Raw genomic sequence first — 252,212 nt, 5'->3', positions numbered from 1 at the left:
CGTGTGTGTGAGTTTTGTTTGTAAATTGTTGCCTGCGTTGCCACCCGCCGCCCGCCGCCGCCCGTCTGCACCCATTTTTGTACCCTTTTGCGCTTGAATGACTTGTGGTGCACGGCACGGCAAGGCGTCCGCACGTCAAGCCAACAACAGTGCGCTCTGCCCCCCACTGGCCCCACACCAGCCACAAGGGATGAGCCAACCAACCACATTTCTCATACAACTTTGCCGCATTAAATTTGACGCAAAAGCACGCGCGTCGGCAAATAATACAACAAAAACAAGAACAGCAACAAAAGCGAAAGCAACAACTACAAAAAGTATAACGTTGATGCTTTGGCCCGCTGCGGCGCACTTTTGAACCCGACTACATTTGTTGGCCCAATCGTTGTCTGCCACACCCACACACACCTCAATCCCACCTTCTGCAGCCCACTTTTAAACAAGCGTGACCTGCCGAGCCGCAGACCGACTTTGACGCTTGAAATGCTTTTCGTTGCCTACGCACAGGGGCAGCGGGCAGAACGAGGCGTAATGGAGGCGTTGCGGCCCGACACTGGCACGGGCACGGACACAGCACGTCACGTTGCTTGTCAGCCTTGTGGCACAGTGAAGCAAAAACAGTGAACACATTTCTTTTAAAGTGCATTTTCAAAAGGTAATGGAAGTACAAGCAACTGCAGATAATTTGTTCCGAATCTGCTTCCATCTTATATGTATCTTGATATACATTTTTTGTCCGAATAAATAAAAATATTCGTTGCATTAGTTTACTAAAATTTGTAAACTATAATAAACAATAAGAGTTTTTTCATTCCAGAAAAACAAACTTGGTATACCCTTTACGTTACCCTTTAGGTACTAGTTTTGTGTAACACACAGAAGGAGCAATAATTTTTTAGCCCACTATGCGACGTGGCTTGTGCTCTGTGTTTGAGTTGCCGTCTGCTCTGTGTGTGTAGGTATGTTTGTAGATGTGCTGGTCTGGATTATACGTATGTATATACAAACGTACACAAATATATGCACATGTACTGTAGGTGGTGTATGTAGGTGGGACTGCAAAGGAACAGCAGAAACAACAGCAACAACAATCGTCATATACGGGTAGGTTCAAGCGACGACCGTAAGAAATATTTTATGGTTTCGCCTGTTTATGGCGTTCTTCGCACCTCGCCTCAACTAGCGACGGTTTTGGCTTTTGGCTTGCGATTTAGCGGTTTTTATGCAAGCCTCCCTCCCCAGTGTGCCCCCATTCAACACCCTCTAACAACGCACACTTTGCATATTGATTCGTAGCGTGAAAAATTTGTGCTGCCGTTTGCCATTTTTATGCAAACTTTTGTGTTTGTGTGAGGGATTAAGGTGTGAACCGATGGCGACGGCGACGGCTTGGCGCAAGAATACACACATAAATATCAGGTGAACAAAAATTTTGTGTTCTCGGAGAATAAGTCTGGAATAAAACACACACACACACACCAACACGCATACAATCGAACACAAATTCAGTCACAGGTTCACTAAATTGCGCAGATTTCGCATAACGAAAATTTATGAGCGCCAGCAATTGCTCGTGCCTGGGCACGATTTGCATAATTTTGGGGTGGGAAAAAGTCGAGGGATTTCAAGCAGCGACAATAACAGCAACCACAATGTCAAAGTGCTATGATAAGTATATAATAAAACATAATTACCTGCTAAGTGTTCTTCCATAGTTTAAAAGCGACAATTTCACCACGAATTGAAAGCAATTAAGTACATAGTCTGCTATCATTTAAATCGTTGGCCAATTGATTAAGTCCTTGTCGATATCACTTTTAATATGTATGGGTCAACTTTATTAAAAAAATTAGGATTTCAAGAAATATGAAATGAAATGAAAACATGAAATATGCAATTATAGCTCGATTCACAGCCAAGAGAAATACAAAGACGTAATTAGACAAACAATTACAGTTAACGAAATTCTAAAAATTAAAGAGACAATCTGCGAGTAAATAAAATACTCTGCATTATATAAGTATTTATAAAATGTTTACAAAATAAGCTGTTATCTTTTTTATCATTTACAATAGTTTACGATCAAGAATTAAGTTGATTTTCTTTCTGCTAATATGTAGATCCATTATTCTTCTTTTTGCATTGTAATGCTTATTCATTTTATAATATCGAAATATTGTTCGATGTCTTTATCGAATTAAGAAAAATTTCAATACTCTAGGTAATAAATCGCAGTATATGTATGTATACCTATATATTGCCGTCTTCATAACATGCCGCAATCTGCAATTTAATTCAAGACCACTACGATGTATAATTAAAAACGTTAGCAAAGGTTCACCATTTAAGGATGACCCTTCACTTCTGGCCTGGCTTTACAGTTTTGAATGAAATTAAATGCCCATTTTGGGCAGACACGTACATCCATCCTTCCACCCAGTCACACACACACAGAGCAGTTCACAAATTAAATACTTTACGCAGCCGCTAATTGCAAAATAATCACCTTCGCGGACGAAACTTGCGCATACACTCAAAATTTTGTCCTTCGACGTCTTGAGGGGGTGAATCGATGTTGTTTTTGTTGTTGAACTTGTTGTTTTTGTGCTGCCTATTAGAAGGGCGTCCATGCCGCACAACTCAAACAAGTCTTGGCGCCAAAAAGTCAGCAACCAGTCAAGCAGTAGGGTGGTGCGAGAGCTACCAAAAGTTTTCATTTTTTGGTAAACAGCATGGGGCAAAGAAAACGGCTGACGACCAAAGAAGATGAAGCATAAGAAGTCCGTTCTGCTCAGCATGAAGGTCTTTAAGTCTGCCCCCTCCCTCTCTCACTCTTCCTCTCTCTCTCTCTCTCTCTCTCTCTCTGTCCCTCCTTCTCTGACTTCAAGTTAAACACAAATCTGCAAACAGTTGAGCGCCTTGTGGTGTGGTGTGGTGTGGAGTATGTCTGCGCTTTGGTTATTGAAAGCAGTTGGCAGGACCCGACTGCGCCTTTTTGCATTAATTGGTGGCGTGTTACGAAGTTAAGCTGCTGCCTTTGCCTCCTCTTGTTGTTGTGGTTGTTGAGGCTGTCACGAATGGGTGTGAGAAGGCAGCGTGTTATACATGTTCAAACACGTACACACACACATACACACTAGGGCGCGCACACACCCACAAGCATGTCAAATGTACATCAGTTGCGTGCCTTTGCCTTTGCTGTTGCCGTTGACGCCACTTAAATACATGCCCGCCCAAACGTATACACATTCACACACACACATACGCACACATAAAGAAGCGAGCACAGGGACACAACAAGACAACAACACTGTGCGCCAGAAAAGATAACGCCCCCAAAAAACAACATCAACAGCAAGAACAGCCACTCCGACTTGCTGACATTCACAACAATATTACGAATTACTTAACCAGAGAGAACCCCCACTCCAAAAAAAAATCATGTACTTATGTACATATGTGTGTATGTGTGTGTGCGTGAACGCATGTATCAGGCTCCCGATAATTATGCAACATGATTTTTAGGAAATCAGTCCCAGCTTCTGTGCAAGAATTTGCATAGAACTGGCCACTAAATTCACTCTGATATGTATAATAAAATTAATTTCAATTCACACGGGAACCAATATCGTGTGTTTTTATTCATTTCAGAAGAGCTGGAGAGAAAATTTGAATAACTATGAAAGTAATATTTATCTTAAACTGATCTGCATAGCAACCCGTTTCTATACTGAAAAATAAGTATAGATATCACACATCTAAGTCTTTGTGTAAAGATTTTACTTTTTGTTTAGTGCATTCCGAATTAAGCGCAGCTAAAATTCCTTTGTATTCCACCAACTTCGCCGGAAGCATGTTCAGCAAAGCTGGCGGGCTTACTTAAAAGCAAGGCATGTTAACGCATTTTTTGTTCCGTAACATAAATTGTAGAACTTCGAAGTAGTCGAAAATAAGCAAATGGCTTAGGAGTATCTTTTAAACTCAAATCAGTTTCGATTAGTAAATAAAATGGGCTTGCTATGAAAAATAGCAAGCAAATGAATTCATAGCCCAACTATCGATAGTTTACTTTGAATTTAATAGTTTGCGCCAAATGTTGTTATTGGTCGCTGACTGCGATGAAAAGAATTATCACCGGCTGACGGTGGCTTGTGTACGAAAAAAAAAGAATTACATTGCCACTCCATAAGCGCCAATTTGAACGAAAACATGCAAAAATACTTTGCAATAAAATGCATGCAATACTCGCACAAACGTTTTTTCAAAGCTCCACGTGCCAATAATAAATTGTCAGCTATCGCGCTGAGGTACGGCCACAGAATAATTATTTTAAAATCGCAGCTTTTATGAATCATGTTAAAAAGACCAAAAGAAATATTTTAAAACATGTATCACAATATGTTTCAGTAGAAAAACACTTGGTGTTTGAATAAAATATGTGATTTACTTATAAATGTTTTGTGTCAGTTTTGAAAACGTGAAAACGCTATAGGACTATTGATTCAATTAAATGTCATTTATATATCTATATGCCTATTTTGTAAAGGTTAATGAAGCAACTTCACAAACAGTTCGATTCTGAATGATTTTAACTAGAACTGTTACGTCACTTAATGACCGGCTAGGATGTGAGTCGATAGCCCTCAATTTTAGTTCAACTTCTCCTAAGTACTTATATTTTTTTAAAGCAAACACTTTAAACTTTTTGGTAGAACAGAAAGGCATAACAAAACAGCATATTTAAAAGACTACTCTATAAAGTAGACGTTGCAACTTGGTTAGATATCGTCACTATCTGCATGATTGAAAACGTCACAAGTCCCCTGAGTATAAAATATCTTCATTATTTTTCAACTACAGTTGGTAAACTTCTAGGAAGCTATCAGATGCATGCTATACGTAACGCTACCCTGGCGACAGTACACCTCTTAAAGCAACGCTGCATAGTTTTTATCGCAGCACTGCGCCTAATAATAGAATTCCTCCTGACGGAAATTAGATCGTCAGTCATCAGCTGGACTTGACGTCAAGGACACAACTGAACATGTTAATGCTTTAAGTTGCACAGGAATTGACCTCAGGCAAATAAAAAAAAAAACACTTTAACAGTGTGTTATTGATAAAGCAAAACAGAAACTTCTTTTCCACCCCCACAGCGTGCTGCTCATTACGGTTCTATCGGGCCCAAACTTTCGTCAGCTGTGCACCTTTTAGTTAGCCTCAATTGACGTCGACCCAACGTGTCTCATTCTTAAACAATTTTTCTCTGCCTATGCCCAGGCGCTAAGGACTCCCAGGCAGCACATATACATATATACACACATACACAAACACCAACATCAGCGACACCAACGCGACGTGCTGCGGGCCCAACGTCTAGCCGCATCTGAAATTCTGCTTAATGAAGCAACGACTACGCTTCCTGTTTCAGCCAATTTAGTATGTAATTCTTTAGCCATTACGGACAGAGTGCCTCCACACACCCACACAACCCCACAATCCCACTCACCTAAATGCATGCATATACCTACATACACATGGAGGCACATGGCAGCACCTGCGCAACGTTGGGCACAGCCGCAAACAAAAACCAACGACTGACGAACGGACAAAGGGTCACAGGGACGGGAAGGAAACAGGAACGGCAGAAGTGTTGGGTTGGCAGCCGGCTACGTGCATAAAAAGTTACGCACATAAACCCCAGACCAATCACAAAAACTCAACCGAAAACTCAAACCAAGCCCCAAATCCCAAACCGCTGTCTCCCACCTGCCACCGCCGACGCCTGCGGCCAATGTTTTCAACGTTTATCTCTGAAGCTAGTAGCGTGGCAAGCTTTGGCGGCGCGCAATCAGACGCAGTCATTGTGCCCCAAACATACACATACCCCCCACACCCGCACTTACACTCACAATCTGGCTGGAAGGCTGACAAGCAGGCAGGCAGACAGTCAGCGACTCTTTGCGAGGACCTCGCCGCTCCAGTACTTTGGCAACAAAATGTCCCGCAATTACCACTGAGGCCACATCTAACGAAGCCGATGATGATTCCTATGACAATTTTCTATAGCTGGCAAGTGGCAAACCGTCCGACGCTGACTAGCCCCAAGTCAGCACAACAAGCTCCGTCCAACCCCTCTCTCTCTCGCCCCTATCTTACACTGGGTCGAAATGGCATTGGAAATGGTCAACAATTTAATGTTGAATCGTTTTCATTAAGGTAACATACTACAAGTATATATGGCATCCAGTATTTCGAAGAGACTGAAATTTTTCTGCCGACGTAGAATTATAGTTTTAAATAGTTTATAGTATTATTTAGAATATGCAAGAACTGGAGATACTCGCATTCATCAAATCTACAAAAGACTGTCCAATCGACTGCAAAAAGAGCTTGCTAAAATCAGACAAGGCAGAATTGATGACATATTGGAAAGTGCTGGTCCAGATGCATCATTTAATTACTCGCTCTGGAAGCTTACGAGGCGATTTAAGAGGCTGGTCATCCCTAAGACTCCAATTAAGGATCCTACAGGTGGATGGAGCTACTCCAGTCAGCAGAAAGCTGAAATCTTTGCAAACAGCCTAGAGGAAAGATTTAAGCCTTTTGACTTTACAACAGCAGATAGGCGAAGGGTAGTCGAGCTTAGGCTGGAGATGCCATTCCAAATGGCCTTGCCTGCAAGCCCAGTTACACTTCAAGAAGTGGTACAGCAGATAAAAAATCTAAAGGTAAAAAAAGCGCCTGGAGAAGACCTTTTAGACAACAGGACGCTGAAACTGCTCCCCACAAGGGCTCTGCTGTATATTGTCTTGCTCATGAATAACATACTCAGGTTGAGGCACTTTCCAAACTGCTGGAAAATGGCCCTAATTACCATGATTCCAAAGCCAGAGAAACAGCATACTGAAGTAGATGGATATAGGCCGATTAGTCTGCTACCTGCCCTCGGGAAGATGATGGAACGCGTGATTCTGGACCGGATTCTCCAGCTCGAAGCCGTGACGCGCAGAATTCCAAAATGGCAATTTGGTTTTCGAAGAAGTCACGGAACACCGGAACAGCTCCACCGTGTGGTCAACTTCGCCCTGGAAGCCATGGAGCAAAAGATGTACTCAGTGGCTGTGTTTATGGATATTAAACAAGCTTTTGATAGAGTGTGGCATGATGGTCTCCTCTGCAAATTGAAAGGCATGCTAACTCCTCAATTGTTTCAACTCATCGAAAGCTTTCTAAGGGACAGAAGCTTCAGAGTTGCTGTTGATGGAGTGAAATCCACGAGGCGCTCAATTTGTGCAGGGGTGCCCCAAGGCAGTGTTCTCGGTCCTACCCTGTATACATTATTTACTGCTGATATGCCTGCACCGCAAGAGATCATTGGAGTAGACGAGGATGACGCACTAATAGCTACTTACGCAGACGACACTGCGGTGCTTACCAGAAGCAGAGATATCGATGTAGCTTCGGAAGCCTTACAGCAGTATGTAAGTAGTTTCGAGAAGTGGGCTCTGAATTGGAACATTGGTATCAACGCCAGCAAGTGTGCGAATGTCACATTTACAACAAGGCCGTCGTCATGCGGAGATATCACAATGTTGGGGTCCACGCTCAGTCATACAAATTCGCACAAATATCTTGGTGTAATTCTGGACAGAAGACTCAACTTCAGCAAGCATACAACAATGGTCAAGCGATCGGTCATGGCGAAAGCCGGAAAGATGGCATGGCTGCTTGCACCATGCAACAAGCTGTCCCTGCACAGTAAGGTGACAGTATATAAGTCCATATTAAGTCCAATATGGAAGTATGCGCTACCAATTTATGGCATTGCCGCTGCTTCAAACCTAAACAAAATAAGAGTTGCGCAAGCTAAAATACTCAGAAAAATATGCAACGCTCCCTGGTATATGCGCACTAGGGACATCGAAAGAGACTTATGTGTCCCCAAGGTTGGCGATGTCATTCAAATGCACGCAAGCAATTACGAGAAGCGACTCGGCAGTCACCCCAACGCACTAGCGAGGCGGCTCCTGTCCAAACCTAAGAAGAGAAGACTGAAGAAGTGCCATCCAAAGGATCTCCCCACAAGAGCCCTTGTATAAAATACATAGTATATATCATAAAATATAATCATTTTTCATGTAAAACATTGTAAATATTGTATATATGTACATAGATATAAGTGCGTCCTATAGATGCTTACTATAGACAACTTTTGTATTCCCTAACTTTCAACTAGCTTAAGTTGCCATATTGGTAGTAGAAAACTAGTTTAATAAATTGTATATATGTATAAAAAAAAAAAAAAAAAAAAAAAAAAAAAAAAAATAGTATTATTTAGATTTATGTAAATCAGTAAGCAATGTTGAATGTTTGTTTTGTGTGTGTGTTTTACTTTAATGAGAAACTTTAATTAGATTTTAACTGTCACTTGCTAAAGAGATTTCGGCCCCGATTGAGCTTATTATAGCCTGTACCCAAAGGGTGAAAGGCTATACTAGTTTTGTGCGCATGTATGTAACACACAGAAGGAGGCGTGGCAGACCCCACAAAGTATATATATTCTTGATCAGGATGAGAAGCCGAGTCGATATAGCCTTGTCCGTCCGTCCGTCTGTCCGTCAGTCTGTCCGTCTGTCTGTCCGTCTGTCCGTATGAACGCAAGGATCTCAGAAAGTATAAGAGCTAGAATAACCAAACTTGGTTTCCATATTCTCCTAAGACCGAGAAAGTACGAGTTTGAGTTTTTTTTCGATGCACCCCCCCACTCCCCCGCAATTCGTGTTTTTTCTTATAACTTCCGTAATTCTCGGAATTTGGAAATCAATTTTGGTAGGTACATCCAGTTAGTACTAATGTGTCCGTGTGCCAAATTTCATCATGATAGGTCAATTCTGAAGAAAGTTATAGCCATAAGTAAAATCGCTGCTCATGCGCTGCCTCTGTCGGCAGCGCTGCCCGCAGCTGTTGTTGTTGTTGCTGCTTTGGTTCAACTTTGTGCTGCATACATACACGCATATAAACACGCATAGCTACGTGATGTAAATGTATGCTGTTAAAACTGAACATAACATTCTCATTTAATTTAATTAATTAATTCATTAATTTTTTTTAATAATTTAATTTTTTTTTTTTTAATTTTTCTTTTTTGTGGAGAGTACAGGCTATTTTACTGTCGGGCTTGCTCGACTGTAGCGTTCTCTCTTGTTGCTTATTGATTTGTGTCGTGAAATATAGCTATCGGTGAAAGAAAATCAAAATTAAAATTCTACGAATACAATTAAACAATATCTTGTTGATAGAAAATGATAAAGAAAATGAAAATCGGTCTCTATTAAAAAATAGTTTTTGAGCAATGAATAATATTGCAAAAAAATTCTTGGTTTTTGTTTTTCATCTTAATGCCCAGGCATCCACTAAGAATTGACTTGGAAACCTAACTCCGAGAATAAAATCATCCCCCTGCATAGAATTAGCAATCCATTTGCGATATTTAATGCACGTGTTCTTTTTTCAAATTATTAATTCTCTAAATAAACTTATAGGATAGGAGCTCTTATTAGAGCGCGCTTCCTTACTTTCTGTCATTTATATATATTTAAATAAATAATGTTTTAGACTTCAAACTATACTATGGAGTATGGATTTTCGTACTCAATCCCATCGATATCGGCTCCAGTGTGCACTCAACTAAATCCCACTAACAATCAGACATTGCCACCGCCACTTGGTACGGCTGGAAGCATGCGCCAGCCGTTCGGTCGGCCGTGCCAGCCAAGTCATCCATTTATGCCCAGCAGTGTGTCCGTCCCTAGCTGTCCCATGGCTGTCGCTGTCCAACGGGTTCGTGCACTGGCACCATGGCCCCCGCCCCGTTATCATGTCTTCAGTTTCAAACTTTTCTCATGTAACCAGCCAGTCCGGACAGCATAAGAGCCGGAGCGGGAGTAAAGTGGAATTGGGTGTGGGAGTGGGAACAGAAGCTGCCAACGGCCGTTGGTTCGTCCGCAACGGATGAATGAACGGACGTAGCAACCGAACTCATGCCATTCGCTTGTCGCGCCATTGCGGCTAAAAAGCCATGCCAATGCTCAAAGGCAGTCAGCCGCAGCGGCAGCGGCAGTGGCAGCAACAACAAAAACAACAGAAACAACAACGATGGCGTTACAAACGACACACGCCAACACCATGGCCATGCCGTGTTAGACAGTCCCACGTCGACATTCACATTCACATCCACTTCCACAACCCCAATCCTAGCCCACTCCTCGAAGGCATGCCACACAGACACCACAACAATGATGCCCGACCCGGCGGCCCAAACGTTTTGTTAGTGTGTCTAAGCACACCAGCTGCCAAATGTATTTTGACAAATGCAGCTAGAAATGTACTATTTATTACTTAAAATGCTATGCATTTTTCAAACAATACATAGTATACTTGTTATTATCGTTCCTCGCTTTTAAGCCATTCTTTCTATGAACGCATTTTCGAGAAGAATTCAAAGGTGACACGTACATGTTTTCTTTCAAAATGTTACTCTTACTATGCCTTGTTTCTGCACAAACTAGTATTCAAACCATTATATTCAAAAAACTATAATGAAACTAAGTAAAAATAAATGAAATAATAATAATAATAATCTCTACACGTCTGCAGACAACAAAAACCTTTCGAATACACTCCTCGCCACTTGAAATTGACACCCTGTACCAACATAGCTAAGAAAGTCAAGTCAAGAAATGAGTCTAAAATAAAAAAAAAAAAGCGGAAGAAAAAAAATAAGACAAAGAGAAAATCCCCTGCAGTTTGTTGGTGTAGTACTTGGGTTAAATTGTTTCGCTAATAACTTTTCTTAGAATTGACCGATTTGGATGAAATTTATAAAAACACTAGATAATTATATGCATTACGCGTGCAAAGCTTGGTTTATGTAGCTTTCGAAATGTGTTGACGAAATTCTGTTGCGTTTGAGAATTACGATTGAGAGGCGTTTGTACAGAATTATGACACCTAATCCATTATCTGTGTAGCTGGCCGGATGGCAAATAAACGCTAGATTAACGGACATTATTATATATTTTCTAGGTTTTTTATACATATGTATATGAATACTTATCTTTTAAGTAGTTATCGTATTACGCGTATGTCGACAGCTGATGCAGTATTAGAAATACTGCAAAAAATACTCTCCATCGATACAATATCATGATTTAGACAGAATGCTTGTCAAAATACTTATCCCCTCCTCTGTGCGTGTGTATTCTATATGAATGTGTGCGTGTGTGTGTGCGTTTGCTTGTGTGTGAGTGTGAAATCAGCCAACTCAAGCGCCGCCTGTTCGTCTGGCTTCCTTTTTGAATACGTGCTGTTGCTGTTGGTGTTGTTGTTGTTGTTGTTTTTGTTGCTTTAGTTTTTGTTGTTGTTGTCGAAGTTGCCGTTGCCTGCAATTATTCCGTTAGTGCTGTGGCTGTGTCGGCACGACAATCCCCGTCTCACACCGCCCCGTTCCGCCACCCGCTCACAGCACGCCAGCAAAAGGCGCGTCGCTCGTTACTCACACCAGCAACAACAACAACAATAAGGATAACAACAACAAGTGCAGCTGCTGTTTTCCTTTGGGGCCTGGTCGTTGTCGTTGCCTTCGTTGCTGTTTTTGTCGACACTTTTTCACGGTTTGCTCGCTTGGTTGCTCTTTCGTATTCACCCACGCCCCCTGACCCAATGCCAACAGCCCCGCCCTCTCTGCCACCAACCATCGCCCAATGCCCAACTCTGTGTGGCTGTGGCTCTTGCTCGTTTTTCATCAGACGCGCGTTTGCTCGTTCGTTGAGCTTTGGCTGCTTTGCGTCGTTCTGGCCCTCGTCCCCCAGCCCCCCAGCCCTCTGCTCGTGTCGGTACTGCCCTGCCGTTATCCTTGTCGTCCTTTTTTGCCAGAAAATCAAAACACACGTCTCGGCGTGCGGCGCCCATCTGCATGGAATTTCCAAAGTACGTGCCACAGCCAAATGGACAGACACCCGATGGCAGCCATGAAGAAAGGCAGGCAGTGCCAATGCCTTTTTATACCCTTTAGCCAAAGGGTAAAGGAGTATATTTGGATTTTGTAAGTGTATGTAAAGGCGTGGTCGATTCTTCAAAGCAAATAATTCTTAATCAGCGGAATGCGGCTAGCCGATTAATTACGATCAATCACACATGTACGTGTGTTCGCAGGAGTCCTACTCGCGTATAATGGGTGCGGGAAAACCAATTTATTTACAAATTACTTGTAAGCCCAATGTTTTGGAGGAACATTTTTGAGAGAAAATGGAAATTGAGTTCTAGAAAACATAAACAACTATAGAAATTTCAGAAGCTAATAAAAACGCAATTTTCTTTTAATATTTGTATAAAACTTCAACAAATAAGGTAGGAACAAACGATCCATGTGCTAGTTATAGAACTTTATTTCTTACTGAATTTCGTGGTAAAATTGAAGAATAGAAATATAACTTCAAAATTAGAGCAAATAGGGACCGTATGTATCAATAAATATACCTATATAAACACTTATCCTACGAAAAACAATCTTCAATGTTATAACAACAATATATGAAATCGGTCTTACTACATATTATAAAATATGTTTTCAAACGTATGTATACTCAGAGATGACGTATACATTGATAACAATATATGTATACTATATTATGCAAAAAGTGATCATAATATTCATTCATGTTACTTCTTATCTGTTGAAAAAGTGTTTCGGTGAATAAATAATTTTAGTCACTTCTTAAAGTCAAAGCGTATATTCATACTGGCTATCTGTTACAGAGCATTTCATATTCGAACTAGTTTGACTACAGAATTTGCTCACTTTTTCTTTACTGCTGCCCCTCCCGTTATTGTTGGTTCGGTTGGCGTTGCTGTTGCTTCTGCTGCTGCGCCAGCCCCAGAGCCAACAGCTTTGGCGTCGAACACATTCATGGTTTACATAGCTAACAAACAGCCGTTGGTAGTCGCCATCGTCGTCGACTGTCTGTTTGTATGTACGGAGCCGTGGCATGCCGTGCAGAACCTTTTCTTCTTCAGTGGCGAATAAAGTGAAAAATTACACTGAAGGCAAAAATAATTGCTGTTGAAATATATAAACAGTTCGACACAATAAAGGCTTCTCTAAGATGATATATATTTCCCTCTTAAAATTATTGAAATAAAAACAAAAATAAGAACTCATTGATATAATGATTACATATTCTATGAAACTTCAATTTACATAAAGCCGCCCTAATCTATAGACTAGAAACAAAGGTTAAAATCAAAATTTGAAGTTCAGCAATAAATAAAATAAATTTTGATCTGTCAGTTGTGTCCCATTGTATTTAAATCATATAATTGAAAGCTATCTACTTGTACTTTTATTTATCTACTTATTCAGTGAAAATTCAATAGAAAGCGAAATAATTTCGATTAGTTATTACTGTTTTCTGATGGGGATTGGGAACTTTGATTATTTTTCAACGTGTAACCATAAGTGCCGTGCTGCGCTTCATTCTGTGCCGCAGAATAGCGGCAATGTGGCAAGGTCCTGACGTGGCATGCCACAGCCACGACTGCTACCATTGCTTCGCACACCAGCAACAGCAACGCATACGCAGGGCGCACATTTTAACACCCTTCAACAATAAACAGCATGTCACTTAGCTCAAACTTCAAAAGTGCGCCAGTCTCTATGTGCCTATGTGTTTGTGTGTATTTGTGTGTGCTTTAGTGTGTGTGGGAAAGGTGGGGAGTCGACAGAGTGGCGGCATGGAGAAGCATTTGACGTTGTCGGCGCAGTCATCGTCGTAGTCATCGACATCGTTATGCGAATGCCGCCGGCATGCTTCCGTGCTTTATTTGTTGGTGGCGGCGACGACGACGACGACGACGGCGATAGCATTTGCCTTATTCAGAAACAAGGGGAAGAAGAGCCAGAACCAGAAGGACGGCAAAATTTCCTCTGTGCGTGAATGTGTGTGCTTTTTGGATTGGAGTTGTGGCAGGAGGTGGACGTCGTTGATGGTAGCTGGCGATAATAAACACACGCGCAGGGGCAAGGAAATGGCACAGCACGCACAGTATGTGTGTACTTTTGTGCATGTGTCTGCGGTGATGGTGTTTGAGGGAACGAGAACGAGGCAGGATTTGCTTGTTGATATTGTCGCCATTGCAGTCACCGTGACATACAAATTATTTAACTATTTTAACTCAATCTGCAAAGAATTTTGCAATACCTTCAACTGTCTTGCTCTAGATCGGCATCAATAAGGTGCCCCAAAAAGCATGCTCTTGTTTTTGCAAACGTCCTACTTAAACGATCAAGCCGAGTGCTGCCATTATTGCCTTTGGCAATTTTACTTATGCCATGCTAAAAATGCTGAAAATTCAATTAGAGCGCACATATAAATCAAAAATATATCCAACACCTGTGCTCCACTGTAGCTGTAAGCGCTTTGATTGTCATGGCAATTCAAAAGCATTTGTCGGTCGCTCGTCTTCTCCTCGCCCCTCTCTTCCCTTCTCAGCCGTTTCACACAGCACTCGAAGCCGCAGGCACACACCAGAAGTCCCCACACACACACACTCACGCAGGCACACATACGCCCACCCATGAGCCGCACGACAGCAGCTACTTGCCACATTTGGCTTTATGCCAGGACTACCAGGACAGACTGCGTTGGCAGCTCGCTCTGGTGGGTGCGACGTGGAAGATTATCGTGTCGCTTGTTGGTGCTCTTTGTCGCCATTCCACAGTAGACAATATTTAAATAGTTTTATCCAAAATAAAACACCTACAATTATTTGAATGGACAGACATATCCATTTATTCGTCCATATAGACACCGCGAGCTTTTAATCTACAAAAGCTACGGACACCTAATTTGGTAAATATACTGGTTCTATTCAACCAGTCTAGCGCGACTATAAATTTCTATTCATTTTTTCTCAATATGTTATGTTTCTTATTAAAATTGAACAAGAAATTGCACAATTATTATATAAGAAATGTTAGTACACCCAGCATCGTTTCATAGTTTCAGTACAGATTAAATTATATTTTTTTTTAGGTATAAGTATCGTATGCCAGCTGTCCATTTTTATCGTTTCTGCTAAAATATGAAATGGTGACTTATTATTATCACCGAATCTATATGAACCCACTTACGAACTACTCTTATCTTTCTAGGGTGTGATCTATTTGCTTGATTTTTCATAAATAAGAATATTAGTTTTGCAAAAACCACATATTTATCACGAGTGAACATAGTTCAGTTTCTAAAATGGATGTCGCTGCTTCCCTGGACGTAGCCCAGGGTGGCAATACTTATGTGCGACTAATCAAAATTCTCTTTTCGTTTAAAACTAGATATAAAAATATTGAATTGTTTAAGCTGTCTATCTTGCTACTCTTATGGCGGACCCGAACAGTCATTTGAAATGCATTATAATGAAAAGCAGATCAGATCTGAGCAAATAGTAGTTGCATGGTACGAAATAGTCCGTGGGATATGCACCTCTATTGATAGAGCTATGATTGTTTTGAATGACGTATTTAAAAAAAATAATAAACATTTATTACCTTTAATTATATTTTATCAAAAGTAGCATGAAACCAAAGTAGTAGAAAAATTGGAAACCAAATGACATTTAGAAATTTAAGTGCGATATGAAGCGATACGTTAACATAAATGAATAACAAAATCATACATTTAGCAATTGCTCTTATTTTTATTTGTTAAAGGACCTCATCATTGAATTGGTGGGGTTAACAAATCCCATGATGAATGTTTGACAATTTTTATTCATCTGTCTGGAGTTTTCTTTTACTTTTATTCTTAATTTTGTCCACAGTACTTTGTCGTTCTAGTCGTACGTATGCTGCCAATGCTGCTGCTGTCGTTGTTGTTTCTATTGTTGTTTTTGTGGCTGGGCCACAAAACTCCTTCCACACTGCGCAGCCATCCCCACTGCCACTGCCACAAGCCCTCGAGCATAACGGCAACTGCTGACTGCTACTGATGGCGTTGATGATGGCAAAACGGCAATGGCTGTGCCAACAACAGCAACAACAGCAAAAAAAAAAGTTTTAAAAAAGTTGTGCGCGCGCGAGGATAACGACACGACGACGATGAGGACGAGTGGGAGGTGGAAGTGGAACGACGTTGCTACGTGCGCCTGTGTGCGACTAATTGGGTGAGAGAATGTGGGCGCTTAAATTGGTTTCGTGCTGTCGAGTGACGCGTGCGGAGGCGTGTGTAAGCTTTGTGTGCAGGCGGCTGTCGCCTCGCTGTTGCCTCGCTGTTGCCACTGCTGTTGTTGTTTCTGGCACGAATGCTTGATGGCGTGACGGCAGCCAGTTGTTGCCAACAATTCGAAAGAGCGCAGGTCGCAGGACGTTGGGCGACGATGATGACGGAAGGCAAGAAACAACAACAAAAAATACAATTTGCGTCGTGTGGATTTTATTTTTGCGTTTTTTTTATATTTTGCTCTTTTTTCGCAATTTTTTGTTAGTGCGATGCGGTGTGCGCTGGGAATTTGCGCGCTCGTGCAAGGACTTTCAGTCGTCGTCGTCGTCGTTGTCGTCGGCATCTCCTCCTCGCAACATGCCCCTTGTTTATGTCATTTTGTTTATGTCGCCTGCACGACGCTGCGCACTTTTTGAACGAGCAGTTTTAGTTTTCTTACTTGTTGGCTGCAACGCGCAGTTGTTATAGTTGTTGTAGTTGCTGTAGCTGCTATAGCTGTTGAATGGCAGCAACTGCGGCTCTGGCGCGCGTCCTTATGCCATTTTGGCTTCACTGCATTTGACTGCCGTCGGCAGTTGGTGCATGAAAATCCAAAAGCGACACTTGAAAAACACACGGCACAATCTGGCAAATCCGTCCCCCTCAGGGTGTACTAAAGAGTGCTGAAAAGTGTGAGTGTGTGGGAGGTTGTGGGAGCTTCGGCAAGTGTTGGCACGCCAGATCGCATTTCGACTAATGTTAATGTCTCGCGGGCGATACGTTTGCAGCCACAGCCCTACTAGTTATCGAACGTCGCGCTTCATCCAGCACTTCTGAACACTGCACCACAATCACCATATAGTTGCCCTCTTGAGCCACCAATATCTCGTGCTTCTGTGTGCGTAATCGTATATAGCCGAGATCATTTCCAGAATCTATATCCCTCACCATACTGCGCGCCATGTGAATAAGTTGGCCCATTCGGCCAGCATAGAGCATACTGACTGAGGCATCGAGCGACGTCTTTACTGGGTTGCCATTACTATCCACCAATATAGCGCCTATAATGCCTGGCAATTTCATCAAACGCTGAAATATTGCTTCCACATTGTTCGACGACGCCGACGACGACATGTCAAATTTTTAAAATTTTCCAAGACTTTTATATACGTTTCTCTTTGACTATCTATGAAAAGGGCGTTGATACTTGTATATATTTCGACACCAACCATGATAGTTATATACTCGCAGTCCACAATTAATTGGTATTTCATCATAACACGAACAAAACTACTGTCAAGTCAAGTACCACACATACTCGTATATAAAAACCAAAACACCAAGGTCAATACTTTAGATTGCTAAAGATGGAAGACTTATAAGAGAAAGCCCGATAGAGTATGATGGCAAAGATTACACGAAAACTTTTTAAACGCCATTATTTTAAAAAGAAACACACTAAACTTCTCTTGAAATATTTTCATAGCCTACTTTTAAGAGTTTAGCTAAATCGAAACTGCTTTGAAGAGTTGCTTAGTATAAGCTGCTAAGATAATAAACGCAACTATTGAAGCTGAAGTCTTCAAAGAGCCAGCGGAGAAAACCAAAAACGAACGGATCAGGATATGATGTATACCTTGTCTTATTAACCACTCTATTTAATTTTATTCATAGTGGGTAAATGCCTTTTACAATTCACTTACCGAGCAAGCGTGCAAGAAATTTAAAGACTGGGGAGAAACCAGATAGGTAGTTCCGTAAAATAAACTAGCCCATGGGGGTGCACAAATTTGAGTGTTCAGTAATAGGAGCAAGCGTTGGGAACTCTAAAATTAGAACTGCTTATTTCCATTCCATTATTATTCTAAGAATTATAAGAAAAATAATAATTATAAAGCCGTTCAATAGCAGCCAACAAAATCAATAATAAGTTACTAGAAAACATTGAATGCAATTCTGTCTTGCGTGTTTTTAACAAATAAATAAAATACCCTCCTAACAGCTATAAAGAATGGCGCAAATTCGGTGAATCCGCTGACATTATTTTGACTTCTAATGCCCTGGAAGTGTGGCCACGTGTGTTTGTTTGCTTGTTTGTGTGCGTGCGTGCATTTAAGTGCCATCATGTCATGTTGTCCCTTAAACCATTTTTCTGGTGGTGTGATTGTATTTTTAAGGTAAAGTTTGTGGCAAGCAGCAGCGCTCATTGCAGCCACTTAGCCCACACATCATCCATGTCCTCCCATATGAATTATCCTTGGAAGCGCGTGGCTGCCTGTCAGCCGCTGGTGTCGTGGCAAGGATAAAGCGCAAAAGCGAAGAGAAAAAAGGAGGGATATAATTCGCCACAGGATGTCTGTTTAACTTCGGCCAAACTCAGCAGCATGGGTGGACGTGGACAGCCTTCAAGCCCACACATCCAGACCCAAACCAAAAACCCAAGGGACCAAGGTATGCGGGTGACAAAGGGCAGAAGTAGGGACAGAGGCAAAGGCAGAACATGACGAAATGCAGCGTGTGTACGTATGCATGTGTGTGTGTATTTGCTGCCGTCACGGTTCACTAGACGCGTTTGGAGCTACACTTGGCTGGACTTGCTACTTGACTTATTGCGGAGGGTTTTTGGGAGCACAACAGACTGCCTGCCAACTTTGTACGTCTTGTCTGGCTCTCTGCATGTATGTGCGTCCTTATGTGTGCAACTTATACGGCGCATACATACAGATATATCTGCACGACAAGAAGGTCGACAACGTTTACAGTGGGCTAATTAATATAATTCCACCGAACTCTACACAACAATATTTCAAGATCAAGTTTATATAGCTTTGTAAAAATAAAATGGGCCATTGTTTTGTATCGTCGTGATACCACATATGTCCTTATAAAACCGAAGTAAGGGTTTTTGTATGTCATTATACCAATCGGTGTAAAAATCAAAAAACTTGTCTATCTGCATTTCAGAACAGGGTGAATACAGGATATTCAAAAATCGTGACAAGCACGACGTTTTTTAATTATTATTGACTATTGTTCTAGACTTCTTCGAGTTTAGTGAAATGTTTTTTACCCAGTGTTTACAAAATGAAATACAAGTAGTTCCACTGTGCGGCGTCATGCCAGTTGTTGTTTTCGTAGCTGCAACTGCACGCTTGACTTGTAAAACTAACCCACACACAAACACCAATACCTCAGGAATATAGAAGAAGCCGCCCCCATCCTACTAAAGACATACAGAACCCACGTAAAATGCCGTCGTGCGGCACACACACAGGACGCAGGACAACCATCTCAGGCAGGCAGGCGGAAGGGACAGCAGCACGTTGAGGCAGCAGCAAGTCATGGTTGATACGAACAACATGCGGTGGGTGGGGAGGGACACGTAAATAGCGTTGAATTACAGCCTGACAAACTGGGCGTTGAAGTCTCGAACTCAAAAGTTATGTCTGCCGTGGGTACGTGCGTGTATGTGTATCGGTGTGTATCACTGCCTCCCTTTTTGCTTATGTCCGTGTGTGTGTATGTATATTTGTGCCTGTGCATCATTTATAAGCCACGCCAGGCCACAGATTGTCTCGACGGCTTGGTTGACAGCGGCAGTAGCTTGAGGAGCACGAGCAGCTCAGCGGCAAAGCACGCACGCAGTGAAGCTGATGATGAGCGTGCTGGCAAAAAAAAAAAAAAAACTTTACGGCAATGGGTTTTGGGGTGTCACGTGCGCGACCAGGCAGCAGGCTCCCTGTTTCTTGCTTCGTTTGTTCATGTTGCTGGCTGTATAATTCATGTACCGCAGTTGAAGTGCAGAGCAATTTATTCAATAATTCGCCGTATAAGGTTAATACGCAAAGCCAAAGGCAGCCGCCCAGCCAGTCGCATTGAGCGATAAACTCGACTTTGGAGCGCCCATGGAGGGGGGATGAGGTCTAAAACAGGCAGCCAGTTTTTTTTTTTTGCTTTGCCGGTCCGTCCTTCACTCTGGATGGTGGGGTGAGGATGGAGCTAGAAGCGTTTGGTTTTATGTTTGGTGACGCATAACAGCCTCCATGCCTTCGTGTGATCGTTTTTCCAGACACAGGAAAACTTTATGAATTATGTGCAGAGTTGGCGGCGTTTGGCAACATTAGACATGTAGCAGGTGAAGTGCCGTTAATTGTTTTTTTAACTATTAGGCGGTCATGGCAATGGCATGAAGACAGAGAAATAATTCTCAGTTCTTTACTCACTCGCATATTTAAACAACAGCTCGAGACTATTGAAAAGAAATTTTCGTACGGCTTTCCTCAAATTCAAATAACTTTAAAATATCGATTAAGACTTAAAACTTGAAGTACCTGTTGACTATTGCTAGTTTATGTAGTTACCAAGCGTGGAAACTACGGTTATAGGTAATGTTCAAATCAGTTATGGACAGCGCAGTTTTGTTGACAATTTAAAAAAACAATCCCCCAAAGGAGTAAAAAGAAAAGAGGCGTCCAGTCCCATTGCTGAAACTTAATTTAAGTTTCAGAACTAATTGAACTATGTATCTGTTTGCTGGCAATATCGTCGTAAACAAAAGCGTTGTTAGACTAAGAGTAATCTTCCACCGTTTTTATTGCAACTATATAACTTAATGAATTTCGTCTAAAAGAATTATTAAAGTATTCTCTATTCAATCATTAAATGACACACGAATTATTCATCTTACGAAAATTGGAATATAAATATTATGAACTTTGTTGCAAATCTCACAACTAATCTTTTAAAAAGCTGAATACCCGCCAAGTGCTGATTAATTTTAGGCGAGATGCCAACTCATCCTAAATGCCAGCTGTTTGAAAAACCCATGAAGTTATATAGCAATGAGCAATGTATGTATTCGAAGATAAGTGGTGGTATTCCTGCACCTTATTTTAATTTGAATTATGTACAATATTCTTTTAATTCTTATTCAACGTAATCAAACTTATATATGTAAAAATGTAAGAGAAAAAATACTGGCGATAGTACCTAATAAAATTTTAAATATTTCCTGGAACTTCGAAATCTTACACATAAAAATGGAAGTATGTATGTAGTTCCAATTTTTCAAACCCGCTTCTTGCTCATCTACACTATAATAGAAAAATTGAGTCTGAATTTCATGATCGACAATGGAATATGAAACACGGCACTCGTGTCAATGCAGGGCAGCGATGTGCCACGAACAAGAAGTACCGCCTATGCCCATCTCTAACTAGTTGTGTTTGCGAGTGTGTGTATGCCATACACTGTATGGGTTTGTCCCCAACTGTTTGATATTTTGTGCCGTTTGTTGTTGCTGTGTCACATAAGCAGAACTTAAATGAATCGGACGTAATTTATAACACTGACTTTTCATTTGAAAAAAGTTAACAAATGTTAAAGCGCCAATAATTTACATTCCGCAGCATTTTTTGTATTCTTAATAGGTTTGAAACCCAAGTTAGAACTTCATAGGTAAAATAATACCAATTTTTCAAACAAACTTTGCAGTCAGTTTTTCCCGCTTTGAAGCTGGAATTTTTAAAAACTGATTCTTAGTGCTCACCCTATGGAAAGATACTTGAGTCGAAATTCCAGCCTCTACATTGATCACTAGCCAGGAAAAATTGTTTTATATATGTATGTACATGTGCGCTAGTGCATATAGACATGTATGTACGCATGCAACAAACAAGATCAATTTCAAAAAAGGGAGTCATAAAAAAAACCATAAAAAATGATCAATACAACCGTGCTTACCTTGACAATAACTATTTTTAGGTTCATATAAGTCCGCATCTTCTATACAAATTAACGTCACAATTCTTTTGAGTTTATTGGCCCTTTTAACAATCACAAACGCGCGGCGACATCGTCATATTGTTATCGAAACATTACAGTGCTCTCCAACACTTATACACAGTGTTTTTCGCTGTCTCTCTTCAGAGTTGGCGTCGTCACTTTCGAACTTATTACTCAGTCGTTTCGTGTGCTTCTTTGCGTAAGAATAAACGGGCAGCAATTTCGTTATTATTTTGCCGTCTCATGCGTAGTTTTTGTGCTGGAATTTGTTAGAGAAAGAAAAAACAATAATAAAGAGTTTCTTTCATTCCAAACAAAATAAAGTGGACAATAATTTCGTTGCCGGTTGCGCATTGCGCTGACACCGCACAAAGAATTACTGTGGCATTATATGAACATTGAGTTACAATTTTACGCTGTGTGCTATCTGGTGTTAAAAGTATCCGAAACATTTGCTGTTGGTTGCGTAAAAGGTAAAACCAAATTTAAACCAGGCACATGATATGCTCAGAAATTTGTTTAACATCTACGTATATATATAAGAAATGTATCCAGACGAATGGCAGTAACATACAATTGTGTGTATATTTATGGAATTTATGGTTTATTAAAAATAAAGTGTTACATTTCTATTGAGTACACATTTTTTGTCTCATCGTCGCCATTTTTAATCGTCCGTTTTCGACTCGCGTGCGTGTGTGAAATGGCGTATGTGCTCATAGTGTTATCCCATTCTCACAATATCTGATAGTGCTGTAAAACGGGCACAGTAATAAATGATTAAATTTCATATTGTTCAGCGAAATATTTAATTATTCAAATACTATATCACGTATTTTAGAGGACTGCGCATATAATGGAGGACCTCACCAAGAATATAATATTTACAACGAATGCCATTAATGGGCAGCCGGCAACCATACAGTATCAAACAGCAGATGGCACCATACTGAAACAACCGAAGATTGAGGGTCAGAAAGCTGAACAGCCTACTTTCTACTACACAACAAATGTAAGTTTATGAGCTCATAAGCAATATGCTTAGTCCTTACACATCTATTTATACTACAGGGCAACGCCGCCACTGTCAACTTGGCACAGCTTGCCACAACAGATGACAACAAGACTTGCTATATAGCACAGCCCGTGGGTGGATACAACTATGCTCTTGTCAATGGTATGCCGCTTAACCAGGGCACCGCTTTGGGCATAGCCACAGTAGATGCACAGGGTCGCATACAGATTGTAAATCAAAATAAGCCCATAGCAGCGGTAAGTGCATGTAATCTTAGCCACAGATCTGCAACCACCACCTTAAGCAGTCTTTCTCCACACATCCACAGACTATATCGCCGCTGCAGAACACAATATCCAATATTAGTTTCAAGTGCGATGTCTGTGCGGCCATGTTTCCACATTTAGCGCTCCTCAACGCCCACAAGCGTACCCATACTGACGGCACGGATCAACAGCAGCAGCACAACGCTCAGCAACAGGACGCTATAACGGTAGTGAACGCGCAGGGTCTGGTGCAAACACAGAACATTATAACTGAGAATGGCCAAATGGGCCAGATACAAATTGTGTCTTCCGATGCACTCGAGCCAGTTCAGCAATCTGTGATGCAGCAACAACAGCTTCAACAGGCTCCACAGCAGCAGCAGCACGACTCGGGAAACCAAAAGGGTATGCATACCAGTAAGTGCATCAGTTGCGGTAATGCCATAATGCAGCAATCAAAGCGCAAAGGCCAGAAACAAGTGCGTTGCGAGACCTGCATGCAAAATGAACAGGCGGGGCAGCAACAGCAACAACAGCAGCAACAGATTTTTGTCACACCCGATGGTGAGTAGAAATGGGAATGGCGAATTATACGTTATTAAATGTACTTTTTGCAGGTTCAATGGCACACCCTGTCCAAATCATATCAACCACACCGCAAGCGCAAGCGCAGCTGCAACAGATTGTGGCACAACAGACTGGCACCACAGGCACCACACCCAAACGTGAAACAACAACAACACCAGCTGGCCATCATCCTGTCAAGAAACGCAATTCCCAGCAGCTGACAAAATGCCAAAAGTGCAATGGGTCCGGGGTTGTTATGGTCGGCCAACAGCAACCGCAGCAGACGCATAACGCGGGCACATCCGTCAAGCAATCACCAGTGACTGTGAAATCAGAGTAAGTGCTGCCACCTGCAGCAGCAGGTCCAAAATACAGAGTCAAAGACTAATTAAATTTAACACACAGGAATCCAAACAAACCACATGTCTGCAACATTTGCGGAGGCCTCTTCTCCCGTTATTCCAGTTTGTGGTCGCACAAAAAGCTACACAGTGGTGAAAAGAACTATAAGTGCACAATCTGCGGATTGGCCTTTGCTAAAGCAGTCTATCTGAAGAATCATGCGCGCATACATACTGGTGAAAAGCCTTACAAGTATGTGCAACTTTTCGAATGTAAAACAGCTTTTTTGTTTCGGCACACATTGCTTTCTTAAATATTGTTCGAATGAAAAATATGATGTTGATGTTCTTTAATTGCCTTAATAGTTTTGCATAGTGTTATGGAACTTGCGCTTATACACTTTATATTTTCAGATGTCAAACGTGTGGCATGCAGTTCTCACAGTCGCCGCATCTCAAGAATCACGAACGGACCCACAGCGGCGAACGTCCATATGTGTGTGGTGTGTGTGATAAGGGCTTTGCCCGTCATGCCACGCTCTGGAACCATAGACGTATTCATACTGGTGAAAAGCCTTACAAGTGTGAAATATGCGGCTCAGCATTCTCACAGGCGGCTCATCTCAAGAACCACGCCAAGGTGCACTCTGGCGAAAAACCATACAAATGTGAAATCTGCTCAGCCGCCTTTGCTGATCGCTTTGCACTTAAGCGTCATCGCGGCATACATCAGAAATACGGACAGACTGCGCCACGGCAACCCGCCGGAACCGATAGCATGGTGGTACACAAGCAGGAACTCCCCGATATGGATGACGATGCGCAGACGGAGGTTATCATCGGAGGCTTATAGATAAGAGCAACAAACGCTAACAGCAATGCAAAAACGTCGACAACAACCACAACGCACCCCAGTGCAGAGTATTCAAATCAGCAACAGCAGTACGGGCCGCAAAATTATCAGCAGACAGCTGGAGGATACTACTACCAGTCCCAATCCCAACAACAGCTGCATTGCGGCGACACCGCATTCAATGCAACGACGCCCTATTGAGATATAGAGAGCATGCAAATTATTAAATGTAAATAATCTGGCATGATGGATCGTATTAGCATTACTATTTAGGACACAAATAAGGATAAACATATAGATTTCCGTTCTTTTTCGTAGGTATAATTTTTTAAGATCCACGAATTTGGGTAATATTTTTGAAAAAATATAATCCTAACAATGCTATTTGTTTCTGTAAACAAACGAAAATAACATAATTTATTCATACAATGTAAATTAGCAATTTTCCCGAATTATGTCTAAGTGTTATAGCATATTTCGATAAATTAAAATAGACCCATAATTACACGAAAATAGCGGTTAGTGGGCGGGGCAGCACAGCATCTAAATTACGTTCGTTAGAATGTGTAAGGGCACATAACTGCATAATTAAACCCTTGCGTTTGCAAAACAATATTAGTATTAAGTGCGAACAGTTTAAATACAATTTATATGTACATATAAATAAGTATTATAACAACATAACTTAAACAAATAAATGCATATTTGAATACAAATTCGATCCTTTTTTCTTGGGAATATATAAATAAAACTTATTGAGCCGAAAGAAAGGAATGCTAAAGCCAACCGAGCTGAACTCTTAAATACCCTGTACCACCCCGCAAAAAAATAATTAACAGCATACATTTACATCAGAATGATGTGTATGCGTGTAAAGAAATAAATGCTTGTATACAGTAAAGAAATAAATCAAAGCAGCAACCACAGTTGCCGGCAGAGCTTGGGCATATATATTTATGGCTTCAACTTTCTACCTAATCAACCTATCAATGAAACTTGGCATACGGACACACAAGCACTAACTGGATGTACATTTCAATATTCGAAGAATTACAGAAGTTATAAAAAAATCCAAAATAGCGGTGGAGTGGGAGAATAAAAAAACAAACTTGACCTGCCTAGGGCTTATGGACACCTGGATACCAAGTTTGGTAACTATAGCTCTTGTAACTCCAGAGATCCATGCGCTCGTCCAGACGGACGGACAGACGTAAATCGATTTGACTTGTCATCCAGATCAAAAATATATATACTTTGTTGGGTCTGTTACATACATTCGCACAAAACTAGTATACCCTTTCACCCTTTGGGCACAGGGTATAAATACCCATACTTTTAAATGTCGATTTTTATCAAAAATAATAATTTTATAATTAACATTTTATATTCATTATAATATAAAAGGATACTTAAGTCGTTAAAAAATTAAGACTTACCTGATTTCACTCTTCTTCCCAAACTGATTAATATTTGCGTTCACATAAATGGATAGTTAAATTTCATAAGCCAATGTATTCCTCCAGTATAGTGCACTGCTGCCCAAAATTACAAACATCCTCAAAATATGTGCTGATGTCAACACCGAGATGACCATTAAAAGACAAGATTTTGTAAAATTAAAGAAACATTTATGACATATTGGCAATTGTAAATAATACAATTGATTTCCATTTTTATTTCTTTCAAACTACCAATAGAAACTGCTGTTGTTTAGGCCTCAGTCTCAGACTGGAGCTTAGCCACATAGGCGGCCTTATGTGCGGCAATCTTAGTCTTGCGCTGCTCGTTCGTGAGTTTCTTGGCATTCCACCTCTTCTTCGAAGCACCAGACTTTGGAGCGGCAGCCGTGTGGCCTGGGTCGTTGCGAATGGCCTGGTGGGCTTTCTTGTAGATATCCTCAATCTGGAATTGAAATAAACATTTATTAAGGTTAGCTAACCCAATGAAAACAGCCGTTCAATTGTAAGTAATTAAAAGTAATGTGAAACCATAACAGGAAGCGCAAACCAATAAACGGAATGAGCTTCGAACTTAGGTCTACGAGCTTTAATGTGGTCCACAGATGGCACAGCCGCATTTAGAATAGAAATTGCAGCGGTAATTTTGAAAGTGGACGTGACAATCATTTGCGCACAATACTTACATCATCAGCACGGATGCCCAGCTTTATATAACGGCTGAACTGGCGCTTGAAGCTCTCCTCATCCTCCTCCTCCAAGGTACGCATGTAGTCAGCAACATGCTGACCGAAAATGTGAGCGCGATGGACGTCAGCATTGAAACTCTTGGTCTCAGCGGAATAGCCGGGGAAACGCTTCACCGAGTGTGGGATGTTCAAACCACCATCGACAGCGCCCTTCATGGCGCCAAAGACACGGGCACCGGTTGTGGTGCGCGCCAAACCGACATCCAAGTAACAACGGAATGCACCTGGACCTTCATCGACAGGCTCAACGTTGTATTCCTCGCCAGTAACCTCAGTGCAGCCGGCGTATAGTGAGTCCAATCCCAACTTGTTAAGCACACGACGAGCCACCAAAAGGCCAGTGCAATAGGCAGCGGCGTAGTTGGTTAAACCGACCTACATTTTTGGTGTTTTAAATTGAGTATTTATTCACTCGTTATTAAATTGTCAAGTATTATTATATTCACGACTGCTCACCTTGATGCCATATTTCGGCAACTCATGGGAGTAGGCAGCGCACACAACGCGGTCACCTTCAATGCGAGCATAGGCAATCTGCACGGTAATGTCCTTGTTGGACAAACGCACAATCAGGCGGTACTTGGGAGTGTTGTACTTGTTCTTGTCCTGGAAAGTCAGACGCTTCCTGGCATAGTAATCGGTCTTGCCCTCACGACGCCTGCGGAATTTAACTTGATACCGCTTGAAGTACTGCTTGTTCTTGACTACCTTGACGAAACCCTGCAAACACCATTGAGAAAAACATATATTGTGGAGGACGGGCTCGGGTACTGAACGAAACTAAAGTTTTAAATCGGCAATTCGCAAGCCCATCTGATGCTGTTTTCGGAAACTATTGCTCTGAACAACATGCACATAAACGAAATTATGCGTTTTTTCTACTATATCGCTTTTATTACCCACCATTTCTCACTTTCTATTGATTATACGCGACACCGACGGTAAAACGCGATGTTTTCCCACGTAGGTTAGGAAGAAAAAGAGATGGCAATGGTCTAGCGCAGGGAAGGCCAACGATAACAAAATTAGTACACATTAATTCTAAGACATTTCCGAACTAAAAACGGTCACACTCACACTAACTAGCAGAGTTGTTTTCAATTCGACTGCTGTTTATTTCGATGCATCGTTTTTTTTTTAAATACCCATCGGTGGACATCCAAATTGATGTTTTCGGTCCGACTTACATCCCTACTGATATTTTTAGGGTAATTATTTTTTTAAAAGTTGCATTCAAAAGCATAATAATATAATAAAATTAGTTTTCAATTTTTTAATATTGTATTGCGTATTTTATCATATGCTCTATGTAATGTTTCCAAATATACTGGAATATTTGTTTTTATCCCTTCTTTACCTGGTGATTGTGTGCCATAAAATTTCTCAATGTCGCATTGCAATTCCTGAAAAGGTGTTATAGAAAGTAAATTGATTAAAAATATATCACAAACCAGCTTATGACACAGCATAGCATACCGTGATCTGTTGATTTAAGTTCATATCTTCTGCCCCATTTGTGCACTTGATCTCATTTAACACCAGATGTAGCTTAAAATAATATATAGCCGGAGCATTCATACTTTGCAAAGTGAAGATACAGGTGTCGTAATTATCAGTGGAAGTAATGATAAGCTTCGTATCAATAAAATAAATATCATTGACACTATCCTGGGACTCACTTTCACCATCGAAGGCAGCGAATATTCCGTCAAACTTTGTGTTCTCGGGTACTTGCATTTTGTGGGTAATCATCAAGTTGCCTGTTCTTTTGGGTTGGTTTGGAATAATATCTGCGACAGTGGGTTCATTAAATATATTAAAAGAAGAGTGATGGAAACTAAATAATCGACAGTAAGTTTCGCTCGTCTTTTTCACTTCAACTGGAATTGTGATAGCACAGATCTGTGAGTGCAACTCCACAAACGCCACAAGCTTCATTGTGAACTCAGGCAGTTTTTCGTTTAAGGCATTATGCAAGGATATCAAGATACAGCAATCCCTATCAATCAGCAGCTGTGGTGAAACACAAATTACATAAGCTTGCTCCTCCTGATAGACTACTAGCTGCCATTGATTGCTGCACAGTAGTTGCTGAGGTTCGTTCACCTTGAGTCGAAGTGTGACATAGATGCCGCTGCTATCTATTTCGGCTTTTCGGACCGTATGCAGAATTACTGTATTCTTATCGTTCCGGGGCAGATAGCGCATATACATCAGTGATGCCTCTAAGAGAGGTAAGCTGCCCTTTTTCTTGCGCGCAATAGCCAACAATCGCTGATTTTCAAGCTCAGCCTTGGTTGGCTGTCGCAAACGTTCTGGCTGCTGCTCGAAGAGTGCCAACGCATGTGCGTCCTTTAACAGACTTTCAAGAAACGAAGGCGTCAGATCTTTTAGGATGTCGCCATGTGCGTTATTCTTGGTGTGCTTGCTAAATCCTATTCGATAAAATATATTGTTTTCGCTGAGACACACAAGTTGCTCTGAATGCTGCACATATGTGCACGCCACCATGCCCGGTATGGATTTGGCGCAACGGTGCGTTCGACAACTATCCGTTAGCTCATCATATTCGTATCGGAGACGCACAATTTGTTCTCCATCAGTATAGTAGAAATCACCATTATCGCTACTGCCATCAAAATCCAGCCATTTGGCACCGACAAAGTACATACGACGCTGTTTTAAGCCCGTTAGCTTGGAGACAAACCACATGTCAACGCTGCCGCAGCTCAGGTAGACTAAACAGAGATTACTTTTCGGAAATATGCGTACAAAATCAACAGATGCTGCATAGGTGCATTGCATTTCTATGAGATAATGAGGATCGGCGTCTGGATCCTGTGGCAGTAGAGCAAAGACTTGTCCAGCTATGCTAAAAATGTGCAGCTGTTCTCCAATAGTAGCCACACCAAATAGCTTCAGCATGAAATCATGATCCTCCTGGGTGACTGTGAGCGTTGTAATCGTTGTTCGATCGTTTTTCCAGTCACAATTAAATATGTTCTGATCATCGTAGGTAATGTCAAAACTGCTCAGCACAGTACTCTCGCCCTTATCAAAGCTTGGTACATCTGCATAGGTCTCCAGAAACAGTCGTTGCTTGATTTCGTCGTGACGAATCACACTGAAACCATTCTCGTTTCGGGAAAAACAACGCACGCCACTGAGCCAGGGAACAATGTGTAGGGATTTTATAGAGCCATAGCAATAAATATGCCCGTCTGACATTAGTAACAGGCTGTTGTAATTAAGGATACACATAGCTTGCAAATATCTGCGTCCGTTGGTTGGCAACGGAACCCGGACCTTTATCATGTCTACGTTCTCTCCCCTTTTGGAATTTCTGAGGCGAAAATTAAGCAGGTAATACTCGTTCCAGACGACAAACACAGACTTTCCGGCGCCATCACTGTGATTTATGAGCCCGCATGGCTGGAAAAGTGTATCATCCTCTATAGACCACACTGGATACCTTTCGTTTGCGTGTTCAGAAACTTTTGAATTTTCTTCTTTTTTGTAAATTTTGTTCAAGCATCCATCTTGCTTCGCGCTTTCAAGTTCCAAAAACTGTGTATTAAAAGATTGGTTGTCCATGACGTGCAGACCCTATTTATAATCGGTCCCATAAACAATATATGTATGTATGTTGTATATAAAATAAAAACCAACTAGAGTTTCCGCCTAAAGATCAGCTGTTAGGTTTCAGAGATGAATTGAACCCAAACGTCTTAAAGGCGGTAATTTGTTGTTTGAAGTTAAACATCCCGCCCTTTTTCTTTTCTAAAAATTATCCCTACCACTTCAAAATATTTATATTTTCTTCTGTTCATATTAAATTATTTTCAATATAAAATCTGACGCCGTGTAATTTTTACTAAGAAAACATAACACAAAAATTCGTAGAAAATACACATTTTATCGGATTTTTATCGATTAGTCAAATCGAATTTTTAAAATTCGGTATTTTTATCAACGCAAATATAATTGTAAGGGTCAGTGTCAATCCTAACAACATTACTATTTTTAATGAGGGGGAGAAATGCTACAAATAATTGAAAAAGCAATGATAAGCTGTAACTTGATAGCAGCGCGTAGTCGGATCCTGTGCTACCGGTCTTTTGCCACAAAGCTAACAGAACATCAGACTGCGATGATGGCGCGCGGTCTTCCCAAACAAGCCCCTCTACCCGGCGTACGGGATATAGTTGTGGTGGCTTCCGGTAAAGGAGGCGTGGGCAAGACCACCGTGGCTGGCAAGTTATACGACTCGTTGATCAGTTAAGTGGATTTCAATAAATCGTACGTCACTTGCAGTGAACTTAGCTGTAAGCATGGCAAGAATGGGCAAGCGTGTCGGGCTTCTGGATGGTGACATTTTCGGACCAAGCATACCACTAATGATGAATTTGCATAGCGAGCCATTCGTAAATGACAAAAACATGATGGTGCCACCACAGAACTATAACATCAAGTGTATATCCATGGGCATGCTGACGCCACCCGATGGCGCTATAATATGGCGTGGACCGATGGTTATGTCCGCCATACAACGCTTACTTAAAGGCACCGATTGGGGCCCGTTGGATATGCTAGTCGTTGACACTCCTCCGGGTACAGGAGAAGTACATCTGTCGTTGACACAACATGTGCCCATTGCAGGTGTCGTACTTGTAAGCACTCCACATGCCGCTGCAATGGAAGTGACGCTGCGCGGTGCACAAATGTACAATAAATTTAAAGTGCCCATCTTTGGACTCGTTGAGAACATGCGATATTCAATCTGCTCCAATTGCAACCAGCGTATGGAGTTGTTTAAAGACCCAGAAGGCAAATCCTTCAAGGGGTTGCCCGACACACTAGTGTCGCTGCCGCTTGAACCGATTATAGCCGAATGCTGCGAGTCTGGCGTGCCCGTTGTCATTAAATATCCAGATTCTGAATATGCCAAATGCTTTACCAACCTCGCGATGACTATAAGCAACATGCTGACACAACGTAAGCAAACGGCAGAAGCGGCGAAGGATGATGTTAGGAAACTATCTTAATGTATATAGGGATAGCAATAAAAAATGTTTTTGTTGAATATATATTACCAGTTGCATTATTTATGTTTCTTTAATTTCTTCATTTTCTTCATAGCCTTGCGATGAGCGTATTTGTTTGTACGTTGAAGTACTTCATTGTATTTTCGTTTGTTGAACTTCTGGAACGCCTCATCCTCTAGCAGCTCATCAACCAACGTCTTCTTGCTCTTTCGAGTATTTCTTTCGCTGTAGTGATCCAGAGGCGAGTGCTGGACAGTGCCAATTTGGAAATACTTGGGCAGCACTTTCAGATCGTTCTTCTTGTAGAAATGTTTAGGATCTAGGACAGAACGCATTTGTATGATCTTCAGCTCGTTTCTCATCTCTTGATTTACTTCGGTGGCGGGCAGATCAAACCAGCCACTACCCTTGGTTTTTGCTCTCTCCGCCTATAAGAAATTATACATTGTTAGCAGCGGCTTATAATACACAAAAGAAAAACATTTAAATGTATTATAAATCAGATTACTAAAGACGTCGTCAATGTTGCATTGACGCACACCTCAGCAGCTGCTGTTTAACGGCAATAGCATCGAGCGTTTCATTAAAGTATATGTGGAAGTATATGCCAAAGCGTAAATTATCTGCCTTGGTTTAACGGCAGACAACAGTCTCAGTCACTGGCGTGTTGTCTATGCTTACTGTTCCGCTGGCCTTACAGCAACCGCCGAACACTTTCAGGCGGCCGCTAAGATTACAACGGACGAAACTGAGATGCTATTGTCTATGGCTGAGTCTTGCCACAGGAGTGCCTCAAGCAGTGTGCGCCATGCTTTTACTCTACGGTATGTAGAGTTTCGGGTGTCGAATATGTCATCATTTTTAACAATCTAAAATGAAATTACCAATGAACGGCAAATTAACTTACTCGATTTAATATACGCTGTTTCCGTATGGGAACTCTGGGTAGAGCTTTTATCTGTTCAAAGCCCGGCACGTGTCGCGTGTTTTGCATGTGTTGCTTCACAAGCGATTCACGCAAATCCAACTCCTCTTCCATCTTGCCAGTTTCCTCATTGAAGCCACTGGTGTCGACTGCGCCAGCGGCACCACGCCTACGGTTTTGTGGTGTATTGCGTGTGTATGTATTATCAGTTTGCAAAGCCACGTTTAATTGCTCAGAAACTGCGGCCAGTTCCAGGGCCACTTTTGAAGTTTTCTTGCTGGCTGCGGTTTGCACGGAGGCGACAGCTTGGCTAATATCTTTGCTTGATAATTTAACCCCTGTACAGTTTAAATACATATTTATATTTTAACTCAAGTGAAAAGAAAACGAATATTAATACGAATTACAAAAAAATTCTAAAGCGCCATCATCTGCATTCTGACCAACATTGTGGTTTGTTTCTGCTTCACTCAGTAAATCCTTTTCATGAAATACATTGCTATAGAGTGGGACAGAGCTCTTGGCTTCACCAAGTAGCTGTTGATCACCCTTTGTGTCCAGCATAAAAAGCGAAGACATCTTGTGTGGAATAATAAAATGCCGAATTATAATTTAGCAACTACCGGACTTCAGCATGTGGACGTCTGAGAAAAATGTCTTTTTTTCTCAGCCCTGCACGACGCGCTGTAATTTGTCGTTATGCAACACTGTTTAAGTGACAGCGCACAACGTGCTGTTTTTTTGGGCTCTTACGCAGATTCATTAGCGAATTAGTTGAATATCAGTTGAGGTGTTAAGGATAATGAACATTTTGCAACGATCGGATTGTATGAAGTGTATTAGGAGCGGTCTTATTCATAGAATATTGAACTAAAATATGTTTTAGTTGTGGTCAACAAGAATCAGAGAGCAACTGCTTACGTTATCAGTGCAACTTGCTAGGAATTGCGCATTATAGAGAAATAGCAACAGTCTGATTTTCCTTTAACTTGTATCCGTTGAATTATGTCTGTTTACACGACAAAGACGGGCATTACGTCCATACTGAAACCTGTAAGCACAGCAGACCGGGAGCGTGCCAAGACAGCAGCCCTAAACAAGGTGCGCTTTGCCACGCCAAAAGAAAAAGGCCTCATCGCATCGGTTAATGCGGCCCTAAACAAAAACGATTTCAACACAGTTAAAGAATTTACATTCTTTCTACGCGAAGCACAGTTAAGCGTAAGTTTTGGCAGTTTAAAAATCACGGAAATATTATGTATTATTTTGCCTTTTTTAGGATGATGAAGTTGTGACAATTATGCAAGATGCACGCAAAATTGTGCATGATCTCACATCACAGTTTGCTAACGTTGTAGAGGCCCTGCTGTCGTTGTCCTGGAAAAAGCGCAGCAAAGAAGCAGTGCAGGCGTATATTGAATTTAGCATAGATGTCATAGTTGCTCACAATACTTATATACACATGGGTGTGCAAAACCTGATCGTCAACTGGATTCCAGGCGACCAGGATGCTGATTGGATCCTCGGTTGCCCGTCGGAAAGTGTACGCGAGGAGCTGGAAATTGTGCACGCTCTACTAAATCGCATTCTCACAGCAGTGCCTATGGCAATGGATGTAGTCTTTGATGCAATAGCTGCCAAATTTCCCTACTTTAAAAGACCTGCACATGTTACGGCTGGTTTTCTGTACAATGTGCTACGGCTCATAGAATATAAGCCAGTTTTTGAGGAGGTGCTCTTGCAGCTGGTACTGCAGAAGTAAGTTATTGTTTGCACTTTAAATTATGAACCTAGTATCTAACTTTCTTTTTAGACTGTTAGTATTAGACGTGAATGCGCCACGGGACGAAATTGATCTCGATGAGGAAACTGATGATGAAGACCAAATGGATGAGGATCATATGTTTCACATGGAAGACCTCCCAAACGCTGGGTCAAAACCGGTTCAATGCATGAAGCACCCCATTGCACAAACATTGGACATATGTCTAATGAGACTTTACAAGTTCCTGGAAAATAAATGCCGTCCCGTACGCGACTCCACGGAAGAAGATCGGTGTTCTAAAAATCGTTTTTTCAAGATGCTGTTGAACATTTTCGAGAATGTGCTGCTTCCCAGCCACAACACTCATCACGTCCAATTCGTAATATTTCACGTCTGCAGCTTCAAGCAGCCGTATGCTGAATCGTTCCTCTATACGCTGTTGCAGAAGGTTCAGAACCCTAACATGTCAGCTGTTATACGACATGCGGCCGTCGGCTACATGGCCAGTTTCCTGGCACGTGCCAAGTACGTGCCATTAAAGTGAGTTAAATGTACAATAGGGTAGTATTGCCCTTAAGAATTTATAAAAGCGGCTAAATTGATTCTTTTGCAGCACCATCACTTCATATCTCAAGGAGCTTTGCAAATGGGCACATACCTATATAGACGACAGTGACGAATACAGTCAAAACTGTACCCTTAAAGCCAATATAGTGTTCTTTTCGGTTTGTCAAGCTATTTTCTATCTAATAGCGTTTCGAGCTCGTGACCTCACTGCTAGCCCTAAAAGTAAGGTTATCTTAAATTGTTCATTGAGACATTACTGAACTTCTCTTTTTTTGCTTAGACTTGCTCTTTTTGCAGTCCTTGCAGCTCTCGAGGCTGGCAATGTGCCATTTTAATCCGTTACGGTACTGTCTACAACCAGTTGCCACCGCTTTTGCTGGTGTGATGCGTACTCACCAATTGGCGTACTGCCACACTGTTTTAGAGCGGAATGCACGACGCAAGTTGGCCACCGTTTATGGCTATGACAAGGCTCTACCAGAGGAAACTCTCGAGACATTCTTTCCATTTGATCCTTACTTGCTGAAATTGTAAGCTTTTTTATTTTAGATCATAATTGTGCGAATTTGCAATTATTTGATCATTTCGAAATTATTACAAATATCATATTCTTTACTTCCTGTAGATCGAACGAATTCATCGAACCAAACTACTTGGTGTACAAGGTGCATGAGCTGGAGGAACCGTCCGAATCGACAGTATCCCAGGTCTTGAGACGGAAGCGTGGCGACTCAGAAATGCAAGAGATTGATGATTTTATTCTTCCTTCGGACAAACGACAAAAGCTCAGTGAGCTATCTAAAAGTCAAGAGTTCGACAGGCAGTTCCATTATGGGACCTCTCCAGGTTTTAATGTCTAACATAACAGATACAACATGGGGGACATGAAGCTGAAGACTATATGTTAATGTATTATAACCTAGTTTATATAATTTGTATTGATCATTGCAATGTACATTAAATGGAGCAATTTAAAAATTGTTTTATTAGTTCAGTATTCCGACTTTACTTTTGTGTCGTGCGGCTCGCATATGTTCGATATGATGACCCGATGTGCGGAATGTTTGATGGCACACTTCGCATTTAAAGGGACGAGCGCCAGTGTGTAGTCGGAGGTGCAGTTGCAAAGCTGTATTAGAAGAGTACGATTTTCCACATACCTGACAGTTCACAACTGGGCGCTGACTCTGATGCGTTTGCATATGAGCGGTCAGCGTTGATTTTAATGTGAAGCGTTTTTGGCACACGCTGCAAGAGTGTGCTTTTAATCCTTTATGGATGCGCAAGTGTCTAGTGAGATCACTTGGTTTTTGAAAGGTTTTACCACAGTACTCGCAAGTTTTTCTTGACAGCACCCCCGAGCTTTTATTGCCATGTGCATTCGTCGTTGGCTCGCCGTCGAGCAAATGTCGCAGATGTGTTATCATGTGAGAGCGACAATTAAATTTGCGTGTGAAGTGCTTTGCACAATAGACGCACTTGTAGCGCCTTCCCAATATGTTCAATTGCTTCATGGGTTGGGGTTGAGGGAGCAAGTGAATAAGGCCGGAAAGCTCACTGTCAGGTTTCACTTTCCTGTGCTCGTTGTATGCTGCTTGGACAGAAGCGTTATGCTGTTCCCTTAAATGGATGTACAGATCTTGTTTTCGGCTGTAACTAGCGATACAAAGGTGGCAGGCGTTTTGCTTAGAAGCTAAATGCAGGCGCTTTTTGTGTTCGTTTAGCTTGGCTTGCGTTGAAAAAAGTTTAAAACACATACATGTGTAGGGTCTCTCTTTGGTATGTGTGCGCCTGTGTCTGCGAAAGAAATGAGTTATTCAGAATATTTAAATTAAATATTAACATAGGCGCTTATGTATGTGCATATATAAGTACTCATACCTTATGAGATCATAACTCTTGGCAAAGTCCTTGCTGCAAAATTCACAAACATAATAAAAAATGTTTGGTCCTCGTCGGATTTTTTGCGCAGTTATGAATTCAATTTTGCCAGTAGGATTCAACTTGTCCTTAAGCTGTACAAATTGACACAGGCGGCTCTCTTCAAGTGTTTCTTGTATTTTTGGTGGAGGAATCTCTGACTGTGCTATGTCATCATTTGTGGCTAAAATTTTCATGCCACTTTGCAGCTGTTTTAGGGCGGCAAGCGCATGTTGCGCCACCTCATGTACTGCATTCTCTTCGTTGGTTCTTTCCGAGAAGGCGTTATCAGTTGTTGGTACTAATGCACGGCCAGCATGTTTGAGGTGTTGATGTCTCTGCAGAGAGCTCTTTTGTGAAAACTTACTCGTGCAGTTAGGGCACTATGTGAAATTCTATTGTGTAAAAACATTTAAATTGAAAACGGGAACACACTTACTGGAAAAGGCTTCTGCTTGGTATGCACGACTTGGTGACGAATCAGATGTTGAGGTTTGATAAATTGTTTGCCACAATTGACGCAGGTGTTGGCAGAGTTTAAAACTTTATCCAAATCCATATACATATCAAATTAAAAATTTGTTTTGTTCAATGTATTTGTTGTTTGGTGTCAAATTTTAGCACTGCCATATGATTATGCTTGCACGAAAGCACTGCTATATAATTATGCTTGCACGAAAGCATGACACATATAATTTATTGAATTGCACCGAACTCAGTACTCTAGAATAAGCAATCAATGAATCTAAGAAATTAAAATATTACAAATAAAGAACAGCTTTTTAGACGGTATACATACATACATACTTACCACACGTTTAAATTGTCGTATTGAGTAAATCAGCTGATCGTCATCTGTTCCATACAAAATGTATTTGGCATTTTAGAGAATCTAAAAAAATGTGCGCAACTTTAGAAATAATTATGCACAACCCACTAATACACAATTAAAAATGTAGCAGTTTCGGTTTCCTTTTGTCTATTCAGTTGCTCCTACTAACAATTCCATTCAACTAAATCAAGCGGCAAAATAAATGCATTTTTGAAATAAATTGAATGCAAGACTGAAATCAGCATTTACCTGGCATAGACACAAACCCAACCAGGAATGCACTTTACTTAATTGCTTACTTTGACTTTGTATATAGAATTAATTTCTATCATCTTATTCAGAATCTACCATTCCACACAATTACAAAATAAGAGAGGAATGCTAGAGTCGAGTGGGCCCAATTCTTAAATAAACCGTACCCACTCGCACATAAAATGTTTAATATTTTTCAAATCGATTCTTCATACTGATCAAGAATACGATATTTACATTGTGGGGATGGCAAGGAGGCGTTCTGCGTAAAATACATTCGCCCCAAACTTGTGTACAAGGTATAATAAAACAATCTCATAACATCAGATATTTAGGAATTTGGTCATTAAAACTAAGACCACAATCGACTGTTCCCTGGAATTACCTGGCATACTTACAAACCCACCCAGAAATACACTTTACACAGAAACAAATATACTGTGACCATATAGAAATCAATTCTATTACCGCATTCAGAATCAATCACTATACACAATTACAAAATCAAACACCCACATAACTTCAGATATTCCAATAATGCTTTATGCTATGAATTCATATGGAATTGGTGCAAGAGCGATGGGTTCCTCGAGTTTCTTGACGAAATGCGCCTTCTTTGGCTGTTCTGGCTGACGTTTCAGGTTAACCCAGGTGCCCTTTGCCTTGGCGTCCTTCAGCAGGCGCTCATTCTCCTTGACACGTCGCAGGAAATCCTCACGGCACTTCGAATGATGGACATGCTCGATGCGCACGTTGACGCGCTTGGCTAGGATCTTGCCGCGCACACGTTTGTTTACAATGACGCCAACAGCGTGTTGCGTTACGTTGAATATGCGGCCTGTCTTTCCGTGGTAGGCTTTGTATGGCAAGCCCTTTTGCACAGCGCCGTTTCCCTTGATGTCGACAATATCGCCGATCTTAAAAACCCGCATATATGTAGACAGAGGGATGACACCGCGCCTGCGGAAGGGGCGAGAGAACATATCTCTGGTACCGCGACGATAACCCTTCGAATTAGTCATTTTTATAGCTGCAAAAACAATCACTTTTTGTTAAAAATCTATAGTAAAACTATGGGCGCGGCCCTTTATGTATAATTAAAACGCATTTGTTTCATTTTTTTATACGTTTTAGAAACAATTTGCTAACCTTTTACGTATGAACGTCCACGCGGTCACGAAGAAAGAACAAGAAAGGGCTGGAGCTGGGAAATACATCGATTTCAACATTGCTATATCGATGATTGGCATTATTGAAAACATCGATAAGCGCGCTAAGGCAACACTTGGAGCAACCAAACCAATTACAGTTTTGGAAGGTAATTTTTCCTAAATCAGAGATTTAAACCTGAGCCTACTCTGAAAGAAACTCGCATAGTGGAATTCCAGGCCCTCTAGGAAAGAAATGATAAATACTTTAAATCTGTAACCAGGCAAATCATAAAAGTGCCAGCAACATCGTAGGCACCTGCGCGGCAAAACTGGTCAAATTGTCAAACACTCTAGGAGATCTTAATATGTAATACAAGCAGTAAATAAATTGGTATTTCTAAACAAAAATGTTAAAATTACAAAGACCAAAAATTCGCTTTAAAACATCGATGATTCTATTTCCAAATATCGATGTAGGTAAATGATGTTTTCACAGCATTAGTGACAGTTAGTATCGATGACACGAAATATCGAAAAATGTTATATTGTTTTATTTATCAAAAATACTAATTTGTAAATTTGAATTTTGTGTCGCGTCGACCGCTCTTGTGCTTTACTGCTCGCGATCATGACAATTTAGTTGTAAAGGCCTAAAAAACCTGTGGCGGGTTGATATGGTCATGGCCTGAATTGAACTTGCCCGATTACTTCCAGAAGGAAGCATTCGCCTGCGAGGGAGGTTCTAAAACAAGGACAATAAAAAAGCATTGCTGGTGCTTGCAAATTATAGTAATATTTTAATGGATTAATAAACCGGTTTCCCAACCGATCTTCAACTCCCGGAAACAATAAGGACCAACCTAGTATGTGGGACTGCAAGCAGCGGTATCAAACCAATTCTACCTTTCCTGGCTGCCTAATTTCATAGCGACAGAAGTTAAAGGTACAAAGGGTATATATGTAAGGCAGAAGCATTTCCTACCCCACAAAGTATATATATTCTTAATCAGCATTAGCAACCGAGTAGTAAAAAAAAAATAATAATAACAATTGTATATATTTAATATTTATTTATGTTAAATATGAATAATTACGTTTTTTTAAGCTAAAATATTCTGTTTCAAAATTAAGTGCTGCTGTTTTTTTCCACGGGTACTGTAATATATTTAGCATTTTATTAATGTCTGTGAAAATATGTGCTGCCCCATACGTAATCCAATGGCCTCACAATTAAAAGGACTCCCAAAATTTGCCTACATAGGTACCGTTTCTATGTGATTACCTCCGACTCATTCATCCACATACAAAGTCGTAATCATTCTAAAACGTAACCAAAACAGTGGTCAACTGCTCCCAACGCCCCTTGCCCTTTGTGTTAGCGGAATGCACTCACAGCATTTGAGTAACAACGCCTGCAGCCGAGGCGCTCCAAATGCCATTTTGGAATCTGACATTGAGACCTCGCAATGCAAGTTGCACTCAAAACACGACGTCTGTGCGTGTGTTCCACTTTATTGCCAAAGCGTACCGAGCGCCACAGCGTATGCAACACACAGCAGTTGCTTGCTCACATTCAACCGCCATTCGTGTTTTATAGTCACAGCGGACGGGCGCTCACTAGTTCTTTTCTGCTATTATTGCTTTTGTTTATTAGTGCGTGTCTTGGGTTTTCAATCGAATTTTCTGTTAAAAGTGAGACAGTGGACGGCCAAGAGCGAGAGAGTGAAAGACAGGGAGAACGCCAGAGTCGAAAACATAATTTAATTAAAATTTACTTACACCCATACAAACACATCGATACGCAGCGCACTGCCAACTAATCACATTACCAGCCCAACTTACGGACAGTCAGCCCGCAGCGAGAACGACGAGTGCTTTTTGTGTTGCATATATATTTGGGCTCGGGCTATTATCGTATTAGCAACTAGACTTTTGCAGAGTGGCAAATTTATTATTTATTTACTTGACTGGTAAGTTTTCTTTTACTCATCCTAATTTCTTAAATCTTGGAATATATTGTGAATAAAATACTATATAGGTGCGATCTGTCCTGAATGACTATCATTAAAGGCAGGAAATTAGAACAAGCACTTTTGTTTCGTTTAGGTAAAACCGAATTCCTGCCTACAATACAAGTATTTAACACCTATTACGCTCTTCCGAAAAAAAATGCATTCTATGAAAACTTAAAATTATTAAAATTTTTTTTGTTTTCGTACATACTTTTTGTTTTGACTGAAAATTTCGTCAACAATTTGCTTAAGTTTGGTCAATTTTTGTATACAACTCAGTAAAAAAAAAGTTGCTGACATGTCCTATACGAGTATGTATAATTATTCATTGTCTCGTAAAGTAATTGCTACTGGCACATATTTCAATAATCAACTATCGGCACGCATATCTGCGGTTAGTAAGAAGCACGTAGTCAGTAAAAATGATTACATAGTTCACTAATTGTGCCAATTCGAATTTACATCGAGGTTCTGAGCGGTTTTAAATGTTTAAATGTATCTGTATTCAATTCATTGGCAGTTACGTTCTCCTGATTAAATATATATACATCACACTTTCTTTAACAATAATGATTAGAAATGTTTGCTTTGAAACCGACCGGATTCGTAATAGGCACAGAGTCTATACCATTTATCATTTCGTAAAAAATTACAGACCAAACTTTGCAAGGGTTTTTAAGAAAGAAGGTGGTCGTTGCTAATGTGTCACTAAAAATGCGCGTTATGTGCATAATACCACTTTCCTTTTCATGACTCAATGACCTCTACAACATTGGATAGCGATAGTGTCAGTAACACCCTCAAGCACTTTCAACGACTCTTGTTATCCCTATCGCCTCTGTATGTGTATACACGTATAAGTAGTATGTGTGTTAGCTTATTAATATTAGTTTGAAGTGGTTTTCAACTAGCAAAAGTGAAAAAATATAAAAAAGCACGCAGTGCATAGACTGTCTGAGTAACTCCCCCTGACACTTCAAAGTTCGATTTTTTTATCGAAAATTGGCGTGAATACAACACAGAAAATTGCGTGTAGAAACGTTTTAGCATTTAAAAACATATTCTGCTGTTTCAAAGAAGTTTTATAAAATATTATTAAATTATTGTAGCTATTCATTTGTCTTGAGATATACATTCAATATATGCAAAAGTTATTCTACGCTCAATAACATAGAAAATGGTAGACAATTTTTTAAGCCATAAATTGCTTGTGCACATACATATCTGGGCAGGCTCCTCAGGCGAGAAAGTCTGGCGTCGTTTCGATTGGTGCTTTGCCAGTTGTTGTTGCCCGTGTATCATTGAAATTGTATATTCTGTACCTGAAAGGTACAGGAGTATATTGGGTTTATGCAAAGTGAAAAATGTAACAGAAAATGGCGTGGCAGATCCAACATAGTATATACTTAAATGTTTTCGGCATAGCCGAAGATTATTTCTGCTACTATACATTTCCATGTTCAACAAATTGGATTAATTCACACATTTGCATTCAACGATTAAAATGCTTTTTAATTTTTAACAACATCCTTTGATATAAGTGATTCATTCATCAGTCTGTGTAGAGATATTAAAAACGCAACATTATGCCAACCTTGCAAATTGAATGAAATCGCTTCAGGCCTATTGATCGGCTATTCAATAGTTCTATCGTTGTTTCTGTACATGACGCTTCTAACAAGTTTCACACAAAAGCATTGTTCACCGTTTCCAACCGTCGAAAGATGAAATGTGCATTTCTAAGGCTACCTGCCGAGCACTGAATTTATAGCATTGTATTGTATTTACCTTCAGCCCCGAACGAAGCGCTTTTTGTGTTTCAATTTAGTTTGCTGTTTAGTACTTGTTTCAAAACTAAGAAAAACCTGTGTGCAATTGAATTTTTACTGTACTGAAACATTATAATGAGCTTAATAGAGAGACATTGAGTTTATGAATAAACTAATGGTCATGTAAAAAAAAACGCAAATGTTGCCGTGGGTTGTTTTTTACATTCAGCAATTTTTTGACTATGTTTGCTTGGATTGTAATAAAACTATTTGGGGCAATTAAAGCGATTACAAATTTGGCTGAAGAATTTGATTGAGTCAATTGAAAGCTATAAAGATTAGATAACATTACTAAATGTCAACTTTATTGGAGAATTGTAACGAAAATTAATATTAAGTAATGACTCTTATGAATGTGCTACCGTATCTGTCGAAAACCTACTTGCTCTTTTTATACCCTGTGCCCAGATAGCAACCCAGGCCTTACAAAGTATATATATTATTATATCTATAGTTCTAAATTCTCCCAAGTCATACAATTATTTTAAAAATTGAAAGCAAAATACAAGGTGCGAATATCTATGATTTAATTGAAGAAACTATGGAAATGAATGCATTTAAAAATATATATTTTATATCTTTAACAATAAAAACACATATTTGTTTGAACTAATAATAGTACTGGCTTGTCTGACCCTTACTTAATGTAACTTAACATTTCCAGCGGCTTTTTGCTCAACAGAGTTGGGGTTTATGTCTAAGCTAAATAACAGCCACTGCTAAAATAGACTTTCTAGCATGTTTATGTGTTTATTTTCTCAGAATTACTTATGAATTGTTAAAATATATTTTAAACTAATAAAGTTCACAGTGTAATCGATATGTAATAAATACTTTTTCTTCAGAATTATGATTAAAGAATTTATGGCAGTGTTCGCAAACTAATACACATTTCCGAATTCGTATAACAGTCTGTATTGTACAACGATAACAATAATTTCTGCGCAATGTTTGTGATGATATTATCTACTGTACCTTAGTGATAGGGGATATTGCTTTTCAAATGACAGTTTGTTACACATAGATTAAATTTTATGCTAAGCAAAATTTATACCAATAACTTAACTACCACGCTATCAGAATGAATCGATAAAGCCATAAGAGAATACAATTTTCGACCAACCGAATTATTTGTACTTGCATTTCAACAATTTATTTAAGAAATGAGATGTTAGCAGTGTTTTTTTTTATTAAATTATTATATTAGTTATGCCTGCCATACAGTATGCTTTGTTTTATTGTGGGCGCGCCCTTTTTCTTTACTGCAAAATCCACACACATATCCTGTAAACAGTAAACCGCCCTTAAAGCTGTAATGTTAAATGCTACGTACTCCAAGGCTCTCACATTTATGTTTATTGGCGCTCTTTTTCGCCTCTCTGTTATAAGTTTTTGCAACGCGCAGTCGCAATTTGATGCTATAAATGAGACGAAAAGCTTATTTGTGCATAGCATTTAATGGGGATGTTTAAGAGTAGACATCATGTATCCCGCATACTCCAGCCAAGGCAAACCCTGGGAGCAGTGCTAAGTGTTGCCGCCTGCCATTAGACTGTGCAGCCATTCTCACAGATGAGAGTTTTATAGCAACCTTCGGAGCTGCAATTTTCTCACACGTTTTTGTCTGCTCTTTTGCACTTTGCAGGGGTGGTATGTGGATAAATTTTAGCCGCCATGGATCCCAGTGCTCTACAAAACATGGATCGGGACGCATTAAAGAAGCAAATCGAAAATATGAAATATCAGGCCTCCATGGACCGTTGGCCGTTGTCTAAAAGCATTGCAGAGTGAGTAAAAAAATTTACAATTTTTTTTTCACTTTTTTAATGTAACAAAATATTAAGATAAATTAAAAAGTAGCTATCTTGCAAATGTTCTTCGAAAGTTATTTTTCAATAATGTTCTTCAAGTTTTAAACAACATTCTAAAATGAAATAAATCTATGAAAAGTTCTCGGCAAGTGACTCTGGCATTTAGCAGCCAACAAATTGGAAACATAATAAAAACAAAACTTTGCGTTGCTATTTTGTATGTATGTGCAATCAACCACCCTTCACAGTCGCCGCTAACAATGTGTCCTTTGAGCTGCACTCCACGCTATCCAAACGACCCCGCTTTTACCAGCATTGTACTGGGTGTTTAGGCCACTAGGCACTATATAGAAGTGAAATATTCATATACTTGTCACCGACTGACGCTCTTAAAAACGACACCTGAACATTAAGAGACAGCATAGCCCCTACCTCAGACATACGTTGAGTGCCTGAGGAAAATATTTACATAAATATGAAATTTGTTTTTCTTTGTGAAAAGAATTATGGTGTAAGTAAAAATACATAAATAAATAGTTACAAATAGAAACTACAACTTGTCAAATGAAGGGTTCCATTCTTTGTGAAAACGATTTGGCCTTTGCATTTGTATCTGAAAATCCAGAGCAATTATATTACCACCTCCTTGGTAGAAAAGGTATTTAACAGATGAAATTGCCCTTACTGTGATCTGGTTATTTTCTTCAGTTTAGATTTAATTCAAAAATAGCCACAGATCCTTTTTCAAAGTAAGTGATGCGGTGATAAGGTTATTTTCTTCAGTTTAGATTTAATTCCTTTATCAATGCAAGTAATAATATAAAGAGTCTAATTTATTTATTTAGGTCTGTGCATTAATATGAATAATAATTTGAAGCAGATCTTTTCCGTGTATGCAGAATATTCACAATAATATAACTGAATAGGCATTAAACAAAAACTTGTGTTCTCCAAATTTGCAGTAAATCGGATAATTGAAAATTGTAATTAGTACACTAAATGTATTTTTGAGGAGTTACTTGAGGTACAGCACTTCTATTTAGGATCAAAACCTGAAACTAAAATGCTTGATTGACATGCAAATTAGGCCAACCCCATGCTGCATGGTGCACACGATGGGAGCTCGTGTCGCTCCCTTTGGTGGTCAATTGTTGATAGTGCAGTTAACTGCATCAGACCCCATATACTCATGAAAAGGCAACTCGTTTTTTAAGTATAATGACTAGCATCAACTTCCGACATTACATATTGGATTGATTGACACAGCCTGCGAGGTGGTATGCCTCTCTAGTTTCCTCCTATACCAACAATATTGCTGTGTGACAGCCTTAACCACTCTTTAACTGTTATTCATGGTTTTGTTTTATACGAGTTTTTTGAGGGTAAGAAGACACGTCTTTTTTGCAATTACGAATAACATTGAGCATGCGGTAGCAAACTTTTAGTTCAGTTCACTTTTCATACACTCGATGAAAAAGTCCTCTTTCAATTTTAAGCATTTCACTTTGCCCCAATACTTCAATGTTTTGTGTAACTTTGCTAAGCCGTTCCTGCGGACCCAAGTAGCAAATAATAAAGCAATAAAACAAAAAGGACGTGCAAGTGTTGAATTTGAATTCGCACTACACAAATAAAAGTTTCGTGAACCGTGCCCCCCCCACTTTAAATTGTCTACTCATGGAAATTCCTCCCTCTAACTAGTCCAACGGTTGTCCCTCATCTGATAGGCTTGTAATTTTTTTCTGTGAGTTTAAATACTTGTAAAAATTCAATATCTTAAAGTTATCGTTATGCTGCAAAATCATAAAATTTATAGCAGAATTTTCCAAACCTCAAAATTCGTTTCATAATTACGTGAATTCTGGGAATAAAATTTTGCATGTTTAATGTTTTTAATACCATTCTATGCGTTTAACTTTCATATTCAACTTAGTTTCTTAGCATATATTAAAACGAACTCAATTTTTATCAACAGTCTGCGCCTTGTTATTGCGGGCTGCGGGCGTTTGGCCCAAATGTTAACTAGGTCAACGAATGTGCAACGTTGAGCTGTATGTAGGTACAATTTAAGTTTTCCATAGATTTAACTGTAAGCCTATTAATCCTCAATCATTTCAAAGTTTATACTACTTGATCTCAAATGCAACGGCATATAATAAGCATTATAATCAAATTATTAGAAGTGGGCTCTTAAGGGGATAATTCCCTGTTTTCAAAGTATTACCTTGCTATCTATCATAATACAAATTCAATCACATACTTATACAGATAGGCCAACGTGGCTAAGATCCCTATTCTCAAACAGTGGCATTTAAAAAGATGTGCCTTAATATACACAGTTTTGCGTGACCCTTTTGCCTCCAACTTAATACTTTTGTTAAGCTTAATTCTCAAAAATGCATTCATCTCAGTTCTTGATCTGACCTTTTCGCCTTACCTCGTTTTAATTTTTTAAATTGTGCTTGCTCGCAAAATATACATACATTTTAGTGATTTTTGCACGTTCTGCCGACCCACTCGAGTACGAAGGCAGACAAAGCAAAGAGACAAAGACGTGGCATAACACAAGTGCAATTTTAATGTTAAGTGCTCGGAATGACTTTTGCAGTAATAACGTTTTGATGTCAAGCTCAACTCATGCCTATTGTCCCTTTTGGGTACCTCTAGGAATTTAATTTAAATAGAATGTTCTTGAACTCAAACAACCCAGAACATGTAGGGCACATTTTTAGGAAGGATTTCGAAGAACAGTCAAAATCAATCAAAACTGCTCTTTTTGTATGATATTAAAATGTAGTTTATTTAGGAAATCATAAATTTTCCAAGGATTTGTCATGTAAAATAAAAGTTTGATTTATTTTTGGGTATTTTAAAGCACCTTTATCCTTTTAAAATTTCATTAACCCTAAAGTGTCTATTTCAATCAGTACTCCTTACTCAGGCTTAGTTCGTCAGACATGTTGCTATTGCATACATACTCGTATAAAATAGTAGGAATACTTCCAATTAAATTTTTTTTGAATTATTATTTGTAAAAATCAAACATCTAACTGGATACGTGGTGCAACTTAGATTTATATACATACTTATTACCAAATTCCATTAAAGCATAGGAAATAATTAAACCTCAATGGGATTTTAAGTGATTAAATAGATTGGCATGAGACGTTTTAGTCTCACGTATAGAATCGATGAAGAAGACCCCTTAAATGCTTCTTCTTATGGATACTTAGGTTCTGTGTAGTTGTTGTGTTCTTCTTCGCAATCATATTATATACATAAGCATCCTTACAGCGGATTGACTGAACAATTGAAAGAAAATCCTTTTTGTAGACTTTGACCTGACCTTCGATTTGAATTGACATTTTTTTTAAAAGCACATAATTTTTAAAAATGGCATGCGCATCTATACATTAAAGGCATATAAAGCAAATTACGTATTCTTAAATATTCCGCATAGAATGCCTAACGCAGGCACAAAAGTGGGCATAGGCAACGTTAAAGGAAATATAACAGCTAATGTTACGATTGTTAAATAGTTGTCAGACATTTCCATTATCATGCCTGTGATAGGAGATTGTGGGTATGTGATTATGGTTAGCAGTTTGTAGTAAATACATACATACATATTCATACTATATAGTACACTAAATGCGGCATTAACATGTGTAGTCTGACACAAGAACTATGGCGCCAAGCTGCTGTTCACATTTACAGCATTTTCTATGTAGTCGTGCAAATAAATACATATGTACTACACATAAAGAAAAGAAAGTCTGGTGTACCGACTTTGCAATACGCTGTACATTAGTGTAGAATATTTACAGCAATAGTGTATAACATTTACAGCAATTTAAAAGGAAAGAAAATGTAAAAAAAAGAGAAATCGTAATTTTAAAAAGCCATAACTTAGGTACTTGGTATCTCGGAGGAGGGTGGCAATATTTTTACAAATATATTCATTTAATTTCTACAAACATTTTTACTATTTAATTTTTTATTAGAAATTTCACTATTTATTTGTCGATGTGCCAGCGCTTAGGTACTTGGCATGAGAATTGCAGACGAGGGCGGCCACCATATTTCAATTAAATTGATCAGAAATTTCATAATTTAAATCCATATTATTATTATTATTTTCTTTTTTTTTGTTGGAAATTTGGCAATTTAAGTTTCGATTTGACATTGCTGAGGTACTGGAAAGGGTAAAAGGTGCAGAACAGAATAAGGCATAAAGGTAAGACACACAAACAAATAAAAGCATCAAATAAAGCAGCAAATGAACGGCGATATAGCGTTAATTATCCAGGGTAAGCAAGCAAATATTGCCCTGGCTAGCAACAACACATTTTTTTTAATATACAACAATTGCAAATGTAAAGCTCCTGATTTAAAATTCCACATACCGAAGTACAATCTTTACATCCCCTCGTATAACTGTTTCTTAAGATTTGGTGCGGTTTTTTAAGTAGGTGTCAAATTTATGCCTAATATTACTCTCATGTTTCAAATTCAGGCTGAAACCTTTTCGAACGCAAAGAAAGTACTGTTTTATCATGACCATAAAATTTTTACGCAACTCTATTCCAATTAATACAAATTTGTAAACCATCAACAACTTAATAAATAATGCAATATTTATTTCATCTTATCCCAACAGAATGCGGTCGTTCATAGAGGAAAACGAGAAAAACGACCCGTTAATCAATGCACCGGACAAAAAGAACAATCCGTGGGCTGAAAAGGGAAAATGTGTTATCATGTAATATTATCGTAAACCACAAAAATACCATAATAACTCTAGACAGCCAACCAACAATATAAATCCAAACATGATTCCCACATCCATAACAGCAACAAATCAATATCAAAATAATATATTTCAAAATAACCAAAACCATAGAAACAACCGATGTAGCAGTCAAAATATATCGGGAAACCAATACACTCATCAGCAGAGTGCAACTGTCAACGATAACTCCTTAGATTCGGTAGAGCTGAAACAAATACGTTGCCACAACAACAACTATTACTATTATAACTACAATCTGAGATATGACCCGGTGAACGAGTGTGTCGGGGCAATGGCCCAACTGAGAAAGCTAAAGCGACGAACGCAACAGGAGCTGCAACATTGGCCCGTGCTCATGCAGATTGTGGTGCTCTTTCTTTGGCTACACAATAGATTTTGGCAAAGTGTGCGCCAGCAACTCACGCGTCATAGGCAGTGAGTGGAGGGTGGGGCATGTCGCGAAATTTCAGTTTAAATGTACATTTAACTTATAATTTGAATAAATTACTAAAATGGCTACATAGTAAAACCAAAATACAGAACCGAAAACTCCGAAAAATCATTTTTATTACAACAACAAACATAAAAAAATAGGACGCGTTCACTAGAGAATTATGATCACCGACCACCGTTAATGGAAATGTATATTTGCGTTAACTCAAAACTATTTTAATTTGCCGTATAAGTTTACTTTAATATTTCGAGCTTTTCGTATTGATAATCGCTCATCGTTGTTGTTGTCGTCTCTCTTTGTCTTTCTCTCTCTCGCTCGCTCTTTTATGCACTGTTGTTCTTTTGTGCGTATGCTCCGCTGTATATTCGTCATCTGTTTATCTATTGCTCGATTTTCTTCCTCGCTCATAAATTTGTCTTTCCTATGCATGACTATGTTTTTGTTATTCGCACATTAACATAACTTTCCCGTATATCTTCATAGCCACTTTTTCATCTCCCCACCAGTCATTCAAACACCTATTAAGGACACCCACATTAGTCACATGACGCCCAAAATAAAAGTAACTGTTTGGCATATTTAGCTTGGATAAATGTAACCCACCCATCATTTATAGTAAACAACAAATAGGTAACAAAGTTTGCAAATAAGTTCTATGAATAATTTAAGACCATTTTGGCCGACTTAATATCAAGTACAACTCCTAGAAATGCTACAAAATAAACGTACCATACTTCTAACTGTAAGCTTACACATAAATGTACAAGTTGTACAAGTCTAAGATATGAAACACTACACACAACAAATATCCATATATTATTCCGACATCCCACTGCGAACAAGAAATAGTTCGCATAAAATTTCGACCGTTTTTGGAACATGCCGGATATTAGCAGAAATATAGTAACTTGTGTAGCGGGCCCACTTGGTACGTATGTATTGGTATTTTTACTATGCATATATCATATTAATTTTATAGTGATATACATTCTTACATATACGTAAGCATACTATTTAAAAAGGCAAACGATAACTTTTTTGAAGGCAGACGCTGTAGTTAATGGAAATATTAATGTCTTTATAAGTTTTAACTATGTTAACCATTAAATAGAGTCCATACAGCAAGAAAAAATATATATATTACACAAACATACGCAATCTTTAAAAGAACATATACAAGAAATTTAAAGTAAAATTGATCAAGAACGTAGAAACTGCAAATTTGAAATACAGCATATGTTATTTGTATTCCAATAGTTGAAAATTGAAGTGAAATAATTTAGTACCAATGCAAAATGGATCTAACCGTTTTATGTTCCGCATTAAGTTGCATATAAATTTGCAAAACAGACATAAATACAACAACATACAACTTTTTAAACTACGTGAAATATAATAGCAGAGATGCATCTGAAATAAGACGCTGTTCAGCTGGTTAAATTAAAACAGTTACGTGGGCTTACGTTGAAAAATATATTTAGTTAAACTTGTTTCTATCTATTATTTAAAATAGAAAGTGTGTAGTCGTATAAATCAGTTAAATTTAAAAGACAACAACATATGCAACACAAAACAGAACACTTACAATTCGCAAAACAGAGGTTACCCAACAACAAATATGTATGTAGTACATAAATTTAGCCAAGAAAAACGTAGCGAAAAAGAGAGCACATTTAAACTAGGTTTGAAGTATTTAAGCCTTTTATATAATATTCGAAAAATATACAGCTAAAATGTAATTATAAGTGAATCGCGCAAAATAGAAATATTTTAAGTTTGCTGCATATAAAGAACCTTAAACTAAGCAGAAAATAGAGGACCGATACAAGCGTGCATCCAAGTTAATTACCGTAGAAAACCAACGAAATTAGTACACGAAACGTAGCGCTCAGTTATGCTGCCACTTTGGACGAACGGAGAGGAGCAACTCAAGGAAACTGACAGCGAAACAATGAGCAGCAGGCGACGGGGAGGGTGGCTTTAGAAAGCAAAAAAAGAACTCAGCCAATAAAGTTCACACAAACAAATTTGTGCGACAATGCTCGAGCAAGAAGCGTAAATGTAGAGAGGAAACCATCACAAGAACTCCTAGGGAATACACTTAACTCAATATTTGTGTGCAACAAACTGAGCTACAAATGCTACACATTTGAGCAAATTGCTTAATATAACTTTGAGGCCCAAGCACATAGTAGGTGTAGCTACAAATAACACCAATTAACTTCAGAATATGAGTTCTGACGAACAACATCTATAAAATACACAAACTATATATACGAAATAAGGTATTGGTGGTTCTTAAATATATATTAAAACTTTAACACGGATAACCAATGAGAATGGACAGGGATAGCCTACTGTGGTACTATATAATCAAAATAGTTGAAATCCGGCAACGGTGCAATTAAACTCGGCGACGTTACCAAGTATTGCAGACATGCTGCATATGTATATATGAAACGGGAAAACCGGGAGTCATAATTGAAAACACAAAACAAAATAGTCAATTTTCACCGGTCCAAACTCGTCTCATACTATAATCGTGGCTGGTACGAGTTAAAGTTCAAATCAAAGTATAAAGTTCAAGTAACATTAGGAATGTACTTACAAATATTGTAAAAGCCAATTTGGCAGTCCAACAATCATAGTGGGGCATATTCTTTGTTAAGTTTATTGTGGCCAATATTCAATAGTGCCGGCCATCCATAGCTCAATAGGGCATTAAGCACGCTGAGTAGCTCGGCATGGAGCCGGCGAAATGGGTGTGAGGGTGCCATTGAAATTGAACAGGAAACCGGCCGACTTGAAGCTTGTGCTCTATAAATTGAACACAGAAGAGTCTCACTGGCTGTCACTGTCAAATGGATTTAAAAATAATAGGCAAATTAAAAAGTTTTTATAGTAAAAAAACATTCTATGAATAAACTCTTTAAAGAAAGAACATACTTTTGAGGGAAATTTGAGAAAAGATAAAAATACGAATAAGGGTCATAACTTCAGAATATTTTAAATTTTATAATCACTTCTACGGCTCTAAAATTAAATTAAAATTATATATATGCGCAATTATAAATGTAGTTATATATACATATATATATATAAATATAAAGCTACATTTATAGCGACGCAACAACGAATTAACATTTTGTGGCCACTCATAATAAATTGGCTAAGAAATGGTCATGTTGAAGTAATAAACGCGGCATGAACTCATTTGCAAAATATAGCAGTTAAGCGAGATATAAATAGCTGGTAAATAAAATATTCAAGTACAGCATGTGCCAAAAATTGCGATAGGAGGAAGGGGAGACCCATAAGCGGCAAAGAAATGCGTCAAAAGGATTACAGTTTTAGTCTACGAGAATAAGTTGATGTTACAGTTCATTGAAAAATATTTAAAACTTAATTATAATTATATGCACATACCAATTAAATATATATATATACATATACATATATGCAGCGATATAATTATGTGAATTATCTAAATGTCTGTACAAGTTGCAAGCAAAAATGTATTGTTACAATAGATGGTGTTAAGTAATGTAACTATTAAGATATATGGACATATATAGGCTTATTAAATCCGTTGATTGATTCTTAAACTTGTCTAAGGAAAAATGCGAACCTTAAATTACTCACGGTGCCATACAACAACTTGGCTGAACCAGAAACCAAATATGAGAACAATTATAAACAACATAGAACGCTAGTAAGTAAGTGAATTTTAATGCAGCTAAACAAGCTATATACATACATCATTACCAACAATTAAAAAAATAAGAATTATAAAAAAGAACTAAAACGTTACAAAAAAAAAAACAATTATTTAGATGTTAAACGAAAACTTCTAAGAAAAAACTTTTAAGCAAAAACCGTAAGGCATCAACAAAACCAAAAGTATGATTATCATTAAAGGAACTTCTTTAAATAAAAGTAAACTTTGCAAATCCTTAGTGGATAAATCTACCCTCTCTATAAAAACTTAAAAACCAAATATATCGTTTGTGTTTTATTTTAATTACTAATAGCACTTGTTGCCTGAATTGAACCTCAGCCCCCCGCCTACCCATAAGCAAGCATAACGAAACATACACTATCCAAACCAAAAGTAGGCAGGAGCTGTGGTTAAGATAATTTGGTATAGTCGATCCATGCTTTTGCTCCTGAAGTACTACATATGTGGAAGCCTTTCGTTGCCTTTGCCCTTTTTTTGGCTTTTGGTATTTACCGTTATAATTTTGTATTTTTAACAACTGCTGTAAATAATCCCGCTTTAATTTCTGCTTTATAAATTGAATATCTATGTGCTATGTATATTTGTATTTCAATTAAATTGATTTGGCATTGGTGCCCCAATGTTATCCTAATTCTTATGATTGTTTATTTCTGGCACATCAGTAATTTTCTGTAAATAAATGTTTTAAATAAGGAACGTAACGTATTTTCAAAGGTAAGACTTACATTAAGAAAAATGTCCACTTATGTTTGAACATCATAGTTTTCACCCACAAACATTTAATGGTTTTGGCAAAACATATGGGCCAATTGTCCCTGTTGTCCTTGCTACGAACTCAACCGTGAAGTTACACTTTTCGAACTGCTGCTCGTATAGACTTTTAAGGCCCTATGAAATGAGGGACTAGCGTTTAAAAACGTCCAACGTTATGATTACTTTAAAAATCCGTAGCATCTTTTGTGATGTTGCAATTAAAGCTTACTTACACTAAAAAGACAACATGGATTAAGAGTGCCGAACAAAATCCCACCCGACGATAACTACACATTTTATAGTGTGCACAAGTCTTTTGTGTTTTATGCCGCGCATATTGTTAGCTTATTAACAGTCCTCACAAAAGCTAATGAAACCCAAAATGTGGTAAGGGTGGCGGAAGTGTGGAGGAATTTCCCCGCTAACCACTAAATTCAGCGACAAGTCATTTTCATAATCAAACAAACTGCAAATCAAACACTAAAGCACAAGGCCACTGCCAACAGTTCAAAAAACAAACAGACACACAAACGGACAGACAGACTAAAAACTGCGAGCGACAGGCAAGTCAGAATCAGTGATTGCAGGAACTCATCATATATTCAGAAATGCCAGCACAATGTGCCGTCGAGAAAATGAAAGTCCAGTCACGGTTGGTGAAACCAAGCCAACCGCATCCCAGACTAGCGAAAACACCTCTGTTGAAATAAAAATTTGGTTAAGCGAGCATACTATATTTTTAGAGAAAAAATAAATATATGAATGTAATTATATGTACGTAATGTACAAAATAATTGGTCAAAGGAAAAGCCTATGCAATGGTAGAAAAAATAGGATCAATATTTGTTAAGCTGTATGGGTTGGTTTTTGGTCGTTGGACTTGGCCTACTTGTATAAACCGCATATGCGAGTATGTGTACGGACTTTCCAACATGCGTATACAACTCGGTTTTTGTCTATACGCGCCGCCCCACAAAGCCATAAATATGTACATTGTAAGCGAGACAATGGAACTGACTTATCCACCTATGTACACACATAGGTAGCCCAGCTTATGCCCACTCTATGTTTGTCGAGGACATTTTCCTTTGTTGTGTGTTCGGTTGCAGGGACTTTGGGACCGTGGATGAAGTCCACATGTCGCAGTTCTGAAACAGATTGTTTAGCTGCCAATGAGCTATTTCGGTTTTTGATGTATTATTACGAGACATAATCGACTTCCTAATGTCGTAATTCCAAAGGAAACGTTCATTATGTTAGAATCAGCACCTACATATAACATTTTGCGGTTGCTAATTAGGTGAACCTACTATATTAAATGAGTCAAGTCAAAAGTTTCTTAGCTCCAGCAAACTTTCTAATAAATTAAGAAATTATGTTGTCCTTTTATAAACATTATAAGTTCAAGTTTCTGGAGGTGCTGCTTTGTGCTTACCTTTAATATTTTAATAAAACTTGTGTCAGAAGTTAAAGTTTGAAATGTATTCTCTTACTCCATTTTAATTTTCCCTAATTTTCACAATGTGCGATTGTCCCCATTGTGCCCCAGGACTTAATAAAAATACTACTTACGGTGCGGCAGCAGTAAAAAGGTCCTGACTACTCGCCATTCACCTGTCACAGGCCGCATGTATTCACGTCCCACGCCAAACAGTCAGTGGGTACGTCCGGCAGACTAAGAATCAGTTATTCGTTCAGGCCATTACTTCCTCGTGCCTGTCACAATGTTAATGTCTGTCAGCCTCCTCTCACTAACTTGACAATCACATTTAAAAGCAAACACAATTATATTTTTACATACACACTCTAACCTACATAGAGAATCTCACAATAATGGCAACTACTCTGCATTCACCACCTTCATTGGGTATATGTTTGAGCAAACATATTGACGACCTTCGATTTCTTTGACATGATATAAGCAGAGTTACACCTTAAATATATTCAATTCAAACAATAAATCGATCTACCGCATTACTATATAACTGGAAAATCTTTTTTCATTAGAAATGAGATTGTTTTATAGCGTTTTAATAAAAGATAATAATAATCAAAGACTTCTGAAACTAATTTGGCAGAACTAGTAACTTAATTTTAAAGTAAGGGTAATCCATAACCACATTGTGCGATGCTACACTTCATACTATGAAGCTATAGGAGGCGTACTGGTAACAGTAAAAGTGCATCAGTAATTGCATACGTCCGCCATACTTGTAATTTTTGCAGTGGACAATTTCTTTGACGATTGCATATGCTAGACTCCTTGAAAAGAAGGCACGTGTAAAGCTCCTTATTGTTTGACTGATTATGTGCCATTAGTAGATGATGAAAAGATGAATAACGTATAATTTGAAACTGAGCTTCGTCGCCTTCTGCTACTACTACACCATATTTCATATATTTGTCCGCGTGCCTGTCTCTCGTATAGGTGCAATATTTCTTAATTCTGAAAGTGGACGGGCATGCTACATTTCTAGTAATAAATTACGCATTGAACTACCGGTTCTGCATAGATACCCGTACATATTATGAGCACAATTCATATAAATACAGCCTTGTAACGTCAGTTTTGTACTGCATTGAGTACAATTGTACTCGCATATGTTTGGAAAAGTCATAACTTTGCCATGGCACAACTGTCTAATAACAGAGTGTGGATTACTTTTTTAAAAAATGAGGCTAATGTACATTGTAGAGGAACTTTCCACGCGAAATATGAACAGGTGCGATAAATTATGAGCTGCACATAGTGTGAAATACTTTTAAATACATTGTGAAGTTACTATCAGTGAATCACAGCCATAACCATACAAAATCAAGAGAAAGAGAAAAAGACAAAGGCGGGTGTCCCGACATTGAAATACCCTGTATCTATGCGTGAAATAATTATAAAATTTTGATTTTTTTGAATTATAATTGTCAAATTCGATAAAATTTTTTACTTTTCACAAACCCTATACCTTTCAGGTACAGAGTATAATAAGCTGTTTTGGAATTGCAGTTTCCTTCCTTTCTCTAGGACAACCGCGAGCTAAAATTTTCTTGCATACTTAGCCGGGCTGGGTAATAATCTAAAATGCGCTTTAATACAATTTGAATATATATATTTTTTAAGGTTCGGTAGATAGATAGATACACGCACTTAAATTTGCTGCAGTCACTTAGTCTCATTTGAAATTAAAGCTGAGCATTGCCGGGCGTACTTAACACAATCTCACATAAATAAATCGTCACAGACACATTAATCGGTACACACGCAGAATCTGTGTCACACCAACACCAACGCCACATCAAAAGCTCCTGCTGAGCATTCTACGGTCGAATGCAATGAAGGCGATGCCGCCGGCGATACAGTACATTCGAGCATGCATATTCAAAAATTGTTGTGCGTATATTGGGTATATAGTATTGAAATGTGCCTCTGCAACACAAAACACAGTCGACAAATGTGGATGTGAAATGAAAAATCTGAAAAATCTGATGAGCAAAACCGGTAAAACTTTAACAACTTGCTCAGGGTGTATATCACTGGGACGCGTTTATTCCGACAAACCTAGTAAATATATAAATAAACACCTAGTTATGTGTAGGTGTAAGAAGGTGTGTGTAGGTGTGTTAAGTGAAATGGAAAGCCATGAAACGTCTGCTGCCTGTCGCTTTTAATGGCGCCAGTCGACAGGGCTTTAGCATTGATTTCATTATTCCTAGCTTCTTTCTAGCCCATTTTATTGGCAGCTGCTTGCCAAGCGTGCTCAACTCATTTCACAGCTGAGTGACAACGACAACTAAGCAGGGAATCCTGATGGCTATCAAAATTACCAATGCAATCTTATGGATTTTGACGGCGGCCATGTGCATAGCGAACCATATAGGGAGCGAAATAATCATGAATGTGTTGTTTTTTTAATGACAACATGTTAACAGATACTGAAATTTTGCTGACATATCAAGAGGGCTATAAAAAAATATGACCTGGATCAAACTGATACTGAGCAAATGTTCTTCAAACGATATTAGAAACCGGTATCAAGAGTTAACCCAAATTTCGAATTCGAACATTGATTTGCATATCTCCAGGCCGAAAATGCAATAGCCAAGTTGGCTGACCAACTGGGCAGAGCTTTTAATTGTTCTGCAGGGAATACGTGTTTTGCATGCTCGCCAAAATTGTTTTCATTGTGTATTTCATACACGTATGCGAGCGAAGCATCAACGTTTGACGCTCTCTAATTAGCCAACTAGAAAAATGTCGGAGCGACTACACAACAACAATGAATAACTTCACCGACCTTAAATCCATGATAGCAACGCAGCAATTTCTTTGTTGATAAATATACATATGTATGTAAAAATTAAATATATATACATAATTGTTGCGGCCCGATTTCCTTTAAGTGAAAGGCCTCCCTTGATTTAAGACTAAATTCCTATTACTGTTACTCTTTTTAAAACTAATCCACCAGCGTTTAAAAATATGCCAACAGGAGAAACCCTTCAATAGGAGAGAAGTGCGAGACGGCAGAAGTCAGACGCCAAACGGTAAGTGAACTGTGTTTCTCTTGTAAAGGTGCAGCGCAAAAAATTGCGCAACAATAATGCCAAGGAAAAATAGGTCGCCACAAGGAGGAGGATTGCCATTGCTGGCTGGTTGCTCAGTTGACCTCGAGAATTTCAGCTATTATACCAAATGCAATCACATGCTCATACACTATAAAAAATAAGAACGGACGGCTGGGGTAATAGGGGGCCAATTTTTAAGGATCCAGATCCCTGATCCCCCGCCTAATATTATTTATAGCTTTAAAAAAGCTTACAAAACCACAAATTCAAATTTAAAGTATATATTTTTTATATTTTTTATGAGACCCCTTGTGGTTTTGTTGAATATAACGCCCACACGGCATGGCAAATATGGATATCTACAAGTATGATGAATTACAATCAGTAATACAGTTATATACTTAGTAAGTAGTACTATGTCCTTTCTGTAGGTAATGGATTAAATGATCAATGGAAGCTATACCTACATATTGGTTTCTCAAAGCAGCATTTCGAATTCGTTCTAAATATCAATCAAATTACTTTTTAGCCAGAAAATTTTCCATACTGTATTGGGACTTTGCACAGTGAGTTGCTACGTTTTTAGAGCTAAACAACTTTGTAAGTTTGGCTTTTACCTTTGTTCATTTTATTCGGTTTGGTTATTTTTTTTTTTTTTTTTTTTTTGTTACTTTGCGTGGTTTTTTTTAATTAAATGGCACATATTCGTCGTTATTTAAAATAGGATTTAAACATTGCTCAGAATATACTCAAAATAATAGCCACGATTCTACTTACATATACATACATTTAAATAATGTTTTAAATTGCATATTGTATGCATAGATATGTATATTAATATATATTAATTAATTAAAAATTCTTTCCTCGCCATTTCATTAAATTTGTGCTTAAGAATGCGTAATGATATAAAATGAATTGCGATTTTAGCAATGACAGTTTTGGACACACACACTTTCTACATTACAATTGAGTTGACACGGCATTTTGGAGCAAATTTGTTGTGAATTCTTTGAACGAGTTCAAAATACATGCGATTTTGTACATGAGAACGACTATTAAACAAATTTACCTGAGAGAAGTAATCGAAACAAATTTAAATTAAATGTTGTCTTTACCCTCCAGAGACATATTCTTGTTTAAGCCGAAGACAGAAATGAAAAAGTGAAGTTAGCATACATAAAAGTTTTTTAAGCATACAGCATACAAACCGAATAGGGCGTGTAGTTAGTGAAGTGAAGTATACAATGGCGCCGATCGTAGCATAAAATTAAAGAAAATAAATGGATTACATAGAGCGTAAAATCAAGTACGCACATACTTGTACTGCTAGTTTAGTACAATAGTATAATGGAAACATTTGCTCCTAAAATGGTGCTGCACCTCCAATGTAACATGGCTAAATGGGAAAGTTGCAATAAAATAAATTAATCTGTCGAGTAACACTTGTTAGACTAGTTTGGTGTACTGTTTGAGCCCAGTTGAGGGCAGACATATGAACATATATGAGTATGAAGAGTAGGGCTAAACAGTACGGTTGCGACAAGACCGCTGCTTGGCTCATTTGTTTGATGTCAGACCCGAAAGCTGCCTCATCATCATCAGCCGCAGCAGTGACAACAGCTGAACTGCTCCTTGGTCTTTTGATTTGATATGCGTTGTCCTTGTTGGTGGTTTCCTTCCTTCCTCTTGGCATTTTTTCACAAATACCTCTCACTATGTTGTTGTTCCTGCTGTTGGCGTCAACGCGTCTTTTGTTTTGCTTGTTTCGAGTACGCTCATGATTTTGTTCAGGCACTTGGGGTTCTGCGCTCTGCATTTGCTGCTCGGCGCTCGTTTTCTCGTCGCCTGCTTTCTACTTTTCACACCAAATGTGTTTACTTCTGGGCCATTTATCTTGCTTTGGCGCCTGTATACAATGTACTAGCTTTTATTTCTTTTTTTCTGAGGCTTATTTCATTGAGAATGCAAAAGTCAGCGGCAAAATTCTAAAATGTCGTTACTATGAAACATATTTATTTTGTTATACAGTTTGATGCGCATTTTCCTTGGCTCTAATCATTTTTCTGATAAAGTGATTTTATAAAATACATAGACATATAAATGCTAACAAAATATTTGAAAGTAAACAAAATTAGTTTACAGCAAGCATAACAAATGTCTTCTAGCTCTTATAGTCTCTGTGATCTGGGTGTTCATACTGATAGACAGACGGAGCTTAATCGAGTCGACTTGTCCTGCTGCTCAAGAATATATTCTATGTACTCTGTGGGGTCTGCCTCATAGTCCTTCCGTGTGTTACATTTTTCACTCTTAACACACAAACTTAATATGCTCTTCTACCGCCTAACTAACTATAATTACAACTAATTTATAAAACTCACTTCTGTCTTGTGGGCGTATGTGTAGCACCAATCCGTGCTATGCGTAGCATTTAAATAGGTGTCTCAGTGACTGTGACTTCAATTAAGGGGCCGTTAAAAAGGTCGAAGTTTGCACACTGGGGCGGCTACTGAATGATCTGTCTCAACAGCCTCAGTTGTTGAACAGCGCGCCTACAAATTTAGGGCACACACCCCTTTCGTTTAGTGTGTGTGTGTAAGCTTTTAGGCGGTCTTGCTCTGCCTTGTTGCAGTAACGCGAAAGTGCTTACGCCGCATCTTCAACAAGCCATAAAGTGTATGCACGGTTGAAGTGACTATGCGAAGCAGCAAAAATGCTGCACATGATGTTAAGGGCTGCCCTTTAAGACCATCATTAATACCCTTTCTATTCAGGCATTCTAATTTTTTCGTTAAAGTTTGTTAAGCATAGAAAATCAGTCCGCAGATAAAAACAAGAAAGGAAAGCTAGAGTCGAGCATGCTGAAACCTTAAATACCATGTACCCATAAAAATGTAAATAAATTAAATTAACGAAATAAAATTAAATAAAACATATTCAATACATACATATATAAGTATTTATGTATCGTGCCTGCGTGTGTTTAGGTGCTTGTAAGTGTGCAGTACAGAATTAAGACAACGCAGCAACAACAGCAACAGCTGCACGAAGACATTACATTTATGGCTATAATCTCTGCCGGCAGCTGTTGTTGTTGTTGCTGCTTTGGCTCAACTCTATACTGTCCACTTCCACGCATATAGACACGCAAGGATACAAGCGTTCTATATTTTTGATTTCATTAATTTTATTTAATTAGTTTAATTCTAAAAAATTATTTATGAAATATTAAATTTTTTTTGGAGGAAGTGGGAACAGAGTTATTAAGAGTTGCATTCAACATTCCTTTCATGGCTTAATTTTTTTTAGAAAAGGGTAAAGGGTATTTAAGAGTTAGGCGAGCTCGACCCTAGCATTCTCTTATCGTTTAAAAATCGATTCTTGGATACATATGTGCATGAAGATAACTCTTTTGTGTTTAAAATGTAAATAACTGTACTCTACTGTTTTAATCATACGTCTATGTTGGTTGCATTTATAATATTGGTTTTTCAATGCAATAACTACAAGTTAGCTCTGTTTATTTAGAACTACCCCTTTTAAAGGGCAACAGGCTACGCTTATATATGTACATATGTATGTATGTATGTATATATTTTGTGGAAGTACCAACTGCTTCCGGTTTTTATTATCCTTTGTATTTAATGGCCTTAGACTAAATTTTTCTAGTAGCAGGAACGGCATTCGCGTAGGTGAACCGTAATACCCAAATTGATTATTATTCGGGAAGGGGTCTGGTAGAAATTGGCTCTAAAATGTTTTGCAGTCCATTCCAACGCTTCAGACACATTGTGAAACATTTTCAGGTATTTTATTTGCATTTATTTTCATTCTGAACTTAAACTGGAGTGGCTGATTAAAAACAGGAAAAAAGGTTAAAGTCGCTCGGCAAACATTTGAAGTCATAGCTTAAATAGGCAGCACAACAAAAAAATTAACAGTCTGCTTACACATTCTATTGCAAGTTTTATTACAAAATTGTGTTGCTCTTCTAAGGTAGAGAAGAGAGAAAAGCTTTCTTGTTCTCTTATTTTATCTCTCCCTCTCTTCTGCAAACGATTTGCCACATTCGGTTATTTCTGTGTACCAGGCAACCGCATCACTCCACATATTTATTTCATTTACTTTTATTAGCATCCGTGAAGCTATGTTTTGTTTCTTTTTATCACCTATCAAAAACGTACAACTCGGAAAATCTAAAGGCTTGTAATCATATTTGAAGGGCTGCTTACTGCAACTGAAACCAAAAACGACTGACGCAGTATTGTTTGTACATAGTACATACATACGTAAATGATACATCAATTCCATTCAGCTTAATGCTTCAAAACCGAACAGATTTTAAAATATAACAGTTATATAACAGTTAACATCATGCCTCTATGTTTTCCTTCTGTTAAGATTTTTCGGATTTACGGTCTCCCTAAAGTTACATTCAGCAATTTACGATATTTAATATACGACCAACATCTTGACAATTATTTTGAACGATGAGCATACACATACATACATACTAGCATAGCATGCTGTTAGTTCATAATCATCCTCGAAACATTGTCACTTTAAATATTAAGGCAATATTATTCAAAAGCCCCCAGACAAAAAAATATTACAAATCGATCGACACCGTGATTAATATTGAAGACATTTAAATTCACTAAGCCCTTCGGGACTGCCGCCACATGAATTGTCGGTAAAATTCGGAATTGCAATCATGCTTTCCAAGCCTTCCAAGCATATTAAGGAATTGCAGGACAATTTAAGTGTAGCAACTATTATCAATCAAAAATCAAATCAAAATCAATTTAAAAATAAATAACAAATAAAACATCAAATATCTTTTACAGAGAACCTCTGACCTAATAAAGAATAACAAAAAAAATCTAAAACCAACAAAAAATCATTAAAATAATAATATCTAAAATAAATTTTACTCCTTCTTAGTAACTCATAGCAAAAAGAAGGGTGTATGTGTGTTAAATCTGTGTGTATTAAATGTATAATATTTAAAATTGTAGTAAAAATACCCGTGTGAAGCAGGGGCAGAACGCTAGTATTATATAATCACAAGTATCGATAAAATGGTTGTGTGGAAAAATATATCAATGTAAGTACATATGTCTGTATGTATGTACATAAATAAAGCACAGAGAAAATTGATTAGTCGCTAATTGAACAAATTAATAAAAATTTTATTGCCATTTTTGATATGCTCATACATCATCAACGGCACTTTCACGTAATGACGTACTAAGTCAAGGATGCATTTGACTTTGTGCGCATTGATCCTCCAAAAACAAATCGATTTTCAGCAAACAAAATTACAAACGATTAATTTTCACCTTTACTTCCATTGATTGTGCTTTAGCGGCTCCGGTGTTCGGTTGTAACATTTTTTCGGCACAATGAATTTTACAGAAAACCTTATTAAAATTTCGACGAAAGTGGAGTGTTCTCGCGGGAAGTATGACGATGAATTTACCCTAGCATGTCGTGGTTTTATTGTAACCAAAATAAACAAAAGAAAAAACGAACCACACCGCTTTTTAGGTACCCTTACCCACGCTTTGCATGCATAACATACATTCATACATACAAATTTCAGCCACCATCGCTTCTGATGAAACAGTCGGTGACGCATTTAATTTGATAATTAAATTCAACTTTGAGCTAAAACCTGTCACAGATAAGGAGCGGCCGGGCCTTTTTATGCTATCTGCTGGAGATATTCAACATCCCGCCGTGGTGAATGGTTTTCTTAGCCGCAGGGCCCTACAAGAATGGCTGCGACAAGAAATATTTAATGCCACTTCCTATGATGGTGGGTGCACTTACAAGGTTATGCACCAACAAAGGAATCTGACTTTTAGACCAATGCTGGAATTCGGTTATCAGCAGTGGCCATTTGCTGCACCACCATTGAGAGAAAAAGTGTATCAGTCACGTCCCTGGTATGCTGTGCCGCAATTGGTACAACCGGGCAATGACAGAACTTTTGTACCTTTTGCTCCGAGCTGGGAAGATGATATTCTGCATTCCGAACATAATGCAAATATTGTCGTAAGCCTTATGGAGAGGCTGCGCGATTTTCATAAAATGAAAAAGCTATCCAATTACATGATCAAGACAGTTGTGTTGACGGAGCTGGCGGAGGGCGACTTAGACTGGGATCAAAGCTTAGACATCATTTTTGTGGCGGTGTGGGAAAAGTTAATTCAGCATTTAAATAATGGGAAGCTAGGTCGCTTTCTTTCGCCACAATATAATCTTTTCGTCGATATGTCTGCGGTTGATGTTGAAAAATACTACTACACTGCCAATAAAATATTGCAGCAGATAAAAAAATTGCAGGGTGTTGAAGAAGTAACGTTTGATAATGTAAATAACATCTTCTTTAATTGGTAATTATCCATTTATATTTCCGTTTTTAAGTGAACTTAATCAAACATGGTACATATTTGTAAACTGCTAATATATGTAACTATTTTGGTTTTTTCTTGGAAATAAAATATTGCTTTGATTTGTGACTGCATTTAACAATGCTCGTATGTGTTGTAGTTGTGTGAATTTGAATGAATTCATAGAATTTTAAAATGTACGTGGCGTGGCACATGTGTATGTGCATATGTATGTATATACATACATATGTATGTACATGTTTTGAATTGGAAACACAAGTGTTGAAGTGCAAAATTAAATACATAGCGCCCGCGTGAAAAAATTTAATGTACATTCTACATACAAACTTATCTTCATCGCAATCTACTTACACACATATGTTCGTATGCATGTAGATATATAAGTATGTATGTACTTACAAATGCTTGTACTGCATGACCAGAGTCTGACCCCCGCCCCTCATCCGCAAGCTTTGACCGTTGCCATTCCACCACAGATGGGGAGATTTTGGCTTCGCACGCTTGCTAACGTAGCTGTTCGTATTGGTGCCATTCTCAGAAGAGCTTCTATTCCAAGTAAAGTACAAATTAATATACATACATACATACATATGTATATTATAGAAACGTAGATATCGATAAAAAAAAAAGGTTGCGTAGAAAAAATATAAATGTGATGGAATGTAGGTAGATAAGTACGTACATATGTATGTATGTAATGCATTTGACTATGTCCGAATCGATCCTCCAAAAACAAATCGATTTTCAGCAAAAATTACAAACCATTAATTTTCAGCTTTATTTCCATTGATTGTTCTTTAGCGGTGTACGGTTGTAAAAATTTTTCGGCAGCATGAATTTTGAAGAAAACCTTATTAAAATTTCGACGGAAGTGGAGTGTTCTCGCATGAAGTATTACGATAATTATACCCTGAGGTGTCGTGATTATGTTGTAACCAATATAAACGAGAGAAAAAGCGAACCACACAACTTTTTAGGTACACTTACCCACGCTTTACATGCATAACATACATTTATACATACATATGTATGTACATACATGTATATGTACATATTTCAGCCACCATCCCTTCTGATGAAACAGTCGCTGACGCATTTAATTTGATAATCAAATCAACTTTGAGCTAAAACCTGTCACAGATAAGGAGCGTCCGGGCCTTTTTATGCTATCTGCTGGAGATATTCAACATCCCGCTGTGGTGAATGGTTTTCTTAGCCGCAGGGCCCTACAAGAATGCCTGCGACAAGAAATATTTGATGCCACTGGAATTCGGTTATCAGCAGTGGCCATTTGCTGCAGCACCATTGAGAGAAAAAGTGTATCAGTCGCGTCCCTGGTATGCTGTGCCTCAATTGGTACAACCGGGCAATGATAGAACTTTTGCTCTGAGCTGGGAAGATGATATTCTGCATTCCGAATACAATGCAAATATTGTGGTAAGTTGAAAAATACTACTACACTGCCAATACAATAAAATATTGCAGCAGATAAAAAAATTGCAGGGTGTTGAAGAAGTAGCGTTTGATGATGTAAAATCCATCTTTGGATGGTAACTATCCCTTTAAATTTTAGTTTTTAAGTGAAATGAATCAAACATGATACATATGCTACTGTAACTATTTTTAATGTTTCACGGAAATGCTCGCAATAATTAATTTCGGATGAAAACATCAAATAATTGATTGACGGACTAACCGGCTAATTTCCGACAAGCAGGAATACGTAGCCATGTATTTATATAGCTTGTATGGTATAGTTGAGGAAGCCCGAAGGCAGGTAAAGATTTGACCCAACTTTATGAGATGCATACCAAAAACGCTCAATCGTGATGTCTCCTACTTGCTTGTTGTTGCGCTGGCTCAGTAATATGATTTTTGCTTAGACCAAAGCGGTTACATAAGCAGTCAAGCAGTACAAGTATTTGTATGTATGTAAATACATATATAAATTATTAAAACGAGCAGTCCCGTTTTGGAAGACGTGTGCGAAATCAACTGCATATGTATGTAATACACCGAGTATGATCACCAATTATACAGGAGAGACAGTTTTTTATGAGATTGAAACAAACGTCCCATTCAATAATCTAATTGTGAAAAATATATGTACACATAAGTTAAAATTTAAACTTCAGCTGTGTACTGACAGTTTTGGGACTTCATCGTGTACTGAATTAGAAAATATTTCACATTCGAAGCAACCAGTCGTGGGTTTCTATTTTATATATAAATACTATAAATATGGCTGTTTCTACGTGTACAGGCGTTTTAAAACCGCTGCCACCGGTTTATCAAAAACTTGTAATAAAGAATTTAACCATCATACGTCCACCCATGCTAAAAATATACTATTGGGATAGTTTCGATATTACAGGGTGAGTAGTTTTTTTACGCAAGACTTTTGCTAATTTTTTGTCATTAGCCTAAACAAGAAGCTGAAGTCAAATAAGAAGGAACATGAGCACTTCTTCGACATGCCAATGCGTCTTATTCACAGCCATCCACTCAAGATGATATTTTGGATACAGAATCTCTCAGCCAAGCCCCTTGAACTCACTTTAAAACGTATACAGAACTGCGAGTGTGTTCCGCTTCAGACACGGGTCGGATTTAATCAATTTCGGCAGCTTTTCCACTGCCCCCACCGCCGACTCATCAACATTTCCCAGGAGCATTTACGTATGAAGCCGGACGAGGTTTTAGCGTTATCTGTAACCGGATACTTTTACCTTTACGGTGCACATGCTCTCAGCTTCGAAGTGCAGTAAGTCCACCAACCAGTTAGTGTAGTAAGCCTTACTTTTATGAAGCGCTTTTCTCAGGACTAGTGATGAGAGACAATTTCTGTGGCACTTCAAATTGGAAATCTCCGCCTTTGATCTTGAAAAGTGTTTAGTCACCAAGGAGCTGCTGCCAGTGAACATAAAACATTTTCAACGCGTTACTCAACCGATTTGGGTGCAGAATATAAGTATGATGAACTTGGCATTCTCGTTTGCTACACGTGATCGAGGCCTGAAACTGCATAATTCTAATTTAACTGTACCTCGTCAGAGTGTATGGCCATTAATGGCAGAATACCGACCATTGGACTATGAGAATGAGGTAGGTGATGAGAGGGGCAAGTCTTGTGGTATGGAAAGACAATTTAGTATATAGAATTGACAAACTTAGAAACATTCTTTACTCTGCCGCTTTTAAGCAGTTTTAATATATTTATATCCCCCACAATCATATATGTTAGCTCGAAGTAACGTTGATCCATGATAATGCTAAGATTTGCTATAAAATCAAAGCACGCGGAGTACTGGAGGATGAAGCGGAAATATCTGACATGCCTTTAAAGGATACGGAATGCTCTGAATATCTTTACGTGATCTATCCGAATCGCTTGGATTTTGAAATATGTTTAAAAGAGAGTCGCACACAGGTAGTTAATGTACACAACTATGGACAGAAGTGCATGGAATTTCGCTGGCAAAAGTAAGCATTGGCATATTTAGCTGTTAAGCAATCAAATAATTAGTATACTTCTATCAGTTACATCATACATGAATTTCTTTCCATAACCTTCGAGCCGCAGGTATTTAGGCTAAAAGGTCATCACTCAAAACTTTGCCAAATAAAACTAACCGTTCACGAACGGTTGTTGCACTTCCGTCGCATTCCCCTCGTACTAGAAGTACATAATATCTTGGACCGTACTACCCAAATAGCCAAGGCAGAATTAGCTGAAATCGAGTCCATCGATGACCCGAAATGGATGGGAGATAGCTATTTAGAACATGTATTTCTGCAAATGAACATACGCACTATTGTACACGCAGCGAAAGATATAGAAAAAGAAACTATAGAGAGCGTCGATACGCATGCTGGAGGTGACGCAACAATTTGTGCCGGTGGTAATACCCCAAATCCCAATAAAGATGTAGAAGCCGGCGAAGAGCTGGAGCCCAAGACTCCCGAACAACTACGCGATGAATTGATTAAACGACTGTCCCACAAACAAAAACTAACAGCCAATGAGATTATTGAACTAAGCATGGCAATCGATCAACGGGTGACCGTGTTTGAAAAGCTGTTCTGGAAATATTTATCCAAAACCAATTTCATGCGTATCACAGCCGACCGTAGTCGCCGCAAAATTCTGAAGACTTATGAAATGGTGGTAGACCCAGAAGCATCCAGCCCGCCGGCTGAGCGAACCACAACCGTGGATAGGAAGTTCGTATAAACAGAACCTTTGAATGTCTTAGAGACACATTGACTTTTAATTTCTTCTTCAGCGAAATAATGGAGATCCTAGGTCGTTTATTATTTGAGGGCATAAGTGATCTAGCCAAAAACTGGGTTTTCATTCCATCTCAGTACTTTGAACGCTTGCGTTAAATTTTAAAGCATGCTCGTAACGTTACAAGTTAAATATCATATCATATTGTCAATCAATCAACAAAATTGTGGACCTACATATTTTATATTTGCGTGTATGCTCTAACACATACATATTTAAATATATTTTATTAAATGCAAATATACATATTATTTGCGATACTGTAGATGATTCTAATCTGAGATTAGTTCTGCTGGGAGAACTTAAGCAGAGACTACATTAACCCCTCAACGAGAGAATTGGGCTTCAACTGGTAAACATAAAATTAAAGATGTTTTTTAATTAAACACATCATTTCATAGCTTTATTGAATAAATTGTTCTTTTTCATTTGAAAATTTTCAGAGTAGGCAAGAATGAATCTTAGTAGATCTTGCACAGATTATACAATAAATACAATACGTACATACATAGACCCTATTACTTGGCGTATTTAAGTAAATTGAATGCCATTTTGAAGAAAACTAGTTAAGGTGTACGAGGCAGGGTGCAAATTTTTCACCGTTTCTATGTGTAGTGAATAAGACGGTAATTAATATAATAATTGGAATAGATGACTGTTATTGATGATTAAGATAAATACATATTAGCTACAACAACATTTACTGAGCCACCAATATTTTGACAATGTTTATTAAACGACAAGAAAAAATAGCATAGTTAGTTTATAAGCTACATATCTGACGTAATAAGTATCTGTTCGTGTACTTAACAAACCAAACAATATTTAAATAAAAAAGCCGAATATTTAATTTTTATGTGTAATCAAACGGCTTCAAATATGTTATGTTTAGCTTAAACTTGATTAATTAAATGCCACTAAAGTTCTGTTATATTTTTGCTCATGACGTTTAGATAAAGTTTCTCACCCATTTCATTCAACAATGCTGCTTAAAATTAGTACATTTGACTAAGGGTTATCTACTACTTAAGACGTTTTCAATTTTTTTATAGTAATTTATATACCATTTTAAGTTCTTTTAACGTGTGTATACGAAGAGCAATTCTTGTTAAAGGATATCGACAACATGCATTCGAAAGAGATTATTGCGAACATATTTTTTGATAGAATAGTGTGACTGAATGGACAACGCACAAATTTCACAATTAACAAGTAAGTGCCCGATTTGGTTATTTTATATATTACGTAACTGATCGTATAATTCCTCGTACTTATGAAAAACAAATTTTCATGCTGAAGTGGAGGAATTTAACTGAAAATCCAAATTAAAAAAATATTTCATCCAATTGTCTGTGTAAGAAGTTTCTCTACAGATTTAGTGACATAGTTAAGTCATTAATTGAGACAGTAGTGTATTTGCTCTGTGATTGGCGATAGGCTGATAGATTAAAGAGAGTGCACTACAGCGACTCTGCCCCGATCAGGGGATATAGCACAGACCACTGCAGGCATTGCACAACCTTTTCAGTTTTAAACACAAAATAAAATCGAGACCAAAACAAGTTTTACACGAATTGGATCTGACAACACTATCCCCTAGTTTACCACCACATTAGATTGCATATTTATTAAGTATTGTAAAAGTATAAAAGTTTTCCATACATATACTTCAAATTTTGTCTGGTGTCGCATTCGTATCTCACGGGCTTAAGCTTATATTTGTGGTTATTATTGCCCATATCTTTTTTAGGGATCTCTTTTAGGATATGCGCTTTTGTCTTTTTGCAACGAAATTGTTGAAAAGATAATTGGACAATTTATCTTCCCAGGTCTATATAGCCTTTTAGCCTAGTTTGCCTTATTAGTTGTCCTCATTTCATAAATCCATGTTAAATCTTTTGTTACAATACTAATTAATGATTACGTATGTTTTACATATGATTTTTGTATATTATTGTGCGGTGTGTTTGTTCGATACCATACCATTTAGTATATAATATGTATATAGTACAGTACATTTCTTGTATATATTTAAACTTTTTAAAATACCCTTGTTTTTTGTTATCGGTTTTCATTTATAAAACATTTTCCCTTAAAAAATGTATGTATAATCGATTGCTTTTTGTTGTTGTTACTTTTACTTAATTGCAGTACGCAGTTTGTTTACCTTATCCTCATCGCACACGTACACAAAAAACAGTGCCAGCTTGTGCTCTCGTCTCGATTTGTATAAAAACTTATGTTTTCTTGGTGTTTTCTCTGTTATTTTAGTTGTTTACTTGAACTTTTTAAAAATTTACTGGAAGGGGTCTCGTATGTCTTTTTTTTCAAAAAGCAAGATTTGCTATATTTTCAGTCAAGCTTTCGCGCATGAGTATGATTTTTTATGCAAATTTTGTATGTGCGTTTGTTTTATATTGGTAGTCAACCCATAACGACTTTGCTATTTTGGATGTTGTATATATTGTGTTTCCATTTATTTGAAATATTATTAATAAGTTTTAAATAGCTGCAATAAATCTTGTTCGACATACAAATATGTATGTATGCCTATACGTGAAAATGTTATGCTATGATTCTGATATCCTTCTTTTTCGCTATCAGTTTAGACAATACTCGTATGAGATGTAATGTATATATATGTATGTATGTATAAACATTTAAAATTTTCAATACACAACATCAATATATTGTTAGTCATATCATTTTTGTTGTATACATTTTTATGGATTTGTATATAATGAAACATAGTATGCTTGTTATTAAAATTTAGGAGTTACCTCACAAATACCGATTTAAAAGTGTTGAAAGTAAAAGATATTTTAAAAATAGAAAAGCGGAGTTTAATTCGAAAACAATTTCCCAATAACCATTTCACAAACGATCTTTAGCTACATAATCGTGTTCCAAGCACCATAATATTGTTATATAGAACATCTTTTTTTCTTCAAGTGCATTGTTTTGTTCGTGCTAAATGCAGTATTACATTTTAAATAGTTTATTTTTGATATCTTACAAAGTCTACTAAACACTTTATTTTCCTTACTTAGTATTTTCATATTTCATTTATTTATATAGCTTCGACTTTATATCCTTCAGGCCCATTCTGTTTTTAACTATAAATAGAACATTTGGCATGGATATTTGCTTTTTGTATTTCTTGTGACAGTTAGTTTGAACAAATTCATTTTTCTGAAACGCATTTGTCAAGAAACACACATTTTTGGTACCTTTAATCAATTATTTGTATTGTGGTGAAATTGGAAAGATATTTATAATCCATATCATGTTCAATGTTTAATAAATAATAATGTGTTAAATAAGCAGTTGTTTTTGTGCATTGATTTTATATATATATTTATTTTATAATATTGCATTTTTTGTCAGTTCATCGGTGTAAGCATACTCTTCTATTTCTTTTATTTATTCCTTTTCTTAAAAAATGCGCTTATTAGCTTATTCGTTGTATCTGAAAAATTCTTGTTGATTTTTTTTAGTTTCTTTAAGTAGTGTGCTTCTTGTAATTTTTCTGTTTCAACTTTTCTGAATTAGATTTTCCCCTTAAAGCTCCAAACCTCCTCCAATTGAACATTAAATATATGATTAAATGTGAAGTAACTTACGACCAATCCATATGCAAGGGTATTGAGTGTTTAATAACAAAAATTTACAACAAAAAATTGAAGTGTTTTGAATATGTAATTTATTTTAAGCAAAAGTAGTACATTTAATGTAAACATATCAAACATATTTTGAAGTTTAACATGACCGGCATTTTTCTTCAATGTGCCAAATATGAACGAAGAGACGCTATCAGCATAGTTTTTTTGTTAAACAAATATTTAGGACCAAACTAATAAGTGTTTATATTTGTTATCAACTTGTATCTTCAAATACATATTTCTTTTATGTTCCAATTTAGCTCCTTCAATATTACAATACAGAGCTGTGTTAGATAGAAGTTTTTACATTTTATAAATATTTTAGTTGTTTTTCTTTTAATTTTATAGATTGATTATCTTTCTGACTGAACCATCTATATTTTATATGCCAGCGACTAGTGATGGTACAACTAAATCTGGTTTTGTTAAAAGCGTCAGATCAACGAAACTTAAAAAATGTTGAAAAACAGCAGCTTATTTCAGTTTAAATTAAATGATTGCGAATGAACGAAATTATAAAAAAATAGCAAACCTAAATACATACTCGTAAAATTGTTGGCAGCTGATTGAAACGGGTTAAAAAGTCCGTAGCTTATTCGGCATATCAAATCAATGTAATTAAAAAAATCACGCTAATTTAGTAATTGAATTAAAATATCAGCCAACTTGTACAACGAAAAAGCAAGTTAAAATGCCGATCAATTAAATGTTTTTTAGAAAAACCAATTAGACCACGAGGGCATATTATACGACGATTGAAAATTTGAGCTTTTGTTGGCAGCTGCGCCCGCGGAGCTGCTCCCAATGCCACCGCTATGTTCACCACCGCTTGCGCCGCTGACAGCGCTCGAGTTGGCGCTGTTGGCCACATTAGTCAGAAACTGTGCGAACTCCTGTTGTAACTGAAGCTGTTGCTGCAGCAGCTCAAAATGGTTCTGTGGCTTGTTATATATGAACTTCGTCGATGTCTTCAAAATATTTGTCGAAGTAGATGAGGCAGAGGATGAAGATGCAAATACATCGTGGGCGTCCGTGCTAGCGTTTGTAGAACTGATGGAAGTCACTGTTGAATTTTTTGTTGTTGTTGATGTGGTTGTTTCGTTGCTGCTACAGTTTGTTGAAGGTGGTTTAATCTGACGACTGTTTGTGGGTGTAGTTGTGTTTGATGCTGGACATTTACTTGGTGGTGGTGGTGGTGGCAATAATTGTTGCTTATTGCTGAAGCTACTACTGTTTTTACTGCTGTTTGATGCCATTGGTTTTTGTCTTCGTTGTGGTTGTTGTTGCTCACTCTTTGTATTGTTGTGTCTGCTGTTGGTATTACCATTGAAATTGTGGTTGTGGTTGTGAATCAAAAGTTGCGGATTGACATACGAGTATTTAGTAAAATTGTGTAGGGTATTGGCGTTGCCACCGGTTGAGGCGCTCTGATGCTTCAACACAAAACTGTTGGCCGCTAGCGCCGCAGCCGCTGCATTGGCATTCACAACAGCAGCCAACTTCGTTAATAATTACGTTTGCTTCGTTTTATTTGTCTTGAAACTGACTTGTAGTACCCGATTGCCAAGGGTGTAGCCATTAAGCGATTGTATAGCCACTACGGCTTCCTCGTAGTTTGTCATGGTTACAAAACCAAAGCCCTTGCACTTGTTGCTCTGCAAGTCGCGTATGACCTGTGTACAAAGAAAATTACTTCGTTTAATATTACAAACCCCAAAAAACCAATAGCACATGGCCATCGGGCGTGGCAATGTTTTCTGAACTTGCTAAATAAATATATTTTAGGAAGACATCAGATATAATGGGTCCATATGTGATCAGCATGATCCATTTCGATTCAAAATCTTCTTTGCCAATAAAATGTTTGCACTACTATTTTTTATATAAAGCCTGAATTAAGTGGAATTCCAAAAATAGCGAGTTCCAATGAAGCTGCAGTCAGATTGAGTCCATTAAAATTGCACAACAAACATAATTTTGAAACAATAAAAACTCATTCGACACTGATACGATTCACTTTTCGGTCGACATTTTATTAATAAGAATTCCGTGTACTCTGCATTTCCTGGGCACTAACATTGTTAAATTTGCACGGATTACGTTTATACGGAATTTCAAAAACACCGCTACAATAACACTGAATCCACGAAATATTTATAAATTGCACAAAGTAGACCGTATATATTTGCGACACGTGACCAAAACATTGGGACTTATCTCTCATACATTTTAAAATTGTAACATAAATTCTTACCTTGACGGATTGCACGGCACCGAAGGGTCCAAACAGCTGCCACAAGACGTTCTCCTCTGTTTCTGGCGCCAGGTTATACACAAAAATGCACCATCCAGAACTGGCAATGGTGTTGCCTTGTATCATGCCGTTCGTGATCAAATCACTTGTGAGAGGCGAGTAGCGAGAAATGACGGATCTGCAGAATATCGCACGTAAATATGCATTATAAATAAGTTTTATAACAGACCTAAAAGGCACACCCATTATAAACATTAATATTGCTAGTCACACTTAGCATAATAAAAAGCTTTTAAATTTATAATTCAAATGGTCAACAATAGCTGTTTTGGTGTTATCAGTTTGATTATCAGTTATCAACAAATCATTTGGAACCCAATAGTCAGGATCTATTAGCAAATAATAAAAAATCTTTATTACTTTAATGAAAAGACTTACCCATAACGTCCTGCTGCACTGGGATGTATGGCTGCTGCTGCTGCTGCCGCTGCGGCTCCAGCTGCTGCATTTGCCGGAAATGCACGCCCACCACGAGTATTCTGCGGAGTTATGTATGCGGCCAGGGGCTGCATGCTGTTTTTGTTGCTGCTCGGATTGTTTGCAAACTTGACGGTTATCGGTTCGGTTGAGTTTTTAGGTGTAGTACCGTTGAGCTCCTTGATGGCTCGATCAGCTTCAAAACGCTGATCGAAACGTATAAAGCCGACGCCTTTAGAAAGACCTAGGATGCAAGTAAAAGCAAATTGTATGTAAAATGTAGGACATAAAGAAATATTATTCACATTTTCAGTGTAACAAATATTTTCATAATACAAATTGTTAAAGCATTAAAATTGTCAATTTATAACTGTTAATTGTGTTTGAAAATGTTATAAAAGTAGCATACATACTGGCATCGGGAAAGTCATCAGACACAGCTTCTATTGGGTTTGAGTTAAAACAAAATAAAAACAAAAACAAAACGTATTAATGTAAAAAATTATAAAACACAACATATAAGACATTAAATTATTTAGAAAAAATTGCTAAATTAACATCATGATCAAATCTAAATAGTTAAAGCGTTTTTATACAATACCCAATTTCAAATTTTTTCGAAATTGCAGTTCAATTTTTGATTAAAATTGGCTTTTCGTTGGGAAAAAGAGTAATTTTAAATTAGAAGCTGATAAGTGTAAATAAACATTTGTATGCTTTTTATTTGTTAAATTTTAAGCATGTGCGGGATGTTGAAGGAAAAATTTGAATTTTGTCGTTTTTCAAAGTACCTACAATTGTAAGTATTTGTTTTGTCTAATAGCAGACACTAAATAATCACGTAAATTAGGTTAATCAAATCATTTAAATTGGAAAAAAGACAGCAAATAATCAACTACATAAAGCAAGCCTAGAAGTTAGTGTACCGCGAACATCTAATACACAAAAAATAATATACACAATGCTGATTGACAAGTGAAGAGAAACATTTTGAGATTGCGAAATTAAAAAGCAATTACAACTTTGCTTGGCAAATAAAACTAATGCAAACCTACCCGGCGCGTGTTCATCTTAAATAGTGTTTTGGATCGATTACATGAAAAAGTAAAACCGTATGAAAATTTACATTAATAAAACTGACTATAAATAAATAAAAATAAATGCTTGTAATAAAATTCCTTCATTAAAGGAGCGCCAGCCAAATACAAAATAAAGTCGTGCTCTAATACTGATCAAAAATGTTAACCGATGTAAGGGCGCATTTGAGTTAAAAATGTATTTATTTACTTATGTAAAAAGTGGCATGCTTTTATATTATGTAAAGCGATATTTGTTTCAATTAGGAATTGTCTAGACTCTAGAACACACATATTGAGAAGTCTGGCAGTTGCCGTTTCAATTTTTTTTTTTATATTATTTTTTTTTTAATAGTTTATCAGTTCGACAGTCAAATTTAATAAAAAAAAATTTGATAGATAACAATAAGCTGACCCTAATGTAGTGCTCAAGAATTGTTGCACTGTAGATAATATACAGAAGTTTTAATTTTTGGGAAATATACAAATTGTATTTGCCAAACATACAGAAATAAAAATGCTGACAACATTTTCCACAACTAGATAAGTGGAGCCTCTATTCGAATGCATTTCAAGAGAAGAACATAGAATGTAGGTTCTTTGCTAGCCCAACTTTAACCAAAGCTATATACTATATAAAAACAAAGATAGTTTTTATTACTCACCTGTGATGTTATCACAGAGTATGCGCGAAGTTATAATTTTTCCAAAAGGACTAAATAACGATTCCAGATCAGACTGTGTCATATTCTTTGGAAGACCCGAAACATATAAATTGGCGCCCTTAATGCTCTCCGAGCTGGGGCGAGCAATAGATACCTAATGAATGAAATTACTAAATCAGTGAGTTCTCCTTTAAAGCTTACATACTCACTTTGATGGTTTTGTTCTGCAAACGCAGGCCATTCAGTGAATTGATGGCTTTCTCCGCATCCTCCTGCTTTACATAGTTTACGAAGCCATATCCCAAACTTTGGCCTATGAAAGGAACAAAATAGTTTACTTACAGCAAGCTTGACATGCGATATGTCGATGCTTTTTTTAAGCAAGTGCTGCATCAACTCACAATGTTATATTTTGGAATTTTTTATATATATAGCATTGGTAGTTTACCAATATTATGGTTTAAGACTTTAGAATCAGTATACATTCGCATACAAAAAGAACAGCAGTTTCAGCAATTAATTTGTATTATATTAATTGGAAGTTAGAAAACTAAATCATAAATCAAGCACCTGCTAATCATAATAGCTCTAATATTTGTTGTTGATGCGGTTGTTTTTCACGTACCTGTGACTTTGTCGCGAATCAACTTGCAACTCTCCACTTCGCCGAAGCTAACAAACAACGAGCGTATCTCATCTTGCGACATCGTCTGTGGCAAGTAGTTTACGATCAGGTTTGTCTTAGGATCGGGCTCATTATTATTATTGTTTGTGGTGGCGTTGTTGTTGTTGTTATTATTATTATTGTTGTTGACTGCAGCATTTGAGGCGGCAACAGTAGTGGATCCTGTGCTGGCTGAAGCACCCGAAACAGAGACTCCGCCACCATTTTGCTGAGCCTGGTTGGTGGAGCTGTTACTGACTGAGCCACCGCCACCACCGGCAGCCGCAGAACCGGATTGTTGCGGCTGCTGAACCTGAGCTTGCCCCTCGACCATATTGAAGTTATAGCTATTTTTGTTGAGAGAGAGCATTGAAGGAGTGGTAGAAGTGGATTTAAGTTTTTGATCAGTTAGGGTTGAACATACATATATTTAAGATGAAGTATGCTTTCTAGGTGGGTCTAATGCGCAACTAAAAAATAACTGAAAAGTGTGCAAGAAGTGTGGATGAACTTAATTAAAAATGGAGAATTTACAGCTTTGTGTTAACTTGGTTAATCGAAAAGACCGCTTAACACAGTTTTTCTTTGATGTCGAAAAAAGATAATACTGCTGGTTCACGATTTAAAATCTGAAATGGAAATTAGAAAAAAGATGATTACTTAACTCATATTTAGGTATAACAAATACTCACCTCTACACACTATGCACACGATGAGCAATCGACGTAAATGTGTAATAAAAAAGCATTCGAATCGGGAGAACCCTAAGTAAACCTTTTAATGCTGCGTAATTCTAGGCGCGCGCGTAGTACATTAAGAAGAACTACGATATATGTATGTCCAAAGTTAACTGCAACGAAATAAATGCAATAAAAATCAATTATTTTAATTCAATTTAAATACATGTAAGAAATTTGGTTCAATAGTTTGTTTGTGTGTGTATAGTTGTGTTTATTCTGTTTTCATTTTGTGGCTGCTTTTGTGTCTAAAGAGGGGTATGAAAAACAACAAAAACATCAAAGCACAATGGTTATAAAACCATACAAATGTTCAACAGTTAAGGGAACTGTTGTGGCACAATTCTATTGGCAGGAAGATTGCCAACCAGATAGACAAGTTGCCTGTACTATCGATTTTATTTACATGTCACTTCGAATACAAAACATTTCTTAACTGCCTAATATTTTAATATTTTCGAGCGAAGAAACGTGCAAATCTAAATGTGTCAAAGATTGAAGTTTTGCTTACACATTTTTATGAAACATATAATATGTACATAAATCAAATCTAGACAAACATCTTCAGAATAATATTATATTCTTAAGAATCGTATTATTTGAATGCCGCTATTAAAGTGGAAAATATCATTAAAAACAGAGAGGTACCAAATCGTTTCTGGCTGAACGCCTGCGATGCGTTAATATTAAACATTGTATGTTAGTTCTAGATGTTCTTACGAAAATAAACTGGCCAATATATTTTTAGGCAATGTCAATTATTTGCATACCTTAGATGACATGTTTGTCAATTTGAAAAGAAATAACTGGAACGATCTTCCAGAACCCATTAAAGAAGTTGTGGAGAAATAATACATTATTATTATCAGAATATTTATAATACATCATAACGATACATTTATATATTTATTTATTGTGTGTCAGACAATCTTAAGAAACACCAAGTGATTCTATGTTTACTCCTGACAATTTATTTACGTATAGTAAGTATGAGCTGAAAAAGCAAATTGTGTGATAAATTCGTATTTTTATTAACAAACAATATACACGATAGGAGGGGTGGATGACTGGGCAGAAATCCATATACAAAGCTGCCGGCGAAAGTCTCAGGAATATATGTACATGCACTTGTAAAAGGTAAGCAAATATTTTTGAATATATTTTTAAAACAAAATGATACTGTGGTGGCCTCCGCTGCTCGACGGTTTTTGAGGTTAAGTGGCCGCAAAAATGAAAAACGAACGGACCGAAAATGACTTAAGTCATTTAAAGAGCAGAGCAAATTACATAAATTCAGTGGTATGAGACGTTTCTACTCTGCTTTAAAAACAAAATAGTTAGTTAAAATTAGCATACTCGATAGATCGTTTTAAACGCGATTATGAAACACTTTAGCTTTGTTATATATGTATGTGTTTTGTTTAATACCCAACAAAAATAGACACGAAAACCAAAACAAAACAGTTTTATATAGTTGCAAAAACTTAACGCGAAAAACGTAGAAAAATTATAGGCTCGAATACTAAATTATTTATATTTTATACGTAGAGTTTAACAATAAAAAAGCACAAAATCGAAACTGAACAAACGCGAAACAATTTTGTAATAATAATTATAATAATAAGGAAATAATAAAATTGAACGAAAAGTGGAAAAAGAACACGTTCCTGCAACTGAACAGAACAGAAATAAACTGATTTGGTGAGAGGCGTTGAAATTATTTTTATGCCTTTGGGAGAACACCAGCATTGATGAGCGCGTAGGAGAGCGAGGCGACGCCACTGAGCACTCTTTTCTTGCCAAGCATTTAACAACACTCGCACTGCACAAAGTTCGTATTCTGGGAGAAGTAAACGGCATATGCAGCTCAGGGTACCATTGCAAGATTGCAATTATAGTAATTAGATTTTTAGATTTTTTTTAATTCAGACTAAATTCTACAAATTTGTGTGAAGTGTATTTTGCAACTAAAGCTAATAATATGAAAATTGTGCATGACTGCAAGACATCTGCAATAACACAACTGGCACAAATATCAATACAATCAATACATACATTCACACATACAATACATGCCTCGTTGAAAAACAACTGTCCACACTATACAATTTATTGATTGCAACATTGCTTCAGTTTAGCTATGCAAAAAGTTGTTTCACATTTTTATGTACATACATACGTTCATATGTATGCAATTGTAGACGTCTAACTTCACCGAATTAATTTTCTTACTACTTATTACGATCGAGGACTGCCATAGGCTATAAATCATTTGGTGAACCTTTGTAAATTATTTATTGTCTTATATATAAATATATGTATATTATATATATAGTATATACAGACAGCAAGAATTATGGACAGAAGAAGGGCCCAAAACGCAGGAACAAAACAAAAAAGTGACACACCTTGTATCAGTGGAAAGCAGCCAAAGACAAGAGCGCTATAGTAGAGAAATAGTAGGCCCAAAAGGCTCCATACATTGTTTTGGGGTGCGGCAAAAATAAAATGCAAAACAATGTGCAGAGAGCAGAGCGCAATAGACTAAATAAGAACTGCAGCCAACCTGCATTCCGAACAACAGCTGTTTCCTGAGAACGCCTTAAGATATGCAATAGACGGGAGTAAGAGAGTAAGCTGTAGAGCGAGTTTAAACTGGAAGTACCTCGTATGCAGGTCTGCGGCAGCGACGACGGCGACTGATTACGTTTTTTAGGTTAAACGGTGGCTGCAGCAAATAACTGCGGCCGGCGCTGCACACATGCATTGGCTGTGTGCAGGCGGCGTTTGCTAACAGTTATTATATACATACGCACATATACATACATATATATATGCATATGTATGTATGTATGTCGGATTACCAGAGTGTAGAGAAATATACAGTGGGTTGGGGTGGGGCCTTTGCGCCAAGTTTATAACAAACTTAGCCAATTTTTTACTATCACAGCGCTACGGGCACATCTGTTTGACTGTATGCCTGAAAAATCGACATAGGTGTGGGAGTTTAGTGAATGCATGTAAGTATATAAAAGATATAAAAGCACAGTAAACAGAACAGTTTTTTTGCACTCTTACTTTGATTTTGGTGAGCAGCAGACGCCGCAAACTATGCTGCACCAGTTTGATGTTTTATTTCAATTTTTTGTGATTAACTATTACTTTGCAAACAAGCAGAAAATAACCGTTTGAATTAAACCTTCACATGAACACGCACCAATATAGTTTTAAATTTAACCCGATATATGTACACTCAGGTGCATATTTAGTATGAGTATATGCATATATATACATATATATACATGTGTATGCTAGATGTATTATACCAAGAACAATTTATAAACGACGACGATACGACGAAATTCAAAAAACACAACTTGCTGCCGGAGAGTGCAAGAACTAAATGATTAAAGCACACAATTGCCGTTAGGATAAATGCAGGCAGGACATGGGACGACGATGACGGCCGCAGCGCAGCCCGCAGCAACGCAGTTGTGCAGCCTTTGGAAGAGAAGCGCACAGCTCAGCTCGAAAACACGGATATGGCAGCAGAACTGCGTAGTTTTTGGTTCTCAAAGTAATTTAAATTCTTCTGCTATATTAAATAAAAGAAAGATATGTATAAGACTTATATAACGACCCAGTTATATCAAGACAATAATATTAAGGTAGCTGCAGATTTGCAGTGTTGTAGCGCTATAAAATTCTCCATTTTCTGAATATTCAAATGGAAAACAAACCTCAACACAGTACAACAGCAAACAGTTACGCAGATATAGGCAGCAGTGGCAAAAACTGAGCGCAACGATTTTAACATACTGGTGCAGCGCTCTCAAACTCTTTGCTGTCTGTCTCTTTGCAATGCTCCAACACTTAGCCGAATACCCTACATTTCACAAAAAGCATAAACAAGGAAATGCATCGACAACACCACCGACGAACTTACGACAGAGTCTCACAATGGGAGAATGCGCACAGAGAGTGCATGGGAATGCCGGCCGCGAACCAGCCAGTCAAAATGGCACCCAAACAAATAGTTAGGCAGCGCAACTGCAAAGTCGTCGTAACAAATGCACATACACGTATACAGTCAAAATGCGTGAAGCAGCATTATGGCAGCTGGCTGAGGGTGTAAGAAGGAAAGCAAATGAACCGAGCTGAGTGCCTGCAAGCTCAACTTGACATCATTTGTGTCAAAAGACCATTGAACTCTATGCTGACGTTGTAACCCTCCTTTGCAACTCTCGCTAAATTGAATTATAAGTTAAAAGATATTCCTGATATTGCAACAGATAAGTATACATACATACATATGTTAATTCTCATTCTAAAGCTAAAGCATTTAACAATTGTGAAAAATAGATTAAAATATTCATACAAGGATTGAAATAAAGCGTTTGTGAATTTACTAAACTTTACATGCAAACAATAAAAAAAAGAAGCAAACTTTAACAGTTAGGAGTTATATAAAGGCCGATCAACAGCTGTGACTTAAGGTTTCTAAAACTGTAGTCCCTGAGATCTAAACGTTCATACAGGCGGACAGATTGACAGGCAGGGCTAGATATATATATTTTGTGGAATCTGACAGGCTTACTTCTGTCTGTTACATTTTTCAATTTTCACAAACCTAACCTCTTGTACCTTTCAGTTCCTAAATATTTTTAAGTAACAAAATCAACCAAATGTGTATTGGACAAGGATCATATTATGTGGTAGATTCTTTCCACCTTATAGGTTTAAAACGAGATAACGATGACCACCCGATACTAATGCGAAAGGAAACATTTTCTACACTTACCTTAGACATTTTCCTCCTTGACAGAAAAAGGGGTCACAATTACGCTAACGCTACTTAGCATATCACGATTATCTTTGGAGTTTCCCTTGCATTCCTCTATGAAATCAAAATCCGTTGGCTTCAATTCGTTTTGATAACCCCAGCTTTTAATTATATTTTCAGAGATCCTCATGACAGTCGGGAGAGTAATGTCACATAAGTTTTTCGTGGGTATTTGAGATGTGGCTGCTGAAACGAAAAGTCATACCACGGTGCGTTGTGCGTATTGTTAATGTTGTTATTGTGAGTGTTGTGAAAATTGGGTTCAAAGTGGGTGCAGGATTAGGGTACACGATGCTCCTTCAGCCTATACTATACATATTACGGACATGGTGATTAAATTTTTATTATTGTGCAGCTTCACCTTGCTGGAAGGCTGTAGTACAAAGTTAAATATCAAGTTAGGTGATTGAAATTAGCAAAAAGTCGCACCTAATAAGTATATGTATGTACATACATATGTATGTATAATAATATATATATAATATATGGCGAAGGTTTAGGATAAAGTGGAACTCATGGTAATATCCTTTGGAGTTCTACTTTTAGATAAAAAGTGAATATTTCATTATTTATACATACATACGTATTTGCTGCAACGCTTCTACTAATACTTCAAAATGCAAAGCGCGACAGGCAAAGAATTCAACATGGCCGTCCGCGTGACATTGGCGTCGATATTGCAGCGCACCATTGGCAATTCCTAAAACTAACTAAATTCAAATATTGTTGCATTTACTTGCTTTCATTAGGATGGTCACTGAAGATAAGCACGCACAAATTTCTCCAAAAAGATCTCAGCAGAATTTACAGATCGACACAAAACCCGAACAAATTTCAAAAGAACGATGGTAAAACAGTTGACGAAAGACAAAGCTTTCTGCTGGCTGGCAACATTAAAAAAGGCACCTCTATCTTTTTATTATTTATACTTATGTGGCAACACTTTGCGAAGTGCTGCCGTCCTATTTGTGTTTCAACTATGACGAAGCCAGAGTTGCATTTTCTATAACTGCATTAAAAAGTACGCTTGTTTTAAATAGTACAATTTTTATTAGTAATGATTTTGATTTATCAACTACTGTTTAGGTAATTGCATATTAAATTGGTTGTTTGGTTTGTTGCTTTACCTTTAATAAGTGTACTTGGTTTTTCTGCTTCGGTTTTTCATTTTCGTGAATTATATTTGTACAAAATATATATTTATACATATATATATATACATACACATATATGCACATATATCCATATATACATATATATTTAAATATGGATTCTCGTTATTTTAACTATGTTTATGAACAATTTTTTTTTGACTTCACCATGTTAATAGCTTAAGACTTAATTTCGTCGGTCTTGCTGTTTGTTTTTTTATTTTATTATTTGGTACTACAATAACGCTTAACAAAATATAATTAATAACTATGTTTTCTTAATTTACTAGGCTCATTTCGTTTGTTGTTTTCATTTTGTCGGTTCATGTTTATTGCATGATTGCTGCTTGTTGTCACTTCAAAAAATTTTGCTATACTTTAATGTCGTAGTTGTATATATATAAAAATATATATATTTATATATATGTATCTATGTACGTATGTGTTAATATGTATGTATGTGTACGCTTGTATTTTAATTCGTGTTTTATTTACAGCGTTTAAATGTTAACAATATATATTATGCATTACATAATTTATAATAATTACACTTAGTTTTGTTCATTTAGCACAAATTGCACTTAATTGCGGGCTACTTTTTGCTGTCATTTCTGTTAAAACAGTTCATAACTGAACGTTATGTTATAGTTAACGTTTTGTTTCCCCAGAACCACTATTTTTGTTTTGAATATGCCGTTGACTTCGGCTGATTTATTTTGGTTTAGCTCAATAAATGTTTCTTGAAAATGAACCCAAAGTAAATATTTACTGTTAAGCCATACACTGTTTTAAGTCGAAAGTTACCTATTTTATTATTACTTTCTTTATTTCCGGACAATCTGAATTGAAAATGAATAGCCTTTTCTCGCACCAAACGAATTTAATTGTTAAAGCAGTTAAACTTATTTTATTGCATTGTCGTTTTTATACTAGACTTCGATTTTTTTTTTACTTTATTTGCGGTTTTTTTGTTTGGCCTATTAAAAATATACACATTTTAAATATATACAATATATAAATTTGTTATTTAATACTTTCGCAAATTAGTTGTTGATTTTCATTGAATGTTTTGGAGAGTTCTGCGAAATAAACTCGCTCTTCTTACAAGTATTGAAAATGTATTTAAAAACTATTAATGCACTATTAGTGTTGTTGCTGTTGTATCTGTCTTATTTAGATACTTATTCGATTTTCAAATCTGTATAGTCCCCAGAGAAAATTAGAAAATAAAAACAACGCAAGAAAAATTGTATATACGATATATTTTTAATATATTATTCACTGAAAAATTTTGTTCTAGAAACGTTGTGATTGCTTTTTAAAAAATTACTTTAAAATCCATACAAACATAATTAATAATGAATTACAGGTAGTAAATAACTATTTTTAATAAGAGCTAAATAAAACCAACTTATGTAATTTGTTTTGATAAATAACATAATAAAACATACAAACAGTGAAATATGCGCTACAATTAATTTAGTAAAAATTGCGGAACGGTAACGTAACTGAAAACTTCTTTTGCCTATTTACATGCAACAATTTAAAGTTCAGCTGGTTGGATTTTCTTTTCATTTTGCTTATGTATCTAGTTATAAAATATATGTAGCCAATTATCACTATATGTTTAGTTGGGGTGATGCAGCGCAGCGAGAATATTTGAAAAGATTGTCGCTGTGTTTTCGCATAAAAAATTAACTAACTTAAAATTAAAAAAAAACCAAAAAACAAAATTCAACTAAATCTTTAGGTCAATGCAGCCGAAGGTTCTAGACTACTTTCGTTCTGCGATTGAGGTTGAGTTGGGGCGCATAGCTTAAATGTTTACAATTCTTTCACATTATATGAAATACTTTACTTAATTACAATCTAGACATAAATATAAAGCTTAAAGAGCTTAGTGTTAAAACCAAGATAACTTGAGCATAAGGAAAATAAGTAAATTGTGTACCTATAAAAAAATTATAAATTAGCAACAAATTGTGGCACTATAAACTAATATGTGTATGTGTGTTTGTTTCCGTTTTACAAAAACTGATTAAAAGTTGTAAAACAAAAGTAATATATATGTAGTAGTTAATTTGGCCTGACTTTTTACAAACGTTTGGTTGTGGTGGCTTGTAGAATACATCGGAGCACAGAATGGAGCAGCGCTACTGCCCCTGAAGCTGCTGTGAATGTGGATGAAGCACGGCGGCCCGGAGCGTCTTAAGACCCGCCTGCACATAGCGAAACACCTCGTGCATGGTGCTATGCAATGTTAGTGGTCCATTCTCGTGATCTAATTCGCGAAAAAAATCTTGAAAGGGAATATGCCACTCTATTAGTATCAGTCTTTAGTTAAGTTATATAGATTCACCGCTTACCTGTGTGATTGCCCGTACGAACCAATCGATCGGCTAAGTCCCATAAATCGTGAGCGCTATTCACATAAGTGAAGTACTCATTTTGTTTGCACAACTGATTGTGTATATCTTGAGGCACTATTTTACCGGGTGGTGTATTTGAACCTGACCCCTACGAAAAGAAGAAGCGTTACTTTTATATATTGAATTTTTTTTTAATTTTGTGAAAAGTGAAAAATGTAAAAGGTAGAAAGAGGTGTGGCAGACCCCACAAAGTATATATATATATATATACTTATACTTATACTTTTTATACTTACTTGCGAGCCTACTGAGTTCGAGGGCGATATAGAAGATGGCGTATTGCCATTTACCATATCACCCCTGCCACTGCGAAAGAACTCATTGCAGCTGGCGATAACAGCGCGACAATTTGAGCGTCGCAGTTTGTAAAGCTTTAGAGATATCAAAGATTGGCAGCGCAAACTTAAATATGGGAAGAAAAAATTGAATTGGTTAGATAGATCCGTTGTAGTAACGGCTTTTCTTCAAGGCTCACCTTAGAATGGCAACCTTGTTGTGCGTTTCGTGCTGCACATTTGTTGACTGCTGATACGTCCTAAATTTGGAGGAAATAAACCTGAAATATAAAGAAAAGTTAAGATTATGATTCCATCTATTGAAATGAACCACTCGCTGCATTTTTTAATGTTATCAATTTACAGAAACACAAGAGTAGCTCTCAGTGGAGCAACCCTGACAGTTAAATATCCTGGACCCAAACAAACTTCCGGCTCTAGTAGAAATAAATGGGCCCGTAGTAGAAATAAATCAAGAAAGGAATGCTAAAGTCGAGCGGGCTCAACTCTTAAATAACCTGTACCGCCCCACAAATAAAAACATAAATAAAAAAATTAAAAAATTAGTTTATTTAATTAACTATAAAATATTTAACACATGCATACAGACATAAGTGTTTATGCAAAATTTCAACAGCATAGATTTACATCAGAATCGTGTCTATGCGTGCTTGTATGCAGTAATAACAACCCCTGCCGACAGAGCTTGGGCGGAGATTATGTTTATGGCTATAACTTTCTTCTAAACTTGGCACACAGACACATAATTACTATACGGGAATTATAGGAAAAACACGAATTGCGGGGGGAGTGGGGGCGTGCATCAGAAAAAAAACATAAACTCGTCCTTTCACGGACTTAGGAGAATCTGGATACCGAGTTTGGTTATTATTACATACATTCGCACAAAACTAGTATAGCCTTTTACCCTTTGGGTACAGGCTATAAAAAGTAGAAAATCGAACTTCATGCTGCAGTTTGTGGGCGTAGTACTGGAGTAAAATTGAATCGCAAATAGCTTTTCTTGGAATTGACCAAAGAGGATGAAATTTGAAAAGAAATTTGATAATTATATATAGATTGCATGTGCAGTTTGGTTTATGTAGCTTTTGAAATGTGGACAGTTTTGTCAAAACCCTGTAGCGGGCAGACAGGGTGGAAAATCAAAAAATAAAATAAACTCATGTTGCCTAGGAGTTAGGAGAGTCTACACACCAATTTTAATTAATATGCGCTCAGCCATTTCCAAAATCTAGGCGTTCATCCAGGCAAATAGTCGGACGGACATTTCTAGATCGATTTCTCTTGTAAGCTAATTAATAATATATATAAGTTTATGTAATTACTTTTTAACAAAATAATTTTAAACGCTCACAAACAGTTTGATGGATTGTCTCCGTTGTGAAATTATTAATGGTTGCAGCAGTGTTAAAATCCACGTTTTAGTTATAATAAGCGCACACTTTACTCACTTAATAAGCATCAAGGTGTCCTTGTACATGGTCCAAACAACCGACTCCGTGCTGCAACGTTCCATCACTGCACCAGCGAGTAGAAAGTAGACGACAGCTTCCAGATAGAGAGTGACTTGGTTAAAAGAGTCACGCTCTGAATCAGCGGCATGTTTGCGTTTAATAGCCTCTTGCAGGAAGTGATTGTTTCTGAATTCCAAAAAATTATGTGAACAAAAACAAATGATGTCTAGGTGTAATTGTTATTGAAATAGTTAGGAACTTACTTGATGTCGTCGTTTAGGGGCTCATCCTCACGATCAAAGTATGATCGGTAGATGACGCGCGTCAATACCGGCGCAACTGAACATTGCGTCACCGGCAATTGCTGTGGCGGCGTTGTTTGCACCGCCTCGCTGCACGTAGCTGGTGGGGGAGGCAAAGGGGAGAGCGCTAATAGCTTGGGTACCGCATTTGGAATTTTGTCTAGGGATAATCGCTCGTGGTTGGTCGGTAGTAGTGGCAGCTCCTTGGGTGCTGCGGGCACAATTAGATCGCTCATTTTCTCTTTTTTCCGCTTTTTTTCCTTGTAAGGACTAGAGCTAGAACTAGAGCTGCGTTTGCGTCGACGCACCGGTTTACTGTCTCCACTCGCAGAGTTGGGCGAGTCGTTAGTGGCCGCCAGCTGTTCTTGCTTCAACATGAACTCCTGTTTAACACTGGGTTTGTACTTTGTTTCGTAGCCGGCATCCAGCTCCGGCTCGTACTTGACGCTATGCTCGGGTTTGACATTACCCAATGTCTTTTGGCAGGCGGGCGAGCGTTTTGCAGTAGTGGTCACAGGCGCATAGCCGTTAGGCGTTAAATGTGCAGGATAAGTGGTGAATTCCTTTGGTGTGCATGCACCATCGGCAGAACGACTGCTCAGATGGCCGTTTTGTAACTCGTGAATGTTGTCTCCAGAGCGTGAGCGTTCCCTCTCCCGTTCCCGTTCGCTTTGCGCCTTCAGTCTCATGTGTGCAGCTTGTGTGGAAGCCTGCAGATCGGCGTTGAGTATAGTCTCGTGATCGTAAGCAGGCGTGCTGATACGTGTGCCACCAGCGGATTTCTCGTGCAGGCGGTAGCTGTTTTGATTCCACTCAGCGGGCACACGCGCCAGCTTGCTGAGGTCGATCTTACAAATGAGGGAGGTCAGATGCGGCGTGGTGGTGCGTGCTGGAGATGCCGTGCTTAGCAGGGAAGCTGCGCTCACCTGCTGCAACAACTGCTGCGTCGTAGGCGTTGGCGTGCGCGTCGGAGGCGTGCGCGTGGGTGTTTTAAGCCGCTGGCCACCGGGCGTGAGACGCGGAGAGTGCACAGTGCTTTGGTTGCTTGTTTTTGGTATCACCTGCGTGAGCGATGTACCCAACGATGATGCGTTCATTGATGTTGAAGACGGCTCTTTGACTTGCAATTCCTCGGACTGATCCATTATGACCACTTGGCCCTGTTTCTTGGCGCCACCTTCCTTCGGGTTGAATATACGGGTAAGCGTGTTGATTTTGTTTTTATCCGTCTTCCTTCTCTTCTCGACATCACTCTTACGCTTCTTTTCGATGCTCGAGCGATGGTCGTCTTCGCTACTGCTCGAGGCGCTGGACGATTCAGATGTAGATAAACGACTGTGAGATGATGATGCCAGTGCAGGGGCTGCGGTCTTAAACGGAGATTGATGTTGAGTGTTTGCTCTCCCACATGTTAACTCTGCTGCAGTTGCTTGTGGCAACGCTTCATTGCCATCGTTCTCATCTTCGTCATCATCTTCAGCTTCCTCATCGCTGGAGCTACTGCTACTAGAGCTGGATACACTGTCTGGGAACCGTTTTGGCTGCGCAGCTCGCATGTTTATGTTAACAACGCGTCTATTTACTGCCTGCTCACTGCGCTTATCTGTCTCAGTTTCGCTACTACTAGAGCTAGATTTGGAATAGCTACTGCTACTGCTGCTTGAGCTGTCCTCATCGTTTGAGGAACTACTGCTGGGCGACTTAGCATAAGACGCTGGTTGCTTAATAGTCGACGTCAGGACAACATTGTTATTGAGTTTTTTAGTGGGTGTGGTGCTCGTTGAGGAGTTGCTTGAGTTTGCGCGCTTTCGCGCTGTAGTTGTCTTCGTCACTAGCTTTTTGGCGGTCAGGGTCGGACCCTTAGCTTGCGAGGAGGTTGACGTGGAGCTCAAGTTTCCGCTCTGAGGTGTGCGATGTGGCGCTCCCGCCGTCGTTGTTGGGGTTACCTGTTGAGGATGTTGTTTTCGAGGTCGTCCTCTGCCTTTCTTGGGTGCAGCAGTTATTGTTGTCGTTGGCAACGTAGATGCCACCACCGTCGTTGTAGCACCGCTCATCTCTAAGGCATCGTCCCGATATACTTTCTGCTTAGCTGCTGTAGGTTCGTCATCATCACTTGAGTCCATTGAATGCACTGTCGCAGCAGACATTTTCTTCTTTCGTGGCTTTTTCTGTCGAGCCTTAGGCGATGCTGGAAGCGGTCCTATAGGTGTTAACGTTACGCTATTGACGGGGCTCCTATGTACGGGTTGTGAGTTCAAGTTTCTGCCCGCAAGCTTAGGTACCGATACTGCTGTAATATCTGCGGGAACGCCTGGAATTTGAAGCGTGCCATCTGGACCAAGCATGGGAAGTACTTGTGCTCCCGCCACATCACAGGCACTGTCCGAGCTGCTAGTTGAATTAGCGTCAGACTGACGGAGTAGGCCATCAGCACGTCGCTGATCTTCGAGCAGTGCAGAAGACTCGCGCTTTATTTGGTTTTTTGGTATGGCCACGCAGTCCTGAGCCGTCATCTGTTGTACCGGTGCAGTCAACGAAACTAACGCCTGTTGCTTCTGCTCCAGCGCTTCCTTTTTTATGTTGAAAGGTGTTATACCGACAGGCGTAACACTTAGACCGGAGCCATAGCGTAAGCCACTCATGGCCTGTGTCCCGTTTCCCGATTCGTTGTTGTCTTCATCGTCTTCTTCATCCTCGTCCTCATCGCCATCATGCAATTTCTCGTTCTTTACAATTGCAGTTGTGACGTCAATAGATTCGGGAATGATTTGGGCACCGCCGGGCAAAATTCCTGGTACCTTCATGCTAACGTGTTGACTGCAGGAACTGCCCGGGGACACACTTTCATTTGCGGGTTGGTTAGCAGGTTTGTTAAAGAAGCGACTCAGTGTCCACTTATTGCACTCTGTCGGTGACGGTGTCTTATTCGAAGATGAAGAGCTGCTCATACCAATGCCCGAACTCCCAGATCCTCCACCTCCACCACCACCACTGGCATTACCACCGCTACCGCCCAAGCCACTGGAGGTTAATAGGCCGCTGATAGTGTTGCCACCACTAGCAATAATCGTCTGGCTGTACTTCTTTTTGCTGGCATTACCAGAAGCTGTTGAGATCACTGCTGTTGTTGTCGGCGCCGCTACCGCGTTTACTTGCTGACGTTGCTGGAGTGGCTGTAGTTGTTGCTGCTGCTGGAGTTGCTTTTGTAGAGGCTCACCTTTGGTGGACTCCTCACTGCCCGATTCACTGCTGTCGGACTCGGAACTGTTGCTAGAGTTGCACACCGAGCGGCTATAACATACTCTACTTTAGCACAGAAAAAATTAAATAGTATGTATATCAATCACTCTTACCCATCTTTTTTGCGGTCATCGTCCGATTCCGACAACTCCAAATCGTTTTCGAGACTACAAGAACATGAAAAAAACGTTATATAAATACGTTTCACTTTATCAGGATATAAAAAATGTACATACATAAAATCGATTTATTTATAGATCATTTTTTCATATATTTCGTCAATACCGTCCACATTTCAAAAGCTACATTAACCAAACTTCACACACATAATTTATACATAACAGTTTTCTTTTGTTTTAAATTTCAGAAAAGTTATTAGCGAAACAAATTCTCTACAGTACAACCCCCCCAAACTGCAGCAACAAGTTCGCTCTTCTTCTTCCTCTTTTTGCTTCTGCTAGAAGCGCATATACCTTAGTGCCGGAAGTTTACCTGGGCACAGGGTATTTCACTATCGGGCTTGCTCGACTGTAGCGTTCTTAAATGGTCTTCAAATGTAAAAAGTATATTAGGTTTGTCTGTTTGTCTGTTCGTATAATCACCTAGTTTTTAGAGGCTATCAGAGTTACAGACACTAAATTCTGCACACAGACACCTTATAAGTGGAGTATAATCTCAGTCAAGGATATTTATTTCACAGTTTAGTTTATTTTCAAATCGAAGATCAAAGAAACTAACTTTTCGCAGTTAAAAATTCGATTTGTAATGATTACTTACCAAGAGTCTTGTTTCTCCAACGTATGATTGCTGCCACTTTTATCAATTTTTAATGGTTTTAGCGCTGTTGCTGTTGCAGGAGTCGGCGATGCCTTTGTTGTTGGTAAAATACTCGCTTGAGGTGGAGTATTCAGGCGCGGTATGGGTGATGTGATGGGTGGTTTAGGTGTCACTAGCGGATGTGGTGGCGGCAGAAGCGAAGCGGAAGCAGAAATACCCGATAATGGAGGTGAGCCCAGGGGCCCTATGGGATCAACCATCGTATCAAAGGCGTACTTAAACTTATTGGGCCCGTTTAGGTTGTAGTTTTCACGCACAGGTGCAAGAGGTGTTGCGGCTATGGACGTTAGCGGCGTGACAGCAAAGTTATTGGTCATCTCTTTAATTATCTTGGAGACGTCTTTCTGCAATTAAAAAACCCAAATGTCACTTCAAGGCCAATGTAGGAAGAAAGGGCATTCAAAACTCACCTCTTTTGGTGCCGGCTGTGGTTTGCCTGTCGTCGGTTGAACAAAACGACCACCATTGTGCAGAGTCGTTGGGCCCTGGAAGGCTTTTTCTGTTAACAACCGTCCATTTGGAATTTGCGTGGAAATCGGAGGACCCAATGGCGTCGTCACTGTGGTTTTCGCCGCCGAAAGGTTGTTTGTGGCGCTGGAAGTGTTATTGTTGCTGCTGCCAGGTCTGGGTGGACCTCTTGGCGGAGCCATGCCACTACTCGATGGTATGTCATTTTGCATGGGCTGGCCGGGATAGCCTCCACGTCCATTGTATGGTGGCTTGTTGTCAGCCTGCTTTAAGAAGGTGGGGGGACGAGGTTGGTAGTGATGTTGTTGCTGCTGCTGCTGGCTGGGTGCTAAAGGTGCACTTGGCACCGTAGAACCAACTTTGGGCATGCGTGAATTTCCCGTATTGTTGATGATACTTCCCGGCGCCTGCCGAGATATGCCAACGGTGTTCTGGTTGATGAAATCGCGCGCAGTAACGAATTCACCCAATGCAGCCGTAATTCCCGTGTCTTCCTCTGAAGGATTGGCTCGTCTCGGCTCGGAAAAAAGACTAGTCTCGCGGTCGTCGATTTGTATCCCCTGCTGGCGCTCATATTTTTCTCGTTCACGTCTGCGTCGGCGCTCGTATTCCTCCATGCTGCAATAGTTAAATTAAATAGTTCGTTTACTTTTTTTTTTTTTTTAAATGAATAATCAAATATTTGTTTTTAAATTCAATGCTAAACGAGAATGTTATTTAGAGCGAATTATCTTCTCAACAACATCTTACATTTCCATTTTATAGAAATAAAGGAGGCAGATATCATGCAGTTGTATAACCTGACACGTATAGCACATGTATTCATAAAAACAGAAGCAAGAACGTTTAAGGTGGGTTAGCCCGATTTGCTGGATTCATTGTTTGGCATTTGGCAGAATATTTATACATACAATCAAGGGCGTAGGCAGCTTTTACCAAAGGAGGAAGCCAAGAAATTAAAATTTTGATTAAATAATGCACGATGCATTTAAAAAATAACTTATGCATATGATCAATGAAAAAACTTCAACAAATCCAACTCCGATCCATTTTAAGGAGAAATACGCAGTTGATTTAGGGCGTAACAGGAAATACCATCGTGCAAGTGTAAACAACAAAAACAACCGCTAACAACAAAAAACAAATAAATAATAACGGCAAGCACAACACATTCAAATTATGGCACACACACACAATCAACAGGCAACTTAAGGTTTGAAAGGCGCTCGCGTAAAGTTTATCATGCATTAGCTGGATCCGTGAATTATAAACTATAGCGCGCGCTCTGCTTGGTATGATTTACGACAAACATGGATCAATGAGTCCTTACATGTAAATGTGTTTTGATACATATGTATGTACATACGAGTGTATGTTTGTAGTTGATGCGTATATACAAACATACATACTCATGTAAGGAAATACACAAGTCATTTGGTACACGCTATGTATATTGTATTTTGCATACATGAATACATATTTTCATAGGTATGTATGAATGTACTCGTAAATGTACATTTAAATGTGTATAGCGTATAAAAATGTTTGCTAACGATCGCACATAAGTATGTACATATGTATATACCTATGTATGTGCACATGCACAAACTAACGCTCGCAAAGTCGAAAACTTACTTATAATTTTGGTTGTACAAATTACTATGTTGCTGCTGTTGTTGCGGTTGTTGTTGTGCCATTTCGCGCGCTTATTAATAAAAAAAAAGATTATAATATCACAACAAAAAAAACATCCACACTGTAGGCAACAACAAAAAATAGTTGGCGGCCACAACGACACGTAGAGAACAACAAAAAGATAGAGTACACTCACACAAAAATGGCGTATTTTGTGTTAATGAAAAACAAATTTATTTATAAATGTTTCGGCGCGTTCTCTCCCACGCTCTCTATCTCTGTTGCTCTCTTTCGGCTTGATTATGCGATCGTTGTATTTTTGCAGCGACTTTGCGGAGCGTTGTGCAGTTGACGCCTTCAATTTCTTGATTAGTTGCTGCACTTGTTTTTGTTGCTGTTGTTAATGCTGCTGCTTTTGTTTTTGTAGGCCACATCATTTTCGCTGCCGTTTCTTATTTTTACCCTTCTTTAATTGAAAGCACTTTCTTCCTTGCGTACTCAGACTGTGACATACATACATATGTACTCGTATATGTATATGCTTGACCCCAGTGTTTTGCTTAAATGGGTTTGGAAATACTGGCCAAGTATTTTTTCGTTGTTACTTCCAGGTAAGTGCGCACCTACATTAATAAATATATGTACATATCTTTCCAACTATGTAAGTACATATGATAATTTTAACTCAGGCTTGAGTTCGGTATTAATCATGAAATATTATGTGTGTATGGTACACTACTTCTTTTGAGTTTTTGTTCATTAATTTCAACAGCCTTCTAATTAAATAACTTTGTTTAAATGCTGCTTTCTTATCTATCATAGAATTCTGCTTTGAAATGTTTTTTGTTTTGTCTATTTTAAAGGGAGGTATCTACATATGTAAAACCAAGTCTTTTATTGCCTGCTTATGTGCGTCTTTTTGAATGTATAAACATATCTGCATATGCGAGTGTATTCGTGTCTCTTAAGGCTTTAGGTGAAAGTTAAAGTTGTAGTACCTGTAAAAAAGCAGAGAAAATGCAACGAATTAGTCCATATGTAAATGTAAGAATCGGACTTGTAAATATAATATCATTCAAAATATGTATTGTATCAAGACATGTTTTATGATTACATAAATAAAACAGTGATCTTTCCTAGGTATCATTATGCAGCTGCATCTGCGTTGGCAGTCCCCCCCACACATCCGAATTATCCAGTGTGTTGGCGACACTAACCTTTTGTAGCCCACCTTCCACCACACCCTTAAATTGAATACCCATTACAAGTGCGACAAAAACTTGCCGCGCCTGGGATAAGTTAAGTAAGTGCAGTGCTCAATTGCATTAAGTTAAATTGTAGGAAAATGTGAGTTTTCAATGAATTTTCGGCTCAAGTTTTATAAATGATTGGAAATATTCATGATGACTGTTACTCACATAAGCTAAACCGGCCAATGCAAAAAGTTCAATAATCACAGAACTTTTTGGTGCATCAATCAAAACAAAAAGCAAATGGTTTTCCTTCCAGGTGCGGAACACCAACATATTTTTCCACTATTTGCTACGCAATGCATATTTTAGTTTAAATATGGCGGTCGGGAAAACTTGAATGTAACATTCTATTATATATTTTTGCTACCAAAAAGTAAAAGTATTTACTGGAGTGGAGTCTACTCATGTCACTGTCAAATACACGGCACGGACTGACATGGAGCACATTAAAATGCTTATGACGAATAACATACATACATGTTTTTCTTTTATTTTTTAGGTGTCGTTTAAATTCATTTTCAGGACACTGTTGCCCACAATGCCTCAAAAAAGCAGACAACAACGCACGCAACACATACGACTAGTACTTATATGAGTTGACCCTTTGGGCCTTTGGTTGCGTGTGTGTTAAGCAAAGGGTACTCGAATGGAGGAGGGATAAAATAGTGTAATATCTCACGAGTTCCTCTTTTTTACTATTGTTTAAATTTATTTATTCTTTTAATGTTTAGTATCATCTCAATTTGCACGGAGGCTGACAACTGTAGACAAAGTTTGCAGGTGCATTTCTGAAGTGTTTTCTATTGAAGCGCTGACACAAGATAGTTTCGACATTGTGTCTGAAAATACGTTAAGACGATTGATCAGGGAGTTTCACCCACTTCCTCTTGACTATTTACATCTTATTCAACGCAAAGCAGCACTAATGGAATGTAGAAAGAATTATGGAAAATCACGAAGAGCGGGGGAGTGGAGGGTGCATAGGAAAAAAAAACTTATTTGAAGCATTTACACCAGCCCCAAGATATGTACATATATGCAGGCACACCTGTATTCCGACTAAGAATTACTTTTCAGTCAGCAGCATAAAATTCATGCGACTAATTTCATATTCATATGTATATTTGGTTGGTCTAACTACCTAGCATAGGAAGAGCTGCAGCTGCAACCAACAGTCGGCAAATACATATAGACACGTCTAATTTATAACATATATACTTAACTCCCTTCTGAAACTATGTGTTCGTACGCAAACTTACATATGTACTACCTACATACATGCTGGCATTCGCGTTGGGCCCGAGCAAAACCCGAGTAGCCTACGAACAGATAGAACAAGCAAGGGCAGGAAAAAATGAGGCGTTTGGAGACAGTCGACCAGTGCATAAACAAAAACACAGGCGTCACAGTCACGGACATATGAGTGTGTGTGTGTGTGTACAGTATGATCTCAAATAACTGGCAAAATATAGCTTATCAAGTTCCTACAACTTCATTCGCTAATGTTCTTTAAAAAAAAGGAAATGGTGGAATAGTTTTCCTTCTTCACTGCATGAACTGGGATACATTTAGTTTTTACCTAAAAATTGTGCATTCTTGAAGCGGAACTTCTCTACAAATAATATATCTTAAATATATCTGCAGTACTAAAGGACAAGGCAAGAATTCTAAATTGGTTTTAGACGCATTTCATATAGCCAATGTTTTCAGAAACACATTCCAAAGATGTATTATAGAAAAGATTTCTCGGCTACAATTAAAACTAATATGCCACATTCTTATGGTCAAACAAATTTGGAATGATTAGATTGAGGAATTAGAAGTTTGATTTTTACATACAATTTCTCAATATCAAGGTAACCCGGAATAAAATAGAGCTGATAAACCTTAATTTTTGATTAATGCCGCAATAATTTTTTCATTTTCTTATGGAGTTTGCTGTATTTTAAAAGTTGACTCGCACTTGTGATTGTGTGCGTTAGTCATGGACTAGATTTATTATCAAAGGGGCGCCATAGACTAACGACACGAAGCGTCAGCCGTCTGTTCCCGACGTCGCAATCATACACATTGTTACATTTGTATAGGAGACGAAGCTTTAGCTGTGTGTAAAAAGAGTTAACAAATTTTATGGCACTCATTAAACTTTCTTCCAGCAGCGAATGAAAAAACACACAGAAGGGGTAGTCATGTGTGCTGGCTACCTGCCAGATCTACTTGTTTCCTTATTTATTTCTTTAAAGGTACCCAAGTCTTCATCAACTGTGTGCGTTTGAGATGATACCTCTTTACTCTTTCCTTTCCTTTTCTTGTGCAGAACACTCGTTTGCTAGCCACTGCACCGAATATACCCGTACATATATCATTTAGTAAAGGCGCCCAGTTACGTCAATTATTCGTTGCTTAGCTGAACTGTCATTCCCCCAAAATATCCCAATAATGCCTAACAACTGAGAATTGTACCACCATTTTTTAGTTATTTGTTTAGTTACCTAAAAGGAATCTCCTTACAATGCAAAGGAATATCTTGTCATAAGGATATCGTTGTAACATTTCATATATTTGTATCTAAAAGTTTCGTTTGTTTTTAAATTTTATCTGCTAACGCTTTTGCCTACTGCCTGTATCAATGGAAGAACTCTAGATTATACCTCCCCACAAAGTTTGCTATGATAGTTACGAAGTTTCTGTGCGCTTTGGGTTGTCCTTGCCTCTGATGTTCACAACTTACTCGTGCGGCATACTACCGTCATCGAATGTGAAGTTGTTTGCTGACAGTCGTCCTTTTGCTTGACAAGCCAAGACAACATGTATATTGTACATACATAAATATGTATGCATGTAATTATATATAAGGGTAGGCACATACATAAGTATTTGACCAAGCGTATAGGAGGCGGTTGCCATTTCAAAAGATTGACTATTTTACTTTATATATATATATATATATATATATATATATATATATATATATATATATATATATATATATATATATATATATATATATATTGATGAACGTGCATACATATATACATAGACAAAGATAAGTGGGTCGAAATAAAATTGCCAACAACTCTTCTTATCAACATCACGTGCGTTAAAAGCGATCGTGAAATCGGTATGTTTAACTTGATAATGTAGTGTGACTGTTTTAATCAACAATCCATCATCTTATCATCGGGGTCTTGTTGTCTTATTTGTCTCTTTGTACTTATATGTGTTCACTAATGAAAACTGTATTCTCTGTTAATATATATAGTAGTATATATATAATTATACTTATATGTAAAGAACACGTTATATGCGTTTTAAATACTACGTCGTTTTCTCCCCTTGTTGAGAATGCCCTCATCGTTCGCTTTTGAGAGTGTTTGGATGCCCAATTACAAATATTCAACAATATATTTTACAATAACATAAAATAATATTAATTTATGACAATACTCATACACACACATTCATGCAAGCATAAGCGTGACACTCCTCATTAATTTAAATGTAGCGTGCGACCAACAACGAAGGCATCGAAGCTGCCGTTGAAAGCTGCACATTTCCTTAAATGATAGTGCGAAATAAGTATTGGTTTGTACATGCGCATGTAAATGCATATGTCTGTGTATGTGGCTGCTCGCACATATAACTATGTGCAACCATAACTAGTAAGCACACAAACATGAAAATTATTACGCAAATGTCTTTTGTCTGGCTCTGCAACTCCTCCTCATTGAAGGTTTACCCTACATGCAAATTATAATAATCTCGTGTCAGTACACGTGTCAACGTTTTCAGTATATTTTAAGAAAACGTTTAGGTTTTTAGCCCAATAAATATTTAATCATATGTACATATATAGATAATAATCATGACAATGTGGATCGATCTGGGCATACCCGACTGTCTGTCTCTGTGGACACGAGCATATTGGTAAGTATAAGTATAACCAATCGATATTTTTGTAATACAATGAATTAATTTCTATCTCCTATCTATTTACTTAAGATATTCAGGCGTGTGTGACTATAATACTCGATAGCTTTCGCAATAACATGCTTAAATTATCGCAGATTATTTCATAGCCGAAAGCGCTTATTTATACACCTTGTTGCTGATTGCCATTAGAATTCTTCTATGAAGGGCATACAGGTGCTTTAATAAAAACAATACATATGCAGCTAAGTCCATGTGAACATGAAATGAATGTAAGTTATGTCAGAATATGTGTGCACACCTAAACGTTTGTGGGCACATTTAAAACGCACAACAATAACAAAGGAACAGGCTTAAAGCTAATGAGTATGCAACCAAAAAGAAGGCAGCAAACAAAAGGGAATGAGTACATACCTATGTACATATGTATATGAAAACGCATTACACCACCATAGTAATAAATAAGAGGAGCAGGCAAAGGTACAGCAAAAAGTGAGGTAGCCCTATGATAACAGTCAAAACAAAAACAAAACAAGAAAGGAATGCTGGAGTCGAGTAGGCTCAACTCTTTAATACCCTGTACCCACTCCCACAACACCAAAAAAATATTTAATATTTTTTAAATTAATTTTTTAACATGTCATTTCTTGGGCTAAGGAGAATCCAGCTCTTCTACTTCCTGAGATCCATGTGTTCATACGGACATTTTTATACTCATCTTGTCATGCTGATCACGAAAATACATATCTAATTTGTAAGTTATAAATTAGTATACTCTTTAACCCTTTGCGTACAGGGTATGTATAAACCAATATAATATAATATAAACTGCAAAAAAAGGTTTAAATAAAAACAAAGGTATACTGTTCAACAACGTTAGAGCTTTTTAAAAATGTGTGTTTGGATGTAACTCTAAAAAATACTAATCAAGAAAGATATGATTCTTTGCCAACAAACCATTCAACCCAATCGGAGAAGTTCCAAATCCCTTCAGGTTTTTGAACGTAGAGTCGTATCCTAAAAATACGAATTCTCTTCAGACATTTTTCGTTAATTTTCTTTTGAATGCTTAAATGCAAAATAAAGGCCCTCAAAGTTTTCACACGTAAAACGGTTCCATATACAAGTTTAATATATGTACGTTCAGTTTAATTACCATTTATACAAGTATTGGTGCTGCCTATTTTGTATTGGTTTTTCTTCTTCTGCTTTTGTTGTTTACCTTTTTATTGTTTTTGCCAACTGCCATTTATTTCTGATTGTTGCGCTGCAGCTGAAATTATTGCTGTGTTGAACGACGAGGCAGTGCACTAATTTATACTTTTTTTTACCCTCATGTGCAGTTTAATGCACTCTTCATCGTTGGGCGTTTGCCTATTTTTCTATCGAAATCAGCAACTATAATTTTAACTTTAACGTCGGTAAAAACCAAGTGGTGCTACAATTTTGACGCCACCTAAGACTTCCGCTTGAACTCACCTGACGTTTTATGAACCAACCCAATTGTTAACCCGAAAGCATTATCATTCTTTAACTTACCTGTAAGAAAGAGAACAAATTAATTATTATGTATATGTGGTTAGATGCTTATGTTAAATTTTGTGTAAAATTAAATGCAGAGCTTTTTTCTAAGGAGTACATTTATTGGTACTCCCTGCAACCGAAGCATTACTGGATATTATAAGAAGCTCGTTATGTACGCATGTAAGTATTCATGTATATATGTATTCATTTGACCAATCCTTAATAATCCATCGCGGGGAAGTAATGTGTAATCATTTCAGTATTTTCGAGATCGTCTATCCATTAGTTTTGTCATCATTGGAGGGTATCAACATGAACGGCAATTACTCAATAAAGCAAAATTAACAGAACAACAGTGACCTGATGAGTACATGCTCCCAGCTTGACAAATAGCCAGCCGGCTTTTTGTGCACATTTACAAAGTGCTGCACATATGTACATACTATATACGAACGGACAGACATGTGTATAGACCCGAAATGGCTAATCAACTCTTTCGCCTGCGTGCTGGGATTTCAATTTAGGGGTTAGAGGGGTACGCCTTTGTGTAATGGCTGTTGCCACATGTGCAGTTGCGCCCGTGAAAAGCGGGATAGCAACGCATTTATATAAAACAAAACTAAAACAAATTAAAATACTTTTAAATATACTTTTGGGAATACGTGTTATTTTTATTATTTTTATTTTTATAGCCACATCACTATGCATCTTAACTTCTGCGTTACATATTTTTTATACCCTGTACATGAAATATATTAGGGCATACTAGTTTGTCATACTGATCAAGAATATATATACTTTTAGCGGTCTGTCACGCTTCCTTCTGTCTGTTACATACATTCGCACAAAACTAGTATACCCTTTTCCTCTTTGGGTACAGGATATACAAAAAAATATGAACGAAAAAATAAAAACTGAAAGCAAACCTACATAATCAACGATTCGGCCTACTTTGCTGTGCCATTTCACCTATTTGGAAACGTTGAAATATCGTTTACTAAAAGTTCAATAAATGTTCCATTTCCCCCATCGCATACCAACTTCAACCGAATGGCCAAACGCTTTTCAAAGCGGCTGAACGGCAACAAAAAAGAACCAGCGACAGAAGGATGGATCCGCTATTCATTTTGTATTTTTTTCGCCAACCCATTTGAATTTTTAGGCGCACGACAGCGATGATGCCAATAGCGGCGTCAGCAGCGACATCTGCTGTAGCGAACTATTTCCTGGCAGCACGAGCACACAGTAAAACCGGAAAATTTTCTACTTCCTGACTCAGTGAGTGACTGTAAAATGCACTATGAAAAAATGAGTAAGATGAAAAGATTAGAGTGCGCTGCACACTATGCAGTAGGCAGCAGTTCAAACAAAACGCGCGCCTAGCCAACACAGACTTTACAGTAATCCAAGAAAAAAATTTGTGCACTAATTTTGTTCTTACATCGTGCTTTGTTATAACAATGTCTGAAAACGAGTACTGTATTTATTTTATTCACTCATTGTACAGGTACGCTCGTCAGTCGGTTTTAATTTGTGTTATTGGATCCGAAATACCAATGCAACCTCATTTGGACATGAGAAAAGGCATAAAATTTGTTAATTAATACATACTTGTATATTCAAGATGAGCCAATACGTATTCATTTTCAATTTTTCAGATGAGTAATTGGTTCATGTTTACTTTAAGATTTAAAATGTTGTTCAAATGTAGTCTTTATAATTTTTAAGCAAATTATAATTTAAATATTATTTATTATTTGCGCGTAGTACTTCATATGTGTGTAATTCGAATTTGAAACCACTGCAAAACAGCGCCATCTGCCTAGTATGGTACCTAAGTATGTATGGCTGCGTGTAGGAATGGATCTGGTATAGTTACACTTTGGTCCTGCGTCGCTCCTGCTTGTTGCCTGCCACTTGGCGCGCATAAAACTCTTGAAACTGCTTTCGCTCGTAAATTTTGCACCAACTCGTCACGGAAGTGCCGACGGGCTCTGTCTTATAGTTGTAGTTGCTGTTGTTGTTGGACAAGCTGCACGCCGCGTCGCCAGGCAGGACATTGCCGCAACAATTGTTGGCTTGCCAACATCCTCCCAGCAGCAACAACAGCAATAGGAGCAGCCACAGCAGAAGCATGCAAATTTATTTTCAACAAATGCGCGATGTTGGGTGGCAGGGTGGATGGCTCGCTGCCGGTGATCTTGTGCGGGCTGCTTTGTTTGCCCAACAGTCGTCGACAACGCACAGCAATAAAACAAATTTCGTGGAAAAATATATACAACCTACATAACTGCAAATATGTGTGTATATGCCGTAGGTCTATATAAAATGTGTTCTATATAGCTAACATTTAGAAATCAAGAAGAGGATATGAAACCGGCAGCTAAAAAGAATAAATGAAACAAAAATTGCTTCTAGTATGAGCTGTCCTGCTTCCTAATGTTCATTCTCTCATTGGTTTACCATTTGCTTGGATGGTTGTCATTCTCTATGTGTACGTGCGTTGCTTCAGATTAAATTCAACATCAAAAAGCTGATAAGATTATAGTTGAATTATGAGTTTTCTGCCCTTTGCGCGCTAGTCTTGTCGTCGTTTTTGGCTTGTTGCATTATTCTGGCATTGGCCGCCAATTTTGCGCCAAGTGTTTTTGTTTTCTTATTTACGTATTTGTTGTCACGTAACTTCTATGCAATGCAAAAAGGGCAACAACTTAGCTTAAAAATCACATTTACTTGGAAATTGTTAATATAAGCAAAATGGCGCCGAGGTCGTTGAAATGCTTTTTCATTAGGCACGAGGTTGTTCGGCATAACCGATACAGTTATATAAATTTCTATAAATACGCACCCAATAATTTATACCTACTCCATCAGAAATATATATTGGACATATTTCCATACAAGACAGTGAAATACACTGTACCCAAACGACCTTCTGGCGTTGAGTTATATGCGCCCATAGCAGAAGCAGTTTGTGGGCGTAGTACTGGAGTGAAATTGTTTCTCTAATAACTTTTTTTTAGAATTAACCGATTGGGTCAACTTAAGCAAATATAGAACTACTAAGTAGTTCTACTCTACACCATAGATCTAGTATTTTTGAATAATTTCATAATGAGCACTCAACTAACACAAGCATGAAAAATTGCACAGCAGGGGCCTCATATTTAGGGCCGAGGGACGGAGGTCTTGACATCTGCAGCATATGCTCTGCTTGGCATTCGCGTTTTCACTTTGAGCGAAATTGCTCATACGCCACGTTGCACGTTGCGGTGCGGGCTAGACGCCAAAGGACTTTGAATAAGAACGAAAGGACTGCGGCTAAAGCAGAAAACACATAATTATGATTATAGTGTGAGCAACGATTATGAACCGATTTTACCGCGAACGGCGGGTTGTTTTGTTTAAGAGACTTCACTTATGAGTATTCGTTTGATTTGACAAAGGAAATGATTTAACGAATAAATGATTCGAAAAGCACTATAATTCTTAATGATTTAACGCTAGTTAATAAGGAATTCGGAAATAACTAAGATTAAAAAATAGAGCTGATATTTACGACGCGATCTCCCCTGTTTAGCAAAAACTAGTTTTTAAGCTAAGCTAAACAAATGCAAACATAACAGTTTCCATGTGACATTCACCGAAATTTGTTCCAATGTCGCCGATGATTGTCTTTGGAAATTTAAGTTGTATCTGAACATGTTTCTAACTTGACAACGCCTTCATGTATTATTTATCTATGTATAGTACTATATGTATTTGTATCCGAACCCAAATAAACCGAGCGACTGCACTCAACCGCGTGTCTGCTGCTTGCACTGTTTATCTTGCCCACCTGTGTCTAAAAATAAAAAGCACCAGCATTCTGTTTTCATCGACTTCTGCTGCCTCATCTCTGATACCCCTTTCTTCGATGCGACTCAATTTCTTTGCAAATGCAGCACAACAACCTTCCCAAACTTCTTTTGTTTCCATTTGCTTTTGCTGCTCGTCATGCTTCGTGGTAATTGACAAATACAATTGATTTAAGCTGACATTAAATGGGAGACATTAAATGCAGCAGGTAGATTCGCTGTAATCCCAATCAAGTTTTACAAAGTATAGAAAACACATATCTATATACAATATAAACCTTAAATCATATTATAAGATATTAAGAATGTGGAACGAAACAGCCTATGGCCATCACTTCTAAGCGTAAATACCTAGGTAAGATCTGTTTTACCAAAAGTCATGATTGTCAAGGCGAAATTTTATTTTATATGGTTAAAATGTCGTGTGAGAAACAAAAAGGAGAATTCCCCCCTTTTAGTTGAAATGTGAAAATTAGTAAATATATTTAATTTAATAAATCAGCATTTGGTACTTATTAATGGTCGATTCATAAACTTTAAAGTGTGGAATCTCTTATGGAGAGCAAGGATTTCAATAAAGAACGAAACTGTTCAAATGTATGTATACATTCTTGTGATTTTCTAGCTATTAGTGTTGGCCAACTCAATAGGTCCAAGCCCAATTCCGCTGACGACAAAACGTAGCACAAAATTTGTTTTCATTTATTTGTTGTTTGCAATTTTTGATTCTAAAATTGTAAACTGTAAAAGCGACAGCAGTAGCAGTAACGACAGTTCAGAAAGGCAGAAGAGAAAGCAACAACAAGAAACACTGCAGCCAAATAGAGCACATACAAAAAGTGGAAAGCAAAACATAACAGAAACAGCTTGCCCACGGCGATGGGGAAAAAGTGAAGTTTGCTTGGCAGTGTTGAGGATGGGCGGGTGGCAACGTGGGAGGGAAGCAGCACGGTGCAGGCTAAAGCATATGAACGAGAAATGAAACGAGCTTTGGCAACAAACGGCAGCGCAAAGCAGACAAAATGTTACTGGCAGTTGAAAACAACAATAATAACGACTCGCTCGACAGTCGCAGCCAACTTCATTTGAGGCGGCGAAGACGGAAATGACAGTTGTTGACGAGTGAAAAAAGAGCGAGGGAGGATAAGGCATGGGATGCGCTTGCCAAATCCAATGTGTTTTTCTCTATGCTCCTGCCATGGTCAACCCAATAGTGGGTTGAGCTGTGAATTGAATGAGAGTGAAGTGGTTGTCTTTGGAGAAATCATTTAAGCACATGGTTACAAGCGGAGCGTTAACTAAGGAGAGGTCTATAGAAGGACGTACCTGCAGCGCAAAATGTTTATAGATTACTAGTGTGAAATATATCTATTTTATTATACCCTGCGCCCAGAGGATAAAAGGGTATACTAGTTTAGTGCGAGTGTACATGTAATACGCAAAAGGAGGCGTAAATATATATGAGCATATAGGTGTACGTACAAACATACTCATATGTGTCCATATATGCATTTGAACAAAGTTCTATGTTGTATATACATATGTCCAAATATACAAATGTTCACGTGTCGTTTTATATGCATGTATGTATGTACTGTACTCGTAGAACTTTCAGGACTTCCCCCACACCCTTAGGAACTGCTTGCTGCCCAGTTTTGACTTTTCAACTTCTTTAACCACTTAAACTCATCAACTTGTGTTGCACTTCGCCTGCCATTTCTACTTTTCTTTCTTCCCACTTATTGTTGGTTTTTATGCCTCTTATTGGCGTAAGTGCAAAACTTCTCCGTGCCACTTTAATTTACCCAACAACAACTACAGCAGCAGCCAAGTAAAACCTGAGTTCGCTTACAAATGCAAGTTGGCTGTCTCAGTATGGCTCCAATGCCTTGTTTTTCCTAGGCAATACAGTTTGGAATGTATAGTCCAAACATTAAGCTTCTTCCCATCGCCACAAATTTCACAGCTCAGTTCATAAATATAAGGTAAGGTGGAGAATGTTCAAATACACTTGTCCAGGGTACTCATATAAGGCATATTGGACCAATAACAGCGGCAGATTAAGGGGCGGGGTGGAGAGACAGGGCTAGATCGACTCGTCTTGTTATGCTGATCAAGAATATATGTATATACTTTGTGGGGTCTGCACGCCACCCTATTGCCTGTTACACTTTTCACATCCCGCAAACCTAATACACTCTTGATCCATTTAGGTTCAGAGTATGTACTCGTTTGCAAATATAGCGCTTTTATATATTTGAGAATGTATACTAGTATACCAATGCCATTATTTCAACTCAACGGTCGTTACCTAAATTGAAAATGTATTTGACCGGGTCGAACAACTGTTGCTAAGTCTGGCAGTTCGACAAAAGGAATATTCTCTTTCCACTAGGTTATAATAAACTGTGTGTCACAGTTCGGGGTACTGGCTTGTCAGGGCAGCAGCAGTCGATGCCTGGCGGGTGCGTCGGCACGTCATCTCGACGACGACGTCGTTGGCGCTCCTGCGTTTCTATGTCCATCACTTGACTCGTTTTGCGATTCACTTATGGTTTTTCGGCTGCCCTTAAAACCATTTTGCGTGTTTGCCCCACTGCTTTGTTCCAGCCCCTTCGCGGTCGACTCATCATTTTGACAAATGACGGCGATGGCGGCTGTCTGCTACTGTTGCCGCTGCTGCTGACATTGATGACAGTTTGTCGTAAATAACAAAAAGACGACAATGCTTGATTCTTCCACATCTCTTATTGTTTTTGCCATTGGTAGAGCGGGATAATTAGGTAAATATTGTTAGTTGTATATATACGGGTACACATCTCTTTTAACGTGCCTATTGCACGTTCAATGAAACGGTACGTTAACATTTTAGTCATTCGGATTTAAGCTTTAACGCTAACTTTTGGAGTAAAATCAGTAACAAGATGACAAATGATTAGTACAAATAAATGGGGCGGCAATAATATGAAAGTTACGAAGTTTATAATTATTTTTATATGGTAATGTTTATACACATACACTACATATGAGTTCATCGAACTTACTATGTGTAGCTAGCTTTCGTGTGAAAATTGATCGAAATGTTCCAGAAAAAAAAATACAAATTTGTATGTATGTATATACATCTCACCCCTCAAAAGTATTAAAATCCTTGACCTTATTACAAAAAGCACAGCACAGCACAACACAAAAGATAATGAACTCGGTATTTTTTTGTGGCTGTCTAGGTTGTGTAGATAAACATACATACATTTGTATGTATGTATATACTATTATATGTGTTTTTATTTACATATACACAACAACAAATAGCCAAGCAGTTAACAAAGCGCCGCCTTTTCGCGTAATGGAGAAATTGGTTTGTTATCTTCGCTCTCTTTCTGCACTCACCACTTCGCTTCAACACATGTATATTTATATATATGTATATATATAAATATGTATATACATACATCTGTACATTCAAACGTTTCGCAGAAGGCAATAACCTTGAGGCAGGTTTTTCACATAACGACACTGCACGGCACCAAATGGAGACGCCAAGCAACAACAACAACAAAATAAAGCAAAATGTGTAATAAAATCAGCTTGATACAACGACAAAAATAAAAGTGTGGGTAGTCATGTATGACAAAATTTTCAGCCGTCTCATGAACTCCATGGAAATGCATAAGTAATCGCTTTTGGCAAGTGAACCGTTAAAAGCTCAGATACACAAAAATAACTAATTAACTTGCTTTACGTCTAATCGATAAAAGTAATTCTTTGAAAAATTCTAATTGCTGTGCAACAATGCGAGTCGCTTCTCTATTCTCTGACTTCGACTTTAAAGACAGCTGCCGTCTGCCTGAGAGCAAGGAAAAAACGTTTCTGGGTCATTGGCAAAAAGAAATGCCAACAATTCTTAAGAGTACGCACCACACACATACAAACATCTTATTGCTGTTGCTGCTGCCGCTGTCAGCCGTCATTAATCATTGCTAGTTAAACAATAACAAGCACAAGACGTCGACATCAGCGACGAGTAGCTTTTGAGCCAAACAAGTGGCGTACCTAGTGTGCGAGAAAAGTGAAACTCAATGACTATCAAACTGTTCAACGATGGCTTCGCTACGAGAGTAAATCCCTAGTCTGTTAAAAACTTAAAGTTGATTACCACAATATTCGTACAAGTGTACACAAATATACGAATTTATACATAGTATGTTATAATACATAGAATGTTTATATGCATAGCATGCTTATATACATAGTATGTTCATATACATATCATGTTAATATACGTATCATGTTTATATACATATCATGTTTATATACATATAATGTTTATATACATAGTATGTACATATTTATAAATAGGTTGAGGCTTAGACATAAAGAGATTGGTTGACAGATGCTTATAGCTAAAATACAATGTTATAAAGAGTATCAAGCCGTAAATTTCTTGCAATATTTTTAGTGAACTTGAAAGTCAACTTTATAAGAAAAACAGAGCCAAGGTCAAGGACTTTTACATTTTCTCCCCAACTTTGCATCTAGTTAATTTTAATTTCCAATGGGGTAAAACATAAATATTGAGTGGTGTTATTCTGTAAGATGGGTTGGTAAGCCGTTAGGGAACTTACAAATTCTGAAGTGATGAAAAGGCTTGTTTTGAGTACTGCATTAAAATAAAGGTAAAAGTACATTTGATTTTACATAAACTCTACTTCCACTTCAGGATCAATCAAGAAATGTTTGTCAGAGTTTGTGAAACAAAAGTTACTCTTCTACCTTTTTTCTTTCAAACCTTGAGCTGTATGCAGGAGGTGGTTTTAATTTATCGACCAAACTGCGTGTGCAATTGGTGAAAAGGTAAACAAATTTTTAACAAAAGCGCCAAGGCATTCAAGCACACACTGTCTCGCTCTCTACCTCAATGCTTTGTTCATTCTCCATATACGTACATATATACGAGTACATAGTAAGTTAAAACAAGAATGGAAAGCTAGAGCTGAGCGGGCCGAACACCTATTTACCCTGTATATATTTAAAAAATTATAAATATTATTCAAATTATATAAATAAAATAAAAAACAATAAACATCTTCTATGCACTGGCACTGGCTTTGTTTTGTCTGAGGCGCTCACAATTCTTATTAGCTTAACCAATATTTGGAAGGATAAAAAAGAGCTCGTGCTACAAGTATGTACGTAACATACAAATAAAGGTGAAAATAATTCAACGCATTCATATTTTATTTGCTAGCAGGTACGAATAAATAATTGTATAGATCCAACAGAAACTGAAAACAAAATCAAAAGCGTTAATAACAACAAAAGCAGAAAAACAACCACGGTAACAGAAACGAAGACAAGCTCCCAAAAAATGTAGGCCAAAGACAAATAAACGACAACCAAATTGCATTAGTCAAATCACAACAGAAACTTTTGAAGCATGAAGCGAAAAACAACATGTTAAAGGAAAGCAAAGAAAACATACAGTAAAAGACTGAGGGCAAAAAAGAGCACCATTAAGAGGCGCACAAGCACACACATTCGTACATATGTAAATATTGTAGGTATGTATGCAGAATGGTAAAGAAACTTGACCAATAAAACAAAAATAAAAGCATAAACTAAATAAAAGCAACCTTGGACAGAATTAACGAATACAAACGCATACACGCACTCATATTATCGCTCACTAACTGAGCGCGTTTCATTGGCAAGAAAAGTCTCACGCGTGCATAAACGATGCAAAATTGCGCCTACGAGGTAATCAATTAATGTAAGCGCTTCTAAGCAGGCACCAACTGAGTGGGCAGCGTTGTACTACAAACAGTTTGGTAAATTATATTATTATTACTCCTACAGCTAATACATCATTACAAAATACAAAAAATTTAACGGTACGATGTGTATCGAGCTTATACGGGTTCAGCTCCCTGTATATACAGAAGAATTAGCCTTATAATAATAATAGCATTTTAAAGTGTACCTATTAATATAATGTGTGTGTCCTAAATTAGGATAGCTTTATTGAACTACATGTTGTGATAAAGATTGCTAAGTTTAAGGAACTTCAAAATTAATACAATATTCTGGGGCGTTGGTAAGGGTGGAATTAGTAAAGTAAAAATCGCTTGCTGGATAGTGATGCGACAATGTAAAACATTTGCGAAATTTCTTTTTTTGAATTTCAGCAATGGTGGGGCATCTGTTGGGACAATAATTTCTGATGAAAAGTCAGAAAAGTAGTATGGAAGAAGCCTCAATTTGCACTTATCTGTCTGGTTTTTCTTTAAATATATCCACGTTTATTTGATTTCATGACGCAGTCAACCGGAATATGGATAATGGGATTTGACAGTAAACTAAACCATTAAACTGTTTTTGTGGTTCGACTAAATTTTTAATAAAATTTTACTTTAATATTTCAGTTTACAACAGTAACCACTAATGTCAAAACCCAATTCAACTCTCGTAGTCGAACCCAAACATAGCCACAAAAACACACACATATGCCATCCCTGTTAACTCGCCTTATTCGCTCGTCGGCAATCATCCTCCCTGCCTGACGTCGATGCTCAGTTACCATTATTTTTTGCTTCCTTTTATGCCCTCCCCAATGTGGCCACATGGTTTTGAGATGAACGCCTAAAAAGCTGCTACAATGACTAGTGAGCAGTATAGCATGACACGCTTTCTTTGAAATGCAACATTGAACTGTCAACTGCTCTGGACGCTGTTCCTCGTTCTCACAGACTCTGCCCGCTGCATTTGGCATGCAATATCCAAATGCATGCAGGGCCTATGTCAATGGGGTAAACGGACATGATACCCCACCCTATCTGCTACTTTATATGTTTTTCCTGTTATGTATGTGAAAGTATGCGTGGGATGGCGTCCCTTTCATCTGCCTCGTTGCACTGCGCTTAGTTGGCAAAAGTTTAATGGCGACTATAACCCAGAAATTGCATGAATACTCAAGTACTTCCTCTTCGTGCTGCGACTCCCTTTCTGACTCGTTCATAAAGCATCATTGCTTTTGAGTTTACTTGCCGACTTGCCGCCATCGTCGTTCATGTCCTCGACGAAGCAGAATTCTTCCTCCCTAGCTGGCTTGAGCGCTTCGTGCTCGTGCCTTTCACAGCTACATCTTTTGTTTCCTTTCTTATGTATGTTTGCTTCTTTTTTCGCTTCAAGTGGCAGTTTCTTTTCGGCCTGTAACGGGCTCACCCTGAAGTCATTTGATGTTTATTTGTGGGCTGCAAGCTGGATATTTTATAGCTCATTGGCAGCAGTTTGCCGCGTTTTGAGCTTTAATTGAGCATGATTTTATGCGCAATGTGTGCAATGCCGTGCATTGTGTGTGAATACAGAAATACAGACCAAAAAATTAAAATTTTGATTAAAAATTGCACGATGCATTTAAAAAATAATTTATGCATATGATCAATGAAAAAACTTAAACAAATCCAACTTAGTTCCATTCTAAGGCGAAATAATAATAAATAATGAACGTGTGGTCGACTTTGTATGGAAAAAATTTTTGTAGGGGGGGCAACGGCCCCCGCCCCTGCCTTCGCCCTTGTATGTACGTACCATTTTACATGTTGGGTGAAGCACATGTGAACTACAGTTGGGGTCATGCATTTGTATACTTGTACGATTCCCTCCCTTAAACCTACACGCACAGCTTGAAACACCCACAGGTATGCCACACTGTTATACAAGTATTGACAGCACGTGCAGTTTGAGCCAAGGCAAATACAACGAAACAACAGTCAATGCAGGCCAAAAACTTCCCAAACACGTGTCGATAAGTCGCAGCAGGTGATGGGGCAAGCCTGCTTCTTCCCATTTTATTATACTGTGTACCTGAAAGGTACACAAATTATATATAATTTTGATCAGCTGACAAAACTAATCGATTTTGTATTTTAACACATTAAAAGACTGGGTGCTATACTAAAGTGCAATAGTACATTAATTGAAATAAGAAAAGCTAGCCCTGTATGCAGCATGTACATATGTATGTACATATATACATTTTTTGCCTATCATATTCATAGCTGCTTATGCTGTGGCAATAATTTGATTGAAAATTATTACAAGTCCAGCTACAACCAGCGTGTGCAACCATCAAGCTGATAAACAGACAGCGGGAGAGAGAGAGAGGTTGTGAGCGAGCGTGACCAAGTAGCGGTGACGACATTGATAAAGCACTGGCAAAAGCCATGCAAACAATACATATGTCGCGTCGTCTGCACCACACGTACCTCCCTTCACAAGTATGGGAATTGCCACGATAAGCAAAAGTATACATACATACATACATACATATGTATGCAAACAGTCGGGCCTACAAAAGCCAAACAGTTGCAATGTGAAATCAGATATATGTATATGTATGTAGATATACAAAGAAAATACTTCTCTATAAGCAAGGCAGCCGAACATCAGATGCAAATTAAACGTAGAAATTGTTATCAAAAGCGAGTTGTAAAATGGCGAGCAAACCATAAAACTACGAGTAGCAGCAGCTGCAACAGCATCTCGAACCACAACAACAATGATTTATTTACTTCGGCTTATCAGCCAACTTAAATGGTTATCATAGTCAGGGCACATTTTGATCTCATTAATGCTCTCTTTTTTTCTAGTACTTATAGATTGTAGTAGTGTGTAGCCATTATTTAAAGACCATCGCCAAAAACAGCAGTAAACCACCTTCATACATATTAACACACATACTAAGTGACGAAGTTTTTGCGTTTAATCTTGTCTCTGCAATAATCAGCGGAAACTGACGAAAGCCTCACAATTGATTAAACAACTCAATTTAAATAAAAATTTATTCAATGAAAATTGAAATGAAATTAAGCAATTAACCAATATCAAATTAAAGTGCAGCAAACTCTTCATGGCATTACATTAGGTTTCCATTTCCATTTTCCAAAAGTCGAGGACACATTTTGGGATATACCTTCCAACTTCCCGAAACACCCAGGGCATATAATACATGAATTATAATAATATAATACAATCTTAAAAGGGAATTACAATTGTAAACTAGGGGTTTAGCAAGAAGCATTTGCAAGCAAATCCATAGCCCCCCACCGGCATCACTATTGTACTTACATACGTACGCATTACCACCGCATTCATTCCCTTTGTTGAAACAGCTTATAAAAAATTATTTTTATGGCATTTTTGTGTTGCAGGCCATTAAAACAAATGTGCTTACTGCAAAAACATGCGAAAGCATTTAAAAATAAATAAAACCAAACAAGCAAGTGCACAAAAACAAAGTGATTTTGTGCGAAACTATGTTGTTGAATGCATTTTATTAACTACACATTTAGGAATACCGCGTAATATGTTTACATACAAACGTATAGTACGTAAATATATATATATATACATAGGTAGACTCAAAATAAATAATATCATTATTGCATTAAAAATGATCTTACTAACACATAATTAGTGCAGTTAAGAAGCTGTCGATAACGAAATTCTGCGAACTTGGCGTATGATTTGTGAGCTAAATATGGTTTTAGAAGCCTTCGTATACGTAATTATTACTTTACCCATGCATCATTGCAATTTCCTCCCCTCACAGATTGATATTGTGATTAATGTTTTAGTATTCAAATGAAGTGGAAACCATCGTAAATAAAGCAGTGAGAAAAATATGTAGTAGTACAGTAAACATAGGAAAGTTTATCAGTCTTTTCTCAGAAAATTTGTGTATAAAAAAATTTAAGTCGTCCAGGGCGATAGTTGTTCAATCGAATGTTTTCCGACGAATCAACAATATTCTGCTTGGCTACTTGGTACCCAAGTTTCACTCTAGTTTCTCATGGATACATGTTTGCATATAATTGTATGTATGTTAAGACAAGAGAAAATGCAACAGTCGAGCAAGCCCGCCACTGAAATACTAGGGGCAGACAAAAAGAGGAAAAGCGAACCCTTTCCTGCAGTTTATGGGCGTAATACTGGAAATTGTTTCGCTAATAACTATTCTTAGAATTTATCGATGTTAATAAATCACCAATTTTAAAAATTCATCATATTTACATACAACATACATGATACAAAACGAAGCAAAGGAATACCCCCACTGCAAAAAACAACTACAATAAACAAACATGACAAAAACACAAAAAATGCAGCTAACAGATAAGTAATAAAATAAAAAACTATGCCAGAGAACCCCGTTGAGAGGTAGGGTGGGAGAAGTCGGCCCACATTAAATTTGTGTTTTCAAATATCAGCAGCGAGAACTTACATTGTAATCCACAAACATAAACACATGCATGAATGTGTATGTAGGTATATGTATAACACACATACCCACAAGCAGCAGGAAACGAACAATGAGCAACAGCGACTACGACACCGACTGCGTCACATTTTATCGATCGTAAGGCAAACAAATAAACAGTACAAAAACAAGAACAACAACACCAAAACACATAGATACAAAGCACACACATTGATGTTTATGCAAGTTAGAGAGCAGTAGAATTTCTTCTATTAGTGGGTTGGGAAGCGAACAGCGTGCGACAAGTAAAAAAAACCCCACTTACTCATACAAATGACTATATAGGTACATAAATAATAAATATTGTGTGCACATAAACATTCTATGTGTTACCATTACATAAATATTACAACCAACGTTGAACAATTATTATTTTAGCTTTTTGTATTGTGTTGATGAAAATTAGCCAAAAACATATTAACACCTAATTGTGGTTAAAGCGACAAGGCCTGAATTGATGGATCTCCCTTATAGTAGTTTGAATAATTGGTTGATATCTTGAGAACTTTAAGAACTTCTATCATCTATGAATTGATACCACTTTTTCCTATTTTTATATTCTGTACCGAAATGGTTCATCTTCAGAGATCAAAAATTTGGTGAACATTTTGGAGCCTCAGTGGCAGATTTTTGAATCAAAAAATAAACCTATAGGGAATACAAATAAATCAATCAAAGACATACGAAAGTTTTTCACAAAAACCGAGTGGCGAGTTGACCAAGCGAGTTTCCCAATACTCATTTTTCTTAGCAAACAAATATAAATTCATTAAAAGGCGATTGACGAAAAAGCATTACATTTCCAAACCACAGTGTTGGGCGACTTACACAGGAAGTGCTAAAAAGCGCAAATCACAAGAACAGACCCGTGCATTAATCGCAAAAACAAACATACGAAACACAACCTCAAAGAGTTGTTGCAGTCGCCAGGATAGTTTTAGTATTTGCCGTCTTTGCTTGGCGATGTCAATATTAACAACAGAAAAAGTCAACTACAAATAATATAAAAAAGGATGTTTATTTTTAACAGCCATGTAGGACGGACACTAAATGGGGTGACAACGTCTCCTGGTCAATGTTAACAGAGGAGTGCAACCTTTTTTCTGCTTTAGAAAAAAAGCTAGTAGGACAAGAAGGAAACAAAAGCTACGTAAAAGCTATTTCCCAAACGTTATGGTGCAGCAGACTATTCCCCAGTTTACAAAAGGCCTGCTGTCCTTACTTCTCTTGTTGCTCATGCTGTTGGCTTTAAGTGGCACTAGTGTGGGCCGCGATTAGAAAATGGGAAGAACACAGTTGGGCCAGCACAAAAATTTTACTATAAGAGATGCACTTACAGCTATAACTTCCTTTACATTTGAAATATCATGATGAAATTTAGAACGAGGACAATCATATAAGCACAGAATCACGGGAGTTATGGAAAAATACTAATAGATCACTAAAACAAAAAAATTGTTCTTTCTCGGGCTTGCACTAAACTAGTATACCATGTTTCTGATACAGGATATAAAGCTATAATAAAGCACATTTATACTTGTGTTTGTTTTCGATCGAATGCATTGTGAGATCTAATATTTTTGGCTATAAGTAAGAGATGACATCAGAGAGGGGTACTAGAAGTATTTCCATTATTCAAGCAACTGTGATTACTTTCCAACTCTGTTTACCACCCGTAAACTATTGACCTTCGCCCAATTAATATGCAGCTCATATAGTCAACAATCAAAAGCATAGGTCCGGATGGATGCCCGAACGTAACTCGTTGCAAAATCTCTCAGGGTATATAATTTTTTATGACAAAATTATACGTTTTATTATGTCACTTTAATGCTACAAAGGTACAGACAGAGACAGAACCAATGAGAGAAAACAAGTGCAGAGGCTAAGGACTCGTGGAAACTAAGCAGGCAAAGCCTCCAAAGCCCCACACAGACTATAAATCAGCAACGATTTGAGGCTATGGTGAAGGTGGTGGGCATTTTGTATGACTTGTATGTAAATGAAGTAAGCGAGAGCGAAAATACAGCACGGAGGCGAAAGTTTTATTGCGAGCATTGGTGATGGTGCTCTATGGGTTCTGGGCTTTCATTGCTTTCCGTTTTGACAGACCCGATAAAGTGGACAATTTTAAAATTTTTAATTTATAGAAACATTAACAATTTTTTGGTACCAAGAACTCTTTGCTGTATCCATGACATAAGTTAGCTTGGAGAGCTTGTTGCTTCAATTCGACGAATTGCAAACATTTTAATTTCTGACAAGAGCTCAGCTTAGGAGACAAGTGAAATAAAACCATGAAATGGGATGAGCTTTAACCAAAATCATTAGTACACATTTTTGACTTCTTTTAGGTTTGTGTCAGCAAAAAATTATTACAATGGCAGATCTTCCAGAAATGGCGAGAAAGAAGAGAAGAAAGATGCACGTTAATAAGAAATCTGTTATGGTTAAACTTTTGCTCAAAACTTTTCGACAAATTGCAGCGAAAAACGCACAATGGGTTAGACATGGGGAAACAGTGCGTGGCGGCAACGGACGCTTAAAGGGAGAGACAAGCTACATACAAAAACTTTTCTGGTTTTTTTTCTCGGCTCAAGGTGAGCAAAATAATGGTTTCAGAGCAGCAAACGCCAAGAAAACCACAAACTTTGGTTATGCGCGCGAATTCATTGCAATCCTTTATAGTTAGACGCTAATAAGTATCAGCGTGTGGGCCACAGAATACGCACGAAAGAAAGTTTTTCAAATTTATATTTTTTATCTCACTTTAATAAGTATATTTATATATTTTATTTATATATATCCAAATTAATAGATTAGATTATAAATTAATTTATAGACAAATATTTTTAGGGTGGATCAAAGAAAGCTTCTGATTCGCCCAACAAAATGTGGCGCAGTCTGTTGGTCTATATGTGCTTTTTAATCAAAGTTCGTCCATGTAGCCAGGTAAGACTACATGGTTTGCTTTTTTATTTAGTCTTAGAAAGAAATTGTCCCTCTTAGGTGAAATTAACTTAACCAATTTTTCTAACTAATAACACTAATAATCTAGGTGACATCTTAAACTCCTTGCTTTCTTTAATATTATTATAAAGACTTACCGTGGTTTCGAAAGTTTTTTCATATGTATATCCATGTCGCGTTCCAATCTCCTACATGGGTGCAGCCAGCTGGACGCCTATTCCTTACAATTCTCGTGGCGTTTGCGACTGTAATTGCAGCTGCGCATACCCATACAAAGAGCTTTTTGAATGATTTTAAGTTAAGAACGAAGATGGAATTTTGATCTACCGCATAAGTTGCTGGTGTTGGCGTTTTTATTTTGGCAGGTTGCTGGCATTGGTGCGTTGTTGAAATTTTGTAAGTAGTTTAGTAAACATTTAAATATATTATGATTTGTATTATTTATTTAATATTGCTCTATTCGCTGTTTTGTTTGTTGAGGTTAAGTTTCCTTATTTTGGTGTTTACATTGTTCAAGTTTCGATATTAAATTTGATCTTGTATTTGTTGCACTTGGGGCGGGCGTGTGAGGGTGTTTGTAGTTAAGCACTTGGGACGCATTAAAAATGTTTATTCTGTTGGCTAATGCGTATCAATTAACCTAAGAAATACTTATATGCTTTAGATTGTAATTTACAATGTAGGCTTATCGTTTTTCATAAGTTCAACTTGATAAAAAGTTATTTGTTTAATAAGAATTTTAAAGTAATTTTTCTAAAGTAATTGCGTTGATTAATGCGTGAAGTATTTAAGTTTTTGTTTTAAGCAGGCCGCTATATGGTTTAATTATAAGTGGTTTTTGTATGTAGAAGCTTTAGAAATACATGCGTATGTATTAATATACATATCCTTATATAGGAGTTACAAAATTTGCTTTATAAATTAAGTGTTCTTTGATTGCACCGTTAGAGTTAATGCACTTTTGACTTTTTTAAAACTATGAGTATGCATGTATTATTTATTTATAGGCATTGATAAAAATTTGCAAACACGTAGGTTGTTTTATTTTGTTTTATGTCTATTTGTTGCTTTCTGGCTTCTATCGCTTCATATATGTATATATGCATGTGTAGTGGCTTTTTACACATACCTAAGAATATAAGTACATATATACTATTGGAAGGCGTATCTATAGGCTTGTGTTCGGTTAAAATTTGTAAAGCTAATGCTAAGATTTTTTAATATATTGTAATGTCGGTATATGTATATACGGGCTTATTCTTTCTTTAGAAATTATTGCTTTTGTTGTATTCGTTAAGTGTTTCAGGCGCTTTAAGTTATTTACTTCATTAAGAGGCTACGTTTTCGTAGATTGGCAATCTCCGGTTGGGAGTATAAAGTTGAATGCGGTGCTGAAAATATGAAGACAGGGTTCATTTTTAGTTAAGAAGTTATCAAACAAGGACTGCCTGCGAAATGCAGTCAAAAGTTCCCAAACAGCAACAACTGTAGATCGCAAAACTCGACAGCTTAACCAGAATGCACATTATTTAAAGCGATCTCAAAAATGAGAGCAGAGGTAATAATTATAGAATGTAGAAGTGCGACCACTAAGCGTTGATGAAAAACAGCAGGTGTTACATAAAAATCAAAACCTACATCACACATATCATAAAAACAAGACCCAAAACAACAACAAAATTAACTACGAAAGGTGAAGCAACAACTACAGCAACAGCTGCTTCAACTATGTATGTGTATGTATGTAACCATAGCCATCGGTTTATTTGGGTGTGTGTGTTTGCATGTGGAGAAAATTGCCTTTGGGACTGTTGTTGGTTTTCTCTCTCTCTCTCTCTCTCTTATTATTTTTATTTTTTTAGTATTTATGTATGTATGTATATATGTATAGGAATTCATTCATTATTATGATGCCCTGTGTACCCTTTGTTGTTGTTGTAGTACCATCAATGGCGCCCAAAGGGCAACGCACGAATTACCGTTTTTGTGTTTTTTTTTTAGTGTAGCTATACACTATATCAAAATAGTAGCCTAGCCCAAGGAGAACTCTTTTTATACCCATATCTATGTAGTTTGAGTGTATGTAAAATGTAGAAGGAGGTGGGAAAGACCCCACTAATTATATACATTCTTCAGCAGTTCTAAGTCCGACAAGTTTGCTTCTTTTTTTTCTGATTCAATTCCATTAAAGCCTTACATAAACATACATACATATATGTGATAATTAAATTGAATTAATTAACTAAATTAATAAAATTAAATTTTAAACAAGAAAGGATACTAATGGAACGCGGGCTCAACTCTTAAATACCTTCAAATAGCATACCGCATTTGATGAAAATATAGGTCAATTGTAGATCAAATGGCAGTGTCGACTCAGACATGGTAACATTTCACCTACATAAACGATCTTAGCGCGAGAAAGAATTTGACAAATTAACAGATAACCAAATTATCCCGATATGGTCAAGTTGCCTTTTGTTATTGGAGTACGGTCAATTTTAGCTTATAGGTTCTCCTGCCTCTATTTTGTTCCTATTTTAGGATTAAAAGGAAGTTACAGCCGAAATTATATTTTGAATTATTTGCTTAATTATAATTTTGTACTTTTGTACAATAAATCTTATTCATGAGCTTGTTTTTCTTTCATATTTTTGTGTTTTATTTCATCTCTATGACTGGTTGACTGTCTTTAGATTGCTGCTAACAACATTTAAACAACAATGAAACGCGACTGTTTTGCTTAGGCCAGTTCCGTTACATGACAAGATGCGAAAATACAAAAAAAGAGCGAACGAAAAGTCAGTGAGGAACACAACAGCGAGAGCCGAGTGGCGTTTGAAAAATTGACAAAAGTCAAGTCAATGCGCATTTCACTTTTGCTGCCGTATTTTTTATATACATATGTATATACGTATGTATGTTTTGTACTTTTTCAGTGTTTCTTCGAGCTTTGTCATATACGAAAGCGAAATTTTTAACGCTGTCGTGCTGTAGATTTCTTGAATTGTTGTTATTGGATTGCTATTGTTATTTTAATTGATTTGCAAAGGTTTTGCTCAACGGGAGTGAGTAAGCAAACAGGCAAGAGAAACGACGAGATAAAGAGCCAGCCCGCTCAAGTGGCGCACGCTGCGACGTCAACTGCGGCGAAATTGGCTAAGTCTGCCGTGTAAAAAACGTTAATATTTCGTACAAACACCTTACGAAAACGGTGGTGGGGAGATTGATAACACGGCGGGAAGTTATTTACTTCTAAATAAAGTTTTGTTACTGAACGATTTAAAATGGATCTCATTCGCGAATCGCTTTTTTACTTGTTTTGAGTATTATCGTTATTTAAACTTACACTATGTAATATTTTCTTTGGTATTTGCTCATTTTTTCGCTTTTTACTGCTTGAACTTTGCACTTAAGCATATAGCAAATAAACTGCAGACACTCACATACACACTAACACTATTGCACTTAAATAATTAATGCTTTAAGCATAAACACATTTTAGATTTTATTTATTTTTATTTTACGCTAAGATTATGTTTTCGCGGCGCTACAGCAACGATTGCACAGACGAGACTGGCGTTCATTTTTACTTCAATCTTTGCCGACTGCTTTTGAATACTCTCACCGTTCGCTTGCGTATACGTGTGTGTGTGCTGAAATTGTGAATGAATATAGGAGAGAGGCAAACAGAGAGAGCGAACGAAGGATTGTTTTTACTTCGATTACTGTGTATACTCTTGTTGTTGTTGCATTGGAATTTGAAACCGACGGTGTGCATTTGTTGTTGTTGTTACTGACAGAGCGTACTACGTTTTTAAACCTGCATAGATACAATTGCAAATGTGCCTCCATTTGTATACATAGGTGCAATTTGTTTGTTCCTGTATAATTTTGTTTTGAAATTTGATTTCATGAATCAATTATTTCTTTGATAAACATAGAATGGGGGTTCTCCCGGATTACAATCACACATTTGCATGAATTTATGTAAACACCAGATATTCCCGCCACATATTTCCATAAATAATATAAAAGTAATCGAATTTTGGGTGTAATTCGTTTTTTGTGTCATTGATCCACACTCATAATTATATACATACAAGTACATCTGTATATATGAAACATTTTTTAGGGGTGTGAGGTTACTTCTTCCGGTTCAAAACTCTAATCTTGCTATTTCTTTGCACATGATGGTTAAAATCCTATTGGAATGTTCTGTGTGTGTATCGCATGCATATGCTACAGCACCATAAAGTGCCCAATATACACACATACTAAACATTAAGTTGACTATACAAAAGTTGTCGAAAAATCCAAACTAATAAATGGAATAGAGACAAGAAAAAGCCAAAACACATCAAACAGCCGTACGCGGTCAAACATATACGCACACAATCACATTGTGAGAGCACAAGAGAGCAGTATTGTGTGAGAGGGCCGCTACTCTACCACTTAGCTTTGTTTTTGTGCGCATTCACAATGGGCGATTCGCTGCGCAGAGCAAATTAAAATTAAAAGGCAGCGAATAAAAAGAAACAAGGGAGGGCATGAAAAAATGAAAATTTTTTTGTTATGGAGACAAATAACATCAAGCTTAGATCCGAGACAACAAATGCTATGACGAACTTTTGAAACACTTTTGGGGGCATCTTTGTTTTTAATAACAAATATGCGCGCTCGCTGTTTATTAATATTCCATAATTACTCACCTTTCTAATTATTGCAATTGCGGCGGCGAAGTTGCCTTTTGCTGAAGTTGTTGTTCGCATTAATTTTAATTTATAGTTGCCGTGCACAGTTTTAGACGGATTGAAAATGTTTAAATATTATTTAAGACAAATACATGAACCCAGAAACAGAATTAAACATGGACTGAGATAGCGACAAACACACACACCGACATGAAAAATACATATTAATGCATACTGGTTAGGTTTTTAATTTTGCATTACTAATAGTAACAATTTGTTATTGTTGTTGTGATAGAGGTGGCGGTAGTGCTGGAGCTGTTTTTGCTATATAAATTGGTGTGCCAAGCTGTCGTTGTTTTTGCTACTGTTGTGGTTTTCAACATGTTCGTTGCGTTTTGTACATTTAATTACCGTACTTTTTTTTATTACTTTTTAATCAAAAACGTACGAGCTGCAGTCAAAGTCACACACACATGCTTACACATAACACTCACATTTATACAGCAACTAGTAATTCTCCGCTGTGCGCTGCGCGAGCGAGACAACATTACTCGCACACACATACACTTACGAACACGCACCAGAGGGACATTTACGAAAAATTGTTGATTTTATTAAAGAATTTTTATCGCGAATCTCAATAATACAGTAAATTCATTTATATTTAATATTTAGCACGCTGCCCTGTTACTATTAAATATACCGCACTTATTTATCATGACTGCGCTGCGCATGAGGGGCGAAGTATAGCAAAGACGTACATAAAAAAATCAACAACACAAAGTTAGGAAATTTTCACAAGAATTCTACGACAAATGCTGGTAATTTTTGTTTGGTACGCACTTTAACAAATTTTGTGCCCTTATTCAAGTGTTGCGTTTTTATATTGTTATAAAGAGCCTTTTCGCGTTTTGTTACACTTTTTACAACTTTTCCTAGCACATTATAATTTGTTTGTGTGGCTGCTGCTTCCAGCTGCTGGCATTTTTTAGCACTTAAATTGATGCTGTGAATTTCTTGTGTACGCACTGGAGAAGTGAATTAGAAAATTCATGTTATCGATAAATACATCGACGAAAAAAGATATATATCGTTGCAAACTCTTACCGACAATTTATTTGAAATCGTGCTTATATCTATAATGTAAAAGTTCGAAAATTGTAATTACTACTTGTATTACGCATCATAGAACAGCTGCGGCTATAGATGAACCGGGCCGTTCGTAAAATTAACAGCTTTCTTAGATTTATTACAACCTGACATTTGTAAAAATGTATACAGAACAGCTGGTCAGAGTTTATTATTAAAAGAAACAACTTATTCTACGGTATATTACATATTATATTACTTGCTGGTTATCCGATTATATTACTTGCTTTCCAGCCGAGCTCAACGAAACCTGGCCGTTGGTAAGCAACCTCAGAGCCTGCGGATAGGCCCAATGCTCTGCAGTGTGAATGCGCTGTGATAATGCGTCGACGTCATCTCCATCCAAAATGGGCACCTCAGCCTGCACAATAATGGCTCCCGTGTCTACGCCCTCGTCTACAAAGTGAACTGTGCAGCCCGATTCACGCTCCCCCGCCTCCAAAGCGCGGCGTTGCACATGCAGACCTGGATATTTTGGCAATAACGATGGATGTATGTTGATGAGGCGTCCACGCCATTCGCGTACAAAAGGCGCACTGAGAACTCTCATAAAACCTGCCAGGCACACTAGATCTACCCGGGCTGCACGCAGATGACGTGAAAGTTCCGCATCGTAGGCCTCGCGCGATTCAAAGTTGCGATGGGAAATGACAAGTGAAGGGATACTAGCACGAAAAGCCCTCTCCAAACCCAAGACATCTGGCTTATTTGATATGACAAGCACAATATTGGCATGCATGCCTTGTGCGCTATCTCGCGTTGCATCGATAAGCGCCTGTAGGTTGCTGCCCGAGCCAGAGATGAGTACTGCAACACGCTTGGGCGGCAGCCCCAACGAAGACTGTGTGCGCGCAAGCGACTCCTCAAAGTTTTCCACAAGCACCTGGGGAGCGTGAGTGGCTTTACGAGCCACAACCTCGCCCACAATAGTGGCGCGTTCTGTGTAGCGAAGTTTGTCCAGGACCGACTTTGCAGCCGCTGGTTCCACCACAAGGATTAGGCCAAGGCCACAGTTATAAGTGCGTTGTAGCTCGGAGCTAGCAATATTCCCAGCCGCTGCCAACCAACCAAAGACCGAAGGTATGTGGAACTTGAGGGCATCCAGGCGAACAGCAAGTTCGGGCCGCAGCACGCGCGGAATATTCTCCGTTAAGCCGCCGCCTGTTATGTGCGCCAACGCCTTAATGCCGTGCTCCTGTCTGGATAGTAAAGGTGATATCGCCTCTAAGTAGATTTTAGTAGGAACCAACAGCTCCTCCCCGATGGTGCGATCACTAAAAGGTGACTTGTCCTCGAAGCCCAGTCCAGCACGTTTCAGTACAGCATGTACCAGACTGAAGCCATTACTGTGCACACCAGTAGACGGCAGTCCAATGAGCACGTCGCCAGGAGCAATCTTCTCTAGAAGGGGCAGGATGATTTGCCGCTCTGCAATACCTAAAGCGAAGCCGGCGAGATCGTAGACCTGCGGAGCGTATAGTAGGGGCACGGATGCATTGTGGGTGGCTGCAATGTAGGGAATGTTATGAATATTTCTGATTTAGTATTACCGATTTGAATTGATTTTTATCACTCCGGTTATTTTCATCCTTATCTTTTCAGAATATGAAGTCTTACTTCTAAAGATCCACATCGACTACCTAGAGAAGGGCAAAATGAGCACAGGGTTCTACTATGACGAATTATTGGACCTATTCGACGCTGGATTGCCGAAAAAAAGGCCCCATTTTTGGCTAAGAAAAAATTCTCTTCCACCATGACAATACATCGGCTCATACCTCCGCCGTCTCCACAGCCAAATTGGTTAAATTACGCTACGAAGTCCGCCCTATTGTCTAGATTTGACACCGTGCGACTTGTTTTTGTTTTCGAATTCGACTCTACATAAATTTCAGTTCGTAACAGTTGCGTGATGCAAAAACAAGTCAATAAGATATTGGAAGATCATAACACCCCCAATTTATTGCCTAGCGAAGGGTCTGCGGCTTGCGTTTACTGGCTTCTTATAGTTTGTTGCAAAATTTCAGTCAGATTTAATTACGACAACAAGTAGCCAGAATAGCTGTATGATATTTAAAGCTTTGGCAATATAAAGCTATTTAATGACTTGTATGTTCAATTTAATTTGTCAATAAACTATTTTTGAACTTTGTTTTTGGAGAAAACAACCCGCGCAATAAATAAAACTTTGAGGTGATACTTGGCACAAGCAGTCGGTTGGAGATCTGGTGATATTTCCAATAACTCTTGATCTGATTGCACAGCAGCGACTGTGGATTTGCTTACCTATTAAACTGCTTCTGGCCTGTCGAGTACCTTCTGCTACGCCCTCTGCCACTTGCAGTGCTAGTTGGTCCTGCCATTGACCGCAGGCATAGTAGCTGGAGAAGCTGATGGGTTCGGCACCATTGCATAGAATATCATTAACACACATGGCCACCAGATCGACGCCTACAGTGCTGTTGCGGCCCATCTGCTGAGCTATTTTAAGCTTGGTGCCAACTCCATCGGTGCCCAAAACAAGGACCGGGTCATTGAAACGTGGGGGAACTCGAGTCAACCGTCGGCCCGACGCATTCTCAAAGCACTCAGTGCGAATAAATTGATTGAGTTTAGTGGATGGTATACTCATTACTTCTGTGGGCAAATTATTATTGCCCAAGCCGCCGTAGAGCTTTGCAACCTGAACCAGTTGTTCCTCAAAATTCCGTATCAGTAATTGCGCACCGCCATCTGTATCGCGTCGCTTCAGCACGCCCAGCACCTTTGAACCGGTCAGTTGGCTCCGCCACACATGACTGTCCTTAGGTAGAACCAGCACCATTCCTATACCGCAGTTATGCTGCTCCAGTAATGCATTGGCGCTGAGCTTTAGCTGAGCGGCCAACCAGCCAAACACCTCAGGCACTGGCACAGCCCCAAAATCCAAGACAGAGCCAAAATCTTGGGGTAGTAGGCGCCCAACGTCGTGAATAAGTCCATGTGCAATGTGAACCAAACCCTTTACATGCCCATTCTTCAGCAGTGGTAACACCTCCTGGACATATAGTTTTGTGGGCATACCCAAAACTTGGGCTAATGTCAAGCCACGATCTCCACAGGGGGAGGGAGAATTCAGTTTAATGTCACTTCCACTTAACTTGCTAAGCAAGGCGTTGAAGCCGGAACAGTGTAGGCCGGAGGAGGGCAAGCCAACAAGCAGATCACCCTCCTCGTATAAATCGAAACGAGGTAGGATTTGCGACTGGCCTACGATACCCACACAATAGCCGGCCAGGTCGTACTGACCATAGGCATAGAGTGCAGGCATCTCTGCAGTCTCACCGCCTGAAGGAAGCAGAAAAATGCTAAATTAAAGACCCGGGCTGGCTAGTTCAGGGATTGCCAACTTACCTAATAGAGCGCAGCGCGCATCGCGACAACCATCGGCAATTCCCTTGACAAATTGCGCTGCCAATGGCACCTGCAGCTTTCCGCATGCAATATAGTCTAGAAAAGCCACCGGCTCGGCACCCATCTCCAGGACGTCATTAGCGCACATTGCGAATAGATCGTAGCCAATATTTTCATACTGATCGTAAGCAAGGGCCAGCTTAATTTTGGCGTCCACACCATGCACGACCTCACAAATAACAGGCTCGCTTTTCACATCCACATCCTTGATGCGAAAAAGTCCGCCGAAACCACCTAGACCTCCTATTATTCCAGGCCGATGTGTGCCACGCGAAAGCGGCTTAATTCTTTGCACAAGAGCGTCACCAGCATCGATGTCGACACCGCTATCTCGATAGCTCATCGAAGTGGAACTGTCTCCAGCATCGATATTGGAATAAAAAAAGGAAAGAAGGCGAATATTTAGATAAGATCTGGGATGGTACTTTAATAAGAAACTCTCTATTTACAGCTTGAAGGCCTTATGCGCTATGTCTGTGCGATACTGTGCGCCTACACCGGCGAAGATAATTCCCGCTGCTAATTTTGTGGCTTTCGCTGCAGCAGTCTGAAGACTATCGTCCAGGGCCACCACTATGAGAACGCGTCCGCCATTGGTGAGTGCATCACCCGCAGCATTTACTGAGATGCCGCTGTGAAAAACAAGTTGAGTGTCCGTGTTTTCAAGTGGCAGACCTGCAAAAAAGGATTCATTTTAGTTACAGTTAAGTAGGTGCCCAAAAATGGTTTTGAACTCATTAAATAATTTTTGGCAGCTAAAGCAAGCGTTGGAAGTGGAGAACATTACGACGACTCATGGTCAGAACTTAAATACGCCTTCGGACTTTTTAAAATTTGTAAAATGAATTTGATTCATTAGTATGCATCGTATACAAATGGCCAATCAATTAAATTCGCTTATACCTAAATTAACTTAGTCTCCAAATACTTTCAAAAAACGCAATTAATTACGGATTTCGAATACTTTAATGTAATGCAAACACGATTTGCACAAAACATCTAGATTCTCAAGTTCTTTACTTACTATCGGATTATTTTTTAAACGGACATGTTACTGTTCTTGATATTGTTTACGTTTTAATTGGAAAGTAAACGAGCTTCGGTTTAGGCAAAACAATTAAGGTGCCTTTTTTATAGGGGTTAGGACTGATGATCTCAATTGGGTCTACTTGTTTGTATGCTAGGGAAAAGTCAAACGTTCATCTGAAAGTATACGGGTTACACTACCACCCCTACCGACAGGCCCGCCAATTAATTCCATGTTGACGTTTCTTTCTTAAAAGATCTGATGACAATAGATTTACTCACCCGTGATAAGGCAGCCCTTCGTTGACGTTTCTGGATAGCCAGCACTTGCTAAAACAACACCCACAGCGGATGTCCCGTGGCGCCACAGCAGAGAAATATCATTCAACGTTCCTTTGCAGCAAGCTGTCATGATTTGAAATAAATCTGTTTGCAGCAGCGGCAGTATAACTTGTGTTTCTGGATCTCCAAAACGGCAATTGAACTCCAAGACTTTGGGACCATCTTCCGTCAACATTAAGCCCGCATAAAGCACGCCTTGGTAAGTGATTCCTTCTGCTTTAAGACCATCCACCGCTCGTTCTAATACCTCCCGCTCTACCACTTTTAATACTTCTTCTGTAATCAGTGGACACGGACAGTAAGCCCCCATGCCGCCTGTATTTGGACCTTTATCAGCATCGGCCAATCGCTTATGATCTTGGGCAGGAAGCATCACTTTCACAGTATTACCATCAGTAAAGGCCAGCACGGATATCTCTTCGCCCTCGAGTAACTCCTCAACGACAAGCGTGGCGCCAGCTTTACCGTACTTCAGTTGTCCAAGAATTTCGTCAACTGCTTGGCAAGCTTCATCCCCATTATTAGCTACGACGACGCCCTTGCCAGCAGCCAAGCCAGCGGCTTTCACTACAAGGGCCTTATAAGGAGCACTGCAAAATTGATAAAGCCCAAACTTTATATATTTTATATAATTTTATATAAGAATTTAATTGGATTGATCCCAACCTTAATAAAGACGAAAGCGAACTGTAGAATTAAACTCAACAATTAGTTATTTAAGTCCTAGACAATTATAGACGTGTTGAATTTTGTCAAATTCCAACATTGAAGCAAAAACAAAACCACAACTTCAGTTATCTTTTTTGGTCAGTAATAGGATAATGGCTAATAGCTTTCATTTACATTGTGATCCTCTAAAACGTCCACAGAGCGTACTTAAACATTATTTTCATCGAAATTAATAACTTTTGCTAACCTTTTAATGAACTCCTTAGCCAAAATGGTGTTCGTGAAACTTTCGTAACGTGCCGTGGGAATACCATGCCGAAGCATAAAGTCTTTGGCCCATTTCTTATCCGCTTCAATTTGTGCGCCTTCCTGTCCGGGACCAAAGCAAGGAACTCCTGCCTTTTGTAAAACATCACCCAACCCCAGAGCTAGGGGATCTTCGGGTCCAACAACAACGAAAGAAAGGTTTTGAGCTTTGCTCCACTGAGCCACGGCCTGAAATTGGAAAGAGTTATTATATGAGATTAGATGATGCTTTAAGCAAATGTTCATTTGGGTCGATGCGCTCGCTGCACCCAAGAATAAGCAAAACCTGTTCTACCAATTTGTCAAATACCTTCCTAATTGCATTATTATTAAGTCGTCGCCAGTGAATTGTCTTATTGCCTTAAAAATGTGAGAAAAACAAACTGACTCAAGCTACAGCTATGTGCCAAATACCCAGCAAATTGATCCGGTTTTTGTAGTCTAGAGCGTGACTGCGACTGCGTTTGTGAATTTGATTGCGTTCTAATGGAATTGGCGCCGTCAGCCTTTGGGTAAGCCCCAAATGCAACAGCGTTCTAGACGATTTAGCGTGAAGAAGTTCCGCCAGTTATAGGATCCCTTTAGCCCCACTTGTTGAAGCCAGCTTGTCCCTCTTCACAAAAGTTCAAGAACGTTCAAACGGACACAGCGGATACCGATTAATATACGTTGTGAAATATTTCGACTTCATATGTCAATTGCCTTATGACGAAGTGCAATATCGAGGTATTGAGCGAGAGAGCCAACTACTTAAGGTTTATCTGGCAGGAAACCGGCTCATTATTTAATTTCTTGAAACAAATACTACTTACTACAGTAGACTCAAAGATCGTCGCTAGCGAAAAACAACAATAGGAATAACAACATTGGCAACAGAAGACAAGTTGTCTCTGGATTACTACTAAACACACCGAACATAGTTTTACGAACTTTTGACTGCGTCAAACAATGCTCGTGTCCGTTTCTATAGCAACTTCCGAATTTGGTTAGAACGTTTTTAGTGCTACACTTTTCGGGTTGTTTTAAAGAGTGCGTTGATGATTTACGGTATTATATGCAAATAACAAAAAATTTGCCCAATTTGTCGTGGATTAGATGGCAATTGGATACGCTTAGATGAGTGAATACCTAATAAGTTGAATCAAAAATTTAAAAACACAATAAATAAGCAAATATGTATAAAATAACTGAATATGTATATAAAATAACTTGACTATAGGTACATATGTATATATTGTGGAAGAGTAAAATCCATGACAATGTAAAACTAAAGTAATTGTCCGAAGACCTATTGATCTAAGATTGCGTTAACTGTCTTTTAATCTTTGTGTAGTTTTCGTTGTAGTCTCGATTCCGAAAATTGTGTCAAATCGGAACTGGACTAAGTCTCTTTTTTAATTTTCGCCCTATCCGAACCATCATAATCATTCGACAACGTATAAACCGTCGTCAATTGCCAGATCGATAAAGGAAACAGGCACCGTTTCAAGATCGACCAAGTCACATATCAAATTTTAAGTACCACAACCTTGATGTAGGGCACACGAATTTAGCAGCCCACACGTATAGAATTGCAACGAAAAATAAAAAATAAAAACAATAATATGCGAAATAATTTTATTTATGACTAGCTGGCGACATTGCCTTCGTTTCGGAACTTCGCTTCGGCATCATCGTGAGACAAAAATGTCAAAATGCCTAAGTAATTTTTGGTGAGCGGATGGATATAAAAACGAAAGCGTGCCAAAAGCAGGCAATCAGTCGATACGCTGACGCGCTAGAACCAACAGCACCAAAAACAAAATTACCATTGAACCAGACGTGCTAAATACCAAGACAATTATGTGGGTGAATCAGCTTGTAAGTCCACTCCCACGCACACACACAAATGCCCTTTTGGGATTATAACTCAGAGCTGCTCTCTGCAATCCACAGGTAGTTCCCATCATTGCACTGTTGTGCCTGATGCCAAGGCTGTCTTTGTCCGACACACTCTACATACCGTACTCCGACCGAAATACACATACACTGCGCAACCAGCAGGAGCTGCAAATCGATGGCAACTATCACTACGCCTATGAGACCTCCAATGGCATTTCTGCCAAGCAGGCAGGACTAGGGGGCGTGGCCGTTCAAGGCGACTCCAGCTACACAGCGCCCGACGGCAGTATCATTAGCCTTCGATATGTGGCTGACGAGACAGGCTACCACCCAATAGGCGATCACATACCGAAGGTTCCTGACTACATTCTCCGCGCCCTGGAGTACATTCGCAATCACCCCTATCAGGTGCGCGACTACTACAGTGGTGAGCTTAAGACCGTATCCCATGACAACGAGGCGTTCAAGGTATACACACGGAATATTGCGGAATCCACTACTCCGGTGCCGCGACCCCGCAACACTACACCAAAGGTCGTCTACCTGACGCACGCACCACCGTCCGCAACGCAAGCGAATTCTCCGGCTCTGAGAAGACTCAAGAGACAGAGTCGCAGCAGCATTCGGTAAGAAATGCAATGCTGTCTGGTGAACTTTATATAAACCATAAGTTAGGCATTAAATAATAAATGTGTTAAGTAAACAATGGATATATTTTGTTTACATATTAATATTCAAGTGGAGAGAGAAAGATTCTCTCAATATAAATTATTGTACTCCTATAATGGGAAATGCACTTATTCAATATCAATGTCAGCAGAAATATGGAATCTGGATACTTAGGTCACTTTCTTGCGTTCATACAGACAGATGGACGGACTATCGACTCGTCTTTTTATACTAATCGAGAATATACATATGCTTATACTTTGGGGGGTCTGACACACATCTACACTAGTATACTCTTCGTACTGATATTACTATAGCGTTCTTACTTACAAGTAATTTTCGTCATAGGCTGTAATTAGGTCACTAAAACTATTGGTGAGCTTTATTTTAATCTTTAATCTTTACTTAAGATCTGTCCTATGTTGGACAATCATTAAATGTTTAATCGTGCTTCTGTCTGATGGTTGCGGCATGATTCAAACCGAGTGCCTACTCAAGGAACGAACTCCCATTGTGGATTCCCGCTAGTTCGCTGAGCTATGCCAGGCCCCGATTGCTGAGCTTAATGTTTAATTGTCGAAGGATCAATTTTTTGACTTCATGTGTAGACACATACTAAATAGCGAATATATTAAATCCATTGTTGCGGATTGTGTCGATGTTGGTAGCCGATCTGCGAAGGTGTCTGATGGGACTCAGAAGCCTCGCAACATACGGACGCTGCTGAAATTCCACACCCAGCTGACTGTCATGCTTGCTCTTTGTAACATTAAGCCGCACTTGAAGGTTAACTGAAGGACGGTTAGGTTCTGTTTTATTCTGCAACCTCCACAGGGTGCGATGCACTCACCTCAAAATCCTTTTCATCGAGCGATGATCCAAGGCTCTCGCATTTCTCGATCTTTGCAATGCCAACGCTTCCGGGCAGAGCATAGATATGCGCTATTTGGGTCGATTGGGCTAACTTCCAGCAGATGGCGTGCTCCCGTCCGCCACCACCAATAACGAGTACGCGATGAGACATTTTAGTTTAGTTTTTCTTCGGCCAACTTTCCGAAACGTTCGAATTGTTGTTTGAAAAATATATACGCGATCTTAATCAAACACTTTAGTTTAATTTGTTTATAGCGAGCGTCCACGTGTTGATAGCGCAAAAGCCGGAGAACAACAAACTAGCGTGAGAGCAAAACTGCTGAGTAGTTGTTTTGAGTAGAAACGAGTATAAAAAGCAAGTATTCAACTACGATTTTATACTAATATTTATGTATGCATTTACATACGTATGTGTGCGAACGTTTTTATGTATTCACCCGTATTTATTATATGCAACATTAATTGAACTGATCAGCACGACGCGCAGCTTGCAACTGAAACTAAATCTGTCAAATGAAAGCCTAGATCGAGTGCCAAATACAAAGGTATAGTATACATACATACATATGTGTGTATATATAGTTGGCAACATTACATTTCGCAACAATTCTGCCATATCAAGATCGGGTGTATTGCACTTCCAGACATATTTATGTCAGCCTTTTGCCAATAACAAAAACATTTGATAACCCCTGATCCCTCCAATGGGGGGGTAAATGCAAGCGACTTAAATTATCAGGAATATGACGTGCACAATTCCTTAGTCGCCTTTTTAAATGCAACAAGATTTTTGTGAAATAACTTTGTACTGTGGACAAAAAAGACTTGACCATCTGTCTGCTTAAATTGCAACGTACCAGTTAATTAATTCGTGTTTTTAGTCTGTTGGTTATCAAAGAACGACATGTACAAAATATGTACTGGGGCGTCGCCTATTGGCCAATATCCGAATTTGGTAGACGTGTATCTGGCAATGCCTCAGATTATCAATGCATCTGTAAATATAATACGAGGTTGTGTAATCTTGATAGGCGACTTTTTGTTTAATTTCGCAATCACACCCTACATACATATATGAATGTGGCAAGGTATTTTGTTATTATATTAGTAGCGTGTATTTTAATAAAAATTTGTAAGTTGGAAATTTACAAAATAACTACCATACTCCGTCATAAATAATTTAAATGTGTGTATTATTCTTGCAAGCTCAGGTTGATGCAACTAATCCTTACGATATTTAGCATGTCGCTGATAAAAATCAGAGAACATCGTCCAGAACTCCTTACAAAATCTCAAATTAATCTTAAATACAAGCGTATTAATACACATGATGATACCGATAGAATTAAAAATAAAAGTAAAAGAGCGGAGTCAGGCCATGGGCCGCAAATGTTACCGACGCATCTGAAATCCAATCGTCCCATTAGGGCAAGGACCGCGTGGCAATCGCAAGATGTTGTCGTTATAGGGATGCTGTTGTTGTTGCTGATGATGGTGGTGCGGTACAGCCTGCTGTTGTTGCTGCTGACGCAGAAGAGCGGCGGACACGCTGCCACCAACCACGGGCGACCAGCTTTGTTGTGCATTGGATGGTTGTGGGATCTGTGGCGGGACTCCTGGAGCTGTGCCATACGCTGGCATGCGTTGGTTGTAATGTGGTTGCTGTTGTTGCAACTGCAGAGACGGAGGTGGGGGACCTGCTTGCTGATAAAAATAGTTTAGCGGAGGCGGTTGGAAGTAGTTGTTGTAGTTATTATAGCACTGTGGTGATAGAGTCATTTTAGGTGCCGAATTAGAGCGATGCATGCTAGTTGGCAGCGTAGCGGCGATGTGCCTAGTATTGTTGTTGTTGGTTGCATTTGAAACCACGGGGGCAGGCGGCGCAGAAGCGAGGGTTGCGCTACTAGTAACTGCGATCGCTGGTGTGGCACTAGAAAATAATGAACAATGATGAGAATTTAGTTCTATTTAACATTAGATTTCACTTACGGCTTATCATCTTCGGGATTTTTGGCCGCACCCAGTATGCGTAGTCGTGCTTCTGCGTACTCCTGCTCGCGCTGCTGCAACGTTTTAATGGGTTGCCTGGGACGGATGCCATTGGGATCACGTCTTTCTTCTGCTTGCGCTGGTCTGCGCAAAATTTTTACTGTTTGATTGCTAATAGGATTGACATAATTCCCCGCATCGTATTCACTTGCAGACTTATGCAGGACCATAACGACGGACGTACCCGTGTTAGTATCATCGCTGCCAACCGGGGGTGACGGCTTCTTGGCAATGGTTATTTGTTTGGATGCTGCTGATGTGCTGCTCTCTTGCAAGCTTTGTGGACGCTGTAAAACTTTCATTTTGGTGGCACTGGTGTGGCAGGCTGTTTCCAAAGTATCTGCAGCGGGCTTGCTGAAAATTTGCACTGTTGTGGACGTTGTAGTGTCGTATGTGGTCGTAGTCTGCAGTTTTGTTTGCAATTTCATGCAAAGCTAGAGTTGAGGAGTTAGAAAGAAAGGTTATAATGTTTGGAATAAAGTGTTGGTATACTAATTCATACCCCTTCCTCATCAATTTCTTCCCAGTTGTCTAGCACATCGTCACCATTGGACATTGCTTTGCGGAGAGTAGAAGCGTCGTTTCTGGTTAACAGAGCAGTTCGATGTTTTAGTCACCAACGACTTTGACTTTGATCCTGCCGCTACTTCAGCTACCTTCTACTCGTTGCCCTTGTACACATGCACAGGAACACCTTGTGTTGTAGGGTAATTTTTTGGTTTACAAATTCTTTGCTGCTGGCTGCCGTTTCACTTTCTTCTTTTCCGCCTGCTGCTGCAGCTGCTCGCACTACAACTGATACCGCATAATTCGCTTACACTTTTATCAGACATAAGTTCTACATATGTTGTTGTACACCAAGTTGCAGGAAAATAATTTAAATAAATTCCTTAAATATGTCAGCAAATGCACACGCAACAAATTTTTTGGGCTGACTATGGCCTGCTTCTTCTTCTTCCACCTTTGTGTCACTAACGCAATAGCTCGTTTGACAGCTACAAGGTGCGTGCTAAGCACTTACAACTCAAGTGCCTGTGGTTCACAAATGCCACTTATGCTTCTAATATTTAATTCATAGATTAATTAGGCAATTAAATGATCTGTTGGTAATTTTAAAGTTGAATTTGCAGATAACACAAAAGAAAGGCTACTTTTTATCGATATGTGTGAACATATTTGGGAATCGATGTTTTGCTGTGCGTATCATTTCTGTCCAATTCACAATAGATTTCATTTGGATTTGATTTCAAATGGCTAATGTTGAACATGTATTGTCGTTTTTAAATAGATTCCAAAAAGCAAAAAAGATTGTTTTTCCTTGCCGATGACAATATTGACATACATATGTATATCTTTAAATAATTTTAATGAAAGTAAACATATCCGGTACCCTACTATCAGCTGGTGTGTGATGTATTGCAATTTTTCGACAGGCTGGCAGCACCTGTTTACAGCATATTTTTATTGAAAACTTGGCTTCAAAATTAATATGTATGCTTTAAGATTGTAGATAAAAGCAGCCCAGCAAAAGACACACACTGCAGTTTTGTGGATCACTTCGGGAAACCGAAATAACTGATCAATCACAGCACGCTGAAGCTGTTGCCTACGTGGACTTTGACCGAAAGCCGGCGAATGTAAATTTGGAACTGTAAGTTAAATTTAATTTGACACTAGGCTTGTAACATCTAATTTGTTTATAACTTTGTTAATTACAAATGCTGATAACAAAATCCGTCCCTTTTCATGTTAATATTGGGAAAAAATATATATACAAATGTATGGAACAATACGCGTCGTGCACCCGTAAGCAACAGGTTCCTGGCCTGGAACTGCAGTAACGTGCTACGCTATTATTATTAAAATTGGTAGTGCAGGTAAGACAAGCACATGAACATTATAAATTAGGCCAGCTGCACTGAACCTAAAAATGAATAATAAAACAAAGTAAAACAAATTCTAGGGTCTTCGTGTCGTAATACACTTGACGCTTATCAAACAGTCGTAGTTCATTGGACACTACAGATTAGGATTAATCATTCAAAGGTCAAACTTCAATTTAACCCAATTTTACATGCTTATTTTCATATCAAATCACTTCTCAAACTGCAAAACCTAGAATTTAAAGCAATGTCTACAGTAACAGCGGAGAAACTTTTGCCCATATCTACGGCACCTGAGAACCTACCCGCGGAGCGCAAGGCAAATCCCCTGAAATCGTTCATCACCGGCGGCTTTGGCGGCATTTGCAATGTGCTCTCCGGCCATCCGCTGGACACCATCAAGGTAAACCTAATTATCATGACATTGATGCAACATTATTTAATGACAAATATTTCAGGTGCGTTTACAAACGATGCCACGCCCATCACCAGGTGAACAGCCTATGTATCGTGGTACCTTTGACTGTGCAGCTAAGACGATCCGCAATGAGGGCTTCCGAGGCTTGTACAAGGGCATGTCGGCACCGCTGACAGGAGTGGCTCCCATTTTCGCCATGTGCTTTGCTGGCTATGCCCTCGGAAAACGAGTTCAGCAGACTGGCGAGGATGCCAAGCTGACTTACTCACAAATCTTTGTAGCAGGTTCATTCTCCGGCCTGTTCTCCACGCTCATCATGGCTCCTGGAGAGCGCATTAAGGTTTTGCTACAAACCCAGCAAGGTGCGGGTGGAGAGCGCAAATATAATGGCATGATTGTAAGCCTTAAATAAATCGATTGTTTGGCAGTATTTATTTACATTCCGTTATTTTCAGGATTGTGCCATAAAGCTCTACAAGGAGGGAGGTTTGAGGAGCGTATTCAAGGGCAGCTGCGCCACAATGCTCAGGGGCAAGTAGATTTTTGCTTTTATTCCATGTAAATACGGTGGCGGATACTATCTGTGATATTGGTTCATGTAAAAACGTATACATAGATTAGCCCATACGGAAAAGTCAACTGCAGACACTTTTTAAGGATAATGCTATTGTGTTAGGAAGAAGAAAAGTGGCAAAAGGGACCTAAAAAGAACGCAAATTTGATGTATATCCATTATCTTCATTATTTATGTACTGAACAAATTGACAGTCGGAGCAATCGGGCTTTTTGGCCAGCTGCTTTCAAATACGTTAAGACGTAATCATTGAACAATCCGAAGGGGAAAACAATTATTTGGTTGCCTATCTGGCGGGTAGTTTGTCAGTCTAATGGTTTAAAGCTACTTTATTCCCACCACTTATACTACAGCTAACCTATGTGTGTGCGCGTATTAAATTTCATTTGATAAGTTTAGATCTGGCCGGTTTGCCAATTGGGGCGGAGTGAGCCCATACTCCAAGCTATTGGGATTAATTTTAAGCTTCTGTTGCTTGCCTTGCTTGGGATTTTGTTGCCTTTTTTGTTGCATTTGTTCCACTTTACGCCAGTGTGGGAGCGACGGTTTGGTTTTAGTATGCCGGAGAAATCTAATTTCGCCGCATCGTAGATCCTTGCGCCTGACATAATAGACGCTCCGCCCATTGAAGTTGGCGCAGCGCGGCGCCAAGCTCTTGTCCATTTCAAGACTGTGCACGCGCCGACACGACATAACCTGTCCAGTCATGAAGTCGGTGACGCACTGCTCAACAGGCCGACCACGCACAGCATTGGTTATGCGTGCAAGCCAGTTGCTCATGTCGCAGCTACACTCCCATGGATTGTCGTTGAGGCGGGCGACCAGCAGGCGCGTCTGCAGGAAAAACGATGTGGGTAATGTCCGCAGCTGATTGCCTTGCAGATATATTTCCTCCAGTTGTAGATCGTCCAGCAGACCTGGCGGCAAGTAAGTGAGATTGTTGTGCGCCAACCTAAGCAACTGCAGTCGTTTACAGCCTAGAAGAGCATCCATGGATAACTGTCTAATACCACAGTAACTCAGGTCAAGCTCACGCAATCGGCCTAGGCCGGCAAAAGCGTCGAACTCCACATTGCGGACTTCGCCACGCATCGTAAGCGTTTCTAAGGAAATAAGACCCTGTAAGCAAAACGGGATTGAGTCCAAAGGTCAAAAAGCATTTTCGATGGCAAAACCAAATAAATATACATACCTTAAAGACCCCCTGCTCCAGGCTGTTAATGGAAACATTGCCTAGGGTGAGAGTGCGTAGCTTACGTAGTGAATCAAAAGGATTATTGGTCCACAGCTCCATCGCTACCTCTGTACTGTCAAAGTGTAGCTCCCGAGTGTCGTTCATAACCCAAAAGGTAGCTGGAAATATGTAGCGAACGGGGTTATGACGAAAGTCGGCCCGCTGAAGCAAGGGCAGCGGTGGAAAGCTCAGCTCGCTAAGTCGCTCCAGTCGATTAGCACGCAAATCAAGTGTCTCCAGTTCTAAAAGGCCAGCTAGTGCACGGTAGTGCAGCCGTTGCAGAAAATTGTGTGCCAACGACAAAGTCTTGATGTGAAGGGCACCATAGAGGGCAAAAGGGGGCAAACTCTCGATACTGTTGTGCTCCAGGGACAGGTGCTGGAGTGCAGCCAAACCGTCGAACATTTGCCAGTGCAATTCGCTAAGCTGGCAATTGTGGGCACGCAGCACTTCCAGATGGGTCCACCCATAAAATGTGGGCATACGCGTCTGCTTAATAAGTTGCACCCACTCTTCATAGGGCATAATTTCTACCTGTACCTGTTCCACGTCGTTGGCGGTTTCAAACTCCAGTTGATACTTGAGCTCTTGTTTACCCACCATCGCCATTGCCCCGTCCGTCTCGTCCAGCATCATAACCTCACCCCGTGGCCTATACTCGTAATGGTCGCTGGGAAGCTCCAAGTACTTGGGTCGCTGCAGCTTGTCGCTACCAATCAACATAAGCTGCTCAAAATTGGCGTGCTGCAAAAATTCCAGTGGCTCGTCAATAATCAAATACAACGATCCAGCACCCGCCGATCCCCGTATCTCCAGCGTGGTCAGCTGATTGAGTTGCTTCAGGCTGCTCGTGTTCACTGGCGAAAAAAAAGGGTCAGCCAATTTACATCGAAAACATCGTCTCGTTTGCTCACCAGTTAGCTCATGGCCCGCTCCTCCCGTATAGAGCAATATAAGGGCCTGCAGATCCATAGGCAATGCATCAAGTAACGCCTCTGCGTCATCCTGCACTTGCAGAAGGCAAGTTCCTAGTTTGGTATAGGTCTGACCAAAGAAACCATCTTCGGTTTCGTCAGCATTGTTTCCTGTCATGTGAGTCACCCAGCGGGCAATGGGAAGTTCGCTGAAGGCGGCGTATTGACAAGCACACCCTTTCGGGCAGTTTAGCGTGTCCAGTTCCACCTCCGGCCCAAACCCGGGCTGGGAAGCGATCATTTGGCAATGCTGTGGAACGATAATAGTAGCAACCCGAATTTAAGGTATACAGTAATCTACACTCAAATTTGGAATAAATAAATAACATAAATGTACATACAAGTATATTCACATAAATATTCAATTTCATTATTTAATTAAATTTATGCTATGTGCGCACTGCGTTTGGAATTAACATAAAAACATTGCTCCAATTTTATAGAAATAAAAAAAAGGGGAGTAAATTTTAACATTTCAAATATAATCGTTTTATAATTAACGAATTGTTATTTGCACTTTTTTTATGTTGACTTTTATTATCCGAATTTATTACACTCTGACACTTGTACATATGTATGTGCGTATACACTTACCAGCAGTAACAAAGATAGCAGACTTGGTGTGCCATAGATCCAAAAACTACCGCTCTGGTTCCAACGCATTTTACAGTTTGATGGGAACTGAATTTTCACGCTTTTTTCACTTTACTTTCAAAACTTAGTACTGCATATGGCGTCTCTTGCGTTGCTTTCAAACTGGCGCATTCCTCGAATTCCATTCATACACTAAATTGAGGCATACTACGACTGCTACATACATAAATAATATAAGAAAAATGCTACAATCTTTTTAGCGCCGTCTTAAGAGCGTTGTGTTGTTGTTTTATTCATTTCCTTTAATGGTTGCTGCTGATACCAACATCCTCCAATGATAAAATAATTGTGATATAAAGTTTATGTATGTATTTACACACATATATACATATGTACATATACATACTTATTTGTACATGCACAGATGTACATTGCGTTTGAATAAAAAAGCTTGTGACCATTGGGCACAAGGTCGCAAACTATAGTATTTCCCTAAGTTTTAAATCAACCCCACAGTCGTCCAGGTATGTCATTAAAATTGAATCCCTGCTAACTTGGAGTGAATTATCAATTTAGGCTATTAACGGCCTATCTACTGCGACTCCGGCCTGACTAATAATCACTTTTAGTTATTTTTAATTTATTTCAATTTTTATTTTCATGTGGTATTATTGATTTTAACAACTTATTATGTGAATGTGAAACATTTATATATAATTTGAAGTTAAATAGTGAATAGTTCTTATAAGTACATAGATACTTCCTTGAAAAAAAATTTTTCAGCCAGACTCTCAAAGCTACGTAAAGGTCTTTCGGCGAATTGAATCAAATAAAAAACAATTATAAATATTTTATAAGCAAGTTCCGGTAACTCTAAAAAGTGAGTATTGAGTGGTTTTGTTATGTCCATTTTGTAGATCATGTCGAGAATAGTTTTGGATACTATAAGTACATTAGTTAATTGATCAAGTGAAGCTCTGTGTTAATTGGTTGCCTTCTTCACAGATTTGCCTGCCAACGGGCTATATTTTTTGGTCTATGAATACCTGCAAGATGTCGCCAAGGCGAAATCAGAATCGGGAAAAATCAACACGGCATCCACTATTTTTGCTGGGGGCGCTGCTGGCATGGCTTATTGGATACTCGGAATGCCTGCTGATGTGCTGAAAAGTCGTTTGCAATCAGGTGAGTTTGTTAATAGCTGCTTAACCCAAATGATTTCCTATTTCTACCTCACTTGCAGCGCCTGAGGGTACCTACAAGCATGGTGTGCGCAGCGTGTTCAAGGACCTTATTGTAAAGGATGGTCCACTGGCCTTATATAGGGGTGTCACACCCATTATGATACGTGCGTTCCCAGCAAACGCCGCATGTTTCTTTGGCATCGAGTTAGCCAATAACTTCTTTAGCATTGTAACGCCGAATTTTTAAATTAATTCTTTGTGTATTTTTATTGTATTTTCTTACGTTGAAAAAGTAAAGATCATGTGAATATATGCGTTATTTAGAAAAATCAATTACATACATACATATGTCAGAATGATCGTCGGGATTTTATGTGGTACTTACTAGCAGGCGATGCCCGTCTTTGATGGAACTGCATCCAAAGCTAGGACATATAGTACAATACATACTGTGACCATACACGTACTATTTACATACATACATACATATGTGTGTATATTGTATGTATGTAAATGTAATATTTTAAATTAGGAGGAGGGATGGAAGAAAATTAATTTTCAACGTATCCATATAGTTTATCTTGGACTAAAATTTGGTGTCCCTAAGTCGTATAGTCTCTGAGATTAAGAGATTAAGTCTGTGATCAAGAATATTCATATGTATATACTTTGTGGAGTCTGCTACGCCTCCTTCTGGCTATTAAATTTTTCAGCTCGCGAAAACCCAATATACTCCTATACATTTCATGTACAGAGTATAAATATTGTTGGCGCCCTCCTCTGCGATTCTCATACCAAGTACCTAAGTGCTGGCAAATCGAGAATTAAATTGTGGAATTTCTGCAAAATGAAATAATAATATTTTGGCATTAAATTGTGAAATTTCTGATAAATTAAATTAAAATATGGTGGCTTCCCTCCTCTGCGATTCCCAAATCAAGTACCTAAGCGCTGGCAAATCGAGAATTAAATAGTGAAATTTTTAAAAAAATTTAATAATAAATTGTGGATTTAATTTGTGAAATTTCTGATAAATTAAATTAAAATAATGTGGCTGCCCTCCTCTGCGATTCTCAAACGAAGAACCTAAGCGCTGGCAAATCGAGGATTAAATAGTGAAATTAAAAAAAATGAAATAATAAATTGTGAAATTTCTGATAAATTAAAATATTGTGGCTGCCCTCCTCTGCGATTCTCAAACCAAGTACCTAAGCGCTGGCAAATCGAGAATTAAATAGTGAAATTTTTAAAAAATTTAATAATAAATTGTGGATTTAATTTGTGAAATTTCTGATAAATTAAATTAAAATATTGTGGCTGCCCTCCTCTGCGATTCTCAAACCAAGTACCTAAGCGCTGGCAAATCGAGAATTAAATAGTGAAATTTTTAAAAAATTTAATAAAAAATTGTGGATTTAATTTGTGAAATTTCTGATAAATTAAATTAAAATAATGTGGCTGCCCTCCTCTGCGATTCTCAAACGAAGAACCTAAGCGCTGGCAAATCGAGAATTAAATAGTGAAATTAAAAAAAATGAAATAATAAATTGTGAAATTTCTGATAAATTAACATATTGTGGCTGCCCTCCTCTGCGATTCTCAAACCAAGTACCTAAGCGCTGGCAAATCGAGAATTAAATAGTGAAATTTTTAAAAAATTTAATAATAAATTGTGGATTTAATTTGTGAAATTTCTGATAAATTAAATTAAAATATTGTGGCTGCCCTCCTCTGCGATTCTCAAACCAAGTACCTAAGCGCTGGCAAATCGAGAATTAAATAGTGAAATTTCTGAAAAATTAAATAATAAATTGTGGATTTAATTTGTGAAATTTCTGATAAATTAAATTAAAATATTGTGGCTGCCCTCCTCTGCGATTCTCAAACGAAGAACCTAAGCGCTGGCAAATTAAATAGTGAAATTTTTAAAAAATTTAATAATAAATTGTGGATTTAATTTGTGAAATTTCTGATAAATTAAATTAAAATAATGTGGCTGCCCTCCTCTGCGATTCTCAAACGAAGAACCTAAGCGCTGGCAAATCGAGAATTAAATAGTGAAATTTCTGAAAAATTAAATAATAAATTGTGGATTTAATTTGTGAAATTTCTGATAAATTAAATTAAAATATTGTGGCTGCCCTCCTCTGCGATTCTCAAACGAAGAACCTAAGCGCTGGCAAATCGAGAATTAAATAGTGAAATTAAATAATAAATTGTGAAAATTCAGACAAATTAAATTAAAATATTGTGGCTGCCCTCCTCTGCGATTCTCATACCAAGTACCTAAGTGCTGGCAAATCGAGAATTAAACAGTGAAATTTGTAAAATATTAAATAATAAATTGTGGATTTAATTTGTGAAATTTCTGATAAATTAAATTAAAATATTGTGGCTGCCCTCCTCTGCGATTCTCAAACCAAGTACCTAAGCGCTGGCAAATCGAGAATTAAATAGTGAAATTTAAAAAATTTAAATAATAAATTGTGAAAATTCAGACAAATTAAATTAAAATATTGTGGCTGCCTTCCTCTGCGATTCTCATACCAAGTACCTAAGCGCTGGCAAATCGAGAATTAAATAGTGAAATTTTTAAAAAATTAAATAATAAATTGTGGATTAATTTTGTGAAATTTCTAAAAAATTAAATTAAAATATTGTGGCTGCCCTCCTCTGCGATTCTCAAACGAAGAACCTAAGCGCTGGCAAATCGAGAATTAAATAGTGAAATTTAAAAAAAATTAAATAATAAATTGTGAAAATTCAGACAAATTAAATTAAAATATTGTGGCTGCCCTCCTCTGCGATTCTCATACCAAGTACCTAAGCGCTGGTAAATCGAGAATTAAATAGTGAAATTTCTGAAAAATTAAATTAAAAAAAAAAATTAAAATGAAATTAAATATTAAATTGTAAAAATTCTGATAAATTAAATGAAAATATTGTGGCCGCCCTCCTCTGCGATTCTCATACCAAGTACCTAAGCGCTGGTAAATCGAGAATTAAATAGTGAAATTTTAAAAAAATTAAATAATAAATTGTGGATTTAATTTGTGAAATTTCTGATAAATTAAAATATTGTGGCTGCCCTCCTCTGCGATTCTCAAACCAAGTACCTAAGCGCTGGCAAATCGAGAATTAAAAAGTGAACATTTTAAAAAATTAAATAATAAATTGTGGATTTAATTTGTGAAATTTCTGATAAATTAAATTAAAATATTGTGGCTGCCCTCCTCTGCGATTCTCAAACGAAGAACCTAAGCACTGGCAAATCGAGAATTAAATAGTGAAATTTAAAAAAATTAAATAATAAATTGTGAAAATTCAGACAAATTAAATTAAAATATTGTGGCTGCCCTCCTCTGCGATTCTCATACCAAGTACCTAAGCGCTGGTAAATCGAGAATTAAATAGTGAAATTTCTGAAAAATTAAATTAAAAAAAAAAATTAAAATGAAATTAAATATTAAATTGTAAAAATTCTGATAAATTAAATGAAAATATTGTGGCCGCCCTCCTCTGCGATTCTCATACCAAGTACCTAAGCGCTGGTAAATCGAGAATTAAATAGTGAAATTTTAAAAAAATTAAATAATAAATTGTGGATTTAATTTGTGAAATTTCTGATAAATTAAAATATTGTGGCTGCCCTCCTCTGCGATTCTCAAACCAAGTACCTAAGCGCTGGCAAATCGAGAATTAAAAAGTGAACATTTTAAAAAATTAAATAATAAATTGTGGATTTAATTTGTGAAATTTCTGATAAATTAAATTAAAATATTGTGGCTGCCCTCCTCTGCGATTCTCAAACGAAGAACCTAAGCACTGGCAAATCGAGAATTAAATAGTGAAATTTAAAAAAATTAAATAATAAATTGTGAAAATTCAGACAAATTAAATTAAAATATTGTGGCTGCCCTCCTCTGCGATTCTCATACCAAGTACCTAAGCGCTGGCAAATCGAGAATTAAATAGTGAAATTTTTAAAAAATTAAATAATAAATTGTGGATTTAATTTGTGAAATTTCTGATAAATTAAATTAAAATATTGTGGCTGCCCTCCTCTGCGATTCTCAAACCAAGTACCTAAGCGCTGGCAAATCGAGAATTAAATTGTGGAATTTCTGATAAATGAAATAATAATATTTTGGAATTAAATTGTGAAATTTCTGATAAATTAAATTAAAATATTGTGGCTGCCCTCCTCTGAAATTCTCATACCAAATTAAAATATGGTGGCTGCCCTCCTCTGCGATTCTCAAACCAAGTACCTAAGCGTAAATTAAAGTCACCTGCACTTTAACAGGAAACTTGTGTCAAAATTTCAGCTTCTTAACGCTTACCATTTGGGCTTTGCATTGATTACACATACTAACATAAATATGTACAAATGTATATACATTCCTACATACATACATGCAATAGTTTTCGTATTCTAATTTTCAACAACAATCAATGCCCCAATGAAAACATAATAAAGTCCCAATGAAAAAGATGGGTTGAAAAATGCAGCTCTACATGCTGCATACATACATAAGTATATGTATGTATATATATACATTGATATAACCATAATTCTGTTTTTAAACGGTTTTGATTTAACACGGTTTGAAAATGAAGAATTTTATATATGGTTACACGACTTCATTCCACACCTGTTCATTAATAGTTTTTTTTTATATTTTACAGAGAAAAATCAGAAAGTATAAATAAGAAAATATAGTAAACTACATAAAATGAAACGAACTTATTAATTCTAATGCACAATGTATATATAACTGTGGCGCGTGTTTTCTTTGCGTTGTTATTTAATTGGAAATGTATTACATGGTTGATCTAATCGATTGCGTAATGCCTTCAATCTTGGATATAATTGTCGCACTGGATTAACATTGTAATACAAGCAGTGCAAACAGCGCGCAATTTTGCGTTCTTATAAATATAAAGATTAGGTCGGCTCTAATCCCAGGGCTCGTTACATGCCACTATTTACGTGAGTCTGCCTGTTTACAGATCTGCCAGCGAACGGCCTCTATTTTCTCTGTTACGAGATACTGACCAACGAGTACAAACGACGTTTTAATCGACCCAATGTGGATCTGCTTCCCGCTATTGCTGCCGGTGGTTGTGCGGGAATTTTCTACTGGATTGGTGGTATGCCCGCAGATGTTCTCAAGAGTCGCCTGCAGTCTGGTGCGTATTATTTATTCTTTCTAGAATTCCGTGATTTTTTGAGAATACACTTAAATGTAATAACCTTTAAGATAGCACTAACTATTTTCCTATATACTGTTTATTGACATATGTAGAGCATTATATTTTCTTCAGCAAGGTATCTTTAAATTAACATAATGAGTATTTTTAAATTCTTTATTGCAGCACCTGAGGGTACCTATAAAAAGGGAATACGCAGTGTGTTTGCAGATCTGATGAAACACGATGGACCATTAGCCCTTTACCGCGGTATTACACCGGTAATGTTGCGCGCTTTTCCAGCTAATGCGGCCACCTTCTTTGGAATCGAGTTGGCCAACGCTTTCTTTCGCATGGTGGCACCCGATTTTTAGTCTTTATCTTACCACCTTTAGCTTTTGTGGTAATTACATTGTAAGGCTGATTTAATTTACAATGAATAAAGTTATTTAAATTTATTTAATTGTAGTTACAATCTTTTTTAGTCGCCAGTTATTCACTTAATGTAGAAAAAAACCGCCAAAAAATAAATAAAATGAATATATGTACGTATCTACTAACTGTTTTCAGGTAAGCAGCAATTTCTGACAGTTATTTTAAATGCATTCTTATTTTGTTAAGCGTTTCCTTTTTTTTTAAGTGTACATCAGGCTTAACTAACAACTTTGTTATAAACAAAGGCAAAAAACGAAATAATTGCTATTTTGTTCTACAAACAGCATACAAATTGATAATAATCTTAACAAAGTTACAAATTGATCCTTATGCTATAACCTATGAACAATACGAAATGCTTGATCGTGTAATAGTTTATAAAATAAGGCGTACTGCAGAAGATAATTCTGGCTTCGAACACCATAGCGCATCTTTAAAACATTAAAAAAAGAATCTTAGGCAATCTTGCGATCGTGATTTTCAAAATTAAACAGCTGACGTTTCATATTCTCATTCTTTGATAATGTGTAGGGTGACAGAAGCATAGGCAAAACATTTAAGGACTTGATTTCAGGCAGACGTATGTTGAGCAAACTATTTTTAGCTTGTGCTGGCACGTCGGTCTGATTGCTCCATACGGGGTCGAGCCAGAATGGTAATTTCTGAGAAAAATATTGATAAGTTAAAAAAATATATTATTTGCTAGCTTAAAACCATAGCTGTTTAATAAATATTACATATGATAATACCTGTCGTGGTGGAGTATCTGGCTTAGGTGGCTCATAGATGGAACTAAAGGGCGCCACATTCAAGCTGACCATATCATACAAATCTGTGGTGGTATTGCCACTTTCAATATTTGACTGTCCCATCAGCAGTCCCTCATCGAAGCAGCCCGTCATCAATTGATGTGGATTCGGCTGTTGCTGGTAGTTGTTGGTCTGACGGCGATGCCACAGCTTAGTGGGGGGACCATACGGGGGGGCCGTGATAGCTGTGCTCGAGGCAATAGCGAAGTCACTGCACAAGCTGCCGTTTAGTTCACAGGATGAGTTGAGTGACGAGTTAAACAAATTTAATGAACTGTTAAGGGAATTCTCCTTGTTGCAGCTACTGCACAGGCTAAGATTGGGCGAACTTGTGCTGTTCAGCATATTCGACGAGATTGTTGAAGAGTTGGCACTCGGCTGCATTTTATGGCAGACATTGTTACTGGTTGGGAATGGAGGCGAGCACTTTTGAGGCATCATAGAACCGCCAGTAGTGGAGGCGGCCCCAAAGTTCTCCTGGTAGTGCTGGAAGTTCTTGGATGAATTAACCTGTGGTTTGAAGCCGACACCAGCAGGTGTGTTGACATTGAAACTGTTGATATATTCGTTGGCTATAGCGCGCATTTTGTTTGGGGGTGGTGCCTGAGTAGGTGGGGGTCGATTGTGCTCGCCTAAAGGTGTCCTAGCAGTGCGAGTTTTGTGCTTGGCATATGGTAGCTTTAGCGATCCGAAGAGATGCTGGTGACTGGCCCCCGAGCTAAGACGCACTGAAGAACATAATTTTGAAATAAGTTTACTTTTATCAAAAACTCTGACAAATTATTTTCGTATCTTCAGTTTATCCTTGAAAGTTAGTGTGAATTAATACTATCTTCTACTTACAATCGCAGTTCACATTTAGAGATACATCACTGCGTTCCTGTGTGGGCCCATTGTTAATTGTGAAAAGATCCTCATGTGCCGCTATCACGGAATATAGATTGGGAAAGCCAAATTCAAAAGTAGTAGCTATGCCGCATTCCAAAGCGCTCTTTATCTCATGCAAATACATGCTGGGTCGCTGCTCTAGCAGCCGCACAATTGACATGAGAAAGCGTATGTAAGGGCTTGGACGGACACACTCCTGATCTGTCTCGGTATAAATCTATGAAATAATAATAATAATAAAGATCCTGGTTTATTGTTTGATAACCTTACCTCAATTAAATGGCGCATAGCTAAAAGTGAGGAACTAGTGAGCTGCATTTTATACTTAACATTAAATTCATGCATAAACTGGTCTGTGCTCAGAGGTTGCGATTGCTGGGAGCTCTCTGATGTTGCCTTCTTCGTGAGAGTTGCCTCTCGCTGCAACAGATGCTTGCAAGCACGGTAGCAGAGCTGTCGGAATTCCAGGTCATCGTTGTGACATATCATCCAGGTGGCCTGCTCTTTTTGCACTACCTCAACATAGGGCAGCAGCTCAATGGCGGAGGTTATATCGGCCACTCCTAAGGTTTGGGGCAGCATCTGGTAGCCATATTTCTTCTTATGCAGGGTCAGCACTTGTTCTAGTTTCATACAACTGGTCGAGTTTCCTGTAACGCTCCGTATTAAATCCTCGCACTGCACGGCAAACACGCGTCTGGCCACTTTTGGCGAGAGAAAGATCTTTTTGTCCTCATCACTGGTCACTTCCATTTCGACTACGCCGTGTATGGCATCCATAAGATCTGCCAGTTTGAGGAAGCCGTAGTCGCTCAACCGACACTGGTACGCGAAGTGATAATGGTAGGAGCGTACAAATTTCTGAAACAGAATGCTATATTGCAGAGCGTTCTGGAACAGCTCCACCATTTCGCCGGCAAATATACTTATTTTCTCTAACTCGCTGTTCGTCTGCTTCCGTTTTGGGATCGATATTAATATATCTTTTCCCTGCTGCACTCTGGTCACCACTACAATGTTCGAGTTGACTAAGCCGTCCAGGATATCTACAATATCGCAGACTCCGTAGTCGGTCACATCGAAACTTCGATTCTGCGTCTGCGAGAATATTCCCGGTAGCTGAGAAAGAAGCACCGAATTGTTGCCATTAGCGCGCAGGACACGCAACAGATCCGAAGTGAAGCGTCGCACTTGTGTACGGTGTTGAAGGGTGATCTGACGATTCTCCCCTTCGCCCATGATCTGAACCACCGAAGAAAGGGCTTCGAAGAGCTCGATCAGTTTGGTGTAGCCGTAGTCGGCAACGCGGCATTGTTTTCCAAAATGATTGTGGTAAGCCGGAATGAAGCGATTAAACTTCATGGTTGACTTAGGCGACATCTTAACAAGCTCGATAACCTCACGGGATATCTGCGACAAGGGGTCCGCCACAGAGTTTTTAAAGTATCCGCCAGTGCCACGCTCGCTATTATTCAGGTTTGAATTGCTGCCTGAGGTACTGCCTCCGCTTACATTCGGCATTTCCTTGTTCAGCTCCAACCAGCCAAGAATCTTAATTCCGAAATTATTGACTTGTATTTGTACACCCTGGACACAGCACACGAGATGCTCCAGATTGACACCGCTTTCGTTGGCAGTGATCTGGACCTTCAGTTGCGCCTCGATGCAGTGCACCAGCGTGGCTACCGGAATATCGCCAGGATGCTGTTTAAGCAACGGGTATATAAGCTGCTGTATTTCCGCTATGGTCATACACACATTGGGGAGAGGCTCGATCTCCTGCTCGGCCCATCCTTTGTGCTGCTCGCGCTTAAAGTGAACCGTACAATATGGTACACTATGCTGAAGTCCCTCCATGAGTGGGGAGTTCTCTAGAGAGCGCACAAGCTCCGGTTGCAAACTAATAATCTTTTCCTCGTTATTATCTGAATTGATGGTACAAATGTCCTGCATTTTGTACAAATCCAATACACATATAGAGGTTTTGAAACGCGACTGGAAGAGCTCACGGAACTTATACATAGGCAGTGTATAGTACGGAACATCCTGTAAAAATGAAGTCCAAGTCAAATTCAGTCTGTCAGAGCTCATACTTTTTAAGGACAAGACACACGTAGAACTGCGACTTTAAAGCCTGGAATCACTGATATTTTTTCAATGATTTCATATCCATCTCTGTATTATCAAGAATTAGTTATTTACCATCATTATCATACGAACAAAGTTTCAAACATAGTATGCGATTTTTAAATTATTACAGTTCTGCATTTCTGCGCTTAAACTTACTTTTAGAAGTCCAGCAACCTGGCAGCGCAACGTATTGACTTCAGTAAGCGAAGAGTCCCGGGTATAGCTGACCAACATGCGTTTGTGTCCAATTTTCTTGCGGTGCAAATTGGAGACCACTTGCTTGGCAAACTGGAAAAATCCAAAATTCAAAACTAGTAAAAGTTAAACGTAAGTATGGCAGTCTCTTTGAGCCTTACATAAAGATCTGGGACGGTGACCTTGGCATACGAACTGCCCTCAAAATTAAGCGATACAACTGGAGTAATTGGTTTCAGTTGATTCATCAAAAAGTTGCGCAAGCTGGTCTCATCAAGAGAGTAATCCAGGTTGGTTATTTGCAAGGTGACCGCGTCATTGGGATCGGTAACGCTAGCATAGCTATGTGGACTAACTGCGGGTCCACTGATACCGTTGCATCCACTGAAGCTGACATTGGTTTCTGTCATGCTGCTACTCGCAATGGACGAAGTTGTGGAGCAGGGCATGTTCAAAGCACTGGGTGCCATGGTGTTGATCAAGCCATTGGCATAGGTGTAGTCCACCACGGGGGGCGAGGTGGCCGCAGACATGCTCACATTGGGCGGACCAGAGAAGCTGATGCTCGCACTGGCGATGGGCGGTATTGGCAATGTGGGCGGCAGTTGCGTAGGCTGGTAGATGGGCGCAAAGGACTGTGGGTAATTGTAGGCCATGGTCGCCGGGTGTTGTTGTTGGTGATTTACAATCGGATGACCAGTAACGGCGGCTACAGCAGCAGCGGCAGCGCAGGCGCGGTTGTGATTGTATGGCATATAGCGGTTGCGGTTGTAGCAGGAGGCGCTGCCGTTAGCATGAGCGTACTGACATACATCCAACTGAGTGGGCGTGGAACCGTTCTGGGGATATTTGGGCTGTAACATGACCGGTGGGGACGTATAGGAGGGCATGTTGAAGTAGCGCAGCCCGACAGCATTGTTGCTATTGTTGTTGTAGTCGACGCATTGCGTCGGCGCGTAGGTCGGCAGCGGCTGCTGTACTTTTGCAGTATAAAAGACATTCTCAGAGCCATCGCAGTGCCAACTGTTTGGACAAACGTGTTTAAAATAGATTAAACATGTGGAAAGTCTTTTTAACATGTTAATTTTTTTTTATTAATTCATTTTAAATCTAATAAGGGAAGGCAGAACTTCAAGAATGTTGTTTTTATGTAGAATTAAAATACATCAGTATTTAAAATTACGAAATTTAAATATGTGGACACATGGGAGTGGGGCACTGTGGTTACTTGCCTGAACATACGGTCGGTCATTTCGCCGGCTTATGATGTAGCTACTGTACTCAGAGGCGTAAGCTTTGCGGTTTCTCTGGAATGCACAACGGTAAACAATAACAATGAAAAAACCCAACAATGGAATATTTTAACATATGTATATGTATGTACATATACGGAATAATTTGCAAATGCAACTACTAGTGCAAACACTAATTATAAGAAAGTGATTACAGATCCAATCAAAGCAGATGCAGAACAGTGTACGGATCTAATTAATTGTCTGGGCCAGAATCGGCAGCTGCATTTACTCGTAAAACTGTTAGCACTAAAAGATTTGCATGCGGGCATCAATTAAACGCACAACAAATAAATAAAGTTCGCGGCGCCTAGCAACTACTACTGCATATAATTTCTTGTCCATACACAAACACTCCCACACATGTACTCGTAAAAATGTAAATGCATACAATTGTGCTGTACATGTGTATGCATATGGGTATATGGATTTGGAGCTTAAACCATAACATGTTGTTTTCGGGCATTAAATGCATTTTCAAAAATTTCAGTGACTTTCGCATCCGTTTATTTTCTGTCGGCTTGGCGTAACTGTAAACTGCCATTAGAAAAGGAACGATGGAACCATAAGCTCTGAAAATGTCTTAAAAAGACTGAGAAAAACATACATAAGCTTCCCGCGCAAGAAAATACATACATATGTTCACACATATGCACATACCATATATATATGTAGGCATAAGCCAAAGGATGGTTAACTCTTTCCCATGCGTTTATTTTTTGTTTTTTCGACACTTTTTCGTAACTGGTATTTGCCGTTAGTAAGGAATATTGGAACCGAAAACTATTGAAATGTGATGAATAAATAATTGGGCTCATTTATAAAAGTATAAATATATATAAAAAATATTTTCAATATATTCCGATTTTTTATATGGCTCTTAATTACATTTGCTAGATTTTCTTGTGGCATAACATACAACTACATATGTGTATGTATGTATGCTATACATATCTACTCACGTGTTTGTTTGAAATGTGGAGCGGACGGCTTCAAAAAAAATAAAGTACGTATATATGTACGTCTTTGTATAAATGTTAAAGGAATGCCATATTTACATACTATATCCAAATTAGGCACGCTGCCCTTAGGAAAGTTAACAAATATATACATACATACGAGTAAAAAGGAGCTGCATTAATTTCCCGCAGTTGATTGGAAAACTCGTAATTTGTTATTAAAAAAGGGAAAACTCAAAGCTCGTCCTTCTACGCTCGTGTGTTCTCTGCACAAAAGTACATATGTATATATTCATATACATATGTATTTATTTATTTAATAAAACACTAAAGAAACATACATATATACTATTCGAATTGGGCTGTAACAGCACTGTGCTTGACTCAAAGACGACTGGCAGCCGAAGCTCGATCTTAACCTTGGCGCCAAGTCGCCTTGGTGTCGTGTAGAGTCGAGTTTTACTGTTGTAGCCTGGAAGCGAAGGCGGTGCATTAGAGCTGCCAGAGGGCGTGTTAAAGATGGGCGTACGAAGTGGCATCTTTACAACGTAATCGCAAATCGGCTTTGACCTTCCTACTAAAATATAGCAATGATTGCAAGCCGATATCCTTAATTAAGAGCCATGTGAATATATGTTAATATATGTATGATAAAAGGTGAACAAAACTGGTGTGTGACTGACGGGGTTTAGGGCGAGTGCAGAAGTGCCTTTTACTTTTAATCAATGACGTTAATAGGGCCAAAAACATAATGGTCCACTGCCTACAAGTTCCGGAAATGTCTGAACATGCGCTTCTTTACTGCTGGACTTGTCAGCAGCTATAGAAGTGAAGCCCTTCACTTTAGACTTTACTTATTCACTTCACTTTTTTCTGCCTGTATTTGCGTCAGTTGGCCAACGTCTTAATAATTTGTAATTATAGTTTACGCCGAGCTTTATTTGCCTTAATTGGCGGTTAGCCGACTCCGGCTATATTGGTATACATATATTCATTTAAGTTTATATAAGAAAACAATATTCATTTCAACTTTATCCAAATGCAATATTAATACGCGCTAATGAACCCCAACTAACAATTAACTAAAACTAAATCTAATTAAACCTCGCCCATTGGAGGCGTTCCTGTTTTACAGACATTAAGACTGACAGCTGCCTGTTGTTGATATGGAAAGAAATTAAAATTTGTTGTGTTCAATTTCTCGCCCCAACACTATAATTAGACATTTAATAAATACAAGTACGCACATACATGCATGTTGTATTTATGTACATACTCGCATTACAGTGTTTTTTATCAAATCAGTAGCCTGCTGGTTTCCGCTGGCTATTTTTTTTTTTTTTTGATTGTATGGTAAAGAATGGATTTAGTATCTTGAGGACTAATAATAATTCATTTATCCGGCTGATCACTTTTTGTTGGCAGTATTGCAATTCAAGAGAAAATAAAAGCAATCGTCCATAGAGAAGAGTAAGGTCTCCGACTGAAAGCTTAGAAGTGCAAAAATGGAACTACCCTGAAGACGATTACCGAAATATTTTCGGAAAGTGAAAACAACTTATTGTATTTTTGTAATTAAGCTAGATAGCTTGTTTGTAACAATAATTTTTTAACTAAAGCGTTGTGGTGTTTTCAAATTAAATTGAAATGATATTATAAAAGTTATTATAACAAACAAATTATTAGAATTTTTACGGAGTTCTTCTATCAGAAAATATTCTATATAGTACATAATTTTGAAATGATAAATGACTTTGTTTTTAATGTCAATGTTAAATGTCGTCATTCGTTGTTATTAGCTTTTCAATGCACATAATTGTATATGTTTTTCTATATACTTATGAATACAACAAAATTTTAATAATAGTCTTTTCTAAAAAAAACTACATATAAAATTTATATTTGATACCTTTGTGTAGGGGGCTTAAATGGTGAATATGGCCTAGAAAATCTTTATTATTTCCTAGTTTCTGCAATGTGCCCTTACACCACACACACATATATATGTAGACATATGTACTATGTACATGGATATGTACAAATTCTTGTCGCTCCCGCAGAAATACGCGGCATACAAATTTTTACAGTTACCGACTAGTGCTCTGGACCTCTCTTTCGGTCCGAGCTATCGCAACACCCTCTGGTGCTGGTGCCTACCATTTATTTTCTTTTGTTTCTCTAAGCTGCTGCTGCCGCCGTCGTTCAACGACTTTATTGCCTGATATTTTATTTTGATATAAACAATTCTTAGGCTACATTTTGTGCACCCGCGCACCCCAAGTTAGTCGGTTGTGTTTGGCGTACAAAATCGAAGCTTGAAAAGCTTAGAAAAAAAGAAACAATCGTCAGTGCGTGCAATAATTTATAGATTGTGGTATATAAATAATGAATAGACATAAAACTGTGACGACGATGCATAGGGAATCAATCGAAACGAGTTCACGGCTCAAGCTAATTTGTCGTTAATTGTCTGTTCGGTCCGATTTCGAGTAAGACGAGCCGCTATCAGAAAAATAAGCCACAGCATGACAAAAACAAGAAGCAAATAGCCTTTAAAAGTGCAGTAAGCTGATTAATGCCACTACGCAATTGACCCAGTTGAAGTGCTCCAAAATAAATGAAACTGATGGAGTACCAATGGACTGTGGGTGGGGGCCTGTGGGTTGAAACAATAGTTATGGTCTTAGTTAAGCGATTTTTAGCAAACATTTCTAAACACACTCTGGATGTTTATTGTCCACTCTGCGAATTACAGTGCTGGCTTATCAGCCTGACATTCTGTCTGTCTGTGTGGCTGTCTATCATCGGCTCTCAGCTTTTCCTATTTTGATAAGGCCCATTCTCGCTCAAAAAGATCGCGGCGCATCTTAAAAAAGCACATGGGCTATACATATATATACATACATATACTGTATATGCTTGCATACAGATTTCAGTTGTTCTTATTGATTCTTATTGCAAATGTTCAGGAAATAATTTTATTTGATTTTTGCAAGCCACAGAACCACCATCTGTTCGTCCGCTCATCAAATTTAATCGGAGCATGAACGTTTTGATTGATTTTCACTTTATGGATACATAAGTTAACAAAATTGCGAGGGAGAGTGCTAAAGTGCATGAAAAAACTTTAAATACTGAATAAAAAACTAGCAGTAAAGGCGTGGGAAAATAATACAGTAATTATAATTAATAACGAATTTATTCATATACACATATACACAAAATGCTAATGGTACCAAAATGTGAGTATTACTAAACACAAGTGCTTCTTATTAAGATCGATTTTTGAGCGCTTATTGTAATTTTGACTGCAGTAAGATATTCGAACAAGAATTACATACGTATGTACATATTTGGTTCATTTGATTGTAAAAAACATAAAAATCTCCAAAATCTCAGATATTAATATTTGTAGCGGAAATAAATTAAGTATATACACAAGTACAGATGAACTTGTATGTACATACATGTACAGATACGAAAGTAATCATGTTAGGTATTTTAGTAATAATGTATTTAATTGGTCTTGCTATTATTGAAAAATAATCAAACGTCCTATTGCATAAAAACTGCAAGCAAAAATGTGTAAAAATATGCTTTTTGATTGATTATATGACTACCACTAGCACGTGCAGCTTACAGATCCCGATCCCAATCAGTACATTGATCTCTTGTAATCTATAGAGCTACTTACATGATGTATGTTGTTTTTTGTTGTTGTATAATGCTTTGGCAGTCAGTTTTGAGCTGTAGGAATACAAAAAAAAAAAATCTAAAAAAGTACGTATTCATCGAAAACTTATTTATATGTGTATATATAATTAAGAATGAAATTGAAAAGGTATGTAAAAACATTGTGATTCAAGCTTACATATGCCTGTACACATACTATACGATTTTTAATGCGTTAGTTTTACAAAGACCTAGGAAGTGTAAGCCCATAACACCAAAGAGTAGACAAATAATCTTTCCATTTGGGTGTACATATAGGTGTAGCCCGTATACACGTATAATATGTAAATATGAAATGTAATTTAATATTTATTTGGGTTTTTAATCGTTTGTTTTTACAAACCATCTCAATTTATGTTCAAAATAAATTGTGAAATGTCTTACTGATCGAGCTAACGACGCTTTATAATTATAACAAGTTTATGGTTAATTTTCTGATACCATAAAGCTAAATGTCTTCATTATGTTTTGTGATTTTAATATTGTGGGCTGGCATAATTACTATGTTTTATATTAATAAGTGGTTATGCTTGTTTACGAGCTTTTAAAAGCGTGTAAGTTATACGGTTTGTATAAAATATTTTCATTGTGTCTATAACTGATTTGATTGTTGAAATTGTAAGCCCCTTGAACTTCATACTTGATGTACATACTTACGTACATACATATGTATGTAAGTATGTTTTTATGTAGCGGGTTTTTGAGCTTGAACTTGTAGTGATTTGTGTTTGTAGTAAAAAAAACAAACAAACAAAAAACAAGTACGCACCACCTGTATATATGAATAAACGTTGATATTACCAAGCAATAACAGACTTGCGGTACATGCCGTGCGGTATGTTCGAAAAGGTATCTACATACATACATTTATTTTGTTTTATTCATGAACAAAATCAGAAAAGTGTTACAAGGTCCAATCGCCTAATACATACATACACACCAGTACATACAAATCTGTCAAATCTGGACTGGTTCAGTTAAATGGAAATGGGTCTCTCTCCTCAACATTCAGATGCTGTGTACAATTTGATTGCCAGTAACACTTTGATTATTTGTAGCAACGCCTGTAGCCGTCCCAGACCTATTCGAATTTGCGTCGAAATAACACGAATTTATGAATTTCATTCTTAATGAATGCTAGCACAGCAATCAACATTCAAAGAACCAGAAGCTTGTTTTTTGAGCAGATGGTGAGAAAAAAAGACTTGTTGATAATTTTGTGCATGTTCATGATTGTTGTCCCGGAATCAACACAAACAAAGCGCCTTTGAAATATGGACTATTGAAATGCGTAATTGTTTTCTCATATTGTGGGTATGAAAATACATTACGAGGCATTACATTTTGCTATTATCTACAAGAAAAGGAACTCTTATCGAAGCGACAGGCATCGATAGGAATTTTAAAGGCCCACATCCATCGGATTCATTGCTAAAAAGCGTTAATCATATTAAGAACGATAAATATATAAAGCACAAATTAATAATAATATACATATGTATGTATATGTACGTGTGAACGATCTCTAAGAAAGGATTCTAAATATTAAAGAACTGCTTCTCGACTTAATACTAATTTCTCAAAACAAGCTACTAAATGTATTATAATATTATACATAATTTGGAGCGAACGAATGTAAAATGCTCTATTCAAAATTATTCCGTAACTAGTCGGCCCAACAATCCAGTTATGTATATTTAAATATATATTTTCTCCAATTTCGTTATATACAATTTTTAATAGAGACATATTAAATTATATCTGTTAAATACATTAAACGACATCCAGTTACGCTTCTAGTTGTACTAAATTATCTTTCTTACTTTAGGCTATCCTGTTGCCTCGCCTCTAGTTGTACCAAATTATCTTTCTTAGTTTAGGATATTCCGTCTTATTCTCCGACTGAATTTGAAAGGCAAATATATGTATATCCTAATGGGCATTGCTTTAAACCTGACAGATAGTGGTAGAACGATGACAAGTAAATACATACGTGTATGGCCCTTCTGCTTTTAAATACATATACCTAGAACAACTAAAATGAAATATGAGTACAAATCTTATCATACAGAGTATAACACGAGTAACGAGTTTCTTCAAATTTCAATTTTTATTTGGGTTTACTTCAATATTCTTGAATATAAAAAAGCAAGATGAGTAGCGATATCAGAAAAACGTAAGGCATTTAACATTTTATCGTTGTTGTTTTCGTCAGAATTCTTTCATACCGGCATGACTGTGCAATAATTTTATAAATAAACCTTTTTTTTTAGCCAATAAAGAAGCAAATAAGAGGAAATGATACTCTCCTCCATATCTCGACGTTCTAATACGCTACCCAATAGCTAGTGCTTTTCAAATTATAAAGCGGACTGCTTTTTTTTGTGCATTATTTTTTGAATAGGGCTTAGCTCTGTGAACATATTTACAAAGATAATTTTAACGAATTCAATATAATATTGCTTTAAATATGGTAAAAATATTACTTTATTACAGATATGCAACGCCATAACTTAGGGGTAACTTTGTTTTTAAGAGAGTATATCACGCTTGTCATTAATTAATTTGTCAATTTGGACATATACTATGAAAGATACATTTGACAGCGAATAATCTAAATGCCTGTTAGCTAAGCTTGTTCCTTCACCTTTTAAATTGGCTGTAAGAATGATTTTTTGCTTAAATGATTTATTTTAAATATTTAGATGGAAAATTTCACAAATTTTGAAAGGCAATTTTTTTTTTATTAATTTCATTAGATTGTAAACCATCATCACCGAGTGCCTTGTTATCTGCAGACTATTCAGAGCCAAGCTAATCTTAGATGGCAATGAATAAAGCCGGAAAACTTCCCTAAAATATTTCTTTCGCAACGTTTTAAATATTATTGAAGATCTTCTTAAAAATTGTGACTAATGAAACGATAAAATCTCTACTATGAAATGTGGTACAGCTTGGTCGATTCAATAAAGAATAGCGAGCTAAGAACTACTCTTTATAATATTGTAAACTCCACAAATAATCTGATTCATTGCTATGCTATTGATTGAAAATTCAGGGTGTTGAGTTTCCAAGAAATGACGCGGCTTTTGTTGGACTGAAAGTTTCTTATCAACCCATCTAAGCTCTATCTCCATTTCCATATATTTCTCGGCTTTTTATGGAATGTTACATATACTTGCAAATATCATATTGCAGTTTCTAAGATGCGTGAACCGGAACCAATTGTAAAGGCAACTATCCACAGCAGCAGGTACGAGGAGTATTAAATAATAGGTATGTACTTGTAATAAAAACAAAATCAGTATAGTCGCAGGGGGCAATTAAAAGTGCGGCGACATCGCTGCTACAGCTCGGCAGTGCTGTTCACTTTAAGAAATCAAATCACTACAGAAACAATGTTAATTGGTAATTGCTGCGAGACAAATGGTGGCTATGGCGTAGTTCCGGAGCTTACTTTGTTCGAGTTATATTAACAGCCCGTGTATGTGTGTGTAGTAACTGTGCAGGGTCACAGGGCACATGAAGTGTGCTTCAAACTAGAAGTGCCACCTATGTATTTTGGAAAACTACTTAAAAATGTGCATGCCAGAATATGACAAGCCCACAAAAGCTGTGAAGGTTAAAGTTGATCTTAAATGTAGCTTTTTAACAGATTTTTCACGGGTTCGATGGGGAGGCGTGTATGCATGTATGTATATACGTATGCATATGGCTATCATCATCAATCAAATCAACAAATCCATGTAAACAAGTTCCAATATAAGTTAATAGACATATAATACATATATATGTACTATTTTTAATTACTAAAAAAACGAGCTGACTCATTGAACTAATCAAGTAATCGACATTGTACAATGTAGGGAAGACTCGTCTGTTGAAACACATAAAATAATTGACATCTATAAATGTTTTATTATTCCTAGTACAGTTACGCACTGATTTATTGCATGCACAAAACCACGGCACTCCCACGTTAGTCAAAAATACCGGAAATATAATTTACCTTTATTATGATAGACGATTAAGCCTCAAAGTCGGGATATTCGTAAACTCCTAATATTTTTCTATTCATATAACCTATCATGACCATTTCTTTTACAGCAGGCAGCTATATATACTTGTGGTTGTAGTTTGTCACTATTGCTATTATTCTGGTTTATTAAGTAAAAAATAAAACGCACCTTGATTTCTTCTCCTGTCCCGTATATTTTTACGGGCGTTCTATGCCCCAATTTAAATTGCACTTCGCTGCTTAACACCGCCAAATGAACTCTGTCTATTTGTATGCCCGAATCTAATGTTAATTTTTTGGTCGAGCTCCAAATGCTTTTTTACTATACGAGCAACTACATACAGAAAATAAATACTATATGTGGCAAAGTCTGTCTACCTGTGCAATTAATAAAACATGAGCTTTCGCCATTTGTACCATTCCCATTTCTAGTTTCATTCTAGGGCGGAATTACGTCACGTAAGCCAATCTAATGGCAAGTTGCTCATTTTTCTGGAACTTAATTGCAAATGATCAGTAATGACATCTGACCCTGGGCCACATACTTATACTAGTAGGTATCTCTGATGCTGATGCTAATTCTAATTCTAAGGCTGATGCAGATGCTATTGCATTTGTCTAATATCTAATATTGTGGTATTGTGGGTAATTAATAGTTAATCAAATTGAAATCAGATACAGAAGGCGATTAAAATGTGCGAATTAGCCAACAAAGTGCCAGTCCATTTGAACTATGCCTTTGCTGCTACTATGACAGCAACAACTAAAACAACAGCACCTTGTGTCCGTTTAATGCGCATGTTAGCCGAAGCTTCGACTGGCATGCCAATTAACGCCACCTCATATCAATAACATATTTTATTTTCAATTTTCTCTGTACTAATGATTGCATATTGCTCTCCGCAAATTGCGCCAATTTGTAAAGATTCTAGGAAATGGTAATGCAATTGTAGAAATTGCACAAACAATTACACTTACACGTTTCGCGCTCCAAGATCAACTTGGCTAATAAATTTCAGGATATTGAAACTTAATTACTTTTAGGAGGCATGTACGAATTTCAATTCATTTATAAATCAATAAATCCTAGTGATGATCCCCGAATGTCCTTATGCATTATTCGATGTTAGTTGTTCCGCAAACTAATATTAGTTAAATGTGCGATCAGAAAATTTTGTGATAAATGGAAGATTTTGTTAAATATTGACTGCAATAAGTAGCATTGACAATCTTGAGAGTATAAAAAGCTAAAAGCTGTCCAATACACACAAAAAAAGCTGACCTGTGCGACACCCGCGCTGGGGGCCCAGCCACAAAAACACATCGTTTAAATGTTTGTTAAAGACTTGTAGCTTTTTTCTTGTCGGTAGGTTCAATAGTCTACGGTAAGGTCAACTGCTTCGACGCACAATGCCTGACATCCATCTCTTGAACCAGATTACTATTGAAAAATCGAAATAAAATACCTAACAATTTTGTCTGTTCGTTGCTTTTGGTTTCTATGAGTCAAACCGACAGCTGCAGAAGGCACGACCAATAACAACACCAGCAAAACTGAAATGTCAACGCGGAAATTGATTTTATATATTCGCCTCAACATGAAAAGCACAGACATACACATTTCAATAATTGTTTGGAAAATGAAAAGTTAACTAATATTATCAATACTCTTCTATACGTATACTCTGTATCAAGTTCAATGACACAATATTTTCATAATATGTTAGTACTATTTGTTAACATTCTAAGCTTATGACATTATGCACTGTCCATAATAACGGCATGTTGATAAGCTACTTATACAGATCGCGTTCATGCGACATATAAACTGATTAAATAAGATAAATAAGTAGTATAAATAAGAATAAAATTAAGTACTTGAGTCCCTGTTCAAAAACAAATCAAATTCAAAAAGAACGAAAAAGCTTCTTGCAGTCGAGAGTACTATGAAAAACAGTTCGTAACTAGTTATTTGTACAAATGGTATTAAGATTGTTTGAGTAGAGTTTTTCTATTTTTAAACAATATGAAACTTGATATTAATTTAATACTTAAATTCAAACATATAAATGTAGCTTTGAAATTGTCATATATGTCGTCATATTTTATAGGTAGTTGAATGAACTTTGTCCGGGCCAACAACCTCTTTGAATCATTTAAAAATTTACATTTTCAAATATTTAATTTCACATACGTCAGCAGTTTTCCTGTGCATCTTATACAAGCCTCTGCCCAATCTTTTGAACAAAATACACTGCAATTACAGTATCGGTAACAATTTCTAAGTAATCAATATAAGCTTAATTTTCGTATTTAATCAATAGCTTAAAAAGCCACTCACACACTTGTTTGATAATGGGCGTCCCAATTCAATAATAGTCGGTTTGTACAAACCTAACAAGTCCACTTCAACGCAATGCTAAGCTGAAAATGCGAAAAGGCGCGCACGTTTTTGGCCAATTTGTTTGAGTAGTGCAAGCCAATCATTTTGTGTTGAAAGATTGCGGCAGCTGTTAGTTCGCGAAATTTCTAAGCCAAAATGAATTGAATACTGAAAAAATGAATTAAAAATCTGACAAAAACAAAAAGTTTAAACGCTGTTTGATAAAGAGAGATGCCAAAACCAGCAACAAAAAGTTGATTTTGACTAGCTTTTTGGTTTGACGCTTGCATGCAAAATTGAAGGTGATTGGGTTTTTATTAGGCAGCCAAAAAAACGTTTCAAATTAACAACAATAAGATATAAAAACGCGTCATAGCAAGGTATAGCACGGAAAAAATAAGAGTGCGGCAGACAACAATGACAATCATAACATCAGCAACAGCAACAAAAACAATAACAATGACGACAACAATATGCGTAAAAATTTACATCGTTTGTTTCCAAAAAACAATAAACTTGATTTAAATTGCGTATTTAGTCGTCCGACGAACGATGCTTGTTATTCCAACATTTGTTAAATGTTAAATGTTGTACCTCTGCACACATATGTACAAAAGTATATAACTGCCAACACGTGCATACATAAATACATACATATACTATAAGTATGTGTGTGTGTGTGTGTGTGACCAAGCGAAGTATGAGTAATGGGCTGGGGGCGCTATCTTACCGCTGGTATTTCCCCAAAAGACAACGTAGAAAATAGCATACCAAAACAGGTTTAAGAATTTGGGATCTAAAAATCATAGGCTGGCCAACTACACACCTACACATACACGCATATGCGTATATACATACATAGGTAGCTGTGTGTACATATAGTACATACATTCATACAAACATGCAGCCACAACCGGCCAAAACAAAGTTCAGCTGTAAGCGATAACAGCTGAGCCTTTGCGTCACGTTAGCGAATGCGTAAGCTAAACGTAACGTATCATTAAAGCTGGCGAATACACACACGTATGCACACATATGCAAAGGCAAAAGCGACAAGACCCTAACGTATACGTACAACAAGTATCTTATAGATACGCTCTCGTCGAAATTGTCGTCGCTGTCGCTGCCGCTGCCACTACTGCTGCCAGTGCCGGTGCCGCCGTCACTGTCGACGCTCTGATTGCTGCTCTGCCAGTTTGGGCCCGTCTCGGACTCAGTCTCAGACGCAGCAGTCGATAAGCTGCACGATCGTACTAAACTGAAACTAAAACCGTATCTTACCTGTCTACTCGCCACATGTCCGGGTTTTCATTCATCAGTGAGCGATGCTAGCGAACGGACGTATTCGCGCTTAGCCAACCGATATAGAGAGCCTTAATATAGATTTTAAGCAGAAGCAAAGTTCATGTGAGATTTGCGCAAGGATTCGAGCAGCAAAAGCGACAGCAAGTTTTTCAGTGCCCATCCATAAGTGTAAAATAAAAAATATTGTGATTTATCAAAGAAAACGCAAAGTAAACTAGAAACTAAATACTCTTAAAACAGCAAGTGCCGAAATTTGAATTTTCATTATATGTCTTAATTACAAGTGGACATTCAAAGTGACAATTGCAACTAAAAGAACAACAAAAACAGAAAAAGAATGAAGGACTTTAGCAGAATGTTTTCACGACGCTATAGCGCGGTCTGTATAAGCGATGAGGAGGCCCAGTCAACATTGAAACAGTTGCCAGCTGAAGCGGGTGTGCCGGCGCAGATGCAGATGCCAACACAATTGTGTCCTGAAACAGCCGCACAGCGCCGAAAGAGCCTTAAAGCTAACCGTTCGATGCATCCCATGGGAATATTGGGCACCTTTTTCAATGAGCGACACAGCAAGCGACATGCACGCGTTCCCACACGTAAGTAGGAAAACTAAGGATGGTGAAATGGCAGGATAATTCATGAAAAATGTTCAAAGTGCCGCGTGTTTCTCGAAATTTCGAATCAATCTCGTTTGTCAACATTTGCGGTTTTATTTATTTTTGTGTTTCTTGTATTTTTGCCTTCTTTTCGGTGGCATTAATTATAAAAATATTGAAGCGTTTTAAAACGCGTGTTATGCGGAACAAAAAAACAGCAACAACAAAGAATTACCAAAAAGCCGTCGCCACTGTTTAGCATAGCACTTTACGTTTTTGTTTTGGCCAGCGACAATTTGACACTGACACAGTTAAGATTAAAGTCTTCTCGAAACGTCGATGGTGTGCCATGATGTTATGTGCATACATATACAAAAATATTTAAAACTAATCATTAAATCAAAGTAACTAAAAACGCACCTGGAACGCGCGCGTTTTGCTCACCGCATTTGTGGTAATGTAACGCGAGACGACCCTGAACTTGACTATATTATCGAGCAGGCTAACACAAGGCAAGTTGTTATTTCTGCTGCTAGCAGGCAACATGAGACATGACCGAAGCCCAGAGCCAGAGCTTTTCAAAACCATTGCAACAGCAAATCTGCAGCAACAATACCCGGTTTGTATACATGGTATGGTTTATGCTCGTGCTCAGAGTTCAGCGTGCTGCACGCTCAGTGCTGTGACCTTTCAGACATTGCCATCTGCCTTACTTTCATGACCAACTTTCAAGCTGCCCCCCACATGCATTATGCAATAGACGAATTATATGTCGCGCAAATTTCTCTGGCAACAATTAAAAAAGTCAAGAACAACACGAAATTCGCATACTTCTCAAAAACCTAACGTTTTTAAACTGCTCCATAAATGTACACACGCGTAGACTTATAAATACGAGTTATGGCTAGCGCACATGTGTTTTGGCATTTTTGTTTATTTATTTACGTTTTGGCACATCTACCAATAATCAAAATACAATATACAATGCGCACAAAAAAAATTAAATTAAATGTATTGGAAGAGTTTATGCAAGCTAGCAACAAAGCAAACTACAATTAGCCGACTCAAGTACTTCCTTATATAAGCAGTAAATACCAAATCATTATGAGGCAATTCTAGAAATATAAATTGTTGCGTATATTATTGACTAAATATATTTATATATCATATTATATACATATTTAGGTAGGGGATAGGCTGGCACATTTGTTTGATTATTCTTTCTTACTTTCTTTTTCACATAAATAATCAAATATTGTAATTTTAATTTAGGTAGTACAAGTTTAAGCAACCCGGATTGTTTGTTAAGATGGGCCCCTAATTGGGGATTTACTGTGAAGATAAACAGTTAATGTGTTAATATGGGAAATAACTGAATGTTAAATACGTAGATTTGAGCTCTGAACAAAAAAATACTAATGTGGAAATTGTGGTATTTGGGTGACTTCTTTATTGAACGATAAATGTAATGAATCTTTAAGGTCTGCCATCTATCTACAATCTTTAATATACATGAGGAAGAATTTGTAAGAGGATAAATTTGCTTGCATAGATATTCAGTAATTAATTGTTCTCACTTAAAATTACTCTAACGTTAAATCGGTAGATTAAGTTGTATGGCTGTCATAAAACAGATACGTTTGAAAGTTAATCTTTTCTATGCATTTGAATGTTAATTTAATTTTTGAATAATTATTTATAATCTGACTGGGCACACAGTCTTCTCGTTGGATGGCCCGACTGATGCGTTCCTACAAGTATTACCCATTCTTATTAGATAATTTAAATTACCTCAATATGAAATTCTTTATTTACTCAAATTCACTGATGTGATCATAAATTGTTTATGTGCTTTGGATTCCGATTTGAATTCTATACACACAGAAAAAACAAAATTGTTGCAACAGCGGCAGATTCCATTTATTTAGAGCAAGATGGGATCGTTCCGCATGTTTTGCTATTTGACATTTTCTATTTATATAGTGCAATATTTCTCAGACATGCGAGAAATCTATAACTTATAGTGCCAAAATATTTTTAAAAATTAATGGAATTGTGAACTCAAAACACATACATACGAGAGCCGAATCGATCGCCTGTTTTTTTTTATTATCTTTCGCTTTGTTATTATTCATTAGGGGCGGGTTGGGCCGGCAAACAAGTTTCGCTTAGTCGCTCTGGTCGTATAAATTGCTCGCCAAAGTGGCCTGAGGTATCACAAAAATTTGTGGCTAAATAAATAATAAAAAGTGCCTCTTCATGGTCAAACAGGATTGACGCCGCGTTGATTCGCAAAAAAAAACTTACTTATGCAAAAAAGCGGGCCAAAGTTTAAAAACAGCGCAGATGCCTCCAAAATAAATGAACAACAATCATCAAATTTTGTAGAAGCACAACGTCCACAGCATTCATTCTACATATTGATTGGCACAGATCAACGCGACTAAACTTGAACTAGAAGACAATGGTTTCCAAATAGGAGACTCTGAGATGGGTTGCTGTCTGAAGGGAACAAAAGATCGAGGTGGCAGTCCGCTTATTATTGTAAACGAGACTTGGTCTTTTGTTAGCCAAGAGCAGAGTTGGTTGGTTATTGGCTTAAGTGCTAAAACAAGTTTAAGGCATAATTTCTTGATTCCCATTGCTTTTGAACAACAAATTCTAGCTTAACATTTTCTTGATAATAGGTTGCGATGGTGGCTAATTGGGCGGATGGGTGGCGTAAACGCAAATTTTGTTCGTTTTAGCAATGCGAAGCCGGCTGTTAAAGCTATTGCTAGTGCTTGCAACATTCGGCCACAACAACAACAACAACAACAACAACAAAACCAAACAGAAAATGGGCGGCAGCTTTCCTATCTTCTTTATTGGCTGACAAGTGGCAAATTTTCTTTTTGGCGTCGGTAAAAAAATCAAATAAAACTCATTAAAAATGTTTGCTTGCAAATATTGCCAGTTCAGCCAATTGGTCAGTCGGCCAGTCAGTCAGTAAGTTAGGCGGCAAGTTGTTGCTACAGCTGCCACTATTCAGCGACATGTTGCAATATTATGCCCAAGTCCATCGTCTGCCTCTACCGCTTAATTGTTCAGACCGCTGTCCGATTGAAGCAAGCGCGTAATCAATTTACACGAGCTTTGTTTACTCTAGGCAGCAAACCATGGGTTCAGAAAATACCGTTGCCCTCCCTTGCCTTCTATTGCTGGATAGTTCCCCTCAGATGGCGCGGGCAGCTTCTGAAAAAGTTGCCAAATCATGCCGAGCATACAAAATAGTAATGTTGTGGAATATGAAAGTGATTCATATAAGTACATACTTGGTCGATCGAGTGTATTTCGACTATAGACAACTGCTGTTTAGCAGTTCCAAGTTTGGATGCGATGTCAGAGTCAGAAAAGCATACGAACGATGATGAAAAGGCGGGCAAATGGAATCACTCTGATGAGATTAATTTAAGAGGTTACGTGGTTACTTCGCAATGCTGAAGACACATGCCTTAGAAATGTTGAAATTTTCAATTTTTTTTTTCAGCTTGGACTTAAGTGCCGCTTATAAAGTTGTAGAGATTATAGCTTTTGGTTCATAATATAAAAATTTTCAATAAAAAGTTTCTTTTGTTTTAATAAAATTGGAATTGAAAGTCCATTTTGATCCCACTCCTTAAGCTCATCACTTGTTATGCTATTATACTATAGTGTCATCAAATCCAGTTTATCAAACTGGCTAATGGCAACCAATTACATTATTATTAAATGCTTATTAAATAACCCTTAACAAATTTTAGCATTTCCTAATTGAATTTTCGAAAAAATTACGAGAGTAATTTCATTCAATTCAATAATCCGAATTATTGCCAAAATAAAAAATAACCAAGCTTGACATTTATAAAAATAACTTCAAAGCTTTCAATAGCTGCTCAAGTGAGATATACTTACTATATATTTAAATTGTGAAAATTCGAGTTCAGCCCATTACTTTCATCAAAGAATTGTCGTGCTTTGGACCTGTTTTGAATGTATAATATTCCCAAATTATGCGTTCGCCAACAAACAGCACTTTTTATTATTTGTGAATACTCACCATTATGATTCATTGGAATTTCGAGCTCGGCTACCAGTTTGAGTGTAGTTGTTAGAAATTCACAAGTAGTCCATTTATACTTTCGTGGAATATGATATAAACTGCCACACAGCGAGCTACATATTATGTAGAATTTAAGCCGCCTGGACCCAAATCATTTTTAGTTTGCACACAATAATATTTGAGTCAAATTCGAAGCCAGTTGCAGTACTTGAAAATAACTGTTAAATGCAAGTTGATTCGACAACTTAAGGTATCAACTAAACATAAATTAAAATTGCTTTAAGATCGAATTTAAGTCCCCCATTGTTTCACAATCGGAACTATTGACGTCATAAACAAGCAATCAACGGTTATGGAGCGATCAATTGAAAAGCAGTAGCTTCTGCTTGTTCTCAAAACAAAAGACTTAAGGCACGAACATATCTTAATTTGCTTACCAATTTGCTGTTACTATCATTCTTGTTTTTATGTTGTTGTGGTTTTTGCCGCTGCTACCGGTGGGCTTTCAAACAACATAAGCGTGGGCCGCGTGCCCCGCGTGCCAATGAAATTCTCACGCTTAGAATGGATAACACCACCACCAATGCGGGTGGCGCACACGTGCCATACATTCATAAGCACACACACACATATTCATGCTCAGGAATGTATGTACGTATAAAATTGCTTGCCCGAGTCACAAAGTAATGGCTAAAAAACATTTTGGGACTGCGTTCGTTCCAAACACAAACAAAACAATTAATGGATAGACAAAAGCGCCACACTGATCGCAACAACAAAAGCATCTCTAACGCTCACAGCATAATTTGCATGAACAATCGGCGAGCGTGTGTGTAGTTTTTATACTCTCTACCTAAAGGTTACGAATTGTGTTAGGTTTTATTTTATATTCTCTGTACCTGAAAGATACAAAATTACATAAGGTTTGTGCGAACTAAAAAATGTAACAACCACAAGGAGGCGTGGCAGCCCCCACAAAGTATATATATTTTTGATCAGCATGATAAATCTTCTTGTTATTATAATTTTGGTTAATGTTTTTCTATTTTTTAATGTTGTTAATTCTCTACACATAGATACAGAGTATTTCAATGTCGGGGCTCCTGACTTCAGCTTTTCCACTTGTTTAGAATTTGAATTGTCGCGATTTGCACACAAAGCAGAAATCGAATTTTTTTGGCCATTCAAACAATTAAGATATCATATTTAAATATATAGCAAGCTGTCCGCTACGACATCGCTGTTGACGCTGCAACCAACGTGATATTTTTGTTTTGTCTATTCCGCTTTCAACTGTTCTTTATTTTCAAATTCGCATTTGCTCAGTTCATGCATCAAAATCAATTTCAAATGAATTTAAAAAATATATTTGACGCGTTGTTTGAATATTAAATAGCCCACTAATTTTTTAGCGGGGCTTAAATGAAAGTAGCGCTTCCCGTGTGTTCGCAAACAATCGACTCTGTCAGTAGTCACTGAAAGAGTCGTCGATGTGCCACGCGCGGAGCAAACCAAGATTTAATCAAGGATTAAAGTGCTGTTTAATTAGTATTTAAGGCAAATAAAAATATGGCCGTCATGAGGCGTCGCTTGCGTCGTCGGTCGTTGAAGGACTTTATTGGGTCTTTTTACACACGTCGCTTCTCTTTAGAGAAGTTGCGGCACTATCATCAGTTGCGTAATCGACAGCAGCTGATATGTAAGCCCATCAGTTTAATATGTGCAAGTGATAACTAATAGGTTTGCCAGATACTTACATTTTCAAATAAGTATAAACATATTTGCGGTTGCACTTGCATCATTTGCGGTTTTTATAAATAGTTACCCCATTAGGGCCATAAATACCTTCACACACATATTTATAGGCATTTTAAAGTACATTCACACATATGGGTACAAAAAGCAAAGAATTAAATCGTTACATTACACGTATGTTCTATTAAAAGCCGTGACGAAGAAGAAGGAATTATAAAAATGCTGCTACGGCAAAAGGAAAAACCCCTGAGAACTGGTTACATAAAAACACAGCAGGATCCAACAGAACAAGCTCAAAGTCAAAGCCAAGTGGTCAACAAAGAGCTAATTTCATGCCCTATTATTATTATTATTGCATTGTGAACAAGCTCAATCCTGTAGTTACGAATCAGATATGACAGCCAATTAATTTTAGCAAGTATAAGTTGAAACCGTGACTAGGAATTCAAGTGCCTACATTTACTTAAGAAATCGACTATCATTCTGAAAAATCAACAGGTTTTGCGTCCAAAAGCTCTTTATATCGAATACACTCTGTGTTACCATTGCATTTTGCAAAGAAAAGCAAAAGTTCCTAACAAAAGCAAATATGTAGGCAATAAAAATCAGCCAACATATACTTACACACATATGTATAGTATATATACAAATGAGTGCTGATCATTATTGATACCATATAGCCCAGCTTTAAAACCAGTTCCAGTCCGAACCCGAACTTGGGCTAAGGTTGAAGCACCACTCTCGGACCCATCCCAGGCACATGCGTTGCACATGCACGTGCCCGAGCACGCATTGACCGTGCGATCACATTTGAGATTTTTGCATTTCACTGCCAAACAATAGAGGCCGAGCAGCAAGTTCTTGACCAATGCAACTTGGTCAGCAACGGGAAAAACGAGTTACCTTGATTGGAGACCACGGCAATGTACCTATGTACCTATATAAGTATATTTACACATATACATGCTGTTGACGTCGTCGCTGATCTGACCGATGTTTTTGTTGTTTTAATGAAGACATTTATATGCACGCATTTAGACGGGTGGTGGCGATATACCGGCTTCGTGACTTATATGTCATAAAAATGCGAATATACGCGACATTATTTTATGATATGTTGAAAACAAATCAACTATATACTACCTATGGACCTAGCATACTATACCTACATTCGTACATACTATATGTAGTATGAACTTCCACATACATACATATGTACGTACATACTGAACATGGGGTCAGGGGTAACCTGTGTAGTCGTAGTTCCTGCCTCAAGTAATAAATATTTTCTTGAGTGTATGTGAGCTGTGCAGGCGGCAATTGTCAAAGCCCTACCCACCCCCCAACCCAATTAAGTATTATTCAGGGTCTTACCAGAGTCCAACATTAATTCAAATCTGTCGGCAAACCGCGCCCGAATTAAATTAAAAACTAGCTCGCAGCAGGTGTTGCTGTCGCTGATCTATCAGATTATACTACTTGGCCAGTGTACTTTAATACGCGTCGACAAGACAGTTCCACCCAAAACTAAAAACAAAATAGCTCTTCAAATTAAAATTTGGCAACACGTGCTTTTTTTTGCATAATTAATTGTGTTTTAATGAACTTAATGAAGTTATTTGTATGTAGCCAACGCATTTAAATAATACTTTTGTTCATCTCTTTATCATTTGCAGGTGCTTTTTTGCTTTTGGCCATTGGATTTTTGGCTATAACAACAGCGGTACTGGTTAAAATATTTCAACCCTACGATTTAATATTCAATTGGGTAAGTGTGTCCCATAGCAGTTTTACGGCCGTCCTTAGCCTTTAGTCATATGTCCAAATGGTTTCTCTCAAGGGCCATGCAACCAATTTTGTTGGGCAGGCACGTATGTACGGCTGACAAATCAAAAGTGCTGTCGTTTATGGGACAAGCATTTTGCACATCTTTGACTGAAATTTGCAGTCACCAACTTTTAAACCAAATACATATGTCGGACTTCTTTAAGGCCAAATCTTCAAAATGAAAGCACTAATCTAAATTATTATTGTTCTTACCTTACATCCCTTAATCAACAAAAATATAGTGAAGATATTCAAATTGTTGGTAATTTTGTTCTCCAAACAACATATTTAAATAAATCTATATACTATAGAGTATCATGAAGAGGAACATATCGTTTGAACCAAAAAATTTGCCTCAAATCTTCCAAGCAACAAAATATTTATGAATCTAGCATAGCTAAGCATATGGTCTTAATTATATTATTTTACAGAAATTGATAATGGCCGAAAATGGTGAAATCTTTAATCTCTGGGCCAAGCCTCCAGTCGATTTGTATATTAAAATCTACTTATTTAACATCACCAACGCGCCAGCGTTCCTAGCGGGCCGTGAAAAGATGAAAGTGGAGCAAGTGGGTCCTTACGTGTACAAGTAAGTAATATTGAAGTGTAAAAATACATACTTGTATGTACTTGGATATAAGAATTATAATGTTGATTCCTTGCGCAGAGAGATAATGACGCATGAGAACATCACCTTCAATGAGAATAACACAATGTCTACCACTCCAAGTCATCCATTGGTCTGGCAGGAACATTTATCCGAAGGCCGTCGCGAGGACGATGAAGTTGTCATGCTGAACATTGCCATGCTGGTGAGTTCGCTTTCTTCATACATATAGTCGTTGTTATTCTGTATTGACTAATATACATTTATACATACTTGTACGAGTATATGTATAAAACTAATGTGCAATCAATTAACAATTGCAAGGCGAGTATGACAGTCGCTGTCACGGCGCCCACTTATGTAAATTTGTTGTAGCTCTTCGAAATGCTTACCGCCCAAGCAGTAACAACAACAATAAGCAGTGGAAATCGCGTGCCGTGCACATGGCACACGAAAATACATATAATATTTTAACTGTGATAAACAAACAAATAAGCGAATCGGACGAGCACGTTTAGGTCAATAAACGTTACACATTACGCGGCAACAACAACAATATCAACAACAACAAAGGCGAATACTTACGAACAAACAGCCAAACAAACATACAGACAGCCATACGGTAGAAAGGTAGAGAGGCAAGCAGCAACAATAAAAAGGCAACTAAAGTAGCGTTAAAAATTGCCAACATGTTTAACTAAATGGGCAACAATTAATTTGCAAACAATAAAAAAAGAGTATAGTGTGGTGAGAGTAAGGAGTAAGTGAAGTTGAGGTAAGCATTGAAATGTCAGTTATATGTAGTAATAGTCATAGGCATCCGGGCACACTTTTGCGTTATTTATGGCGCTAGCTAGCCAAGTTAGCCAATAGGCGAGAAAGCGTCATTTATTTCTGTGTTATTTATTTATTTACATGTAATTAATAATATTAACTATATTCGTTGGTGCAGTAGGCGTGTTTGTTATTGTCGCATGCAATTTTCACCGATTAATGAATGTTTTGCGTTTGAAAGCTTGAAAAGCTGTGCAATTGATAGTGTTAAATAGTTAAACTGTATAGTTGTTTTCAACTTTGAAAATGTAACTAATTGTTAACTTTATGATATTTCAATTAAATGCATTTAAAATTTGCATTTTGCAGTAAACATTCAATTGCTTAAAGCCATTTATCTACTTTAAGTTGGCATTCCGAGGCCAACTCGAAATATCACGTGGGATATAGGCTTAATTTCACAAGATTTCCTTCAATTTGCACATTAAAATGGAATTTTATAATTTTCGTTTCGCTTAACTTATAAGTTATTAAAATTTTAAAGTATTCCGCAACAATAATAACTACTTCTTTAAAGCTATTTAAATTTATTAATGTATGTTTTAATTGAAATGCAAGTGAAATATATATTTTCACCTGTAGATCATCCTAAATTCTGAAAGTTTAATGAAAGAATAAGCCAATATAGGAAAAGTATTAAGACGAAACGGATCAATTTGCTGGCTTGTAACTCCATTGATATATGTAATTATTGCTTTTTCCAAAACAATGAATAAAACATGCATCAGTCAGTCAGCCATTCAATCAGTTAGCTAGTTGCTCATATTATGGCATCGGAGAACAGGAAATGCACTATTACTATTAATTAGATGCTATATTTATTGACTGTAATAGTCGGCCATAACAAGCTGTTGAGCTGCACATGCCGCACGCTATCCCCCATCCCAGTATTAACTTGACATTGTGAACTCTACCATTGCAGGCCATATCGCATTTGATGGCAGATCGGCCATACTTTACGAAATTGGGGTTGAACACGCTTTTCATTACCACCAAGTCGCAACCAATTGTGCGCATGACTGCCAAGGAGTTCATGTTTGGATTTTCCACCGCCCTGGCCACTCTGGGAAACACACTTTTGCCAAATTGGATTTACTTTGAAAAAGTGGGCCTTATCGACCGCATGTACGATTTCTCCACGGACTTTGAAACCTTCTACACAGGTGTGCCAAATCCGGCCATATCTGGTCTATATGCCACATATCGGGGTAAAACCAATCTGCCCCAATGGCCGGGTGGGGAGCACTGTAGCAACATTGAGTATGCATCGGATGGCACCAAGTTCAAGAGCTTCATAAAGCCCAATGAAACGGTCAAGTTCTTCAGAAAGAGCATGTGCAGACCGATTAATTTGGTAAGTATTTTGAAACAAATGTGAAAATAGAGAGAGATTTTCTTAATTTGTTGCTCTTGTTGTTTATAGTATCGTGTAGGTGAGGAGAAAACATTCGGCAGCCTTAAAGGATATAACTATGTTTTTGAGGAAAACGCCTTTGATAATGGTGCCATCAATGAGGCAAACAAATGCTTTTGTCGCAATGGTAAGTAGCACATCACAATAATAACAAATAAATATTTTAAATAATTTATTTAATTTATCTCCGAATAAAAAGACAGCAAGAAACATAAATCATAATATATGAAAATATAATAAGCTTTGATTTTATATATAGATAAATATATGTATGTATTAATAAATGAAAAAGAGTTATCTATAAACAGCTAACAAAATTTGGAAATGCTTTTCGCATCAAGGAATTTGTTTTTTGCGTCTGTAATCTTTAAAATATTTGACTGTAGTTAGGCGCTACATATGCGAATCAAAAAATTCCGTCATTTAAATTCATGACGCAAGTCGCTTGTAAATTTTTCCAGTAATTTAAGGCATTCTTTTAAAATGCTTCGATCGACACGCGACCGTTAAAGACAGCTGACAAAAATACTTTGATCTATGTACGTACATATATATAAACTCCTATATATGGATACATACATATGTATGATCAATTCATTGCAAAAGAGGGCGTTTGCTTGTTAAGAACAGTAGCTACAAACTCATAATGACATGTCATTTTGCACTGCGTTGGAACTTTTCCACTTTTTAAATTGCACTTTTAAATCTGTTGAGTCATTGAATGGCAACTTTTTAATGATATTTCTTTACTCTACATACACATTTACAGGTGATTGCCAGAGTGTTGGCCTTATTGACGTCACAGATTGCTACTACGGCTTCCCCATATCGCTGAGCTTCCCTCACTTTATGAACGGCGATGTGGGACTTCAAGAGAATATTACAGGCATGCAGCCAGATCCTGAAAAGCATTCATCAGCATTTGTCATACAACCGGTAAGTGAGCGCGTGACCTTGCCTATATAAGAGTTTGTATGTACGAGAATGTTGCGGTTTTTGTTTGTTGTCGCTGATTCTACATTAATAGCGGCGACTTTCAATATGTCAGTCATCACTAAAAAAAACGTTTAGCCAACAAAAATGTACGCAATTTCGCATTAATAATGCATATAAATATTATAATTAACTACAATATATGAGTGAGGCATGCAACTGTTGTTGTTGCCGTTGTTGTTTTTATTGTTTTAGGGGTTTCAGCAAACGCTGCTTCTTAGAAACCTCCAATCGCGTGAAAGCAATTGCCAAGCAGCTATTGGGTGTCAATTTAGTTTTTATATTTATATTTCCGGCTAATTAAGTTAACCGTAAAAACTTGTAGTCACGATAATGCCACAAAATATATAACCGGAAATCAAAGTTCATTTAAACAACAATTGCAAGTAATAACTATTTCCTGTACACTTAGTAACTAATTAAAATGTCTCAAAAATTAAAGAAATGAAAGTTTAAAGTGCTTTGATTAAAGTCTCCCCTTTGCTAGATCTCTATTGAGGTCACAAACTAGTTATTATATATATTGCACTATGAACTAAAAATATTTTCAAAATGTTCTTGATTGGGATTAATTTCCCACTGAACTTTAGATGGAGATTATTCCGTATATTACTTTAATTCAAGAGGTCATTGATGATTATAGGCCTTAGTCAGCTATTGATTTTTAATACGCGCTTACTTGTCCTAGGAACATTTTCAGATTTAGAGACTTAGATATATAGGGTCAAGCAAGGTAACTTAATATGTAGTTCCAAAGCCCAATGGAAAACATAAATTACAAAACTAGCTCGCCCAATTGACGTAACTGCTGAACAATTAAAAGCATTTTTATCAAATCAAACCTCTAATTGCCAGCCATATGCTTAATCGATCAATCAGTCAATATCAACAGCAATTCCGCCAAGTACTACCGGTTTCGCACAAAATAAAAAAAAATGCAATGAACTTAATGTTCAACAACAGAATGCAATGTGAAATACGCGAAAAGTCTATGGATTACTAAGGACAACAACTCGTCGTTGTCGCAACCAGCAATACCCAGGCCTATATTTAAGCGCAATTTTGTGAATTAGGCCAAGTACAGCTAAAATGGTGTCGTACTTGTGTCGGAAATCCCAAAGTCGCCATTGAAGCAGCAACAACACCATCAATTGTGAAAAAAAGTATTTTATCGAGCGTTTCATAATATAATTACAATCTTCCATTTTTAGGAATCCGGTCTGCCACTATCACTCTCTGTTAAAGTGCAAATCAACATGCATTTCAAGGATCTTCATAGCTTTCCCCGTGTGTCTAAGTTTAGCCACTTGACTGCGCCAATGTTATGGTTCGAAATTGTAAGTACTTACGTTTGTATATTGGATATAAATTTTATCTCACTTAAGCGGCATATGCAAATATCGTTGGTGCATTCCAAAGATGCCTCTAATAAAATTTCTATTATATTGATCAGTTTCATAAACCTATTGAACAAAAGGTCAACTGTCTAATAAAAAACTTATATTCATATAAATTTCAAAGAGAACTTTTATATAGTAAATGCACATACAAATGTCTGGCATGATTAGAAGTGACAAAGATCACAGTGTTTATTGTAGTAAGTTTGTAATATTTATATTGATGCTCATACAATTTAGATACATTTTTGAACAAGAATGGGATGATAAAGTCGGGTGGGCAAAAGTCTTACATACCCACTCAAAAAAAATTGATATTTGTTATTCTAGCCTTTATACTTTTTCGTCCAAAATATGCATAAATACAAGCCTCCTCCTTTTAACAGTATACCTGTATACCCCTTGGGTAAGGATATAATAAACTACGTTTTCGCAGAAAACAAATATTTTAGTGTTTCTGTAAAAACTTGAGAATAATTTAATAAATATAAAAATAAATATGCCCAAGTAAAATTTCTCGTTTTTGGAATTAACTGCAAAATGCAAAACCCTTTTGGGGTCATATTAAAACTTTGTATCTATGTAAATAGTATTTGCATCACGCTCTGTGGTAGTTTCACTTTTGGAAAATACAACCGCAAATGATGTTAGTTTAATTTTTTCTATGGTTTTCAAAAAATATTATGTATGTATATTTGAAATATTTCCATATATTTAACTTGAATGTATTTTTATATTCTGCCATTCAGATGATGCCTAATCTGCCTGAGTCGCTGGATACGCGCTTTAACTTTTATTTAAATCTTCTGCCTCTGGTAAATCCGTTGGGCTTTTGGGGTGCTCTAACCCTAGGCGTCGTATTGCTCGTCTATGCCATTACACGCGCCACTCTGCATATGTCCAGCTACGCGCGTCAAGCAGCCAACATATCCGATGGCAAATATGGGCGTGCCAATCTCCTGCAAAATCTGACTGGCAGCCCAAGCGCCAATAGTAGCAATCAGGCTTACAGTCCTTGCGAACTAAAGTTATTGGATGACACGCAGTCTAACAAGAAACATGTTATCATACGTGGAATCGATGGCGAGTTGGCCTACCAGGAGCGGCGACAATCCTCATACGCATTGGAACTGGAGCCCGCTCTCTCGGGCTCAGAAAGCAGTGACGAGGGCAACGATAGCGATACTGTGACTTTAAGTCGCAACTCCACCACGTCAAGTTCTTGCATGGAAGCTGAGCACTGCGTAGATGAAGATATCTGCTTGGACTGTTTCGATGATGCTGTGAGTTCAAGCACGAGCAGTCTTAGTCACAGCAGTGGGACACAGGCAGTGGGGAGTGACAAGCAACAGCAACAGGTAAGCAAACAACCAACGTACTAGCACAGTTATGTCATTAGCAAGCGACATAACAGCCCGTTCGTCCAATCATGCACAGTCGACACTGTTTAAGGAAATCGCAGTCAAAGTCGCAGTCGCCAAGCTGTCTAACGTGTCTGAGGCGGGCGTTGGTTAAGCCCGATGCCGATTTTGCGATTTGCGATATTGATGAATATTTGCAGTCATTAGTTTACCCGCGTTTTATGCCCAAATTTACGGGTGTGTTTGTGAAATGATTTCTTTCAACTTTTAATATTAAAGTTCGGTTGCTGGGTAGAGCAGACAGCAAACGCGGCGAAAAAACCCGTTTTCTTTTTCATGCACGCGCTTAGTATTAATTCATATTAAAGAATGTTTGAAATCAATTTTCCATAAATCTAATTTTAAACAACAATATGTTAATTAAATGTGTTCGCTTTCTTCTATCATTCTCAAACAGTTGGGTGTGAGTTTTGCCAGCAGCGGTTTCGCCTCTTCACCTGCCTCAGCCAACAGCTCTAGCTCTCAAGTGAATATGGTTGTAGGTAGCGGTAGCAGCGACAGCAGCAACAGTGCCAAAAGCTGGACTCCATATGCGCATCCAGAACAACTTGGTGGGACAATAACAACATCCATGAAGCATGTGTAGAATCGTAGTTGAAATGTCCCACTAATTAACGGCTAGATTAGGTTAGGTTGTCGGTTTTTACCATAGCTATAAATATGTATATAGATATAAGCATATCATTTTTACAACTGTAGTTTTGGGCATATTGGTCATACCTGCACCATGCATCGGATTAATAAAATATTCTGAGAGTAATTCTTAGTTATATTGCAAATAATATTTGAACCAAAAACTGGTTCACTACTGTGATAGCTTTAATAACAAAAAAATGGAATGTAGTTGTCCAAATCCCAACCCCATTATATATCCTCTGTACATAGCTCCCAATTTGTTTTTAATTTGCAAAAACTAACATTTGAATTGCATTATTTATATCGAAATAGTTTAAGCAGAGAAATAACTCTCACCTCCATGAGGTTCGTTGACCAAAACGAAATAATTTGAATTTAAATATGAATTAAAGCAAATTATAATGAATACAATAAGAAAATCGCGAATTGTCGCTGAATTTGGTATTCTATGCTAAGAATTGCTGTGATTTTGTGTTGAATCTGGGCACCGTAGAATTTATAAGTTAATACATGAGTTGTTAACAGAAAAGAAAATGTCTGCACTAAATTAAGTTAGCTTTAGTGTTTTAATGTAAGTTTTTCAAAAATTTACGTGTATATATATATACCTTGCAATAAATGTGCATAAAAGCGTGAGCCACCAATTTTAATTATGAATGGTTTTGACCAACAACAACAACAATTTTGTTGGAAGAAGTGAAGGTTTTGTATTACTTTTATACCTTTAATGGGACGAAATATCTGTATTGGAAGAAAATAATAATCAAAAAAAAGGAGGCATGACATTATTATCTTTTCAGTTAACTCAACGTGATAGATCTTAACATGATGCCACATTAGCACTGGATGTTAATGTCGAATTTAAAAATTTCAAGAATTGTGGCAAAAACACAAACTTGATTTGACTAGGGAATAGGGGAGCCTGGATACCAAGTTTGATTATTATTGCTCTTATACTACCTGAGAACCTTTTGTTCATACAGACCGGCGGATTATGTCATCTTTCAATTCGTCTTGTCATGGTGATCAAGCATATATATTCTTTTGGAGGACTTCCACACCTCCTTCTGTGTGTTACACGCATTTGCACTAAACTAATATAGCCTTTAATGCCTTGGGTACAGGGTATAATTTACAATTTACAATTTAATAACATATACCGTGTGTGCCAATTCTCAGAGTATTATATTTATTTATTTTAAAAAAGCGATATATATGTACATATATCTGAAATACGCCATGCCCATCCCTAATGCACTCTTTATCTTATCAATATAAATTTTAAAAATTGAAACGTATTTTCAACAATTAGATCTGTCTTTATATAACACATATGGCAACCACAAAAAGAAACAGCTGTGCTTTTAACGTCAACCAATAACGATGTGTTTTCGTTAAATAGGCAACTCTAAAGTACTCCAGACTTTGGACTTGGCGGCCCCACAACAGAGCGTAAGATAATGTGAGTGTTTTGGTTCGAGAATGCCCCCCTGTGTGAGCATTCGTCTTCGACGTGTCGCCTACGCCGGCAGCAACAGCCACTAAAGTTAAGAGTGGCCAAAATCAGTCAAAACGAAACCGGTCGTGGTAGCTGAAAGTGAAGCAACTTGTTGCACTTTTGCCTACGTGGACTACGACTTCAACTATTTTGGTTTTAATTAATAGCTCAATAAAAAGAAAGACGAACACTGCCGACGCTAGTGTTGCGGTTGCTCCGGCAAAGGCGTTCATTTTTGTTTATCTTGCACTCCAAAGGTTTTCGTGAGATTATGTTCCAAAGGTGAATTTAATAATAACACACTCTTTTGCAGACACTTATTTTTACCTTTGCCCTAAATTTATTCCGCTTTTGCAGTGCCCCAAATTATAGCATTAGCACAGCCCTAAAGCCAATAACCGATATGAGATTCCTGAGCAAGGGCAGAGTATTTTGGAATTTGGTCTGTGAAAAATCCATTACTACAAATATACATATTTATGAACATAGTTTTGTGACATTGCAGACGAAAAGCTCGATTACCTATCAAACTCCGAATGCCGTTGTAAGACTACGGCCCGTCAACTTTAGCAGCAGCAGTAATCAGAACGATGTGGGCGACAAATGCCAGACGAAACAAAAGCAAAAACTTTTGCAATATCATGTTCTGCCGCTGGAGGAGACGCTCAAGCGGTTCATGGACACTGTCAAGCCTCTGTTAACGTGCGAGGAATATGAGCAGCAGGAGAAAATAACTAAGAAGTTCGCCGACGAGGAAGGAGCCGAGCTACAGAAACTGCTTGTGGAGACAGGCTGTGAGGAGAAGAACTGGTTGGCACATCGCTGGCTTAAAGTTGCCTACTTGCAATATCGCGACCCCGTTACAGTCTACGTCAGCCCTGGAATGACATTTCCCGTGCAAAATTTTGCCGATACACAAGCGTATGTTGACTATGCTGCCAAAGTTGTTTTTGGCTTAGGCGAGTTTAAGGACATGGTGGATGCAGGTAAAATGCCTATCTTGAAAATGGGGAAACACGAGCTGGACAACAGCCAATTTGGCAAGGTTTTCGGCACGTGCCGCATTCCACAGCGTGTTACAGATTGTATCGTATACAATCCATGCTCCGACTATGTAGTTGTGCTCTTCAAGAATCACGTAAGCAGCAGCTTTTCATTAAGCAACTAAATGTGTAGCTCATATTGCATTCCTTTTAAAGTTTTACAAAATGCAGCTGTACAATTGTAACGGATCTTTATTGTCAGCTAAAGTCCTGGCCAAAGAAATTAAGAAGATCATGGAAATGGAGGCAAGCTCCCCATTTGGCACACCTTTCGGACTCCTTACCACGGATACACGAGACAATTGGGCTGAGGCCTACGAGCATCTCGTAAAACTACCTGGAAACAGTGAAGCCGTAAAAGTAATACAGGGCGCACTGTTTACTGTATCCCTTGATCAATGCATGACACCGGAACCAGGGCAGGAAACCAATCAACTAGCACTTCAGTTAATACACGGTGGCGGTAGTAAAATGAATAGCAGCAACCGCTGGATGGATAAAACTGTGCAGTTAATCATAAATCCCAATGGCATGGTTGGTTTCACCTATGAGCATTCCCCTGCTGAAGGACAACCTATAGCAATGATGATGGACTATGTGGTTAAAAAAATGTGAGTCTAGACAGAGTAGACTAATAATTGCGATGCCCATAACTGTTAATTACTAACTGTTTACATACTAAATATTTAAACTTAGGAAAGAGGACAAATCTTTTGGTGAATGCGGTGCTACGGATGACTACAAACCCGCATCAAAGCTCAAGTTTTGTCCACTGAATCCGTGCATCGAGCAATGGGTATTCATAGCGCAACGTAATATTGACAAGTTGGTATATAATTTGCAAATGGAAGTTCTTAAATTCGAGGGCTTTGGCAAGGATGTGATTAAGAAGTTGCGCTTGGGCCCGGACAGTTTTATACAAATCGCCTTGCAACTAACATTCTATAAGTATGTGTGCATGGATAAATCCACAATGGACAATCTTTATATAACATAACACACCTTATTTCCAGAATGCATAAAGTGCCGGCAGCTCAATACGAGTCCGCCCATCTCCGAATTTTCGATGAAGGACGCACGGAAACCATTCGCTCATGCTCGAATGAGTCTGTAGAATTTTGCCGTGCCGTGGATGAATGTAAGGGTACGGATAAATACCGAGGTGAATTACTGCGCAAAGCGGTAAACAGCCATCAGGTAAATTTAACTCCATTGACTTTTATTAAAACTGTTCATATTTGTTTATCCTTTCTTAATATCAATATTAAACCCTCAGTCCTACACCAAATTGGCTCTTCAGGGACGCGGCGTCGACCGACACTTGCTTGGCTTGAAACTGATGGCTGTTGAAAACGACTTGCCAGTGCCCAAGTTCTACTCGTCTCCAGGATTTGTTAAGTCATCGCACTTCCGTGTGTCTACATCTCAGGTGGCCACCCCTTATGATGCCTTCATGGGGTACGGTCCTGCTACAGATGATGGTTATGCCTGTTGCTATAATCCTCGGGAATGCGACATAATATTTGCCATATCTGCATGGCGTCACAATAATATTACCAATCACGTAAAGTTCGCGAAAACTCTTGCAGCCTCACTTATAGAGATGAAGAATTTGGCTGAGCACGCACCACCGCCTCCACCACCGGAAAAGCCAAAGTGCCAAAGCAAGTTGTGATGGGCCACACAAATTTTAAATAAAAAGTTGTTATAAAATTCATAAGTGAAATAAAATACCAGTTTATATAATTAGATAAAACGCGGGAGTCATTTTTATAAGGCCTGACACCCAAAATCGATTTTTTGATCTAGTTATCCAAAAAGGGTTTTTTCTTATTACATTTTTCTTTTCGATTACATTCAAAATTTAGCTTGAGCTCACAAAACCATGCATTTTAATTAATAACATTTAGAATAAGCTCACAATGCGTTTTCTACTCACTAGTGAGCTTTTTTTCAACATTGTAAGTCCATTGGGATTATGAGCATTAACTATAATTAACTACAAAACAATTCGTAAATATTATCAGTTAAAAGGTCCCTCCCGATGCTATAGCAAAGATAAATCGGCGGATCCTAAACATCCCAAGGACTTAAACTTTCAATCAACAAAAACCACGCAGTCGGTTGCTGTATCTTCCAAAATACCAGCTGATTTAGTAGAGAAAAGCCCTGCCTCAAAAACATTAAAGGCCGCTGAATCTCCAAAACTAACACATGAACTGATAAAGGTCAACCAGCCCAAGGCATCAGCGAAAGTAGCAGTTCGGGAAGCAGTTTCAAATGCGCAGCCGAATGTAAAGGACAGTGGCAAGATTACACAAATTCCTAGTGATACTGGGAAACAGGTATCTACAGAAAACAGTAAACCTGCAGCAATTCAAGAGTCGTTTAAAAACCCGTCAAACAAAATACCATTGTCAACTGTTTCCCCCAATCCCAAAGGAGCCGTAGAAAAGAAACAAAAACTGCTTACTTATCCAGTTGTTCCATTAGATGAAATACTCAAACGATTTCTACGCACCGTCAAACCACTACTGAGGAAAAAGGTGTTTAAAGAACAAGAAGAACTAACTAACCAATTTGAAAAGAATGAGGGCTCTGAGCTCCAACGTCTGCTCGAAGAGGCAGGTCGTTTGGAAAATAATTGGTTAGCAGATCGTTGGAAAAGGGTCGCCTATCTTGAGAATAGAGCGCCACTTACAATATTCACAAGCCCCTGCATGACATTTCCAATGCAATATTTTCAAAACAAATCCAAATTTCTTAGCTTTGTCGCAAAGGTGATCTACGGCATGGGTGAGTTTAAGGAGATAATTGACGCACAGAAACTTCCTGTTGTTCAGATGGACTCGTTCAATTTGGATAACAGCCAGTTCTGTAAGGTGTTCGGTACAGTGCGCAAGCCAAGGCGTTTTTGTGATGTTTTGGAACAGCATGCCCAATCTAACCATGTAGTGGTTATACACAACAACCACGTAAGTTAGTCAGTCAAGGTTTATTTTGACTAATTTTAATATCCAGCCCCCAGTTCTACAAGATTTCAATTTACAATGACAACGGCAAATTACTACATGTAGATGTACTGACTGAACTCTTGACGAACATCTACAACCGAAAACGAACCAAAGGACCGAGCGTGGGCCTCCTGACCCACGACCAACGAGATAATTGGGCTGAAACCTATGCGCTTCTTAGCCGTAATCCAAAGAACTTACAAGTCTTAAAAGTCATAGAGCAGGCTTTGTTTACGGTCTCACTAGATAGGAATGTACCAGCCACTAAGGAGGATCAGTTAAATGTCCTTGCTCAGCAGCTCCTCCATGGCGGAGGTCTAATGGAGAATAGCTCCAACCGTTGGATGGATAAAACTTTACAGCTCATTGTTAACCCCAATGGCATGGCTGGTTTTTGTTTCGAGCATGCACCAGCAGATTGCCAGCCCGTTGCCGTGATGATGGATTTTATACAGAAGAAACTGTAAGTTTTAACATCTGTGGGAAAAGTATGGAATAGATTATGTTAAGACAAAAGTTAACAGACGCTAATTTTCTCAATTGAACTAATACAAGGATAAATCATAGACATTAAAAAAAAAATATTCAGAAAAAAAAATTTAGTGAACCTGTAATAATAAAAACAAAAATGTTGATCGATTATACCCCTTGGCTATTTAAACTCTGGTAAATGCACATTAACATCGGAATTGTGTCTATATGTCTATGGCCAGGCTCTGACCGCAGCTGTGTTGTTGTTGCTGCCTTTGCTCAACTCTGTACAGCACACTTACACGAACACATAGTCACGAATAGATACACATAGCCACAATGTTGATGTAAATGCATGTTCTAATGTAACTGTACAACTCGATGTACATACTTGTACAAGTATGTATGTGTTATATTTTTAAGAGTAAAGCCCGCGCCTCTAGCATTGCTTTCTTAATTCTCTCCACACTATTATTTATAAATATCTTATTCATCTGGAATTTACAATTCCTTATTTTAGGTCAGATGCCAACTATGGAACATGTGGTTGCAAGGAGCACAAAGATTCGAACTGTGTAACGCCGCTCAACTTTGCCCCGCCCGACAAATGCATTAGTTTCTGGCTAACAATAGCTGAACGGAACATTGAAAATTTATTGCCGCAACTGCAGGTTCACGTATTTAAGTTCATGAGCTATGGGAACAACTTCATCAAAGCTCAAGGCCTTAATCCGGACAGCTTTATACAGATGGCATTGCAGCTGGCGTTTTGTCGGCAACACTGTCAGTTACCCGCACAATATGAGTCTGCACATTTACGCCTCTTTTCGGGCGGACGCACCGAGACCATACGCTCCACATCCATGGAGTCACGTCACTTTGTGCAGGCTATGACAAAGGCAAAGACGAGCAGAAATCAGCGTTTGAAGGCCCTTCGCGTCGCCGTCGATGGCCACCAGGAGTACACAAAGCTGGCGCTGCAAGGACGTGGTGTAGATCGACATCTGCTTGGACTGCGGCTAATGGCTCGTGAGCATGGCAAGCCGCAGCCTAAGTTTTTTAAGTCCGAGGGTTTTGCTAAGTCTATGCATTTTCGCATCTGCAGCTCCCAGGTGGCAACCAACCATGAAGCCTTTATGGCTTATGGGCCGGCAGTCAGAGATGGCTATGGCTGCTGCTATAATCCACGTGCAGCTGACATAATTATTGCCATATCTGCTTGGCGGTCCAACCAGAAAATATGTGCCACACAGTACGGCAAGTCAATAGAGACAGCGTTGAACGAAATGGGCCAATTGATAATGGATAACAAGGAGTTTCTGTGCATAAAAAAATAAAAATAGCAATTAAACTCAAATTTGGATCTTTATTTTTTTTAGCTAGTAGATATTCAGAACAAAGTGACTCAGGCATTAATTAAACAAGAAAATCTAGTCCTTCTTGCAGTGATAGCAACTGCAGGAGATGGCACTCTTAAAAGTCACATTGCGCATGCCTTCGATGCACAAAACACGGCGTTGTATCTGGAAGTTAATTGAAGGTACAAGCTTAAGCTTCTCCATGAACTTAATTTCATAATCCACCACATTTTACAATTGAACTTACCTCCTCCGATTTCATCATATTGCAACATTGACCGACCGAAACTACTGGCTTTTGCGGTTTTAATAGACCTGTTAGAGAGCCGCTTGCCCATGGAACCGATGGCACAGCATAAGACTCACAAAAACCACGGCAGGCATTGGTCGTGATGGTAAACTCTACACAGTCTGGTATGGATATCTTTCTTGTGTTGCCCACTTTATGGCAGCCAGGTCGCAACCAAACATCCCTGCTCAAGCTGCACTCAACGACCATACAGCAGAAGCAACAGAGCATCAGTATTAAAAACACCGAGGATCCCATTACCAAAAAAATGAGACGATGCGATTCCTAGCCTTGCAATACGACGACTGTTGGCTGCTGCTCGGGATGCGCCTGTTTTTATGCTACAAATTTGACGTCTGCGCAAAAGTTTTGGGGGGTAAACGCTTTTGTTGCTATTATTGGTGCCCAATGGGCTGCACCGTAATATGAATAGAAGAGCGGACCTCTTAAGCACCATTTTAAATGCTTATTCGTGTTTAAATAAATGAGTTAAATTTGAATTTAAAACGTTAAAATCAGAAATATATTCTGATTCGTTGAAGCGAAATAAATAAGAGTGGTTTGTTTACAAAACGGGTATTTAAATACCTTGTGCCCCCTTCCACACGATAACTATAATAAAAATATGTTTACCCTACACATGCAATGTACAAAGATATACCAGTTTAATACGAATGCATGTAACACAGGGAAGGACACGTGGCACACCCCAGAAAGTATATATATTCTTGATCAGTTCATCTGTCCGTCTGTGCGTCTATGAATGTATGAATGTAAGGATCTTAAAAAGTATAAGAGCTAGAATGACCAATCTTGGTATCTGGTAAATCCGAGAAACGTCGAGTTTTTGTTTTTTTTTCTGATGGACCCTCCACTACCCCATTATAAGTGATTTTCCAAACCTACCAAACCTCTTAACTCAACTTTTGCAATTACATCCCGTTAGTGCTTATGTGCCTTGATACTTTGGATCATAATGTAAAGGAAGTTATGGCCATAAATGTACTCTTTGCCCAAGCTCTGCCCGCAACTGTTGTAACTGTTGCTGCTGTGGCTCAACTCTGCTCTGTACATATGCTTACACACAGACACACATATACACAATTCCGATGTACATTTTTGTACCGACATAGGAGTACGTGAGCTAGAATCCCAAAGAAGGTTTTATCAATCAAAAAAATTTCCGATTAATCTAAATACACACAAATGCCCCATCTTCTTTGTACAGCTTTAAACAACTTACTATACTCACAAATGTAGGCAAATTTGAAAACTGTCATTAATAAATGGGAGCTACAAAACATACGGCATAGTACGGCAAGTAAATAAAATTTCCTTTTCTTCATATTTTGTTTTATTTTCTTTTTTACTATGGCGACATTTTGTCTACTAATAACAAGCTCAACATGACGATGTTGAAAATAAATCATGCGCTAACAGAAATAGATGCATTCATACATCAAAATATTTATGATAATCGAAAAGGAATTTAAAAGGTAACAGGAATAGTAATTTAAAAATATAAATAAATAATATAAAAACTCCTCCGATTAGTCAGAGAAGGAAGATTTATGAGCAACTAAACAAATTAAATGAATTACAATTTGTATACAAGTAAAGCCTGTATAGTGGGCACAGCGTTAATGTTCCGAACCTCAGTAGCCTTGTTAGTTCGTTTCAAGAACTGTCTCGTTGTCGTTCATTAATTATCGAACATTATTCCTATTGTAGAATACGGAGACGTTTCTCCTCAAACACCCCACATAATTCAAAATATCAACAAAACACGTGTTTCTCGCACCCATTAAGACTTAGCCCCGGCTGAAACGCTACCCCAACTAACTCTGGAGCTGTCGTTCGCTCGACATGAATCGCAATAACAATTTCCACGGTGTGAATGAGGGCGGTCAGGGACAGGAGCGTCAGCTGGATATTATGGATGTAGACATGGAGATGGAAGCGGATGGCACAACAAACGGTGATCAGCTCAGTTCTGGGCTCATGCTGAAGCCATCAAGTAAATCCCTAGCACCGACTGTAAGCGATCAGGCGTTAAACACGCTTAATGAGTTGCGTGAGGCCAATTTGCTTTGTGATGCCCAAATTTCAGTCGGTGATCAGGCATTCAATGTTCATCGTGCTATCATGTGTTCATGCAGTTCATATTTCCGGTAAGTAGAACAAGGATCGCAAAAATCAAATAATAATATACTATATAAGCTCAGTTTAGGTTGAGATGGATTAAAAAGTAAACAGCTTGACCGGCCAAATTTTGATTTATTTTGATCTATGCATATTTTTGTTAGTGTATAACCAATATTCCGCTCCTTTTAATTCGCTTTCCGCAGCGCACAATTCACAGGCTTCAATGCCTGCAACCGCAACAGCGAGGATAACCGCTTCGTTCAAATACCCGGCATTAGCGGGCCCATAATGAACTGTGTCATCCAGTACGCCTACCTTCGCAAGACTAACATAACAGACGAGAATGTGCATGAGCTGCTCATCTGCGCCGACTATGTGGGCATGGTGGGGCTAGTCAAACAGTGCAAGGACTATCTGAGCCGCACTTTGACGCCAGAAAACTGTGTCAGCATCATGGGCTTCGCTCGGTAAGTGCAATATGAACACTAATACCAATTAATTGATTCACATCAACTCGTCAAAGAGCCTAATCCGCTTTTAATTGAGTCGTTCGTTTTTTATATTCCATCCCCTTACCACCCAATTGTTGTCGTGTAGGTTTAGGTTTTTAGAGGACCTGCACCAAAAAGCACGTAACTATACGTTACGCTACTTCACTGAAGTGGCCGCTAAAAATACAGACATACTGGACATGAACATCAAGGACTTCTACAGCATAATCAGCGATGATGAGCTGAATACCCGCGAAGAGGATTATGTGTGGAAGTTGTGTGTCAAATGGATAGATCGCGAGCCGGAAAATCGCAAACAGCATGTGGCACACTTAATGACTGGAGTGCGACTCGGACTTATGACCCCGAAGGTACTTTTATGTGTTTACTGTGTGAGCCGAAGGCACCATTATACTCACAATTTTTTGTTTTCTTGCATTGCAGTGCTTTATGGAAGAGGTTAAGGAGCATCCCTATGTCATACAATGCGAAGCAGCCAAGCCATTAATTGTCGATACCTTTAAATTCATGTATGACCTGGATTTTCTTAACCCACAAGCCGAAGAGGTAATCATTCCTACCCTTTCTCAAACAGCAACAATTTATATGTGCCTTACGATATGCCCTTTCAACCCAAGCTTACGACTCCGCCGTTGGCTATGCCGCGTTTACCGCACGAGGTCATCTTTGCGATTGGCGGCTGGAGCGGTGGCACTTCAAAGGGTTGCATTGAAACCTATGACACGCGCGCCGATCGTTGGGTTAACATAAATGCTGAAGATCCAGCGGGACCGCGCGCTTATCACGGAACGGCAGTATTGGGTTTCAAGATCTATTCAATAGGTGGGTACGACGGCGTCGAGTACTTCAACACCTGTCGCGTCTTCGATGCCGTGAAGAAGAAGTGGGGGGAGATCGCGCCCATGCATTGTCGCCGCTGTTATGTGAGCGTCGCAGAGCTGAACGGTATGATCTATGCCATTGGTGGATACGACGGACATAATCGATTGAACACTGTGGAGCGGTATAACCCGAGAACCAACCAGTGGTCCATTATACCGCCCATGAATATGCAAAGATCAGATGCCAGCGCCTGCACTCTGAATGGTCGTATCTACGCCACTGGCGGGTTCAACGGTCAGGAGTGTCTGGATAGTGCAGAGTTTTATGATCCACTGACGAATATTTGGACGCGAATTCCAAACATGAATCATCGTCGCTCGGGTGTATCCTGTGTAGCCTTTCGCGGACAGCTCTACGTCATCGGTGGCTTCAATGGCACTGCACGCTTATCCACTGGCGAGCGCTTTGATCCAGACTCACAGACCTGGCATTTCATACGCGAAATGAACCACTCGCGCAGTAATTTCGGTCTGGAAATTATCGATGACATGATTTTCGCTATTGGAGGTTTCAATGGCGTGTCGACCATTTCACATACCGAGTGCTATGTGGCCGAGACTGATGAGTGGATGGAGGCGACGGACATGAACATTGTGCGCTCCGCGCTCTCGGCCAACAATGTGGCAGGATTACCGAACAAGCGCGACTACATACATAAGGAGCGCGATCGCCTAATGGAAGAACGACGTCAGCGTCTGATGGCCACGGCGATGGCGCGCGAGGATATTGGTAATGCGAACCCATCGCACTCAGTCGTGGAGACCAACGATGTGGCCATGGATGACTACGAGAGTCCCAACGAGGATGAGGAGGGCGAGGAGCTGCAGCAGCAGCAGTTGCCCGTACCCCAAGATAATCAGCCCGCAGCTCTGCCGCTGCCCCCCCTGGCGCTGCCTGTGCCAGCTGTGCCACTGCTACAGCCCGGCCCTGGAGCTGTAATGGCAGCAGCCGCAGCACAGCCCGTGGTCATTAATCGCATCATTGAAGACCGTGGACAGGACAACAATCGACGTTTCCGAGTTCAGCTGCGCAACCAGCGCTATGGATCGCACCATGAGATTCGTCGTCGCGCCTGATTTCAAGCCCCCAGACTCATCACAGTTTCTACTCCATGCAAGACATTTTAACTACTCATATGCTCAAAAAAAAAAATGAACGAACAAAATCAAAAGATATAGATAATGGGAATAAGAAACAAAATGAGCAGTCAACACTAGAGGAAGCGTAAGCGTGGGCCAAGGTATTTCTGGTAGAGAAACTCGCAGCGTAGCCCACGTCCGTTCAAATTTCAATTGTTTTCGGCCCTACAACAACAAGTACAACTGAAACGCAAATTGGCGAATACTGTTGCATAACCCCAAGCGCGACAGTCCCTTCACGTCTTTAACCACTTTGCTTAACTTTGGTATACAGTTCCACACAAATTGTACGTATTTTGCAACGGACCTGTCAGCTAAAATTCACAGCAGCTTTTAAAGCATATCAAAATTATTTGCATACTACACACACCAATACATACATATTTATATACCATATACATATATAAACATACAATAAACGCTGCGTTTTAATAGTAATTTAAAAATAGTACAGAGTTGTTTCATTTTCCTTTATTTCTTTTTTTTTTTTTTGTACGTCAGTCGTATATTTGAATTTAAATTGGTAACGAGTATGCAAAAATTGAATATGCAAAACTCAAACAATTAGAAAAGAAAGTTTATTTTTAGGCAAACAATGCTAGCGTAATGGCGAACATGTAATATGCATGCTTACACTGAACAAAACCCTCAGTTGAAATTATTTAAGAAATATGTCATTACATTCGCAGTTCGTCTGACAAATAAAAGATTAATAACTATAGCCATATTCTTTCTTCCGAAATACCATTTCAAAAATTCCACACAAAATTTAAAAAATCGTCGTATAAATGAAAGTCAACAACCAAAAATTCAATGTAACAAAGCATGTACATATGTATGTATATAAATTCTGAATAAAAAAGCAAACTTAACTTGTGTGTCCCACCACCTTCTAGTTTGTGCATTGAATATTTTTCAAGTGACTTTTGCGAAAGGGAAAACATTAAGAGTTAAGGATGCGTGTGTTCAATGCTCCTGCAGCGCCTCGGGCTGTATAAAAAGCAGCCAGTAACAAAGAAACAAGTCACAACGCAATTGGAAACGACGCGTGGCGCACGCTTTTAACGGCACATTTACTGGCATTCAAACAAGTGCGAACGCAATGGATATAAGTGTCGCATTTGTGTGAGTTTTAAAACTATTTTTAAAATCTTGATTATATTTTATTTTATTTGTTTTTTATGAAAGACATAAGATGTAAATTATGCTCTAAATTGTCCGATTTCGGATAAAGTAGTTTGCATCAAATTGTTTGCGTGAGAACTCATCACCGAAATAAATGAAAATTCAATCTTTATCACAACAATAATATTTATCTCGTTCTTCAGGATGCATCTGCTTTTTGTGCTTATATACATAGCATCGCCAGGATTGCAAGTAGCCGCCGCCGCCCAGCTAATCGAATTACAGCCCATCAGCAGCGGCCCCACTGTTGCTCCATTGGGCTGCCATCGGCGCGTGTACACATACAAAGTGACCCAGTCAGATTTACAAGGACGCGAGTGCTGGGATTATGTCAGTGTCTGGAGTTGCTGGGGCCGCTGTGACTCCAGCGAAATTTCTGATTGGAAATTTCCCTATAAGCGTTCGTTCCATCCAGTTTGTGTACACGCGCAGCGGCAGCACGCTATGGCTGTACTAAAAAACTGCCATCCAGATGCAGACGAGAGCATCAGCCGATACAACTATATGGAGGCAGTGAACTGTCACTGTAATACTTGCTCGACGCAGGATACGAGCTGTGAGGCACCGTCCAACAATGTCCTTGACGAAAAGACCGGCGTGAAAGTATTGGCACTGACCGGCGCCGATTCTGTCGATTTGGACTATTAGGCGTGACAGTTTTAGTTGTTGCTGCTGTGCCCACAACCGATAAAGGTCGCGTAATAAACGATATATAGTACATACAATATACATATACATTAAGCTTATAAATCTTGCAATGGTGCACTTAAAGCATATATTTATTTAAGATGTTTGTTTTTTTTTGTTTTTGGGTATGGTCTACATTATCCAGCTTTTTTTTCACTATGACACAAAACATCAATAATTTGGGCCTAAGAGGAACTAATTGGAGTGGTTGGCTTCCATATACAAAAATCAAATGAGTCCGGTTAAATCTATATATGTACGTGTATTTATAATATAAAACAGAACTTCATATTTCAGGGTTAAGCGTATCAACCGGATTACACAACTTGTGTAGACCAGTGTCACAATCGAGTGCCTGAACGCTTACCAATCTCACCTACAGGAATTTTGGACTTGTGTTCGTGCTGTTCTCTTGCGCCAGCAAGTATAAGCAATAGACCGACGAGATCCCTAAGCCGATCGCACCACCAAGTGCACATTTTCGCAGGCCAGCTATTAATTCGGGTCGGGATGAAATGAAAAGATAAGTCCTACATGAAGTTTATGTTTGTTACAAGTTGCATCCATACCTGTGGATTTGTATAGCAGCCCTGTGGCCGAGCCCGCGATCACTGTATTGAGGTTGTCGTCTTCGCCACGAACAAACTGTAACAACACGCCACATGCCGAATAGAGCACAGCCAGCGTGCCCAATGTGTTTGCCGTACCCGAACCCTGTTTCATGATGTGGTTTATTAATCTGCAAATATGAAACAAAAACAGATCTACATTTAAAGATCGCCGGCCTCAATTCGAAAATGACATTGTTAACTCACTGGGTGCGCCGCAATTTTCCTGACTGATTAAGGGCTCTAGTAACCTTAAATCCATTGTATATGCCCGCTAAACCACCTATACCACCGCCAATCATCACGGACGTACCGATCTGTGAGAAGGCCAATTCAAAACGTCCACGTTGTTTGTTTGCGCCCTCTGGAAATATAAACTCCGGCTGTGCTTGCTGCAGGAATCGTGAATCATAGTTGAGGTATGGCGAAACTGGCGCACTGCTGAATGTGCTCGTAGCCGATGTGTAGTTTGTTGGTGCTGCTTGTTGATCATCGACTGCAACAAATCCAGGAAAAAACAACATCAGTTTCATTAAAGAATTATTAACCTTGCCATCAAGCCATGTAACAGCCTATCACATTGCGTAATGCACATGTTGTATGCTTACCGGCTGGTGCGGGCGCCAATGAAAATGGTTTCCTTAGGTAGTCGTCACTCATTTTTGAATTTGTTCGCGTGCGTAGCCAGGTAGGTTACTAATTTTCTATCAATCAGCTGCCAAATTAATTGTAGTACACAACACAATGGGGCACCAACGTCGATTCCCGTGCTCTGCTTATGTTTCTAACTTTTTTTCTAACATGTAGTTTTTTACTGACAGCGTGACATTCTGCTCCCAACACGCGTGATGCCCAACACTGAGAAATATAAATTGCTCAGCACAGCACCTCGATATTTACGACAAAAACATCGAGGACAGAAATAATAAATCGATAATAATTGTCAGCTGTTGTGGTCGCTGCTGCTGGCTAGTATCTCAAGAGTGTTCGTGGGTCGCGGTTGCAATTGGGCGGTGTTTTATGGTTGTTTTAGATCCAAAGATACTAATATTTGTGAAAATAAGCAAAAACAATTATTGACAAGTGCGCCCCAGGTGGAGACAATATAAGCCCCAAGAGCCAAATTATTAAAAAAAAAGCAGGGCGATAGACTTGACTTATACAAGGGGCGAAGCCGGCGTTTATTTTGTCTAATATTGTTGTGGCAAGCCCAGCTCCAATCGTCCTGTACCTTCAAGCAATGTCGTCAACTGAAGTTAAATTGTCGCGTCTGTTGGGACTGGCACAGACATTTAACAATTTCTACCTATTAGGTGAGTAATTGTGCACACTAACTCGGGCGGCTGCGACATTCTGACCATGAAAATGGGTTTGGCCCGCCCGTAGCCCTGCTACAAGTCAATGCCTTTGTGTATGTATTTACATATATTGTGCGTGCGTGTGTATGTAAATGGATTGCTGTTTTCGGCTACGACAGTGGGCGGCTGGGCGCCCATATTATGGGTGCAGCCAACGCTTACTGCAATTGCAAAGCTCTTGCTTTTGCTCCGGCTATCGATTAGTTTGTGTACACTTGTGTGTGTGTTAGCCGTCATTCCATCCCGTTTCGTTTCGCAGCATCCTTCAGTCAACAGGCGCCAAATAGCTGGCATTTAAAAGCAGCACTGCACAGCCTGAATGACATTGACATTTTATCGACAAATTTTCATAAAACGTGGCTGTTTTTTTCTAACGCACGATGGAAGACCATAAGGTTCCCCACTACAAGCACTCTACTTTTAATCCGACCAATAATGAATATAAGGTATAGACAGGTACAAGAGCCCAACGAGATGACGTGTACAAATACTACATTTCACCTGTTGCTGCTGATAAATATCTAGGGAACTCGGCCGCTGATAAGTTACAATTTAGCCATATGTTTATTATAATAAATAAATGGTTCGGTATATAGTAACAATTTAAAAAATAACCCACAATGGCAGTGTTTGATATTCAAATCCGCACGGATATACATTCCAATATAAAAGAAAACGCAACAACTGCTAGTGCAGGAAACTCGATTGCATTTCTTTGTACTCCTATAAACAAAAATTAAAAGCAAAAAGTATTTGTTAACAATAAATTCAACACTAATCAATCAAGCGTCTTGATTATGAAAGAGCGTGTTTATCAGGCAATCGCGGCAAGTGCGCCCAATTCCTATGTATGTATGTGTATACATATGTACACACATATATTAAAAAATATTATGCTTGTCTGAGTATAGTATAAAACTTATAAACACACACATTGTATGTACATATGTGTGTGTACATGCGAAGGCCTTCAAATCACTACTGCAGTTGTCTCTCGAAAATTATCTAGTCATATTAAACTTTTTGCCCTACTAGAAATATTCGATCTTGTTGCTATTCTTTGTAATGGGCATCACAATTTTATCATCTCACCTTGAATCTGAGGGTGACATTAAGAGACAAACAGACGACAGAAATACATACATACATATGACTATGTACATACAACGACAACGGCGATCATCGGCAACAGCAGAAAAATATCCCAGTATAGAATATTCAGCATCAAATAAATACAATGTATACACTTATTTACGCATATGTATATGTGTACATATGTTCATATATACATATGTATCTATCTCTTCCTATAAAATCATAGATTCAAAAAGAGACTAGAACTTTGCAACATGCGCCATTTATTGCCGGTCAATCGGTGACGTCTAAAATATCAACATTTTCATTTCTTTCTCCTGTTTTTTTTTTATTTTTATTTATTTATTTATTTATTTATATTTTTTTAAATAATAGCTTATCTCCTTATAAATATAAAAACAATGAACATAAATACATACAAACATAATTAGATATTTATTGCCAAGATAGTCAACCGATTGTAGCAGCGACATCGTCGCCGCGCTCTCTCTTGATAAGCTTTGGCGTGCTTTGTTTTGCTCGATGTCTTTCACAGTTTTTTTTGCCACGATTTAAATGTTTTGGTTTTATTTGTTTCATTTCCTCCTCGTATTTATTTATTTGCTCAATTTATGATGCAATAAGCACATTTAATCAGAAAATTAGTTACCTTCCAGATCCATTCAAATTTTGTAGGCAGCCTAAACTAGTTTTATGGATTGCTTTCGTAGTTTAGATTGAGACTTACATAATCATGATAAATAAAAAATAAAGATTGCGATCCTGGGAGTAAATTTATATCCTTAAAAATATAATAATTATAAGGATTTCTTGGTGTTTATTGTTTAAGTATTATGATTCTGGTTCGATTATTTTTCTTGAGTACTTTTGAATGTTTACTTTTCAAGCCGTGCTTATAGTTCACTTTAAAAAATAAAAGACAACGCGTTTAGTTCATGTTTAAATTTAATCAATGCTCCTGAGGCCATCGGATCTTTTATAGTTTATTTGTTTTTATAGCCCTAGTAGTTAACAAAAAAGGTTTTAATTGCCTTAACTATAAATTATATAATCCAAAGTACGGTGCGTCGAAATTTGGATTATAAAAGAACATATTTGTAATCAGCTATTTATATTTTAAAAGTTCAAACACACGCCCATTCAAGATTCCGTTGGTTAGCTATTATTATTTAAAATATGTATATATATACATACAAATCTCCGAAAGTTGAATACCTTTTTTAAAAATACATATGCACATAAATTCCACACTATGGCAAAAAGCGGCACCCTCTGTTGTACTTTAAAATAACGCACGTTATTAAAATAAAACGACCAATGTATAGTAGCTATTCTTCTTACGATTAAACTAAAAACACGGATCTTCTCCGCGGCTTTCATGCGAAGCCGTGCTAATCACCGATATTAATAAAAACACAGCCATCCTTCGTGATTCTTACTCGAGGCAATTGAACTAAGCTGCTTAATTTGTGATGGCCACCCAAAGGTGAAAGACTAATTTTAAGCGACACAGCAACACACGCCGGGTTTATTAATAAAAGATGGACAGTAAAAGGTGTGTGTTCGCATCAACATTGTTCCACATGTGTAGAGCACACACCTCAAGTATCATTAATTAAGGGATAAATTTATTGTCTTTTGCACAGGTTTTCAAAAGGGCGACATACGTCCATTTCTCGTCGAAGGTCAACAAGTTGGACTAATTAAATCGGATGTATTCAAGCAGCTGCGCAAGTATCCAGAAGTGTTTTGCATACGTGACTGTGAGTCCACAAATCAGGTAAGTCCGACACAAAGGCTAATTGGTAAACATACTGCAGCAGTTGGTAATTCCAGGGGCTTGTGGAGCTAAATCCAGCCTTTCGTGACTACAACGAACGCACAGCACAATTGGAAAAAGTATTACGGAGCTTACGCACCGATGGCATCTTCTCCGCACTTCACGGCTGGCGCGACGAATACTTTGAGGTGAAGTCCGAGCACAAAGGGCTACTGAAAATGGAGCGAGCCGCCACTCCGCTGTTTGGGGTCCGCAAATATGGTGTGGACATCAACGGCTTTGTGCGCCATCCGCAGCATGGCCTTTGCATTTGGCTACAACAGCGCTCGAACACTAAAGAAACGTGGCCTGGAAAATGGGATAACATGGTAGGTGGCGGCCTATCCGTCGGATATGGCATCAAGGAGACGGCCATCAAGGAGGCGGCCGAGGAGGCATCCATTCCAACTGATCTCGTTAAGAATTTGGTATCAGCCGGTTGTGTTTCTTTCTTCTTTGAGAGCGATCAGGGCTTATTTCCCAACACCGAATACGTATTCGATTTAGAGCTACCAGTCGATTTTGTGCCCCATAATGCGGATGGCGAGGTACAGGCTTTTGAGTTGCTTCCGGCCAACGAGTGTGTGGAGCGCGTGTTTACACCGGACTTCAAGACGACCTCGGCGCCCGTAGTCATTGATTTCTTGATAAGACACGGCTATATCACTGCAGAAAACGGTGCGTATACGTATATGAGAAGAAATATGTATGTTATTCCCTTGATTACTGCAGAACTCAACTTTACGCAAATTGTGGAGCTGTTACACGTACCACTTCAGTCGCTATATACGTACAAAACACGCCTAGAGCAAATACAAAAACAGCAGCAGCAACAGGCTTTGCCCAACGACGATAGCTGCAATTGCAATACGCCCACCATACGACCAATGGAAAATGGACACAATAAGGCTGCTGCTTAGGCGTCGACTATAATCATGTAAATCGAATTGGGATTTAAAAAAAAAGAGTCAAAACATTGCATTATAAAGCATTAAAAAGAACTAGTTTGAGAGACTGCTTTTGTAATGGGATTTAAAATCCAATGCAACAGCCAATATTTACCAGAAAATTAGTAACGCAAAAACCAATCAACCAACCAAACAATTACGCATAACTTACTAAATTATAATTAATATTATGGAATTACATACTTCAAATTTATTAGTATGTTTGAGTCGATTTTTGCGATGTCCGAGATTCAGTCGTGGTATGTCCTGTTTATATTTATACGTGGTATATATACATATATATGAAATTATTTACAATATTTATTATGTACGTATAGCACATACATAAGCTTAACAGTTTAATATATACTTACATATACTCATCCATATATTAATGCCCACATCTCTGATCAGTTTTGTGTTTTGATATTCCAATTAACGACAAAACCAAAAACGACGCATTCTTACAGCTCTTGTAAAAAACCAGCAGACAAGTTTTACCAATGCAAAATGGTGCAACGAATAATTTAAATATTTTGAGATGAAATTCAAATGTAATCATTATGTAAATCTTAGAGATATTTTAGCAACAAATGAACTATTTCTTAAGTTCAATTAAATAATAATTACTGTCATAGAAAATATATAAATTATACAAAAGAAAACAAAGCTATAAGTATTATCCATGCATTATTTTAATGCACATTATACAGGCTCTCATTATTTTATTGGTATTGCCGCTGAAAAAAACCAAAAGAATTTTAATTTATCTTTTAAAAATATTTTATTGGCAAATGAAATCAATGTAGCGTAATCGATATCCGAGAGCCTTAATAAGTTTAAAAATATGCCCCATGAACTTTATAGTTCTATGTTCATTGTTTTGGAACGTATAGAAAACGGTGTGTGACTTCTTAGCTTAATTATTTGCTGAGGGCAAATAATTCACCAAAAAATAAAAGTATTAACAAATTTTCGCACAAAGCTTACGTAGTTTTTGAATATCTTCAAAACCATAGGATATCGTCAAGATCAGTCTTCATTACGTTATTAAGTGTGTTAGTGTCTTTGCGGAATTAAACTAGGCCGTTGAGGCAATGTAGGAAATGAATTCGTAAAAAAAAGCTGCAGAATTTCGTCAATACTGTCCAATTTTCAAAAGCTACATAAACCACTCGTAATCTCTATACAAATTTCTACTTTTCTTTCAAATTTGATCAAAATCGGTATAAAAAAAGAAGTTAATAGCGGAACAATTTCACTCCAGTACGTCTTCTTCTCTTCTGCTATGGGCGCACATAATTTAGTTCCGGAATTGTGTCTGGGTACAGGATATTTCACTGTCAGTCTTGCTCGACTGTAGCGTTTTCTCTTGATTTAATATTTATTTTAATATATCAATCTGGGGGGCTATTTACCCCTGCTGAACAAACAAGAAGTAGTTCGTACTTTAAGTGAATATAACTATGAAAGCAGTTTATATAAAGTTATTACTAGGTTCTGGAGACATGGAACGGGTCCGTTGAAATACTGGAAAATTTAAATATAACCGTTTTAGCCAAATCAAGGAAAGTTACACTTTCCCAGGGATGCAAAGTAGCAATCAACCCACATGGAACCGTGAGCAAATGTAAATTTCGAGTAGCAACGCTCGGTAAATGCATCAACGTTCATCGACATCAATATATATTGTCGATCTTTAAAAGTAAAATATCAATACTACCAACGTATTCCAGTAAATTTTCACGGTCCAAGTATCGATATTAGCAAATGAAACATCGATGTTTTCAATATTGTCAAAATATCGATATCTAATCGTCCGTAGCAGATGCACAAAAAGGCGGATGAAATCAAAAAAGGAACTTCGATAGAATATCATCAAAAATTCTTTAAAATTAATGTCAAAAATAACTAAAAACAATAAATATTGAGGCAAAACACCTATTCCATAAATCACGAAATGCCACGCACAAAGATAACAAAAAACTCAAAACGCAATCGCGAAGCGGCCAACCGCGAAGAAAAGATTCGCGCGTATGAAGTTAAAATGGATTCCTTCTATATGAGCGTCGACGATTTGGAACACAAATATAAAGCCGCTGTGGACCACGAGCTAAAACTAATCGAGGGCCGAATACAAACGGAGCTGCGTGAAATGAAAATGGGCGACTTTTTGCAAATTTTGGGACATTTGGACCATTTTGGTGATTTTAAGGCCAGTGACCAGACACAAATGCTCGCATCTCAGTCTATATGCAGCAAAAGTAATACGACGGGCGGAGGGGATCTTGCAAATATAAAGGGATCTTGCAGTCGGAACGATGAAGGTATGTCTTGATGCATTTTTCTTGTTTGTTAAAATATTGGTGAGCGGGACTCTAACTGGCTTTTTCATTAACAATCTCATACAATTTTCACTCACACTTCAAAAATACATGCACCAATCATCCACATGGTCACACATCGCTCTAACTAGGCTACCTTACAGAGGACAGCTCTTTGGGAGCTGTCGCAAGCAGCGGCAGCGCTATTGCCGCTTACACTGGTTCCATTCTTCGCTCGACCAAGGCTTTGAGAACTCCGGGACCTTTGCACTCGGCACGTGCTCGCCGTGCCCGACGCAGCAAATCTGCCGGTGGCGAGATATCCATTTTGCCTTCTGCCAAGCCACATGTCAGTGGTGTAGCATCCATGGAGCACAGCTCTCGTAGTAAAATGCGTACCCCCATGGTCTCCCGCACAAAAGCGCTCAGTGCAGATCGAACACCTCGGTTGCATCACAAGGGACGGGCCTCTTCGCCGTCAACCCCGCCAATGTCTTTTTTACGTTGGCCCAAGCCAGGCGAAGTAGCTCTTTCAAAATTCGGCAGTCCAATGGTGGCGCAGGTGTAAGTAGCTTCTGCCTTTTGTTCTGAGATTTCATAACGCTAATACTATCTTACAGTATGCCTGACAAAATCGCCAATGTGAATATACCTATTCGCAACGGGGTGCTGTCAATGCGACCCAAAAAACTTGCCGAAGTTGAAACTGATTTACTGGAATCGCTGGATACTGACACGTTGCATCAAATCAAAACATTGCGCGACAACCTTGCTTTAATAATGAACACTGTCAGTAAAGCTGGACTTAAATGAAAATTAAATCATGTTATTTCTTAAATTATTCCTTCAAGTGTTTGTAGGTAATTTTAAAATTCATATTTCAATAGTAATAATACATTTTAGCATACCATATACATACATATTTGTGAACGTACTAAAATAAATTCTAGCAGCGTGTAGTAATTTCGTAATTGGTTGCGAAGAGGAACAAAGAAATTCTGAGCAATATCGAATACATAGAACAGGCGAGTTTTTGAATATAGCACGGCTTGGGTATGGTATGGCCATCAGTATTTCTGATCATAACAAAAACTTTCTACAAATACTCATTTTCGACTTAAGGGTTCGTTTAAATTTTATTTGTGGCAAGGATATATCAAGCTTAGGGGCCTGAAAAGTTCGTATTTTTTATACCCAAATCGTGATTTCGATGTGTTATAATGACTCCTACTGCCACAAGTTTCGTTTGATATGTCTATACAGACCACATCAAATCCTTATGTCATATTACATACATAGCTGTATTAAAGACTATGTGATGAAAAAAGAGTTTGTGCATAAAAAAAGCATAATTGTTTATATATGTATATATTAAAGCCCAAGTGTGTATAGTCGTAAGAACTGTACATGAATTATTTTCTTTATTCGATTCGCACTAAATTTAATTCTTAGTTTTTAAAATTAAATGAAATTCAGATTTCAAATGCCATTGGAGCTATATAAAATACCAGAAATTACTATATGCCAGTATATATCCGCATATCAAAGGTATGTAACAATAATCGATTTCTTGCGACATATCGATACGCATTGGCATCCCTAGCAGAATCACAAAAAGGCGGACGAAATCAAAAAAAGCAACTTGAGTAAAATATCATCAAAAATTCTTCAAAATTAATGTCAAACATAACTAAAAACAACAAATATTGAGCGAAAATAACTATTTCATAATTCACGAAATGCCACGCACAAAGATAACAAAAAACTCAAAACGCAATCGCGAAGCGGCCAACCGCGAAGAAAAGATTCGCGCGTATGAAGTTAAAATGGATTCCCTCTATATGAGCGTCGACGATTTGGAACAGAAATATAAAGCCGCTGTGGACCACGAGCTAAAACTAATCGAGGGCCGAATGGTTACGCAGCTGCGCGAAATGAAAATTGGTGACTTTTTGCAAATTTTGGGGCATTTGGACCATTTTGGTGATTTTAAGGCCAGTGACCAGACACAAATGCTCGCATCTCAGTCTATATGCAGCAAAAGTAATACGACGGGCGGAGGGGATCTTGCAAATATAAAGGGATCTTGCAGTCGGAACGATGAAGGTATGTCTTGATGCATTTTTCTTGTTTGTTAAAATATTGGTGAGCGGGACTCTAACTGGCTTTTTCATTAACAATCTCATACAATTTTCACTCACACTTCAAAAATACATGCACCAATCATCCACATGGTCACACATCGCTCTAACTAGGCTACCTTACAGAGGACAGCTCTTTGGGAGCTGTCGCAAGCAGCGGCAGCGCTAGTGCCGCTTACACTGGTTCCATTCTTCGCTCGACCAAGGCTTTGAGAACTCCGGGGCCTTTGCACTCGGCACGTGCTCGCCGTGCCCGACGCAGCCAATCTGCCGGTGGCGAGATATCCATTTTGCCTTCTGCCAAGCCACATGTCAGTGGTGTAGCATCCATGGAGCACAGCTCTCGTAGTAAAATGCGTACCCCCATGGTCTCCCGCACAAAAGCGCTCAGTGCAGATCGAACACCTCGGTTGCATCACAAGGGACGGGCCTCTTCGCCGTCAACCCCGCCAATGTCTTTTTTACGTTGGCCCAAGCCAGGCGAAGTAGCTCTTTCAAAATTCGGCAGTCCAATGGTGGCGCAGGTGTAAGTAGCTTCTGCCTTTTGTTCTGAGATTTAATAACGCTAATACTATCTTACAGTATGCCTGACAAAATCGCCAATGTGAATATACCTATTCGAAACGGGGTGCTGTCAATGCGACCCAAAAAACTTGCCGAAGTTGAAACTGATTTACTGGAATCGCTGGATACTGACACGTTGCATCAAATCAAAACATTACATGACAACCTGGCTTTAATCATGAACACAGTCGGTAAAGCTGGGCTCAAATGAAAAGAGGAGGCTGCATTAATGCTTTTCTACGTAAATATAAAAATTAAATCAGGTTCTTTTTTAAATTAAAAATTGAAGTCTTTTTGCAATGAGTACTTTTCAATAAAAATACATCTTTTTTTACCATAAACATACATAGATATTTATAAAGATATTATTTTATATATTATATTAATTTATATAATTTCGTAATTCGTTGCGAAGCAGAACAAAGTAATTCAGAGCAATATCTAACACATAGAACAGCAAGTTTTTGAATATAGCACGATTTGGTTGTTTGATATGTTTTAGTAGGAGTAATACACACTTTACTGGTCTGAAAACTATGAATAAGAGTACATCAATCGGGACCAACATTGATCGATGTAATTGAATGTAGATACATGCATGTGAATGTTTTATTTAGGTTCTGCAACGGTAATTCTTGCAACAAATACAGTTGCACATCCGTATACATTCGCTAAGCAATGTGTGACCATACTAAAGATGACCACGTGCTACAATTTTTGGGCACGGGAACCACAGCTGAAAATACAGCACTGTATGGCTTTTAAGATATGGGCACACTCTACATTAGTCAGCTGTTGCGCTCTGCCCACTTAGTTGTCGTTTTTGCCGACTTTTATGTAGTTTATGTAGTGTGGGTGACTTTTCTCTTAACTAAATTAAGCTTTTTCAAAGTGCAACATATGGCTTTAACGTGTGTGTGTGTGCCTTTTCTAACGAACATTTATCAAAACCATTAACGGGGTGCAGCTGTAATGTATTTAACAAAATACATTTCATTTGTCTTTGTTTCATGTACAAGTATGTACTATGTTGACCCAACATTCAAATAGTACCTGAATCAAAGTTGTTTTTGTATTTTTCTGTGTCTACGTTTGTTATAAACGAAAGGTTCAACAACAGCATAAGCCTTTGTCGGACTGTAAATATAAATGTACGGATTCAGGTAAGATTTCTTCTGAGAGGAAGTTGTAGATACTTATATCTGCATGTACATATGTAAGCCAATACATGTATGATTGTATGTCTATAATTAACATAGCTATGCAAAAAAAAATATAAAATAAATCATAAACAGCATTTAAAAGATAGTTATTATACTACATTTAATTAGTAATAAAATAGTTGTTTTACAATTTTTTCCATACATATGTGTATGCAACAATACATGCATTTGAATTAATACAATATACAAATATTATCCAGTATCTATAATAACATTAATGAAAAGCAAGGAATTTATGCTTAGCAAATGTAAGCACCCAATCCAATGCAACAAGTCAACAGCAGAAGTACGCAGACAATCAATTTGACGAAAATTAGAAGCGACCTACGTGTATGTACTGTCAAATTGACCCATACTCTTTACCCAAAGAGCTTCAGATCAATAATATACCTAGAAATGCTTTATAAATTTGGAATAAAGTAAAAGAAGAGCTCGGGAAGTATGTATGTATGTCGGGGTTTTAATGAAATTACAATAATATCTTCCAACAACAAATATAAAAGGTAATCCCTGGCCTAGTAGGGGGAAGATTTATTAACCAGTCCGGCAAAGTATGCCCCATCTCAAAACCATGTGTGGTAGATAGCCGAAAAGAGAGATTTTTAAAGAGGGAAGATAAAGATCGGTTGAATACGGCAAATGGATACGATTATAATAAAACAAACATAAATTCCGGAAAAGACTGCTAAGATAATTTCTTGTTGTTCTGCAAGAAACTAAGAAATTCATGCGACCAAAAAGGGCAGATTAGCCAGCGACGGAAAGTTAATGAGCAGAAGTCTGCTTGAATATGATTGCAAACAAGAATTGGAATTCCAGTTGTAATGACGAACATAATTTTATTATCGTGCATCATTTGAAAAGGTATTACATTCTTGGACTTAGAAGTTTTTGCAAAACAAACTCAAATCATTATGAGTTCATCTATGTATTCAAACTGAAATTGGCGTCCGGGTTACTTCGCATATGTATACTTATGTATGTATGTATGTCCTATCACTTTCCTAGGGTTTCTCTGCCAACGACCACTCGCTTTTTGAAAACTGATTGAAAATGCCAGTTGCCAGTTGGATACTGCGCCATGGGTGGTTGATGGACTCCTTTCATTGTGGGCTGTGGTGGGAGGCCCTACTTTTAGCTGGGCGGAAGGGTGGTGCAAAGGCTATCGGCTTTGACGTTTTAATTTTACATCGGGCACCAACTTCTACTGATATCAATGCTTGTCGTTGATAAATTGTCTGGATATAATAAAAGTCTTGTGTATGTTTAAATTTATGTGTAAAAAATCGTAGGTACCATATTGTATACGTATGTATGTATGTACATATGTTGTTTACGCTGCGACTAAATCTTTGACTATAGAAAAAGTTGACTCCTGTTGCTTTCTGAAGTAGCCTCTTCAGCTCAACCAATTTTCAATTAATCGCACGATAAATACATTTCAGTGCAAAACTTGTGGCACTTTATGTGGATTTTTGTTCTTGCCCTATTTTAGCAGTAGCCTTCGTGCTGCAACCTGTCACAAATCTTAATTCAGTTAACTTTCCGTTTATACTTCATTTTCTTGAGATGAATGGGAGGACTTTATTTTATTTTCAACTGCTTTTGTAAAAAAAAAATTTTTTAAAAACACATTCTTGTGTGGTCACTAAGCCTGGCAAAATAGATATCTCAATTCGCAAATCAAAATCATTACTTTATGTTATTATGGGCTATCGATCTACTCGTAAATATATTGTCGCGAAATATAGTATGTATAAACAAAACTCTTCCCAAAACGTTCCTGTTCGTAAAACGTACACACTCATACAGAAGTTGCCAATAAAGAAAAAGTTTTATGTTAATCTACTTTGATAACTTAAAGGAAGGCAACAATCCCTACTGGGAACTTGGCATTCCAATAACGCCTTTAATTTTTTGCATTTGCATTAGCTGGAGCAGAGCTTTGGTGCCATTTTGCACCTTAGGAAATTCGATATGCATATTCAAAAACGTACGTACATGCTTATTTGATGTACCCTATGTTGAAAGGGTAATATTAAATCTATCTATCGTATGTAACACCCAAAAGTAGCCAGACACACTCCACCTCTTGCATATACATACTAAGTATCTGCATATTTGTAAGTTGTTTTTCCCATTTAGCTGTATGTACGCAAGGCTTTTGGAAAGTATGACCAATAGAAAGGACTAAAAAATTATAACTTTTTCAACGTCGAATTTGTTATATTAGTATATGTTGAAAACTCCAAAATTGAATTCGTTGTTTATGTTTTGCCAATCGGGTCTGCAGTTTCTGTTGTGATAAGGTTCACAATCATACATACGTAAATATAATGCTTCTTTTAGTAAGAACAAACAGGGTAAATAATAGTCGAGTTTACGTACATTCTTTTTTTATATTAATTCTCTGAATTTTAATAAATTATAAGCCGTGTAATTTGAAGACATTCAACATAATTTTGATGAAGCAGTTGTGGTCAGTGTGAGAATGTTTAGAGGAATTGCTAAGAAAGAAATTACTTTATTGACTAAATACTGAGAATCATACAAGAAGCCCTGTACGATTGGGGCATTATAACATTTGAGTGGGTGGTGCGTCACAATAAACTTATAAAAAAAGCGTAGATTAAAAAGGTAAAGAAATTTAAACACTACAAGTTTGTATGTATAGTACATATGTACATATATTATATAGCTATAATATACTATTAAAATTGAAGGCGACAACGACGTCGGTATTCGAAGAGCGCATTTATTTGATTTTATTTTTTATTTTTCTTAATCTTGTCGCCCTGAGTATTTCTCAGTTTGTTCCACACAAAGCAGCCACAAATGAGCGAACAGTACTCGACCGTGAGAGAGTGTGCTATTCACAAACAACATGTGTTTCGTCATCAAAATTTGTTTTTATAGTCGTTTTCTTTACTTTGAGTTTTGCAGGCGTTTTTTTTAATACTCAACGAATATTCATTTAAGTTATGTTACTTTACCTTTCCATTGCCTTTAGACGTCTGGAGTAAATTCAATAACTTTAGTTTGATGTATTGTATTCTAAACACATATTGAAAAAGTGAACAGATAATTTTGTACATAAGACCTTGCAGCTACAGGTTCCTCAGGGTAACCATAATAAGACTACATATTCGAATTGGAAAACCCATTTTGGGTCCAGCAATAGGTCTGTGTGCACGAATTATACGTGTGTTTTAGTATTAATATATATTATATTATATTTATGTATGTATGTATGTGTATGTAAAAAGAAAAACAGTTAAGTAAAATATTTAAATAAGTTATAATATATTAATATAATGGACATACATACATAGTACATATGTGCATACATATATATTTGCACGCATCTAATTGAAATTAAAATATTGAAATGTTGCTTCTTCTTAATTTGCGAACCTATTAAACTTTGTTTTGTTTTTTTGAAGCCGCCATTTAATTTCTGCAAGTCCACAAAAACACAAAGCTCCTTGACCAGCAACAACAAATTGTTTTTCATAGTTCTTGACGCAGTCTCGCCATCTATGTATGTATGTATGCTGCTGTTGTTAAGCACTACCCACTGCGTATGAGTATCTCCGAGATTCGCGCGGCACGCTAATTGTGGGGCTACGGCTACGTAAAATGCCGGCAGCGTACGTCGGTGTGGCTACTCTATGCATCTCGCTCTAGTTGGATAGGCTAGAGACGATGGTCAAAATATACGAACACGATAAGCATTGCGGCGTTGCCAGCAGGCAATAATTTCTCCCAAACGCTCTTTTGACACTTGACACACTCATTGAGAGTGCATACTCAGCTGGCGAGCGAAAATTGCTTTGCATTGTATTCTATCTGTGGGTTCGTTTTTAGTTCGAGCTTGTATTTCGTTGAGTACGGTTGTTGGACAGCTGTGGCAGTCACACTGTTGACGTGTCGTCCCTTTCGGAGTATATATGTGTGTGTGCCTTTGGCTTAGCTACCCTACCACTGCATCAATTGCATTCAACTTTTGTGAAATTATGTATAACAAAAATATATATGTGAAAATTGTGCATTTTAAAACTACATGCAAGCAAAAAAGATAACATTAATATCTTCAAGTGCGCAAAAAGCAAATTATTGGGCAGAAAAACGTGTATGTGTATGTGGTTTTGTGCCGATGTGCTGGCTGCCTCGTAGTCTCTCGTGTAGTAGTGTAAAATATGTCATGAAGAAGCGCCCGTTTTTTTTTTTGGCAAAGTTATTGTAAAATTTAAATAGAAAAAGTAAAGAAATATAATTTCGTTTTACACATCTGTGGTTTTTCGTTACGGAATTTTTTCCGCTGGACGCTCACGTTTCTTTTCTTCGTTTTTTGCGCTCTCACTTGTCGCTCTGTGGCCGCGTTTCATAATCTAATTGTCGTCGCCCGCTTTGTCGTCGTCGTTCGTACCTTTATTTATATTTTGTTTCATTTCCATTTCGTCTCGCGCTCTCGCGTTTGTGGTTATTGTTGCTCATTTATTTTTTAGTTACGTTTTCTTATTTTATGTTAAATTCCACGCAGCTTTCTTAATGCGATGATTTTTATGGCATTCAATTTTTATTTTACAACAAAAAATAAAAAACAAAGCGGTAATAATAATAGAAAAGAAATTCTTAAATGAAACAAGTGCAAAAGTTTTAATAAAAAAGATTACACCAATCAGCATTGCTATATATATTTCCAAAACGACCAACAAATTTAATAATGTTTACAATAAAATTGTAATGGATGTGTATAGACTTAATATACATGCATATTTACATATGTATACGTACCGTAGATAATTTCACAAACAACGGTTTCACTTAAAAATTGTATATAATATTACAATTAATAATTAAGCAAATGGAAACAAACTGTTTGCGTGTTTAATAAAAAAATGAAAATAAATAAGTGCAAATTAATGTGTTAAAAATGAAATAAATTTTATTATTCACAAGTCTGCATAAAAAGCCTTCTAAAACTTCTTACGCTTGGAGTATAACATTTATGATCTGTTTATATTTTGATGGACCACCAACTTGCTGGAAAGTACCGGGATACAAAGTAGATGCGAAGGTAAAGAAGTGTACTTTTTTAAATATTTGTACATAGATAAAACAAATTAATATATAGATATAATATATCCTTTAGGTGGAAAAGTTCTAGGTTATTGTATATAATAGATACTTTATAACAACATTTCATGTCACTCTCTAACTATACATCGAAATAGTATTTACACTTTAGTTGTCAGGTCAGTTGTTGACTTTGGCTTGGAAAACACATACATATGTATTATATACATACATAACACACTTTTACATGTATTTGAAGTATGGGCGAATGCTATATGAATGTAAATATAAAGTATACAATCAAATCTGACTATTACCCCAAGAAGCAGAAACCGCTATCCACGGCTACCGTCTATTACATAACAGACAGTCAGTCAGTTAGTCGCGCTCAGTTGAGTTCTAATTCTTTTGCTAATACACAGCTAAACTCGAAAACTGGCCTGTCTGGCTTGTCTGTCTATCCGTTTGCCGTCTGCTTTGTATACAATGTCTGTCTGCTGCCCGATCTCAACGACAAACAAACAGAAGAGAACCAAAATGGTCACTCTCACGCACACTCATACGCAGAAGACAAACTGAGCTCTGCTGTGTCTATTTTATCTGCCGAGTTTGTTTTATGTATTTATTTATTTCTGTGTTTTTAGACGAACAATTTTAACTCTTTTTTCAAAAACGAGCACTTCTCTTCACACATACAGATAGATATGCGCTCATTCGATTTACTGTAGCGCACAGATACAGTTGCAGACATTGTCGCATGAGCGTATCTTCAACGTTTACGTGTGTGCCTCTCCACAAACAGCTATGTATGTATGTATATATTTTATATATGTACAAATGTGGGCAATTTATTTTTCGTCATTCGCAGGGGCATTTGAAATGAGCGCTATCAGGCAAAGTTTTGCATATGATTGAAATAAATTTGAGTGGTATTTAAGTTGAAAAATTTGTATTTTATTTGTCAGCTATTTTTATTTATTTTATTTATACCTTTCCTTGAAATGTATGTACATACAGTATGTACTGTGCAGATATTGTAAAGTGTAGTTAATAGGGAAACCTTGACTTAAAATATAATATGTTTGCTTAGTTATGTACACATATATAAATATATTTATATACTTGAAAACTGAACATAACTTAAATGATGGAGCGATTTATAAAAAGGTTCACATGTATTTATAGATGATGCACATATAGTATGTACATACATACATACGCGTACAGAATAAATTGTCTAGGTGGAAAACAAAATATTTGCTGCGTAATTTTTGTTGATTAAATTAGTTTATTGTTGCTGGATCTTATTTTTGGACTGTGGCTGTTAACTCGCCTAAACAGGTTAAACCTGTTTTTCTATGGTTTTGCAGACACTAAAAAAACTAATAATTACTTTATTATAGTTATGCGTACAATACAGACAAGTGTCAGCATGGGAAGAACCGAAAGTCATTACCTTTTGCACTAAAAATGGCTTGTATATTCAATTTAGCTTGCTCTTCTGATTAAACAGCATATATGCTAATACAAATTTAGAAAAATTTTAGTTTTTTGTAGCGCCTTTACTAACATACTTGTACATAAGTGTACATACGTGTGCAGAAACACCATGATTAGATAATTGCAATTTAAGTTTGTTTGGAAAATAAAAGGTACGTCGTTGACAGATAAGCCAGAGAAAGCTTAAAGATAATTATTATTGTATGTTTGCAATAATACAATTTTTTGCTAACAAATACGAATACTTATGTAAGTTGAAGTTTTGCAAATACTGGTTGGGTTGGATGTTTTTATATTATTGAGTAGGGTTGGATTTTGAATTATGCGCTTTCCAAAGTTTATTAAATTAAAACAAGAAAGGAATGCTCCAATCGTGTAGCCACTCTCAGAAGTTTGGTTTTCTACTTACTGAGATCCATGGCTACATCGATTCGTCTCGTCATGCTGATAGCGAATATACATATATACTTAAATGAGTCCTTCTGCCTGTTACATACTATGCACAATCCTAATATACCTCTTTACCATGGGTTACATTTATTGGTACATTTTTTATTGTGCACAAATTTAATATACTCTGTACCTGAAGGGTAAAAACGTAAATTTAACTGAAAAACATCTTCAAATAAAGTTTTGTATATGAATAATATTCAAAAGAAAGTGTCTTTGTTTTTAAAGTGTGTTATACTTAATCAAATGTTTAACCTTATTAAATTTGCACTCACTTTAAATAACATATAGTTAAATTTACTATATTCCAATATTAATTATATATAAATATTATTCTTACTAATAGAAGTGGTTCTATGTATATAAATAAATATGTATAATATGCATGTGCGGAATATCTTTATTAAGATCAATTTGTACTGTTGTAGAGTAGAAAACAAGTGGCAAAAATATTTTTTAATTATATAGAAGAAACCTTTGGCTTCAACCAAACCCACGTTAATTTCGTTAAATTCAATATTTTAATATTAAAATCAAAATTGAAGTGTGCACTCTTTATATCTACTAAGATACGATGTGGTGAAACATCTATTTTTATGATTGTATATATGTATTTTGTGAGGCTTGTCATGCCTTCTTCTGTGTGTTCCTTACATTCACACTAAACTAGTATACCTTATACCATTTTGGTGCGGGTTTTAAAAAGGCATCAGATTATCCTCACATGTCTTATGTTATACTTTTTTTTAACATAAGAAAGCATACAAAATACAAAACAAAGTGTTCGAGCGGTTAACGTTCAAAATATCAAAGAAAGAAGCCTACGAAAAAACACAAGATCTTATATAGTATAATTATTTTAACAAACTCACGTAAGAAGTAACCAATACAAATTCGAATCAAAACAGCAGTCACCAAAGAGCACAACGTAACACTCAAACAAATTCAGGCAGGCTTAAGACCTTACGTATATACATTTGTATGTATATATACAGCGCAGCTATAACATTATAACTGTGTGAGAAATGTAGGGGAAATATTAATGAGAATGTGTGAGCTTCCCGTCGGTGTGAGTGTGTTGGTGTTTTTAAAAGTTGATTGCACTCGATTTTTAGATAAAGCTTTTTCAAGGTCATCACCGAAAAACCGACAACGTATGTACCAATACAAACGAGCTTCTCGCTGCTTAGCTTCTAGAAATACGCTTGTAGCGACCACCAGTTAAATGGGCAAGCGACCGTAGGGCTCTTCTTGGGTTTTTGCCGAAATTTAGGATTATGTTTTACCTTTTCTTTTGGTCGGGCTTTTAGGGCTCTTATATGGTTTGACCATAAGTATAAGTTTAACTGAAAGCAACTGATGTTGCTTTTTTACAAATGAACCCTAGCGGCCACTTCTTCTAGAACAATCATTTTGGTGTACGTTTCAAAGCAAATTGGCATCTCTTTATATACCTTGTAATTGTTTTATTTGTGGATATTTTGTTTGATTTTTGATTAATTTGATACATATATACAGGTGATATACAGGGTGCGCCATCTTTTATGTCGGTATGTAGATGTTGAATAACTTTGTCATTAGTGAACCGATTGACTTGAGTAGACCAGTGTTGAAAACCTTAGTTCAAGAAATTGTACAGAACCAAATTAAATAAAAATAAGGCACATAAGGCATCTTTGTGCAAAATTTGGTATCTCTATCTCTTATAGTCTCTGAGATCCAGGTGTTCATACGGACGGACAGACAGGGCTAGATCGACTCGTCTCGTCATGCTGATCAAGAATATATATACTTTGTGGGGTCTGCCACACCTCCTTCTGCCTGTTAAATTTTTCAGCTCCCGCAAATCTAATATACTTCTGTACATTTCATGTACAGAGTATAATAATTTATAATAAAAGATAAAATCGTACGGAAACAGAAGTTCATGGGAAAGTGAAATTATGCTTTAGGACCAGAATATAACTTCTTCAAACTTGCGTTTGGTCTAAATTTTTGTAACATGTCAGAAACAGGAACGCAACAAATTGATATAACCCTGTTCATCTGTCTATCTGTCTGTTTCTATGCAATATCTAAATTCTTATAATAGGCGCACGCCTTCGACAAATAATAAAATCTACTTTTATCAAACCTGAATTTATAGCGGCTTTTATTCTATTATAATAACAAAACATCAAATCAACAATTACCTTTTATTGTACTTTTACTAAGACTATTTTGCTGGCATCTTTATAAATCAGCTAGAGCCATATCCAGAGCTTTGGTTGGAGTGGATCTTAGAGCTCCTGTTACACATACGTGTGGAAGCCGGACTCCTCTCTGTAAGTGTAGGTATGTGTATTTCTTTGTGGCTTTCCACCATTCCAGCAGTATCGGTCGCACCGATGTATCAGTTTTGGTGAGAGGTCACAACTACTACTCAGCATTTCGATGCATAGCGTGCGTTTGTGGCCTTCTTGATCCTTTCTTCAACGTTGGTCATCCAAGCCAGTTTGCTTACATATATATAGTATACATATATAAGATATCGCACTCGTAAAATATATTAATAAGTTAATTAATTAACTGTTTGAGAAGTAAAAACAAAAGAACTAAAATAATTTTTTTTTAATTTTTTGCAGTGACTTATTTTGTTATAATTTGCGTGCAGATCATAATACAACAAATGTAGTAATTACCTAGAAGTGTACCAACAGCAGTAACAAATACGGGCACATATAACTGCAGCTAACAGATGAGCCCCAACAACAGATGTCAATTGCTGCAGCTGAAAATGCAGGGTAAGTGAAGGGAATTTCAGCTCTTAAACCTATGTCGACAAGAACCTACACGAATACTATAAGTGCTTGTTATGTTCGATGATGCTATGCGTGCAGTGAACATATGTATGTAAAACGGTTGGTAAATTCTGGGTCAGCCATACTTCGTGGCTATTCAACCGTCTAGATTTGTTCAGAAGACAAGTATATTTTACACTTTAATCAAAAAATACTGAGATACCGATTTTGACTAAATTTACGAATGCGTAGTGTAAGTAAATTAATAAAAAAGTTCCAACTACATCTTATATATAAACTGTATAAGCAAAATATCTTCTCCAGTAATATTGCATTATCATGCTTTCTACCTTATCTACCTTTCTATAATTTATCACCATGAAAAGCATGAATAAATTGATCAAAATTGCGTATTGTACGTATAATTTATTGAATTTGATTGAAATATTTGCAGAATTTTAACATCCGTAAAGCAAAGGAGTACGCCATGCTATAACACAACTACATAATACTTTGTAAACAGTCGAAATATTTTTAGAAATTTTTATTTTTGGCGGCCATAACGAGATTAAAATGCAGACCCTAATTGTTCGGCATTTGTATGATTTCAAAAGATTTATACTTAAATAGCAAGAAAATATATTTTTGCAGCATAGTGTGTTACTGTCCAACATCATTGCTTGAGTTTTTTCAGAAGTCTTATTTCAGTCAAGCAATTAAAATTAGAAATCTTTTTGTCGGACAACACTAGCTGCCATTGACAAAAGTGAAAGTGCTCGTTGATTATACATAATATAAGTATGGGTGCAAAATGCACAATAAAATAGTAGTACTAAAAGTAATAACATTGGTCACTTCAATAATGACTAGTATACCCTTTCACCCTTTGGGTACAGGGTATAAAAAACTGAAACAGAGAATGCATTTAGAATCAATACGTACTTATGGTGCAGAACAAACAGCAAACAACAAAGAACATGCACAATTCTTACAAACCAATTTTATATCTTCTTTATATAAATAACGGCAAGTATATTTATAAATAATTTAATAGATGTATGAACCAAAAAGGAATATCTAATCGTAAAATTGATAAGTAACATTTTAAACAAGAGAGAACGCTACAGTCGAGCAAGCCCGACAGTGTAATACCCTGTACCCAGGTAAACTTCCGTCACTGAGTTATATGCGCCCAAAGCAGCAGCAAAAAGAGGAAGAAGAAGAGCGAACTTGTTGTGCAAAGTTTGGTTTACGTAGCATTTGAAATGTTGTCGCTATTGAAATTCTGTAGCGGGGGAAGGGGGGGAAAATTAAAAAAAATAAAATAAACTCGTCCTTTCTCGGACCTAGGAGAATCTGGATGCCAACTTTGGTTATTCTAGCTTTTATAGTTTCTGAGATCCTTGCGTTCATCCAGACGGACGGACGGACATGTCTAAGTCGATTTCTCTCGTCATGCTGATTCAGAATATATATACTTTATGGGGTCGGAGATGCTTCCTTCTGCATGTTACATACTTTGCACAAAACTAACATGCCCTTTTTACCGTACGGGTACAGGGTATAAAAAACATTCAAATTTAATTCATTGTGTTAAGTCCAAAAATGTTTTTGTTTGCAAGCCATAAAATATGTACTACTCCATTTCATTGTCAGTGGGCCTTACAAAAACCGGCTATAACAGGCAAACGTTACGGCCAATCAAAAAAAAAACTAGAAAATGAAAGTGAAAGTAGGGCAAGCTAATCAGCGTGCTCGCACAGTGTTTGTAGGCCTACCTTAAAATTTTGCTGTGTTATATACATATATATATATACATATACATATATATATATATATTTACGTACATATGTACTTTATTGTTTCTATATATTACTTGCTTATGTTTCGCATTTTCATCTGTAAAGTATTCGCCGCCATGCATTTCGCTTGTCTTTTTGCTTGCGTTTGGTCGATGAAAAGTGAAAACTTTGTAGTGAAAATTGCTGAGTGGTATCGCAAATGATTGCATGGTTGGAATTATACTTTGATTGTCGAGATGGAAAGCGGCCGTTTATTATTAAGTTATGAAATACACAACCGGTTGATCAGGTATCTAAGCAAACATGTGCGCCTGTATACTATAAATTTATCGTAAATATATACATAAATATTTTGAATGATTCAAATATGTTTCAATTGATCTCTATTTTGCAGCGATAATCATGAACTTATGATCTGTACTGCACTTTTCCTCCCATTTCTTAAGTTCTTTTTTGTATTGGAGAAACCCGTTCGTGCTTATTTCTGCCACAAGGCACAGATAACCTTCAAGTCCTAGCCACTCCAGGACCCCAATAGGCCAACATGTCCAATGTGTCAATCACCTACAGTTACTACAATATTTTTCTGACTTAGGACAATGTTGTTCACTAACAAATAATGGATATACAATCCGTCTAGGTCATTATACGATACCTGACAATATTAATCTTGCACGCATAATAAGATAAATTGAAATCAATCCATTGTCTCCCGAGGGCCCAACCAGCAAGCAATGTAAACGCACATATGTGCTATTGTAATTACAAGCTGCTTGGCAAACCAGTTTTTCGTAATTTGTTGCTAACGACGACCGTCAAATGTGTAATATGACGCAAATATGCGGCGTTCTTTTGCAAAAGTAATATAGAAAGAATGGATAAACTACATATTTACATAAGGGATATTTATAACCTTGCTCATTTGGCGACCTCTATATTTGAGACATTGTTTAAATAAAAAGGGCAAAAGAACTGGTTTTAATTGTGATGTGATTAATGTTATTCAATGGTAATCAAAGCTTCAAAATGATATCGCAGATATACTTATGTGACTTTTCATGAATATTATAGGAAAATCCATTTAAATACGCACATATACATATGTATGTATGAATTCCAATACTCCAAATTTATAGCTGCGATTATTTGGATATTTGTAACGCCCAGGAAAAGGTACAGATATCGAATGAGCTATGTATAGCGATGTCCGGTTCTCTGTCTGTCTGTAATTAAACTAATCTTTAAATTTAAAGAATGTTGTGTTAAAATTTTACAAAGCAGGTAAATAATGTGTCTGAATCAGCTGGAATGATCCATTATATAACCAGTAGTATAGCTTTGTTTTTATAAGAAAAATCTACTTTTGGGAAGGTTGTTGTTAAGTCCAAGCTTTGCTCGGACTCTTCTATCATAACAATCTATGTATCATAATTGGCACTGGACCAATATGTATGTGCGTATTCTAAAAACCGAAAAGTTCATTTTATGATGATTATTTGATGACGAGCATACTCAATTATGTCATGTTGTACCGTTTTCCCTTTTTAATTACTTAGCAAACAAATAATTTATTTCAGAATATTTTTATACCTTGTACATAAAATTTGTACTATTATCTTTGTGCAAAAGGAAAAATGTCACATGAATATATTCTTGATCAGTATGATAAGACGAGTCGATTAAGCCACTTCTGTCTGTATCTCCTTCCATATGAACACCTAGATCTCCGCGACTATTAGAACTAGAGACACTACATTTTGTAAGCGATACGAGTTTTTTCTTCGGATGCGAAACGTAATCTCTCCCTCAAGCTCAGGCAGCAGCTGTTGTTGCTGTTCCTCATTAAGCTTAACTCTGTATTTACGTGAGTTTGAATCCCAAAGAAGGTGTAATCGTTCAGATTAGGTTATCCACTTTTTATGTACAAATATACGTGTTTCGATATGATGTTAGATTAACAAATATAATTTAACTACATCGGTTGAGCGGTTTCGGAGTCTATACGGAACATACATACATACTTCCATTTTTATATATATAGATAAATAGAAAATTTATGTGTACATTTCTTTTTTAAATCATAAAAACCCAACCTATAACCCAATCTGAAAACTGTTGTCATAAATAATAGGGTTGAACGTGAGGGTTGCAGATTGAGAAAATCAAATTGCAACCATCCCGTAAAGCTATTGAATTAGCAAAACAGCATGTCTATTGCAAATGGCACGCGCTCTTAAATATGTGTCCCACAATTATTTACAGGGTAGAGATGGTTAGGTTTGTCGCAAAAGCTAATGTCGCACCCAGACAAGCAACAACAGCAACATTGAGCACACGAAGCCAAGCAAGGACATCATCAAATTGACACAACTCCAGTCCTAGCCCACTGCCCCCGCAGCACTTGTAGCTTTTGTCGTCGTTGATAGTGCTACACAACATGTTAAGTCTTCTTTTATACCATTGAGGACGACCGTGGGTATCATTCCGTTCGGGGCACTGCTCCGTCCGCGGCACAGAGCCGGCCTTACCGTCTGTGTGTGCCGAAGGATTTTTATACTCTGTACATGAAATGTACAAGAGTATATTAGGTTTGCGGGAGCTGAAAAATGTAACAGGCAGAAGGAGGCGTGGCAGACCCCACAAAGTATATATATTATTGATCAGCGTGACAAGACGAGTCGATCTAGCCCTGTCTGTCTGTCTGTCCGTCTGTCCGTCTGTCCGTCCGTATGAACACCTGGATCTCAGAGACTATAAGAGATAGAGACACCAAATTTTGCACGAAGATGCGTTATGTGTATATTCTATACGAGTTTGTTTTATTTTTTTGATTTTCCCCCCCACTTCCCCCCTATGGGGGTTTTCCCGATTTTCCATTCGTATAATCGCCTATATCTCGGAGACTATAAGACCTAGGCACACCAAATTTTAGTCCAAGATGCCTTGTGTGAATACGCAGAAAATGTATATTTTGGAATTTCCCTCCCTCCCCCCTCTCCCCCGCAAATGCGATTTTCTCTAACTCCCGTAATTCTTGGAATTTCGAACTAAAATTTTGCAAATACCCCCAGTTAGTAATTATGTGTCCGTATGCCAAGTTTCACTATGATAGACCGATTTACCAAGAAGTTATAGCCATAAATATATTTGCTGCTGCAGCGCTGCTGCAGCGCTGCCCGCGGCTGTTGTTGATGTTGCTGTTTGGTTGACTGCGAAAATGCTTACACAGACACGAATTGATGCGCATAGGCATACATACACTCACACAGACGCAATTGCTATGTAAATGTGCAATTATACACCCTTTACGTGAGTTCGAATACCGAGAGAGGTAAAATCGATCCAATTTTTTTTTTATTTATTTTTTTTTTTTATTTTTTATAATTATTGTAAACATATGTACAGAGTATTTCAAAGTCGGGACACCCGACTTTAGCTTTTTTACTTGTTTGTTCACCTTTTGCCTGCATGCTCCAGTGGGGTGATGTTTGATTGGTCGCCTAGCTACTGTTTTATATTTTCATTGCCACTTTTTTTTTTAAATGTTCATTACCTATGTATGTACTTATTTTTCTTTGCTTCGCTATAAGCACTCCTTTCAACACAACGAAATGCGATTGCTGGAAAATAGTATAATGTAGCAGTGGTATTATAAAATAGTAGTTTTATTAATTATTATTATTTATATAAATATATATAGAAAATAACACGTTAGTTAATGACAATCATTCAGACAGCAAACATACACAAACTAGGAGCATCTGGATCCCAAATTTTGTTATTATAGCTCTTTTTTTATATTTATTTATTTTACAGACGGTTATATAAAATCGTCTTATCATACTTGTCAAGAAAATATATACATTTATACGCCTCTTCTGCCTGATATATTTTTTACTTTGCCCAATATATTCATGTACCTTTCAGGTATAGAGTATACAAATGTAATCTCTGTCCATGCTCTATTAGCTGCTGTTGTTGTTGCAGCTGATTTGCCTTAACTATACTTTCCGCTTGCATAGACCATTTCTTTCTAGTTTGTACTCAAGCTCATTATAAAACCATTCTTTTTTATTCTATTTTTATATAGGGATACAATATCCATTTTAAAAATACGGTTGGTAAAATTAAAATGAATATGTGTATGTGCATTAAAATGCGGATAATGGATTATCTGATAATTGATTTAAATCATTTCCGTTTCAATAACACTAATAATAGTACAGCCAAAATTCGCCCATTTGTAATTATACCTTTTCTTGCTTTGACTGGCTGTTAAAAAACTTCAGAACATATTTGTTGAATATGTAAGTACTTATGTTTGCGATTACGTTACTTGCGCTCAACGGTAGCTCGGTGTGTTGTTCAGGTTCTGACTCGCACGTTCCACATGCCAGTACGTTCCAAGAGAATGATTCTTTGCGTTTCTGAAGTGCCACAGAGCTACAATATAAAAACTGCGACGCAATTGTGGCGCTGAACTGAACAGTGGAGGACATTGACATTTCGCATTTTTGTTTCGTTAGCATTTTTCGTTCGTTTCGACAACGTTTCGCCAGAACGTTGGAAATGCTCGTACGTACATATGTATGTACATTCATATCTACAAATGTAGCTACCAATAAAGCGGCGAGTAGTCGCAGAAAGCTCACTTGCTTAGCTCATTGCTCATTAAAGTTTAAATAAAGAAGTTGGTGTGTTTGGTTAAAAAAAAATCTGTCACTAAATATTTTTACAGTAATTTATATTTTAATATTATGTCGATGGTTGTACTCATATTTACACATGTTGAAAATTAGACTTAGAGTGTTAGTTTTGGGAATACTTAGGTCTTACATATGTATGTACATACAAATAAAAAGTGTTTTTCTTAAAAGACTATAACATACTCTTCATTAACACTTTATGATGACTGTAGGATGTAGTGGCCTGATCTGAATCAAGTTTTGAAATACCGTTGGGCATCTGAAATGTCACCATTCTAAAAAACGAACAAACAAAAACTCTAGCTTGATTAAAAGCGAGATTGAGCAAATGCTAGTTTAAAAGCCACTAAAATTACTTCAAAAATGATATATTCCATTACAGCATGATTTACCAAACATATTAAAACATCTATTTGCTGAAAACAAATATTGCACCACTTCTGTGTCATCAGTGGTATATTTTGCAGCTACTTACAACTACATGTGATTGGCATCCCGCTTGCACCTATTTCAAAAACCCGATTTTATATTTCAGTTAGTTTTAATAGTGGAGTAATAACACTAATCGGTACTGATTTGCTGCTGGTTACCCTATATGGATATATGAATGTATATTCCGATGACTTCAGATTGAAAAACAAATAATATATTTCCAAGCCGGCGATACTTGCGTCAATTTGATAATGAAACACGATTCTACTTTCTAATAGGCGACAAAGCGACAGATTGTCAGCTGCTAAGGTTCCCAGTCGATGCAAGGAAAGTTTTAAAAGCTTTCACCCAGCCCTTGTGCCAAATTTGTTGCAATGTTGTTGCAGGTATTTTTGTGAGTGAAACAGTTTTGTGACTTTGCAAACACAAAATTACACAAGCTACAACGCGACAAAAAGTGGCGAGAACAAGAGAGAAATATAAGAGAGAATAATTGAAGCAAACGAAACACAAACAAATGACTCTCACGCTTTTGCGCTCCGTTCCGATGCCGCGGCGTTTCACCCACACAACATGACAAGCGCTTAATGCCAACTCTGCTAACGTTGGGCTGGTCTTTTTATTTTTTGCCGCTTTCTCCGTCGACGTTCCTACAACTTCGTGTCGCCCTTGTACAATTTTTATGATTTTGGTCCTAACACAATTGTGATTGTAATGTGTCAGGATTTTCTGTTTAAGCATTGTTTTGTATTTTCGACAAGTTTCTGACCTGCTCTCATTCTAACTCATCCACACTACCTCGAATGCTTATATCGGAAAGTTGATCATGTTGTGATAGGTATGTACATACATATGTATATACAGGTCTTTATTTATGTATGTATAATATTTATGTTCGTTGATAGTCACGGGCCGGTAATCACTTGCCTATTGTCAGCATCATTTGCTCATTATATGTATGAAAGGGTATACTAGTTTTGTGTGAATGTATGTAACAGGGAGATGGAGGCGTGGCAGACCCCACAAAGTATATATATTCTTGATCAGGATGACAAGACGAGCCGATATAGTCATGTCATTCTGTTATTAATAAATCCTCTAGTATGCAAATACATACATACAAATGTTCTCACATGTAACAACAATGTGGGCAATGTCTCGCCTTCCCAAATCCTCTATCCACACAGTGAGTCGAATGTCGTAATCATCAGACACTACATTATTGTTGTTGCTGCCACGTAAAGTTGCTAAGCAACGGGCCTACCATTTACCTTTATTAATGTACCTATGTACATATGTATATACAGAGGCATGTGCATATGTTAATACTGAATGTATGTTTATATGTATTTATTTATAATCGAGAATAACTGTGTTAAACAAATAAGAAACTATATTGTAGAATTGTTACGAATATCGTCTGTCGTCTGTGTGTGTAGTATTTAAAAAATTATAAACCTTCCAACGTGACCATCATGATGTTGCGCTTGTAACGTGTTGCTTTTTTAGCTGTGTTTGTATGTGTTTGAGGTTGACGAATGGATGTTCCCCTCCATTCATATGTAGGGGCGGCTATGAAAAAAAATAGTGCGTCAAATTCAAGACACCGAATTTTATAGAGCCTTGCAAATGCATTTTTTTATCTTTCCAGCATCATTATTGATAACGATAAAAGTAATCAACCCATTTCTTATAAAAGCTTTTAAATTATGATGATTTTTATAAAAACTAATTCAGATTCCTATCTGGCTAAATGTATGCATTTCATTGGGTGTAACAATTCTATGCTGTCCTGTATATTTAACACAATGTTTATTGAGCAACAGAGAAGACTGTACATAAGACTTCAGTTTATTGCCTCCCATATGTATGTACAAAATCAGTGACATTGTTTTTTTTTTTTTTGTTTTGCTCAAATTGCATTGCATGTTCAAAGTGCGAGTTACTGTTATTGCCGAGAACGGCCTCAAAGTTGCGGCACTTGCTGTTACTGGTTTGGTGTGTGTATTGGTATGCGCTATGTATTTCTCCAGCCGTGAAAACCGGTTTTTATGTATTTTTTAAGCACTATTTCAAGTTTTTGGTTACCATTCAATTTTGAAGTTTAATAGATATTAGAGCTTTCGTTGTATATTTTGTTGCTAACTGTTACTTTAACCAATGCTCCTTTAACCAAGTCATGCATTTGTTTGCTTTTTAAAGTCAATGAGTACGGTCAGGGAAATCTATGCATATTGTTATGTTTTTCGTTTGTTATTCTTCTTTTTATTTTTATTATTTTATTTCCTTTGCTGCTTTGCCTCAACTCTGTAGTTTGTTATATTTTTAGGATCCCCCCCCCCCCCCCCCCCCATATTTCCTCACAATGGAGGATTTTCGGAAACGTCGTTCGTATAATCACCTATATCTCGGACACTATAAGTTCTAGCAAGGGCAGAGGCAGCTTTTACCAAAGGGGGAGGCCAAAAATTTAAAATTTTGAATAAATAATGCACGATGCATTTAAAAAATAACTTATGCATATGATCAATGAAAAAACTTCAACAAATCCAACTCAGATCCATTTTAAGGCGAAATAATACGTCGTAATAATGAACGTGTGGTCGACTTTATATGGAAAAAATTGGATTTTGGAATTTCCCTCCCTCCCACCTACAATTAGTGATTTTCCCGCAATTCTCATAATTTGGCAAATACTTGAAGTTAGTGATTGTGAGTCCGTATCCCAAGTTTCATCATGATAGGCCGATGTTTAAGGAACTTATAGCCATATATAGGTTCTCTCTGCTCAAGCGCTGCCCGCTGCTGTTGTTGGTGCCGCTGCTTTGGTTGAACTTTGTGCTGCATACATTCTTACACAGACACGAATAGACACGCATAGACATGCATACACTCACGTAGACACAATTCCTATGTAGGTGTGCATTTATACACCCTTTATGTGAGTTCGAATACCAAGGAAGGTAAAATCAATCCAAAATTTTGTTTAAATTTTCTTAATTTTTTTAATTTCTATAATTATTTTACACATACATATGTACAGAGTATTTCAAAGTTGGGACACCCGACTTTAGCTTCTCCACTGGTTTTTTTTTTTTCTTGGATGCAGACTATGTAATTTTTGTGACTGAAATTGTATCAAGCTACTGTGCTTGTAGTAGTCTTTCTGGTGCGCCTAAAATTCAACAGCAATAACAAAACACGCAAAAATATAAAAAACGGTTGAACGTCCGCAGGTCCTGAGTTCATTCACCATTGAAACCAAAATCAAGATACAAAACGACAACGGCAGCAACAGCTGCGTCGACGGAGACGACTACGACGATTTGGTTAAGAGGGACATCGTGTCGGCGAGGGGTGGTGGTGGCAGCTATGACGAGAGTGCTGACTACGAAGCGTTGGCAACAGCAGAAAATGCTGCGATGCATACGTAAGACATAAAGATGTTAAAAAATAATACTCATACATATTTACCTACATATGTACATACATTTATGTACATCATATATAGAGAAAAATAAATGCAAATGAACAATGTGAGTCAAGCAAGTCAAACAAACGAAAACAACTTGCCACGAAGCTGTTATTGCACTTCTCTGCCATTTGTTGAGAAGTGTGTAAATAATGCGAATAGTATCAAAAAGTGGGAGCCGCAATACACGCAAACATATGCCTATGCCTATGTATGTATGCGTGTAGGAGAACGAAATGAAAATATGCAAATAAAATGCGTATATGTGGGCTGAAGTAGGTTAATAATACAATAATAACAACAAACATCCACTCAAAAAGGAAAGAATCGACTGCAAAGAATTCATCGAAGGACAAGGGTGCATTGACCGATAGGCACGCACTAAATAGACATCAAACTATACTGCTTTCAAGAGCAGAAGTAATTTAATTGTTACCGGAATCCCTTCTGTTAGCATGTATTTATTTTATTTGACCATGGTCTCGTGTCATTAAATGGCGAATGCATACTCATACATATGCAAATATTAAGCAAATTAATAAGTATTATCCAGATGTTTAGAAATTGTGGAGAAGGTTGTATTCTGTCTGTGCATTTAATGTGGTTTATTGTCTTGTAATGAAAATTAATGGCCTTAGCCAGGAAAAGTGAAAACGCAAATGTCCCTCTAAATAAAGATGAAGAGCCTCTGTTCTGCGATGCTAAAACTGTAGTCAAATGACGAAAGAAAATATAGAAATTTTGGCCGAAACCAACACCAGTTTTTTAATATAGAAAATCGTCTTCATGGCCCGCATAGAACCCTTTCGGACTGCTTACGTATACGTACTATGTTTAGAATAATTATATAAATTTGTTTAAATTAAAAAAAAGCGAAAAAAAACATTAAAATATATTGTTAGAAAGGAAAAAACTAATTTTTTATCGATTCTTATTGCACATTATCCTGATGATTGCACATTTATCACGATGATTGTGTGTCTATGCGTGTGTGTGTGCTATATAGAATTGCGCCAAATCGGTTACAATAAAAACAGCTGCAGATTTCATATATAGCTATAACTTACTTTTCAGTTGACATACAGACACAAAAGCACTAACCGGATGTAATTGTCGAAGTAGAACTTTAGCTAAAGGAAATACCAAGGGGATACCATGTTTTATTATTTTAGCTCTTGCTATTTCCTCGCGCTTAAACAAACGGACAGTCGAACATAGCTATATCGACTCGTCTTTTTTCATACTGTTTCTTTTTGTGTGCTACATACTTTCGCATTAAACTAGTTTACCCTTTGCCCTTTGGGTATAAAAATCAAATTTTAAAACTGTTGTATCATTGTAGGGCTAGAAACATTTCGCACTCTCCTCGTCAATACTATACTATGATTCACAGTAACAATAAATTCTGCAGATTGTCTTATCAAAATACTTGGGTCACAAAAATCAGAAGGTCCGCTATATTTAAATTTGTCGTAAAAGGCGCATGTTCATCAGTCAAGTTTATATTACTTATACGTTTTTTTATTTGTTACTATTCGTGGGCTTGTACTTTTAAGGGACCATTTATTGGGGGGGTGGTAATGACATACAATACAGTATATACCCGAAACGAAGTATAATTTTCTAAGCAGTTCGAAATGTAATCAACCTAACGAGGCTAATCAATGTCCGCACGTCCGTACATTTTTTTTTTATATATTTGATACGTATAATAACAAACCGTACAAAAAACAGCTCCTGATGAAATAGAAACAGTATTGCTAAAATGTTGTAGCTAAGGCGGTGAGAAGAATTGTTTTTCGTTTAAAATCGGCAGATCTTAGTGCGAATTGCCATCTATGGAATACCCATGTTAAATAGACATAAATTATCGCAAGAGCTTTATTTCGCGCTTAGCCAGTTGCCAAGTTGTTTTTAGATTGCACAGCATTTTTATTTGCCATACGGCTAGCTATGCCCCGATTCAGAGCAAACTGTGTTTAAAGACATTAACAGACCTAACAAGTCAAAAACCCTAATTCTCATTAGATAACTTAATGAGAAAACAAGTAAAAAAGCTAAAGTCGGGTGTCCCGACTTTGAAATACTCTGTACATATGTTTACAATAATTATGGAAAATAAAAAAAATTAAGAAAATAAAAAAAAAATTTGATCGATTTTACCTCTCTCGGTATTCGAACTCACGTAAAGGGTTTATAATTGCACATTTACATAGCAATTGCGTCTGTGTGAGTGTATGTATGCCTATGCGCATCTATTCGTGTCTGTGTAAGCATTTTCGCAGTCAACCAAACAGCAACATCAACAACAGCCGCGGGCAGCGCTTGAGCAGCGCTGCAGCAGCAAATATATTTATGGCTATAACTTCTCGTTAAATCGGTCTATCATTATCATGGCATACGGACACATAATAACCAACTGGGGGTATTTCCAAAATCTTAGTTCGAAATTCCAAGAATTACGGGAGTTAGCGAAAATCGCAATTTGCGGGGGAGAGGGGAGAGGGAGGGAAATTCCAAAATATACATTTTCTGCGTATTCACATAAGGCATCTGGGACTAAAATTTGTTCCTAGGTCTTATAGTCTCTGAGATATAGGCAATTATACGAATGGAAAATCGGAAAAACCCCCATAGGAGGGAAGTGGGGGGGAAAATCAAAAAAATAAAACAAACTCGTATAGAATACACACATAACGCATCTTTGGTGTCTCTATCTCTAATAGTCTCTGAGATCCAGGTGTTCATACGGACGGACAGACAGACAGACAGACAGGGCTAGATCGACTCGTCTCGTCATGCTGATCAAGAATATATATACTTTGTGGGGTCTGCCACGCCTCCTTCTGCCTGTTACATTTTTCAGCTCCCGCAAACCTAATATACTTCTGTACATTTCATGTACAGAGAATAAAAAATCTTTTTTTCACTTCCCGCAAACCTAATATACCCTTGTACATTTAATGTAGCGGCTTCAAAAGTCGGCTCTGAATAAAAATATACATACATACAAATAGAAAAGAAAGGTTGAAATTCATCGAGCTCAGTATTATGATTATTTTGTGTGTCATTTTATTTCGGGTAGTTTTACATTCCAAACAAATATAGTTAACATCAAAGTACTTCAAACCCGTAGACCTTTGGATGTTTTTGCAAATTTTTAAATTCAAAGTCAAATGGCGTCAAAAAAAATGAATGCCATATATGCGCACATACATAGACAAAAAACAAAGCAAAGCAGCAAATACATATCTTGAATCTTACAATAAAATACCAAAAATGCAAAAAATCCGCTACTACGACAACAAGCTTCAGTGGCAAACGAAATACACTTGAACGTGAGTGAAACAAAATTCATGACCCACTTTATAAAACGCTTTTTCTTTCATCCGTGACCCACTTTAATATTTGTAGCAATAAATGTTGCTGCTGCAGCTGTTGTTGTTGGTATACGGACGAGCTACTGAGCGGCTGAGTCAGTAAGTGAGAGTGAGAGACCGCGCTGAGCGCACCACAAGCACAGCTGAGCATTCAAACAATTATGTGGTTGCTTAAATGAATGCCTTTAGTAAGACCAGATACGAGTTAACTGAGCTCAGGTTTACGGGGGCTAAAATGGGTATGTTTAAACTAGTCAGTTAATATAAACAGCCACTGCTAAAATGCTAAAACAACTCGGTATTTTCTAAAGAGCAGGTATTTGTTCTCTATCCACATAGCATATATGGAAGTAAATCAAAAACACCGATAACTACAAGGTGCTTTCGAAACAAAACAGGACTTTTTGAATCTAGCGCCCCCTGGTGGCGCTATCTATATGTCGACTGGTGCGTTAGAATCCGCTATCTTAATCGATTTAATCTTAATCTTGTATAATAATCCGAAAAAAAAATTAAATATGTACAACAAAAATGTGTTCGTTTATACTTCATAATAAGTATATATTTGATTAATTGTTTTAAATTTTAAGTTTTTTGCTAAAAAATGTTGCAACTAAAAATATATAATACAACCTATTTCTTCTGCAACAATTTTAGGCTTAGCCCAAGTGATTTACCAGATCATTGGGCCTCAGGTACAGCGAGCGCAACACCAACAACGGCAACAACAGCATCTAGCAAGAGCAACAGCAGCTCGAGGCACAGACCCTCCACGTACAATAACAGCGGCGGCAACACAGTTTGTCATCTGCCTCGTTCATCTCCTGCAACTGCAACCGCAGCCGTTACTGTTTCCACCACTTGTGGGAGCCTGCTAACTGGCCCGTCACCGCTGTTGCCTAGTTTAGCGCCCACAACGCCGCTGCAGTTAAACACGGCAGTAGGCATTGGTGGTGCTGCTGGTGGTAGTGGCGGTGGTGGAGGTGTGCCAGGAGGCGCACCAGGCGGCGGAACAAGCAATAACTTGTTAGCACTGCAACAACAGCAGCAACATCAGCTAGCCTACCATCAGCAGCAACTTCAGAATCATCCTCATCAACAACCCTCTCATCATTTAAGTCATAGCAAAGCGACGTCTGGTTCTACAGCCACAGCCAATATTGCAGCTGCGCTGCAACGCTCCGCTGCCAATATGAATGCAGTAGCATCGCCGATCTCAGCTAATTCGGCAACGTCAACACGTAAAATACGACGAAAAACGGATCCAAAGGTGAATTTGGTAAGTTTTTATAAAAACAATTACAAATTGCGTAAAAAGGATGTACAGGAATTATTTTTCGTTTTAACACGTTTTTATTAGCTTCACCTGTATGTATGTAACGGAATCTTTCCGCGTAATTTTTACCAATTTCCAAAAGTCTGATAAACTTGAAAATTTGCACAGGGATCAAGGACTGATGACAATACAATTATTTTTTAACTTTGTTTTAATGTCCTGACTAGAATCATCAGGATAAATAGAAACTCTTTAGAATAGTTTGCAGGCTAATGCGATGGTAAATGACATTCTTCTTTACCGATATAAATAAATAAAATAATTACCACTAAAGTATATTAAATTTAAATTAATGGTACGATTGTGGTACCATAGATGTCACTACGGAATGTTTCTACGGAAGGCCGGGGTTCAATCCCAGGTATGGGAAAAGACATGAACGGGGGGAGGTACGTTCAGGAAATTTACATTTTGTCTGACCTGACCATTTCGACAATTTTATGATGTGTTTAATATTTAATTCAAACACTTGACCTTTTATTTTTCATTAGTGATTATTGATATTTGGGTGCATTCAGTTGGAATTTTCGCGCTATAAGTTAGGTTGTTTTTTGTTTGTTTTTCTCTAATTCCCAACCGGCTTAAGCCGCTTTATATTCAGGTCGGTCTTTTTCCGAAAATTTTTATTTTTATACCTAATGATATTAACAAGTATTGAACATTTTCGTGGGAGCTAAAGTTATGTTGAGATCGAATATTGACTTGGCAAAAGGTTCAGTAAATGGATAACTATGGATATTATCACTGAAATTATTTGGCCACATTTCCGCCGTGATCAAATATATGACTCAGACATACCATCAGTCTGTATTGACTTTGGTTAAGACGGTATACACCTAATTATACCAAAAAAAAAAAGTTTCGAGTAAAATATAGCTATGGTACCACTGAAAGGCGAATGTTACCATTAATCCTGAGTTGGGCATCCCTCGTAAACAAAATGCAAAGCTGTACGATAGATCATGCAGTTAATTATCTGGGATCTCCATTGTTTGCTGCCGGATAGGCTTATGTAGCTCTGAGTCGCGGAAGGTCATCAATGGTATTCGAATAGAAGAACTTGATTGCTCGTAGTTAACGGGAAAAGTTGCATGTAATAGTGATGCGTTAGATGAAATGAAAAGGTTACGTAAGCATGAATGAAATGAATTTAGATTTATTGTCAAACATAAGACACCCTAAAGATCAAGACTCTTTATTTATATAATAAGGTGAAATTTATTATACTTTCATAATGACTTTAAAATTACAAACAATTCTTACTGAAATAATTGTAACTCTCAAGAACCCCGCGCTTGTTTACTATAATTGAATTATTTTATTAATAATTTAATTTTTATTTTAATTTAAAGTCCATATTAATTAGTCGTAATTGATTGTTGTAATTTTCTATTGCTATAACACAAGCTCTTGATAGTTAAAAATTATTTTCTACTTTTTAGTTCTGTTTGTCATGGTTTACAAAAGGGGGAAAAAGGTTAACCGAAATTGGGGTCATTAAGTTTTTCGAGCTGTTAAATTTTTAGGCGGTTTTCAAAATTGAAAAACAAAAACCATAATAAACATACATTTTTCGGAAATAATATGCTCCATGTATTTCAATAACCTATATGCCACACACTAAATATAATTTTCTTTTGTAGCCTCAATCGCAAATTAATAAATGCAACAATGAAAAACGACGTCGGGAAATGGAAAACAATTACATTGAACAACTTTCCGAGCTTTTGCAGTTGAATAAACGAGGAGATATGACATCAACGAAACCCGACAAGGCGGCAATTTTAAATCAAGTAGTTCGAGCGGTAAGTAAAATACTAATTCAACTTAAGATAATACAATATTCTCAATGATAGAAAATGTATTAAATTGTATAAATATTTAACATCTTAATTAAATTGGAAAAAAAACCCCCATTAAACCAACCATTTGTAAATGGTTATTACATATATGTTGTTTATGTGCAAATTTTCATTTGAATGCCGTCGATACCGCTATTTATGTGTATGTTTATCGCAAGCATAGACAACAACAAACATAGCTACTAACAAGGCATGGGCAGGAAATACTTTACTGGGTATATATGCTTATGTTCAATTTTGCCTGTGGAGCGCAATTAAAATATTTGTGAAAAATTTGGTATTATGCAGAATTCTTATCTTGTTCAATCCTCCATGCTCCATTTTAGTATCGTGATATCTGTGACAAAGGGCAAAGCCGTGATATATCTTCAACCTCTACCAATAACAACTCCACGACAACGACTAACAACAATAGCAACAAACAACAAACAACCTCAATCCGTTGTACACGCTGCGCAACAGACAACTGCTCAATCCACCCTGTGCAACAGGGGGAAGTCTCCTCGACGGAGTCACCACTGCCGGAGCCATCTATGCTTAACGGACAAGTGCCGGAAATTTCGGCGTATTTTGAGGCTCTCGAACATTACATCAGTTCAGTGGGCTGGGTACTGTTACAAGTCAACGCGAACGGCATCATCGAATCTTGCACGCAAAATATACGCGAATTAATCGGATATGAGAAGCAGGAACTGTACCACCAGCCACTTTATATGTACCTGTATGCTGGGGATCACGCAAAGTTGGAGCCAATTATAAATAATATGTACAGCGGTGTTGGTGTAAGTGGCAGGGGTGCGAGTGTTGGCTCAGCTGGGACTAGCTGGGGCGATCTAGATGAACTGAACAATGGTAACGCCTCGCAGCAGTCAGCGGGCTCGAACTCAAATTCTAGTGGTGGCGGCGGAGGAGGAGCCTATAAGCCCAAACGCAGCATTTCGACCAAAGTACGCATGCTAGTCAAGGACACCCGGCCAGCAACTCAGACTTCCAATTCCGGCACGTTAGATGCTTCAGATCAAAAACCCTTGCGGCAAGTAGGACAACAGGACAAATATGAGGAAGTAGTTCTCATAGCAGCGCCGGTCAAGGGTAAGTGCCAGTTTCAGATTCAACTTGACTTATAGCTTAGAAGAAAAATGTTCTTTATAGTCTGACATTTTTGAACCATACTTATTGACTTATCACAAAATTTATATACATATGTATGTATTTCGAAATTCAACTCCACAAAGCGATGTCACTTCTTTTCTCTCCCATATTGTCCCCTTATTATCATTATTCGCGTTCTACAATCAGTAGATATTATTATATCTACAAAAAATTGTAACTAAGCGCGAGTGATGTAGTGTATAAAATATAAATAAATATATATATATATATATATATATATATATATATATATATATATATATATATATATATATATATATATATATATATATATATATATATATATATATATAGTTATATAATTTGTTGGTTCTCTTTTATTCCATTATAGACGATGCAGATGCCAACAGCTCGGTGTTGTGTCTCATCACACGACCCGAGGATGAGTCCCCGCTAGAGATCAATATGCAGCAGCACGTGCAGCAGCAGCCTATAGAACAGATGACGTTTAAGCTGGACATACATGGAAAAATACTCAGTTTAGATGCAACAGCGCTGCGTGAACCTTTTAAACAGCACCTGCAGACATGGGTGGGCCGCTTGTGGCAAGATCTGTGCCACCCTCACGATCTCTCCATGCTCAAGTCCCACCTACGAGACATACAGGACTCTGCGGCCGTACACTCACCAGGCAGTGCCAGTGGCGTACCTATATTGAATCCGCCTATAGTAAATGTTGTTTCGCGTCCATTTCGCCTGCGTCTTGGCACGCCCGATGTCTATGTCCATATTAAAGCCAATTCGAGACTTTTTCTGAACCAGACGCCTGGAGAGAGTGATTTTATCATGTCTGTGCAGACGCTGCTCAACTCCGAAAACGATATGAACACCAACAATACAGGAAGTGCTGGTGCTGGTGGCACTGGCATTGGCTCAATATGCGCCATGTCCCCGGGCACTTCTCTGGTTAGCACATTGTCCTTAGATGCATTGTCCGGATCCAATTGCTCCACCTCAAGTGGACCTGCGACAATTCTACCAGCACATCTTCTAGGCGGTCTAGTAGGTGGAGGACAACACAATAACAGTACGACCAACACACAGACTACAAATGTGGGTGGTCCTTTGATGAGCTCGGCCATAATCAATGGCAATGCATCTGGAAGCATGGGGCATGCCCATGTACCTGGGGGCGTAGGTGGCATACCGGGGGGTATACAGCAGAGAGGCATGTCCTCTGCGTCCGCATCGGCTTCCACGCTTGTCAATTCCTTTACTGCGTCACCAGCCGGAGCTGATCATTCGTTTTTCGGCAGCGACAACTTTGAATTTGACATTGCACATTCCTCCTTCGATATGGATCCAACTAGTGGCGTCAGTGCCTGGACGGACTCTCGGCCCAATTCTAGAGCATCCGTGGCTACACCAGTCAGTACTCCCAGGCCACCATCCGGCCACGGTTTCAGCCCAGCCGTGTGTGCATCGCCCTCGACACCTTATCAGCTTTCATCGCATTCAGCTGCCAGCTTACCATCGCCGCAGTCCAACGCTAGTGCTGGTGGACCTGCCAGCAACTACGGCTTCAGTTTTCACAACTACGATGCCTCTGATAGCAAGCCAGAAAAAGAGCCCCAACTGAACAACAACAACAACAGCACAAGTAGTAATAACAACAATTCCATAGTAAGCGGCACAGCTGGAGGGCTACCGGATGGAAGCAGTGGTTTACTTATGACGCAACAAACGCCACCGCAGCCGGAATTGGAGCGGCTTAGACATCTGCTGACGAAGTCCCAGACCCACGCCATGCAAGGACTTGGTGATGATGAAAAGGATTTGAATGCGCCAAAGGTAAGAACAGGTGGATAAGTTACATATTATCTGCTTCTAACCTGTGTGCTGTAGTATTTTAAACAGGAGACCAGCGACGATGACAAGCTAGGTGGGCCAAGCCTGAGCAATAGTAATGCTACAGCGGGTCTCTTTAAATTGAGTCAGACCAATGCAGCTTTGTTTGGGATTTCCAGTCGTGGCGCCGGCCCGGGAATTTTGCAGATGTCAGCAAATTCCAAAAATCCAATGCTTTTGTCGGTAAGTTTAGGTGTAGAAGCAATAAACTCATAGTCAAATCCCTAGAATATCGGATCAGTTCAAAGTTTGATAATTACAAATTGTTTATAAAGATTAGTGGACATTCACTTCATTAAAGCAGAGGATGAAAAGCGCCTTTGCTATTTGAACGATTGTTTTTCCAACATAGTTATTATACCAAGAGATATTTATTGTTTACAAATTTAACAGGAAAGTTTTGTGTTTTTCTACAATACAAATAACAAGAGAGAACGCTACAGTCGAGCAAGCCCGACAGTGTAATACCCTGTACCCAGGTAAACTTCCGTCACTGAGTTATTTGCGCCCAAAGCAGCAGCAAAAAGAGGAAGAAGAAGAGCGAACTTGTTGCTGCAGTTTGTGGGGGTTGTACTGGCGAGAATTTGTTTTGCTAATAACTTTTCTTAGAATCGACCGAATTGAATAAAATTTAGAACAACAGTAGACAATTATATATAAATTATGTGTAAAAAGTTTGGTTTAGGTAGCATTTGAAATGTGGACGCTATTGACGAAATTCTGTAGCGGGGGAAGGGGGGGGGGAAATTAAAAAAAAAAATAAACTCGTCCTTTCTCGGACCTAGGAGAATCTGGATGCCAACTTTGGTTATTCTAGCTTTTATAGTTTCTGAGATCCTCGCGTTCATCCAGACGGACGGACAGACGGACGGACATGTCTAGATCGATTTCTCTCGTCATGCTGATTCAGAATATATATACTTTATGGGGTCGGAGATGCTTCCTTCTGTATGTTACATACTTTGCACAAACCTAATATACCCTTTTTACCCTACGGGTACAGGGTATAAAAACTTTCGCCCAGTTCGAATGCAAATTGAAAGATGTTTACAAGTGAAACATATAATAAAATATAAGAGTGCGTTCTTTAACATAAAAGTAAGCTGTTCGCAGCCAGCTGTAATGCAAAACTCTAAATAAAAAAGAATTATTATTTTTTTTTTTATTTGGTTTAGATTTTTTTATGCAATTCAAAAAAGTGCATGAGGCGAAAAATAAATTAACCGCCATAATCTAAAGGGCATTTTTTGTTGCTGTGAGCAACGTCTGTTATAGTGCAGCCACCGTTTTTTTAGAGGGTTTATTTTTTTAAGAGTATAGCAACCTGAAAAAAAATTAAAATATTTGCACACATTTTTACATTTTTACATTTTTTTTTTTTAATTATACACATCAGACATTAATTCTAATTATTCATGACTTGCAGTTGCTAAACGAAAGGTCTGAAGATGACGATGGCAAAGGAGCTAGTGCGCAAGGTGCTGTGAGCAATGCACGGCAAAGCGAGCTCATGCGTCAACTCCAGAAAGACGATGGTGGTCATAGCGGCAGCAGTTCTCAGAACAACAGCAACAATATGAGTAACGAGGATCTCAAACGCATGCTCAAGATACAGAGCGATCCGGCTATGAGCCGGAAGCGCTCATTAAATGAGCCTGATGATGATATGTCGGCCAAGAGATCAGAAGATAAGCCCTCAAAGTTATGCGAAAAGAACAAAATGCTAGCGAAGCTGCTGCAGAATCCCCCAAAGATACCCAAAGCACCGAATCCCGAGCAGCCATTGCAGGTAAAGACGTTGCCGGACATAACTTGCTCATCGATTAACAATGTCAGCAGTACACTAGCGGCACCGGGCAATCTAATAAGCGCAGGTAGTACCGGTCCAACGCCAAAACCTACTGCAGCGGGACGTGTTCGTAAACAACAACAGCAACCGCAACCAAACGATGTCTACCTCCCGCAACAACAACAGCAGCAGCTATCTGCTTACCAACAACAGCAAGCAACAACAGCAACTACCTCATTAAGCACAACTTCAGCCTCAACGGTCAGCCATGCCGATGGTGATACGGAGCTGTCAAAGCTGTTGGACAGCGTCATGGACTACTATACGGATGATACGCCAATAGTGCCGAGTGCACCTTCTGAGGCTTCAGCAATCAGTGACATACAAAAATCGCTGATGCTGGACGTGGAGTCCGCCACATTTGGTCATGTAATGGGTCAGCATGGACCAGGAATGCTGAGCATGCCACAACATAATGAGCAACAGCAACAGCGTCACCAGCTCATGCAAACACAGCAACCGCCCGCCTATCCGGGTATGCTTAGTTTACAGCAGCAGCAACACCAGCAACATATGTTGCAGATGCTGCAGCGACAGCAGGCCACAGGCGGACCGCAACAGATCAATATGCAGCACCAACAGCTCGAAGTCATGAGAAATCAGGGCTTTCAGCGCCCTCCTCCCATGTACCCTGCTCGTGGACGCGGTCCAATGAACGCTGTGGCAACGCCCGGAGGTGGTTTGGTGTTGCCACCGCAGCAGCAATTCCGCAACATGCGACAACAACAGCAGCTTGCAGCGGCCCAGCAAAAGGAACGGCTTTTACAACAACAACAAAAGCAGCAGCTGCTTGTGCCCGAAAATGCCAGTAAGTAATGTTGATCTGGATACAATTAGTCCGGCTATGAACAAAATTCCTTAGACGTAATAGCAATGCATCCATTACGATAGCTGACGGTTCGACGCATTTCTGTATAAAATACAAATTTTATTACGATATTAGTGTAAAACATGAATGGAATGCTACAGTCGGGTAGATCCTACTCTTAAATACCCTGTACCCTCTAGAAAAAAGTTGCTCACAAACGCACATTGAAAAAGCATTATATAACCCATATTTGTCGATTTAATAAATATGAAAATATTTCTTTGTTCGCCTACGCAGCGGGTGTGAGTGCCGGTATTAACAATATTAGCTCACTACTCAATGCACCTGTGGCCCCGAACGTTTCGCTGTCACGTACCAATCTACCCGCAGATGCCCAACTCAGTCCAAATTTTGCGCTTATGCAGCAGCAGCTGAGTCCAGGACGCAGCACGCCTTATAGTCCCCAGCCAAATCAAGGTAAGTCTTCAGCGTCGCCTCCAATCACAGAACCTAACAATCTCCAAAATATCCAGGTTACGGGCCACAATTTCCACAAAGTACACAACGTCTCTCGCCACAGCAACAGCTTAGTCACCAGCAGCAGAGCAATGCTCAGCAGCAACAGCAGATTAGCGCCTACCAACAGCACCAAATAACCGATGGGGGTCGTGTGAATACATCCTTCGGAGGCACCCCGAATTTGCAATCTACCGGCATGCAGAACAATCCGCAGCAATGGGCTCCAGGCACTGTTGGCACTAGCAATGCAACGCGCACACTACAATCTCATAACCCCAATCTACTGGCGCAATTACAGGTTTGTAAGACCCCATTCCAATTAAGGTAAGATAGTATAACCAATTCTACTATATTTCACAGGGTGGAAGTCCTTACAATGCCCGCCAGTTTCAACAGAATCAGCGTCGTGGCGTAAACTCACCAAACACCGTGGGTCCCGGTAGCAACGCAGGACCTCTGCAACGACAAAATGCATTTCAGACGCAGGCAGGCGGTGTTTCAACACCCGATGGGAGCGGCTTTGGAGGACCCCACTCGCCGTATGGCAGCAGCGGAAACGTTTTCCAGCAGCAGCAATTGCAACGTTTGCAGCGACAAAGCAGCGTACCCCAAGCGACGCAACATTTACCAGGTAAGTAGCGGCGGGACTAATGCAAGTTAGCCGTCTTAAGATTTAGCATTTCCAGGATTGCGGGGCTGACATATATGTTAACTGTCTCGTAATGAACACATGACTCAAAAATAGAATGTATTGATTATCGAGCAAAGAATTCGAAAACATTAAATATTATTAAGTAATAGCCAAATAAATTGAAATGTATTCCTTCCTATCCTAATGGGTAGCTCATTAGCGAACTAAAAAGTATTTTTCGTCTGCTTCGGATCTATTTACCTAAAACGTCATGCCTCAACGACTACAACGCTACTCGCTGCCTAATACCTATTTTTAAATTTTACAAAAATAAAAATGTGTTATGTAAACGTGACTTCCACATACTTTCTATGGAAGCTGTAAGTAGTGGTGTGTTAGGGTCCGTGTCAACTTATTGTCTGCGTGCAACAGTAAGGAACCTATATAGAAAGTTTCAGTGCGACAGCTTTAGATGGAAAGGGATTTTCCATAAATACAGTACACAGAGATACCGACAGAATGCGTTGCGTTTTGGGTTCCCATTGTCACGATGATCATATGTATATAAGCATTTCCACAAAAAGGTCCACCATGACCGAGACATTAAAAGGTTTTAAGCAAACAGTACTGCATATCAAAAAATAATCCAATTTAATTAATTTAAACGATTTTCATATGAATCAATTTACTATGATGAGCAAATCAACTTCAAAGTTGCATAAATGCAATTATTCGTTGTAGGGTATTTTTCAAGCTTTTTCCTTTTAATATTTATATATTTAAGAGAGGTGATACATAATAACTGTCATTCCACAAAATCTTCACAACATCTATTAAATAAAAACGAATGCAAAGAGATCATTTCGATCTCAATCAACGGTAAATTTTTAGTTGCCTTAGTTCATCTTCTAATGCTGTCGTTCGGAACACATAATTTATTTTCATTTCGTAATTGATTACAACAGGAAGAGAGTCGAAATTTGTCCCGAAATAACGTTTTTGTAAAATTATATACTATATATCTATATCGTACTGAACTATAAGTTACACTAAGTTCAATGACACATAAAAGTACATGTATCTCTTAATCTTACAATATTCTTGTATATCATAATAATGTAGCATGCTTACTGCATTGTGAAATACCCATAAACAGCAGTTTTAGTTGATGTGGAATACACCGGACTAAGACTGCCGCAGCCCGGCCCGTTCCTGCAATAAAATATTATCGCAGATTTAAAAGCAGCTGCTTGCTCGTTTTTGTGTATCAGGACTTCTTTTCAAAGTTTTGGCGCGCCTACTGGGTACTGGGTATATATATATATATATATATATATATATATATATATAAATATATATATATATATATATATATATATATATATATATATATACATCACATATACATTAACGCATACAAATATTGTCAACTTTGACTGTAGTTTTAACAAGCAATCACTCAAACGCTTAACCAAAACAGGCTCACCCCGCTTTGGTTCGTCCACTGGAACGAACAACAACAGCAGCCACAACAACCACACTGAAAACAATGCAACAACTGCTGCCAATAGCCAGCAGCAGCAACAACAACATCAACAGCAGCAGCAACATCTCATCAATGGGATGAATATGAGTCCGCACCCGGCCATGATGGGTGTGGGCGGCATAGGCAGTGGCGGTGGTAATGGCATCATTGGCCTTGGCGGCGGTGGCGGAAACAGTTATGCTTCCATGGGTGGTTATGGCCAACCACAGAGTGCAAATGATTTTTATGGTCGTGCACAGACCGGTAAGCCGTGGCACGCTAATTTGCTACATTCACAGGCGCCCTAAGCAAATGCTAACTTTATTTTTAAGCGTGTATGTGCATTCATCCTGTATATATATATATATATATATATATATATATATATATATATATATATATATATATATATATATATATATATATATATATATATATATATATATATATATATATATATATATATATATATATAATTCATTTACATAGAACCGATCATCAGTAAAAAATTTATTACACACCCGATACCTTACACCCAACTGAAACACCATCGAATTAAGCTACATACCTACTTTATGTATGTTTATGTACATATATTACTCTATCACTCCTATTTCAGGGCACCTATATACCACTGTGTACAAATCCGGAATTATGATTAAATCTAGCAGGTGTTTCGATAGACACAAATCTTTCTTCTTTTAAGATATAACAGCATTATATACTTATCTTTATTGCTTACATATGTGGACTTGCTTAACAAAGAAGTTCGGAAGCTCTAATTTAGAAATGCATTAGAAATGTGAGGAATGTTGCAGACGGCTTCCGCCTTTGTGAAAAATACCGGTTTATGAATGGCATAAAATATTCAAAGAAGGTCGAGCGGTCGTAGCGTTAAAGACGAACTACACGTTCAGTAAATACAAAATTTGGTTCTGCAAATTTTTCGATTGACAACTGATGAGACATTGCTGATGTTGATGGATCAGTCAACAGAATTTCAATATAACTTTTGTGTCTCGTAAAAGTCAAATCTCGTTTGGTAAAAAAAAAAACACCAAAAACTATTTTAAAAAACGATTTATTTTAGTTTATTCATTCCATCCGGCAGAAATTTATTTAAAGGCGATAAAGAAGTTTTTACGAATAAATAAATATTTTGAAAGATATAACCATAAGTCCGGTTATTGTATATACACAGTAGTATATACACCTGTATATTAAAAAATGTGTGCATATCTAATAATATGTTTATGGGGTTTATGTTTTATAATTGTGTTATCATTGTAAATAACAAAAAAACCAAGTGTACACATGATTTTAAAGATTTTCTTTATTTGTAATGTAAGTAAATATAAAAAAGGGATGCACCTAATAGATAATATTTAAAGTACATTTGAAGTAATGAGCACAGAATAACGAAAATAACTCTTGCTCACTGCGTTTATAATATTATTTTACTTAAATAATTGACTGGCCCATACCAGAGGCATATTGTCAGAGGTATTCTATCGAATACAAATAATCAACCTTACCGAAAATACCTCGAATTGTGGCTTTTCATTTATTAAGTAATTGCTATTTGGAGCATTCCCTGTTATGTCGTAAGCATTGTTAGCTTTGTAAGTTTGTATCTTATTTAATAAGCTTACGCCCTTGCAGGATTGTCCTTATTGTTTTTGTTGTCTTGTATATTTATTGTATCTATGTGTAATATCTGAGCTAAGCAACAATGTGACTAAAAAACTTTAAATACTGTGTACGTACATACTGCACTCGCGAGCTAATACTGATATCCAGCTGTTTCTCGCTCTTGCAGCTGGTAATCCCGGCGGAAATGTGGCAACAGGCACCGCTAGTTCTGGAAACTCGGTTGGCAATGCCAATTCCTCCGAATTCGTAAAGCAAGAGCTTCGTGCTGTCGTTAGTGTGCGGGCACAACAGGCAGCAGCAGCGGCTACAAGTGGGGCAGGTGGAAGCAGCAGCGGAGTAGGAGCGCGTGGCCCCACGCCACAAAGTCCGCTGCAACAGGGACCAATGATTGCCAGCGGAAATAGTACAAATGCCATGGGAAGCACAACATCAAGTGGCACTGTCAACAGTAGTAGCAACAACACTGTGCTCAATACGCCTCCAGACCCAACACTCGGCTTTAACTTTGAAACGCGTGAGCAGAAAGCAATATAAAATTTAAATAAATATTAATTACATGCCTTATTCCCTATAGCGGACTTCTATACCAGCAGCGCCACAAGGTGACCCTAAGGTGCCTAAACATCAAAATAAACAGGAAAACAGCATCTAGCAACTGCTAAAAACTCGTATAAAATGTTCAACGCATTTATGGCTCTAAACGTTTTCAAACGGCGCCGCATTTTGTTTCGATACAAAGCAGCTACACACAAAATTGAAATGTGAAAAAAAGAGTACATATGAATAACCTATACGGCACTGTCTAAACATTATATGTACATGTATGTATGTGTCTAATTTCTGCACATAAGCCAAAAGGAAATATATAGTTTATATTTATTATTAATACTAGCAAATATTAATTATAATACATAATTAAACATAGTTTAAACAAAACAAAACAGAAATGCAAAGCGGGAACCTCGTCTATAATAATTTAAAATACTTTACAGACCCGTTATAGTTAAATATTTTCAAATGCTTAATAAAAGATATTTATTATTATGTATATTTGATATAAAGCATAGAATTAAGTGCTATGTATACAATGGAATGTGGCTGGCAAACGTTTCATAGTGTTGTTAAATTGATACATACATACTATATTTGCATAGTAGTATACACATAAAAATAAAAAAGTGAAAGAAGTTTATACCATATTTGACAATGATTGAACTTGGACACGCATCTGCTTACTAGATTTGAGATTGTATGAAATTCAAAATAGCAAAGGAGAAAAACATATATATATATATATATATATATATATATATATATATATATATATATATATATATATATATATATCTATATATATATCTATATATATATATATATATATATATATATATATATATATGTATATATATTATTTAATTTTAATTAACTATTATTATATAGTTATTTAATAGTTATATACACATATACATGCATATACAGTTAAAAATAGTGTTGAATTTTTTTCAGTGTGATAATTTGTTAAATTTGTCCAATACTACATTGCTAATTTTTGTTTGCTATAGAGTGCGTTGTGCAATTCGGCGGACAAGTAGTAAAACAGAACCGTATCAATAAGTATTAAGCTCCACGTCACGTCTCTGTTGTTATTTGTCAAACATTCTTTTGTGTCTGCAAATTTACTTTAATAACGAGCTCCTGAGTGGTTTATTTAAGTGGCTCAAAGTTCAATTCTCAAAAATTGTAAGTCATTTAATGCCCAACATTCAGGCTAGACAAAAACCGCTATGTGTTACTTTACATTTATTAACTAAAAAGCAAAAAGCACATTTATTTACATGGCTTAGTTTCAATATAATTTGTTTAGTCAGCTGTCTTGTTACACACAATTTCAAAGAAATGTTTTATTACTTTACTATGCGCGCCGTTTGAATAGGTAATGTTTACTTTGGTGAAGCCTAACATAACTCCTATTTATGCATATGTACATATGTATAGCATATTGTAAAAATGACTGCAATGTAATATGTTGGCGCACTACGCGCTGTAGTTATTGTGAAGGCTATTTTGCAGGTTTTGTTTTAACTATTTTTTAACCAAATAGAATTTTTCTTTTACTGTATCGATATTTAAAGCTTTGTAAGTTAGAGGAAACGGTAAAGTAAACTTTGAACGTTTTCTATGATGTAATTTTGCATTGACTTTACCTTTTTCATGTATCTAAGTTGGGTTTAAACGTTATAAACATTATATTTTAATTGCTACATATACATATATAACATATAGCTATTATTTTATATTTTATTAAATATGTTTGATAAAAAACTGAATAAAACGTACTATATACAGAAAAAAAATAAAACCCATGAACGTAATTTTTATTTGATTAATTTGTATGCTGTTGTTTTATATTTATACAAATACTTTTGTGAATTTACTATGCTTACAGAAATATAACAACCAAAACGTAAGTAACATAAAAAGGCGATATTTACTCTTAAGAAAATAGAAATACCTCTTATTAAGTTCAAAGCGTATGAAGAAATAAAATAATATAATTATATACCTAAACATACTCTTAGATTAAGTGTGTGTATGTACCAACCGAGAGAATACGAAAATTATAAATATCATCCATATGTAAGTGCTCATAAACACCGGAAAACGTATATATGGCATTCATGCATTTCTTCATAATTATCAGGGACTTCAATCAATATAAGTGTTACTGTAAATATTTGACCATTGATTATTTTTAGTTTTTACTTGATTCTCTCACAATATATTGATTATTTTTGAGTTACATTTCATACAACTCAACCAAAATTCATATTTTTGAAAAATAAATAAATGTCATTACAAATGGATTATTTCAGAGTATGAAAACATAATTTAAAAAATTATTTAAAAAATATATTATTATAATATATGTATTATATTTTGAGATTATTCATTAAACGTTAAATCTATTTTTTATTTGATTTCACCAAAAGTAACTTCTGCAATGACTCCGGCGTGAGGTTGCACCAATGACTGACAACTGCAGCCGTGGTCTGTCTAATTTCATAAAATACCTGCCTTCTTTGTTTTTATCAAATGTCAAAAACTAAGGAATAATTAAGTTTTCAATGACTATGTGCTCAGTGAAGTGAATTCAAGGTGGCATTAATTGATCTTTTACGAAAAATGCCATTTCCTGTATTGAATTCAAACAGCTTCAAAATTTAAACAGCACAAAATTTTATTGGCCTACGTATATCAGTGGTGACTTCAAGACAAATGTAATGAATGCGGTAGAGGAAGAGTACAATCAAATAAAAAATCATAGATTCTTTATATAATAACATGCTATGTCTAAAAATGGACACATCCACTAAATTAAATAGTGAAATCTTCAGTAAAACTACCCAATATTATAACGGCAATGAGATTTTTGTGAGAATAAGTTTTAACTATAAAAAAATAAAGCATAGCTCAAAATAAACCAATAAAAATTATAAACTCTTAAATCATGATGAAAATGCATGGTTCTTGAAAATATATATTGGTATATTTTTCGCTTCCTCAAAGTTACTATAAATAAAAGGTTTCTTCGATTTAAAAATAAAACAATCATTATTTGGGGTCCCTGATAATTATCGATGTACACAAATTTATGTAAATAAAAGTATGTATTTAGTTTTGTGTAATAATTTTACCATAATAAAACCAGTTTACTTAGAACATAAAGGTTTATATTATTTCACAACTTTTCAATAAGAACCAGCATAACTCAATTTTTACTCACATATACCGCATTCTTTATAACTATTAAATATTAGTAATATTTTTAGAGCATAAGTATAAGAACGTATATAGGTACATAAGGAAACAATTTAGGGGAATTATTTCACACAGCAACACAAAAAGTACATATAAAGTGCATTAATGAGTTTAAGCATTTATTGGAATTAATAAAGTCTTAAAACGATATATAATTATGGTGTTTAACAGATTATATATAACAAATATTTACAATAATCTTAAGAAATGGAAGCAAGAACGAAAGTAATTAAATTTGGAAACCCTTTTTATAAATGCGTACCGAATTATAAAAACCAATAAAACGTTATCACAGATCAAGTTTGTAATACACATTACATAGCTAAAAGCTTTGAAACATAATAAATATGTACTTAAAATGATAATAAGTAGGTACATTTGCTATAAAAATTGTACATCACTTGAATAAATTTCATTACTAGCCTAAATTTACTCTCAAAGGATTGTGTATATTTAATTTGTAAAATGTAGGAGCGGAAGTAGCTATAGTGCTGCAGAGATTGGGAAACAAAATGCTATGCCCTGAATTATTACGTATATAAAACAAACAGAACACCTCTTAAAGAAAACTGTTGAAAGTATTTTTGCAACATACACCAAACTTAAACACAAGAGCCCTGAACCGAAATGATTAGTGCCCAAAAATAAAACACAAAATAAAATAAGTAGAGTTAAGCAAAAGCCATAAAAATTCTAAAATAACAGCACGATTTGTAAAATAAAACAAGTGTATTTCATTACGTAAAATGGAGAATATATTGGTATTGAGACTATTAAGGAGAGTAAAATGTAGAATTTTTTACTCTCATTAATATATATGCAACAACTGAAATAAATGGTTTATTCCTTACTAAATAATACATACATAAATAAGTAGATAGCAACAGCTGAGGAAAACAGGAGATAAAAACGAAGTATTGGTGATTGGCTGTGTAAACAGAAAAATAACATGAAAAGAAACACACATGAAAGCATTCGACGAATTTTGACTAACACACATTTTTTAATTAGCGCTTGGAAATGTCATGTTCACGTAACACATTAACTTATTTATTTATTTAGCCAAGTTTTTTCTACATTAAATAACGTTGAACAAACAAATTTTCTATTTAAAAAAAAGAAGAAGCTATTTATTGCATTTATTTTGATTTAAAGCTTAGTTACATATAAAAGCGTAAAGACCAAGCAATCTATTGCACAACAATTGCAAGAAACAAAATTCAGTTGGAACTCACGAATATACACAATATACTGATATTTTAAATCAAAACTACTTATTTTTGCCCCTAGGCTTCAAATTTATACTAATGCTGTTATAAAAAAAATGTTATGTTGTTATCACTAGCTGAGGACTAACGGTTTTTTTACTCCAATAAATCAAAATGCAAGCATTTTAAGTCTTCATATTTGTACCTTTTCGCTAAGTATCGTAATCGAACTGTATTGAATGTTTTACATAAAGCATACAAACATAGATTTATATTTGTAAATGAAGAAAAAATGTCAATAAACGGACTTCTAAAATATTTGTTATAACATGCATATGTAAACAATTTTCAATTAAATGTGTAAATGTACTGTGCGTAAATGATTGCGAAGCAGAATTTCTTAAATTCAAAGTTGGACGAAAAAAAGTTACTTTAAACTAAATTTTTATGCAAAATAAAACGACAAATATATAAAATATTTCATGCACATACCCCCAAAAACAAAGAACAAGAGAAGGATGTTTACAAATGTTGGCATTAGAGACGAGCACTATGTTTATATTTAACCTATAAACACATTTGTATTCATTTGTATGTATGTATGTATGTATTATTAAATAAACTCACTTTAAATTTATATAACGCAACAACATTAAGTAACAACAAACACTTATAAAAATTAACGGTTAATTATAGACCCAGAAACTGAACAAAATGAATATTGAAAATGAGAAAATGAAAAAGACTAAATAA

General features: G+C 37.7%; 31 protein-coding genes and 1 non-coding gene across 52 annotated transcripts; 17 read left to right on the top strand and 15 right to left on the bottom strand.

Annotated features, from left to right (window-relative positions):
- Positions 1 to 16,488: 16,488 nt before the first annotated feature.
- On the bottom strand, positions 16,489 to 17,425 carry LOC115626495 (dynein light chain roadblock-type 2). Of its 2 annotated transcripts, XM_030521881.1 has the most exons (2): positions 17,205 to 17,425; positions 16,489 to 17,150 (listed from the first exon to the last, which is right to left on the bottom strand). In XM_030521881.1, exons 1-2 carry the CDS (start codon positions 17,388 to 17,390, stop codon positions 17,016 to 17,018), a joined length of 321 nt encoding a protein of 106 aa, XP_030377741.1. In that variant the 5' UTR covers positions 17,391 to 17,425; the 3' UTR covers positions 16,489 to 17,015. The 2 variants fall into 2 exon arrangements, with proteins under 2 accessions (XP_030377741.1, XP_030377740.1); XM_030521880.1 differs by having other exon boundaries at positions 16,489 to 17,425.
- Positions 17,426 to 22,249: 4,824 nt separating this feature from the next.
- LOC115626298 (zinc finger protein 260) lies at positions 22,250 to 25,798 on the top strand. The gene is made up of 7 exons (XM_030521625.1): positions 22,250 to 22,513; positions 22,882 to 23,052; positions 23,112 to 23,312; positions 23,363 to 23,885; positions 23,939 to 24,224; positions 24,294 to 24,482; positions 24,644 to 25,798. Exons 2-7 carry the CDS (start codon positions 22,897 to 22,899, stop codon positions 25,080 to 25,082), a joined length of 1,794 nt encoding a protein of 597 aa, XP_030377485.1. The 5' UTR covers positions 22,250 to 22,513; positions 22,882 to 22,896; the 3' UTR covers positions 25,083 to 25,798.
- A 911-nt stretch (positions 25,799 to 26,709) lies between these two features.
- Positions 26,710 to 28,311, bottom strand: LOC115626275 (60S ribosomal protein L5). The gene is made up of 4 exons (XM_030521598.1): positions 28,192 to 28,311; positions 27,745 to 28,008; positions 27,226 to 27,663; positions 26,710 to 26,984 (listed from the first exon to the last, which is right to left on the bottom strand). Exons 1-4 carry the CDS (start codon positions 28,192 to 28,194, stop codon positions 26,793 to 26,795), a joined length of 897 nt encoding a protein of 298 aa, XP_030377458.1. The 5' UTR covers positions 28,195 to 28,311; the 3' UTR covers positions 26,710 to 26,792.
- Positions 28,312 to 28,538: 227 nt separating this feature from the next.
- On the bottom strand, positions 28,539 to 30,885 carry LOC115626406. Its single transcript, XM_030521771.1, has 2 exons — positions 28,765 to 30,885; positions 28,539 to 28,691 (listed from the first exon to the last, which is right to left on the bottom strand). The coding sequence occupies exons 1-2, from the start codon at positions 30,880 to 30,882 to the stop codon at positions 28,554 to 28,556; spliced, it is 2,256 nt and encodes a 751-aa protein (XP_030377631.1). The 5' UTR covers positions 30,883 to 30,885; the 3' UTR covers positions 28,539 to 28,553.
- A 425-nt stretch (positions 30,886 to 31,310) lies between these two features.
- On the top strand, positions 31,311 to 32,392 carry LOC115626334 (iron-sulfur protein NUBPL). The gene is made up of 2 exons (XM_030521679.1): positions 31,311 to 31,541; positions 31,603 to 32,392. The coding sequence occupies exons 1-2, from the start codon at positions 31,328 to 31,330 to the stop codon at positions 32,331 to 32,333; spliced, it is 945 nt and encodes a 314-aa protein (XP_030377539.1). The 5' UTR covers positions 31,311 to 31,327; the 3' UTR covers positions 32,334 to 32,392.
- On the bottom strand, positions 32,372 to 33,893 carry LOC115626335 (deoxynucleotidyltransferase terminal-interacting protein 2). Its single transcript, XM_030521680.1, has 3 exons — positions 33,666 to 33,893; positions 33,241 to 33,596; positions 32,372 to 32,761 (listed from the first exon to the last, which is right to left on the bottom strand). Exons 1-3 carry the CDS (start codon positions 33,835 to 33,837, stop codon positions 32,390 to 32,392), a joined length of 900 nt encoding a protein of 299 aa, XP_030377540.1. The 5' UTR covers positions 33,838 to 33,893; the 3' UTR covers positions 32,372 to 32,389.
- On the bottom strand, positions 32,828 to 33,197 carry LOC115626640. Its single transcript, XR_003995613.1, has one exon. It is a non-coding gene; the product is annotated as a small nucleolar RNA U85 (small nucleolar RNA).
- A 107-nt stretch (positions 33,894 to 34,000) lies between the features above and the next one.
- On the top strand, positions 34,001 to 36,584 carry LOC115626276 (RNA polymerase I-specific transcription initiation factor RRN3). Its single transcript, XM_030521599.1, has 6 exons — positions 34,001 to 34,479; positions 34,538 to 35,016; positions 35,072 to 35,563; positions 35,637 to 35,812; positions 35,871 to 36,120; positions 36,216 to 36,584. Exons 1-6 carry the CDS (start codon positions 34,264 to 34,266, stop codon positions 36,448 to 36,450), a joined length of 1,848 nt encoding a protein of 615 aa, XP_030377459.1. The 5' UTR covers positions 34,001 to 34,263; the 3' UTR covers positions 36,451 to 36,584.
- LOC115626278 (zinc finger protein 250-like) lies at positions 36,476 to 38,163 on the bottom strand. Its single transcript, XM_030521600.1, has 3 exons — positions 37,950 to 38,163; positions 37,472 to 37,893; positions 36,476 to 37,387 (listed from the first exon to the last, which is right to left on the bottom strand). The coding sequence occupies exons 1-3, from the start codon at positions 38,073 to 38,075 to the stop codon at positions 36,577 to 36,579; spliced, it is 1,359 nt and encodes a 452-aa protein (XP_030377460.1). The 5' UTR covers positions 38,076 to 38,163; the 3' UTR covers positions 36,476 to 36,576.
- Positions 38,164 to 39,028: 865 nt separating this feature from the next.
- Positions 39,029 to 39,789, bottom strand: LOC115626318 (60S ribosomal protein L21). The gene is made up of 2 exons (XM_030521657.1): positions 39,744 to 39,789; positions 39,029 to 39,624 (listed from the first exon to the last, which is right to left on the bottom strand). The coding sequence occupies exon 2, from the start codon at positions 39,614 to 39,616 to the stop codon at positions 39,137 to 39,139; it is 480 nt and encodes a 159-aa protein (XP_030377517.1). The 5' UTR covers positions 39,617 to 39,624; positions 39,744 to 39,789; the 3' UTR covers positions 39,029 to 39,136.
- A 1,571-nt stretch (positions 39,790 to 41,360) lies between these two features.
- LOC115626634 (guanine nucleotide-binding protein subunit gamma-e) lies at positions 41,361 to 50,724 on the top strand. Its single transcript, XM_030522042.1, has 3 exons — positions 41,361 to 41,715; positions 45,232 to 45,373; positions 50,058 to 50,724. Exons 2-3 carry the CDS (start codon positions 45,261 to 45,263, stop codon positions 50,161 to 50,163), a joined length of 219 nt encoding a protein of 72 aa, XP_030377902.1. The 5' UTR covers positions 41,361 to 41,715; positions 45,232 to 45,260; the 3' UTR covers positions 50,164 to 50,724.
- A 14,848-nt stretch (positions 50,725 to 65,572) lies between these two features.
- Positions 65,573 to 66,103, top strand: LOC115626535. Its single transcript, XM_030521914.1, has one exon. The coding sequence runs from the start codon at positions 65,573 to 65,575 to the stop codon at positions 66,101 to 66,103; it is 531 nt and encodes a 176-aa protein (XP_030377774.1).
- A 2,242-nt stretch (positions 66,104 to 68,345) lies between these two features.
- Positions 68,346 to 70,659, top strand: LOC115626455. 2 transcript variants are annotated; one of them, XM_030521834.1, is made up of 6 exons: positions 68,346 to 68,492; positions 68,540 to 68,881; positions 68,940 to 69,222; positions 69,362 to 69,600; positions 69,658 to 70,341; positions 70,404 to 70,659. In XM_030521834.1, exons 1-6 carry the CDS (start codon positions 68,359 to 68,361, stop codon positions 70,504 to 70,506), a joined length of 1,785 nt encoding a protein of 594 aa, XP_030377694.1. In that variant the 5' UTR covers positions 68,346 to 68,358; the 3' UTR covers positions 70,507 to 70,659. The 2 variants fall into 2 exon arrangements, with proteins under 2 accessions (XP_030377694.1, XP_030377695.1); XM_030521835.1 differs by lacking the exon at positions 70,404 to 70,659 and having other exon boundaries at positions 69,701 to 69,728.
- A 3,429-nt stretch (positions 70,660 to 74,088) lies between these two features.
- On the bottom strand, positions 74,089 to 81,415 carry LOC115626272 (ELAV-like protein 2). 4 transcript variants are annotated; one of them, XM_030521591.1, is made up of 11 exons: positions 81,300 to 81,415; positions 79,899 to 80,056; positions 79,741 to 79,835; positions 79,168 to 79,553; positions 78,752 to 78,855; positions 78,543 to 78,696; positions 77,857 to 77,871; positions 77,215 to 77,244; positions 76,763 to 77,045; positions 76,325 to 76,502; positions 74,089 to 75,743 (listed from the first exon to the last, which is right to left on the bottom strand). In XM_030521591.1, exons 4-11 carry the CDS (start codon positions 79,538 to 79,540, stop codon positions 75,582 to 75,584), a joined length of 1,299 nt encoding a protein of 432 aa, XP_030377451.1. In that variant the 5' UTR covers positions 79,541 to 79,553; positions 79,741 to 79,835; positions 79,899 to 80,056; positions 81,300 to 81,415; the 3' UTR covers positions 74,089 to 75,581. The 4 variants fall into 4 exon arrangements, with proteins under 4 accessions (XP_030377451.1, XP_030377452.1, XP_030377453.1 ...); XM_030521592.1 differs by lacking the exon at positions 77,857 to 77,871 and having other exon boundaries at positions 81,300 to 81,413; XM_030521593.1 differs by lacking the exon at positions 77,215 to 77,244 and having other exon boundaries at positions 81,300 to 81,412.
- On the bottom strand, positions 74,784 to 75,326 carry LOC115626534 (A-agglutinin anchorage subunit-like). Its single transcript, XM_030521913.1, has one exon. The coding sequence runs from the start codon at positions 75,324 to 75,326 to the stop codon at positions 74,784 to 74,786; it is 543 nt and encodes a 180-aa protein (XP_030377773.1).
- A 5,886-nt stretch (positions 81,416 to 87,301) lies between the features above and the next one.
- On the bottom strand, positions 87,302 to 121,836 carry LOC115626411 (AF4/FMR2 family member 4). Of its 2 annotated transcripts, XM_030521777.1 has the most exons (11): positions 121,775 to 121,836; positions 120,588 to 121,090; positions 94,906 to 95,581; positions 94,436 to 94,839; positions 93,772 to 93,825; positions 90,380 to 93,709; positions 90,114 to 90,302; positions 88,842 to 88,922; positions 88,603 to 88,768; positions 88,304 to 88,454; positions 87,302 to 88,236 (listed from the first exon to the last, which is right to left on the bottom strand). In XM_030521777.1, the coding sequence occupies exons 2-11, from the start codon at positions 120,620 to 120,622 to the stop codon at positions 88,091 to 88,093; spliced, it is 5,232 nt and encodes a 1,743-aa protein (XP_030377637.1). In that variant the 5' UTR covers positions 120,623 to 121,090; positions 121,775 to 121,836; the 3' UTR covers positions 87,302 to 88,090. The 2 variants fall into 2 exon arrangements, with proteins under 2 accessions (XP_030377637.1, XP_030377638.1); XM_030521778.1 differs by lacking the exon at positions 121,775 to 121,836 and having other exon boundaries at positions 120,588 to 121,118.
- A 4,570-nt stretch (positions 121,837 to 126,406) lies between these two features.
- On the bottom strand, positions 126,407 to 135,935 carry LOC115626412 (trifunctional purine biosynthetic protein adenosine-3). Its single transcript, XM_030521779.1, has 7 exons — positions 135,490 to 135,935; positions 132,031 to 132,278; positions 131,055 to 131,704; positions 130,196 to 130,421; positions 129,687 to 130,099; positions 128,580 to 129,620; positions 126,407 to 127,799 (listed from the first exon to the last, which is right to left on the bottom strand). Exons 1-7 carry the CDS (start codon positions 135,661 to 135,663, stop codon positions 126,508 to 126,510), a joined length of 4,044 nt encoding a protein of 1,347 aa, XP_030377639.1. The 5' UTR covers positions 135,664 to 135,935; the 3' UTR covers positions 126,407 to 126,507.
- On the top strand, positions 133,809 to 134,600 carry LOC115626372 (pupal cuticle protein). Its single transcript, XM_030521727.1, has 2 exons — positions 133,809 to 133,949; positions 134,025 to 134,600. Exons 1-2 carry the CDS (start codon positions 133,932 to 133,934, stop codon positions 134,598 to 134,600), a joined length of 594 nt encoding a protein of 197 aa, XP_030377587.1. The 5' UTR covers positions 133,809 to 133,931.
- A 694-nt stretch (positions 135,936 to 136,629) lies between the features above and the next one.
- LOC115626344 lies at positions 136,630 to 138,666 on the bottom strand. Its single transcript, XM_030521693.1, has 3 exons — positions 138,064 to 138,666; positions 137,502 to 137,995; positions 136,630 to 137,442 (listed from the first exon to the last, which is right to left on the bottom strand). Exons 1-3 carry the CDS (start codon positions 138,115 to 138,117, stop codon positions 136,905 to 136,907), a joined length of 1,086 nt encoding a protein of 361 aa, XP_030377553.1. The 5' UTR covers positions 138,118 to 138,666; the 3' UTR covers positions 136,630 to 136,904.
- A 345-nt stretch (positions 138,667 to 139,011) lies between these two features.
- On the top strand, positions 139,012 to 150,004 carry LOC115626624 (congested-like trachea protein). Of its 4 annotated transcripts, none has more exons than XM_030522028.1 (7): positions 139,012 to 139,212; positions 139,379 to 139,438; positions 139,681 to 139,847; positions 139,903 to 140,259; positions 140,318 to 140,393; positions 149,436 to 149,615; positions 149,802 to 150,004. In XM_030522028.1, exons 3-7 carry the CDS (start codon positions 139,692 to 139,694, stop codon positions 149,987 to 149,989), a joined length of 957 nt encoding a protein of 318 aa, XP_030377888.1. In that variant the 5' UTR covers positions 139,012 to 139,212; positions 139,379 to 139,438; positions 139,681 to 139,691; the 3' UTR covers positions 149,990 to 150,004. The 4 variants fall into 4 exon arrangements, with proteins under 4 accessions (XP_030377888.1, XP_030377886.1, XP_030377885.1 ...); XM_030522026.1 differs by lacking the exons at positions 149,436 to 149,615; positions 149,802 to 150,004 and adding exons at positions 144,244 to 144,423; positions 144,482 to 144,755 and having other exon boundaries at positions 139,020 to 139,212; XM_030522025.1 differs by lacking the exons at positions 149,436 to 149,615; positions 149,802 to 150,004 and adding exons at positions 144,244 to 144,423; positions 144,482 to 144,669 and having other exon boundaries at positions 139,020 to 139,212; positions 139,373 to 139,438.
- A 157-nt stretch (positions 150,005 to 150,161) lies between these two features.
- Positions 150,162 to 156,683, bottom strand: LOC115626623 (meiosis regulator and mRNA stability factor 1). 4 transcript variants are annotated; one of them, XM_030522022.1, is made up of 9 exons: positions 156,480 to 156,651; positions 156,327 to 156,354; positions 155,305 to 155,379; positions 154,234 to 155,095; positions 154,034 to 154,165; positions 152,018 to 153,793; positions 151,703 to 151,964; positions 150,800 to 151,587; positions 150,162 to 150,712 (listed from the first exon to the last, which is right to left on the bottom strand). In XM_030522022.1, exons 3-9 carry the CDS (start codon positions 155,322 to 155,324, stop codon positions 150,506 to 150,508), a joined length of 4,047 nt encoding a protein of 1,348 aa, XP_030377882.1. In that variant the 5' UTR covers positions 155,325 to 155,379; positions 156,327 to 156,354; positions 156,480 to 156,651; the 3' UTR covers positions 150,162 to 150,505. The 4 variants fall into 4 exon arrangements, with proteins under 4 accessions (XP_030377882.1, XP_030377884.1, XP_030377881.1 ...); XM_030522024.1 differs by lacking the exons at positions 156,327 to 156,354; positions 156,480 to 156,651 and adding an exon at positions 156,665 to 156,683; XM_030522021.1 differs by having other exon boundaries at positions 156,327 to 156,651.
- A 2,848-nt stretch (positions 156,684 to 159,531) lies between these two features.
- Positions 159,532 to 183,961, top strand: LOC115626303 (scavenger receptor class B member 1). 2 transcript variants are annotated; one of them, XM_030521633.1, is made up of 10 exons: positions 159,532 to 159,565; positions 175,870 to 175,961; positions 176,452 to 176,612; positions 176,691 to 176,835; positions 178,387 to 178,818; positions 178,888 to 179,005; positions 179,648 to 179,814; positions 181,083 to 181,208; positions 182,018 to 182,626; positions 183,087 to 183,961. In XM_030521633.1, the coding sequence occupies exons 1-10, from the start codon at positions 159,547 to 159,549 to the stop codon at positions 183,273 to 183,275; spliced, it is 2,058 nt and encodes a 685-aa protein (XP_030377493.1). In that variant the 5' UTR covers positions 159,532 to 159,546; the 3' UTR covers positions 183,276 to 183,961. The 2 variants fall into 2 exon arrangements, with proteins under 2 accessions (XP_030377493.1, XP_030377492.1); XM_030521632.1 differs by lacking the exon at positions 159,532 to 159,565 and adding an exon at positions 167,775 to 168,357.
- A 723-nt stretch (positions 183,962 to 184,684) lies between these two features.
- Positions 184,685 to 187,622, top strand: LOC115626293 (carnitine O-acetyltransferase-like). Of its 3 annotated transcripts, none has more exons than XM_030521620.1 (7): positions 184,685 to 184,787; positions 185,181 to 185,265; positions 185,329 to 185,961; positions 186,023 to 186,477; positions 186,563 to 186,814; positions 186,880 to 187,063; positions 187,143 to 187,622. In XM_030521620.1, exons 2-7 carry the CDS (start codon positions 185,227 to 185,229, stop codon positions 187,539 to 187,541), a joined length of 1,962 nt encoding a protein of 653 aa, XP_030377480.1. In that variant the 5' UTR covers positions 184,685 to 184,787; positions 185,181 to 185,226; the 3' UTR covers positions 187,542 to 187,622. The 3 variants fall into 3 exon arrangements, with proteins under 3 accessions (XP_030377480.1, XP_030377481.1, XP_030377479.1); XM_030521621.1 differs by having other exon boundaries at positions 184,735 to 184,777; XM_030521619.1 differs by lacking the exon at positions 184,685 to 184,787 and adding an exon at positions 184,844 to 185,105.
- Positions 187,623 to 187,735: 113 nt separating this feature from the next.
- Positions 187,736 to 190,708, top strand: LOC115626260 (carnitine O-acetyltransferase-like). The gene is made up of 4 exons (XM_030521569.1): positions 187,736 to 187,827; positions 187,894 to 188,841; positions 188,895 to 189,343; positions 189,872 to 190,708. Exons 1-4 carry the CDS (start codon positions 187,789 to 187,791, stop codon positions 190,686 to 190,688), a joined length of 2,253 nt encoding a protein of 750 aa, XP_030377429.1. The 5' UTR covers positions 187,736 to 187,788; the 3' UTR covers positions 190,689 to 190,708.
- LOC115626261 (thyrostimulin alpha-2 subunit) lies at positions 190,698 to 191,288 on the bottom strand. The gene is made up of 2 exons (XM_030521570.1): positions 190,957 to 191,288; positions 190,698 to 190,874 (listed from the first exon to the last, which is right to left on the bottom strand). The coding sequence occupies exons 1-2, from the start codon at positions 191,254 to 191,256 to the stop codon at positions 190,782 to 190,784; spliced, it is 393 nt and encodes a 130-aa protein (XP_030377430.1). The 5' UTR covers positions 191,257 to 191,288; the 3' UTR covers positions 190,698 to 190,781.
- A 1,429-nt stretch (positions 191,289 to 192,717) lies between these two features.
- On the top strand, positions 192,718 to 196,124 carry LOC115626259 (kelch-like protein 10). Of its 2 annotated transcripts, none has more exons than XM_030521567.1 (5): positions 192,718 to 193,169; positions 193,347 to 193,610; positions 193,741 to 194,005; positions 194,079 to 194,164; positions 194,230 to 196,124. In XM_030521567.1, the coding sequence occupies exons 1-5, from the start codon at positions 192,865 to 192,867 to the stop codon at positions 195,611 to 195,613; spliced, it is 2,304 nt and encodes a 767-aa protein (XP_030377427.1). In that variant the 5' UTR covers positions 192,718 to 192,864; the 3' UTR covers positions 195,614 to 196,124. The 2 variants fall into 2 exon arrangements, with proteins under 2 accessions (XP_030377427.1, XP_030377428.1); XM_030521568.1 differs by having other exon boundaries at positions 194,079 to 194,201; positions 194,273 to 196,124.
- Positions 196,125 to 196,727: 603 nt separating this feature from the next.
- On the top strand, positions 196,728 to 197,648 carry LOC115626379 (thyrostimulin beta-5 subunit). The gene is made up of 2 exons (XM_030521734.1): positions 196,728 to 196,801; positions 197,005 to 197,648. Exons 1-2 carry the CDS (start codon positions 196,779 to 196,781, stop codon positions 197,507 to 197,509), a joined length of 528 nt encoding a protein of 175 aa, XP_030377594.1. The 5' UTR covers positions 196,728 to 196,778; the 3' UTR covers positions 197,510 to 197,648.
- A 137-nt stretch (positions 197,649 to 197,785) lies between these two features.
- On the bottom strand, positions 197,786 to 198,977 carry LOC115626378 (mitochondrial import inner membrane translocase subunit Tim23). Its single transcript, XM_030521733.1, has 4 exons — positions 198,765 to 198,977; positions 198,364 to 198,652; positions 198,118 to 198,287; positions 197,786 to 198,040 (listed from the first exon to the last, which is right to left on the bottom strand). The coding sequence occupies exons 1-4, from the start codon at positions 198,814 to 198,816 to the stop codon at positions 197,925 to 197,927; spliced, it is 627 nt and encodes a 208-aa protein (XP_030377593.1). The 5' UTR covers positions 198,817 to 198,977; the 3' UTR covers positions 197,786 to 197,924.
- A 175-nt stretch (positions 198,978 to 199,152) lies between these two features.
- LOC115626377 (uncharacterized protein YJR142W) lies at positions 199,153 to 203,429 on the top strand. The gene is made up of 4 exons (XM_030521732.1): positions 199,153 to 199,469; positions 202,256 to 202,389; positions 202,446 to 203,106; positions 203,161 to 203,429. Exons 1-4 carry the CDS (start codon positions 199,397 to 199,399, stop codon positions 203,346 to 203,348), a joined length of 1,056 nt encoding a protein of 351 aa, XP_030377592.1. The 5' UTR covers positions 199,153 to 199,396; the 3' UTR covers positions 203,349 to 203,429.
- Positions 203,430 to 205,226: 1,797 nt separating this feature from the next.
- LOC115626435 (borealin-like) lies at positions 205,227 to 206,540 on the top strand. The gene is made up of 3 exons (XM_030521810.1): positions 205,227 to 205,702; positions 205,852 to 206,263; positions 206,320 to 206,540. The coding sequence occupies exons 1-3, from the start codon at positions 205,336 to 205,338 to the stop codon at positions 206,510 to 206,512; spliced, it is 972 nt and encodes a 323-aa protein (XP_030377670.1). The 5' UTR covers positions 205,227 to 205,335; the 3' UTR covers positions 206,513 to 206,540.
- Positions 206,541 to 207,305: 765 nt separating this feature from the next.
- On the top strand, positions 207,306 to 208,745 carry LOC115626400 (borealin-like). Its single transcript, XM_030521763.1, has 3 exons — positions 207,306 to 207,805; positions 207,955 to 208,366; positions 208,423 to 208,745. Exons 1-3 carry the CDS (start codon positions 207,439 to 207,441, stop codon positions 208,613 to 208,615), a joined length of 972 nt encoding a protein of 323 aa, XP_030377623.1. The 5' UTR covers positions 207,306 to 207,438; the 3' UTR covers positions 208,616 to 208,745.
- A 642-nt stretch (positions 208,746 to 209,387) lies between these two features.
- On the top strand, positions 209,388 to 247,701 carry LOC115626601 (neurogenic protein mastermind). 5 transcript variants are annotated; one of them, XM_030521987.1, is made up of 14 exons: positions 209,388 to 209,567; positions 219,281 to 219,439; positions 233,886 to 234,507; positions 236,208 to 236,369; positions 236,753 to 237,518; positions 237,931 to 239,390; positions 239,445 to 239,630; positions 240,874 to 242,104; positions 242,402 to 242,581; positions 242,638 to 242,921; positions 242,984 to 243,254; positions 244,735 to 245,043; positions 246,599 to 246,946; positions 247,007 to 247,701. In XM_030521987.1, exons 2-14 carry the CDS (start codon positions 219,411 to 219,413, stop codon positions 247,036 to 247,038), a joined length of 5,880 nt encoding a protein of 1,959 aa, XP_030377847.1. In that variant the 5' UTR covers positions 209,388 to 209,567; positions 219,281 to 219,410; the 3' UTR covers positions 247,039 to 247,701. The 5 variants fall into 5 exon arrangements, with proteins under 5 accessions (XP_030377847.1, XP_030377846.1, XP_030377845.1 ...); XM_030521986.1 differs by lacking the exon at positions 209,388 to 209,567 and adding an exon at positions 214,567 to 214,707; XM_030521985.1 differs by lacking the exons at positions 209,388 to 209,567; positions 219,281 to 219,439 and having other exon boundaries at positions 233,819 to 234,507.
- Positions 247,702 to 252,212: the final 4,511 nt, after the last annotated feature.

This window comes from Scaptodrosophila lebanonensis, unplaced genomic scaffold (assembly GCF_003285725.1).
Source record: "Scaptodrosophila lebanonensis strain 11010-0011.00,11010-0021.00 unplaced genomic scaffold, SlebRS2 tig00000085-arrow-pilon, whole genome shotgun sequence".
Taxonomy (NCBI): Eukaryota; Metazoa; Arthropoda; class Insecta; order Diptera; family Drosophilidae; genus Scaptodrosophila; species Scaptodrosophila lebanonensis.
Note: the sequence above shows the minus strand (reverse complement) of the source record. Positions and strands in the feature narration are given on the sequence as shown.

Excerpts from the sequence above, each read along its gene's own strand:
- LOC115626634 (XM_030522042.1), top strand. The coding sequence starts at position 45,261 with ATGGATCCCAGTGCTCTACAAAACATGGATCGGGACGCATTAAAGAAG. Across the intron at positions 45,374-50,057 it reads TTGTCTAAAAGCATTGCAGA|AATGCGGTCGTTCATAGAGG; the intron begins GTGAGTAAAAAA and ends TTATCCCAACAG.
- LOC115626303 (XM_030521632.1), top strand. The coding sequence starts at position 168,099 with ATGAAGGACTTTAGCAGAATGTTTTCACGACGCTATAGCGCGGTCTGT. Across the intron at positions 168,358-175,869 it reads ACATGCACGCGTTCCCACAC|GTGCTTTTTTGCTTTTGGCC; the intron begins GTAAGTAGGAAA and ends TATCATTTGCAG. Across the intron at positions 179,006-179,647 it reads CAAATGCTTTTGTCGCAATG|GTGATTGCCAGAGTGTTGGC; the intron begins GTAAGTAGCACA and ends ACACATTTACAG.
- LOC115626272 (XM_030521591.1), bottom strand. The coding sequence starts at position 79,540 with ATGGTCGAGGGGCAAGCTCAGGTTCAGCAGCCGCAACAATCCGGTTCT. Across the intron at positions 78,697-78,751 it reads TGCAGAACAAAACCATCAAA|GTATCTATTGCTCGCCCCAG; the intron begins GTGAGTATGTAA and ends TTCATTCATTAG. Across the intron at positions 76,503-76,762 it reads AGTGCAGCAGGACGTTATGG|ATCCGTCATTTCTCGCTACT; the intron begins GTAAGTCTTTTC and ends GATATTCTGCAG.
- LOC115626624 (XM_030522028.1), top strand. The coding sequence starts at position 139,692 with ATGTCTACAGTAACAGCGGAGAAACTTTTGCCCATATCTACGGCACCT. Across the intron at positions 139,848-139,902 it reads ATCCGCTGGACACCATCAAG|GTGCGTTTACAAACGATGCC; the intron begins GTAAACCTAATT and ends CAAATATTTCAG. Across the intron at positions 149,616-149,801 it reads CAAGAGTCGCCTGCAGTCTG|CACCTGAGGGTACCTATAAA; the intron begins GTGCGTATTATT and ends TCTTTATTGCAG.
- LOC115626259 (XM_030521567.1), top strand. The coding sequence starts at position 192,865 with ATGAATCGCAATAACAATTTCCACGGTGTGAATGAGGGCGGTCAGGGA. Across the intron at positions 193,611-193,740 it reads AGCATCATGGGCTTCGCTCG|GTTTAGGTTTTTAGAGGACC; the intron begins GTAAGTGCAATA and ends GTTGTCGTGTAG. Across the intron at positions 194,006-194,078 it reads TCGGACTTATGACCCCGAAG|TGCTTTATGGAAGAGGTTAA; the intron begins GTACTTTTATGT and ends CTTGCATTGCAG.
- LOC115626377 (XM_030521732.1), top strand. The coding sequence starts at position 199,397 with ATGTCGTCAACTGAAGTTAAATTGTCGCGTCTGTTGGGACTGGCACAG. Across the intron at positions 199,470-202,255 it reads TAACAATTTCTACCTATTAG|GTTTTCAAAAGGGCGACATA; the intron begins GTGAGTAATTGT and ends TCTTTTGCACAG. Across the intron at positions 202,390-202,445 it reads ACTGTGAGTCCACAAATCAG|GGGCTTGTGGAGCTAAATCC; the intron begins GTAAGTCCGACA and ends TGGTAATTCCAG.
- LOC115626411 (XM_030521777.1), bottom strand. The coding sequence starts at position 120,622 with ATGGATATACATATGAAAAAACTTTCGAAACCACG. Across the intron at positions 95,582-120,587 it reads AAAAAACTTTCGAAACCACG|CATGGAGGAATACGAGCGCC; the intron begins GTAAGTCTTTAT and ends TAACTATTGCAG. Across the intron at positions 90,303-90,379 it reads CCCCTAAACGACGACATCAA|AAACAATCACTTCCTGCAAG; the intron begins GTAAGTTCCTAA and ends TTTGGAATTCAG.
- LOC115626275 (XM_030521598.1), bottom strand. Across the intron at positions 27,664-27,744 it reads TGCCGAAATATGGCATCAAG|GTCGGTTTAACCAACTACGC; the intron begins GTGAGCAGTCGT and ends CCAAAAATGTAG. Across the intron at positions 26,985-27,225 it reads TGGGCATCCGTGCTGATGAT|ATTGAGGATATCTACAAGAA; the intron begins GTAAGTATTGTG and ends TTTCAATTCCAG.
- LOC115626276 (XM_030521599.1), top strand. The coding sequence starts at position 34,264 with ATGTCTGTTTACACGACAAAGACGGGCATTACGTCCATACTGAAACCT. Across the intron at positions 35,564-35,636 it reads GCCAAGTACGTGCCATTAAA|CACCATCACTTCATATCTCA; the intron begins GTGAGTTAAATG and ends ATTCTTTTGCAG. Across the intron at positions 36,121-36,215 it reads GATCCTTACTTGCTGAAATT|ATCGAACGAATTCATCGAAC; the intron begins GTAAGCTTTTTT and ends TACTTCCTGTAG.
- LOC115626412 (XM_030521779.1), bottom strand. The coding sequence starts at position 135,663 with ATGTCTCATCGCGTACTCGTTATTGGTGGTGGCGGACGGGAGCACGCC. Across the intron at positions 132,279-135,489 it reads TCGATGAAAAGGATTTTGAG|GCCGTGGCTCAGTGGAGCAA; the intron begins GTGAGTGCATCG and ends TTCCAATTTCAG. Across the intron at positions 129,621-129,686 it reads TGCGCGCTGCGCTCTATTAG|GCGGTGAGACTGCAGAGATG; the intron begins GTAAGTTGGCAA and ends TGCTTCCTTCAG.
- LOC115626293 (XM_030521619.1), top strand. Across the intron at positions 186,815-186,879 it reads TTGCAACTAACATTCTATAA|AATGCATAAAGTGCCGGCAG; the intron begins GTATGTGTGCAT and ends CCTTATTTCCAG. Across the intron at positions 187,064-187,142 it reads AAGCGGTAAACAGCCATCAG|TCCTACACCAAATTGGCTCT; the intron begins GTAAATTTAACT and ends TTAAACCCTCAG.
- LOC115626534 (XM_030521913.1), bottom strand. The coding sequence starts at position 75,326 with ATGGCATCAAACAGCAGTAAAAACAGTAGTAGCTTCAGCAATAAGCAA.
- LOC115626623 (XM_030522024.1), bottom strand. The coding sequence starts at position 155,324 with ATGACCGACCGTATGTTCAG. Across the intron at positions 154,166-154,233 it reads TCACCGTCCCAGATCTTTAT|TTTGCCAAGCAAGTGGTCTC; the intron begins GTAAGGCTCAAA and ends GGATTTTTCCAG. Across the intron at positions 151,588-151,702 it reads TCTAAATGTGAACTGCGATT|TGCGTCTTAGCTCGGGGGCC; the intron begins GTAAGTAGAAGA and ends TATGTTCTTCAG.
- LOC115626318 (XM_030521657.1), bottom strand. The coding sequence starts at position 39,616 with ATGACTAATTCGAAGGGTTATCGTCGCGGTACCAGAGATATGTTCTCT.
- LOC115626335 (XM_030521680.1), bottom strand. The coding sequence starts at position 33,837 with ATGTCTTCGCTTTTTATGCTGGACACAAAGGGTGATCAACAGCTACTT. Across the intron at positions 33,597-33,665 it reads TGGCGCTTTAGAATTTTTTT|GGGTTAAATTATCAAGCAAA; the intron begins GTAATTCGTATT and ends TAAACTGTACAG. Across the intron at positions 32,762-33,240 it reads AACAGCGTATATTAAATCGA|GCGGAGAGAGCAAAAACCAA; the intron begins GTAAGTTAATTT and ends AATTTCTTATAG.
- LOC115626455 (XM_030521834.1), top strand. The coding sequence starts at position 68,359 with ATGGCTGTTTCTACGTGTACAGGCGTTTTAAAACCGCTGCCACCGGTT. Across the intron at positions 68,882-68,939 it reads GCTCTCAGCTTCGAAGTGCA|GACTAGTGATGAGAGACAAT; the intron begins GTAAGTCCACCA and ends CGCTTTTCTCAG. Across the intron at positions 69,601-69,657 it reads ATGGAATTTCGCTGGCAAAA|TTACATCATACATGAATTTC; the intron begins GTAAGCATTGGC and ends TACTTCTATCAG.
- LOC115626535 (XM_030521914.1), top strand. The coding sequence starts at position 65,573 with ATGCTGGAATTCGGTTATCAGCAGTGGCCATTTGCTGCACCACCATTG.
- LOC115626400 (XM_030521763.1), top strand. The coding sequence starts at position 207,439 with ATGCCACGCACAAAGATAACAAAAAACTCAAAACGCAATCGCGAAGCG. Across the intron at positions 207,806-207,954 it reads TTGCAGTCGGAACGATGAAG|GCTACCTTACAGAGGACAGC; the intron begins GTATGTCTTGAT and ends CGCTCTAACTAG. Across the intron at positions 208,367-208,422 it reads AGTCCAATGGTGGCGCAGGT|TATGCCTGACAAAATCGCCA; the intron begins GTAAGTAGCTTC and ends ACTATCTTACAG.
- LOC115626261 (XM_030521570.1), bottom strand. The coding sequence starts at position 191,256 with ATGGGATCCTCGGTGTTTTTAATACTGATGCTCTGTTGCTTCTGCTGT. Across the intron at positions 190,875-190,956 it reads ATATGATGAAATCGGAGGAG|ATACAACGCCGTGTTTTGTG; the intron begins GTAAGTTCAATT and ends ATTAACTTCCAG.
- LOC115626495 (XM_030521880.1), bottom strand. The coding sequence starts at position 17,390 with ATGTCGTCGTCGGCGTCGTCGAACAATGTGGAAGCAATATTTCAGCGT.
- LOC115626378 (XM_030521733.1), bottom strand. The coding sequence starts at position 198,816 with ATGAGTGACGACTACCTAAGGAAACCATTTTCATTGGCGCCCGCACCA. Across the intron at positions 198,288-198,363 it reads GGAAAATTGCGGCGCACCCA|ATTAATAAACCACATCATGA; the intron begins GTGAGTTAACAA and ends TCATATTTGCAG. Across the intron at positions 198,041-198,117 it reads GCTGCTATACAAATCCACAG|CTGGCCTGCGAAAATGTGCA; the intron begins GTATGGATGCAA and ends CCGAATTAATAG.
- LOC115626601 (XM_030521985.1), top strand. The coding sequence starts at position 233,833 with ATGTTGCAACTAAAAATATATAATACAACCTATTTCTTCTGCAACAAT. Across the intron at positions 242,105-242,401 it reads GCTTGTGCCCGAAAATGCCA|CGGGTGTGAGTGCCGGTATT; the intron begins GTAAGTAATGTT and ends TCGCCTACGCAG. Across the intron at positions 245,044-246,598 it reads TTATGGTCGTGCACAGACCG|CTGGTAATCCCGGCGGAAAT; the intron begins GTAAGCCGTGGC and ends TCGCTCTTGCAG.
- LOC115626379 (XM_030521734.1), top strand. The coding sequence starts at position 196,779 with ATGGATATAAGTGTCGCATTTGT. Across the intron at positions 196,802-197,004 it reads GATATAAGTGTCGCATTTGT|GATGCATCTGCTTTTTGTGC; the intron begins GTGAGTTTTAAA and ends CTCGTTCTTCAG.
- LOC115626278 (XM_030521600.1), bottom strand. The coding sequence starts at position 38,075 with ATGTATATGGATTTGGATAAAGTTTTAAACTCTGCCAACACCTGCGTC. Across the intron at positions 37,894-37,949 it reads CCAAGCAGAAGCCTTTTCCA|TGCCCTAACTGCACGAGTAA; the intron begins GTAAGTGTGTTC and ends AATTTCACATAG. Across the intron at positions 37,388-37,471 it reads AAGAGTTATGATCTCATAAG|ACACAGGCGCACACATACCA; the intron begins GTATGAGTACTT and ends TTTCTTTCGCAG.
- LOC115626260 (XM_030521569.1), top strand. The coding sequence starts at position 187,789 with ATGCGTTTTCTACTCACTAGTGAGCTTTTTTTCAACATT. Across the intron at positions 187,828-187,893 it reads GTGAGCTTTTTTTCAACATT|TTAAAAGGTCCCTCCCGATG; the intron begins GTAAGTCCATTG and ends AAATATTATCAG. Across the intron at positions 188,842-188,894 it reads TGGTTATACACAACAACCAC|TTCTACAAGATTTCAATTTA; the intron begins GTAAGTTAGTCA and ends TCCAGCCCCCAG.
- LOC115626344 (XM_030521693.1), bottom strand. The coding sequence starts at position 138,117 with ATGTCCAATGGTGACGATGTGCTAGACAACTGGGAAGAAATTGATGAG. Across the intron at positions 137,996-138,063 it reads AAGAAATTGATGAGGAAGGG|CTTTGCATGAAATTGCAAAC; the intron begins GTATGAATTAGT and ends CCTCAACTCTAG. Across the intron at positions 137,443-137,501 it reads AATCCCGAAGATGATAAGCC|TGCCACACCAGCGATCGCAG; the intron begins GTAAGTGAAATC and ends ATTATTTTCTAG.
- LOC115626334 (XM_030521679.1), top strand. The coding sequence starts at position 31,328 with ATGCTACAAATAATTGAAAAAGCAATGATAAGCTGTAACTTGATAGCA. Across the intron at positions 31,542-31,602 it reads GGGCAAGACCACCGTGGCTG|TGAACTTAGCTGTAAGCATG; the intron begins GCAAGTTATACG and ends CGTCACTTGCAG.
- LOC115626435 (XM_030521810.1), top strand. The coding sequence starts at position 205,336 with ATGCCACGCACAAAGATAACAAAAAACTCAAAACGCAATCGCGAAGCG. Across the intron at positions 205,703-205,851 it reads TTGCAGTCGGAACGATGAAG|GCTACCTTACAGAGGACAGC; the intron begins GTATGTCTTGAT and ends CGCTCTAACTAG. Across the intron at positions 206,264-206,319 it reads AGTCCAATGGTGGCGCAGGT|TATGCCTGACAAAATCGCCA; the intron begins GTAAGTAGCTTC and ends ACTATCTTACAG.
- LOC115626406 (XM_030521771.1), bottom strand. The coding sequence starts at position 30,882 with ATGGACAACCAATCTTTTAATACACAGTTTTTGGAACTTGAAAGCGCG. Across the intron at positions 28,692-28,764 it reads ACTTAAATCAACAGATCACG|GAATTGCAATGCGACATTGA; the intron begins GTATGCTATGCT and ends ACACCTTTTCAG.
- LOC115626298 (XM_030521625.1), top strand. The coding sequence starts at position 22,897 with ATGGAGGACCTCACCAAGAATATAATATTTACAACGAATGCCATTAAT. Across the intron at positions 23,053-23,111 it reads CTTTCTACTACACAACAAAT|GGCAACGCCGCCACTGTCAA; the intron begins GTAAGTTTATGA and ends TTTATACTACAG. Across the intron at positions 23,886-23,938 it reads GATTTTTGTCACACCCGATG|GTTCAATGGCACACCCTGTC; the intron begins GTGAGTAGAAAT and ends TACTTTTTGCAG.